At 37.9% G+C, this 288358-nt stretch overlaps 12 protein-coding genes across 23 annotated transcripts in view; 9 read left to right on the top strand and 3 right to left on the bottom strand.

Moving 5' to 3' along the window:
- Window positions 1-4752: 4752 nt before the first annotated feature.
- Window positions 4753-12593, top strand: entpd8 (ectonucleoside triphosphate diphosphohydrolase 8). 2 transcript variants are annotated; one of them, XM_053635980.1, is made up of 10 exons: window positions 4753-5275; window positions 5640-5734; window positions 5869-5986; window positions 6130-6280; window positions 9666-9825; window positions 9943-10173; window positions 10494-10760; window positions 11066-11176; window positions 11280-11414; window positions 11619-12593. In XM_053635980.1, exons 1-10 carry the CDS (start codon window positions 5230-5232, stop codon window positions 11811-11813), a joined length of 1509 nt encoding a protein of 502 aa, XP_053491955.1. In that variant the 5' UTR covers window positions 4753-5229; the 3' UTR covers window positions 11814-12593. The 2 variants fall into 2 exon arrangements, with proteins under 2 accessions (XP_053491955.1, XP_053491956.1); XM_053635981.1 differs by having other exon boundaries at window positions 4755-5275; window positions 5605-5734.
- rab44 (RAB44, member RAS oncogene family) lies at window positions 11461-27956 on the bottom strand. The gene is made up of 10 exons (XM_053635979.1): window positions 27858-27956; window positions 14274-27116; window positions 14102-14151; window positions 13726-13883; window positions 13498-13620; window positions 13315-13396; window positions 13116-13230; window positions 12860-12958; window positions 12620-12696; window positions 11461-12529 (listed from the first exon to the last, which is right to left on the bottom strand). Exons 2-10 carry the CDS (start codon window positions 27096-27098, stop codon window positions 12442-12444), a joined length of 13617 nt encoding a protein of 4538 aa, XP_053491954.1. The 5' UTR covers window positions 27099-27116; window positions 27858-27956; the 3' UTR covers window positions 11461-12441.
- A 7694-nt stretch (window positions 27957-35650) lies between these two features.
- Window positions 35651-54029, top strand: fkbp5 (FKBP prolyl isomerase 5). 4 transcript variants are annotated; one of them, XM_053637098.1, is made up of 12 exons: window positions 35656-36329; window positions 37050-37164; window positions 41947-42076; window positions 42944-43088; window positions 44131-44273; window positions 44426-44540; window positions 45651-45807; window positions 49226-49316; window positions 49710-49793; window positions 51869-52054; window positions 52171-52410; window positions 52766-54029. In XM_053637098.1, exons 3-12 carry the CDS (start codon window positions 41972-41974, stop codon window positions 52859-52861), a joined length of 1362 nt encoding a protein of 453 aa, XP_053493073.1. In that variant the 5' UTR covers window positions 35656-36329; window positions 37050-37164; window positions 41947-41971; the 3' UTR covers window positions 52862-54029. The 4 variants fall into 4 exon arrangements, with proteins under 4 accessions (XP_053493076.1, XP_053493073.1, XP_053493072.1 ...); XM_053637097.1 differs by lacking the exon at window positions 37050-37164 and having other exon boundaries at window positions 35659-36329; XM_053637099.1 differs by lacking the exons at window positions 35656-36329; window positions 37050-37164 and adding an exon at window positions 41074-41092.
- Window positions 54030-58122: 4093 nt separating this feature from the next.
- LOC128615212 (sodium- and chloride-dependent GABA transporter 2) lies at window positions 58123-79333 on the bottom strand. Of its 3 annotated transcripts, XM_053637094.1 has the most exons (17): window positions 79047-79333; window positions 76257-77718; window positions 73933-74132; window positions 72159-72293; window positions 69934-70074; window positions 69537-69615; window positions 69306-69438; window positions 69057-69191; window positions 68673-68776; window positions 67174-67298; window positions 66963-67075; window positions 66731-66868; window positions 66384-66486; window positions 62773-62873; window positions 62552-62689; window positions 61968-62138; window positions 58123-60803 (listed from the first exon to the last, which is right to left on the bottom strand). In XM_053637094.1, the coding sequence occupies exons 2-17, from the start codon at window positions 76337-76339 to the stop codon at window positions 60762-60764; spliced, it is 1941 nt and encodes a 646-aa protein (XP_053493069.1). In that variant the 5' UTR covers window positions 76340-77718; window positions 79047-79333; the 3' UTR covers window positions 58123-60761. The 3 variants fall into 3 exon arrangements, with proteins under 3 accessions (XP_053493069.1, XP_053493070.1, XP_053493071.1); XM_053637095.1 differs by lacking the exon at window positions 76257-77718 and having other exon boundaries at window positions 79047-79330; XM_053637096.1 differs by lacking the exon at window positions 62552-62689 and having other exon boundaries at window positions 79047-79327.
- A 19870-nt stretch (window positions 79334-99203) lies between these two features.
- Window positions 99204-107517, top strand: LOC128614897 (sodium- and chloride-dependent GABA transporter 2-like). Of its 2 annotated transcripts, none has more exons than XM_053636594.1 (14): window positions 99204-99411; window positions 100225-100359; window positions 101831-101971; window positions 102098-102179; window positions 102271-102403; window positions 102523-102657; window positions 103496-103599; window positions 103968-104092; window positions 104204-104316; window positions 104440-104568; window positions 104873-104975; window positions 105122-105222; window positions 106956-107126; window positions 107302-107517. In XM_053636594.1, the coding sequence occupies exons 1-14, from the start codon at window positions 99204-99206 to the stop codon at window positions 107416-107418; spliced, it is 1797 nt and encodes a 598-aa protein (XP_053492569.1). In that variant the 3' UTR covers window positions 107419-107517. The 2 variants fall into 2 exon arrangements, with proteins under 2 accessions (XP_053492569.1, XP_053492568.1); XM_053636593.1 differs by having other exon boundaries at window positions 104440-104577.
- Window positions 107518-121664: 14147 nt separating this feature from the next.
- LOC128614948 (sodium- and chloride-dependent GABA transporter 2-like) lies at window positions 121665-131920 on the top strand. Its single transcript, XM_053636693.1, has 14 exons — window positions 121665-121920; window positions 123034-123236; window positions 124452-124586; window positions 124767-124907; window positions 125132-125213; window positions 125372-125504; window positions 125623-125757; window positions 125879-125982; window positions 126079-126203; window positions 128097-128209; window positions 129923-130060; window positions 130237-130339; window positions 130752-130852; window positions 131307-131920. Exons 2-14 carry the CDS (start codon window positions 123041-123043, stop codon window positions 131508-131510), a joined length of 1710 nt encoding a protein of 569 aa, XP_053492668.1. The 5' UTR covers window positions 121665-121920; window positions 123034-123040; the 3' UTR covers window positions 131511-131920.
- A 9418-nt stretch (window positions 131921-141338) lies between these two features.
- Window positions 141339-144682, bottom strand: synprb (synaptoporin b; the record flags this gene model as incomplete). Its single annotated transcript, XM_053635965.1, has 4 exons — window positions 141339-141948; window positions 142499-142690; window positions 143172-143370; window positions 144546-144682. Coding segments are annotated over 4 exons (852 nt in total), but the record flags the coding sequence as incomplete, so codon positions are not given.
- A 14972-nt stretch (window positions 144683-159654) lies between these two features.
- Window positions 159655-241742, top strand: cadpsb (Ca2+-dependent activator protein for secretion b). 3 transcript variants are annotated; one of them, XM_053635949.1, is made up of 33 exons: window positions 159655-160075; window positions 181270-181383; window positions 185318-185650; window positions 194364-194444; window positions 194876-195109; window positions 199285-199406; window positions 203780-203891; window positions 207090-207229; window positions 207491-207557; window positions 207744-207852; window positions 208669-208881; window positions 213336-213347; window positions 216449-216585; window positions 217304-217491; window positions 219938-220039; window positions 220171-220234; window positions 220398-220521; window positions 222080-222148; window positions 223908-223940; window positions 225337-225443; window positions 225874-225903; window positions 226234-226242; window positions 228671-228827; window positions 228961-229102; window positions 230197-230358; window positions 232561-232716; window positions 232925-233072; window positions 233928-234002; window positions 234130-234213; window positions 234357-234389; window positions 234482-234589; window positions 238609-238713; window positions 241566-241742. In XM_053635949.1, exons 1-33 carry the CDS (start codon window positions 159737-159739, stop codon window positions 241740-241742), a joined length of 4086 nt encoding a protein of 1361 aa, XP_053491924.1. In that variant the 5' UTR covers window positions 159655-159736. The 3 variants fall into 3 exon arrangements, with proteins under 3 accessions (XP_053491924.1, XP_053491923.1, XP_053491922.1); XM_053635948.1 differs by lacking the exon at window positions 223908-223940; XM_053635947.1 differs by lacking the exons at window positions 213336-213347; window positions 223908-223940; window positions 225874-225903; window positions 226234-226242.
- Window positions 241743-245626: 3884 nt separating this feature from the next.
- cplane2 (ciliogenesis and planar polarity effector 2) lies at window positions 245627-251943 on the top strand. Of its 2 annotated transcripts, none has more exons than XM_053635951.1 (5): window positions 245627-245728; window positions 248460-248612; window positions 248878-249002; window positions 249735-249871; window positions 250226-251943. In XM_053635951.1, the coding sequence occupies exons 2-5, from the start codon at window positions 248480-248482 to the stop codon at window positions 250452-250454; spliced, it is 624 nt and encodes a 207-aa protein (XP_053491926.1). In that variant the 5' UTR covers window positions 245627-245728; window positions 248460-248479; the 3' UTR covers window positions 250455-251943. The 2 variants fall into 2 exon arrangements, with proteins under 2 accessions (XP_053491926.1, XP_053491925.1); XM_053635950.1 differs by lacking the exon at window positions 245627-245728 and adding an exon at window positions 245856-245974.
- Window positions 251944-256164: 4221 nt separating this feature from the next.
- Window positions 256165-263319, top strand: wdr82 (WD repeat domain 82). The gene is made up of 9 exons (XM_053636439.1): window positions 256165-256544; window positions 258785-258882; window positions 259693-259759; window positions 260385-260484; window positions 260585-260701; window positions 261033-261188; window positions 261855-261924; window positions 262041-262183; window positions 262821-263319. The coding sequence occupies exons 1-9, from the start codon at window positions 256384-256386 to the stop codon at window positions 262848-262850; spliced, it is 942 nt and encodes a 313-aa protein (XP_053492414.1). The 5' UTR covers window positions 256165-256383; the 3' UTR covers window positions 262851-263319.
- Window positions 263320-266595: 3276 nt separating this feature from the next.
- On the top strand, window positions 266596-277793 carry LOC128614815 (twinfilin-2). Of its 2 annotated transcripts, XM_053636437.1 has the most exons (9): window positions 266596-267092; window positions 270383-270561; window positions 270722-270817; window positions 272219-272323; window positions 272438-272452; window positions 273075-273200; window positions 275863-276013; window positions 276384-276505; window positions 276909-277793. In XM_053636437.1, exons 1-9 carry the CDS (start codon window positions 266996-266998, stop codon window positions 277074-277076), a joined length of 1059 nt encoding a protein of 352 aa, XP_053492412.1. In that variant the 5' UTR covers window positions 266596-266995; the 3' UTR covers window positions 277077-277793. The 2 variants fall into 2 exon arrangements, with proteins under 2 accessions (XP_053492412.1, XP_053492413.1); XM_053636438.1 differs by lacking the exon at window positions 272438-272452.
- Window positions 277794-283501: 5708 nt separating this feature from the next.
- cish (cytokine inducible SH2-containing protein) overlaps window positions 283502-288358 on the top strand; it is a 5044-nt gene continuing 187 nt past the window's right edge. Inside the window, exons 1-3 of the mRNA XM_053636242.1 lie at window positions 283502-284718; window positions 285318-285481; window positions 286379-288358. The exon at window positions 286379-288358 is cut by the window's right edge and continues 187 nt beyond it. Coding sequence (XP_053492217.1) covers window positions 284699-284718; window positions 285318-285481; window positions 286379-286869 — 675 coding nt within the window. The 5' untranslated portion in view covers window positions 283502-284698 and the 3' untranslated portion in view covers window positions 286870-288358. The remainder of the gene's footprint in view (window positions 284719-285317; window positions 285482-286378) is intronic.

Below are 288358 nucleotides of genomic sequence, written 5' to 3'. Positions count from 1 at the left end.
GAGAGCAATAGTCTCTGTTAGTCACGGAAATTTCCACGGTTTAAAATTGACCTAAGGGCTGGATAATTAATTAGTGGACATCTGTTGACATGACATCACTACCATTGTTCCACAATAAACCAGAGATGCACCTGAGAATCACAAATTGCGTGTGTTGGTTGAGAACCTGGGTAAATGAACTAGGGATTGCTTAAATAGTACTATATGAACAGAATATTATCTGGAGATAAAGCTGGAGAGCATACCTAGCTTTATCTGAACACAGGCATTTGTCATTGATCCAAGGCTGTATGTCACATTGACACTGGGGGAGGTTGGTATCTTGCCACATTACGTTTTCTGGGCTGCTTCAAAGATAGTATTGCCACCTCAAAGAAGCAGGGTCCCTGTTTCAATCCTGATCTCTGGTTACTGTCTGTGCAGAGTTGTGTATGTTCTCCCCACGTTGCCCCTGGTGTGAATGTGTGTGTGCATGTTGCCCTATGATGGCCTAGCATCCCATCCATCACGATCCCCATCCATCCATCCAAGCAATAATTACAAGAATGAATGATTATTATTATTATTATTGTTGTTGTTGTTGTTGTTGTTGTTGGAAAGCATAGTGTAGTGTAGAAAAATGGTGTCTGGGAGAGTGACTCTGCCTACACCTGGATATAGTTTTTTATTCCTTTCTCTCTCCTTCCTACCTCTGTTTTAATTCATTCTTTTTATGTGGATGATTTTAAAGTCTTTTATCATGTTTAATATTAAAGTCCTGATATGACGTCGGAACTTATCACACTTCATTGCCTTTCGACTTCATCCTGGTCAGGCTTTTGGTGGATCCAAAGACTATCCCAGGAAAACTGGGTTTAAGGAAAGACTACACCCTAGATGTAGCTCCAGTCCATCACTTATCACATTTTGCCTCAATATAGTGTATTGCCATGAAATAACTCCAGTGTACTCTTCTCTTTCTTTCTACCGTTGAAGAGCAGTGTAACTTGCATTCCCTTCTTCTTGTTACGGGACTTTGAGTGACCATCTGTCACTCGTTTGCATTCCAGCATATGTGTGGGGGAGAGCTCAGTAAGTAGTTGTTCTACAGGCATTTCACCTCTTCTAACCACCAGAGGTGGTATTTTGACACCTGGCTACCTTCCTGCACATACATCTCGAGACCTTTAATACAAAGTCATATGGTGACTATGACTATGGTGGTGGTGGCCTGCATTTCCTTTGGAACCTTCTTGCTGAGCTCGGCTAGATTCTGAGTGATGGGGAATCCGGATCATTAAATGAAATTCACGGAACATGCGTAACGTAACGTTCTTGTCCTGTACCATTATTTGAGATATTTCAATTTTCTCCCATATTTCAGTGTCATATAAGCTACATTTGTAACAATCATAAGCCCTAGGATAAGAATACACTTGAGTTTTTTTTTGTCCCCTTAGTATGGTAGGCAGACAGTAAGTGATTTTTTTTTTTTGCAAAACAAAAAATATTGCAGATACCAGCTTGCTTGATGCATTCTGCGTGGATCTTCTATGTGCAATGCACACACATGCATGCACACACACACATTCATAGAGAGACAGATCAGGGATCGAGAGAGAAAGAGACAGAGAGATCATATAAAGATATGTAGGACAACAGGGCTCAGGTGTGCCATGTTAATAATCATCCCTCTAGCATGTCCCCAAATACCTCCTTCCAAGTGCAGATCCACACTAAACCACACCCTCACCTGCTATCTAACCTAATAAAGAAATAACAACACATCAGTATATTGTATGCAAATAAATGTCATTAAAATTACACTTAAAATCTAATGTTGCATTTTATAAACCATATGCGACAATAAAAAAAGAAAAAAAGATGATTTCATTAAAAATATGAATTAAGACTTGTTTTAGGTCAAGTGATATAGTTATAGTTATAGTTAGATATAGTTATGGCACTTTTAGATAATATGAAATGCTCATGTTACAATACATTATATAATGTATTTTATAAATAGTATCTAAATAAGTACATTACAGTGCAGTGCATTGTAGCTTGTTTATGTTTGACCTTTTTGGATTTGGAGGAGCCGAGACTAGGTATAAAGTGTTTTAAGCTGTCCTAACATACACTGTGTTTATTAGGTACACATATCTAGTAGTATGCTTGGCCTTCTTTGACCTACTGTATGTAACTGAATTAATTTGCGTAATTAATTTGTTAACAAAGGAACAAAGAGGAAAAGTGTTAACAATCTCCAAATGTAAATTTGGAATTGTTTGACCAGGCTACTTATTACCGACTCCTCAATGGTCCAGTCTTGATGCTCTTGTATACACTTGAGACACATTTTCACTGAGAACATCAGCAGCCACTACTGTCTTCAGCTGTTGTAGCCCATTCAAGACAAAGTCTGCACAGCAATGGTGAGTTCTCTAATAAAGAATGCAGGTTTACCTAAAGTCTGAGTTGAAAGAATTAGCAGCTCAAGACAAGCAGATTTTGTGTCTGGGCTTTCGGGTCTTCATTTATACGTTTACATTTACATTTCTTCATTTAGCAGACGCTTTTATCCAAGGTGACTTACAAATGAGAAAATACAAGCAAAGCGATATATCAAGCAGAGAACAATACAAGCAGTGCTGCCATACAAGATCGTTAATTGAGTTCCAGAAGAAGCAAAGTGCGCAGAGTAGAGGTGTAAGTGCCAGAGTAAATTTTTTTTTCTTTTTTCTTTTTTCTTTTTATTTTTATGGGTTGGTTAGGTGTTCACGGAAGAGGTGGGTCTTTTGCTGTTTTCTGAAGATGGTGAGAGATTCTGCGGTCCGGATTGAGGTTGGAAGTTCATTCCACCACTGAGGAACAGTTAGTTTGAATGTTCTTGAAAGGGACCTTGAGCCGCGCTGAGTAGGTACTACTAAGCGTCGGTCGTTGATTGATCGCAGATTGCGTGAGGGAATGTAGGCCTTCAGGAGAGAGTTGAGGTAGGAGGGTGCTGTTCCAGGCGAGTTCTTGTAGGTGAGCATCAAGGCCTTGAATTTGATCCGGGCGGCTACAGGAAGCTGACCTGGCAGACATAGACCATACTCCTTATTGACCAAATTGTCTTTTTTTGGTATGTATGTTTAAAGTTAATGCACTTCATGGAGGTGCGACACAATCTGATGCTGTATCTGTAGCACATGCTTCTGAAACCCACCGCATGCTACACTACAAACATTGGGAAAGACATGATCAGGCTGGTGGTAGAACAGTTTTTTACAAGATGGATTAATTATTGCGCATGGAAGATCTTTTCAGAATCAGGAAAATGCAGGCATGTGCAAACAAAAAGTACAACACAAAACTGCTATATGTAACAGTCACCTTGCAGTGGAAGGGACAATAAAGAGGACAAAACACCTCACCTCATAGCCAAAATGCTGGACAACGACTTATTGACTTTTTGTTATGCAATACTTGGTAAAAAAGTGTGTCCATGTTCTTCACCAGCAAACTATTTTGAAATATGTTATCACATTATGTTAGCTTCCACTGTTTAGCATATTCAATTATAGGTTTACAGGCAACCAAGTCATGGTCATAGGTGGAACACTGAGAATTTTACTTGCCCAATGGGCTAACTAATACATTTATAATTTGTCCATCCTAAAGTTCAGGTTGACTTTATCAAATTTGATTCAGGCAGCAGTGTTTTATGACGAGCAGATTTGTTATTTTTATTTATTCTTTAGTGAACATAGTCATAACATGCCAGAAATACGTGCAGATTTTTACCTGTCATATTAATGTTTTCATCACTTGTTTAATGATTCTAGTCCTTGTAGTAATCTTTGCCAAATGCTCACTGAGAAAAACAGCAACAGTGCTGAGGTCCTTGAAAATAATCTGCAATAATTTATCCTTTGAAACCTTTTCATAACACTTTTAAAGTCTTTAGCAACTCCCAAGGTTCTCTAAAATATCTTTTAATTAAACAGTTGGGTTGCTCATGTTCAAGATCAACCTAATTAAGAATTAAGCTTTGGAGAGCAGGTCAAACGCACGTCTGAACTGACGGGAACACTGGAGTCCAGTTACCCGGTGTACCTGTTACCAAGCATTATGTGTAAAGGCATGATAGTGTAATGTTGCACAGGATGTGTTGTTTGTTAATTAGAATATTTATACTGACTTCGATAAACCTTTCTAGGAGAAGTTTTACTATTTATTGTGTGTGCTAGGATTATGTCTTTCAAGATAAGGCTTTCAAGAATGTCTGTGTGTTTCCATGTGTTTTCTGTGAGAAGCATAATAACATGATTCAGAACACCATTTAGATGCCTGATTAGTGTATTCATATGGGAAATTTAATCTGGTGCATGATACGTTTCACACCGTTCCCTTTTTTCAGCGGTAATTCATAATTGAGCATGACAGGACGAGATTACGGTTTTCTTTGTGTCGAAGGTAGACCAGTAAGAGGAAACCTTTTGTGGAATGTTAATTGGGATCCTGAGGTGAGCTGATTGAAAGGACATATGAGATTATTGTGTTTTCCAAATCAAAGTTATCACCATAGAAATAAGGATAACATGCCTGATGGCTCTGTTCACTGCAAGAATTATAACATTTCTCTGATCTGTCAATACATACAGTATATGAAATAATCAGTTATCAATTAGATATTAGATATTGAAAATTCTGCATCATTATTGTAAAACATGTATATTCTTAAACCCATTTATAGGCACATTTCTTTCCAAAACATGATTCTCAACTTTTCCTGTATTATTACAGCAAAGATGATACATAACTGGCATATACAGTAGTATGTAGTAAATAGTTTATATAATGGTTACATGTAAAATCTGTCAAGCTTTTTTTATTATTATAATTTTTTTTTTACGAGCAGTGTGGGCAGTTCAATATCAATAAGATGTTCAAAACTTTTTATATTTAACATGTTACAAATAGTTGTTGTTGTTTTTTTTAGATTATTCAGAGTAAAACTGTTCTGCTATTATAAAATAATAATTCATGGATGAAGTGAATACATTACAGTAGATAATGGGAACAATACTCCTAACCTGAGGCAGCCAGCAGGGTGTGTACATGTGTGTCCATGTGTTTTTGTGATTAGTTGGAAGCTACCTGGGAAAGAGGAAGCATTCATTCAGTTGTCCGAAGATGTTTGTCAAGTGAAGGTGTGAACAGGATTTTGTGCTATTTTGCCTATAGTACCAAGTTTGCCTAGCGTGAATGTGCTTTCTCGTATCACTCAGGGATTACACAAGGTTTACACAGGGTAAGAAAATATTTATTTTCTCTATCGTCTGTCACTAACGTACTGTTGAACATTCCTATCAGTATTTTACTAGCATAGTTCTCTTGTACTCAGGATTAATAGTTAACTCATAGTTGACTCATTGTGGAGTCCAAGTTTGTTTGTATGTTACAGCTGATGATCAAATATTTGAAAGAACAAAACACTGTATATAGACACGGGCGTTTTGAAAGAATACTTTAAAAGCCATAGAATTTCATCATTTTTAACACAAACTGTAGGTCATTTATTTTTCTATGTTGAATTTGCCCCAGCTTTGAAAGGATGCTTGTGTGTGTGTGTTTGTTCAGAGATATGAGGCTGCAGTTAAAACCTGTTCTTCTAGGGGTTGCAGTGGTAGCTATAGCATGCATGTCCATCATTGCACTAATCCTCACCATTGTTAATCGTCAGAAAGCGGAACTACCATACTCAACACAGGTCAAACCGTTTTTTGTTTATATTAACAGAAGCCATATGGTTCAAAGTTTTCATATTAACATTATATAACATTATCATTATACGAACGCTTTAATTGTAACGAAAGTGAGTTCATTTTTGTCTGATTTTCTCAGTATGGGATGGTGTTTGATGCAGGTTCCTCACACACAGCCCTCTTCCTGTATCAATGGCCAGGGAACAAAGAAAACAACACAGGAATCGTCTCTCAGACTCTAACCTGTGATGTGAAAGGTAGAAATTGGTAGAATATCTGTTGCTATTACCAAAATGATGCCATTTTTTGTCTGTATTACAGTACTTTTGAAAGATTTTCCCCATCTGTGGTCATACTAATTCACCAAAAACAATGGGTTGACATAATTCTCTGTTTTTAGGTGATGGTATATCCAGTTATGTTACAAATCCTCCTGGTGCTGGACAGAGCTTAAGAGAATGCTTAGATATTGCAATGGCAATAGTCCCTGCAAGTCAGCAAAGGACAACACCAGCCTACCTGGGAGCCACAGCAGGCATGAGGCTTCTCAGGTGAGAATCACTCCCTTATTAATCTTTTGGTTTATTTGACTTGAGTTTAAGGTTTAAAGGACTGATCATCTGCCACTGTTCACACAGTGAAGAGTAAAAAAAGGCAAGTCACTTCAAGTCAAGTCACCTTTATCTGCAGTATATGGCACTTGAACTCTTGAACTGCCTTTTCTTGTTTTTAAAATGCAATTAGTGTATGTATAATTATAAATACAAATATTTTCCTTTTTTTTTGTTTGTTTGTTTATTTTTAATTTTTTTTAAAAAAATTTTTACATACAAACAGAGTGCAGACTGGGTAGACCTAACATGCACATGCAAATGTTGGCATTACATTACATTTACATTTATTCATTTAGCAGACGCTTTTATCCAAAGCGACATACAAGTGAGGAAATACAAGCAAAGCGATATATCAAGCGGAGAACAATACAAGTAGTGCCACCATACAAGACTTATAATTCAGTTCTAGAGTTGGCACATGCTAGTAAAAACACGTTTAGTGTTTGAATGTAGCCAGCTTCAAGAAAATGAACAAAAAATGATGGTACTGAACTGATTATAATGAACTGATTAGGTGCAAACATGTGGTAACCCTGGCTGTTGTAACTATGAAAAGAGCTAACTTGTATTGAAGTAAGTGTGATAATCTGATATTATGTGCATAACATTAAGGCAAAGGGGTTGTATAAATGTTGAAATTGTAAAGAGTAGCTATTTAAAGTATTTCTAAAACTTAGACAAAGCTTCCTATGGGAAGCACTGCGATGGGAACTGGGAAAGCCTGTGTTGAACTGGGAAAGCTGCAAAGCCTGTCTTGTAAGCCTTCAGCTACTTCAATGTCTCTGTTGTTTATGTATTCAAAACTGGGAACCACACCTTAGAAAATAATGAAAATCCAGGGCTCCTGGATTTTATTGTGCTAGAAGCTGTCTTGAGCTAAAAAAAAAAAAAAAAAAACACTACAAAAAAGACTTTCTGTCACCTGCTTTACCGATGCACATATGCCATAAAAAAATAAACGTCTTACTGTAACGCAAATAGAATCCAGTATGACTTGTTACATATTTACTGAAGGATGGGCTCTCAGTATATTATGGAATTAAATGCTCAGAGTCTGTCCTGCATACAGTAATTTATGCTGGTTAAGTGTGTAAACATAAAAATAAAATGTCTTCGTACATTATGCAGTGTCTAAATGCAAAGAAATATATCCGTGGAGAGAGATATTATATCACCAGTCAATAATGAATACTCAAATAAAACAAACGGCATGCTATTACTGATTAGAATGACAGGTAATTCTAATATGATATTGTTTCTATAATAACATTTAACAAAGAAAAACATATAAACAAGCTGCCTTTTTGTTTTAGTAACTTCAAGAGAAATTGAGGGAACTGTTTATAGCGGCTATAAAGTGGTATAAAGTTTCACTATTATAAATGTAACTAGCAAGTAAGCAGTGATAGCAAGTAAAAATATATTGAATATAAGCAACTATTTCTTTTTATTAGATTGATTGTAAACAAATATAAGATTATTAAGCATATTACTAGATATTTTTTTTTACTCACTTCAAGCTGGAATGCTTATTTCAAGCATTTATCTAGAAAGAAGCAAAAATAATACCTACCAATGGAATAAGTTAAATAACTTTTAAGGTTGAAATTAGCCAATTTATCTAGAAGTATGTTTAATGGTATTGTCTTTGTTATATAATAATCTCATAATAAGAAATATTATACAGCATGATGTTATGTACTGTAATTAATAATAAAAAAGTACTCATTTGATGATGCCACAGCCGACTGCAGCCAGAAGTAAATTTGGCCATGCTTTCTGGGTGGGAGGGATGGCATACTCTCATACATTCTCCCCCCTGTCAATCACATAGCAACACTAGCCGTGAGCATCTTTGAGCTCCTGCATGTGGACGAGGGCAGATAGTGTTTTGCTTTGAGTGGGTTACACTGCGTTGTGATGCAGTATGAGCAGGAGTTTGAAATAATGATGTTGGCTGTTGTGTGATGGGTGGCTGGTGGATGGGAATTGGCAGGTGACCAAATTTGGGAGAAAATAAGGGGCAAAATTTTTATCAAAAACTTACCACTCACACAACATACCACTTGTGATGTAATATCGGAGAAGGAATAGAATCTACGTTTCCCATCATGTCACATGTCTCATTTCACCTGTTCACCTGTACTGCACTGCACTAGTGGTCTTGCATTGCTTGTTCTGTCTCTATGTATCACTTTTAGCTTGTCTTTGTTGTGCTTTGTTGGATACTTTATTAAACTTTACACTTATAGTCTGCATTTGCATCCACCTCGAATTCTGAATCGTGACACCACTCGTTGTTGATTATTTTGCTATTGCTATTGTCAGGGCCATGCTGTAATAAAATATTAATTAGCACCTCCTGACCAATCAGATTTGAAAATTCAACAATGCTGTGGTGTTGTCTGTTAGTCTAAGATGCTTTAAAGAGTATATTCCTTCACTGGCTGGAATATGTCTTCTACTTAAGGAAGTTTTCCTTAATTAAAATCCGGGCTTTGACTAGGCCATTCCATAACTATAACCCTTCCTTGGTGGATTTGCTAGTGTGCTTAGGATCATTATCCTGTTGAAAGGTCCACTTTCTGAAAGTTCAACTTCAACTTTTGGACAGATGGCCTCACAATATCTTCAAGCACTCTTTGATATGGATTTGAAAGTGTAATAAATGTAGGGGTGTATTTACTTTTTGCATCTGACTTATCTGTTTCTTTTTTATTTAAACTGTGTGTAACACCTTTATTAATAGGCACTGTTTCAAAGAGGATCAAATGTTTGCTTGTCCAAATATGTAAAAAAAACAACAACAAAAACAATAATTTCCATGGGGTGTACAAATTTTTCCCCATGACTGTATGTCAAATAATCTCAATTAATGTCACTGAATTGATGCCCTGTAATGTTAAAGCTAACATACACTGTATTGCCAAATGTATATGGACACCTGACATCACAATCATATATGGTTCTTCCCAAACTGTTGCCACAATGTAAGAAGTACACAGTTGTATAGAATATCTTTGTATGCTGTAGCTTTACAATTTCCCTTCACTGGAACTAACCTGTTCCAGCATGATAATGCCCCTGTGTACAACGCAAGCTCCATGAAGACATAGTTTGTGAAGCCACATTCCAAAATCTAGTGGAAAGCCTTCAGAGAAGATTGGAGGTTATTATAACAGCAAAGGGAATAAGATGTTCAAAAGGCACATATGGTTGTGATAGTCATTTGTCCACAAACTTTTGGTCATATAGTGTTAAAATTATATATATATCTATTAAAATCATATGTAATATATATCATTATTACTATGTTCCACAGTTTACAGAACAAAACTCAGTCAGACGAAATACTTAGTGAGGTGACCAAAACTATGCAGAGTTATCCCTTTGATTTTCGTGGGGCCAGAATTATCACTGGTATGGAGGAGGGAGCCTATGGCTGGATCACCATCAATTATCTTCTGGAGGGCTTCATTAAGGTAGGGGTTACTTTATTACAAGTACAAAATGTATATCTATAATATAACTTGAATGATTGGATTTCATTATGATATTTGCATGAATCTACAAGTCCAATCTATTTTCTTTCAAAACAGTATGCATTTAATGGTAAATGGATTCACCCTAAAGCTGGGAATATTTTTGGAGCTCTGGACTTAGGTGGTGCATCCACACAGATTTCCTTCATACCAAAAGATCCAGTTAAAGACCCACAGTCTGCTTTTGACCTCCAGCTCTATAGCTACAGGTACCAGCTGTACACACACAGTTACCTGTGCTATGGCAAAGATCAAGCCTTGAAGAAACTCCAGGCATATCTTCAGAAGGTTAGTGCTCAGATTTCTGATGTTAGAAAGAAATGGTGAACAAAATGCTACGAAAGCAGTGCAATTCTACCTGCAATTGCCTCTAAAGAAATATTTCTGCCGTCATACAATCACTACATACAGTAAAGGTTAATACATTGAGCTGACCATAAATTCTTGACCTGTTGTAACTTCTGATAGTGTGAGGATTAATTACATTAAATGCTATTAATAGTAAAGAGACAAGATTGTTTGGGATATCATTTGAAGCTTTATCATAAACTGATAAATTTTACAGTTATAATGAGCTAAGATCATCTGTGGCTGTTAATTCCTTCTAGACTACTAGCACCCCTTTTGTTGTTGATCATCCATGCTATCACAAGGGCTACAATCTGACGGTAAAGCTGAGAGACATTTACGACTCACCTTGTGTGGCCAAGCCGACCCCTTATGACCCCACGGAACAGGTCACTTTCATAGGGACTGGTGATTCTGCACGCTGTATCTCTCTGATAGAGAAGATTGTAAATGTGACGAACTGTTCACTTTACCCAGACTGTGGCTTTGATGGAGTTTACCAACCTCCTGTCAATGGAGAGTTTTTTGTGAGTGTTTTCTGTTTGTTTTCTAGATTTATTATTCAAATGATAAATTTCAGTGCCAATTTGAACATATATAAAAAAAAATCCAGCACAAATTCCCTGATGAAAGATGTGATTAAACTCATCAGCTTTAATGATTCAGTGTATTAGGCTGGAACATGTATTGTTTATCACCTAGGCCCTTACAGGAAGGATTATTATGAAACTGATTAGTGTGCATGCCTAACATGGCAATGATTTTGTAATTTTATGTACTGATTAAAAAAAAAACAAAACAAAAACAAAATCAAATCCTTGTCCATTTTCAGGCTTTTTCTGCATACTTCTATACCTTTGACTTCCTTGGTCTTGCACCAAGGGCTTCGTTGTCTCATGTCAATTCCACCATTGAGTCTTATTGCAACAAAACCTGGATGGCAGTGAGTAATCATATCTCTCACCATACTGTGGGTTTACCAATGGGCATAGGAAAAGCAGCAATCTTGTATAAGTGCTTAAAATACCCCCCCCCCCCTTTTTCAGCTTGTAGCAGAATATCCAAAGGTGAAGGAGAAGTACCTCAGAGATTACTGTTGTTCAGCTCATTATATCATGGTCATTCTCCTCAAAGGATACAAATTTGAGACCAGCTGGGATAAAATCTCCTTTCAAAAACAGGTTTGCAATACAGAAAATCATAGCAATATGGCAGACACCCTAATTGTGTTAGTGCAATAGTACATGGAGGCATTTATTATTACAGTATCAGTGCCACTGTTTTATTGTATATAAAAATACTTTGCTGTAAAATTTAGACAAAAATAATTTAAATTGTAGATCTTAAACTTAGAATATAAAATACCGGTGATGTTTACATTACAGGTGGCGGACACTGACATAGGCTGGACTTTGGGCTATATGCTGAACCTGACCAATCTGATTCCCTCTGACCGCCCTCTAGTGGTAACAGGGGTCCAAAACAGTCAATGGGCAGCAGAGGTTTTCTTCATTGTCTTTGTACTTTTTCTCAGCCTGGTTGTTTTGACCATTTTATGTGTGTGGGGTCCATCCTCATAACGACAAACATTGTGGAATTATGTGAATTATACCAGGGTTGGGATAAATTACATTTTTGTTCCACAGCTTAATTTCAGTTCAGCCAGTTCAGCTTAATTTAAGTCAGTTTCATATTTAATTCATATTGTCCAATATCTTTGAAGAACACCACAAAGTTTACACAACATATTACACAATATTTCACATGACTCATTGCTAAATGCAGTTATAATACGACTTACTGCCCTGATCTTAATCCAACCCTGCACTGAATTCAGGAAGATAATACAAAAGAAACGGTAAGGTAAAGTAACAGTAAAGTAACAGCAACAGGGTGTCTTTTATCCACTAGTTTCCATCAGAATTGTTAAGTTGCATAGAACAGCACAAAGCATGTAAAAATCTAGATCTACATAAACAGCACAAAAATGGATTAAAAATGAATGAAGACAATGGAAATATTAAAAAAAAAAATACAGTGAACCTTCTATAATATTCTCTATATTATTCCATATTTGATATATATGATATATATATTTGATATATTTGATCAATTGTATGGATAAAGATGTAGGCGTGTGTGTGTGTGTGTGTGTGTGTGTGTGTGTATATGTATATGTGTGTACGTGTGTGTACAGCGAATGTGTTTTCAACAGCAACCTGACTTCTTATTTTGTGGCTTTGGCTGTAATGTTGTGTATTCCTCATCTTTCCTCACTCTCTGTTTCACCAGTAACCTAGTGATAATAAGAAACACACAAAGAGGTAGCAAGTTGTTTCACAATAAAATGATAAAACTGAGTTAATATGCATTTTGTTTGCCTTACCATGCTAGAGTCTTCAGAGATTTTGACACGTTCTCGCCAGTTGCTGCACTACACTCCATAAAATGAATGTTATACTCCTGTGTTGGTTGAAAAGTGAAACAATGTTCAAATGAATTTATTTTATGCAAGCTCAGCAATGTACTTATGTAGACTAGAAGAATTGATGATAGTGACATATCGACACTAATCAAATGTCTACACAGATGATAAGTGGCATGGTCAGTATTTATATCACTGTACTTTTGATAAATCCTCCCCTTCCTGTGGCTGGACTTCTCGATTAGCACAGTCATTTTTGTTGGCAAGTAACATCAAGATGACATCAGGGTTAGCCTTTTCCTGTGCAGGATTATATATAATTAATGGAAGAAGGGGATATCTTGATTGTACATTCTGACAATGGTGACAAAGTGTTTATGGAAAGGCACATTCAAGAAATTCAAGGTTTTTAAGATTAATCCGATGGAATTTGTATGCTGACCCCCCCTAAACTAACCTGAATCTGTGAGATCCAGGCACGAACAGCATGGAAACTCTGAGAAGATGTGATATCATACATCAGCAGAAGCCCCTGGGCCTTGTGGAAGACCTGCTTAGTGATGCTGTGATACCTGATTACAACATTTCCATAAATGAATAATAAAAAAACACTGGGTATTTTTGTTCAGTCATGTCTTTGTCAGGTGTGTTCTTACCTCTCCTGACCTGCTGTGTCCCACACATACAGTTTCACTGTTCTGCTACCAAATCTAACAGTCTCGACAAAGGTGTCAACACCTGAATACATAAAGGCATGCACACACAGACACACATTTAAACACGGTTTTGGACCTATAGATAACACTTACAAGGCATTTAAACGAAATCCTCAGACTCACCAATAGTAGAACTGTAGTCTTGGGTGAATTGTCCAGTCTGTAAACGTTTTATGAAGGACGTCTTGCCCACACTGCTGTTTCCCACCATCACAACATTATATACCGCTTCACCAAAATCTGGAACTATACAAGTAGGTTTAGGTTGTACAGGCTGTTTAACACTATTCCCTACCCCAACCTCCATAGCCACAATCACTTTTTTTTCAGGAGCTTAATTTCTGCACTCACTTTGCTCATTCCATTGCTCAAAGTCTATTTCCTGTTTTCCTCCAGTGCTTACAACACATGGTGAAGTTTGCCTAATGTTATCTAAAGAACCAAGGCCAGCTCCGGTAGATGCATTTGTATCGCTCACAACGGTTTTTCTACCCTCTTCAGTTCCTGGTCTGGAGAAGAAAAACAATACAGAAAGCATACAATGATAATGGCGGAACATGATTGAACAAACAACAGGCAGTCCCTGCAGTGTGTGCAATTCAGACGATCTCTCCATATCCATAATGAGCATAACAGCCAGAGTAAGGAGAGATTGATTAGAGTTAAGACATTTGGAAATGTGGTTGAGAAAAAAATAATAAAAATGCTAGAGAATTATCATCAATACCTAGGCTCAGAGACTGGGTGGGAGATTGGTGTGCTCTCTGGTTCAGAGACCTGTGAAATACAGGCTGTTAAATTCAAACAAATAAAATGTGGAGAAGAATTTAGATTTATATATATGTAAACATGATAAAATATTAATCTTATTTAAATTAATAGAGATATTACATGCATACCCATAAGTCATCCTTAGTCACTTGAACATCTGTTTTTTTCTGGCTGCTCTCATAATCACCATGTGCACCTAGACCACTGCTTCCCTTTGCTGTGCGTCTGGACCCAAACTTTCGCCTACCTTCTGGAAGCGGCTGCCCTGTGGCTATTGTACTACTCTCATTTATTTGAGAGGGAGCTTCGACTTCAGACATGAGTTCAACAGATTCTTTCATGTCTTCTGTGCCTTCTGCCATGACAGTTTCCTTAACTGTCTTTGCCTCTCTTTTAGGTTCACTATTTTTAGCATCATTCTTGTCAAAATTCTCTTTTTCCTGTTCAGACCCTCTGTCCTCACTGGATAAGTTTTCTGCATGCTTGTTTCTAGATATCTTGCGACTCGACCCCATTTTTCTCCTTCTTGATGGGGAGCTTGGTTCCATGTGAATTTGGGGATCTTGGGATGATGGTAGCTGAAGAGAGCCTTCAGACATTGGTTCTGAGAATTCTGATATATCAGGGTTAAGAACTGTAGTATTTAGGGTACTTTCAAAACTTTTATTTAGGTAAAACTCTATCTCACTAAGAAGGGAGCCGTCTGACTGATCAAGTTTATTGTGAATTTGTGGTTCATACTCTTGTACTCTTGTCTCTGTGACACAGAAGTTTGAATCAGGGTTAACTGTGCCTTCTTTTACTACTAACTTTAAGTATTCACTATCAATGTCTCCAGAATATCTTGGGTTCAAATCTTTAGTTTTTTGCAATTCTTCCAATTTACTCTGTCCTTCCTCAAGATTCTTGCAAGTTGAACCCATTTTTTCTGCTCCAGGTTCTACGATATTTAGTGGCTCAGAATGTGTTTGTATGGATTGAGATGTTTCGATTAGATGTTTCAGATCTTTCTCTGAGGTTGATGTACTTTCTTCTGTTGTTGGTTCATGCCTGTTTTCTATTTCTTTTATCACTCTAAGACTCCTTCGAGTTGAACCTAGCTTCTTCCTTCTCCCAGAGTTTCCAGAATGTCCTGAATTCTGTGTTGCCATATCATCCGGATCCAGTTTTAAATCCTGTATGTGAACAACTGGGCATGTGCTTTCACATTGCTCTGTTTTTGATTCTCTGTTTTTTGGATTTTCTAGATGTTCTTCAGACATCATATGGTACTGTTCAGATACAACTGGCATGTCTAATCTAGCTTGTGTTTCAGGAATAAGTGTGATTGAGCCATGAGTAGGATCCATACCTTGCTCACTTTTCAAGGATGGTGCAAGGGTATCAAGTGACAACTCATTTATAGCAGTCTGTAGCTCAGTCAGTAAGTCTGAACTAGCTGCTTGATCTATGAATTGTATTTCTTCTGTATCTTCCACATCTTTCCATTCTCCTTCAGTATGTAGTTGTTGTCTTCCATGGGTTTTTCGTGTTGATCCAAATTTCTTCTTTTTCTTAGTTTGAGTTTGTGTGTGGATCTGTGCATTTGTATTTTCCACATTCTCTATACTATTTCCATCATTTTCCTTGAAATCAGGATGCTCTGTTGCAGGTGATGGATGTTCGATAGTAGGTAAACCCAGATCAGAGGTTTGAGGGGATACTTCACAAAGCACATATTGTTGTGAACATACTGTTGCAATGTCCTCTTTCATAAAGTTTTCAGTAGGACCAGCATTTATTTCTTCATTTGTATCACTGTTCTGTTCTGCAACAACCCCAGTGTCGGTACCTTTTTGGTCTGTGATCTGTTCCTGTATATTTTCTTTTTCTTTTAGTGCTTCATATTTGTTTTTCTGGTCACTTCCAGGGATTTGCCCTCTAAGACTCTTTCGAGTTGAACCCATCTTCCTCCTTTTCTCAGAGCCGCGAAATTCCACATTTTCTTTTATCACATCAACCTGAGACGATTTTGATTCCGGTGTCTGCACAAATGGGCTTGTGCTTTCACATTGCTCTGGTTCTGATTCCCTGTTTGTTGGCTTCTGTAGATGTTCTTCAGATATATTTTGGTCAGATACAACTGCATGAATATTTTCTGTGTTCATTTGCATGTCTGACATGGCCTGTGTATCAGGAATGAGCTCCACTGGGCCACATGTAGAATGAGTATTAAATTCACTGTTACATTCATTATCAGGACTCTCGTTAGCATGCTTTTTGACTGTTAGGGACACCTGTTCTATGAAAGCATCATCCTGTATTGTTGTGATGATTGGTGCCATTACTTGTTCATTTAAAAGAGTTGACTCTGCATCTTTCTCCTCATTCACTCCTGGTTTTTCATGTGGCTCTGTAATATCAGTCAGTCCTTCTGCATTGCTTACCTCATCAGAGACCACAGTGTTTCTCTGATCAGCTTCAGTGGATAATATGGCAGGTGGTGTATCGATCCCTACAGTTTCTATTTCAACTTCTGATTTAATGATTTCTTTTTGTTCAGTTGTCATTGGTGAGTCAACAATGTCAAGTGACACCTCACTAATATTATTTTGTGGGTCAGTGAGCAGGTTTGAAGTAGCAGTTTGAGTTATGATTTGATGTTCAATTTCTTCTGTATTTTCTGGATCTTTCCATTCTTCTTCCTCTCCTTCAGTATGTAGTTGGTGTCTTCCATGGGGTTTTCGTGTTGATCCAAATTTCCTCTTTTTCTTAGTTTGAGTTTGTGTGTGGATCTCTGCATTTCTATTTTCCACATTCTCTATACTATTTCCAACATTTTCCTTGAAATCACGATGCTCTGTTGCAGGTGATGGATATTCGATAGTAGGTAAACCCAGATCAGAGGTTTGAGGGGATACTTCACAAAGCACATATTGTTGTGAACATACTGTTGCAATGTCCTCTTTCATAAAGTTTTCAGTAGGACCAGCATTTACTTCTTTATTTGTATCATTGTTCTCTTCTGCAACAACCCCAGTGTCGGTACCTTTTTGGTCTGTGATCTGTTCCTGTATATTTTCTTTTTCTTTTAGTGCTTCATATTTGTTTTTCTGGTCACTTCCAGGGATTTGCCCTCTAAGGCTCTTTCGAGTTGAACCCATCTTCCTCCTTTTCTCAGAGCCGCGAAATTCCACATTTTCTTTTATCACATCAACCTGAGACGATTTTGATTCCGGTGTCTGCACAAATGAGCTTGTGCTTTCACATTGCTCTGGTTCTGATTCCCTGTTTGTTGGCTTCTGTAGATGTTCTTCAGATATATTTTGGTCAGATACAACTGCATGAATATTTTCTGTGTTCATTTGCATGTCTGACATGGCCTGTGTATCAGGAATGAGCTCCACTGGGCCACGTGTCGAGTGAGTATTAAATTCACTGTCACATTCATTATCAGGACTCTCGTTAGCATGCTTTTTGACTGTTAGGGACACCTGTTCTATGAAAGCATCATCCTGTATTGTTGTGATGATTGGTGCCATTACTTGCTCATTTAAAAGAGTTGACTCTGCATCTTTTTCCTCATTCACTCCTGGTTTTTCATGTGGCTCTGTAATATCAGTCAGTCCTTCTGCATTGCTTACCTCATCAGAGACCACAGTGTTTATCGGATCAGCTTCAGTGGATAATATGGCAGGTGGTGTATCGATCCCTACAGTTTCTATTTCAACTTCTGATTTAATGATTTCTTTTTGTTCAGTTGTCATTGGTGAGTCAACAATGTCAAGTGACACCTCACTAATATTATTTTGTGGGTCAGTGAGCAGGTTTGAAGTAGCAGTTTGAGTTATGATTTGATGTTCAGTTACTTCTGTATTTTCTGGATCTTTCCATTCTTCTTCCTCTCCTTCAGTATGTGGTTGGTGTCTTCCATGGGGTTTTCGTGTTGATCCAAATTTCTTCTTTTTCTTAGTTTGAGTTTGTGTGTGGATCTTTGCATTTGTATTTTCCACATTCTCTATACTATTTCCATCATTTTCCTTGAAATCAGGATGCTCTGTTGCAGGTGATGGATGTTCGATAGTAGGTAAACCCAGATCAGAGGTTTGAGGGGATACTTCACAAAGCACATGTTGTGAACATACTGTTGCAATGTCCTCTTTCATAAAGTTTTCAGTAGGACCAGCATTTACTTCTTTATTTGTATCATTATTCTCTTCCGCAACAACCCCAGTGTCGGTACCTTTTTGGTCTGTGATCTGTTCCTGTATATTTTCTTTTTCTTTTAGTGCTTCATATTTGTTTTTCTGGTCACTTCCAGGGATTTGCCCTCTAAGACTCTTTCGAGTTGAACCCATCTTCCTCCTTTTCTCAGAGCCGCGAAATTCCACATTTTCTTTTATCACATCAACCTGAGACGATTTTGATTCCGGTGTCTGCACAAATGGGCTTGTGCTTTCACATTGCTCTGGTTCTGATTCCCTGTTTGTTGGCTTCTGTAGATGTTCTTCAGATATATTTTGGTCAGATACAACTGCATGAATATTTTCTGTGTTCATTTGCATGTCTGACATGGCCTGTGTTTCAGGAATGAGCTCCACTGGGCCACATGTAGAATGAGTATTAAATTCACTGTCACATTCATTATCAGGACTCTCGTTAGCATGCTTTTTGACTGTTAGGGACACCTGTTCTATGAAAGCATCATCCTGTATTGTTGTGATGATTGGTGCCATTACTTGCTCATTTAAAAGAGTTGACTCTGCATCTTTCTCCTCATTCACTCCTGGTTTTTCATGTGGCTCTGTAATATCAGTCAGTCCTTCTGCATTGCTTACCTCATCAGAGACCACAGTGTTTATCTGATCAGCTTCAGTGGATAATATGGCAGGTGGTGTATCGATCCCTACAGTTTCTATTTCAACTTCTGATTTAATGATTTCTTTTTGTTCAGTTGTCATTGGTGAGTCAACAATGTCAAGTGACACCTCACTAATATTATTTTGTGGGTCAGTGAGCAGGTTTGAAGTAGCAGTTTGAGTTATGATTTGATGTTCAATTTCTTCTGTATTTTCTGGATCTTTCCATTCTTCTTCCTCTCCTTCAGTATGTGGTTGGTGTCTTCCATGGGGTTTTCGTGTTGATCCAAATTTCCTCTTTTTCTTAGTTTGAGTTTGTGTGTGGATCTCTGCATTTCTATTTTCCACATTCTCTATACTATTTCCAACATTTTCCTTGAAATCACGATGCTCTGTTGCAGGTGATGGATATTCGATAGTAGGTAAACCCAGATCAGAGGTTTGAGGGGATACTTCACAAAGCACATATTGTTGTGAACATACTGTTGCAATGTCCTCTTTCATAAAGTTTTCAGTAGGACCAGCATTTACTTCTTTATTTGTATCATTGTTCTCTTCTGCAACAACCCCAGTGTCGGTACCTTTTTGGTCTGTGATCTGTTCCTGTATATTTTCTTTTTCTTTTAGTGCTTCATATTTGTTTTTCTGGTCACTTCCAGGGATTTGCCCTCTAAGGCTCTTTCGAGTTGAACCCATCTTCCTCCTTTTCTCAGAGCCGCGAAATTCCACATTTTCTTTTATCACATCAACCTGAGACGATTTTGATTCCGGTGTCTGCACAAATGAGCTTGTGCTTTCACATTGCTCTGGTTCTGATTCCCTGTTTGTTGGCTTCTGTAGATGTTCTTCAGATATATTTTGGTCAGATACAACTGCATGAATATTTTCTGTGTTCATTTGCATGTCTGACATGGCCTGTGTATCAGGAATGAGCTCCACTGGGCCACATGTAGAATGAGTATTAAATTCACTGTCACATTCATTATCAGGACTCTCGTTAGCATGCTTTTTGACTGTTAGGGACACCTGTTCTATGAAAGCATCATCCTGTATTGTTGTGATGATTGGTTCCATTACTTGCTCATTTAAAAGAGTTGACTCTGTATCTTTCTCCTCATTCACTCCTGGTTTTTCATGTGGCTCTGTAATATCAGTCAGTCCTTCTGCATTGCTTACCTCATCAGAGACCACAGTGTTTATCTGATCAGCTTCAGTGGATAATATGGCAGGTGGTGTATCGATCCCTACAGTTTCTATTTCAACTTCTGATTTAATGATTTCTTTTTGTTCAGTTGTCACTGGTGAGTCAACAATGTCAAGTGACACCTCACTAATATTATTTTGTGGGTCAGTGAGCAGGTTTGAAGTAGCAGTTTGAGTTATGATTTGATGTTCAATTTCTTCTGTATTTTCTGGATCTTTCCATTCTTCTTCCTCTCCTTCAGTATGTGGTTGGTGTCTTCCATGGGGTTTTCGTGTTGATCCAAATTTCTTCTTTTTCTTAGTTTGAGTTTGTGTGTGGATCTCTGCATTTCTATTTTCCACATTCTCTATACTATTTCCATCATTTTCCTTGAAATCACGATGCTCTGTTGCAGGTGATGGATGTTCGATAGTAGGTAAACCCAGATCAGAGGTTTGAGGGGATACTTCACAAAGCACATATTGTTGTGAACATACTGTTGCAATGTCCTCTTTCATAAAGTTTTCAGTAGGACCAGCATTTACTTCTTTATTTGTATCATTGTTCTCTTCTGCAACAACCCCAGTGTCGGTACCTTTTTGCTCCCTGTTTATTGCTTTCTCTAGATGTTCTTCAGATATGTTTTGGTTCTGATCAGATACAACTGCATGAATATTTTCTGTGTTCATTTGCATGTCTGACATGGCCTGTGTATCAGGAATGAGCTCCACTGGGCCACATGTAGAATGAACATTAAATTCACTGTCACATTCATTATCAGGACTCTCGTTAGCATGCTTTTTGACTGTTAGGGACACCTGTTCTATGAAAGCATCATCCTGTATTGTTGTGATGATTGGTGCCATTACTTGTTCATTTAAAAGAGTTGACTCTGCATCTTTCTCCTCATTCACTCCTGGTTTTTCATGTGGCTCTGTAATATCAGTCAGTCCTTCTGCATTGCTTACCTCATCAGAGACCACAGTGTTTATCGGATCAGCTTCAGTGGATAATATGGCAGGTGGTGTATCGATCCCTACAGTTTCTATTTCAACCTCTGATTTAATGATTTCTTTTTGTTCAGTTGTCATTGGTGAGTCAACAATGTCAAGTGACACCTCACTAATATTATTTTGTGGGTCAGTGAGCAGGTTTGAAGTAGCAGTTTGAGTTATGATTTGATGTTCAGTTACTTCTGTATTTTCTGGATCTTTCCATTCTTCTTCCTCTCCTTCAGTATGTTGTTGGTGTCTTCCATGGGGTTTTCGTGTTGATCCAAATTTCTTCTTTTTCTTAGTTTGAGTTTGTGTGTGGATCTCTGTATTTGTATTTTCCACATTCTCTATACTATTTCCATCATTTTCCTTGAAATCAGGATGCTCTGTTGCAGGTGATGGATGTTCGATAGTAGGTAAACCCAGATCAGAGGTTTGAGGGGATACTTCACAAAGCACATGTTGTGAACATACTGTTGCAATGTCCTCTTTCATAAAGTTTTCAGTAGGACCAGCATTTACTTCTTTATTTGTATCATTATTCTCTTCCGCAACAACCCCAGTGTCGGTACCTTTTTGGTCTGTGATCTGTTCCTGTATATTTTCTTTTTCTTTTAGTGCTTCATATTTGTTTTTCTGGTCACTTCCAGGGATTTGCCCTCTAAGACTCTTTCGAGTTGAACCCATCTTCCTCCTTTTCTCAGAGCTGTGAAATTCCACATTTTCTTTTATCACATCAACCTGAGACGATTTTGATTCCGGTGTCTGCACAAATGGGCTTGTGCTTTCACATTGCTCTGGTTCTGATTCCCTGTTTGTTGGCTTCTGTAGATGTTCTTCAGATATATTTTGGTCAGATACAACTGCATGAATATTTTCTGTGTTGGTTTGCATGTCTGACATGGCCTGTGTTTCAGGAATTAGCTCCACTGGGCCACATGTCGAGTGAGTATTAAATTCACTGTCACATTCATTATCAGGACTCTCATTAGCATGATTTTTGACTGTTAGGGACACCTGTTCTATGAAAGCATCATCCTGTATTGTTGTGATGATTGGTTCCATTACTTGCTCATTTAAAAGTGTTGACTCTGCATCTTTCTCCTCATTCACTCCTGGTTTTTCATGTGGCTCTGTAATATCAGTCAGTCCTTCTGCATTGCTTACCTCATCAGAGACCACAGTGTTTTTCTGATCAGCTTCAGTGGATAATATGGCAGGTGGTGTATCGATCCCTACAGTTTCTATTTCAGCTTCTGATTTAATGATTTCTTTTTGTTCAGTTGTCATTGGTGAGTCAACAATGTCAAGTGACACCTCACTAATATTATTTTGTGGGTCACTGAGCAGGTGTGAAGTAGCAGTTTGAGTTATGATTTGATGTTCAATTTCTTCTGTATTTTCTGGATCTTTCCATTCTTCTTCCTCTCCTTCAGTATGTGGTTGGTGTCTTCCATGGGGTTTTCGTGTTGATCCAAATTTCTTCTTTTTCTTAGTTTGAGTTTGTGTGTGGATCTGTGCATTTCTATTTTCCACATTCTCTATACTATTTCCATCATTTTCCTTGAAATCAGGATGCTCTGTTGCAGGTGATGGATGTTCGATAGTAGGTAAACCCAGATCAGAGGTTTGAGGGGATACTTCACAAAGCACATGTTGTTGTGAACATACTGTTGCAATGTCCTCTTTCATAAAGTTTTCAGTAGGACCAGCATTTATTTCTTCATTTGTATCATTGTTCTCTTCTGCAACAACCCCAGTGTCGGTACCTTTTTGCTCCCTGTTTATTGCTTTCTCTAGATGTTCTTCAGATATGTTTTGGTTCTGATCAGATACAACTGCATGAATATTTTCTGTGTTCATTTGCATGTCTGACATGGCCTGTGTTTCAGGAATGAGCTCCACTGGGCCACATGTCGAGTGAGTATTAAATTCACTGTCACATTCATTATCAGGACTCTCATTAGCATGATTTTTGACTGTTAGGGACACCTGTTCTATGAAAGCATCATCCTGTATTGTTGTGATGATTGGTTCCATTACTTGCTCATTTAAAAGAGTTGACTCTGCATCTTTCTCCTCATTCACTCCTGGTTTTTCATGTGGCTCTGTAATATCAGTCAGTCCTTCTGCATTGCTTACCTCATCAGAGACCACAGTGTTTATCTGATCAGCTTCAGTGGATAATATGGCAGGTGGTGTATCGATCCCTACAGTTTCTATTTCAACCTCTGATTTAATGATTTCTTTTTGTTCAGTTGTCATTGGTGAGTCAACAATGTCAAGTGACACCTCACTAATATTATTTTGTGGGTCAGTGAGCAGGTTTGAAGTAGCAGTTTGAGTTATGATTTGATGTTCAGTTACTTCTGTATTTTCTGGATCTTTCCATTCTTCTTCCTCTCCTTCAGTATGTGGTTGGTGTCTTCCATGGGGTTTTCGTGTTGATCCAAATTTCTTCTTTTTCTTAGTTTGAGTTTGTGTGTGGATCTGTGCATTTGTATTTTCCACATTCTCTATACTATTTCCATCATTTTCCTTGAAATCAGGATGCTCTGTTGCAGGTGATGGATGTTCAATGGTAGTTTGAGAGGATAAAAAAGTTTGCGAGGATAATTCAGAATGCGTAGGTTGTTTTGACGATTGTGAGTCTTCCTTTGTAAACTTTTCTGTTGGACCAGCATTTATTTCTTCTCTTTTATCATTATTCTTCTCCTTACTATTTCCATTTTCTGGGCCTAATAACGTAGATCTATCTGTAAAAGCCATTTCTTTCTCCTCTTCATACATATCCTCATCTTTGTTTTTTTCTTCTCTCTGTCCTCCAAGAGACCTGCGTATTGATCCCATTTTTCTTCTGTGACTGTTTGTGCTAATCAGCATATGAGCTTCTTCTTGAATAGGAGTAGTGGTAGCTTGTAGGATGTTTACCACTGGCACTTGAGCTTCTTCAGCTGCATCCACTGGCTCAGCAGAAGTTATGAGCTGATCAGTATTTATTGTAACAGTAACCAACTCAGTATATTCCGATGATTTGGACTGTCCTAATTTCATATCTGGATAATTATTTTGATGAAGCTCTTGTAATGATATAGGTTGACCATTCTTGCCTCCCTCCCATATTGCTTCTTCATTTTGTGCGATACTTTCAACCATTTCTGTTCTGCTTTCAATTTTGAGGACCTCACTGTCAACCAGATCTGATAATAATACATGAGTGGTATCCACCCTTCTGCAAATTTTTTTTACCATTACTGTTTCCTCATCCTGTCTGTCAAGTACAGTACATTCTTCTGTTGAGATGTGCTGAGGTTTTTCTTGTGAAGTGTTTGTGTTCTCATTTTTAACCACACTTTTAATCACATGTTCATCTATTATTCCTGCGTCATGTTCCCTGATATTCAGTGATGCTGAAGACTGGGGATAACATGTTTCAGGAGTGAAGTTGAGTGTTCCGTCCTCTGAGATTGGTGTACTTTCTTCTAATCTTTGTCCCTGCATGCTTTCCTTCATAGCATTATAACTGTCTTTCTGGTCACCTCCTGAGATCAGTCCACTAAAACTCATTTGAGTTGAATCTATCTGTTTTTTCTCAGAGGGGCTAAATCTCACATTTTCTGGTACTGCATCATCCTGACCCAGTCTTGATTCCTGTATGTAAACAATTGGAGATATGCTTTCAAATTGCTCTAATTCTGATTCTCTGTTTGTTGGATTTACTAGACATTCTTCAGACATGGTTTGCTTCTGACCAGGTACAGCTATGGCATTAGACACCTGCATGTCTAATTTGACTTGTGTTTCAGGAATGAGTTCCATTGTGTCACTTGTAGGATAAGCATGAACTGGGCTGGCACTTCCTTTATCAGGACTTTCAATACCGTGTTCTTTGACTACCATGGATACCTGGTCTGTAAATGCATAATCTTGCATATTTGTGATGACTGATTCCATTTCATACTCATTCATAAATGTGGACATGCCATCCTTTTCATCATCCACTCTTATAAAGTCCTCCTTAGTAAAGATTTCTGTGGAACCAGCATTTATTTCTTCCTTTATGTCATTTTTCTCCTCCTCAATAACCTCAGTTTCTATGTCTAAAAGCTCAGATCTATCTTTGATGACTTTGTTAAGCATCTGATCAGAACAAGTGCCTTCCTTTGACTGCATCTCCAATTCAATATGTTGAAGGTTGTGTGTCTGGCTGCTGGTTTCTGTTTCCTCATACAGTGTTTCAGCAGGAATTAATTCAGACTCAGTGACAAAATCTAACATATTTGTTGAACTTACTTTAGACAATAACAACGGATTTGAAGTTGTAGACTGCATGTCATCATTCTCCACCTCTCTCTCTGCCCCTATATCTCTATATTTTTCTTCTACATCATAACACATGCCTACCTCTCCATCTGCACTGCTTTCCCCTGTCCAACATCTGGCCTCAGAAAGATCATTTTGTTCTTCTCTGTAACATTTAATTTCACTGTCACATTGGAAATTTAATTCATATGAAAGGAATTGGTGTGAAGATGTTCCTACTTCTTGATCGTTCGGCTTTAGGGGTGAAATTATGTTTCTGTCTGGCTCCATTGCTTGGTTTAGGTTTGTTGCAGCCACCCCTTCATCTGAATCATTGTGTATTCTATCCCCAACCACACTTACCTCCTTGTACTCCTCAAGGTCCTCTCTGAATTCTGTACTTTCAGACTTGTCAATGTTCTCCTTAGTTAGCTTTAAAGTGTCATCCTTATGCTCAAGGAGGTGATCAACTATGTTCTCATCTTCTGTGCTTGCTTTGGTACTAGCATTTTGCCGTATAACTGTAGCCAATTTGTCATCTTGATTCCCATGCTCATGTTCATTTATCAAAGAGGCTGATCGTAATCCAGTAACTTCATCTTGTTCTGTATTTTCCGCACTACAACATTCTAGTGTGTTTACATCTTCTCTTTCTTTTTTATCTTCTTGTTTGTCTCTAATGCTAAAATTTAAACTGGATTGATCATCCATTGTTTTGTGCACCATGTGCTCTGGCATAGATGGCTTATCATTGTGCATTAGGTGTCTCTCTTCTCTGTTATCATTAAGAGGTGAGTAAGTTGTATCTACCATGCTTTTCTGGCCTGTGGTGTTTGGTAAGGAGGCTGCTGGCTCACTGGAAGTGTCCATTTGATGATATACTTGCAAAGATTCATCTAATTCCTGTAGTGGCACATTACATTTGATTGGTGTGACAATACTGAAATCAAGTGCGGTACGTATTAAATCTTGACTGAATTCTGCCTCCTTGGATTGGTTAAGTTCAGAAGAAGAGATGTCCATGGGTTTGCTTTGTAGGACTGCTTCTAAATGTTGGTGTTTGACATTTTTGCGATCGTCTTCCTCATGCATGATGGTACCAAGGGCCAAATGCTTCTTATGTTCGATGGAGCTTTCATGTTCTGAAGACTGACTGGGTGCACAGTCCAATAGAATTGTTTGGTTTTCTTTGCCTCCATCCTCTTTTATGGGTGCTTCTACAGTCACCCCTTGCTCATCAATAGCACCTTCGCTTAGCTGCACTCTGTGCTCTTGTTCATCCTCGTAAATTCCTTCAAATTTAAAGTTTCTGTTGCTCTTGCGAGTTGATCCCATTTTTCTTTTCTTAGTTGTTACTTCAGCTTGTGCCAACAGATCTATGAAATCCCGTGACTGTGGCTGAGGAGTAACTTCGAAGACTGAAGTGTTTGGGTTGGTGCAAGCTATAACTGGCTGATCCGAATGAAGCACTGAAGACTCATTAGATGCTTGGTTTTCTGAAACTGTGTCATGCTCCTCATTTCCAGGGTCTGGGAATCCATCATCAGTTTCTTTTTCTTCAGCATCTCTGTTACGATTTTTGAAACGCCGAGAGGAGCCAAGCTTCTGGCCCTTTTTAGGCTTTCTGCTTGACATGATTCTTCACACTTTGCCCTGTAATCACATAAAAATAAGTGTGCCTACTCAGAGGTGCCTTTAATACTGCATTATAAGACTACACTTCAAATGGGAACCAGTGAATGTTAAAGGTTAAGTTTATGACTCATGCTTCTAATGCATGCCGAGCAACAGAAATATAAGGTGTGTGTGTGTTGGGGGTTGGTGTTGAGTGGTGTGGAGGGCCCCTGATGCAGAGCTTCATACTTAATCCGAAGTATATCTGTTGTGGTAGATTTGTGCTCTGATAATGTGAAACACAATTAATGGTGTTTGCTATTAATAATAATCATATTCATTAACATGGTGTTTCCATGTTACATTAATGTGATATTGGCATTGCTAGATAAAAGAAAATTACCATTGCTACTACATTTTTGGACATATGACATTGTATCCACATTTTGGTGGCACATAGGGAGTAGTAGGATGATCTAAGACTCCTGCCTAAACTAAAGTAATTAAAGCAAAATGCTTATCACATGTAAAACAATCTGACATTCACAAGTCATTAATTAGGACCTTTCTTAATGCTAAAACAAAGCTTACATCCAAGCAGACATCATCTAGAAAAAAAGGTCTTTCCTGACATTCACTACATCAACATAAATGTTCAAATTACTAAAAGAATTTATAAAAGTTTATAAAAGATCTCCAGTTTACATAAAACTACTATATTGTTCTATCAGTAAACATTTGCTCTTGAAAGCTCGTTAAGGAAACCATGCTGCAACCTACCCCAGATGTCTTCGAGATGTTTATCAGGAAACTGTTCACTGTTACATGTCCTAGTGCAAAGTGAAGATGGTAGCTGTTAAAGGCTCTTGTAATGCTGCATCTAGTAATTATTGCCCAATGTGTAGCTTCCTCCTTTTCTGCTAACATGGTTTTCAACTTCCTGTGCTGTTGACACATTGTGCTATGAGTAAACCATGACGTTCTTTCGGCTGCATAAGAGGTGCTGGCCAGTTCTCATGTGTGAACCGCGTAAAGCGTTTAACACGGGTTACAGTTTCATTTCTGTTGTTTCAGAACATCTTTTTTGTTTGCTGTTTATTTTGTTATCTAACTCTCTTGTTATCACAATCATGACATTTCCCCTTTCACGCCACTGTGCTTCAATTATACAACTTTCCCCACACTTTAAAAAACATAATCAGCTGAATTCAAATGATCAGACTTTTAAAAGTGAAGCCTTAGATCTTTGTGTTACATGAAAACTCATATGGTAAAATAATTTTGCAGCATGATCAGCTATTATTACACAAAATATGCATTGTCCAAGTTCATTGTCAGAAATCATGCCTACTGCATACGTACTGATGTTTATTTTTGACTAGGCCTCAGCCCCCTTAAGATATGGTCTTCGTTCAGTCTCATCTAGTCCTGGTCTTGGACTTCTCTTAGACACGACAGTGGCAGCCTTGACTATAACCCTGTGTGTAACAGTAAAATCCAAAATCCAAATGTTATGCATTACTACTGCCACCTAGTTGTAACAGTTTTATGGGTTTGTTGTAGATGATGCTGTTTACATGCTTATAAAATTTAGTTTACTGAAATAGTAATACTGTGCATATTGAAATACGAAAAGTTATTTACTACATTGACATAACAGTGACAATAAAGTACCAATACCAGTTTTGAATAAACAATATTATTGCAACTCAAACTCAATCCTTAACTTCAGGTGAATAAAAGAAAGATAGGACAGAAGAATAGAGGAGAAAATAGGTTTTATTGAAAGAACAAAGGGTGCAAAACCAGTTTAACAATAAATTAAGTTTTATAGTTGTAATTATCCAGAGAATATTACTGGACGAGAAACTTTTTTATGAGCAAACCATAAAATGAGAAGAAAAGAGGATGTGAAAAGAGGACATCAAACAAGTCTTTTATTTAGCTAGGAAGGAAAAAAACAGATTAGCGGGCACTCAAACTGTAACACTGCAATCTTACCTGCATAATCTTGAGAAAGATTGTTAAAGTTAAAGATTTCGTTCTAGAGACAGAGACCTGTCCCTTTTCCTTTCTCTGTTTATAGATCTAGAAGAAGCAAGCACTTTAGAGAACATCTAGCTAAAATGGGTGAAAAAGGAGATGGGGGTCCATAACACTAACCAGCTGCGACTGCAGCTAAAGTTCCTCCTCCTGGGGGACCTAATAAAAAATATAATTGGAATCAGAGGGTTTGGTTCAACCGATTGCAAGACCCAAAAATGTAGGAGCGAATAGAGGTTCTGGAGGCAGCAGTCAAAATGAGCTAAAATCTTTCTGCCTTTTTATTTTAATGACCGGGACATATTTTTAATATTACATATGTAAAAAGCTGCACCTGGGAGGCACGGTGGCTTAGGGTTATCACGTTCATCTCACACCTCCAGGGTCGGGGGTTCGATTCCCACCGTGGCCCTGTGTGTGTGGAGTTTGCATGTTCTCCCCGTGCTGCGGGGGTTTCCTCCGGGTACTCCGGGTTTCTCCCCCAGTCCAAAGACATGCATGGTAGGCTGATTGGCATGTCCAGAGTGTCTGTAGTGTATGAATGGGTGTGTGAGTGTGTGTGTGATTGTGCCCTACGATGGATTGGCACCCTGTCCAGGGTGTACCCCGCCTTGTGCCCGATGCTCCCTGGGATAGGCTCCAGGTTCCCCATGGCCCTGAAAAGGATAAGCGGTATAGAAGATGGATGGGTGGATGGATGGGTCCATAACACTAACCAGCTGCGACTGCAGCTAAAGTTCCTCCTCCTGGGGGACCTAATAAAAAATATAAATGGAAGTCACAGGGTTTGGTTCAACCAACTGCAAGAGCCAAAAATGTAGGAGCGAATAGAGGTTCTGGAGGCAGCAGTCAAAATGAGCTAAAATCTTTCTGCCTTTTTATTTTAATGACCAGGACATATTTTTAACATTACATATGTAAAAAACTGCACCTGGGAGGCACGGTGGCTTAGGGTTAGCATGTTTGTCTCACACCTCCAGGGTTGAGGGTTTCGAGTCCTGCTGCGGCCCTGTTTATGAAGAGTTTGCATGTTGCCCCCATGCTGCGGGGGTTTCCTCTGGGTACTCCGGTTTCCGCCCCCAGTCCAAAAACATGCATTGTAGATTGATTGGCATGTACAAAAAAGTGTCTGTGAATGTGTGTGTGTGATTGTACCCTACGATGGATTGGCACCCTGTCCAGGGTGTCCCCTGCCTTGTGCCCCATGCCCCCTGGGATAGGCTCCAGTTTCCCTGCGACCCAGTAAGGATAAGCGGTACAGAACATGGATGGATGGATGGAAAAACCGCACCTGGAATGAACTTTTCCATGCGTACATATTGGCAACAAACCTACTTTGAAAGTATTATGAGCTTATTATAATTGCTACTGTACTATATGTCTGCTGACAGTATAGAATTTCTGGTTAAATTTGCTCAGGGGAAAACCTTATAACAACAAATGAGTCTGTCTGTGTATAAGGAACTTGTATTAATAATCTCACTGCCAAAACCAGCAAGCACAATCAAACCCTCACGTTTTACAGTCCAGATAAGCCCACACTCATTTGAGTGAGTCTACCATATGGTGAGAAATGGACTAGATCTGGATTAAATATAACTGAATATGTTCGTGTGTTTGTAAGTAGGTTCACTATAAATAGATTTACCCTATCGTATAGGTATACTATAAGGGCATTTTGCCTTTACTGCTCTTTGTGCAAAACCCCAAAACCCACTACAGCCTCCACTAGCACACAGTAGATTACTACCTACACTTCATCTTTTTGTCCACCAGATGCCACTAGTGTGTACTGTGAGGAAAAGCTTCGAGTAATGATCTCTTTCGAAACGGTTGAGAGTAAAGCACCAATGTGGCGTCACTATCGTTGGTCTTCTACTGCTTTATACTATAACGTTAACTGTTGAACGGGTGTTCATTATGATCACCACAGTCTTTATGATTACAGCAGGTGTTCTTATAACAACTGTTATTGAAAAGGCAATTATACAAATAATAACTGCATTTTTTTTTTTTTACCTACCTGCCTACAACACACACGGCTATCAATCTAAATTGTGAACTTTGTCCAAAGAAAGAACATAAATAATACTGAAAAACATATGGATTGATAAACACATTTTTATACTTTAGTTTTATTTGGTCTGTATTCCCTTTTATTTCGCTTTTATACTCTTTTAACAACGGTAATGTATATATGTAAATAACCTATATGTCAGTATTGTGCAGGAAGTAAATTTCCGATGGTAAAAAGCAAAGCTTTGACTTGTAGTCCTTTATGGTATCCATTTTCATTTCGCGGACTACACATACATTAAAGCAACGCGTGGGGTGTGTGTGTGTGTGTGTGTGTGTTTGTGTGTGTGTGGTTGGGGAGGGGGCGGGGGTCGACAAATCAGATACAACCGTCTCATCCGGGCATCCTGGCTGTACGGCCCTAGAAGGCCTTTGCAATGTAAAGACCGCGGTATTTCCGGTTTTCAGGACTGGTTATAACGCAAAAAACAGGGAACTGCACCAAAGCGCCATTAATGATACGACGGTGGTACCGCTGTATACAGATAATTAAATTGTTTAACAAATTGCAGTACAGAGTTTGTCATTCTTCTGCTTAGTCCTGTTTGTGCTTAGTTACTTGGTTTAGTTACTTACTTATTTACTTTACTTATTTTATTTACTTATTTTATTTACTCGCCTTACTTGCTTACTTATTTATTACTACTTTATTTACTTAGTTCTTTTACTTACCTACTTTGCACTATTTGCTTGCTGCTTCCTTATTTTACTTGCCTTCCTTTGTTTATTTTCATCTCAGTTTGAACTTCTTCAAAGCAGTTCAGTAATATCCAATAGATGTTGTTATGCAATAAATATTGCCCTTAATGGGCTTTAATTCAGAGGTGCATATGGTGTTGGAAGAAACAAGAACACTAAAATCTGCAGGCCCTTGACATTTATCTACATTTCTATTATGTATCATGTAGACATTTTAAACTGCTTCTTTAAATTGCAAAGAGTCCAGAATTTGTTTATTCTAACTGATAAATAGTGATTATTCGCCTCACGCTAGCTAAATAACTAATAATAAATAAATAAACAAACAAACAAATAAATAAATAAATAGACATGCAAACTGCACATGCACAGGGCAGAGGTGGGAATTAAACCAATTAAATTGTGAGGCAAGCATACTAACCACTAAGCCCCTCTGCCCCCTATTATTATTATTATTATTATTATTATTATTATTATTATTATTATTATAATTGCTGTTGTTCTTCTTCTTCAACTAGAGTGGTAAAAAAGTAATAATAATAATAATAATGAAGATACTTCTGACATCAGTGTGACATCTATGTCGGTAATCAAGTGTGCATTCAGCTCCAGTTCTGGGATCTCACTGCTCTGCTCACTTTAGAGTTTTCCTTGCTTGCATAACATCTATCAGCTAGATAATGAGTTAATGAGTTAAATATGGTGCTTTGAGGACAGGGAATGCAAAACTGTGTATGGCAGTGGATAACTGTAACTGAGAACTTTTTTATATAAATCACTTGTAAATTATTTCTCTTGGATGAATTCATTTAACCTTTGGGGCAAAAAGGGAGGGGCAGATTCGGTCAAAAACTAAAGGAATAAGCACATAGACTCAGGTATGTAATACAAATGCCTTGTACTCACATAAAAAGCATTATGCTGCATGCCTTTATTTTTGTATCACTCGACACATTGTTATGACGGTGTCTGTGTGTGTTTGTGTACATGTGTAAGTGAGAGAGAGAAAGAGAGAGAGAGAGAGAGAGAGAGAGAGAGAAAGAGAAAGAGTGAGAGATAAATATCTTAAAGAGAGAGAGAGTTTAAATATTCTCCTTATAGGCTGTATAAGGCTGAAATGCAGTCTTAGTAGAGTGTGAATATGTTTAACCACAAGTGGTAGAGCATGTACTTTTCAACAGATGAGCACTGTACATTCTGTTATATTTCACTTCCTGATGACCGTGTAACCTTATGTGAACTCACCCTCCTATCCATTACACATACATACACACATACACACACACACACACACACACACAAGAGAACAAGAGAAAGCATTTTATGGTTATGGTTAGCCCAGTCGGTCACCTATTGTTATTTACCATTATTTCATGAATATTGAATAACTGAATATTGTGCCATTGAGAACTCATTTAATGGTGCATTGCAAATTCAGGTAACACTAATAGAAATATTATAGTCAATGTCTAGCTCTCTTTATTTACATACCTGCCACTGGACCAAAGAATGCACAGTCCACATGTACTTTCAGCTATATCTGTATATTTTAATTGGAATAACAATTAACAGGAATGTCAAGCAGCCGTAGCCAAGGGCCTCATTGCAGGGGGAATATTGCAAGCAACAATCCAGAGCCCCAAGATAGAGGTGCAAAAATATTTTCTAGTGATCTGTTCTGATAGAAAATATTTTGAGATGTGCAGCTAGGTTTAGAAATACATTACACAGGGAATCTATAAAACTCATTATTCAAAATACTTTATTTATTTTATTTACTCTGTGGGGTACAACATTAATATGCTACATATAATACTTCATGTTACCACTGCAGTCAAGCTGAAAGCTATTCCTAGGACAACATTCAAAATACAACTTGCATGTATCATATTTAACAAATTTACATATTTAGAATGCATATTTATATGCCCAAGCATAGATGGCCATATATTTAGATCAGCATTAGCAAATCATACTAGAGTGTATGTCTTTCTAATTCATAGTCTTATTTATACTTATTTTCAGGCTGAATGTTTTAAAATCAGTTCAGAATAGATTCGGTCATTAAAGGGTGTTAATTCAAAACATGCATGTGGTTGAAAGACAAGGACACTAACCTTACATTTAACTGCATTTCCATTATTTATCATGTAGGCATTTTAAACTGTTATATCAAATAAATGAAACCTCAAACTCATAACAGTCCTTAACAGCGGCCCCTGAAAGTTCTCCAAATCAATAATTATTTTATCTGTAGTATGTGATAACAATCTATGACTAATGTCAAGCAATATGTTGTTATTACTAATACATGTTAAATGGGCACTGACACCACTACAGAATGGCTCAATTACAGTATAACTACATTTATATTTATATTCACAGAGTTTGGTAGATTTCCTTATGTGTTGCAATTTACAGACATGCTTTGTAGTCTTGGTGGAAAACTCATACTGGTACAAATATGCCAAGGTTTAAGAATATGTTTAGGCCAAAGCACTGTGAGTTGGGAGTTAGCAAAGAACAATTCATGAAACAACAGACTCTGAGAAATGGTTTGGTGCTTGTGAGAGATGTGAAGATGCCATTCAGTGTTCACTGACTTGTCTCTGTCTGCAAGTGTTGCATGATAATATTCACATTTACACTTTGGTGCAGAACTGTCAGTCATACCAAACACTTAGTGACCTGTTAACTTAAAAACTATCTGAAATCTAATATACATAATTACTTTTAAAATATTATGTGTTCTCAAATCCACAAACATATAATTGGAGCAAATTCTTTTAGAATATGGTAAGAGCTAGAAAACAAGAGATATGATAACTGTGTAGAGAAATGGGCCCAGGTTCTTATTGTGTAGAGGGCTGTGAGAGTGGTGTCCTTGAATAGCCTCCTGCTTATTGTTAGCTTCTTGTGCCAACTTTAATGAACATCTTACACACAGCAAAAATAGCATTCTGCCTTCCTCAGTGATCACCCTCTGGAGGGTTGTGTACCATCAGAACTAAAATGAAACTAAAATGAATAAGGCTATATTTTGCAGCTTGATACTCTAAAATGCTGTCCGAGGAGTCAACACACTAATATACTACATATAGTGAAGACTTGGCCGTTTTGATTGTATAATGGCAAAACAGTTTAATTAAGAGATATATAAGGAAACAGGAGCTACACACTTTGTACACACTTGTAATGATGTGACAAATTATAATGGTCACACATTTTGTTTTATTACACTAAAAAAGCCCTCAGTCTTGAACTCGGGCGTTTGTTTCAGTGTGATTGAACAGGAGAACATCATGTCTTCTGTAGCAAAAAGTACATGCTGGAAGCACAGGAGTAACAGCATGTTATTTTGGTTCTAACCCCCATGGCTGCATCAAGTGAGTTATTCTTTCGTGGGTACACAAAAGACTGACAGTTGTTAACCCAACTTAACTAAGTGTGCTCCTTTTACAGAACTGAGATTTCCTTCTGTTGTCTGGTGTACTGAATGGCTTCTGTAAGTCTATTTTACTTTGTACTAGGAGAACTTTACTTAACTCATAATAGCTCTATTCACAGAAACGTGATTATTTTCCTGTAAGGCATTTTCATTTCTGTTGGCAGTACACCATACCTTGTTTTCCTTCCTTTTCCTTTCGTTGCTTTTTTTCCCCCTTCTTTACTAAAAGATGTGCTGATTAGTTTCTAGATACTTCATTATAATGACTGTTCCTGATTGTGAGAGGAGTGAAAAAGCAGACATTGCTGACAGTGCAGGTTAAGGTTTAGGCTATAAATAGGTTAATGTCTCACACAGCAGCAGCAGTAGCAGGAAGAAAAAAACAAAACATAGTCGTTTAGAAAGGAAGTACACGTTTAGAGCTGTAATATTAATAAACTTGGATTTGATGTTCCAGTGTTGTTTGTAGCGCGTTATATGGATGTGGAGTGTGTGTGGCTCCGTTCACTACACACACTGTTCCCTGGTCGATTCGGCACAGAACGGGTTACGGGTCACAGTGTCTACTAGGACACAGTGTTCTCATCACAGCGAGCTACAGCGCAGCCAGAACATTGTGTTACTTTGTGGATAGTTTACAAGAACCTGCCCTTCGCCTTTTTTTTTTTTCTTTTTTTTTCTTTTCACTATAGGCTTCAGTGCCCATCCTTCATTCACTCCGCCTCCCAAGTTCGTCGTTTCCTCTCACCCCCCCAGCCCATGTGGCTTTGTTGTTCAGCGTGAGCGATGTAAAATAGCGCCGCTGGAACATTTAGTACTCACGGTGGAAGAGGGCGGGTTTCTTCCCCGGCAGAGGCAGTGGCAGCGCGCGGCGCCCTTAAAGCGGTACGGGTACATGTTGCACTTGCCGGCTAAAATTGTGGAAAGTTCCCTGGGGATTATACAGTCAACCGCATGAGAGGGGACGGAGACAAAAGAGAAATATTGTAAGTATTTTTAATTTATTTATTTGGTTTTTTTTTTTTTAATTTTAATTTTTTTTTACACACCAACCATGACACGACCCATTAATTCAAACCTAGGTTTGTAATAGCTTGCCACACTTTCAGAAGAAACGGGTACTCGGCTGTACCTTTTCCATGTCGCCTGAGAGGGTAGACCTTGTGTAGCCTACCTTTACTAGGCTGTCTTTTACTTAATAAGGGACTTGTAGTGTACCTTTAAAGCTTTATCCTAAAAAAACAAAAAACACCAAAAAAAAACCTGTTCATTTGAAATCATTCAAAGGGTACACTATAGCCACGTTTCCATGTGAAAGGCACATATTAAAATCACAAACACTCCAGCAACACGGAAAGGTACAGTTTAATAATAATCATTTCTCCATTTCATGTTGCTACAATAAGGTCATGAGCTCTTTGATTACAGGGAATTCAACTAGTTCACCTTATATGGATCATCTTAAAACGTATTAAAGTTATTGAACCTACATATTAAATTCTTTTCATAACATCACATAAGCACTCACCTGACATCCCAAAACGTTGTCAAGCTATAATATTGTCTTTATTCAGAGCTAATATTAAGTGCAGACAGCAAATATAACCTAATGTAGGTTACTTTATGCTATAGACTACAGTTGACTATAAGAAAACCACAAGAAGACCAAGTCATCTTTTTTTTCCCTTTCTAATGCTCGAGTTCAGAAGAACTCCGTGAACCCGAATGGCCATCCAAGAGCTCATGTGGGGTCACAGTCTCTTTCTCATTCTCCCTGAGTCTATCTGAAGACTGTCCTAATATTTGCACCAAGTATTTAAGGTTGGTCAGTAAGGTTTTTGTTGATGATAAATGAAACTTACATGATCCAATAAGAATATCGGTGTGAATATGCTGCCTTTTCTTAGCTGTCTACATACAGTGCAAGCCTGGAGGGTTTTCCTAGAATTTATGTAAGCATGTGCTTGTAGCCATGTTCCTGTTTTTCAAGAACAGAACATACCTGCTAGTGTGAATAACATCTATATGAAAGATGGTAATCTGCCATCAGTGGAAAACTGAGTTGTTTACAAATCAAGTGAAATTTCTTGTAAAAAATAAATAAGTAAATGAAGGTCAAAGAAACAAAAGATCTATAAATTGCATACTGACACGTACTTGTATGCATGCCTGCGTGTCATTGTGTTTGAACCTGAGATGTTATCTAAGTGTGTTCCAGTGTCGATGATGTGTGAGGACAGAATGAATCAACTGTGGTTCATTCGCCTCTTTGTCTAAGTACTGGATGTGATCGAGTTACACTAGTAAGCTGAAGTTCAATTTAATTATGAGATGAAGAATGATGTGAGGATGCATCACCACGATGTAGGTGGCTTTCAGATAGGTGTATAATTTGGACAGTATTTAGTATTTACCAGTACGTCTAAGCGGTGGGGCAGTCAGGCACGGAATGATGGGAGGCAGATTAAGGTTGCGCATATATATATATATATATATATATATATATATATATATATATATATATATATATATAAAACAGGTTTTTCTCCTGTGTGTGTATATAAGCAAGTTCTTTGAGAGAAATCCTTGAGTAATAGTGTGTATCTTTCAGAACTGAACTGAATGTTCTCTGCTCTGTTTGGGTTTTGGTCTTGTATCTTGCATATGAATGGTTATAAAACAACAAATATGTTTGGTTTAATATTTGGAGCTGAAATGATAAAGATTGGTCTCTGGGACCCAGTGTGAAGATATAAATTTGGTATACGCAACTGGATTGCGCCAGAAACTGTGAATAGAAGGAACATGGTGTTCCCCAGCACAGACTCATGAGTGTACACTCACACATACACCTCCTCTTACCAGGGACACACACACACGCACAGAGCTGACAAAGTGCCTCTGGATAAACATATATACAGATTGGAGAAAATCAGATAAGAGACAAAGACATTGTGACATTCGGTGTCTCTGTGTTTCTCTGTCTTACATAAACTTAGATGCTTAATTGTACATCTGATAAGATTGTGAAGAGGCTCCTTGTGTGTGTGTGTGTGCGTATGTGTGTGTGTGTGTGTATGAGACATTAAAAAAATCTTAAATTTAACATCGGTAGTTTGCAGTGTTTTTTTGTTATAAATAATTTGGGGGAAAATCAGTTAGAAAACACTACAATCTGTACAATGAGGACTGATGATGGAAATTATTGATCCATTTTAACAGTCTGAAGCTGATCTGGAATTACCAGATGCCGTGGATATTATTGTTTAGAAGCCCTATTAAATAATGAATTCAGTGATTCATTAATTAAGTTCTTTCTTCATTCTCTATTCTGTATTGTATGATCTTTTCAACTGTAGGTTGAATTAAAGACATGTTATAAAGTCAGACATTTGGCTATTCCACATTTATTAGTGTTTTTTTAGTGAGTGTTCTAAAATAGTAGGCGAAACAGGAAGCTGTAAATTGTTATGAAGAGAGGGTATGCCACAGATGCAGTTATAAGTATAAGATGCAATTGTAGCCGTTCTCTACAGTTTCCAGACTTATACAAGTTTATACAAAGGTTTCAGACTGTGTAAGCAAGAAACTCTACAGTCACTCAGTTTTTTGTTGTTGTTGTTGTTGTTGTTGTTGTTGAGGAAAACACATTTTCCTAAACCCCTGCTTACAACAGGATATTGAAGCAAAATGTTGTATAATAGATACAGTTGTGTATCTGTTATTACACACTCTGAATGATGCCAAATCAAACTTGCATTACTCAGTGTACATACAGATTAAGTCCGGCCTGTTTTCAGAAAAGGGAAGAGTAACTAGAAGAGTAACAAGTGAACAATGTGACATTTAATCATTGGTAGCTTTTATTATCCTGCTAATGACTACATCTTAGTCTCATAGATGATGACTTGAGTTGTATAAATTGTGCTGAATATATATTTTTCAGCCATAACATTAAAACCACTTGCCTAATATTGTGTAGGTCCCCCTTGTTCCACCAAAACAGCTCTGACCCGTCGAGACATGGACTCCACAAGACCTCTGAAGATGTGCTGTGGTATCTGGCACCAAGATGTTAGCAGAAGATCTTGTAGGTCCTGTAATTTGCTAGGTGGAGCCTCTATGGATTGGACTGGTTTGTCCAGTACATCCCACAGATGATTGATCAGATTGAGATCTGGGAAATCTGGAGGACATGTCAAAACCCTGAACTCTTTGTCATGTTCCTCAAACAATTCCTGAACAAGTTTTGCAGTGTGGCAGGGCTCATTATCTTGCTGAAAGAGGCCACACCATTAGGGAATACCATTGCCATGAAGCGGTGTACTTGGTCTGCAACAATGTTTAGGTAGGTGGTATGTGCCAATGTAACATCCACGTGAATGCCAGGACCCAAGGTTTTCCAGCATAACTTTGTCCAGAGCATCACACTTCGTCAGCCAGCTTGCCTTCTTCCCATAGTGCATCCTGGTGCCATCTCTTCCCCACGTAAGCGACACACATGCACCCAGCCATCCACATGGTGTAAAAGAAAACGTGATTCATCAGACCAGGCCACCTTCTTCCATTGCTCCATGGTCAAGTTCTGATGCTCACATGCCCATTGTAGGCGCTTTGGGCAATGGACCGGGGTCAGCATGGAAGCTGTTATGTGCTGTGTGTTCTGCCACCTTTCTATCATAGCAACATTAACTTTTTTCACTAATTTGTGCTACAGTATCTCTGTGGGACCGGACCAGACTGGCTAGCCTCCCCACTCCCCACGTGCATCAGTGAGGCTTGGGTGCCCATGACCCTGTCGCTGGTTCACCGGTTGTCCTTCCCTGGACCACTGCAAACTGGGAACTGGGAACACCCAGGGGTGCCGCTAAGGTTTCTGGGCCCCCTGGCTAATTAGTACTCCGGGCTCAAGCGCCCACCCTCCAATGATCTTTTCTTGCCACGTGTAAAAACAATCAATATCAATAAGCATAACAATTATTGCATATTCAGTAAGAGACTATAAAGAACTAAATTTTAACAGTTTATTAAATTAACTAAAATTATGCATTTATAACTGTATACAAATAACTATATATACAGTACAAGTAATTAACACCATTGTACTTTCTCTCTCGTACACAGATACTATAGAAACTCTGTCTGGATGTCTTTATAAGCTGTCGACTTTTAATTTCATATTCCCCAAGTACCAAGAACAATGAACTTTATTATTATTATTATTATTATTATTATTATTATTGTTATTATTATTATTATTGTTGTTGTTGTTATTAATATTAATAAGTGATTAATAAGTTTCACACACCAGCAGCTCCAGAAAGAAATGTAGAAATTACCTAAAATAGTGACAGGATCATTGAATCGGTGAGTTGAACTTGAGAATCAAAACGGTTCTATTAGTGAATGAATCATTCAGACTGGTTTTATCAACAGGATTCTCCAATTCATTGAAATGAACCGACTCAAACAAACGATTCACTCACGAATCTGACATCATTACAACACTTCTCTCATAAACTCACTCAGGACAATTAAAGCAGATTTATATGATTACATTCAATTTCGATCGATTCCTCACAGAAAGGTTTCAGAAAGTTTGAATATATACAACACTGGACTAGTTTTATTGTCACTTGGTGCTTTTCCGTCCTTTTTTAAGCTCAATGCTCCATTACTATTGCACGATTGCATGGAAAAACACATTCTTGGAAATATTGTGTTCCAACTTCCAAGGATAAACATCGGGGTGAGTAACTGATCGAATTTCTATTTAATGTTAATTATAACAGCTTCATACGGGCTAGCTCCAGAATCATACCACAAAACAGGGAACATAAATCACCTTATTTTTTGAAAAGCTGTCTTCCCTGTCTTGCTCTCTCTTTTTTTTCCATGTTTTTCTTTCCTGTTTTGGTATCCCGATTTTGTCTGCGCCGTCTCTTGCCATCTACCTGATGCGTGTAATGACTCACAACTGTGAAGTGCCGCGTTTCTGAATAATCCGTGAACGTCTTAAGGGGACACACACATGCACTTGGCACAGTCTGAGGGCATTCGTTATAGCGTGCTTCTTAATAGATTATTGTGCAAAGAGGTCATTTAAATTCCAAAATCATACAGGAACACCCCATAAGACCTGCCATTTTGGAGATGCTCTGACCTGGTCATCTAGCCATCACAATTTGGCCCTTGTCAAAGTCACTCCGATCCTTACGCTTGTCCATTTTTCCTGCTTCGAACAAATCAACTTTGAGAACTAACTGTTCACTTGCTGTCTAATATATCCCACCACTTGACAGGTGCCATTGTAACGAGATAATCAATGTTATTCACTTCACCTGTCATTAGTAGTTTTAATGTTATGGCTGATCGGTGTATTAATAGAGATTTTGTTCGAAATAAAATGTCCAAAATACCATGCTATATATTTTTATATTGTACATTTATTTTGTGTGTTTTTACACAGCTGCCAATTTTTATAATCGCATCAATTCAATGTACCGTATAGGAGTAAGGATCCATTATACCATTATAGTACATATGTTAACATTTCATATTGCATGTAAAGGTAATGTGTTTGTATGTGTATTTGTTTTTTAGGGGAACAAGGACACGTCTTCAGGAGATGGCTAAATTTGAGGATGTGTGTCCAACTGCCCAGTCTCCTATTGCCCTATTTGCTTCGCAGGGTTTAGACATTACTCAAAACAAAGACCGGGGCGTGTGCAAGGCTAGTAAAACTGTATTATATCACTATCACTCTTTCTGTCCATCTCAGTCAGGATTTCTCAACTGACATAATATTTTCATTGTGCCGGAATGATGACTCAGCCTCTAAGAAATGAACTGAGAAAATCTTTTTTTTTTAATTTGGAAGTTTTTTTTTTTTTTTTTACATGAATTTGAACGTAATGACTGTATGTAGATTGTTGCTGATAGTAATACTGATAAACATCCACCACAAGTATGTCGGTTGCTTGTAGCTTTTCTCATTTGTAAGTCGCTTTGGATAAAAGCGTCTGCTAAGTGAATAAATGTAATGTAAATGTTTGGGAATTTATAGAATTGTTGTCTAAGCCTTGATATTTATCCACATGAACTGTGCTATTTAACCAATGTGAATTATGCATTTAATGTAGAGTGATACATTGTGATGGGTGTGTTGGTGGTAGAATGCATAATTAAAGCATTATTTATTATTATTATTATTATTATTATTTTTTTTACATATTATTTAACCATTCAATATTTTCCAGTCAATTTTGGAAAAAAGATTATTTGAATTTAACATCCCTTCATCCCAACTTTTGAAAAGTAAGAAATATAGAGAATTGTTTTAACTGAAACCTCCGATACAAATCTGTATAATAAAAAAAAAAAAACATGGATGAAAAATAAATAGTGATGAAATATCTCTATCCAAAATGTCAGTTTCCTCTACAGCAGTTAAGCGAACACAATGACTTATTTTCAGGCATCAGATTTTACCTTGCTGGTTCAGCTAAAGTGTTCAGTTCTGAATTACCAGATTTCTTAAATGAACATTGATAATGATGAGAACATTGATAATGGAGACTCTCTTTTATAATCTCCATAGATTGTGAAGCGGCATGGTACAGAGGAAGAGAGGCCTATGATTGGGGACAAGGTGCATGTCCACTACACTGGAAAATTGCTTAATGGGAAGAAGTTTGACTCCAGTTTTGACCATAAGAAGCCTTTTGTCTTCAATGTAGGCAAAGGTATTGCAATTATATTGAGCAATTTCTCTTAAATTAACTAGGTAATAATTTAGCTATGATATTGTTTGTGTGTGTGTGTGTGTGTGTGTGTGTGTGTGTGTTTTTAAAATACTTGTAGCAACAAGGATTTAAAAATCCCAAACAGGCAATTATAGTCATAACCATATAATTATAAGCATAAACCATAAATTGCCCAAAATATAAGTTACTGGTTAGACACGAGCCTTTATCCAGCTTTTTTTCTCTTTTTCCACAAATGTGACTGACACTACTGTGAAGTAGTAGAGACATTTCAACTGAGATGTTGAAATGTTTACATCAGTGTTAAATTCACTGTTAAAATACTGGTTTGTGTCCATCTATATATGAATTGCATATTAATAATGTAGAGAACTAGCCTACCTCAATGTCATTGCATGTTTCTGGTTAATACCTGTGGGAATTGGATGTTCTCTTTGTTCTGGGAAACTAGGCCTATTCCTCTTCCTTTTTTGTACTTTTGTAGTTTATTTTGTAACACCTACACATTTGTACTAGGCAAATGTTGAAATTTCTGAAATTGAAAGGCAACGCACTTAGTCATGCATGTCACGTAGAACCTTGTATTATTATGCCATAAGTAGTTTCTCCCATATTAAACGATGCTGATTGCATACCATGTTCTACTTGTTTCAGCTGCACCTCCCTGGACTGCATTTATATGCCCAAGTGCAAGTTTGTTTTACATGTTCATTCTGTGAAAGGAGCATTGTGTATGGGTACAAGACATGTCTAGAACTCTAAGTTAGGTGTTTGATTGTAAATTTTGACTGTTTATTGGTTTTATGTTGTCTGTTTGTAACTGTGAAATGATTTGCTACTGCCTATCTTGGCCAGGACGCTCTTGAAAAAAGCAATTTGTAATTTTAAGAGCCTTTCCTGGTTAAAAAATAAAATAAACTAATGGCACACAGGAATGTCTTTATTGCATTTTTTATGATGGCATTAGGGCCATCAGATAGCATTAGATATTGAAGATGTCCTCTCTATTGCTGTCTTAAAGGTCAGGTGATCAAAGCATGGGATATTGGTGTGTGCTCCATGAAGAAAGGAGAGGTGTGTCTTCTGATGTGTAAGCCAGAATATGCCTATGGCTCTGTTGGCAGCCCCCCAAAGATCCCTCCAAACTCTACACTATTGTTTGAGGTGGGCATTTTGTACAGAAAGACTTTTCTTTGTATTCATGCTTTTCAATGTGGTTAGACAGGATGAGATTTATTACATATTATCACCACCAGAAAAAAAGTTCTCTAGAAGACAAGTAGTTGGCTAATATATTCCCTCTGCTTGCTTTTCAGGTAGAGCTCTTGAGTTTTAGAGGGGAGGAACTTACAGAGGATAGTGGAATCTTAAGGAGAATTAAGGTCAAAGGTGAAGGCTACAGCAATCCCAATGATGGAGCAACAGTTCATGGTATATATTTCATTAGAATGCTGGAATTCTTGATTTTAGGGATGCACCGAATGTTCGGCGGCCGAAATAAGCGAAAAAGGCAGAATAAATTTGAACGAACAATGACGTGTTTGATGACGCGACCAAATAGCCTAGCAACCAGAGTGCGACGCGCGAATGTCACGACCTCCACTTCTGGCAGCGTGCTCGGGGAGAAGAGCGGGCGCGTGCGTGCATGAGTGCTCAGCGAGCGCATGCTCTTCGGATGTTGACAACCGTGACATTGTTTACTCTGGACACGTGCGTTTGTTTTGTTTCTGTTCCGGAGTATCCTGTCACGTCGCGAGATGTAAGGGAGTAGAGTACGGAAGCAGGTAAAGACGTATTTATTTAAGGGCAGGCAGACAAATCCAAATCGTAATCCAAAAAACGTAGTCAAGACAGGCAAAGGGTCGGGCGATCGGCAAACAGGCATAAACGGGGCAAAGCAGGAATCAAAGTCGCGGTCACAGAAAAGAGAGTCAAAACACAAAACAAGAAACATGAACTAGTACTATGGACTGGGAGCGGAAAAACCAGCGGGGACTAAATGAACTAATCTATAGTTTAAACTAACTAAATCTATCAAGGAACATAACATTAACAACATATCTAACTATACTATATCCACTATAATACTCCGCGAGGTGTACAGGGATGTGAGCGGTGTATATCCCCAATATAATCAGTCGTATAGAACCCAATAGAACCATTTTCTGCACTCTTGTCAATGCACTTTTTAATGCTCTTTGTTGTTGTAGGCTACAGAGTGTTCCATTCTTTCAGCAGTCAGTTATAAGCCTAACGTAGGCTATTCAAGGGGGGCTCAAAGATGACCACATCAAAATATTTTTATTTTACTCATTTATTTATTTAAAGTTATATTGTGCCTTGTTGGTAGCCTAAGCCTGCTGGAATGAAAAAAACATGTTCAGTGTTAAATAAATATTTTGAAATTGTAGTTTTTGGAATTGATTTTTTCTTTGAAAAGCAAGACAAAATAGTAAAGAATTTTCATTTCGGTGCATCCCTACTTGATTTATGTATTTTTGGATGTGTGACAAACCTGTACATTTTTTTTGTGTGCTACAGTACACTTGGAGGGAAGGTGTTGTGGCCGTTTGTTTGATTCACGGGATGCCACATTTGTGGTGGGAGAATCTGAGGACATGGGTGTTCCTCTGGGAGTGGATCGGGCCATGGAGAAGATGCAGAAAGGGGAATGCTGTCTATTATACTTAAATCCCAAGTAGGTTCCAAAAATGGTGGTTCACCTCAGGTCCTCATGATTGCAACCAGAATTCTAATGATTATATTATATTATATTATATTACATTAGATTAGATTAGATTATAATACAACTGCAAATTGATAAAAAGGCACACATGATTATACCACAATATACTGTTCATCATACATTAAAATGACTATACATGCTGCTGTGAAAATGGCTATACAGTGTATGCTGCTCATACTAAAATGTTTTAGAAATTAAACCAAAATCTAAGATAAAACAAAGGCAACCTGAGTAAACACAATATAGAGGTTTTAGATGAAAATGTTATTTATGGAAGCAAAATAGTTATCCAATACCAACTGGGCCTGTGTGAATTAATTACCCAATTACCCAAATTAACTAATTAACTAATTACCCAAATCTGTGAATTGTGGTTCAGCTGGACTAGTCACAACCAGGCCTGATTACTGCAAACCCTGTTCAATCAAAACAACACTTAAATAGAACTTTATCAACAACATGAAGTATATTAAAAGGTCTTAACCACTAACACATCATTCCAAAGTTGAAAGAAATTCCAGAAATTATGAGGAAGAAGGTGATTGAAATACCTAATTCTGGGAAGGGCTAAAAAGCTATGTCCAAGGCTTTGGGACTCCAAAGAACCACAGTGAGAGCCATTACAGTAGGCACAGTAGTGAAGCTTCCCAGAAGTGAAGGACCTTCCAAAATTCCTCAAAGAGCACAACAACTACTCATCCAGGAAGTCACAAAAGACCCAAGGACAACATCAAAGGACCTACAGGCCTCTCTTTCAACAATGAAGGTTACTGTTCATGACTCCGCTATCAGAAAGACACTGGGCAAAAATGGCATCCATGGAAGAGTGTTGAGGTGAAAAGCACTGTTAACCCAGAAGAACATTAAGGCTGGTCTGCATTTTTCCAAAACACACCTTGATAATACTCAAACATTTTGGGAGAATATTCTGTGGACTTATGAGTCGAAAGTGGAACTGTTTGGAAGACAGGGGTCCCGTTACATCTGGCATAAACCAAACACAGAATTCCTATGGTCAAGCATGGTGGTGGAAGTGTGATGGTGTGGGGATGCAAGGCAACTTGCAATAATTGAGGGAAACATGAATTCTGCTCTTTACCAGAAAATCCTAAAGGAGAATGTCCGGTCTTCAGTCCGTAAGTTGAAACTCGAGCACAGCTGGTTTATGCAAGACAATGATCCATAGGAGTAAGTCCAAGTCCTAGAAGTAAGTGAAAGTCTGATCTCCAGTTATCAGACGCATTTGGTTGCAGTTGTTGCTGCTAAAGGTGGCACAAACAGATTTAAGGGGACAATTAGTTTTTCACATGGGTGATAGGTGTTGGATAACTTTTCAATAAAAAAGACAAATAAATAAAAACTGTATTGTGTGTTTACTCCGGTTACCTTTATTTTATTTTGTATTTCGTTTTAGGATCTAAAACTATATAGTATGAGATATATGGGCACACGTGATTATATTACAATATGCTGTTCATCATACATTGAAATGGTTATTTATATTATGCAATATATTACAGTACATCCGGAAAGTATTCACAGCGCTTCACTTTTTCCACATTTTGTTATGTTATAGCCTTATTCCAAAATGGGTTAAAGTCATTATTTTCCTCAAAATTCTACAAACAATACCCCATAATGACACCATGAAAGAAGTTTGTTTGAAATCTTTGCAAATTTATTAAAAATAAAAAACAAAAAAAGCACATGTACATAAGTATTCACAGCCTTTGCTGAATACTTTGTTGAAGCACCTTTGGCACCAATTACAGCCTCAAGTCTTTTTGAGTATGATGCTACAAGCTTGGCACACCTATTTTTGGGCAGTTTCTCCCATTCTTCTTTGCAGGACCTCTCAAGCTCCATCAGGTTGGATGGGGAGCGCCGGTGCACAGCCATTTTCAGATCTCTCCAGAGATGTTCAATCGGGTTCAAGTCTGGGCTCTGGCTGGGCCACTCAAGGACATTCACAGAGTTGTCCTGTAGCCACTCCTTTGTTATCTTGGCTGTGTGCTTAGGGTCGTTGTCCTGTTGGAAGATGAACCTTCGCCCCAGTCTGAGGTCCAGAGTGCTCTGGAGCAGGTTTTCATCAAGGAGGTCTCTGTACATTGCTGCATTCATCTTTCCCTTGATCCTGACAAGTCTCCCAGTTCCTGCCACTGAAAAACATCCCCGCAGCATGATGCTGCCTCCACCATGCTTCACTGTAGGGATGGTATTGGCCAGGAATCAGGTGTTCAAGATTGGGTGCCAGTGATTAGAACCTGCTTAGGGAGTGCAGGTGGAACCTGTCTTATGTAAACCTATCACATCCAGTGTCTGGTGTTCCCTTTGCTATTGAGGTGTGTGGTGTCATCTTGCCAAGATCTAAAGAGTTCTGTAAAGTCTTCAGAAAAAAAGGTTGTGAATGCCTATAAGCCTGGCAAGGGATTTAAAAAGATCTCCAAATTATTTGAAACACATCATGGCAGAAATGTTATGGTTTGGATTTGCTTCGCTGCCTCAGGGAATGGACAGCTTGCATTCATTGATTCAGCTATGAATTCTGCATCATATCAAAGCGTGCTTGAAGATAATGTGAGGCCATCTGTCCAAAAGGTGAAGCTGAAACGAAAGTGGACCTCTCAACAGGATAATGATCTCAAGCACACTACCACACTGTTGTGTATTTGCACTTTATGTACTCTTGCGTGTTCAGTGTTGCACCATGGTCCTAAAGAAACATCATTTTGTTCCAATGTATACAAGCTATATAGAGGAATGACAGTAAAAACCCACTTGATTTGACTTGAAATCCACCAAGGAATGACTCAAAAAGAAGAAATGGCGGGTTATGGAATGGCCTAGTCAAAGACCAGATTTGAATTCCACTGAAATGTTGGGGGGGACAGGCAAGGACAAGGACAGGCAGTACATGCCAGAAGACTGTCAAACATCTTGCAACTGAAAGAATATTGCATGGAAGAGTGGTCAAAAATTCCAGCAAGCCAATGTCAGAGACTGGTGGACAATTATGCAAAACTCCTACAAGAAGTTATTTCTGCTAAAGGGGGCAATACTAGCTTCTGAGGCCAAGGGTGTACTTACTTTTTCCACAGAAGAATATCATATCTATTGCTATTTCTGTTGAATAAATTACTGAAAAAGCTAATTTTCCTTTGTACAAGTATATCAACTTCATTAATAGGCACTGTTTCAAAGAGGATCAAGTGTTAGCTTGTACAAATATCTTAAAAAAAAAAAAAGCCAACAATTTCCATCGGGTGTACTTATTTTTTCACATGACTGCATATTGTAATATTATAATGTGTGCCTTTTTATCTGTTTGTAGTTGTTGCAGTGTTGACATGATGTGTATTGTATTTTGCAGATATGGCTATGGTAAAGAAGGAAAACCAGAATTGGACATTGGACCAAATGCAGAACTTTTGTATGAAGTGACGCTCAAAGATTTTCAAAAGGTGAGGCCTTGAGCCTAATACCTCCTATTTAGGTTATTTATCGAAAGTTTAATAAGTTCATATCAATAGCAACTTGAATAATGTATAAAGTTACTTGCAAATTAATCCAACAGAGCTTTAGCTAAACTTACATTTACATTTACATTTATTCATTTAGCAGACTCTTTTATCCAAAGCGACTTACAAATGAGAAAATACAAGCTTATATCATAGGAGTTTGCATGTAAGCAAATATAAATTTAGATCAAATTCCAGGACCTCAATTTGTACCAGTATGGAATTAAAATCGTTATTTAATATAGAACAATAGCAGTGTTCTGGGGCAATCAAAGAGAAACCACTCCCTCAGTGTTCATAGAACAAAGGTTTAGCAAGCTGACATTTTCTCCTCAGGCCAAAGAATCCTGGGAAATGGACTTGAGCGAGAAACTAGAACAAGCAGTTTTGGTCAAACAGAAAGGAACACAGTACTTCAAGGTGAGAAGTCTGTTTTTTAAACACCTTTGTTTACTGTGTGTGTGGCAGCTGTATGTGTCCAGCGGATAATGTAGCAGTCGCTGTTTGGCTTTAAATACGCAGATAATTAAGAGCCTATGATTGGATCATTATTGCAGTGATTAATATATTTCAGCTAGCAACAGTTCTTTTAAGTGATGCAGAGTGTAGCTTCTCATTTCCTAAACAGCCAATCCTGAAGACGTATCCCATGGTCGTAAAAAAGATGCTACTGTGTTTCAGAAGGGGCAAAAATATTGGTCTGCAACAAGCAAAGAAAACAACTAAAGAGACTGCTGAAATCCTGTAAGGAGATTGGTGACCTTGAGAAAGAAATGTGGTTGGAAATATGAATGTTCCAAATCTTGAATGATCGTGATCGAAGATCTTTAAAATACTTGGCCAAGTCACATCGTAAAAAATCAACAGTAGAACTCATGGCTATGTTTAATAGTGAAAGTAAGAGCATTTCCACATGTACAATGCGACGAGAACTTACAGGACTGGGACTAAACCGCTGTGTGGCCTAATCAGTGTGAGGCTAATCAGATAAGAACGACTTCAATATGTTAGGGAGCATAAAGATTTCACTGTGAAGCAATGGAAAAAGCTCACGTGGTCTGATGAGTCCAAATTTACCCTATTCCAGGGGTGTCCAATCTTATCCAGAAAGGGCCGGTGTGGGTGCAGGTTTTCATTCCAACCAATTAGAAGCCACACCTGAGTCTATTGAAAGCCAAGATCAACTGATTAAACAGGTGGAATCAGGTGTGGCTCCTGCTTGGTTGGAATGTAAACCTGCACCCACACCGGCGACGGGTGCATCAGGGTAAGAAGGGAAGCACATGAAGCGATGCACCCATCATGCATAATGCCTACTGTACAAGCCTCTGGAGACAGTGTTATGATCTGGGGTTGCTTCAGTTGGTCAGGTCTAGGCCCAGCAACATTATGCGGCAATAAAATGAAGTTAGCTGAGTTCCTGAATGTACTGAATGACCAGTTTATCCCATTAATGGATTTTTTTCTTCCCTGATCACACAGGCATATTTCTGGATGACAATGCCAAGGTTCATCGTGCCAGGGCTCAAATTGTGAAAGAGTGGTTCAGGGAGCATGAGGAATCATTTTCACACATGAATTGGCCACCAGTCTTGACCTTAACCCCATTGAAAGTCTTTGGGATATGCTGGAGAAGACTTTATGGAGTGGTTCGACTCTCCCATCCTCAATACGATCTCAGCCAAAATTTAATGCGACTCTGAATATAAAAAATGTTGTCACATTGCACAAGGTTGTCGAAACAATGCCATGATGAATGCGCGCTGTAATCAAATTTAAAGGTGGTGCAATTAAATTTTAGAATGTGCGACTTTTTTTTTTGCCAGGCAGTGAAATAATATATATATATGTGTGTGTGTGTGTGTGTGTGTGTGTGTGTGTGTGTGTGCGCGCGTGTGTGCACGTGCGTGTGTGCGTGCATGTGGTTCTTTTCCATAACAGCAGCTCTCAAAGTGCCAGCTTTAATTTCAATCACTGGTTTACATTAATGCAGTGGTTTTTATATTAACCACATAATCTAAGGCTAATAGAAAATGCATAAAAATGTGTTATTTCACAAAGAAAAAGTATATTTGTTGATATGGTGAGACTTTCTGTACCGGGATGTTTATTCAACATTTATGGGAGGAGTCTCCACTGTCAGTGCTTTGTAATCATCATTAAGAAGCTTTGCGCCAGGCCACAAAACACTACACCATCAATGATTGTTTACCTATAACAGCATGTCCCATCGTGTTTTATTCCTTAATTACTCTACATGGGCTACATAAGTGTTGATCTGGCCTATCATGCAACTCTACTTAAAAATGTGCTCGAATGTAAACTTGATATTTATCAATAAATGATCAAGTCATGAGTCATGGATTCACTATATTAATTATGCTTGAGTATGAATTTTAGATTTGTAGCAATATCACTGTATAATGTATAAGCATGTCACTGTGGCATTTGAACAAATTGTGATGACTGTGAATATGCCTACGTTGTTGTTTCAGGCTGGACGATACTACCAGGCTATCATTCAGTATCAGCGTATTGTAACGTGGTTGGAGATGGAGTGCGGAGCTGGAAAGGAGCAACAACAGTCTATTCAAGCAATCCTGCTTGTTGCCCATTTAAACCTGGCTCTGTGTTTCCTACGGCTGCGGGAATACTCTCAAGCTGTGGATAACTGCAACAAGGTATAGCACTGGATAGCCCTCTATACATACCTCAACATCAGAGTAGCTGCACAATGAAGACTTAACCATAACAGTTTGTGAATGTGTACTGTTTGAACTGCTTTGGTCTTTGCTAGGTGGTGGAGCTGGACTCTGCGAATGAGAAAGCACTCTATCGGCGCGGTGAGGCTCGTCTGTTGAGGAATGAATTCAGTCTGGCTCTAGTGGACTTCCGACAAGTTCTGCAGGTCAATCCCACCAACCGTGCAGCCCGTTGCCAGATTGCTGTCTGCCAACGCAAAATACGTGAACACCATGAGCGTGATAAAAAGATCTACGCCAACATGTTCCAGAGGTTTGCTGAACATGATGCGAAGGTACAGAAACTGTCACGATCTCCATTTCTTTATAACGTGTCACAGAGCTGTTAAAATGTATAGTTAAGTTCAGTTATTTTGCTGCTCACTTCTATTGAAATTAAATAGTAAGCAAATAATTTCAGCTACAACAACCAAGCTCAAACCTTTTAAAATTATGTGTCTGAAAAGTACAAGACCATTTAAAATAACACTAAAGATCCTTGATTTGAAAAAAAAACAAAAAACAACTGGCTCCAGTGTAAGCACTGTAAAACTCAACATCATGCTTAGATATCTTTAAATCTTTAAATGATAATGGGACTAGAAATATTTTTCGGAATAGTCATGAAGTAATATGTTTGTGCTGCTGCAGGTGAGCCGATTAAAAAGGAGTAAAGATGAACGTGGCGTGCTAGATCAAAACTGCAAGGCTGTGAAGAAGCCACGGAGGAGTCAGGATGGCACCTAATACAGCTCATCCTGTGATGCCTGTAAGGCTGTGCAGTTGCAAGCTGGTTCTGACCATATGTACTTTGTGCTGAGTGCAGTACCGATATGCATGGCCAGCCCCTTTTCACACACCATGACATGACTGCTATCTCTCAGAACCCAAAAGATGAAGGCTTGGACAAGATTAGGCATAAGAGCAAGGGGCTCTGAAGAGGCTATAAACTCAAATGACATTCCGACAGACAATGCACACATGACCACTGGTATTCAGCATCTAACCTCCATCACATACAGCGTGATCCAAAAGTCTAAGACCACACTGAAAATCTGGACTTTTTCAAAATTTAAAACGTACAACGTTAATGTTCAATATCATGAATATTTAATATTAAAACACTACTTCTAAGTCCCTATTTAAATGTAAGCAAATTTGTGATATTGACCACGTTAACTGCTTTGTATAAAAGGTCGGATTTTCCTCATGTCTAATCTCTTCTATTGAAGCATGTGTTCAGAAAACACTCCATTGAATTTGATTTAAAATGGATTCTAAGTTTTTGCACAAACTTGTGCCATGCCAGCTCCAGTGCACACTGTCAATAAAGCAAAAAGGGGACATATACATAGACAATACCAAGAAACTCTGAAATTCATGTCAGTATTCCAAAGACTGTACTTTTCACTCAAGTTGTTGTCAGTAATATAATTTGTAGTGAAAATTGTTGCATTGAATTAATCTGAATACAAAATAGAAGCATTTTCACTAGTGCTCTCAGACTTTTGGACTCCACTGTACATCTGAACCTCACAAGGCATTTGTATAATGTAAAGATTCAATGATAAGTATAAAAGTTGGTACTGTATAATGTGTATTCCACAATGTGGTAACACATTAGTGGCTTGGAATGATTTCAATATTAGTCTGGAGATGTTGTGGGGAGGTTTGTCAGCATGTTTGTGTTTAGACAAATAACTGCTTTGGATAGCTGGATTCAAATACGGTACTGCCTGTTTAGCCAGCTTTATCTTTCCTAAGCAGTGGACACAAAATGCAGCCTTCCCTGTGGGAACATGGACTAGTGACTATCTGGCCAACTGAAAGGCCTTTAACCATGTTTTTTTTTTGTTGTTGTTTTTTTTTGTTTTTTTGCACACTCCCTATTGGATGAATAAAATGTCTGAAAGTCTCCATGCTTTGAATCTCTATGTCTGGCATCTCCTGGTGTCAGGTGTCAATCAGGATCTTGGACTGTATTCACAAAGAATCTTTTTAAGAGGGGAAATTCTTAAAAATGGGCATGTTAATTATAATATCGATACTTAACACAGTACCAGGCACCAGGCACATATGTACAGATCCACACATACTGTAGGGGCGTAGACAATCCACCTACCTGCATATTCACATTTTAGGGTTGGGAGGAAACCACACAGACAGTAACCCCTGGCTCAGGATCAAACTGGGGACCTTGGAGCTGTGATGCTGCAACTATATATGTTCAACACCACTATGCCACCGTTGTAAGATAACTCTTAGTCAATAGAGGGCAGTAACTCCACAATCCGGAGAAAAAATGTTTAGTCAGTAGAGGGCAGTATCTCCACAATCTGGAGAAAAATACTGGCTGTCATGCAAATGTCTCCTCAAGCAAATTCAGACAACTGCAGACTTCCTCATTTCTATTCTATTTTTCCCCCCCTTTTTATTAGATTTTTCTCATTTTTAATGAAACAGTTATCTTGGAAATATTTTTTGACAATATTATCTTTAATATTAATATCACTATTGAATGAGAAATTTCTGAGACTACTTTTTGTATATTGCAGCCTTTTAAAGTGCTTTTTTTTGTCCATTAATTTAGGCACTACTGTTAAATTAACACAGTGTTGATAAAACCTCAAACAGAATACTCAATATTAAAACTGCTTTCTAGCTGATGAAGAATCATTATCACAGCATTTGCATGGTATGATATACTGCCTACTGTCAAGCTTATCAAACGACAAAAGCATATCTTTTGGACTCTTAAAACAAGTTATAAATTGTTGGAGAATAAAGTACCTTTTATTACATAACAGTGTTACCATATACACCATACTACATGAAAGACAGTTTAATGTAATGCACTGGAGATATCGGCAGGGCCCATATGCATAAAGCCATGCAGAGTACAATTTTAGTCTTAAGTGTGAAACATTTAAGAATAAGTGTGATTTCGAAAGGTTCCTAAATGATAAGTCTAGGTCTCAGCTCCTAAATTATTTAAGAGTGCTGGAGAGGTATCCTAACCTAGTTAGGAGTAACAAGATGGCAGCAGAGAGGTGGAGACCAGATACTTTCCAACAAAGAAAAAATTATGATGACAGGGAGTTGATAAAACGATACAGGCTTCATCGTAAAGGTATTCTTTTTGTTACTGACCTAGTAAGAAATTCAATAACTTCTCGCACTCTACGAAACAACGCTCGAAATGAAAGTAATAATGACTCTGCATTTTTTGGTGACTGGAAAAATGCAGCAGTGCACCAGAGATGACTTGGGCCCTTCACAGTCCACAATAAGCAGGATCTTAAATACAACTATTGCACTAACCACACCAAACATGATAAGGCAGTTATTGACTTCAATACGGCATCATACGGCAAAAGCAAACTATTTTTATGAGGATTGTTGGCTTCCCCGGAGATGTTGGCGCCATAGATGGAACTCATGTTCGCATCACTGCTCCAACTGTAGATGAGGAGACATACATGAATAGAAAAGGATTCCACAACATCAATGTCCAAGTTGTGTTTGATGCCAAATACAAGATTCTGGATCTTGTGTTTTGTTTCGATTTTTATAAAATTTTATCTGCACTTGCATCTGTCTTCGCCTCCATCACCTGACACCAACTTACATTTTGGGTGAGTAAAACTGGTTGACAATAAAGAACAATGTACAAATTTGTCATCACAACATTTTATTGACACAAAACACACGTACAATCATTGAGCATTCTTTAATCTGTTCAGTTGTGTGTAATAGTGTTTGGGTAAATTACTCAAAAAAGTAATCCACTACAGATTACTAATTACTACTTTAAAATTGTAATCTGATTACATTACTGATTACTGCGTGTAAAAAGTAATCAGATTATTAATTACTTTACCTTCATGTTACTTTCAAAACCTATCAAACCTACAAAAATACACTACAAAGTGAAACTCATAGTTCTTTCAGTCATTTTAACACACAGTGTATGACATGATCAGAAAAAGTTGGATTTATCATAAAACTTGCCTGGGGTGTTGTCACTGTTTGTAGGACTACCAGACGGATAAAATAGAAAACTTTTCTAACTAGGCTAGTTTGGTGTCACTAGCCAAAGGGAGACACAACTAAGCTATCATTGTATGGGTTTAACTGCTACAGTGCCATGCAAAGTACGTTATCTTTCCTTATGCTCTGCTCATATCATGTTCACGTAAACTGGAACTCATATAAACATTTACATACCTTGTTTTCCTTCTCAGCATCAGAGGATGTTACTGTTTCAGATTCAACTCCTTCACTGGTCTAAAAAAACAGTCCTCACACTGACTGTAAGCTAGCGTTGGCAGAAGTGAGAGACTGTCAGTCAATAAGACACAAGTGCTTCCATGTATTTTCCTGTAAACCCTGTCTGATTGGTCTAACCTCCATCCGTTCACTGAAGATATAAAGTTCCAGGTGGTCTTCTTTTACCGAAGTTCAGTTACGTAGTGACAAACCGCTCCAAGTGGAGAATTATTCGGGGCTAAAGAAAAAAATAAACGTGATTTATTTTAAAAATACATTTTACTTAATACTGTTTTCTTAACAATAAATTTGTAACACAAATAACAATGTTACTGACATCAGTTACTTTGTAACACATTACACCCAACTCTGGTAATACTCACTTTGCCCTTCCAGCAACTTCATTTGTAATTTGAGCTTTTTTGTTTTAAGAGACTCAATGTCATCCAGAGGGGCTGTGTTCTGTGCAAACCCTGTCTTGTAAGACAGAAGGCTCATAAAACAGTGCAAATGTGTTTATTCAATCTAATGTATTTATTTCATGTCCATAGATTAAAGTAACCAATGTCACGTTATATATATATATATATATATAAAAAAAAGCAAACATATTACACATACTATTTTCTTCATACCATCCTTGTAACGCCTTCAGTTTGAGCAGTGCAGGTCCTGGGGCATCTGCAATGCCACAAATGGATGGGTTAGCCATTCCCAATATCTCCTCAACTATCTCAGTGATCTCAGACAGTGTACATGGAGGGCCTCCACCTATTTGACACCAAGAATTAAGCTACTCACCACATGTAAACAACAACTTAATATAAAAAAAGGATGTTTAGTAAGCCTAAAATGAAATGTACCAGTGGTTTGTGTGCTTTTTGTATGCTGCAATTCCCTTGTGTACTGCTGCCAAAACATTGTACCAGCTTATCTGGCAATCCTCTGCAGAACATCTTGTCTGATGAAATGCTGCATTTACAGTGATTGCAATGTCAGGCCATGCATTTCTTTTTGTCTTTACTTGTTAAAGTTGGGCTGAATTGTCCTCTTATCATCTCCTTCCATTTAAGGACTGACTGCACTAGAAGAACACTATCTTCCTTGGATCAGTTTGGTTTTCTTTTTAAATCATTTTTAAAATTTTTATACGCAAGCAACTTCGATCTTTTTATATACAGCTGTGAGTGCATGTTAGAATTATTTATAGAATTCCTTAAATAGAATCACGTTTCATGTGCAGATGTGGCCAGAGCAATAAACTGTAATGTCTCTAATGTAAGACACCTAAAACAGTGCTACAGGGAGACAGGAAGGATAGCTGATCATCCTTGTAGTGGCAAACCACAGGTGAACATGTCCCGCCCCCCCCGCCAAATTATTATTTTTTCCCCATTATTTGCTTGAAATAAAAGCAGTTTAATGTGAGAGGACGTTTCTTATTTTTGCCGAGTATACAAAATACAAAAAACTCTGAATTTCATGTCAGTATTCCAAAGATTGTATTTTTCACTCAAGTTGTCAATAATATAATTTATAATGACAATTGTTGCATTAAATTAGAAAAGAAAGCAAATAGAAACATTTTCATTAGTTTTCTCAGACTTTTAGATTCACTGTACACATAGCAAGGCACTTATATAATGTGAAGATTTAATGATAAGAATACAAGTTGATATTGTGTAAGGTGTATTCCATAATGCTGTAAAACATTAGTAGCTTTGAATGAATCTGGACTGTTGGAGAATAAAAGTACCTTTAATAACATAACAGTGTTACCATATACACCATACTACAGTTTAATGCACCGCTACCTGATTTAGATCAATACAAAACTCTACAATAATGTAAAACTATAATATATTGCAGCATAGTAAAGTAAATAGCATAAGAACCATCATTACACAAAATCTGAATACTAAATGGACATCTAAACATGACTGACATTTAACATGTTAGCAATCATGTACATCACAATTTACAACAAATATTTATTAACACCACCTATTTTTTTCAAAAACATTTCTAAGATTGAATGTTTCAAAAATAATTCCATATGGTCATGTAGTTATAAAAAATTCCACACACATACATTTTAATATAGAAAAAAATAAAATAAAAGTCATCTTTCCAGTTAGAATGCATGGTGATGAATCACACTGGCCACCTTGTGTTACATTTCTCATGTGCTTTTAGATGAGCTACAAGGATGTGAACTAGGACAGTGAAATTTCCAATGTGCAATCAACAACAAAAGCGATCAACACCTAGCTAGACTTCTCACAATTCTATATTCTACTTCTATAATTTAAGATCAACAAAAGACATTTACAGTACACTTCTCAGCCTCCAGCACCAAACAATACTGCCTAAAATGTGTTCTTGTGCCATTATAAACAATATTTTTTAAAAAAAAAGTGTCATACAGTTCACACAATTTAGGGTGGATCTGGTGGCGCAGTGTGAGCTTTTCTCAATGGGCCACTGATTTCAATGCTTCCTACTTTGTGTAGGGTAAACTATAGTTCCAAAATGATTTGGTGTTATTTTGTGAAATTAGGATCAGAAGTTTCATCATCTGCATTGTATTGTTTGAAGTGGGGGCCATTTTCAAATCCTCAGTGTTTCTAAATCATATCCAGCTTCTGCATGTTCAAAAGTAATCTGATAATCCATCTTTCACAATATGGGACCTTTAAAGCTTACTTTGCATGATGCCAAATTGTACTGATGCTTTACGAGTTCTGAACAAGTAACATTTAAAAGTTGCATATCAATACACTGTATTATATAGTTATTCAATGATAAAATTGATCACACTCTGTTCATAAAATGAATAGCTATGCTGTTCTCTAAATTTGTAGACAATCAACATTTTTCAAATTATGACCCAAAACAGAGGAACAAGAAACTATATAAAAATGAGGTAAAACAACTTCTGAATTTGAATCTTTATGTGAGAAAACAATTCTCAATAAAGATTAGTAAGCACCATGATTGCCAAATATGGCTGGAATTCTTTTGTGAAATCAGTGCATTATCTGTCTGGAATTGTTGATTTATTACTGCAGATGTTCTGCTTTTTTTTTTTTTGCAACTGGTTATACAGATTCTTTGAACAAAGTGGAGTGTGGAAATCAAGTAGAACCAAGTTAGGATACAAAAGGCACTTTGAATCTCATTAATATTGCTATTTACTTTCCTGTCACTGAGTAGATGATTAAAGAGCTCTTAACTCTTACAGAGCAGAAGGTTTTGTTATAGGAACTTCAGATTTGTAAATGTAAATAAAAATGTACAGATATGTAGAGTACTTTTTGCAATTATAAACTGTGATCTGTAAATATAAAAGCTATTTTATATTTGTAAAAATCACATATTGTAAAGAAAAACAAAAATCTATAGTGAAAGATCATAATGCTAAGAAGTTTGTTAACTTTATTTTAACACTGATCTTATTATTAATGAATTAATGAGTATTTACCAAAACCCCTCTCAACCAGGATAGCATGTAAAGTAGTTCATTTACTAACAAGTAACTTGACTAAGTACTTCACGAGATACTTCTCTATTTGGATCTTGAGTGAAGTTCTAATTCAACAAGGGCATCATGCATACACATTCATATGCTCAACAACACACATTCTTTGCTACACTGTTTGATATCAAGATGAATTGTTTTCAACAAACGCAGCCCTAGTCAGCAAAATGCAGCACAATTTATGAAACATAATTTTTGAGAAACTGTTATCAGTAATAGGAGACAAATAGCAAAACATTGCTATCAAGAAGAGATGCCATGGCAATATACTTGAAACACACAAAAATACAGGTCCACAGTTTAAGGTGTACAATCTTTTAACTGGTTTTCATGTACTGCATGATTTCACTTTCAAATGTATATGTAATAAACGATATTGCTTTGTTTTGCCAAAGGAATGATTACAGTAAAAACAGTCATTCATTTTATAATGACTGAAGCCAAATAATCTTCTCCAATACGATTATTTGAGAATGTAAATCACATACTATGTGCTTATAATGGTCTTCTTCTCCTTCTGATACATTCTTATGACGTGTGCACTCACGCCTACCGACCCCTTATTGATTTTATTTGCAAAATGTACTCTACACAGTTACAAATAGTGATATCTACAATTCATGTTTCTTTTTTACAGACTGACAGTTACAATGATTAAAGTGTGCATATCTACACCAACTTCACAGCATTTCTAGTTGAGGAAAGGCCAAAGGCCAATATAAAAGTGCATTTTTGACATATGCATGGTTGACTTAACTATTGCCCTTTGTGCTTCAGGGATGTTCTTGACGGTGCAATAAAGCAAGAAATCCTCCATAGCTTCCAGTTGCATAGTGTTTACCTAAGGTCACTTGCTGGGGTGCAGAGAGCACGTAGTCTCTAAGGAAGGTCAAATATTATAAGAAGTCAAAAGATTTCAAATGTACAAAGAACCAGGCAGGTTATTGTACACACATACAAAAGTTATTGCTATTTTAGCTGTCTACCGCCGTGTATTGGAGTTGAAATTAAATAATTAATTTAATTTTATATAATACTTTCAGCTTGAAGTTATTTACATCCAGATTGGATGAAAGGCGTAGGAATTACAGCTCTTTTATATGCGGGTCCCCCAGATTTTAAGGGACCAGACGTAATTGGACAATTGCCTGCTCAGCTGTCCCGTGGCCAGGTGTGTTTTATTCCCGCATTATTTTACTTACAATTAAGCATATGAAAATATCTAGAGTTAAAGTGTGGCATTGAGGTAAACCGTCTGTATTTACATTCATGAAAGTGTCTCTTAATTGTAGACTTTGACAATGATAAACACACCATCTCCAGAGTGTTCTTGAATTGAAGGAGTTTTTCTTCAACAAGGAAAGAATTCTGCATTCATTCATTTTAGTTGAATTCCATGATCTTCCAGGCCTTTTGGTGTTGCTGAGCTTGCCAGTGCATTCCTTCTTTTAATGATGTACCAAATTGTTGAGTTGGCTACATCTAAAAGTTTCTGCTATCTCTCAGATAGGTCCGTTTTGTTTTTTTTCGGCCTAACGATGGCCTCCTTCACTTGCATCGACACCTCTTTGGACCGCATACTGAGAGTTCCAATGAAAAGCTACCAAGTGCAAATTCAACACTTGGAATCAACTACAGATCTTTTATCTACCCAATTTGCCATGAAATAACAAGGAAACATCCCACACCTGACCAGGAGATTGCTAACTCTAGCAGTCAATTGTCCAATTACTTTTGAGCCTGTGAAAATGGAGGTGCTATGTAAAAAATGGCTGTAATTCCTAAACAGTTAACACAATATTTCTGTGAAACCCCTTTAATTACAGCTGAAGGTCTACACTTTAAATCACATCTTGATTGCTTCATTTCAAATCCATTATGGACCTGACTGTATATATAAATCTAATTATTACAACATGAACAAAAAAATCTGGAATGGCAGAAAAATGCCAGTAAAAGGCTTACATTTCAGTTTTGTTCTTTTAGATTTAAGTACCACTTTTAGCAGTAAATCATGCAGCATTCTGTCCGAGTGGTACATACCTGTCTCAGCGAGCCACTAGAAGTGAGCAGCACATAGATCATCCAAAGAGGAACCAACAAAGTTGAAGAGAGTGTGAACCACCAACCAATAGCATAGCCCCACCAGGGGTATTCAATAACATTGTTAAACTTCAGAGGAGTGAATTTGATCAGAGAGAAGACAAATGTACCCTAAAGACAAAAAGATGCATGTAAAAAAAAACAAAAAACAAACAAAAAAAAAAACCTTCAATGGTTCTTTAAGAGTTCATTCAAATTATTACAAGTTCCAAAAAAAGGATGTATTTGGAAACCTTTCTTGTAGGGATACTTTGTTGTAGAATAATCAAAAAAGAGTGCAAGACTGCATATGCAATTTATAAATTTGTACAATTTTATAATCTTTACAATTAACACGAAACACAAATGTAGTATTTTAACAACAAAACATTATGCGAATAAGTCTGGATCCAGTAACGGGTCCTGTAACTTAAATGGCGCACTTATATAGCGATTTTTATACAAAGCGCTTTACATGGTGTCTCATTCGCCCATTTACTCACACACCAATGGTAGCAGAGCTGCCATGCAAGGCGCTAACTTGCCATCGGGAGCAACTTGGGGTTCAGTGTCTTGCCCAAGGACACTTCGGCATATGGAGTCATGCGGGCCGGGAATCGAACTGCCAACCCTACGATTAGTGGACAACCCGCTCTACCACCTGAGCCACAGCCGCCCCGTAACTTTCATAGGATCGTAATAAGTCATGTCAGAATTACAAACTTATAAAAAGTAAGAACCTACATTCTGTAACACAGATACTCACGGCGCAGAATAGAGGGGTGAGGTACTTCCAGCCATACTTTATTAAGAACATTGGCTTATAGCCAATCATGTCCTCGATGTTATCATAAAGACGATCAGCACCTACAAGAAATGGATAGTACTTTTAAAACTTATTTAACATGTTCCTCAAAACTATGGCAATCATAAAGAGACTGCACACACACACACACACGGTCCCTAGTTCTCAAAGTGGAGTCTGAGGACCCCCAGGGGTCTGTGATGTATATCGAGGGGGTCCCTAATGTATTACTTTTATTAAAATCGCATGACACTGGTTGAGATTACTAGTCAGATCAACTAGTATTATGGTTATTATTTAGTTATCATAGTTATAACTCTATGACTTGTCACATGAAATAAAAGGGGTTTATCTAGTTAAGGAATAAAAATCTCTAGTGGCTCAAAAAAAATAAAATGCAGATAATGAGAATATATAATTGCCCTATTGTAACATCAAATTTGCACTGTATATAAGATCCTTTGAAATTATTTGACCCTTGAAAAAGTTTGAGAATCCCTGATGTATGCAGCATTCATATATGTCCAAAAGTATTCAGAAACTGCTTCTAGAAAGTGAATTTGGCTCATTAGCCTAAAGTTTTTGGTTTTTTTTTTTTTTTATTTTAGAGCCATGCCCACACAGCCCACAAAATAGTTTTTTTTTACCATGCTGAAATGCCAAATAGTGGAAACCACTGTTAAAGAAGTGACTGAAAATATAATGATAACCAATTGTGATCACTAAGGGTAAAAAACATTTAAAAGGTTGATGCACACTCATTGGTGACACAGCTGTTAAACAGTTTGCACAGCTATGTAATCTCCAAGAACGCCCCTTTTTAGTAATCTAGCTCATCACATTTCAGCATTAACCTGCAAACAATGCCATTATAAAAGCAAAAACATCTAATGGCACAACTCTACTGGGGGGATGACATGCCCAAACCCAGAGGTTTAGACCACAGTATGCAGTGTGTAAAAATCAACTGAAATAACTGCCTCTGGAAAAAAATGACAGAAGCAGGAATACACTTGACAGTCTGGTGAAACCTTGAATTTTGTGAATACCTGGAGAACACTGCATGCCTGAATATGCAAAGGACTGACAAGGAATGCTTTTAATGGTTTGCGATTCATTTCTACGTGTTTTGTTTCTCCCATTATGTGGTGACTATTACATTCACTCTCTATATATGTCAGAGATTTTAAACTCTGTTCATGGAGGTTGTTTCAATTAAGAAACTGGCACTCATCAGTCTACATACAAGATCCATCTTACAGAATCGGCTATTTTGCCTTGAATACCTCTCATTTGGCACTCTTAAAGTAAATGCAAGTAGTACTGAAACTAAGATGCAGGGTAAGCTAGATCAGTGGTTTTCAAAGTGGGGGCCGCCAGGGGGCGCTTCAACAACTTGGTGTCAAAAACAAATAAATACATTTTTTTTTTTTTCCAGACAACCCCACATGCACAATCAATTCCTAATGTAATGTAAAGATGTAATTATTAATAAAAAAATTGGGATATATTCAGAAGTCTGTATTTTTAATATGCGTTTTAAAGACATCTTGCAAAAGGGGGGCCTCGGTCAAATGTTAATGCCATTTGGGGGGCCTAGCCCTGGAAAAGTTTGGGAACCCCTGGGCTAGATGACTGATGTCTGGTTTTTAGATGTGCGTGTTAAAACTGCTGCAAAACAGCATTCAAAACAACCATATTAATCAGTCAGAACTTATGTTTTAACTTTAGAGAATAACTACCGAGATGCCAGCTAGCATACTTGCAATACATCTACGTACAGTGGGGGAAATGAGTATTAGATGCATCAACATTTTTTTCAGTAAATATATTTCCATTGAGGCTATTCACATGAAATTTTCACCAGACTTTGGTATTAGCTCAAGAAATCTGGAAATGTAAAGAATTCACAACATTAAAGTCCATAAATAAAATTATGTGTAATAAAGCGGAATGACACAGGAAAAAATTATTGAACAGACTAAGAAAAAACAGTTCTGCAAGAGAAGGTAAGGCAAGGAACCAGCTGAAATCTGTAAGTAATTATACCCCCTATCTGTGCAAATTAATATCAGCTGGGTTAGTAAATTGATGGTCTATAAAAAGGCTTTCCATTACCAAGGTGTTACACAAGAAACATCTCATGATGGGTAAAAGCAAAGAGCTCTCCCAAGACCTTCACAACCTTATTGTTGCAAAAAAGTTGCAATTGATGGAATCAGATACAGACGCATTTTACAACTTCTGAATCCTCCAGTAAGCACCATTGGGGCCATTATCCGCAAGTGGAAGCAGCATCACTGTCATCAACCAGCCACGGACAGGCACTCCTCGCAAGATTTCTGACCAGGGAGTTAGAATAGTCAGAAGAGTAGCCCAAGAGCCAAGGACCACTCAGAAAGAGCTCCAGAAACACTTGGAGGCAGCAGGTACCATCGTCACAGAGAAAACAATAGGCAATGCAGTCCACCGCCATGACCTTCATGTACGCTCACCCCGCAAGACTCCATTACTAAAGAAAAGGCATGTCGAAGCTCGTTTAAAGTTTGCTACAACACATTTGGACAAGCCTATGAAATACTGGGAGAGTGTAGTCTGGTCAGACGAGAGCAAAATTGAACTTTCTGGCTGTTATACTACACACCATGTTTGGAGAAGAAATGGCATTGCACATTACCCTAAAAACATTATACCAACAGTGAAGTTTGGAGGTGGAAACATCATGGTGTGGGGCTGCGTTTCATCACATGGTACTGGAAGACTTCATATAATTGAAGGAACGATGAATGGAGCCCTTTACTGGAAGATTCTTGAGAAGAACCTGCTGCCATCCACCAGGATGAGAGATGGATTGACCTTCCAGCAGGACAACGATCCAAAGCATACAGCAAAGGAAACTCTCAATTGGTTTCAGAGAAAAAAAAAAAAATCAAGGCGCTAGAATGGCCCAGTCAATCACCTGACTTGAATCCAATTGAACAAGATTTAAAGGCAATATGTTTAGAAGAATGGCCCAGAATCACACCTGATTACTGTGGCCCATTAATTTCTTCATACAGGAAGCATCTTGGAGCTGTCATTACAAACAAATACTTCTCCACCAAGTATTAAATAAATTTCAGTTAGTGTGTTCAATACATTTTTCCTGCGTCATTACACTGTATTACACATTGCTTTATTTATGGACTTGAATGTTGTGAATTCTTGAGTTAATGCTGATGTCTGGTGTAAATTTTATGTAAATAGCCACATTGCAAATATATTTACTGAAAAAAAAAAAAAAAAAAAAAAAAGTTGACGCGTCCAAAACGCCGTCTCACCTGTACTTCAGATTTCTGCCACACCAGATTTTGTCTTGCTGTGTGTTACAGGACCAGCAAAGCTCAAATAAACACGAGTGTAGCCACTGTGGTAGTTTTAGCCAAGATTTGTGCTAGATGCTTTGGGTTTAGTTCACACCAAGCAACCGCAATAAGTAGGGAAGACATCTTTACAATACTTCGTTTATAAGGATCCCTTTCACAAAGGTATACGTAACTCAAAACTGTAAATGTGTTATGTAGAGTACTCACCATACACCCACCCTATACATACTGACTGCAGAATGGCAAATAACAGAAGTGTCATCCCACTGCAGCAATAATAATCAAACAACTGGAAAATATACAAGCCACCCTAGAGGATGAAAGAGTAAGAATAAGGAAAAGGCATTACGGCAAAGGATATGCTTTTTATAGGCAAAAAAAAAAAAAGAAGTGATACAATTCACTTTCATATTGATCTAACGTCACTACAATGTGCTTTTATATTGACTGTTAAAATATAATATTAAGGGTTTTACAAGAAGCCTACATTGTGTTTAAAAAGGAAAGGTAATTTCAAGATGGCTTCTCAGCCCAGGGTAGGAATGATTAATCACCTCCGTTACCATAACCAGGCCAATCAAGAAACACCCAAAACAAATGATGAGCAGGAATCCTTTGCGGCGATGACCAAAGAGGAAGAATGAGGGGTACATGTCGGTTACAGCAGTCATCAGTGCCTCCAAACAGACAAACTGTAAAGAGGAGTGTTAGACAGAACAAAAGTGCTTATTTGAATTTAAACCATGGTAAGATGTGCATAGGGCTTTCTTCCCCTCCCCCACTCACCTCACTGTCCAGTCCAAGTAGAATAATCATAAGGAAGAAACAAATAGCCCATAGTTGTGGAAGAGGCATCATTGCAACTGCCCTGGGGTATGCAATGAAGGCCAACCCTGGACCTGGGGAAGAAACTTCATTTTTCACACTTTGCACAACACATCAAACCTCCTGGCTATGTGTACTGGTTGGAACTTAGATTTGTTAGATCTTCAGTCACCTGACTCTGCCACTTTTGAGATGTCTGTCTCCTGCTCATAGGCCATGAAACCCAGCACAGAGAAGATGGCAAAGCCTGCCACAAAACTGGTCCCACTGTTCAACAGGCACAGATAAATACAGTCCCTGGAAAGATACATATATCACACTCATTTTTATTATATTATATTACATTATATTATATTATATTATATTATATTACATTATATTACATTATATTATATTATATTATATGAATATAAAATATATATAAAGTATACACACAATCAAAATTATTCAACCCCTTCATGGCAAGCATCTTTAGTACTTAGTAAAGCACCCATTTGCTGTTATGACCTGCTACAAACGAGATGCATAGCTTCTGGCAGCGTTCCTGAGGAATCGTAGCCCATTCCTCATTAGCAATGGCCTCCAGTTCAGTAATATTCTTGGGTTTGTGTGTTGCAACCTCCTTCTTCAAATCCCAACAGAGATGTTCTATGGTGTTCAAGTCAGGTGACTGTGATGGCCCTGTAGAATCTTCCAGGACTTCTTCTGCAACCAAGCCTTGGTTGAACTTGAGGTATGCTTGGGATCACTGTCCTGTTGGAAAGTCCAATGACGCCCAAGCTTCAGCTTCCTCACAGACGGCATGGTGTTTTCTCCTAGGATTTCCTGACACTTCAATGAATCCATCTTGCTTTCCACATGCTGCAGGTTTCCAGTGCCAGAGGATGCAAAGCAGCCCCAGAGCATCACCGAGCCACCACCATGCTTGACTGTGGACAGAGTGTTCTTTCTTCATTCTTCTTCCTCCAGACATACCGCTGATCCATTATGCCGAAAAGTTCCAATTTTGTTTAATCGCTCCAGAGAACAGAATCCCAAAACCTCTGTGGCTTATTTATACGATTTTGAGCCAAATTTTCTTGTGCTGTTGGGTCAGTAGTGGTGTACATCTTGGAATTCTGGCATGGAAACCTTCTGAACTTAGTGCACGCCATACTGTGCTCAATGAAACCTCAGTGCCTGTTGCCACCAAGTCTTGCTGCAGGTCTTTTGCAGTCACTTGAGGGTTTTTGCACAACCAGCCTTCTCAGAAATTTGGTTGCAGCCATTGATAGCTTCCTTTTTCTGCACACGTCAGGGTATTTCATGTATTTTCTGCCCCTAGGTATTTGCCCCAGTTCAGGTATTTCATGTGTTCCAGCGCAAGCACACCTGGTGCAACTAATGAAGCCCTTGATTAAGTGTTGTGTTTGAGACAACACCTGTTTTGCATATTTGTGCTGTTGTGAGAGATTCTATTCATGGGATTGAATAATTTTGAAACCGGAGAAGTTTGGGGAAACCACTCGAATCATTTGTTGTTTAGAAATATTTCAATTGCTTTTGTTTGGTTTGTTCATTGCAAACAGCTGAAAGTCTGTAAATTTTGACAATAAACCTGATTTGCAATGGGGGATGAATAATTTTGATTGCAACTGTGTATATATTTTCCTATAAGCTTAGTTCACTCACTTGTAGCAGTTATTATTGTACTTGTTGTAGCTTCCCAGAGCAGTGAGGCACCCAATGCAGAGAGCGTAGGAGTAAAAAATCTGCGTTCCAGCATCCATCCACACCTACATACCATGAAAGAAAGAGCCTTCAGTACTCACTGACCATCTGACAGCAACAGCTGCAAACTCTTTATTGATTCAATAAATCCCTAATCATTAAGTGTTAATTTTATGTACATTTGGAGTCCACAACCTTCTTATTCATAACTTTCCACAAACATGCAACTATAACAACAATGCTCTTTTTTATGAAATGTTAATTGCTGATAAGAGTAAGCGAGGGATATATTTGTGTTCTTCTCCATCCAGTGCATTTGCTCGCTAACTCAACATCTCCACATACCTGTGGGTCTGTGAGGCGTGTAGGATCTGGATAGAGGTAAAAAATGATGCCATCGACAGCTCCAGGCAGCGTAAGTCCACGCACCAAAAGCACTGCCAATATTACATAAGGAAAGGTAGCAGTGAAATAGACCACCTGAGAAAGTAAGAGATATCTCTCTGTCAAACTAAGTAAAAAAAACATGCCACAAATTTATAAGATTATAAACGAACATCTGAATTTTCTGAAAATGTGTAATGAGACTCTCACCTTGCCTGTAGACTTCACTCCCTTCCACACACAGAAGTAGCAGATGATCCAAGCCAAGAGGAGACACAGAGCCAGCTCCCACCTCACATTGCCCAGCTCCTGTATACTACCTGTGAGATTTAGCACTCTCCTCCTGGGAAACACAAACCATATTTGAGCGATGACTTTCTGATGCATGTAATAATGCAATAATAGATTTTTTTTTCAAACTACAGTTTAAAAACAACTCACTCCCAGAATTCTTTAACAGGTGAAGTTGCATTCTCTGGTATAGTAGAGTTATGCATTTTCTCAAATTCAGTGCATGTTTCTGTTGAGGAGAGAAGATACAGCTAAACATTCATGACGTTTTTCCTAATACAGCACAAAAACTCAACATCAGATACAACACTTTTCACACTTATTATAGAAATAGTTGGCAGACGGCTAATGTTGGTGGAACATACATTGATAAACTGACAAATCTGTAGTGAAATAACATGATAATCATGACCAGGATCGTTGCTGAATCCTGTTTAAGAAAAAAAAACTTAAATTGCCAACTCTTAATACAGCCCACAGTTATTTTATTAGTTACCGTTATTAGTTACATTAATTATGAGTGTTACATGTTAATAATATAAAATACCGGTATTCCATGTATTGCTGCAGGTAGCCCATGGCACCTCAGCGCTAAAGGAAGAAAAAAGATAGAAGAATGCCCAGGCCAAAATGACGATGTAGTAGATGCTGGAGTACAACACGACCACCTGAGTTCCATAACCCAATCCTACAAAAAGAAGAAAAAAAATGCATCATCTGACATTTTCCCCAATACCCTACATATAGTTTAGATTCAGTGGTGCTTGAAAGTTTGTGAACCCTTTAGAATGTTCTATATTTCTGCAAAAATATGACCTTAAACATAATCAGATTCTCACTCAAGTCCTAAAAGTAGACAAAGAGAACCCAATTAAACAAATGAGACAAAATATTATACTTGGTCATTTATTTATTGAGGAAAATGATCCAATAGCACATATGTGGCTAGCTAAAGTATGTGAACCTCTAGGATTAGCAATTCATTTGAAGGTGAAATTATAGTCAGGTGATTTCAATAAATGGGATGACAATCAGGTGTGACTTTACCCCACTTTATTTAAAGAACAGGGATCTATCAAAGTCTGCTCTTTACAACACATGTTTGTGGAAGTGTATCATGGCAGTTTTTTGAGGACCTCAGAAAAAGAGTTGTTGATGCTGGAAAAGGTTACAAAACCATCTATAAAAAAAAAAAAAAAGTGTTTGGACTCCACCAATCCACAGTCAGGCACACTGTGTACAAATGGAGGAAATTCAAGATCATTGTTACCCTCCCCAGGAGTGGTTGACCAACAAAGATCATGAGGTCACAAAAGGAGCCAGGGTAACTCCTAAGCAACTAAAAGCCTCTCTCACAATGGTTAATGTTAATGTTCATGAGTTCATCAGGTAAACGCTGATCAACAAAAGCTGCGCAAGGTGTGTTGCAAGAAGAAAGTCACTGCTCTTAAAAAAAAAACAAAAACAAAACAAACAAACAAACAAAAAAACATTGCCGCCTGTCTGAATTTGCTAAAGATCATGTGGATAAACCAGAAGGCTACTGGAAGAATGTTTTGTGGATGGATGAGACCAAAATAGATTTTTTTTGGTTTACATGAGAAGTGTTATGTTTGGAGAAAAGAAAACTGCATTCCAGCATAAGAACCTTATCCCATCTGTGAAACAAAGGGGTGATAGTACCATGGTTTGGGCCTGTTTTGCTGCATCTGGGTCAGGACAGCTTGCAATCATTGACTGAACAACAAATTCTGAATTATACCAGTGAATTCTAAAAGGAAATGTCAGGACATCAGTTCATGAAATGAATCTCAAGAGAAAGTGAGGCATGCAGTAAGACAACAACCCTAAGCACACACATCGCTCTACCAAAGAGTAGTTAAAGACGACTAAATAGAATATTTTTTTTTTTAAATGCGGTGGAAAGACCTGAAGCAACAGTTCATTTAGGAAACCCAACAACATCTCAGAATTGAAACTGTTCTGTACTGAGGAATGGGCTAAAATTCCTCAAAGCTGATGTGCAGGACTGATTAACAGAACAAGAAACATTTAGTTGCAGTTATTGCTGCACAAGGGGGTCACACTAGATACTATGGTTCACATACTTTTGCCACTCATATATAATATAGGATAATTTAGATAGATTAAATAGACTACCACCAAATAATATCTGCAGTGATGGTCATATGGTGTTCTTATCTACTGATGAACTGATTAGAGGAGTGATGATAAATTGTGCATAGAATTGGCCTATCATAGCAATTGTACACTTACACTTAGCACCTCTACAAAGAGTCTTCAATCTCATCCACAGTGTGGCTGCAGGCATTCATTCCAACCAAATCAGCGCCACGCCTGCTCATTGACTAAAGACAAAGACCAGCAAGTACAGTCAGGTGTGGCTCCTGCATGGTTTGATTGAAAACCTGCCGCCATGTGCATTTCTTTGTAGATAAGATTCCCTGATATATGTTAGTGTGTTACTATATGTTAAATCAATAAACTTAAAGTCATCAAGTTGATGACTGAAAAATAGTACACACTTAAAAGGTGCTCACATATACCTTTTAATACATTAGAATATGCATTTAGATTGTATTTTCAATCCATTAAAATTACAATATCCTGCAAGACTGTTTTGGACCACTGCAGATATCTTAGTAATAATTAGAACAAAATTTCTTCGACATCTACAGTTTTTGTAGGCCTTGAAATAAAAGGCCATTAATTCCATAGGTAAGGAAAAGCTGTAAAGGTATAAAGGCTCACCTTCAAACAAGGGGCAAATTTTCCTCCAGCAGGTGATGCTACCCTGACTGGTGTACTGACCCAATGATATTTCCATGAGAAACAGTGGAATGCCACAGGCAAATAGGAAGACCAAATATGGAATGAAAAACACTCCTAAAGAACAAAAATCACAATTTTAGGAGAGGCAAATTTATTTATATAGCACATTTCATAGACAAATGCTTTTCAAAGTGCTTTACATAACTCAAAGCTAAATAAAAGATGATACTACAGACTTACTCTTATGAAAGAGATCTGTAAATAACTAAAAAGAATAAAATATAGGTAGAAACTGACAAGTTTAACGTATGGGAAAATAGAAGTGTTTCATGATTGTACTTAAAGATGGCCAAATCTGCTACAGGGTGGCGCAATCGAAAACGCATTTGCTCCATCGGTGGAGATCAGGAGTTAGAATCCTGACATTACCACAGCCATCAGTGTCTGGAAGCCAAGGGAAGAAAATTGGCAGTTTTCTCTACCCTGTCGATCACAGTGACACTAGCCAATCGTGTGATTTCATGCATGCATGAGAGGGCAGATTGGTCTTTCCCCTGAATGTTTTTATTCAATTTGGGTCAATACCTGTCTCTTAACAGGCTGCCCTGTTATACAGCATAAACAGCAGTTCAAAAAGATGCTGCTGGCCTGAAAGGAGCTTCTATATGATAGAGAAGAGCTGGCAGGTGATTGGGAATTCATAGAGGACAAAAAATGGGGGAAAAAATAGGCAAAATGTGTGTCATATCTGAGATCATCTGGAAGATGGGTCCAGCTTTTGGCACTGCTAGTTGGTATGTTCCTAGTGATATTTCAAGTAGCTCTGTAATTTTTGTTCTTTGCAATTATGTGATTTAGCCTCCCAAATCAGCCCAAGGAATTCAAAAAGGAAACAATCACACTTTGGGGTGGCTGGAGGATTCACCAACTGACAATCACGCCATGCCGCATACCACCTGCGTACATCGCCACAAATGCCCAACCAATAGAAACCGACAATGAGGTGGAAAAGCATTTTCTTGCAGGAAATGACCTAGTCTCTGTTTTTCCACTAGGAGGCAAAAGAGAGCAATAAACTCAGGTCCATAAATAAAGTTACTGACAAAATGTGCTAATAATAGGCGATTCTTCATTAGTAAGCTAAAAATGTGACGGTCTCTTTCCAAAAGGACAAATTCAGAGGTTCCACAGCCAAGGACTTGGGGGTGATAACACTTACGCAATCAACAATGCAACTTTTACATTTTTTATTTATGACTAAAGATTTCCCCCCACTTTTTTGTCTTGCCAACTTGAAATTGGACTAAGTGTAATGTGCCATGTTACCTAAGATGGAGTTTTACCCCCTTAGTCTAAGATTATTTTATGATCTATGGTGTCAAATGCAGTACTGAGATTAAGTAACACCAGCACTGGTGTCTTGCCAAAGATGGTTCACACAGATATAATTTAAAACCTTTTATAAGTGCGGTCTATCTTCTGTAATGTGACTGAAAGCCCAAATATAAATTTAGACATGTGTGTGGATCAAATATTTTAAGGAGACCCTTTATCAGTGCTAAAGACAAAAGTTCAGTACTTCACAGCTGTTAGTGTAGAAGTGTCCACAAATGGGAATTAATTTATTAATTAAATAAAAACATATATGATTTATTTGAAGTATGTATTATACACATATAAAGGAACTACTCTCTGATTTCCTGTTGATGAGAATATTGCACACACAAAAAAAAAGCTCATTCTGTACACTTACCTCCTCCATTCTTGTAGCACAAGTATGGGAACCTCCACACATTTCCTAGACCGATGATTTGCCCAGCAACAGCCAGGAGAAATTCAACTTTATTTGACCACTGGCCTCTCTCTTGAGTTTTTCCCTTTATATGAACTTTTCCTGATTCCGGACAAGACAATTTTAACTGCACCTCTGGATCATAGTTCATCTCCATATCACTGAAAGAAGGTAAAATGTTAGATTTCTCCATTATGGCTACACAACCATACAAATTAAAACAAAATAAAGAAAAGAAAGGCCCCAGTGACTGAACTCTCTCAGGTTGCAATCATTTCATGCTTTTTAGCTGGAGTGATCCCTTTTAGCTGTTCAGTTCCCTTTATGGAAAAGCCAGTGTTGAATAAAACTCCACAAAAGTTAATATTAACTTGGGGGATGTCTGAAGACGTCAGTGGATAATGCTACTGTAATTAAGCCATGAACAAACCTTCTGTCTTTATAAGTCGCTCCCTACACTAAGATTATTGTCCCCGTGAACAGCTTTAAATAAGAAACTATTCATCATAATTTTTCTTAGATTTAAGAAAGGTCTTTGACACTACATCTAAATATTTGTAATAAATGCTGTTTTATGTAAAGAGTCTATTCAGTAACACACACTGCCTGCTAACCCAATTACACCCTGATTTAGCAGTGTGTGTTTTTGGAGTTTAGACTCCAAGGCAAACATTCAACAAGAAAACAGCACAGAATTTGAGGTGTACAGATTTTTTTATAGCACTGCAAAACACAGCAATATGACCTTTGCCTTTATATTATCATAATTTTAATATAGATTATGGAGACAATCATAAAGCCAGAGGCCAGCTTGTCCAACTCCTTAAACATCTTTTATAAGTCAAATAGATAGCTTCTTCTTGAACTTCAGCACCCACTGCACTTTGTTAATTATTCATTCGTAGTCAAACTGTATATTATTTCTTAACAGATTTCTGTTTTTAAATAGACTGTACTCAGATTTCATTTCAAACAAAACCTTGACGATGTGTAATCCGTGTTATGATGTTATATGTTCCACTGATATGTAACATGTAAATATCTGGCAGTTGTGGGTCTAGATAATTTGCTTGGCTTACAGCCACACAATATTTTAACACTTAATTACACCAAGTTTCCATTTAATTGTTTGTACCTTTGGAAACAAAACCGTATGTTTACACTGTAGGAACATTAGTAGCGTTTCTCTAACAAGCCGAGTCATGAGTCGGCCTTAACTATTCACTATCACCAGACTATTTTCCCATTTCCCCCTCTCTGCAATCACCCACTCTATCAGCGGCACTCGATGACTATGTTTACATGGGCAGCAGTTATCTAATTATTGACCTTATTCTGAATAAGACAATATTGCGATTAAGGTGTTTACAGGAGTCGCTTTTAGAATACTCCTTTTCGGTTACAGAAGCAGCCGTGCTCTCGTTTGCCGTCAAAAGGTTGAGCACTGCCGTTTGTGTATTTGTCCCGTCACAAAATGCGATGAAAACTCCCACACGACATTAATAGTGTGATTAAGGTGTGTACATGTCTATAATGCACATCAATAATGCGACTAAAACAGGAATATGCCACACTTCTTCATTTGATTTGTGTTTACTTCGAATATGAGTTTCGTCAGATTAAGGTCATCAATAATTGCTGTTTACATGGTAGTTTCTTAATCAGAGCATTGTCTTAATCGGGTTAATATCGGATTATTGTACCGACTGTTGCAGAATATAATAAACAAAAAAAAAAAACAAAAAAAAAAACACTATACACATACCAACAGAAACCAACAGGAGAACCAGCACAACATGGGAGGAATAATGATAAATGTTGATCCTACTCCTGCTTTCACACCTATTTGCCGACTCAGAAGAAAAATGTATACGTTTTGTTTTGCTGCTATTGGGATTGGTTTGACACTGCACATAATTAAATGAACCAAAAAAGTAAAAACACATTGGCTGAGGGTGTGTATGTCTAAAAACATTAGCTATTTAATTTATCTGAAAGAATTCTTTCATTTATCAGAAATATGGTGACAGAAAAAGTTAATCAAACCTTTGCCTGTGCACATAGAGATCACAAACCCCAATTATAGATAATTGTATAAATATCTAGTCAAAAACATTGCATACTGCATCCACTGTTTATATTCTCTTTTTGTTTGATGGCCCAAATATCCAGCACAATTCACATTTCTGCAGTTCTACAGTTCTGTCCTTTGACTCAGTTTGCACCTTGTGAATCAGTTCTCTCACCTGCAAAATGCTGCACACAATCCAAAATGCATGGCATACCTGTTCAATTCCTGCCGTTGGGTTGATTCAAAGTCTAAACGTCTTCTCAATACAGCTGAATTGGATTTGGTCCACAACTTCATATAACTAGTATGTCCTCACATGCCCAAAGGAACCACACCCGATGGAAACACCCCCAATGGAAACACACCAGAGTTTTAATTAAAAAGACTAACCACTGCATATATGTCATAGCACCCTAAGAAATTTGATATAATAACTCATAGGCTTTGCTATGAGCTGCAACTATTTTTAATCACATTTGATTGCTTTTCACTCTGGCACTGGCATGAGAGCATTCAGATCGAACGCACTCCCACTGAATGCGTGTCATGACAATTTAGAGGTTCTACAGGCCTTAAGTTACCGAGTTAGCAAACGTTATGTAATGTTAGCCAATCTTATGTAATGAATAAACAAAAATGGGAAGTGGAGATATAGGAAAATAATCCATGATGGGGTGGTGTGATGCCCAATGCAAAGCAGAGGTTCTGTAACCATTTTCTAATAACAGCAACTCCTAAAATCAGTCCGCACAGAAATTAGTTTTTTTTTGTGATTGTTGCAGCCAAAAATGCTTGTCTTTGTGGCAGCTTTTTTTTTCCCTTCCTTTTTTTAAATTTGTGATGCAACTTGTGGAGTTTCGTGCGTTTTCTGCGGAAAACTTTGTTGAATTTGCGAAATCACAAGTGCATGAAATTGTTTTGCACTGTATTTTTGCAGTGATGTTTGTTGGTAAATGAGGCTGTACTCATGAGCTGTAATCCTGTTCAACGCACATGAATCAAAGATGGCTTTGGCTGAATGTATGACATCACATGGTGCATCTTGGCCCAAATCTGCAGACAATGTGCTGTAATTGTGAAAAATTGCAAGCGCCTCTGAATATTGCGGAGTTTTTTATTTTGCGTTAATTTCTGCAGTCGTAAAATCCTGGAGGGACTGTTAAGAGTTTTAGTACTCTTATACCACAGCAATTTGATAACTATTATAACTATAATTATGATATTTATATATAATTTTATGTTTATATATAATAACATCCTCGAGACAAGTTTGTTCTCGTTATAACTTATCCTATAGCAGCTATATGCTATAGCAGCTATAAAGAGTTCTAAGAGGCATGGTAGCTTAGTGGTTAGCACGTTTGTTTTGCACTGCCCAGTTCCGGGGCTTGAATCCCATCTCAGTCCTGTATCCGTCGAGTCTGCATGTTCTCCCCGTGCTTTGGGGGTTTCCTCCGGGTACTCCGGTTTCCACCCCCAGTCCTAAAACATGTGGTGTAATCTGGTTGACATTTTCAAATTGTCCATAATGTGTGTGCAACTGTGCCCTGCGATGGGTTAGCACCGTGTCCAGAGTGTCCCCTGCCTTGTGCCCAGAGTTCCTTGGGAAAGGCTCCAGGCCTTTAAATAAATAAATGGATAGATGGATGGAAACAGTGGTTCTCTCACCAGCCTCCCTTAGTTAAAAAGACAAAAAAACAACACACAACTTGTCACTTCACCCAGAAGCCACAAATATGTCTGTCCTGAAGGCTCGCACAGACTCACCAATAGCAGAACCATTATACAAAGCACCGACACCCGAGATTCCTGCTCTGTTACGTAAACGCCTCTTAAAGGAAAGATTCACTGTTTAATTCGATAAGTACTTCTATAACTTTTTTTTAATCCGTTTATAATACTTGTATTATGTGGACCATCGACCATAGTGCGCAACAGGTTTCAACAGAAACGAGTCATTTTAACCAGATCTTTTTTTTACCAAGACACTGAACCCCAAGTTGCCCCCGATGGCAAGCTAGCGCCTTCCATGGCAGCCCTGCTACCATTAGTGTGTGTGTGTGCGTGAGAGAGAGAGAGAGAGAGAGAGAGAAAATGGGTGAATGAAACAGTGTAAAGCATTTTGTGGAACCGCTAAGTTTTGTTTCTTTTAAAGCGCTACATAACTTCATTTACCAATAAACCAACACTTTCTGATTTAAGAATTAAGCAGCACTGTGGTATAAACTATAACTACAACTACTTTATACTACAACTACTATATACTACAACTACTATAGCTTATGTGTGCTGTGGGTGATAATAGAAAGGAAATCGTATTTTGTCGATTAGTGGTTAATAGCTTTATGTAAGGTTAAATAATCACTATTAAATACTTTAATTAATGAACTAAATATTAAGGTTAAATAATACTCGACGTGTGACGCATTTCCATTATCACTTGTCATCTTATCATGAACCTCTGTCGTCTCGTTCAGTATTCACATTCGTACAGCAACAAACTAGCTGGCAGGGATTTAAATGATACTGTGGCGACTTCATAGCTTACTTGTTATCTAATGCGACACATTCGCATGTCACTGAACTGTCCGTGAAAAAAAGGGACGAGGAATTGCTCCAAACACAACTAATCACAATGTTGTATTTATAAACAGAGACTCCCCGCCCACAGTGAAAGGTACACTTTTATCAAACACTCGATTTACCAGAAATGAACCTACATGACCCTTAACAACACGCTGTTTAGATCATGTGCACTCTGTTGTCAGTTTACGTTTGATAGAGGCAATATAAAACCCAGGAAGAAACACAATGAGTAACTGTGCCGTCCCCGTGCCCTTTAGCCTAGATACTATGGGCACAGTGAGATGCACTACAATAGGCTACAATTCACTTCCTTAAGTGACGCGATGCAAAAGCAAATAACCCTAAACCTAGGCTGTATACTTAGAGCTACCTGAACAAGTGCTAAGAGTAACGAGAGAAAGCGGAAGAATCGTGCTACCTGATGGAGAAGTTTAGGAAGCCACTGTTGGACGAGTCTGGCTGGGCAAAAAAGAGCTGAAATAACAGCCGACTTCCCTTGATATATTCGCATTAGCCGCCCGTCTCTCTTTTCTGCTCTGTCCTCGAATTAGTCCATAGTCAAGGCTGCGAGAGCGGCATAACACGTGCGTCTATTTGAAGATGTGTTTGCGTTTGACGGAGGCGGGGCTTATACAGAGGGTGTGGGCTCGCCATCAGATACAGAGTGCCTTGGTCTCTGACAAAAACAAGCTATTAAAAGATATCAAACAGTTCCAATTAAATTGTTTTATAGGAATGCTCAGATATCCTGAGAAGTTGAATTTGTGTCTCAATACTTCCTTTTGGCCAGGTACCGGGTGCAAATGATAGGAAGTGGTGTACGTGAAGCGAACCTGTCACTATAGAAAGCCCAAAGGGTCAAACAGAACCTTAGGATTTATGGCTGTTATTGATATAACCAGGGTTGCCGTCCATATTGCCTAGACCCCCCTGCTGAAAAGGCTAGGTGGTCTGACCAGCTACCTGTCAAAACAGTTCTAAAAATTAAAATAACAAAGAAAGTAACACAGAAGTAAGCCAATTAGAAAATATCAAACATTAATTGACAGATTTAGTCAAGCAAAAAGGAAGCTGGAAAAATAAAACAACTGGTAAAGATAAGGGGTGTTAGCTGGACTGTTCATCATTTGGGGCTGATCTCAGATTCTTCATCAAAGTACTTCTAAATAGACATTTCCATACATTTTTGTTGCATGTGAGGGCTAATTGCTTTAAAAAAAAAAAGTGAAAATTGGACGAAAAGTTGGCTTTATCATAAAATGTGCCTCGGGTGTTATATTTGGCTGTCTAATGAGACTAGGCTAGTTTCATGTTGCTAGCCAAGTGGAGGCACAACTAAAGCTGGGTTCACACTGTATGATTTTGTACAATTAGTCCTATAATCTTAGGCCAAAATCTGTAGTCTTTGATCGGTAGTTTGACATGTTCCCCGACAGCCGATTAAAGGCCGTTGCGATCAAATTTTTTCTCCAATTAAATGCTGGCAGTGTCAGAAGATTTGAGGCATTGGCCTGTAGTGTGGCTTCTCCTACTCCATACGAGTCTTCTTGCGTGCGTCCATTTTTCGTGTCTTGACTGTCGTACAGTCTGACATTAATGACAACTGAGATCCTACAATGTGACATGGCTTACAACAGGGATCATGTTCATACAGTCTGACAAGGAACAGTCGCAAACGACTATTAAAAATCGCACATGTGCACCCGGCTTAAGCTATCATTTTATAGGTTTAGCTGCTACAGTGCCATGCAAAGTATATTAACTGTTCTTATGTTATGCTCATATCATATTCACGTAACTTGGAACTCATATAGACATGTACATGCTCTGTTTTCCTGGCTCAGCATGAGAGGATGTTAGTGTTTCAGTATCAATCCCTTTACTGGTAAAAAAAAAAATAAATAAAATCCTTGTATATCCATTTTCCCCTCACACTAAGTGACTGTGTGAGCTAGCATTTGGCAGAATTGAGACCTGTCAGCTAATAAGACACAAGTATTTCAACATATTTGTGAACCGTGTCTGGTGTTACTTCTGTTTACTGGAGATCCAAATTTACAACATTGCTGTCTTCTTTTACTGACAGATTGTTACATAGTGACAAGCCACTCCAAATGGAGAATTATTCTGGGCTAAAGAAAAAATCTTTACACCCCAAAAGATGGTCTACCAGATTCACCAGCTCAGCTTGTTTTGCCAGGTGGTAGCTTGTCAGATCAAGTTAGATTTTAAGCAGGTTTGGTTAGAACAAGAAAAAAGTGAACTCACATACACAGACATGACCCCCCCCACCCCCCACACACCCCCCCACACACACATACTTTGCTATATATTATACAAGATCTTTGCCATATATTCCCTTAAGTTAACAAGTTTCCCATTTCTATTTTTGTGCGCACCTGATTTTTTTAGCAAACTTGAATGAATGAAATTAACAAATAGCCAGAGACCCCCTACATATGAGAAAATGTCTGTAATTTGCAACAAAAGTTTTAGTGGGTGTGGCATAAGCTTTTGATTACCATGAAAAAAAAAACACACCAGATAACAAAATTGCAAGCTATTGACTTATCTGATGAGGCCTACCTGTTTGGCCAAAATATTTGGATTAAATACATGTATTTATGATGGTTTTAGTCTGCATGTCAGTGTCATGTAAACTAAATCCCACCCAGCCTGCACCTGGGACTGTGAGGCTGAACTCCTTAACTGACTTTGGGTTATCTTATTAAATATTCCATTGTTTATTCCTATAAAGGGTATTATATAGGCAGCCACGGTGGCTTAGTGGTTACCATGTTTGCCTCGCACCTCTGGGGTTGAGGGATCAAATACCACCTCTGCCCCCCTCCAGGATATCTTCTGCCCTGTGCCATGAGTTTCTTGGGAGTGGCTCCAGGCTCTCTGCACTACCCAGTGTAGGATAAGCAGTATGAATGGGTATTATATAATAGAGGAGGTCTCTATTTTATACTCTTATTTTACTTAAGAGTAAAGTACATAGAGAGAAAAAGCTAGCACCCTGGTATAACGATCAAACATGTACCTTAAAACAGACCACTCGACGATTAGAATGTACATGGCATCAAACAAAATTGGTAGTATTTCAAACAGCTTGGAAGGAGAGCCTCCTGAACTATAGAAAATCTCTTTAGTGCTGCTAGATCAGTCCATCTCGCCACCTTAATAGAAGATAACAAAAACAACCCTAGATTTCTATTCAGTACAATAGCAAAATTAACTAGGAATAAATCTACCACAGAAACAGGCACACAATCATTATATAGTAGTGATGATTTCATGAATTTTTTTATTAGCAAAATTGAAAATATTAGACATGAAATTCAGACTATTCATTTAAAATCAGTCTTATAACTAACCCTGCAGATGATAATATAGTGATATCAGATCAATGATTAGAATATTTCACTCCCCTTAGAGAGACCTAACTAATTTCATTAATCTCTTCATCAAAATCATCAACTTGTATACTAGATCCCTAACCTACATGTTTCTTCAAACAGATGATTCCGTGAGTAATCAAACCACTTCTAAAAATAATAAATTCTTCCTTAGCATTGACTATGCACCTACATCATTTAAACTAGTGGTTATTAAACCACTGATTAAAAACCTGACCTCGACCCCTGTCAGTTGTCCAGCTGTAGGCCAATATAAAATCTCCCCTTTATCTCCAAGATCTTAGAAAAGGTTGTAGCACAGCAGCCATGCCTGTACCTATATAGGAATAATATTCAAGAAATCTATCAGCCAGGATTAAGGCCTCATCATAGCACAGAGACAGCACTGGTTAAAGTGGTAAATGACCTACTACTGGCCTCTGATCAGGGCTCAGGTCTTATTTGACTGATCACTATCAGTTCGTAGATGTAAATGGAGACTTCTCTGTGCATACCGAGGTAAAGTTTGGTGTTCCTCAAGGTTCTGTTTAAGGCCCACTACTTTTTTCTTTATATATGCTTATGCTACCTCTGGGTCAAACTATTCGTAAACATGGAATTAGCTTCCACTGTTATTCTTATGACACACAATTGTATGTTTCAGCAAAGCCAGATGACAGACAGCAGCTTAATAAAGTTGAGGAATGTGTAAAGGTCATTAGACACTGGATGCTTATTAACTTCCTTCTACTTAATTCTGACAAGACAGAAGTACTTCTACCAGGACCACATACAGCTAGAAGTAAACTTTCTGATTACATAGTTACTCTGGATGACCTTTCTGTTTCATGTGCAGTAGTAAAAGACCTTGGTGTGATTATTGACTTGGTGTTATTATTTGACGCTCATGTAGATAGTATTACTAGGATAGTCTTCTTTCACCTCAGAAATATTGCTAAGATAAGAAATATAATGTTACTACACAATGCAGAAAAATTAGTTCATGCTTTGTCACCTCTAGGCTGGATTACTGTAATGCCTTACTGTCTGGATGTTCCAGTAGGAGCATAAACAAGCTCCATTTAGTCCAGAATGCAGCTGCAAGAGTCCTTACTAGAACCAGAAAGTATGACCACATCACCCCGATCTTATCCACACTGCATTGGCTGCCAGTAAAATTTCACATTGATTATAAAATACTACTGTTGACCGATAAAGCACTGAATGATCTGGTGCCACAGTACCTTAGTGAACTTTTGGTCTTTTATGATCTGCCACGCTTACTTCGATCAAAAGGTGCAGGCTATTTGTTGGTACCTCGAATAGTGAAGGCTACAGCAGGTGGTAGACCTTTCTCTTACAAAGCCCCACAGTTATGGAACAGCCTTCCAATTAGTGCTCGGGACTCAGACACAGTCTTAGAGTTTAAGGCCAGGCTGAAAACATATTTGTTTACTAAAGCTTACCATGAATAGACTTTCTTTTATGCAAGTACACAATCCAATCCAACACAGGGTAATAAGCATACCTAACAATCTCTTCCTCTCTTGACCTCCCTCTCCCTCTCTCCTTCTGTCAAGCTACACATGATACTACGGAGATGCCAGTGATCCTGACCCTTTTTGGTCTCTGGATCCATCCTGATGCCCTACCTCTGGTTGGAGTTCTTATTAACTAGTGGCTACATTCTGCTACTGAGGATGGCCCCATGCAGTGCAGCCTGGATATTGCTGAGGATGATGCCGCCTGAAGCACCATGAAATGGTTTTGGACCTCAATTTCACATGAACAGTTATGCTGTGGTGCTGGAACTACGGCTGCTGCTATGGCCTTAGGACTGCAATTACCACATACAATTTTGCACTCAAGTCTACTTTAGTGAACAGTGGATCGGTTCTACAAAACAGACTTCATATAAAAACTATAATGAACTTCCCTTTACTTTCACACTATCCATTGTTACCCAGATGAGGATGAGTTCCCTTTTGAGTCTGGTTCTGCTCAAGGTTTCTTCCTCATATTATCTTACGGAGTTTTTCCTAGACACCATCGCCACTGGCTAGCTCATTATGGATAAATTCACACATTTTAAATCTGCATCCTGTTTTTATATGTTTCTGTAAAGCTGCTTTGAGACAATGTCCATTGTAAAAAGTGCTATGCAAATAAAATTTAATTGAAGTGAATTGAATTGAGGTCCAGCACTGTTTCCATAATTCATTTTAGACCATGTTGTTGTCAATAGCCAGAGACATTCCACTTTAAACACTGGCTTTAGCATGTAATTACAGACATTTATAACGATTTGGGGTGTCTACAGTTACAAAATATAACGAGCATAATACGATAGGGGTCTCGGACTAAGCTTTGGCTGGCAATTGTTATGAAATTCTTTATAGTTTATAACAATAATGATCATACTGTGGTTAATACATAAGTGTGGTGTGGTATAGGCAGTCTACTCGTTTCCCTACTAGAGATTACTCTCAATATTCACACAGCACTAAACTAGTTGGCAATGTGTTTGTTTAATTATTGTAATTTTGGAGAAAATATAGCTAGATTACTGGCCCAGTAATTCATGGATTGCTGTAGTTATCAAATTTTGCATACCTTATGAACACATTGAGCAAGATGTTCAAAGAAAATTCAATCCCATGATCACATGTTTTGGTCATACCCATGGTCACATGTTTTGGTCATCTCCATTATATCTGAGTCTCTTGGAGGACTCATTCTTTATAAATATATGAACATCAAACATTTATTATTATTATGAATTTTTTTTTTCAGCTGAATCATTCCTTGACGTTGTTTCTACCATTCATATTTGCTATTTTTTGTTTTGTATCTTACCTGTTGTATGTTTAAAATACACTTTGTACAAAATGTATTTTCTTTAGTGTTTACCATAATTTGTCTACTCTTATGACTTTGAAATCCTGTATAATGGATATATGGATTAGCTATAATCCTGTATGGATTAGCTACAGAACAGGCAAGACAGGCACCTGATTGGTACCCCAAGTTTTGAGTGGGCCCCTGAAAGCAGACACAATGTCCATGAAAATGTTTCTTGGAAGAGTTCTTGAGACCCTTACCACATTTTAGGGTTCTACACAGAACATTTAAAGATCCTAAAGGTGGTTCTACACGTTACTGAATTATAGGGTGTACTTATTTCTTTCCACCTGATTTCTGAATGTTAGTTTACTTTTTGGAAAAAAATAATACATATTGAAATCTGTGTTTTTTGTGGTCACACGAAGTTATTTGTTTTTTCATATAAGTTGGTGAGGACCACATGATTGTTATTTAGTACTTGATAAATAAAAACATTGAAGGATGGTATACTGTCTTTTCCCCATGACTGTATATGCTTTTATTTATGGAGCCACTGCTGGGGCCTCCATAAAATAATAATTGAATTACTTTAAAAAATATTATACATTCATTGCATTTTTCATTCTATCATTATTAAAAGAAAAATCTTCCTGGAAAATCACACATGCATTATAATGAAAAGGACCCAATTCTGACTGATTGCAGCTTTGTAGCAGATTCTGATAGTGTGTCCAGCAAGCCTTTCTCATATTTCTGGAATTTAACAAAAAACAAAACAAAAAAAAAAACCAAAAAAATATTATTAAATTATTAAATTATTATTATATAAAAGAATATTATTAGGTAGCTATAGTTGTATACAGTAGCTATAAGCAACAGTCCCTTAATTTGAGAAAGAAAACTATTTTGAAAAATAGTTCCCTAGCTTAGTCAGTCACATCAGATATAAACCTTGCCAGAAAGTTCCACAGGGCATCTGGTTGCAACCAATTATCAACTAGAGATAAATAGTGGAGGAACTATACATGTACAGGTGTTGCAGAAATTCTGCACATTACTATTCGTTGTTATAAGTCACTTTTATTTCCAGCACCACTGGTTTTCTTTTCAGAGTTTTCCAGTGTTTCTGAGGACATATGGTTTGGGTTCAGAAAAAATTATTTATGTCTTTCATAAACAGGAAGCACTGTCATGTACCCATATACTGTAGCCTAAAGCTAAGTACCTAGCTAGCAGCTTTCGAAAACTAAATGTAAACTGAAAGTAGTAGCCAACATTGACAGTCAGGGACTAGTTATCCAGGTAGCAGTTGGCTAGCTGTGACAGAAGGTCGGCCTATACTTCATCTGCAAAGAACAGGGAGTGAAATTACAGGTATATAGATTACAGTAGATACCAAGGCGAAAATGTTTAAGCTATTTGTCACAATGGGCAATCTCAATATTTCAATATTAAGATAGTGAGTGATCTTGCACTAAAGAAATACCATGATTTGGTGTTTTTGTGGCTTCTGGAAACTGCAGTACTGCTGTTGTAGATTGGATTGAAGAGGGAAGCTGAGATTAAATGAAAGGTGCAGAATATTAGTTACTATTATAACTGCATGCAAAAAAAGAACAGTGGTATCACTTTTACAACATTTGTTTCATTGCTGTTAAAATAATGCAGCTCATGCTTTTCTTCTGAATTACACTCACCCACCAAATTATTAGGAACCTCATTCTAAAACTGGGTAAAATTGTGTGTTCAGAGATGCTTTTCTGTTAACAACTATTGTAAATAGTGGTTATATGAGTTACTGCAGCCTTGCTGTCAGCTTTAAACAGTCTGTCCATTATCCTTTGACCTCTCATTAACAAGGTGTTTCCACTCACAGAACTACTGCTCACTTAATTCTTGTCCAAGTCTGGCCCTGGATGGAGGGCTTTGTTCAGCCAATGCCTCATCTCTTCCAGGACCATTTCCACAGCAAGGAGATCCCAGTTGCTAACATCACAATTTCTCTCAGCTGATGTAAGCTTCTTGGAGTAGAAGGCAAACAAAAAGTAGGTCAGGGTGTGGCTGCCATAGGAGAGGGTCATGGGTAAATGCATATTTGAGGTTGGTGAACACCTCACTGGCAGTTTTGACCCAGAGAGTCTATGTAGATTGCTTTTGATAAGCACACGGAGGTGGGATACTAGCATGCAGAAACCTCTGATTAATCAATGAAAGAAGCTGTGAATCTTGCTGGGTCAAGGCCAGTCCAGTACAGCTTGCACATTTTGTCCCTCCATGCAAATGCACTCTGGTGATAAGATACTGTATATAAATGGCATTCAACTGAACATTTAATAAGAGTCTAGTATATTACTAATACTTTGCTGCATGAATTTCATTTCTTGTAGTTATAAATCAAAGCAAATTAGTCTTCATTGAACAGTTTGGCTTCCCTCATTATTTGGTAGTTTTAAAAGATAAGTAAATGTACAGCAGTAGAGAACATGAAGTTTAGACAGGGGAAAAACGCATCATCTGTTGAGGGTTGCAGCATGTAATTGGACAGCTCATGAAAGTATTTATTAATTAAAAAAATATATAGGCCTATATTTTAATTGCCCAGACAATTAAATACTAAATAGAGGCCACTAAAAGTGAATAATAAATAGGGGTCATGAACTCATAATCTCTGCAGGTGATGTTGGATATTTTGTCATGCTTTTACAGTCCTATTTTGAGTCGTCAAATAAATAAACTAATGACAATAGTGTGCAGGCGCACGGTGGCTTAGTTCCATTTACACGACAACATTTTCAACTAAAAACGGAAAATATTTCATGCGTTTTGGCTGTTCATTTACAATTTTGTTTTGGGGCCTGAAAATGTGCAACGTTTTGAAAACGATGCCGTTATCGCCTCCGTCTAAATGTACAAAATTTACGCATGCGTATTATGTGTTCGGTCTATAGGCATGCCCGCAAGTACTTCAAAACAATGTGCGAGACATTCAAAACTACAGGACTGTGTTTGTGCTGTTCAAGATTTTGAGTTTATTGACGCTTCTCCAGCAAAGTGTAGATCTACCGCATCACTACTACGACCAACTGAAACGCATTTGTTACATACGCCAAATTATTAACCCAAATCTTATAATTATCTTTGTAATTGTCTGTGTTGGAGTCCATCTGTATCCTTTTATTGCTAATAAAATATAGAAAGCAGACTGACTGCCAGTGTCTCACTATTTGATTTGTATTTGCCGATTTTGTTCCATTTTGGTACAATGATTAAGGAATGCCTAAAGTTGGGGGTGCTACAGCACCCTCAGCATCCCTGCTTCCTTCTTAAATATACTTTATTGAGAATATTTCAAAATTTATTACAATTGTCAGGAGTACATATACAAATACAAAATTTGTCAGCAGTACGTACATTATTATAAGCATCAAAACAGATGCTGTTTTTCAATTCAGTTTTATTTGTATAGCGCTTTTAACAATAGACAAAAAGCAGCTTTATAGAAATAAATACATTCAGGATATACATACAGGATATACATTTTAAATGTATGAATTTATTCCTAATGAGTAATCAAGAGGCGACGGTGACAAGGAAAAACTCCCTGACATGATATGAGGAAGAAACCTTGAGAGGAACCAGACTCAAAAGGGAACCCGTCCTCATCTGGGTGACATCATTATGTTACTGTTTTTGTTTTTCATTTTTAAAAAATTTTTTTTTTTTAATTTTTTTGGTTTGTATTGTATGTTAGGACCCCATTGAAAATAAAATGGTTCATCTCAAGGGGTTTATCCTAAAGAATAAACTTGTATTATCAACAATGTCAACAGTACAATCATTGTACACAGTGAGGAAAGAATATGGATAGGCCTATACAATATTGTATAGAGTGAATATGAGATAAAGAAAGAAAAAAGAAAAATGAATAGATGTAAAGTGGCAGTGCATATCGGATATGAATAGTTGATAGTAGTTAAGTTCAACTATCGTCCAATGAGCTTATAGTGTCCCAGCACAGTAATGTACTTTTGCATGAAGTGATCGCTGTTGGTCCTGTACTGTTACTTTCTACAGCAGAGCTGAATGAGTCTCCTACTAAATGAGCTCTGCTGTTTAACCAGTAGTTCACAGGGATGCTGTTTATTGTCCATAATGGCTGTGAGTTAATAATGGCCACCACCACCTCAAAACCGTTCAGAGAGCAGCGCAAGACCGAGCACCCTTCTCGTCTGTTCCTTGTCCTTCTGCCCGAAAGCCTGGTTCTTTTTGTTCAGTAGTTCCTTCAGCTCCTTGGTGATCCAGAGTCTGTTATTAGGAAAACATCACCCCCTCCTGACTAGAACTATAATGTCTACGTAGTCTGTTATGCAGTCCGTCATGTTGTTAATGTTTTCCCCAGCTGGTTCGCATAACACTTCCCAGTCTGTGGTCTCAAAGCAGGCATGCAGAGCCTACTCTGCCTCATGTGATCATCTCCTTATGGTCTTTTTTTGTCACAGACTGCCTTAGGACATCTAATGTTTTGTAAATTCTTTTGTACCCCTCTCCTGGTCAATATCTTTTGGCTTCAGCAGCTATTCGTAGTTCCCCCTATCTTGAATAAAGCCCCAGTCCAAACTGAAGAGAAGCAGCCCCATAGCATGATGCTGCCACCACTATGCTTCACTGTGTTCTTTGGGGGATGAGCTGTTTTGGAAATTCTTTTGTACCTTTTGACAATGAGATACCATACATGTCTTGTAAGCTCTGTGTGGACCATGGCTTCAGCAGTCAGATGAAACCAAGAAAATGTCAACAAAATCCTACAGAAACAGCTGATCTTTATTTGGGGTTATTCCGAATCACTTCATTGATGACAGGTGTATGATTATTACTTTTGAACACGAGTTTGAATGTGATTGGTTAATTCTGAGCACAGTTACAGTACATACCCCTGTTTTTCGCTTGAATTTTGTTGGTTGCTACAGTATATCACATTAATGGTGGAAAAAAGTTTGACACATCATAAAAACCTGCAATTTTATCAGAGGTGTAAATGTTTTTTTTTTTTTTTTATATATCCACTGTATTTATATTATTACCAAGGTATGACACTAGATGCTGTACTGAAGCTATGGGATCGAAAGGAATACATACATGGCTCAGTACCATATTTATACTTGGGCATAAAAAAATCAAGAATTTAAGATGTTAAATAAAAAATATTAAAATTACAATTCTTAAGTTATATATTCATAGTCTAAACATATGCTGCCAACAGAAAACCTATTTGTAGCTAGTAAAAACTATAAGAACAGAACATAACAACGTTCAGTTGTGTGGGATAATGTAGTTTAAAAATAGTAAAATAGAACATTTAACCAGTAATTTAACCAAGGCAGAATTTTTCAGTTTTTCTGGGTAATGATCTTAAGCCTCTCATGCCCAAGTTATGAATTTATTTGTCAATCCAGAATGTGTTTCAAAGGTATAAGATAACATATAATAAGATGAGACAAAATATGATATGATCAAATAAGATAAAGTATGATAGGATAGGATAAACTTTATCTCAAAGGAAATTATTGTGCCTGTTGCTAAAGACAATACAAAACAATTAAACTTATCAGTGTAAATAAAGTGTAAATAAAATAAAATAGAGGTAAATGTGTAAATATATGTGTAAATAAAAATGTAAATGGAAATATTATTTAAAAAACACCCTCTGCCTTATCAGTGAGCAGCATTAACGTTTTAGAGAACTCCTCCTACAGATAGGGGAGGAGTTGTAAAGTTCGACTGTCAGAGGGCGAAAAGATCTTCTGTGGCATTTAGTGTTGCTCTTTGGTGGTCTGAGTCTCTTGCTAAAGGTTCTGTTGTGAGTGAGTACTGTGGTCCAGTAGATGAGTTGTGTTGTTATGGTGTCTGTAAATGCTTAGTAACTTTCTCGAAGAAGTCCTAATATGGATCCAGTCTTTCTGGTGAGCTTTTTCTCCCTGTTACCATCAGCTGACCTGATCTTACTGCTCCAGCTCACCACTGCATAGAACACCACACTGGCCACCACAGATTGGTAGAACATTCACAGCATAGCACTGCAGACATTGAGGGATCATATTCTCCTCAGAAGGTAGAGTTTACCTTTCTTGTAGTAGCTTGAGAGTTTACTGCCCAGTACAGTTGTGAGAAGAGGCTGGAGATTCCACATCAAAACCGGTAAAAAACTGGTTTAGCTCATTTGCCTCATCTATATCTTTCAAAACGACATTGTTTGTGGTCTGTCCATGGCCTGTGATGGACCTCAGAACTCTCCATACTGCCCTTGTGTTATTTTGTTGAAATGGCCCACCTTTCCCATCCTTTTCCTGAGCAGTCTTTACCAGCTGTGTAAATGTCTCATCTCCTCTTTGTCCCCACCTTTGAAGGCCCCCTTTAATAATGACATCAATCTTGCTAGAAATCGGTCAGTCGGTGAAAATAATATTAAATATTGTGTTTAGTTCCTCTTATTTATTGACCCTCTGGTTCTCTAAGAATTTATGGTCAGTTGAAATTCAATGACATCTGCTGGACAATTTCAGAACAGGTGTTTAGTTTGGCCTATTCATAAATCTTACCACATTGCTCAGTGGCCAGGCTTTGTCCTGGCCTCTGTTGTTCTTTAAGCAATGCTACCTTCAATACATGTATATTTTACCAACGTCCACATACTGTATAGCCTAATTTCTGAAAAGATATCCATCCATCCATCTTCTATACCGCTTACGCTTCAGGGTCGCGGAGAACCAGGAACCTATCCCAGGGAGTATTGGGCACAGTCTTTGGAGTCTTTTGAGTCTTTGGACTGGGGGAGGAAACTGGAGCACCCGGAAGAAGCCCCCGCAGCATGGGGAGAACATGCAAACTCCGCACACACAGGGCAGCGGTGGGAATCGGTGTATCTGATAGGTGTATCAAATGGTTATATGCTCTAAAGCTCATGTCAAACTCAAGGCCCTCTGCTAAACATGGCCTGCGGCCTTCTTCTTTAGAATGGCCAAATCAATCAACAGATCTTAACCCAATTGAACAAGCATTTAAAAACAAAAGCTGAAATCCTAAACTCTTGCCTCATATCCATCTTTAGATCTCAATCCCAAATGTATTTGTATGTATACAAAGTACAAACAAATGAATTGGCCTTGCCGTGTATATACTGTATAAATACAGTAGATTTCCATTTTTCTCGCTGACTGTGAAGTTAGTGCTCAACAACCATTAATTTGCAATCTCTTTGCTTTTAACTGATGCATAGTGGGCAACCTCCCTTTTTCCCATGTGAGGCAGCAACACTACTGCTGCCTCCCACGGATCTATATTGGGGCCTGTCCTTTTATTTTCCACAGTACATGCTTCCACTGGGAATTATTATTTGTTATAATAGCTGTTCATTATGATCTATTGTAATGTAATCTAATAATAACCTTTTACTACTACTATTACTACTACTACTACTACTACTACTACTACTACTACTAATAATAATAATAATAATAATAATTTAACATCTCTCTTTTTATTGGTTTTGCAGCTAACATTCTCTGTGCTCACTACAGTATCTCAGTCCATGCATTGAGGATATTAAGACCTGGATAACTAACAATTTTCTTCAGCTAAATGAAAACAAATCAGAACTAATTGGCCTATTCAAATCAACAAATATTTTGTTAAATAATTTAGGATTACCGGCACAGTGTGTTAGTCCACAGAAAAAGAAGTTGTGGTTGTGGAACAGTCTTAATATGTTTTATATTCTCTTAACTATGTACAGAACTTTGGTCAACTTTTGTTATTTTATATGTGTTTTATAATTTTCATTTCATTTCCTTTCATTTCATTTACTTTACTTTATGTCTCCCACAAAACTTTAACTGAAAAAAATCACATCAATAATAGCCCTGTAAGAGTTGCAGTTGTGCAAAATGGAGATTTTTTAAAACTGTAGTGCATATAGAAAGTAGGATATCGGAAAGATACTGACATTCAGAAAGATACTGACATTGAGCTAGAGTGCGTACAACACACACTTTATTTTGTCAAACATATAACTACAATATCATGAATTCAGTATATGGGAAACAAAAAAGAAAGAATGTTCTGACAGGTTTTTTTTAAAACTGGTCATCTTTAAAATTGTAAATTGCTGTGGATAAAAGTGGCAACCAAATAAGCTTATGCAAATGCCTCACAGAGGAAAGGCTGTTCAACCAGTTTTTCCCACCGACTCCAGAAGCTGGGGGCCCGATATATAAAGAGTGGTAGGCGGCTACTACTTTATACCAAGGAAAGTAAGCTGTAAGCTGTGCTTACGTGATTTTAACATTTAGTCTCAGGGAAAATTATCCAACAGTGGCTTCTTAAACTTCTGACTGCCTCCATCAGGTAGCCGAAACTAATCTTATACTACACTTAGAATACTATTCTTTCTTTCTATTATCATGCATTTGAAATGACATAGAAGGTATGCTCAATAATTATTTTAGCAATGCAAACGTTAAAGATAATTTGATTCATGCTTCATCATCTTCTTCTTCTTCTTCTTCTTCTTCTTCTTATTATTATTATGTAGCACTTTTGTAGCACTATATATGTAAATGACAATCCTGACTAACAGAATTTTGCAACCATTGGGAAAGTTTGAGATTTTTTTGTGTGCACACGCGTAGTTGCCTGTTTATGAACACTGAAACAGGTTTAGATTAGAAATCAGAATATACATGCATACATACAGTCATGTGAAAAAATAAGTACACCGCATGGAAATTGTTGTCTTTTTTTGACATATTTGGACAAGCAAACATTTGATCATCTTTGAAACAGTGCCTATTAATAAAGTTGAACAAAGCCCCAAGGAAATATAAATAGGAGTGATATTCTTCTGTGGAAAAAGTAAGTACACTCTTGGCCTCAGTATTCTCAGCTAGTATTGCCCCCTTTAGTAGAAATAACTTCTTGTTGGCATTTTGCATAATTGTCCACCTGCCTTGCTGAAATTTTTGACTACTCTTTCATGCAATATTCTTTCAGTTGGAAAATATTTGAGGGTTTTCTTGCATGTACTGCCCGTTTTGAATCCCCCCACAACATTTTAATAGGATTTAAGTCCGCTTTGACCAGGCCATTCCATAACCCTTCATTTCTTCTTTTTGAGCCATTCCTTGGTGGATTTAGTATTTAATAACATTTGCTATACATTTGAGAGTATCACCTTTACTAAGAAGCACTGTTTCAAAGATATTTCAAAGAGGATCAACGTATATATATATATATATATATATATATATATATATATATATATATATATATATATATATATATATATATATATGTGTGTGTGTGTGTGTGTGTGTGTGTGTGTACATTGATCCTCTTTGAAATATCTATCTATATCTATATATCTATATATATATATCTATATCTATATCTATATATATATATATATATATATATATATATATATATATATATATATATATATATATTCTGACAGTGTAAAGCAGTGATGTCGCTAGGCCTATTTTAGGGGGAAAAATGTTCATTATATCACCCCCCCACCCCCAAGCTAATCAATATATCGGCCAATATTTTTTCTTTTTGATTTATTTTTATCATCAATGTTTCATTTTAAACCTGTTTTAAACCTAGCTGCTGTACGCGCTACACACCTATTTTTCCGTGCATTTTTTCGGTTTACAGGCACACATCCTTATCGTCTAATCGTGGGTACCACTCGTCGGCGGACCTCCAGACAATAAGCACGTTTACATGCATGTTAAATGTTCGATTTCAATAAAGCTAAAGCAATAATTCGACTTTTTTAAATGTCATGTAAACGCTTTAGTTCGACTGGAACGGTACTGAAATCGAACTTCGAAAATCGCATTTGTTGATTGACGAATGTACACAATTCTTCCAGCATGTACACACTTTAATTGAGCCGTTCTGTTGGTCAGCGAATGATCCAAATGACACAGTTTACTGTTTAAACATTTTACGTTGGTTTTATTAATTATGCTGACCATTATCACAGTTACAGTTCGACTGCTCGCTCACACACTTGCTGCAGACTCACATACAGACTGCAAGAGTGCAGAATGTCTTCTCATTTCCCTCTCTCTATTTCCATTTTTCAATTTCTATTAAATCATGCCTTTATTGGCACATAAAAAAAAAAGAATATTGGCAAAGGTTTAACACAAAACAAATAATGACAAGAAGAAATATGCAATATATATACACAATATAAAAATAACAAATCTGTCTCACTCACTCACTCAGTACAGCCATTTTTGCCTATTGTTGGTGTTGGATGGATGGGGATAAAGTGGACTTTAATTTCTTTATTTTTATATAATTTAAGTAAGTCATATTAGATCGGTCTCTAACACAAATTATGAGACAGGTATACCTTGACCAAAAATAACCTTATTTCTATAGATTTTACTCCAACTGTTACTCTGAAATATACATGACTAGAAAGATGTTTTGGTGGCTTTCAAATGTTTGGGGGTGTATGCCCAGACCCCCTAAAAGAGGCCCCCCGCCCCATTCATAAATCTCTAGTGATGCCCCTGGTGTAAAGTCTTATGGACAGAATTAAAATGTTGTTTTTTTTTTTTTAAATTAACTTCAGGGGAGAGAAAAAAGAGGCTGGTAAAGAAATGAATGTTTATAGCTGTTATAAAGTAAGTGATAACAGGAACTAACTTGTTGTGCAGATGCTCCTTATCATTAACTGTAACTATAAATGAATACAAAGTATGATGGGACATTCTTTACCATCAATTTGTTGCAGTAATAAAGGAACAAAAACTTCGGTATATGCTGTTATTGGAAAAGAATCTTCAAGGTGGTAATGGCCTTCTGCTCCATGTTGGCCTGCATCACACCACCGTGCCTATGATTATTTTCCTATAACAACATTTCCTATTGCCCCCCTTAATTATTAATATTGGGGCATAATCATTTTTTAACAGAAGAATTTTGATATAAGCTACATTAAAAAATGACATGACAGACACTTATTAAATAAAAGCTAACTAACAGTCTATTTCCATGGATGCACTTGCCAAGCAGAATAACTGTTAAGACATTGCTGCTTGGTAAGAGAGTCATTATCAGCCATGTGAACTGTTCTGACACTTCATCATCCTCTGGACATGATAGTTCCAAAGTGGACATGATAGTTCCAAAGTGGAAAATTTGTGGCTGTCCACATATAGAGTGTACACACTACTGACCATGAACTCTTTCCAGGATTCATACACCAGCCAGAAGAGTCTCTACAATGGCTTTAATAAACTAAAGTGCTGTTGAATTCTCAAATCTGATTGGTCAGGAGTTTTGATCAATTTTTTTTATAACACTATTATTACACTTTTGAAAATAGTGTTGACTGTAATTCAGTTCACAGGTTTATATTAACGTGCTTGCTCTAATATGTTACCGATTCTATAGTAACTCATTCACAGTAACTTATATGGCAGACGATTCACATAATCTAAGTTTGCTATTATCCGGATTCAAAAAACATATAATTGTTAATATAGCATGATATGAGAGAGGTGCTGAAAGTGGAAAGAAAAAATGGAGAAAATGAAAAGCCTTTTGAATTGGTTCAAGCCTGTGACTGATGTCCTCCTTTCTGAGTAACAGGATGAAATATTACAGTGATCTCAGTGACTTTGACCGTAGCATGGATGTTGGTGTCAGATGGGCTGAACTACTGCGAGTTTCACAAGGAAGCTCAGCAATGCCTTGTAATAATTCACCCTAGTTTTGGGATTTAGTTCCAGTGAAACATCTCCAACATTGGCTTCTTTAACTTCTATCTGCCTTCATCAGGTAGCCTAAACTCATTTTTATTACCTTCTTTCTTTAATCGTACCACTAATATAACAGAAAATCAACTATTATAGTAAAACAATCATTAAAGACACCACACAGGTAATATGTAGGAAATATGTCTTCATCTTCTTCTTCAATCATTTTTGTAAATACTTTTTCTACATTACAGTCCTGACTAACATAATTATTTTGAACCATTCAGAATGTTACCTTTCATGTTTAACATTTTATGTGTAATCATGTGTCTGCACACATGCCTGTTTATGCGCACTGCTTTTAGATTAGAAATCAGAATATATCTAAATTGTGTTAACAGAATGCAAGCGTAGAGGACAAGCAAGATCTCAGGTCCTGTGTATTATACAGTAGCCTCTTTATGTTTGAAACATGGTACTGTGTCAATGCTTAATTTCTTAAGCAAATTTTAACCACAGAGTAGGGAGCTGATCCATCAGATTCTAAGGTAAGATTGCAAAAGTGTTAGTTTATTGGAAAAAATTATTTATGATGTCTTGCCTATATTTTATATAGTATGATTTAATCAGATTCAGTCAGACAGTTTTTCATTCATTCATTTTATATATATATATTTTTTAGAATAAGTAAGTTATGCTCTAGCAAAAACTGTACAGTGCAACTGAAAAAAATTCAGCGACTGGGCTTTTTATTTAGTGTCTGGATTGTAAAGATACCGATTTTATTTATTTATAATTGAATACTAATTATCAGAATGAAGTGCTTTCAGGCTGCATTTCTGACAAGAGGTTCTGATTTAGCTTTGGACCAAGGTCAGAAATCTGGATAAAAGAAGACATAGCAATTTTGGAGCAAATAAAGTCTAGCCAGTTCCAGATAATTTGTATTATAAGAATAGCTGGTGGAACTCATGAATTATACATGGCTTAGTTTTATTCCCATAGCAAATTTTGTCTGGTGCCTTCAAACTATCAAACAGAATGCATGGTGAGTTAATCTGACGCAGCAAAATGTGGTGTTCATTAATCCAAAATACTGGGTAGTCAATGTTCATTTAACCCAACATATTGGATTAACTATTAAACCCACTTTTATTTTCATGTTTATCAGAATGCTGGGCCAGTTTTATCCTGCATGTGGGCTACGCATTGTTAAATACACTTTAAGCATGAAAAACTTCTAAATGTATTTAAATATTATATAATTTAAAAAAAAAGGTCATAAACATTTTTTTATTAAAATGGATGTTACCGCAAGCATTATGATGAAACTAATAAAATACAGTTAAGTATGATACAATTCCTAAATTCAACCTTTTACTATTAAAAGCTGGAGGTGTAACCATCATTGGCTAGCAGCTTCCCTCAGAGTTTATTTTCCATCAGAGTTTATTTTTGACATCGGTGCATTCAGAACCGTTTTACAATGACACGAAACTCCCGTTTTACAATGACACGAAACTCCCGTTTTACAATGACACGAAACTCACGTTTTACAATGACATGAAACAAGGAACAAGAAACTAGACAAGCCATGGAAACTTGACAGCTGGTGACACTTGGAAACACACCCTAGCACCTCCGCCAATAACTGAACAGGGAGGGGACAGGACAAAAACCAAAACAAGTGCATATGTCCATTGTAAACAAAATCCTATCATCCATGCACACTTCAAGCACGTGCATACGCTCTCCAGCAGACGGTGCACGTCGCCGCCACAGCGCCATCTGCCGGCGAGATCATGACAAAGTGTCAATACTGATGTTAGTATAGATCACTGAGTGCCCACAGCCAAAGCACAAGAGCCACTCTTCAGCACAGTGGTAAGAAGAAAATTCAAAAACATTACAGAAACTCCTTCAAATGTCCAACATAACTTAACATTAAACACTAACATGTCTTTCCCTTTACTGAAAAACACATAAAATAACACTTAATCCCTAAATTTACTCTTCTAATGCAGTCCTGTGCAAAGCATGCTGGGAACTACGGATCCACAGCCCAGTTAGTTATGTCAAGAAAAATGATTCATGTAGTTTTAACACAAATGAATTAAGTAAACTTCCGTTTTAAATATATTAGGTGGATTGAACACAATGAAATGTTTTTTCACAATGAAATGCATGCATGAAGGCCAAAGATGTTCAAGGACTAGAGCTGCATAAGCTAAAATGTACATCTTTATGCTACTTATCCCCTAAAACTCAAACTCAGAATTGAACCATGGGTCCCAGAGCTGTGAAATTCTCTTTTGATAAAAGATAAATAAATATATAGAGAGATTATTATGAAGAGATTTAAAAAAATATGAATGAATGCTTTTTTATTCAGGCTGTCTTTTTTATTAAACATTTTGTTCTTATTTGTATTTTATTTCAAATCATTTGATTTTAATAGCTGACAAACTCTGTGATCTCACTTCAGTTATTCATTTGTGTCCCTGTGTTATGCAGATGTTTAAAAAGATGCTTTCAGCGCCTTCCAGTGATATGGAGATGCGTAATAATCCAGAGGTGGACTTTAACTTCTCTGATGCAGAGTCAAACTCAAACTCAAGAACAGTTAATTCAAAGGTCAAAACTAAAGTGAGAGGAGAGTGGTCAAATAAAACTGAATTTCTCCTGGCTGTTGCTGGACAAATCATTGGCCTAGGAAATGTGTGGAGGTTTCCTTACTTGTGCTACAAAAATGGTGGTGGTAAGTCTACAGAATGAACACGGTATTTCTTATTAAAAATCCTTATCTGTTTCAAATAATTAAGAAATCAGTAAGTCATTTTTGTGTTTATAATTATGTAATTGTATACAGTAATGCCTCAGTGTATAACACAGGTAAATTAACAATGGAATTCAATGATCAGATTAGTTTTATTATATTAATTATACTTGTGAGAGATGTTTGTCAGGATTTTGAGTGTGGAAAAATGGTCATGAGATGACAAGGACCATAAAGAAAGAAAGATAGATAGATAGATAGATAGATAGACAGACAGACAGACAGACAGACAGATAGATAGATAGATAGATAGATAGATAGACCGACAGATAGATAGATAGATAGACAGATAGATAGACAGCTAGATAGATAGATAGATAGATAGATAGATAGATAGATAGATAGATTTTGCGTTTTGCCTGTTTTGAATATTACCTGCTTCCACATAAATAACAAAAGAGGAATTAAAATAAAATTTCATCAGATAGAATAGCTGCTCCCATTTCAGAAAGCTAGGCATACTAGTCACACAATTTCACTGGGAGTCAATGAATGCTTCAGGGGTGGGTTTTCTCAAAGCTGTAATTGTCTCAAAGTTATTTTTGTCACAAAGTACAGTAATTGCAACAAAGTACTAATGCTGGTAAATCGTAGTATCAGAATACAAGTAAACACAAGCAAGTTAATTTCCCCTCACTATATAGTATAGTGTATTACAATATATAGCATATTATGCTGCTGTAAATATAAATCATTTGGGCCCAAAGGGTAAGAAATTGTCTCTATATTCCTCAGGAGTGTTTTTAATACCATATTTGGTCTTCCTGTTTGCCTGTGGCATTCCACTGTTCCTCTTGGAGACATCACTGGGTCAATACACCAGTCAGGGTAGCATCACCTGCTGGAGAAAAATCTGCCCTTTGTTTCAAGGTGAGCCTTTCCCTGTTAAATATATTTAAAAATATATATATAGCTGAAACTCACTGTAGGATAACTCAATAGTAGAGTTGCAGGACGCCAGGCACCATAGTCCTGAAAAGATAGACATCTAATAATACAGATGATGATATGTCACCTTCCTAATGTGTTCCTTGATTATAAAAGGTATGATGCAGTGGGCAAAAAGCTTCTTATACAAAAAAAAAAAATACAAAAAAAAAAACACCTTTGGGCAAAGTCCAAGATTTCTTCACTGTGGCAAACCATATACTGCTGGAACCTTGCCTCTGCTGGGGATCCAAATGAATGAGAGTGAAAGTAGATTCTACTCTGAGGCCAGTTTAGAAAGTTCTGCAGTATGCTACTATCAAATAGCTATTTAAAAGGCTGGCAGGCAATTAATATTCTCAGTTGCTAAATTAAACACATATGCACAGTTCGTAAATTAATATCATCACCAGAAAAATCATGACAATCAATATTACTATATTTTCACTATAGTAGGCTACTATTAGACTGGTTATTAAGCCTTAATCTAATGTGTATTATTCTATTTTGACTAGCTGTATTAAAAAATAATAATAATAAAAATAAATCAATCAATCAATCAATCAATAAATAAAAAACTAACAAAAAAAAAAACTTTTAAAAAAACTTCTAAATTTATATTGCAGTTGACAGCAAAGACTGCATCATATTGCAAGTGACTTTATTAATTTGCCTATAACAAATTTGTTTTGATGGAGCAATGGTTCCACTCAGAGGCTCTTCCTGACTGCTGAGAGAAACCTCATTATACCCATAACGTAATTCTTTTAGTCTTTAACCACTACTTGTGAATATGATATGGATAGGGATTTACTGTAGATTTACTGATACACAAAAAAACCTCAGCCAAAACCTAAACAAACATCATTGCAAGGTACAGAAACAAAACCATTTCCTTTCCTAATGCTTGTATTTTCTTGTTTGTGCTTGTATTTCCTAATGTGTAAGTTGCTTTGAATAAAAGTGTCTGCTAAATGAATAAATGTAAAAATGTAAATGTAATCAGGGTTATCGGGACCTCTGCAGCCAGGCATCAGGGTAGTGTTCACATGTGAATGCCTGGTGATCGGCACGCTCCCAAAAACTGGCTGGGCTCAGCCAGAAATAGCAGTGGGGACTGATTGTGCAATACCAGTTGGGAAGCAGTCATAAAAAAATAGGACTGATTCATTTTGCACATTGCTAGGTAAAATAGACAAACAGTATTGCTAGGAAAATTATTAGGAGTAATCATTAATAAAACTATTTATAAATTAATTATTAATCATTAATAAAACTATTAAGCAGGTTGTCCTGTTGAAAGGATATTTAATTCCTAGTCACTTGTCAGCATACACATGAGAGAATGCGTTTGTTTGATGAGTGCATGTTTGTCTTTTATTAGTTTGTAATCCTTTTGACTTTTATTCTACAGGATTAGGCTATGGATCCATAGTGGTCCTGTTGTATTCCAGCATCTACTACATTATCATTATGGCCTGGGCATTCTTCTATCTCTTTTCCTCTTTTAGTACTGAGCTACCGTGGGCTAGCTGCAGCAATGCCTGGAACACTGGTACACTTTTATATTATTAATACAAATCACACATAATTCAGGATTAACTAGTACAGTGACTATGTGCATGTGCTCTATTAGGAAAAAAAGTCATGACCGTTCTGCTGTGTCTTCTGTTCTGAACAGAAATGTGTGTTGAATTTGATAAAAAGGACAATTTTAGCAACTCAAGAGAGAATGCAACTTCACCTGTTAAGGAGTTCTGGGAGTGAGTTGTTTTATTCTGTAGTTACAATAAATCAATTGTATTATTACATGTATCAGAAGATAATAGCCTAAATATGGCTTGTGTTTTACAGGAGGAGAGTGCTAAATCTCACAGGTAGTGTGTATGAGCTGGGCAATGTGAGGTGGGAGCTGGCTCTGTGTCTCCTCTTGGCTTGGATCATCTGCTACTTCTGTGTGTGGAAGGGAGTGAAGTCTACAGGCAAGGTGAGAGCCTCATGACACTTATTCAGACGGTATTGATGATTGACTCAGTAAGCAAAGTATGTTCTCTTTTATTACTTCTTTTTCTGGTTTTGACTGAGAGAGAACTCTTTCTTTCTCAGGTGGTCTATTTCACTGCTACATTTCCTTATGTGATGTTGGTGGTGCTGTTGGTACGTGGACTCTCACTGCCTGGTGCCAGTGATGGCATCAGATTTTACCTCTACCCAGATCCTACACGTCTCACAGACCCACAGGTAGAAATATATTTTAAAAAAATCTAGTTAAAAATATAGGACCCCACATCAGAAGAAGCATATTCACAGTTTTACTATTGTCATTGGTTACTCTGTTGCAAAGCCGGTGATGGAAATTATAGTTTTTAATTATGTTTCAATGTTGGCCTTTCCTCTTGGCAAACCATCTTCAATGAGAAATGAGGGACCCTCTGATGGAATCACAGTTTCAGAATCCTCAATAAATAAAGTCAGGAGGTGATGGAAGCACCTTCACCTTCTTTTTTAGAAACCAGTTGAGATATTTTGGCTGTGTTTGGAGTCATTGTCTTGTTGCAACATCCATCCATCCATCCCAGATTCTTGACTGATGACATCTAATACAGTTGTACTTGAAAGTTTGTGAACCCTTTAGAATTTTCTATATTTCTGCATAAATATGACCTAAAACATCATCAGATTTTCACACAAGTCCTAAAAGTAGTCAGTGGCAAAAGTGTGAGTAGCAAAAGTATGTGAACCTCTAGGATTAGCAGTGTCACGGATTTCCCCTCTCTCTGAATGCCGAAGCATTCAGCGCGCATGAACTACCTGAAGCGCGACAGCATGTATGTCCAGGTTTTCATTGACATTGAATCTGTTTACAGTTACACGTGTGTTTTGTTTTGGTTTCCATCCTGTCTCCGCCCCTGTTATGTTATTGGTTCTTTCCTAATGTCTCAGCTGTTTTGTGTTATCTCTCTTTGATTTCGTTAATATTTAAATGAGTTCATCACTCATTTGTTTTAGATTAACTGGATCTGCTGTTTCTGTCATACTGCAAATGCCTTGTGAGTATTTTCTATTTCGTGGCATGTAGGTGTGGATGGATGCTGGAACTCAAATTTTTTACTCCTATGCTCTCTGCATGGGGTGCCTTGCTGCTCTCGGAAGCTACAACAAGTATAACAACAACTGCTACAAGTGAGGGAAATAAGCCCATTTCAGGAGAATGGGGTACTACAGGGCCAGGGGTGGTAACATTTTTGGCGTTACTGTATCAACTGTTCAACACACACACACACACACACACACACACACACACAGATACTTTGATCCCTAAATCAAGACCTATGCCCTTCTAGCGTACGTGGTCTCCAGAAAATACTGTAGCTAGTGCACTATGTAAAAGAATGTAAATCATTATTTCCAAATGGTCACAAACCAAAAACTGTCCAGAGGGGTAGATGAGCTGTTTTCTGTTAATTTCATTGTTTAATTCCTGGCTATCTTTACACATAACCAAATAACTTAGATAGTCAGTGATAGCTTGTTGTGTCTTTGCTTTCCAGGGACTGTATTTATCTGTGCCTGTTGAACAGTGGGACCAGTTTTGTGGCGGGCTTTGCCATATTTTCTGTGCTGGGCTTCATGGCTTACGAGCAGGAGACAGACATCTCAATAGTGGCAGAGTCAGGTGACTGAAGATCTAACCCATCTGCTAATTTCCAACCATTACACCTATCCAGGAAATTTGATGTGTTGAGCAAAATGTCACCCCTAACAACAATTTTGTTTATTTTCCCAGGTCCAGGGTTGGTCTTTATTGCATACCCCAGGGCAGTTGCGATGATGCCTGTTCCACAACTATGGGCCATTTGTTTTTTCATCATGATAGTTCTGCTGGGTTTGGACACAGAGGTTAGCAGAAAAAAAAAACTCAGTTAAATGTATTATTTACGACTATCCACACTTTATTGTATAAAGAATTTGATGTGAGTGTAAATTTTTATGTCTTTTTTTGTTTTGCACCCCTCTGTTTAGTTTGTGGGTTTGGAAACATTAATGACAGCTATAACTGACCTGTACCCTTCCTACTTACTCCTTGGTTATCGGCGCGAACTTACCCTGCTCTTCATCTGTTTTGGGAATTTCCTCATTGGCCTGGTTATGGTAACAGAGGTTGTTATGCTTTCTTCATCAACCTAGATGAAATGTCATTTTGCACTTTATTATCATTTCACTTTTAAAACAATTCCTCTAAATGCTTCTATATTAAATTTTAAGTGTCTTTGGGTAATAGGCTAAATTTGGGCCAGCAGATATACTGTACGACATAGATACTAGGTTAAAACATTTCTTGCTATTTCCTGTGGTAAGCTTTTAAATGTTCCTGTAAACATAATGTAGTCAAAATTACTTTATCAGGCAGTTCTTCCCCATGGTCTCACTTTTGACTCTACGTTTCATCCTCTAGGGTGGCTTGTATATTTTCCAGTTGTTTGATTACTATTGCTGCAGTGGGATGACACTTCTGTTATTTGCCATTCTGCAGTCAGTGTGTATAGGGTGGGTGTATGGTGAGTCCTTCACAGTTTACCTTTACAGTCTGAGAACAGTGCATGTTTTGTGGGATGTAAATTTATTTTGCAGAAAGGTGAGTATATATTGAGTAAAACACATAGGTTAATGATGGTTATGACAATATATTATTAATTTTTCATAGGGGCTAATCGCCTGTATGACAATATTGAGGACATGATTGGCTATCAACCATTGTTCTTAATAAAGTACTCTTGGAAATACATCACTCCTCTAGTCTGTACTGTAAGTATCTTAAAATATGTTATGACTTTTTTGGTTACTTTAAATGAAATTACTGACTCAACACATTTGCTACTGATAAGGGTTAGGGTTAGGGTTAGGGCCCATACATTTCATGATCATGTCTTTATGTACTGTAGCTTTGCTGCCCAACACTGCATGCACGTGACATTTATGACATTTGAAATGAGGAAATGACTAATCATTCATTTAAGATCATGTTCATTTTCAAGATCATTGAACTGTCATACAAACTTTCAGACTTTTTGGTGAAAGTAGCCTGAGACGGTGTTTTCTGATAGGTTAGGAAAGTTAGATAAATATGACCATAAATGTGTGATACAGTTTCAACGGCTTAATACCCAGTGGTTAATAAACATAGTTCAAGCCACTGGTCCTCACATTGACCACAAATAAATAATTAGAAATCTGAAATATTACTCACATGAAACCACAAGTTATGTCATGATGCCAAAAGCATAGTAAAGAGTTCGAATTCGCAGTGAGTGAGTGCTGTGGAAGTGCTTAAGTGTGAGTGTGTGAGTGCGCCTGATTGAACTTAGGTGTGCGTGACCAGTAATTGGATGACTGCCGTGATGTTCTCTGGGAAATTGAGTCCACCTCCGATTACGGCGTCGATGTGACACCCTAGTGCAAATGTGAACCTTAGTTTGGGTTTGAATACTTACATTATTGAGTGGTGTGGTTAGGCAACTAGCTGTGATTTTCTGCTGGTTTGGTGAACTGCTTTAATTTCTGCTAAGAACCTGTATGCAAATGTATGCAGTGTAGCACAGTGATGTTTCTCATTGTTACATATAGATAGATTTCTCATACAGGTCCATATATCCTGTAACAAATAACTAGATGGATTGCAGAACAAGAACTAAGTGCACAATAGGTTTTACTGTATGTATGTATGTATGTATGTATGTATGTATTTAGAGTGCCAAGAATCCACAATTCATAACAAAATATAATTAAGAGGTTAAATAGACAGATATAATGCTAATACAATGAGCAAACGAATGCTTGACAAGTTTTCCAGCTATAGACACTAGTAAAGTACATTATTCATGCAAAGCTGTGTAGTCTAAGCTCATAATTGGATCAGTAAAATGTTACAATTTATGTGATAAAACTTCTTACTTGTTTTGATCAGTCATTATATATGTAAAAATATATTGTTGAACAAAAAACTGTAGAAAATAAAAAACATGTCCTGTAGAATATATCAGATTAGTTAATTGAGAAGTCTAATATAATATTTATTTATTTCACTTTTTCATATTCAGATGGGAGAATTGTAAACAAAGCCATGCACAATAACATTAGCATAACTGATGAACCATTTACAAAGTTATTGTGTTTACCAGCCTAACATCAACAGTGGTCCTGGAATCTATCCTGGTTTCTCTGCAAAATGTTACATTTGTCATGTTTGTTTAAAAAGAAACACTACACATAATGCAAGAGACCTTTATTTATCTATGCTGTGCTTCACAAAGTTGAGAAGTTTTTGGATGTTAAGATTTTCATGATTTCATCTTTTGAGAATGGGCCTAAACATAAAACACCCAGCGAAGCTAATGCAAGAGCGAAAGTGAAGGTACTTGGGAGGGTCATTCTGGCCCAGTGTGAAGTGCTAAACCTAACAGCATTGATTATTAGTGACTATTTTGTAAATATACTGAATGTTTTTAGCTTTGAATTTTACAAGTATCCTTTTTCTTTAGGGTACATTTGTGTTCTCTCTGGTCAAATTCACTCCTCTGAAGTTTAACAATATAACTGAATACCCCTGGTGGGGCTATGCTATTGGCTGGTACTTCACACTCTCTTCAACTCTATTGGTTCCTCTTTGGATGATCTATGCTCTCCTCACTTCCACTGGCTCACTGAGACAGGTATGTTCCATTGCAGGCTAAATGTGAGAACACTGACAGATTATTGCTCTTCCTTATATACCCTTCCTTATTTACCGTATGTGCTTAACACAGGAAACTTACTCAATGAAATTGATTTCTTATTGTTATTACTTCCAGTTACTTATTGTAACTTCTAACCTTTGACCATCCTTAGAGATTACATGCTCTCTGCACCCCAGAAATAAACCTTCCTCATAACTCAAGCAGAAGAAAAAACGGTTCAACTTTTATTAGCTTTACAGCTGTACCACGAGGGCAAGAACATCCTTGAAGTAAAAGCATGGTGTTTGATTTGGGGTACTTGTCTACTATAGGGGTACTTGTTTATTTGTCTCATTGTACATCAGCTCCTGAACATAAATTTTACACACTGTCATTTGTTAAACAGTTTCATGCAACAGTTCTATTCTACAATATTAGAGTATTTCCGGTTACTCTGTGTACATCAAGACCAGATAACATATTGCATGGAATTAATTATGTTTTTGCTAAATGAATCTACATTACTTTGATATGGCAACAGACTGATGTATGTAATGAAGGCCAAAAATCATCTATGTATATTTGATAGAATTACAGTAGATTTTAGTTTATTTCTTTACAGTTGCTTGTTTCATAACAGTGCAATAGCCAGTGCTTGTTTAAATACATGTCTCAGTGTTCTGACAACACAGACTCTTTAAAGGGCCCTCCAGAATCATCCGCACCCTTGATAACGATAAGTACAAAGAAAAACCTTTGTCTAGCATCTTTTGTGTCATCTTACACTTAAAGTATTAAAAAAAATGTAACCTTTCAGTGAGGTAACATTATTTTTAAAAACCTTAAGCATTAAAAAAAACCTGTGTCACAATTATTGCCATTCCTATAATTTCTCATTAACAAAATCCACGTGACATATAGTTTAGACAGCATTGCTACATCCTTGCTAAGATTGAGCTCTGACCTAGAGGGTTAGTAACATGGGCTGAATATAGGTGTTGTAGAGCTGTGTAGGTGGAGCAGAAAGTGTCTATAGAACTTAGACAGTTAACAGAATTACAGTTGATAGAATCAAAACCCAATACAGGCCATTTTAAAACAACCAATTATAAACAGATTTATCTTAGCTTCAATTTACTATATCAGAATTGCAGTTGGTCAAAACATTATTTACACCGAGTTGATTGTCTCTTTAAACAGTCTGGAAGATTGAAATTGTTTAAAAGCTTCTGATTGGCCAATTGTCATAATGAGGAGTAAATTGGATTCAGTGCCTTTTTGCACTTGACAACATGGGAAAATCCCAACAACTCAGCCAACACCTCAAAAAAAAAAATCATGGACCTCCACATATCTGATTCCTCCTTATGAGCAATTTCTAACCAACCAAAAGTACCATGGACATCTGTACAAACAATTGCAAACATATACATTTTGGGACCACACAGACACTGCACGATTCACGAAAGTATCATAAATTAACTCTGAAGGATGAACAAACTTTGGACTGAAAGGTTCAACTGAACTACAAAACAACAACAAAAGAACTGGTGAAATGGAGGCATCAGATACCAACGTTCAGACTGGAATTATAATTGGGGCTAGGTGGGGCTGAAGCCTTAGGCCGTGATCTCGGACGAGGCTAATGGTTAGATGCTCTAAAGCTCATGTCAAACTCAAGGCCCCCTGCTAAACACAGCCTGCTGCCTTGTTTCATTCAAACTATAAAAAAAAATATTGAAAAGTATGGTAGTACAAGACTACTGAACTACTACTGAACTAAACTATTACTGACCACACTATCTAGTATTCACAGAAGATCCATACCTGCAACAACCACCTGCATTCTGCACAGGCCACTGTACCACCCTGTTTCATCTCACAGCACTGAAACACTGGTTAAAATCCACACCTATCTGCTGCACCGGATGCAAGCAGGTCCCTGTCTAAGCACAATTTAGAAACGCATGGCCAGGAATTGATTTCAAGAAAGACGAGGAAATATACTAAATAAAATCACCATGTGATCTTCATCTGAGAAGTGTGAACACCTGTACACTTCATGTTCATGCATTTATTCAGTCAGCCAATCATGTGGCACCAAAAAATCATGCAGATACAATTTATTTCATCTGGGAAACATATAAATACTTTATATATCTTCTGATTGGCAGTACTAAATGAAAAAAATATATATCTTTCAGCAAAATAACAATTTTCACTGGTCATCTTGTTCAAAAGTTTACATCCCCCTTAATCTAGTGTGGTTGCCTTCTTGAGCATCAGTGAATGTTTGCACCTTTTGTAATAGTTGTGTATGAGTCAAAAAGATGGATCTCAACATCATGTAGCCACTGTTGGAAAGGGGTGAAATATGCAGAAGATGCTGGAAAAGAAAAGAATGTGCAGGACCTGGAAGATTTTTTCTGAAGAACAGTGGGCAGTTTAACTGAATAACTAACAAATAAAAAACAAAATGCAATTTTGTTCTCAGAATTCTGGTTGAAGCCGTTGATAGCTTCCTTTTTCTGCCCCGTCCAGGTTACTGCATATATTTTCTACCTCTAGCCAGTTCAGGTATTTCATGTGTTCCAGCTCAAGCACAAATGGTGCAACTAATGAAGCCCATGAATAGTTGCATCAGGTGTGCTTGAGACAACACCTGTTTTGCATATTTGTGCTGTTGTGAGAGAGTCTATTCAGGGGGTTGAATAATTTTGAAACTGGAGAAATCATTACAAGTTGCATTTTCAGTTGAATTTGGGGAAACCACTTGAAGCATTCATTGTGTTGAACTCTTTCAATCATTTTGTTTGATTTGTTCATTGCAAACAGCTGAAAGTCTGTTAATTTTGACAATAAATCTGATTTGCAATGGGGGATGAATAATTTTGAATGCAACTGTACAGCATATATATAAGCTATCACTGTGCAAAAGTTTTAGACACATGCAGAGAATACTGTAGAGCAAAGATGATTTCAAAAATAATGAAATTAAATGTTTCTCCATTTCAAAATAAATATATAATGAGCAGTAAACAATAATGAATGAAACAAAGGCAATATTTGGTGTGATGACCCTTTGCTTTAAAAAAAAAAAGTAGTCTCAGGTAGAATTAGCCTAGTGCAGTTTTACAAGGAAATGAGCTGTACGTTTTACTGAGCATCTTGCAGAACCAGACACACTTCTTCTGGAGACTTTGACAATCGCACTTGCTTCTTATTTTTCCAGCAGCCATCATTATGTTGTTTTTTTTTTTTTTTTGAAAAGTGTCTTTTACATAATATAAAAGACACTTTTATTGTTGCTAGGTGGCTGTTAAGCTAACTCAGTTGTTTGCTAGGGTATTGCTACTTGTATGAACAGTTAAGCATGAAAATGTTAAAAGGCTAAAGGCTATGTTAAAATGTTGCTAGCATATTCAGGTTGGTTGCTAGGGTGCTGCAAAGTTGTTGCTATGCTAACCCAATTAGTTGATAGATTGTTGGTAGGTGGTTGCTATGCAAAATGATTTGGTGTCTAGAGTGTTGCTAGGTGGTTGCTAGGCTAAACCAGTTGATTGCTAAGTTGTTGCTAAGTGGTTGCTAGGCTAACCCAGTTGGTTGCTATAGGTGTTGCTAGGTCCCTGTTTGGCTAATCCAGATAGTTGGTAGAGTTTTGCTCGGTGATTGCAATGACGTTCCAGTTGGTTGCTAAGGTGTTGCTAGATTCCCCCTGTGCTACGTAATGATAGTAACGCTAAAATAATACAGTCGAAAAAAAAAAACCCCTCATATTTTGCCCTTTCATATGTTGTTTTCCTGGAGAAAATACTTTCCATGTGTGATTAATTCTAGGTATGTGACCTAACAATTTTTGCATTTTGAGTACAAAGCAATCATTAAACTGACATATATAAAACTGACATTTGTATGCCTGCTGCACGGCCTCAAAACTTGAGCAAACTTGATACAGTGCCCATTTATAAACCCCTTCGTGCTTAAGCAAGCTTCTCTTGCTAATGATTGTTTATTTTTATATAAAATAATTGTTTATTCAGAACTATTTTCAGACTTGAAAAAATCGTCCCAGGATATTGCTTTCAAATGGCTCCCTAACAATTTTCTAAAATAACATATACTACATATATATGCATTATGTGCCTCAGTTAGTGTTACAACATAGAGCAACACTACTGCACAGTTTCTACAGTGCTTTTATGTTTTGCTTGTGTAGCAATGTGGCTCGTTTCGTAACAACTACGCCACGTGTAGCAAATGGCTCGTTTCGTAACTACACCACGTGCAGCAAGTGGCTCGTCTCGTTCTTCACACCGACTACGCCACCCCGAGAAAACGGGGAAAACAACCCAAATAAAGACATGCATATACATGTCAGAACAGGCAAGAGGCATGGGTTTCCATACAAAAATACATTTTATTTTGAAGTTAAAAAGACTGGCCAAGAATTATTTTTTTTAAAAAGCCAACGCAGTCAGGCATTGGTCAAATAAATGAGTCACAAAAGGAAAATTAACAATAATCATAGGAGGGCTGAGGCTTCCTGTATGAAGGGCAGGCTAGTACGACAGGACCAGCTGTACAAAAGGGAAAAGCACCCCACTAATCAGAATCATACCCACAAAATTCACTGCAAATAAACACAGCAATAATGACGACCCTTAATTAAGTAAAGCCTAAGGTGCAGCAAAGAACTCCCCCCAGCCTCAGGAAGCACTCAGCTCCTACAAGGAGAAAACAAAAACACAAAGTCAATTACAATATGCTCAAAGCAGACAAACAAAAGAATAAAACAAAACTAAGACAAACTTACTGTCACAAAAACACAGATAACCCCACACTCAAACTGATTACAGGTAGGAAGTGTACCAAAGCCACTACTACATAGCAGTATCAGTATAATTGATAAACACAGTTGAATTAAAGAAAGCTGATCTTAGTGACAGTAACCAACACAAAACAAAATAAAACCAAATCAAAGCACAACAAAGCGGCAACGTGGCTCCACGAGTGAGGGGGAGGAGCTATACCGAAATGACCACATCTCACTCAGCCCGCCTTAACGCATGCAAATCGAGGACCCTAAGAACAAACAGGTGTTACAACCTCAATTGGGAATGCATGCAAGATAGTTTAGCTCCAGTTGATTGGCCTGGTTATGGTAACAGAGGTGATTAATTTTAAGTCTAGGCTTAAAACGTATTTGTTTACTCAAGCCTACCCTGACTAGATTCTGTTCTACTACTTCGCAGTCATAATTATCTTTTTTCTCCCTCTCTCCTTTCGCCGAGCCCCACATGAATTTATGGAGATACTAGAGATCCAGATCCTTTCTGCCTCTGGATGGAGCTCAAATCTTCTCTAATTCCAGACTGCTGGGACTACGGCTGCTCCTAAGGCCATACAGACTTCATATAAATCCATAATGAACTTTTTCACACTATCTGTTGTTACCCAGATGAGGATGGGTTCCCTTCTGAGTCGGGTTCCTCTCAAGGTTTCTTCCTCTTAAAACATCTTAGGGAGTTTTTCCTTGCCACCGTTGCCACTCAGTGGCTTGCTCAGTTGGGATAAATTCGCACCTTTAATATCTGTATACCATGTTGATATTTCTGTAAAGCTGCTTTGAGACAATGTCTATTGTAAAAAGCGCTATACAAATAAAATTGAATTGAATTGAATTGAATTAATCATTCCTGCCCTGGGCTGAGAAGCCATCTTGAAATTACTTTTCCTTTTTAAACACAAATGTAGGCTTCTTATAAAACCCTTAGTTTCAACAGTCAGTATAAAATCGAATTGCACTGATGTTACATTAAAAATGTAAAAATGAAACTGAATGATAGTGTTTATTTTTGGCCAATAACCTTTTTAAGACAGTTCTCATATCTCTTGAATTGTAAGAAGTACTTATTCTTTGCCGTAATCCCTTTTCCTTATTCTCACTCTCGGTTTCATCCTCTAGGGTGGCTTGTATATTTTCCAGTTGTTTGATTACTACTGCTGCAGTGGGATGACACTTCTCTTATTTGCCATTCTGCAGTCAGTGTGTATAGGGTGGGTGTATACTGAGTACTTAAAGCATTTACAGTTTTTGGGCAGATTCAGCTTGCAGAAAGGTGAGTATGTAGAGAGTACAACATATTCAGTAGGTTAATGATGGTTATGACAATGTATTACTCATTTTTCATAGGGGCTAATCACTTGTATGATAATATTGAGGACATGATTGGCTATCGACCATTGTTCTTAATAAAGTATTGTTGGAAATACATCACTCCTCTAGTCTGCACTGTAAGTACCTGCAGATGTGTTCCGACTTTTTGGTTACTTTAAATAAAATTACTGACTGCTAAAACATATCTGCTAATGATAATAGACATAGGGCCCATAAATTTCATGATTATGGCTTCATGTAGGAAAAAAGCTATAAGATTGCAGCAAAACGTATTCTGTGTATTTTTGGGACCATCGGCACAAGTAGTTCCATGGTATTAAGCGGTGCAGATTAGAGCTAAAATTAAGATTATTTTGCTAATTAGTTAATATATAAATATTTTTTCAGAGAAATATTAAATACCGTAAGGATTTATTTGTACCATTTCATTCAATTAATACTTCTACAGGACTCTTAACTATGTTTAATTAAAGCAAATAGCTTTGCCCAAAACTGTATGGATGTGCTTTATGACTTTCGAAATGAGAAAATGTTTGTCTCGTAGATCCCATTCATTTTTGTGATCATGTTCATTTTCAAGCCGTTGAGTTATTGAGTTGAGACTGTTTGAATTTTGTGATAGGGTTAGGAAAGCTAGATAAATATGAACATAAATGTGTGATACAGCTAGAAAACCGGATAGTTTTCAACAACTCAATACATAGCAGATAATAAACATGATTCATGCCACTGTTCCTCACAGTGACCACAAACAAATGATTAGAAATGTGAAATATTACTCATGTGGAAACACAAGTATACAGTGCATCCGGAAAGTATTCACAGCGCTTCACTTTTTCCACATTTTGTGGAAACTGCGGGACCTTATATAGACAGGTGTGTGCCTTTCCAAATCATGTCCCATCAACTGAATTTACCACAGGTGGACTCCAATCAAGTTGTAGAAACATCTCAAGGATGATCAGTGGAGACAGGATGCACCTGAGCTCAATCTTGAGTGTCATGGCAAAGGCTGTGAATACTTATGTACATGTCCTTTTTTTGTTTTTTTATTTTTAATAAATTTGCAAAGATTTCAAACAAACTTCTTTCACGTTGTCATTATGGGGTATTGTTTGTAGAATTTCGAGGAAAATAATGAATTTAATCCATTTTGGAATAAGGCTGTAACATAACAAAATGTGGAAAAAGTGAAGCGCTGTGAATACTTTCCGGATGCACTGTATGTTATGAACCCAACAGTATAGGGTCACTTTCTGATGTGCGCCACCATTTCCATCAAATGTGTTTTGGGCACAAATAAAGTGTGCCATATCATGTTTTATAACACAGCCCAACTAATCAATAATAAAATTTGTTGCCATCTATTTTATTTATCAATTTTGTCTGTTAGCCATTCCAGCCCTATATGAGGCAGCAAAGACAGATGCAGTTTCAGGTGAACACTATTTGAAAAGCAGGCAGACAAATCCAGTAAATAAAGGCTTGGTATGTCACCAAATAATTGCAAGAGGATACTTTTCAGTGAATAAAGCTACGTTAACACATGCATTGATTTTATTGCTGCAAGCCACCAGAAGGTGTGCTATGAAATCGACGGTGGATGTTCCTACGAATGGTTGCCATAGTAACATTTATCATTTACTCACAGGCAGCATCGCGGATAATGGCTCCCCGAGATGATTTTGGGGAACTGCTTTCTAGGACATTAACTCACTATGAATGTGTTAATTACCTGTGATTTCAACATCCATATGGACGTAATCTCTTATCCATCGACTGTCAGCTTCACAGGGTTATTAAACTCATTTGGCCTTATGCAGCATGTATCTGGCCCCACTCACAAACATGGCCATACACTGGATCTGGTGATTTCTTATGGTTTAGCTATTAATGAACCAAAGATAGTCAACATTGTAATTTATGACCACTATTGTGTCTTCTTTGAAATTGTACTAACATTGGGAGTGATAAGAGGACTGTCACTAAGTGCTATCTCTCTGCGGATACAGCTGCGACCTTCATGGAGCTCATATCATCTCTCCCCCTTCGTTCACTGCCTTCATAAGACACTCTAGTGGAGAGCTTTAGTGTCAGGTTGACCAAATGTATTAACTTTGTTGCCCCCTTAAAAACAAAAACTGTCTCTGGGAAAATTAAAGCTGCCCCTTTCAGCTAGAAAATCTTACTTTTCAAGTTCAATTGACAGCCACAAAGACAACCCCACCATAGATAGGCTGCTAAACCCCTCACCTCAAATATCATCAGACCTTTTCACAACTGAAACATGCAATGAGTTTGCAGGTTTCTTCAGTGATAAAATTACTATCATCAGTCAGCACTTGTCCTGCTGGTATGTTTTCTCAGTGATCAGCCCTAACACGCTTGCCCTGGTTATATCACTTATGAATTCTTCTAGTTGCTCTCTCGACCCATTACCCACCAGCTTTTTTAAGTTGGTTTCAAATTCATTATTACCAGACTTCCTGAGCATTGTTAATCTGTCCCTCCAGCAAGGATTTTTTCCACATACATTTAAGACAGCTACTGCTAGCCCTCTGCTGAAGAGAAACAATCTTGTTTCTTCTGTGCTCAGTAACTACAGACCTATCTCTAATCTTCCATTTCATGGCAAAATAATTGGAAAAGTTGTGTCCATACAGCTCAATAACTATCTCAAAATCAATAATCTTAATGAGACATTTCAATCTGGCTTTCGGTCCAACTCTAGCACAGGCACTGCCCTTCTAAAAGCTTTAAATGACCTACAACACAATAAGGACTCAGGTAATTTGTCAATTCTACAACCCCAATTCCAAAAAAAGTTGGGATGCTGTTTAAAATGTAAAAAAAACAAAACAGAATGAAATGATTTGCAAATCTCATAAACCCCATATGTTATTCACAATATAACATAGAAAACATATCAAATGTTTAAACTGAGGAAATGTACCATTTTTAGAAAAAATTAAGGTAATTTTGAATTTGATGGCCGCAACACGTCTCAATAAAGTTGGGACGGGGTCAACAAAAGACTGGACATGTACTTTTAAAAAGTATCTTAAAGCACATTTGTTCACTGGGGCCTTTCCTCAAAGCAGTTATGTCTTCTGTAAAGCACTTTGTAAACATTGTTTTAAAAAGTGCTATATAAATAAAGCATTACTTACTTACGTACCCTAGTGCAAGTGTGAAAGCTTTTTGAAATTTTACAAGTATCCTTTTTCTTTAGAGTACATTTGTGTTCTCTCAGGTCAAATTCACTCCTCTGAAGTTTAACAATATAACTGAATTTCCCTGGTGGGGCTATGCTATTGGCTGGTACTTCACACTCTCTTCAACTCTATTGGTTCCTCTTTGGATGATCTATGCTCTCCTCACTTCCACTGGCTCACTGAGACAGGTATGTTCCATTGCAGGCTAAATGTGAGAACACTGACAGATTATTGCTTATATACCCTTCCTTATATACCGTATGTGCTTAACACAGAAATCTTACTCAATGAAATTGATTTCTTAGCAACTTACAGTTACTTGTTTCATAACAGTGCAATAGCTAGTGCTTGTTTAAATAAATTTCTCTCTGTGACAGCACAGACTATCTAAAGGGCCCTCTAGAATCATCGGCACACTTGATAGAGATAAGCACAAAGAAAAATCTTTGTTTAGCATCTTGTTGCCAGTCATTTACTCTTACAGTATAAAAGAAGTGTAACCTTTCAGTGAGGTAACATTGTTAGGTGCACGGCTAGCTAGGTCTGTGGAGCATAAGACGCTTAGGGCATACTTACACTAGGACTTAACATTCTGTGCCGCCTAATGTGAGTACACACTTAATCTCAGGATTGTGGGTTTGAGCCCCACGCTGGGCACGAAACCTAACCACTGGGATGGCACAAGTTAGTGCACTCTCAGTGCCTGTTGAAAGCTTGGATAAAATTGTCAGACTGCGTCAGGAAAACTTGTGCCAAATCAAATATGCCGATAATAACCTGGATTTCCATAATGGAAACAGGTGATCTGCTGTGGCGACCCCTAACGGGAGTGAGGTAACGTTTTTCTATTCAAAAGAAACCTGTGTCACAATTACTGCCATTCTCATAAATTCTCATGAACAAAATCCAAATGAAATATACTCTCCTTTTGACAGCAATGCTACATCCCTGCTTAGATAGGGTGTGGAAAATAATCAGAAAATACATTTAATGTTTTCCTATTACCTATTTTATACTGCATATAATCCATTTTATAATACTGGTCTTTATGTAACTCAGAATTGTGAATTGTGGTCTATTTGCGAAGAGCATGAGAAAAACAAGTTTATTATTATCAAATGTTCTTAATTCCTCCTTAGTGCAGAGCAAGCAGTCAGAAGAATCGCAGTCAGTCTTTATTCTCTATCAGAAGAAGAGCAGAACAAACACATTCAATCGCCTAGGCAGGCTCCAGTCAGCCTGTCTAATAAATGTAGTTTTCCCAAGTTGATGAGAAGTAAAAACCTTGATAGATTAACATGCAGAACTCACAGTACATGTGTAGGAGGTACAGTATGTGCATCAAACATTGATAAGGAGGTCAGCCTGACCTTATGTGGTCTCAGTGGAGTTACATGTTGTAGATAACATAAACGGTAAATGGATAAATGTGAGGCATCAAGTGGTGGTAAAGAGAGTTAGAATGAGTAAAACAAAGCAGAGCTAGCCATTTAGAGGGGGCAAATATGTCATGCCCTTGGGGTTTTTAACTCTTCAGTATTCGCTCTCGAGACTGACCTCCTTTATTACATGGGTTTACCTTTGTAATAAAGTTCTTGCTGATTCTAAGTAGTTTGCTTTCCTTGCTTATCCTTGAACTTACATGGGAGATGGAAAAATTCCCCATGACATATTTGGCATGCCAGCCAGGGGGGCAATAATCTGGAAGAGTGGGATGGAGTGGACTGCCCAGGCAGGGGGAGGACTGCTGGCTACCATAGGGAAAAGGTAAACAGGGCTGGTTTGATCAAATTCTGCATTAGTAGCACTGATTTCCTGTGTAGTCTGCACGGTACACACTCTACTGGAATAAAATGACACCCTCCTGGAGGATAAGCAATGGAACCGAAGATAAAAGACAAAGGTGAGCAGATGGCTTTATAAAATAGGCTCGTTGTCCGTTTTATAATTTTTTTTATGTAAATTTTTTCTTTTTATTTTAGTGTGCTAATTATTATTATTATTTTATGTGTTAATTAAATGTGTATGATCAACACAGAATTCTTAGCTTCATTGTAATGGAATTTTTTTGCCCATTACTTTGTTGTATTTTTTGAGTAGGTTAATACATTTTTTATTTACTATTTGAATATTTTTGCCATTTTTTTTTTCTTTTGAGTTAATGCATTGTTTACTGGACATCTGGCTTAGCATTTTTCATCTTTAGTGGATTAAGTAAACGTATACGTCTAATCAGTACCTTATTAATTTTGTGGCTGGTTATGGAAAGACGTATGTATTATGTTACATCGTATTTCTGTTTGTACTATGTGCCGTTCGGGTGTCTATGTCAGTGGTGGGGTTGGTGTCTTCTGTCTCCTCCTCCTCCTTTAGGCCCAATGCATCACATTCCGGTTTGCCATCAGATGGTCACAACTCGAACATGCCAGTTCCTGCCTCGTGCTTTGCGATTGGTTGGCTGTACGTTTCTGGACGTGTACTTAACCCTCGTCAGCAAGCAGCTCACTGCAAGGGGTTTGTAACATACATTTTGACTTTGTAAAACTTGTCTCTTCTTACGAAATTACTATACACAATAGTAATATGATTAAATGCTATGACATTTCAGTGAAAAGATGTCTTCTTTCATATGTCTTCTACAATAAAACCAATCAAATTTGAACACTATCTAATAAAAACTAGCTAATTTCCGACACTCATCTTATCTCAGCTCATCTTTAAGTTTTTTTTTTAAATTATTATTAGCTGGGTTATTTAAACCCCTGTCTATGTCTTTATTAAAAATTCTTGCTAAGCCACAACTATATATATACAGTATCTCACAAAAGTGAGTACACCCCTCACATTTTTGTAAATATTTGATGATATCTTTTCATGTGACAACACTGAAGAAATGACACTTTGCTACAATGTAAAGTAGTGAGTGTACAGCTTGTGTAACAGTGTAAATTTGCTGTCCCCTCAAAATAACTCAACACACAGCCATTAATGTCTAAACCGCTGGCAACAAAAGTGAGTACACCCCCAAGTATATATATATATATATATATATATATATATATATATATATATATATATATATATATATAAGTGTGCCATTTACAACTACATTTTGTGAACTTTTTGTTTTTGGATGTTCATGTTGGGTTGTTCAAGTGTATGGAATTTTTTTTTTTATTTGTACTGGAATATTACTTTGGATTCTGACTTTTTCTTTATTGAATCACAAATAAAATATTTCTTAAGTTGGATCCACACCTCGCTTTGACTCTTGTCTAATGTGACAATAATTATTAATTAAATAACAGAATCTGTGTGATAATGTGGCAATGTATATGCGTGGTAAGATCACTCTGGGGTGGAAACTTTTCCAGCCCAAGAGAGGATTCAGACATCGACATCTAGGGAGACAATTGTGATAAGATTAAGAGACTGCTGATGATCGTGAAGGTTGTGATTACCGGCCACTCCGATAGTTCCTGTCCAGAAAAATCAGATTGATCACTCCACAAGTGGACTTGAGAATTACAGAAGCTGCATGCCATCACATAGGTATGTCAATAACTAGCATACAGAAACCTCACTGACAGTTTTATACGTGCTCCATGGGATACTGACAAACAACAGATGCAGAAAGATGATGCACTACTTACTCAGACTCATGTAAGATTTATTAATCTGCTTTCAATATTCAAAATCATCTTTCCCCTGCTGGGAACTCCAATTAGGCTGACAATGATGCTACAGGTTTGTACATTATGCCTCATATCTCTTGAACCGTTGACAGGGCCTTTGTCTTTCAAGTGTATTCAGACAGGAATTAGATGTCCTTTAGAAGGTACATTTCTTGTAGCAGGTTTGATATGTCAACTCTGTAATCAGGTGACCTAACAGACTTAGTATAGCAATTTCTAGTAAGTTTTCATGGCATGTTTTAAATGCTGACAATGGGACACAAAAAGATGATGGAAAGAACACTTCATTACTCAATATTTATCCTGTTTCAAATTCTATAAAGGTAGTTTACCTATGCATGTGAAATCACATCATATACTGTAAATTACAGTATTATTTCAAATAGAAAAAATGTACAGACTACAGTATAGAAATTTGTTTTGAGACTAATTAGAAAATTACTTTGGACATTTGAGCAAGGCTAAATTCTAAACTATAGTACCTGCCATATCTGCAATTTAACCTACAGCATAGTCTAAAACACATACAACTGTTGAACAGGTTTTTTTTGTTGTTGTTGTTTGGTTTGTTTTTTTTTTGTACACAGAACACTTTAAAGTAGTCTGAAGCACAAGAAGCCATGCTCCAGTTCCCATAATCACTTCTTGTTTGGAATATGTGAAAGGGTAGGGTTACACTAGAGTGGACATCGGTTAATATTCTCAAACATGTTACAATACCAGAGCATCACTAGAGGGCAGGATTTAGTGCTGTTTTTACACACCATCACCTGTAGATCTCACTAACACCAGTAAGCAGTCATTAGAAAACAAAAATAAAAGTTCTCCAGTAGATTTCTGTCTTTTTATACGCTAGGTAGACAGATTAGCATATGACTGGGCAGTTCCATTCTGATAGTGTAAAATCTTAAATACTGCCTCATACGTACTGAATGATCCAGTTATAAAAGAAAAAAACAATAAATGCTGCTACAGTACATCTACCTGCCCGGGTTTCCTGATGTCCCAATACCCGAATTCTGGTTTTATATACATAAAAATGACATGTTTTAACTTTTGCTTTTCACTACTTTCTAAAGGTCCTGGATTAATGGTCCTATGTTCCTAACAACAATTACTTTGGACATTTGATAAGGGGGCTGAGGGAGTGGTGATCATATCAGGTTTCGGCTAATTCAATAGAGGAATAGGCTTTTGAGTAAGAAAAGGAGGTGGGTCTACGGAGTTAAAACAGAGAAACATAATGAGAGTAAGAGAGAAAAGCAGGGGAAACAGAGGTGCACAAAGAAACACAGTCCTTTTTCACTCTCCAGAGGACTGCAGATAAGACACGTCTTGCATCTCTGAGGAAAAAGTTTTAAAAGGCAGTAAGAGAGAAGGTGTACACCAAGGGCGCATAACCCCAGTTGTAGAGGGCTGAAATACAACACAAAAAGATCCAACCAAGTTACCAAGTTATTACCAGCAGGAAATTGAGTGAGCTCAAACTACAGAGTTAAGATCAATACGTTTTTTCTATATCCATACCTTGAAAAGGCTTCTGACCAGTTTCAGATGAGTGGCTCAAAACTACCAGAGCTCTTGGCTCCACCTTAATTCCTCTCATTCTTGCAGTTTCAACATATCATTCAGAAGTGTTGCTTCAAATCGACACAGACATAAACAGAGACAGACCAGTAAGACAGATACCTTCAGAATCTCAGGTAAACTTTTATTTCACTTTTGCTATTTGCCAGTGAACTGCAGTGGCAGAAAAGGAACTGATACAATTTTCTTTTATAATTTCCAGTTTAATTAAATGGGCAGATGAATAGGTTAAAAATAAATGCTGTAGTTTAACAGTTTGAAGAAGATTTATGCTTTTGATGATTTACAGCAGAACAAACTGATGTACTGATTTGTGAACCCATGGCTCATATTATATTTTAATTGATTAATAGTGTTTTTATAACACCTGTTAATGTGAAATCACTGATATACAAAACTTGTGGCTCTGGTCAGGAAAGGGATTACATTTGACTCTCAAAGGAAGTAAATGAGGTCATGACCCTGTGTGGCTGTGGGAATGAGGTTAGGTGTGCAGAGTAAAGTGTACTGAGTAGTACAGAGTATTTCATTTATTTCCTTTTTTTTTCTTTCAATTAAATTTTCTAATGAGAAAATTAATCCCAATTATGATAGACCCAACAACAACATGAGACAAGTAAACGTATTGAATTAAATTTTGCAGTGTAGTGGATATTTGGCATTTGCTGAATTTGGCAGGTTAGTTAATTGAATGACTAATTTAAATTTATAAACAGTGACAACTGAGCTTCAGTAGGTTCAGTTGAACTTCCTTTCATTATCTAGAGAGCAGTAGAAAAAAATCTGAATTTATCCTAGTAGGGTAACAGTAAAGTTTATAAGTGATTTTTTTTTTTTGTTTGGGGAAAACACATGTAATGAATTTATGAAACATTATACTACATGTGCCCTTTGATCAGTGAAAGACAATTATATTGTTTTATGCATCACAGATCTACTCACAGCAAATATGTACCACAACATGTATACCATTTCACATCAAGATCCCAAGGTTACGTAACTACAATACATGTCTATATTTACAATGTGATTAATTCTATAACTACATGTCATGACTTAATAGTTGCATTTAGAATTCCTTTGAAATATTAGCAATTTAGTGAAATACGTTAATAACAGGAATAAAGATTTGTCCTATTTAGAACTTGTTCTTATTTTTTTCTTTTTAATAGAATAATATTGAATAATTAATTAATATATTCTTTCTTTAATTCATTTGTTTTTCTCAGCTGCATCATGAAGGAAAACTTTGAGCCCACAGTGAAATTAAAGCTGGTGAATGTAGCCAGCTCCACGGCACAATCCCAGGGCAAACCAAAGCAGAGAGAACAGTGGGCCAGTAAGGTGGAGTTTTTTCTGGCGGTTGCAGGACATATCATTGGTCTGGGAAATGTGTGGAGGTTTCCTTATCTGTGTTACAAAAACGGAGGGGGTAAGGTTCTTTACTTCCCAAACCACAGCCTCTTTAATGCTTGCTTATACTACAGTTCTTTTTGCAGGCACTGTAAAAACACATGGATATAAGACTACAATTTTTATTCTGGTTTAATAAAGTATATCAGATCAAATATTTTAAATATGAAACTTATAAGACTACATTTGTTGTTTACAAAATGAAGGTACACAACAAAGCAGAGTTCTTGAGTTACTGAGCTAGCTTTCTGTTTAACTCAGGCTTCACAGTGTCAGAGCAGCTAAGTCTATCCCAGAAAGAAATGCAGATGAAAACAGTTTAAATCAAATAAAACATTTAGCATGAGCACTGCTCTGACAGAAACGATTCTCCACGGCACATTGTGTTCATTTAGCTCAGTTGAGAAAATTCCACCAATATCGTGAGGGACAATTTATTTTTACAGTTTAAACAGAAGTTGCCTCTAACTGTTTAGCACTGATTTCTAATCTCTTTTCTCTCAGAGCTATTCCTCTTTTTCTTAAATGCCCATTTGAATAGCAGTAACATATTTGAATGGCCCATAATGCCATTCAGGCATTGATGTTAGGCGAGGAGGCCTGTGGCTCACCCGGCATTCCAGTTCATCCCGGTAGTGCTCACTGAGGTTGAAGTCAGGGCTCTGTGCATGTCACTAGAGTTATTCTACACCAGCATTGTCAAACCATGTCTTCATGGAGCTTGCTTTGTGCACAGAGGTATTGTTATGCTGGAACAGGTTTGGGCTCCTTAGTTCCAGTGAAGGGAAATCATAAAGTTATGGCATACAAAGACATTTTAGACAATTGATTGCTTTGAGTTTGGGAAAGACCCACATATGGGTGTGATGTGCACATACTTATATATATATATATATATATATATATATATATATAAGAATAAACATGCCTACTGTATATGATGCTGTTTCCCTAGTACAGGGGCTGCATGAGGTGGTGTGTGAAGTTGTATACTTGGTTTTGTGGTAATACATGTCGTGACCATAGTGAACAGAATTGTACAAATGTTTACGCGCTTCCCTCTTTCCCGAAGAATCTGTATGATGCTTAAACAAAGCAAGGGTGTGCATGAGAATAACAGATATGTCACTTTATGCAGTTTGCTTTAACATGCGCTAATTTAATTTAATGTTAGTAGATTAGCTGCAGTCACTTTGAGGTATTGTGTATTCAATATTATTTGTCTGTCTCAAAGGAGCTTTCTTTGTGCCATACATACTGTTCCTATTTTCCTGTGGCATACCTCTCTTCTTCTTGGAAACATCACTGGGCCAGTACACTAGCCAGGGTGGCATCACATGCTGGAGGAAAATTTGCCCTCTATTTGAAGGTAATCGCAAAAAATAACCTATTGACAATAAGCAATATTCCAAAAATGTTAAACATGATCAAAGATATGTACAGTATATAGATATTTGTTATTTAGTTAGTTTATTTTCGTTAAAATGCCATAATTAAATTGGGAGTTACTACAGTATAAAGTATACATTATACTTAATTCCTTCCTCAGGACTGGGCTATGGTAGCCAGATTGTGATCCTGTACACTGGAGTTTATTACATCATTATTCTGGCCTGGGCATTTCTCTACCTGTTCTTCTCATTCAGCTCAGAGCTCCCATGGGCTAACTGCAAGAATAGCTGGAATACAGGTAATACTGCTGCCATTGTCATTAACTGGCCATGCAGCTTTCTAGAGTTACACTGTGCACTTTTCTAACACTTCAGTTAAACTAATGACAAGCTTTGCACAAGTATCTCTTAGTGAAGGTTTAATGGAATGCAAATCCTTTTGTTGCTGATCATTTGTTATAATATTCAATAGCAGTTCCCTTGCATCAAATAAGTTTATAAAAAGTTTGTTTCTGTCTTACAGAGTCCTGCATGGAATTCAGCAAGAACAACATGACTGATAATATTACAGACAAAATTACATCCCCAGTTGTGGAATTCTGGGAGTGAGTTTTGGGAATTAGAACAGGAAACAGAACTACATGTACATACGTGCCAATCTACTGTACATGTATCAGCCTAATTATTAAAGTCAGTGTCACAGTTCACATAATTTAGGAGAAAGCACAGATCATTCAAGATCAACTATTTTCTGTGCTTACAGGAAAAGGATTCTGGGTTTGTCTGGTGGCATAGAAGAAATGGGTAATGTGAGGTGGGAGCTGGCTCTGTGTCTCCTGTTGGCCTGGACCATTTGCTACTTCTGTGTGTTTAATGGTGTGAAGTCTACAGGCAAGGTTAGTGCTCAGACTTTTCTAGTCTGTGCTGGCCACTGCTAGATAACGATTGATAGAATGATGGGAGATGACCGGAATATTGGTCCCTAGCTTGTGTTAAGAGTGTCGTGTCACACAGGTGGTCTATTTCACTGCTACCTTTCCTTACTTGATGTTGATGGTGCTCTTGGTGCGTGGACTGACGCTGCCTGGGGCAATTAGCGGAATCACATTTTATCTCTACCCAGATCCTTCTCGCCTCACAGACCCACAGGTACCAAACATTAATTTAGACATGACTGAAAAAGCTAACTGCAAAATGATGATTTTTATTTTTATTTTTGCATTTAAGGCATTTTGCACGCACATCTGTATAGGTGGTACTTTTCTTTCAGGTGTGGATGGATGCAGGTAGCCAGATATTTTACTCCTATGGAGTTTGCACAGGGACTCTGACAGCTTTAGGAAGCTATAATAAATATGACAACAACTGTTACAGGTAAATAAATTTGTCTATTCAAAACCTGTTGTTGTCTTATGCTTGATTAGTCTTGAGTTTATATAGTATATGTATGTGTATGTGTATTTTTTTCAGAGACTGCATGTACTTGTGCTTGTTAAACAGTATGACTAGCTTTGTGGCTGGATTTGCTATTTTTTCTGTGTTGGGCTTCATGGCTGATGAACAGGGAATGGACATTTCAATGGTGGCAGAGTCAGGTATGGCAAGAATATTCATGCAGAGTCAGTTTACCTTACAAAAAGGTTATACTGGGAGGAAATGCTGATAATACTTTTTTACTTTCTTTGAAAACAAGACTACAAGAAAAGAACAACATCCATTTTAGGGACATAAACAGTTATCACTGCTTTGACAAGTGACAAATGAGCATGTAAAACATGCTGACCATTAATTATATAAAAATTGCAAGTTTGTGATATCTCCAAACACTCTTGGATATTAATCATTTTGCACGGCTAACTTTTTGGAATGCACAGTCCTGTGAAAAAGTAAATACACATTATTGGAAATTGTTGGCAATTATTTATTTATTTATTTATTTATTTATTTATTTTACATATTTCGACAAGCAAATATTTGCTCCTCTTTGAAACAGTGCCTATTAATAAACTTGAACAAAACCATAAGGAAAAATAGCTTTTTCAATCATTATTATTATTATTCAACAGAAATATCAATATATGTGATATTCTTCAGTGAAACACGTAAGTACACGCTTGGCCTCAGAAGCTAGTATTTTACCCTTTAGGAGAAATAACTTCTTGTAGGAGTTTTGCATAATTGTCCACCAGTCTGTGACATCAGCTTGCTGGAATTGTTGTCCAATCTTCCATGCGATATTCTTTCAGTTGCAAGATGTTTGTGGGTTTTCTTGCATGTACTGCCGGTTTCAAATCCCTCCACAACATTTCAATGGGATTCAAATCCAGGCTTTGACTAGGCCATTCCATAACCCTCCATTTCTTCTTTTTGATCCATTCCTTGGTGGATTTGCTAGTGTGCTTAGGATCATTATCCTGCTGAAAGGTCCACTTTCTGTTCAACTTCAACTTTTGGACAGATGGCCTCACATTATCTTCAAGCACTCTTTGATATAATTCAGAATTCACAGTTGAATCAATGAATGCACGTTATCCAGTCCCTGAGGCAGCAAAGCAACCCCAAACCATAACATTTCCACCACCGTGCTTCACAGTTGGTATGAGGTGCTTCTCCTGAAAAGCTGTCATTGGTCTGCACCAAACATGTCTGCTGTTAATGTGGCCAAACAATTCTATCTTTCATTTGTCTGTCCAGAGCACATTAATCCCAAAGGCCTGGTCTTTGCCTATATGCTCATTGGCAAACTGTAGTCTTACAAAGTCTTTTTCCTGGCATGCTTCCCTTGCAGGTCAAATTTGTGCAGTCTCTTTCTGATTGTAGAAGCATGCACTCTGACACCTGCATCAACACTTGCAAGACTTACTAGCAGATCCTGTGATAAAATTTTGGGGTTCTTGGAGATTGCTCTTGGGATGAATGTATTGGGATGGCCAGTCCTGGACAAATTGGCAGTCGTTTGAATTATGTGCCACTTGTAGATGATTTTCCTTACAGTAGAATGATGTATATCAAATAATTTGGAGATCTTTTTAAATCCCATGCTAGACTCATATGCATCCACACCCTTTTTTCTGAAGGCCTTATATAACTCTTTAAATCTTGGTATGATGAAACACCTTTATAGCAAAGGGAACACCAGGCACTAGATTTGAGAGGTTTAAATAAGACAGTTTCCACCTGCACTCCCTGAGTAGATTCTGATTACTGGCACCCAATCTTGAACACCTGATTCAAATTTTATGGATTTGAAGGTATGTTAATTGAAATTTTGAAAATTACTACAAAATATACATTTTTTGTGTCATTTGGTAGAGTGTATCACCTTTATTTGTAGGCACTGTTTCAAAAAGGATTAAATATTTGCCTGTCCAAATGTAAAAAAAATACCCAACAATTTCAATGGGGTGTACTTTTTTCACATGACTGAATATGATATAGGTGCAAATTGTTTTAGAACTTTGTATACCCATCAGTCTATATTTCTCTAGGCCCTGGGCTGGCATTTATTGCTTACCCACGTGCAGTGGCCTTGATGCCTTTCCCTCAGTTATGGGCAGTTTTCTTCTTCATTATGATCCTTTTCCTTGGACTAGATAGTGAGGTAAGTGTGCTTTGACTAAGCTACAGTTTATTGTTCCTTTATTCCTTTTAATTATTTTCATCAGTGAGAAAAATTACTTTGTATAACCCTGAAATACACATATTATCATAAAGAGGTATTGCTTGATAATCATATACATTGGATTCAGAAAGTATTCAGACCCCTTTACTTGTTGCACACTTTATTGTACTTCGGATTTGATTTTTATTCAATACAGTATAACTGACATTTTAAAAAACTCATTAAAAATCAAAAACTGAAAAATCTTATTCACAAAAGTATTCAGACTCTTTATTCAATACTTGGTAGATACCTTTTGGCAGCAATTAAAGCTACGAGACCTCTTGGTCTTGTATGTCTCTACACGTATGTCTCGACATACTTGTATGTCTCTATATGTCTCTACAAGCTTTGAATACCTGGAATTTGACAGTTTATCCCATTTGTTCATGGCAGATCCTCTCAAGCTCCATCAGTTTGGCTGGAAAGCATCTGTGAACAGCCATCGTCAGGTCTCTCCACAGATGTTTGATAGGGTTTAAGTCTGGGCTTTGCCTGGGCGACTCAAGGACATTCAGAGACTTGCCCCAAAGCAAATCTAGTGTTTTGGCTGTGTGCTTATTGTCATGTTGAAAGGTGAACTGTTCCCCCAGTCTGAGTTTGTGTGCACTCTGGAGGATGTTTTCTGTAAAGGTTTTCTGGAGGAGGATTTCCTGTATTTGCTTGTATTCATCCATCCCTTGTACCTATCCCTGCCACTGAGAAGCACCCCCTCAGCATGCTGTTGCCACCACTATGTTTCCCTGTAGGGATGAGATTAGCCAGGTGATGTGCAGTTCCTGTTGTTTTTTTTTTTTCTTGCTGTTCTGCCCAAAGTGCTAAATTTTCATTTGATCAGACCAGAGAATCTTTTCCCACATGTTGCCAGAGCCTTTATGCTGTCATATACCTTTTACACAACAGTGGCTTCTGTCTTGCCTCTCTACCATGAAGGCCTGATTTATAGAGTGGTGCAGAGATGGTTGTTTGTCCAACAGGTTCAGCCAACAGGTTCTTTGCATAAGACTTTTGGAGCTCTTTCAGAGTGTGTTGGATTCTTTCTTACCTCCCTGACCAAGTCCCTTCTTTCCTGGATGCCTGGGCAGCTAACTCTAGGATGGTTCAAGGTTGTGCCAAGCCACTGTGGTCCTGGGAACACTCAAAGCCTTAGAAATTGGTTTATATCCTTGCCCTGATCTATACTTGACAAATTTGAGTGCGGAGATTCACAGACAGTTCCTTGGACCTCATGGCTTGGTTTTTGTTCTGACAGTGCAGTGAAAAATTTGGGCCCTTACAGACCATGGTGTGTGCCTTTTCAAACTATGTCCAATCAATTCAAATTGCAGCAGGTGCTGCAGATAATTAAAGCAAACAGGATACACCTGAACACAGTTTGGAGTGCCACAGGAAAGAGTCTGAAAATTTTTGTGAATAAGAGATTTCGTTTTTTATTTTTAATTAATTTTCAAAAATCTCTAAAAATAGGTTTTCACTTCATCATTATGGGCAATTAAATGTAGATTACTGGGTAACAATGCCAATTTTATCCATTCAAAAATCTAATCCATAACACAATAAAGAGTGCAACAATTAAATGGATCTGAATACTTTTTGAATCCATTGTAGTTTTGAGGCAAATTACTAATATAGTAACACTTTATTTTTGTGCAGTTTGTATATCATGAAGCCATGGTAACAGCAATCTCAGATATGTACCCCTTGTTCTTCCAAAATGGACACCGACGTAAAATCCTACTTCTCCTAATCTGTATAGTCAGCTTCCTTGTTGGTCTGCTGATGGTAACAGAGGTGAGAACTCAGATGAAAATTTATCATTTGAATTGATGATTTATCAGATGAAAATAGATTTTTCTTGTTCATCACATTCAACATGTGATGCTAGTGTTCAGTGAATGCCTGTATAACCTTTTGCTTATTCTCTCTCTCTCTCACTCTGTTTGTTTATCTTCTTTCTCTTCTTAAAGGGCGGGCTGTATGTCTTCTTGTTATTTGATTATTATGCTTGCAGTGGAATGACTTTGCTGGCCTTTGCCATTCTTCAGTCCATCTGTGTTGGATGGGTTTATGGTAGAGACATTTGTTATATCTTATTGGGATTGATAAAAACCAGAAATGTCCAAAAATGTTTTTCAATCAAGGGCATATATGCTTAGTAGTACTTAGGGGTAGTAAATACAATAATATGTACTAATACTATTCAGTATAATTATTTGACAAGCTTTGGTGCTTTGACAATGCTTTGATAACTGATAACTATACACAAATATAAGATTTTAAAGGAGGAAGAAGAGGAGGATAACATGATAATGATGGCCAGTTTAGTTGTTTGGACACCCCAGATGTAAACTATAGGAAACACATTAATAGTGGCATTTCATGCAGCTTTGGTGCCCCTGTCTACATGATCTCAAAATAAGACAGTAATAATTAAAAACAATGATCAGTCATCTGCTTATTTAAAGGAATATCTTTCTTCTAGGTGCAGACCGTCTGTATGACAACATTGAAGACATGATTGGTTTTCGTCCTTGGCCCCATATGAAGTTCTGCTGGAAATATGTGACCCCTGTTATTTGCATAGTAAGTTATACAGACATACAGTTATACAGTTATACAAACATCTCTGAAGGTGTTGTAAATGTTGATACATTTTAACATTGCATAAGGGTTTAATCTATGGAATAGTAGAATAAATCAGAACACTGTAAAAAAAAAAATATATATATATATATATATATATATATATATAATGTAATGTATGAAATTAATGCATAGTCATCTTGCTGTGCATTGACTCAGCCGTCTCTTACTCAATATGTCTTACTAAGTCTGTTTGTGACACCTGTCACCAGTGCCTGTCTTTCTGGAAAAGACAGATGAGAGTTTCACCTACTGTAGAACCTTGAAACTAGGTTATATGAGACAAAGTCTAAAGTCTGCCTGTTTAAACCCCATATCTATCTTCCTTATCCTCATCCTTCCTTATCACTCATCACTTACCCCTCCTGTGACATCTCTTAATCTTTTCCTACAGGGGACATTTGTCTTCTCCTTGGTTAAATACACTCCTCTGAAGTTGAATAACCTATATGAGTACCCCTGGTGGGGTTACGCTCTCGGGGGATTCTTCACACTCTCCTCTACCATGTTGGTCCCTTTATGGATGGTATATGCATTTTACAAGACCCCTGGCTCAATAAGTCAGGTAAATCTCCATAACAGTAGAAACAAAGAGTGAGCAATTTTATTTTGGGAAAAAATGGGCTACATTGTTACTGAAGGATAATTATTACATATAAATTAATATTAAATGTTAGGAATTTATTTTGTTGCTATCTTTTATTGATTGTCTTTAAAAAAAAAAAAAAAAGACTTTCAACAAGCTGTCTGGCTATTCATGATTTTCAATTCATGATTTAAGATTTCATGATTTTCAGAATTTTCATTTTACTAATGCGTATATATATATAAGATATATAATATATTGGTATATGATAGTTTTATGCTTTTAAAACTAATGAATGAAAAACGTATATATTTCCAGAGAATGAAAACTCTGTGTACTCCTGCTGAAGATCTGCCTAATCCTAAATCACCCAAAGGTGTCCGCACCTTTTGCACTTTTGAGACCTTTACAGATCTGCAGACTTTGCGTCAACACTCTCCAGTAAATGTATGACCTACCTGCATTATAAAAATACACACACACACGCACACACACACACACACACACACACACACACACACACTTGCACAGTCTGCCTATAACAGATCATGGCTATTATCATTATCATTATTGCCATGATCATAACCATTATTCATTCCATAGTTGAGCATTTATTTATGTACTTATATTCAAACTGTTTCTCATGTAGACTATTTAACTAATATATTGGTATAAATAATCTATGTGAACAGAAGAGTAGAAACATACTGTGCTGTGAAAAAGTATTTGCCTGATATCTTCTGTTTTTGTGTATACCTCATACTAAATAGTTTTAGCTCTTCAGACAAAATACAACACAAAACAAAGGCAACCTGGGTAAACCCACAATACAGGTATTTTTAAAATGAAAATTGAAAAAAAAAAAAAAAAGAGAAGTTACCCAACACCTATCACCCATGTGAAAAACTAATTGCCCATTCAAACCTAAAATCTGGTTGTGCCACCTTTAGCAGCAATAACTGCAACCAAACAATTCTGATAACTGTAGCGTCATCTTTCACAGCACTGTGGTGAAATTTTGGCCCACTCTTCTTTGCAGATTTGCTTTAGATTTTTGAGCATGCACTGAGTGTTTAAGGTCCTGCCACAGCATCTCAATTGGCTCAAGTCAGGACCTTGACTAGGCAGCTCCAAAACTTTTTGAACTTTAAACCAGTTGCGCTTGAGTTACGAACTGAAGACTGAATATTATCCTTTAGGATTTTCTGGCAGAGAGCAGGATTCATGTTTCTCCCAATTATTGCAAGTTGCCGAGGCACTGAAGCAGCAAAGCTTCCCCACACCATCACACTTCCACCACCATGCTTGACCATAGGTATGATGATCTTTTTGTGGAATTCTGTGTTTGGTTTATGCCAGATGACAGGACCCCTGTCTTCCAAACAGTTCTACTTTCAACTCATCAATCCACAGAACATTCTCCCAAAAGGTTTGAGGAGCATCAAGGTGTGTTTTGGAAAAATTCAGACGAGCCTCAATGTTCTTCTGGGTTAGCAGTGGTTTTCGCCTCACCACTCTTCCATGGATGCCATTTTTGCCCAGTGTCTTTCTGATAGTGGAGTCATGAACAGTGACCTTTATTGATGCAAGAGAGGCCTGTAGTTCCATCAATGTTGTCCTTGGCTCTTTTGTGAATTGCTGGATGAGTCGTTGTTGTGCTCTTGGAGGAATTTTGGAAGGTCGGCTACTTCTGGGAAGGTTCACTACTGTGCTGAGTTTTTCAGTTTGGATATAATGGCCTCACTGTGCTCCTTTGGAGTCCCAGAGCCTTTGAAATAGCTCTGTACACCTTCCCAGACTGATGTATTTCAATTACCTTCTTCCTCATCATTTATGGAATTTCTTTCAACTTTGGCATAGTGTGTTACTGAACAGGGTTTGCAGTAATCAGGCCTGGTTGCATCTAGTCCAGTAAAACCGATTATGAATGCAGTTTCATAGATTTGGGGAATTAGTAACTACGGGGGCAAATACATTGTCACACAGGCCCAGTTGGTACTGGATAACTTTTTTGCTTTAATAACTAACATTAGCATTTAAAAAGTGTATTTTGTGTTTACTCAGGTTGCCTTTGTTTTATCTTAGATTTTGTTTTACTTTCTGAAACAATTTAGTACGAGATATACACAAAAACAGAAAAAAAAATCAAGTCACAGCACGGTATGTTACCCAAAACTGACACTGCATAACATTTATTATTCAAAGAAAAACTTTGTGAGAACCATAATTAATCTATTTGTTTAGTATTTAGGATTGCTAAGTTAAACAATGATTGTATGACCTTGGTGGGACTTGGATGGTATTGTTGCACAAGCTGAGCTGTTTTAGATTTGTATGGTTTTATTTTTTTGGTTTTTTTTTACTCCTAATGCATTTTTATGAAAATGTATACATTTGTTGTAAATAAACATGGTCCACAGTCATGTTGGCACTGGAAATCCAGCCTATTTTCCTATAAACCTATTTCAGCCATAGTACAATAAGTACAGTTGTGTGTTTGCTGAGTTGTCTGATCTATTTTACTTTACTATGTCATTATTTGAACTAGGTCATATCAGCTTGCTACTAAGTTAACCAGCTGGCATGCCAATTATCTAGCAGAACCAAGTATTATACCTAGTGCAGTGCAATAATTTCACTTCTGTCAGGGGAAATAGTTCCATCTAATGGACAAATTATATTATTGTAAGTTTCACAAAGTTTATTTTTAAGAAAGATTTGCCTTTTATACATAAATGTGACGTGCAAAATCTGTGCAATGTTTGAACATTAACATGTAAGCATATGTTCAAATAAAAAAAATAATAAAATGTTGGATGTTTACAATACTGCAGTTCCTTGAACAGTTCTCTGTTGTTGCATAACTTGGGTGGATTACGTACCTTTTAGAATTTTAAGAAATTGCATTCAATAACTGAGTCCAAATACCATTTTAATTAGATGCTCATATTCTACAACCCCCATAAATTCAATCGGTCTTCCAATGTATTTTACTGTATATTTATATTTTATATTAATAATATATGTATGATCCCAAAAGACTTAAAGTTGTGATTATAGCAAAGGGCAAAACTTTAGCAAATATTAATGTTTGGGCTTTGAATACCCCTGACATATTTCATGGTTTTTTTTATTTTTATTTTTTTTAATGTAAAAAACAAAGAACAAAACAAAACAAAAAACCTAAAACACAACAAAATATATTTTGGCTTTGATAATTTTGTGTGAGAGCATACAAGTTCTCAGTAATACTGCTTGATAAGTGATAAGATATGTACAATAACATTTTAAATATAGAAAAAGTTTATAACAATAGTGTCTACCCAGTGAGCGAGCCTTTGCTACGACAAGGGTGCACCTCTTCTGCCGGGCCCAAAACAGATGAATAGTTGATCCGTGGTATGCCATGAGGTGGTCCTTAGCACATATTGCCTTAACGCATGAACTGGACATAGGGCTGCCTGGAAAGCCTTGTCCTTTTGTCGAAACGCCGCCAACTGAATAGGCTGATTTGTGAACTGAGCTGGCAATACCTTGGGCTGGAAAGCCAGGTTTGGCCAAAGTGTAACCTGATTATCCTCTGGCCCCCACCTGTGGACTCATCGAGGGAGCATGCCACTTGCCAACCCTCCTGGTCGATGTTATGGCCACAAGGAAAGCAGTTTTCATAGAAAGATTCTTAATATCTGCTTGCTCAATCAGCTCATAGAGTGCTGAACACAAGCTGTCTAACACCACTGGGTATACACCACCCGTGGTGGTGGCTTAAGACACATAGCTCCCTTAAGAAAAGCCAGAACTAGCCTATTTGCACCAATTGACATCTGCCCCACAGGATCCCAGTGGGATGACAGAGCTGCCGTAAACACCTTAAGAGTAGCTAGGGAACATCCTGTGTCCGATAAGTACTGCAAGAATTCCAACACCATGCTGATGGGGCAGTCAACTGGGCTAAGAACTTGATCTGCACACCAGGAAACAAACAGTTTCCACTTATTGGCATAAGTGCGACATGTTGAAGGGGCCCTAGCACTCATGACAGTGTTCCTCACTTCTGCTGATCATTGGGAGAGCATCCTCTCAACCCCAGGGGCCAGATGAATAGCTTCAATCTGTCCGGGGAAGGATGCCACAGCGCCCTGTTCATCTATGGCAGCAGATCCTTCTGAGCTGACAGTGGCTGAGGTGGACCAGTTGTGAGAGTTGATATAAGGCTGAACCAAGGCATCGCTGGTAAACAGGGGCCCACTAGAATGAGCCTGTGATGCTTCTTCTGTACACACCTAAGGATGGACCAGAGGAGTGGAATGGGGGGACGGCATAGAGAAGGAGGTCTGGCCATTTGTGGCCCAGTGAACCTTGTTCCTCCTGCACTGAGAACTATAGCAGGCAGTGTGCCATTGCCTTGCTGGCAAAGAGGTCCATAGCTGCTGTTCCATATGTCCTCCTGATTGCCTGGACCACCTCCCTGTGCAGACACCATTCCTCTTCAGGGCTTTGGCCCTGCGCAGGAAAGTGAGGCTGCCACACTGTTGCAACGGCTGAAGATGTGTGCTGCTTTGACTGACAGGAAGTGTTTGTCTGCCCACCACAGAAACACTCATGTCAGCTGCAGTCAGGGTAGAGACCTTGTACCTCCCTGGTGATTAATTAAAAACTCCATTGTGGTGTTGTCCATCTTTATCAGAATGTGTCTTCCTGAGAGTTCCTGCCTGAAATGTGAAAAGTACTGCCCATAACTCCAGAAGGTTGATGTGAGATGCACCTAGCTGTGGGTCCCAACTGCCCTGTATGCCTCGGTGTTGCCAATGTCCTCCCCACCCGTTGAGGGAAGTGTTCTCGAGTGCACCAATTGTGCACCAGTGACAAACATCTGGCTATCAACCAGCAATGGAATGGGTGAAGATGCAAAATCACTAGTTGGATGGCTGATGAGACCACCGTGAGAAGGCCCACCAGCCATAGGAAGCCGATATAGTGCAGGTTACAATGAACCTGGAACCTTGCTAGGGTCTCCGCAAGGCCTTCTTTCTACCCAGGAAGCACACAGACTGGCATGGGGTGAGTCAGCTCTTGGGGGGAGAGAATCAGCATAACCTCCCTGTAAAGAAGTTCCAGTGCCAACTGAATGCACCGTGTGAAGAACCGGGGAGAAAGAGAGAGGCCAGACGGTAGGACTCGGAACTGATATGTCTTGTCCTGAAATGTGAACTGAAGTAAACTTCTGTGGTGCAGGGCAATGGAATATAGAAATATGCATCCTTCAAGTCCACCGAGGTGAACCACATTCCAGGTTCCATAGCATGTCGGACATCTGCCACTCATAACATGTGGAACGGAAGATACTTGAGGCTCTTGTTCAAGTATCTGATGTCCAGGATGGGCCTGAACCTCCCATCCTTCTTCCAAACAAGGAAATATTTTAAGTGCAATCCTCCGGGGTGTGTCCAGGGGTCTAGTAGCTTTATTGCACCCTTCTCCAGCAGCTTTCATACAATCACTGATAGGGAAAGGGCCTAATGAGGGTCCTGGACCACTGTTGTGCGAACTTGGGTGCTTACTGTGGATCTGTGATGGAACTGAAAACAGTAGCCCCTCTCGAGTGTGTCATGAAGTCACTTTTTGTCTGTAATACCTCTCCAACTCTGTAACTGAGAGGTTGAATAGTTGCTCGTCACAGACCCTGGACCCCTAGCGATGGCAGAGAAACTTTCCGTTAACTCTGGGTGGGGGGGCAACAGTGAGTAGGCATAGGGTGAGTTAGTGGTGTAAAATGAGAGCGGAGTGCCTCTCCGCTTGATGATGAGTCAGGTCGGGCAGGCTGCTGCAGCGGCCTGTAAGACTGCCCCTGTCTATGATGTTGCGAAGTTGCATGCCAAACTAGGCCAGGGTAGTTTCCTGTTTGATGGTTTGTCACGTGATCCTGAATTATTTTCTTGGGGACTGCCAGATATACTTTTCTAGCCTAATGGAGTCCAAGCCTGGCAAGAAGCAATGGCTAGGGTTCCTGTTGTCCCAGTTTTGTGGCCCAGCACGCCAGTGGGCACAGTTCCATTATATCCCGGATCGTTACAAATACCTGGACAGTGACACAAATTCAGCTGTAATCTTTTCCGAAGCTCTGTTCCAATATTTAATCCCCCCACCCCAAAAAACAAACAAACAAACAAACAAAAAAACATTTGGCTGTCTTTTAAAGAGAACACATTTAGCTCCTGTTTATAATCACCCGTCTATTGAGCCCATAAAATATCAAATATTGCATGTCTATGTAATCTTTATCCTGTGTGTAGTATAAAACATGTCAAATGACATATAGTGTTCATTAGCAGAGTAAACGCTGACAAATCACCTCCTATACACTAGGTTCTCTTTGTAAGGTAGATGTCATGTAAACTCCAGTTTTTTCAACAGCATCAGATGATCACAGTACTGTATAGAGGTTCTTAATGAGATAATGGATAAACATGGATTATCAAAGCTTTTTTACATTTTTTACATCAAAGCTGTTGCTGTAAAAATGGATTGGACAACAGAGGGCAGTCAATTCCATAAGCTGTTTGCTTCTGTGCAGGCTCCACAAAATAATCATTAAGAAATATAGAACAGTGTTGTGGTTTTATGTTAGCTCATCTATCTGAATATTACATCACATGTACATGTTCATGTACATGTATATGTATATGTACAGTATATTTGAACATAGTTAGCACTGGTGGAGAAATATAAAAATACGTCACTACGAGGTTTGCTTGGAGGCTGAGGAGCAGCACACTGGGAGTTGGACAGAGCCAGTGTGCTTTCATCTCTCTGATAAGAGCAAATGAGAACATTCACGCCAGAGCCTATGCTCCTGATGGACTAGCCCACACTTTACACTTATTAAATGAATGACATGATTAAAGGCGATGAGTGTTGTCAAATACCTGCTTACAATATATTAATGTGAGTTTGTATACACTGAGTTGATTTTTAGAGATAAACTAGAGGACTGGAATACAGTACAAGATATTGTAAATGGGAATATAGGTAATGTTAGGTTATTCAGAAGTCCTGTAACATAATTATGAACTGTAATTGATTTACTTTTTCCTAAAACCATTATTATTAGTCTTCTTTAGTATTCTACATTTGTAAACTGTGTTAAAAGTCCTAGGCTAATTTTACATGATGCATTTATTTATTTATTTATTTAATTTTATCACAATGTAAGATCATAATAAACCTGAATACATGTTAGTATACATCATATGACATGATATGTTTCATTCTCCACATAATAACTGCCATAAAGTCTCTCATTTCTAATCATTCGATAATTTAATATTCGTGGGCTGGGTACATGGTAGGCAACAATCCATTAATATTTTTTATAATGTTACTAGCGCTTTAAAACATTATGAATTCCACCGAATGTGGTTAATCAACCTCTACTTCAGCAAATGCTAAAGTCACTTTCTATTTTCTTATTAACATCTAACAAATAACTGCCAATCAAATAAATAATCTTATTGCCCACTGATTCATAAAAATTAAAGTACATCTCTCAAGGCATTTATTTACCCAGGGAACACTTCTCTTCATAGTATAAGATAATATTTAATAGATAATAATAATTGTGTGATATAGATTATTTGATATTTATTCTGCTTTAGATATGTTATGGGCTATGCTACATTACAAATATTTCTGAAATTTACCACCCAGAATTCTACAGTACACAATAGTAGAATTTCAAAGCTTTGTCATAAAGGTATTTTTTTTTTTTTTTTTTTTTTAATTCATGAGACTCTGTGAGCAAAAGCACTGACAAAGGGCCAGGAGGGACAGATGGATGAACAGAATGAGGAGTGGGAAGAGGGGAAGGAAAAGTCATCCTCACCTCCCCATTACATACACTTGTACCAGCAAATCACTAACAACATGGTGTCTTATCCTCCACTCAGCTGAGTCCAGGATTAACTTTTATACTCGACTCTCTGTAGCTGAATTGAATGGTCTCCTTGCTGCATCATGGTAATTCTGCCTTGCTGGAATTAACTGCCAGCCCAAATAATAAAACCTGTCTTTTTTAGAGAATGTCTAACACACATTTAATGATTTTTTCAATTCCTCCAGCTGAACATAAAAAACATTTAATTTAAATAAGCACATATCTTGGCAAGGTGGCAATGACTCATACATTACTTGATACAGAGAAGGAAGCATTTACATTTGCTCACTCGATTTTTTGACATATGGCTAAAGCCTATCGATAGACTGCTGATTATATCATCATCAGTTTGGAACAACAGTTTATTATTTAAGAACACTGCAATTATTTCTCACAGGCTCCCTTTCTCTTTTTTCCTCTCGCTCTCTCTCTCTCTCTCTCTCTCTCTCTCTCTCTCTCTCTCTCACACACACACACACACACAGAGGAGAGAGGAGAGAGGAGAGAGAGAGAGAGAATTCATGTTCTGTAATTGGACCCTACTAACAGCTGAAGACAGTTCTTAAGTCGTAACCTTTCATTTCCTGTTATAAGCTAAATGGCATCAGCTATAGACTTATAGTTACCTAAAGCTGCAATTTCTGGGGCTGGGCACCTGCAGGCAGTTAGCTTCACTGCAGTGGGTCGGAGAATGCTAAACAGTCTGTAGCCAGGAGGACAGGCCAGGACTCTGACAGACCTAGAGATCTTAATTGTACCCTAATACCCTCTCATTAACAAAGCTTCGTGAGGAAAACGAGCATCTTCACCATCCCTTTATCTGGAGCTAAGAAGAAACAGATTTATTTACAAGGGAAGACGCAAGGAATATACAAAAAAGCACCAAAGCAATACTAAGGAACAGAACAAAATGAAGAAAGAGCAAAGCAATAAAATCTCTTCATCGATGGCTGCAAAAAATGCCATATAGTGTAATCCTTACAAGGTACTGCATCCTTATTCGAGATAAACTTGTTATGGTGTATACATTCTCCGCATGATATCTTGCAACTTGCACAAACACAAATGATTCAGAGACTAAATCTTATGTTTATATTTCAACATTACGGATCTCTGGTGAAAGCCACATAAACCCAGATCAAAAGATGCGTGATAAAAAATACACCTAAATGATCTGAAGCCTTCTTATGTTTATGTTCATATAACAGTAATCATGGCAAGTTGATGGATTTTGTAATGTTTTTATTCCCTATTTTGACAAGGCTAGATTAGAGAGATCAACATTAAACTTTGCAAGTTACAACATGATTGCATCACTTGCATAGACTCTGACACACTTTCTGCACTGCACGGAACACTGTGAACAGACTGAGTCATTAATAAAACAGCCCTCAGATCAGTCTTTTAACAGATTTAACATCTTCAGACACATCCTAACTTCTGTGGTTTTTATTTTCATTTTAAGCCCTGTAATGTAACAATATCAATAAAGTACAGGAAGCAATCATTACATATACATTAAACATTGAAAATGTACGTGGGAGAAATACCAGAGACAGCATTTACAGTGGCAGAACACAAATAAATGATGGAATATGTTGTTACATCTAGATACAGCCACTTACACTGACCACCTTATATATAGTGAGAGCTACAGGATATTCCTCACTGGATTCTTTTCTTCTTTTTTTTTCAGACCATTCATTGTAAACTCTATAGACTGCTGTTCATAAAAATCCCAAGAGATGAGCGGAATCTGAAACAGTCAAACCAATCCGTCTGGCACCAACAACCATGCCAAGGTCAAAGTCACTTAAAGTACATTACAGATGTTCCTATTAAAGTAACATAATACACAAAATATTTTTATTAGAATTTGAGAAAAATCTCACAAATGATACATCATTATATTTAAACCACATTTAATAATAATTAAATTAACAAAAAAATATAAAACCACCAACTAATCTAAATGAAACACTTATACTTCCTGTCTCTTCTGCCAGTGACCATACAATGTACACATAAATATAGGGTCTTGCATTTATTCCATTTCTGTCTTTTTTTCCCACTTCATAATACATACTCTTTTCAGAATCTGAGAGATTATTTTATCTTTTCTCTGTTATTTTCCTCATTCTTCTCTCCTGACTATCTCCCTCATACAGTATAACCACACTGCATTCACTTATCTCACTGACTTTCATTGACAAATATGAGTGGTCCTCTAGAGGTGGGACTGCCCATCTGTCTGTAAACATTAGGCTGTCCCAGATTGGTCTGCAATAGGTTGAGTCCTCCACCTGATAGATCAAAACTTGGCTGGCTGTAGAGCCTCTGTCCAAAGCCTGTTCCAGATTGGTCAAAACTGCTTTGACTGTACTGCCTGAAACTATCGCTGCGTTTCTCAGAGGGCGTTCTGGAGGGGTAGCGCTGACCGGACTTGTGTAAGCCTGTTTCTTTGTAGGCAAACCAAATGTTACCAGCCCACAGGGAGAAATTCAGAAAGCCAAATGCCTGGGGGCAAGAAGAGATAGTTCAGAGTCATAAAGCAAATGTGAGATAAGAAGTAATGCAGTTCATTTGTTTTAAATAATTTATAATCGGCTTTGTCACACTTTCTATTCTTTTCTTTGAGGTTTTCTTGATTGATGATGGTCATATTTTTGTAGTAATATAAAACCTGATACAATGGAACAGGCATATTTCAAAACATTGAATTTCATACAATTGCCACAATATTGCTTTGTAATTTGTAACAGCGCAATCCAAAATATTGAAAGCAATATTCAAAGAGCCTAATGGTGTTTGTTCTAAAATCTAATGAGTTTATTTAAACTCAAATAAAAGATACTTTCAACGTATATTATTTTAGCCTGTCTTTAAACATCTTAAAATGCCTATAGAATCCCTTGTTTGTCCCTGACACAATTTAAGACTATCAGAGATTTTTGATTCTGATATTAGCAAGGGTTTAGCAAAGGCTTGCAAAATAGTGAACTATAGATTCAAGATCTGTTGCCTGTAAACTTTGCTTATATTCATACTGTCGACTCAAAACACATACCACTGATACGTTAAGACTGGTCCAGGTTGGCTCCTCTAGTGTCTCACACAAGTTCTGCTCATCTCTGCAGGCAGACATTAGCATCTGTATCAGACTCACATCCATGGCTGTCTTCACTCCGGAGAGAGTTTTAGCCCAGGCTATCGAGCTCACAAGCCACAGACCCGAGAAAATCACAGTAACCAGGCAATCCTGTGGGGAATTTAAATTTTTGTGAAATGATAGTGGAAACACTGGAAGAGGCTTTATTTGTTCGTTATATTTTTATTGCTAGGCACTTTCCTTAAATCTCTTACAGAGGAGTATTTGTTATTTCACAAAGGGTTTCTTTTTCATGATACGCTTATTATCATATATTAATTTTTTGCATGTAGGGCAATGTGGTTTAAAATGACATCACTTATATGACTGTATAGATGAGGTATGACATCAATTATATGAATTGTGTTTAAGATTTTTATATTTTTATTATTTTATTATTATTATTTTAAAAGATTTTTTAAATCCTTTTGACATGTCACATAAGGTACTGAAATGCACAGACTTTTTTTTAATTACTATTATTTGCATGTGATCACGTTATTCAAGTCCATGTGTAAAATAACATAATAAAGTGAAATATGCGATTTTGATGTAAAGGATTTTGTCAATTCTAAAAAAGAAAAGCACTCACGACTAGAGGACCTCTGTTCTTCTCTCTGTACTTGTTCTGGTAGAAAATGTAGACTACTGTAGCTAGGAGCGAGTAGAGAAATGCTAACACAGACACAGTAACAAAGAATTGCACTGAAGAAGAGTAGTCTCCCTCGAGGAAGATCGTCTCATACCTCTTACCCTCACAGAGAGGAACATTGAAGTGCACCTGCTGCAGTCTGGAGGAACAACATACGAGAAATTGCAGCATGTTGTATAACATGCCATAACAGACTCATACTATACATATTCATAAAATATTAATTTAGCCATTTACAAGCCAATGTATTGTCTGCCCACGTACCACACAGTGAAGATGATATAATCCCTGTGTGACCTTGTGGTCTCTACATCATTAATGCATGTTTATACTTATACAAAAGACCACTAAATATGCAGTTATGTTCAAGTCATCTTGTCCTCACTACTTGTTAGACTGGATATTATACTTGAAGGAGAATAATATAGATATCTTACATTACATACCATGTAAAATTAGCATGATTTCTTTATGCTTTCCTTTTCTTAATTTCACTTGTAATCCTGGAATCAAGATCTGGTAATCAAGGTCCATTTTTGATTATTTGACTTGCTTATATTTCTGACTTATCTTTAAACAATATCTTATGTTAATTTATGCTATATTACATTAATATATCTTATGTTCACTTGTAAATATCTTATGTTAAATTGAAGAAAAAAAAAAAGATGAAATGAAGAAACAGAAATGAACAGCAGTTTAAAGTGATTGTAATTTACAGGTAATTGTAAAACATGTTACACTGTGCTTTTTTAGAGAGAAATGTTATGCTTTCTTTAAACTTGTTACGATTCAAAGAGCAGACAACTTTAAACTTTGTTAGAAAAATCAGGCTTTTGTTAGAAAAATCTTCACAAATTAAATTACCAAATGCAACATAAGGCAGTATAATTCTCTCTTATTGCAACACATTCTCTACAAGATATAGGTTTTAGTAATTTGTTTAATAAAAAAAACAACAACATTTGATTAATTTCAATTATTTGATTTTTTTTATGGTGAAAGATCTTTGTTTGTGTGGTTGCTTTTTCCAAATTTATCCTTTCTCACTAAATTTAGTCATCAGCCCTTGCAACTGTCACTTCATATCATGAGACAATGCGAGTGTGGGAGGGCAAAAACTTCACACACTTCCTCTGAGGCATTTGATGTTATGGACATATTTTTGAGACCCCAGTGACTACAAACCTCGGCTTTATTGAAAGCGGTCTGCTCAAGTGTCCACTACATTTTATGGGTTTATGCTACCACAGACACGACTATCATCTGTTGATCTGTGAATTTGAAGACATGAAGAGAAAAAATTACACTCACCTGAATGGATAGCCAAAATTGATGCTGATGTTTCTTTGGGTTTTATCCATGCATTCCACTTTAACCATTATCTGGCCAGAATATCCCCCACATGTTGCAAATGCACAAACAGCAAAAAGCTGTAGAAGCGATGTTAATCAACAAGTCAAATAATAATAATTAAAAAAACAACCCTAGTACATAATTCTCAGTGTCCTCTCTCTCTCTCTCTCTCTCACGCTCTGCTTTTCTAGTATGCTCTTCACAAGCTTTATTATTAAGCTGAAGAGAAATAGAAGTGTTTTTTTTGAGTCTGTCCAAGAAATACCCCCGTCCTTACAATACATATGTTAAATTCAAATCTAAAAATTATTAGCATGTTTAAAGTGCATAATAAACTGTCAAGTAAAGGCATAGATACAACCTCAGAATAATGGAACCTGTTTGAAAGAATGAACTAAATAATGAGCATGAAATGCTCATACCTATAGAAAACCGGAATCATAGTAATAAAACACACACATACTCAGATATATAGAAATACTATACACAGTATAATACTGATTAGCGATTAGAATCGATCTTCCAGTGAGAGCAGATAAATTATTCAGAAAGGAAAAACTACAAACAGCGGAGACAGATGCTGGGACCCCTCACAGTGATTAAATCTGATTAAATAATCAAACCTTTTATCAGATGTTCACACAAACACAACAAATGATAATTACTGAATGCATTTTTTTTTTTTGCATCATAAATATGTATGTATATAATTATTTATGCCACTTATACTACAAACACAAAATTATTTGAAAGTTAAACAAATCACAAGATGTCTTTGTAAGTAAATTTATGTAGTCTTACCGGAGCGAATATGACCATACACATTGAGGAAGATAACTGATCATCAGTTAGTATATCTCTCAGTAAAGGAATGAAAGCCTGCTCCCATGTAAAGCTTCAGATAGTGACTGAGAATTCACTACACAGATGCTTCTACACAGGAGCCAGGCAGAGTATGTGTTGTGTGTATGAGAGAGAAACAGAGAGGTAGAGAGAGAGAGAGAGAGAGAGAGAGAGAGAGAGAGAATTTTTCAATTCATTATTATGGAATATTTGGCATGTCCACATACACTGGTTCACATATATGGATATAATACTTCTTAAATGAAGCTCTGAATGACATTTATTATCATAAATCTAAACCATAATAAATGGTTTATATTTGTGTAGTGGCTTGAGAGACAAGGAAACAGCAACAAGCTTAATTAAGTTAATACAGCATCCTCCATCATTAAGCACTCCCTCTGTTTATATGTTTATATGAAACATATACATATATGTTTATATATTTATTTTCAATAGAAAGATATGTGTCACTGTTATTGGTGGTGAATTTGGTATGCTTCATTTGCCCAAGTAGAATACCAATAATAGTCGTACTCAACAAAAATATGGAAAAGCTTTCAGTTCTGAAGTACAGCATTCATACACTGTCCAACTATAAGAGCTGAAAAAAGGCTTAAGCCTCCTTGCAGAAGTGACCAGATTTGATCTAAAATGTACTGCTTATTCTTTTTCTGTGTAATGTAAAAAAATTTCAGGGTTTCTCAAAGCAAAACGTCTGTTCCCTGAGAAGGGAATGAAACATTGCGTGAGCGTCACGCTGTGAGAAATGCCCTCGTATGTGACCGGTATCCGAAATCTGAAAATGTGTAAAATCCCACCTATTTATAGGCCTTCCATGGTGAGGTGACATGGCATTTTGCACGTCGCATTACTATAAAATGACTCCTGTAAACCACATTATCATCCTCTATTATCTGAAGCAAAAATTAGATTCACAAGCATGCCCCAGTATGACAAAGCTACACAACATCTCATTCCTTATCAGGGAACAGGGCAACCCTGACATTCCCTTTAAAAGGGAACTCAACGTTGCATGAGCTTCATGCTGTGGGATTGAGTATACCCACTCTGTCATACTGGGGGTATGGCCTGTCACAGAAGCTCCATCAATAGGTGCATGGCTGGCTGAAATGGTGGCCACATAGACCCTAATTGTAGAAGGAGCCAACCATGCTGAGAAACGTTTCTGTAAGAACTCTGGGACTGTAGCCATTGTGCAGTATACAGGGTACAAACTCAGTTGAGAAACCAAAATCTATGAGCTGGTGCCCCTCAGGGGCCAGACTCACAGTATCCATGGTTCTGCCTGAGGGTGATAAATCAACCCTCTAGCTTGAGACAATAGATCCCTGCGAATGGGAATCTCCCAGGGACTGCCATCTAGCAGAGATATTATCTCAGAGAACCATATATGAGCTGGCCCATAAGGCCAAACTATAATACCAAATGAATGTGTGTGGCGTAGACCACCTCGCCACAGCACTCACATCCTGTAAGGGTACCCCTTAGATAAAGCCTTTGAGGAGGCGACCCCCCTAGTAGAACGAGCCCCTATGCTCAGAGGCGTAGCAAGACTGCATGCCTCATAAGCAATAGAGATTCCTTCCACTATCCAAATAGAGATGCACTGCTTTGACTTAGCATCACCTCTACTGTCACTGCCAAACAAACCAGCAACTGCTCCGACTTACACCACTGGCTGAAGTGGTGGATGTAAGTACAAAGAGACCTCACTGGACACAGTAGGTGCAATCTTCCTCGTTCTGGTGTAAGGAACGGAAGAGGGGAGTAAGCCTGCAACACTACTGGCTGGGCAGCAGACGTAGGCACTTAGGAATAATCCAGCCTAGGATATAGAGAGGCCTTGGCAAATCCAGGCGCAAAGTCAAGGCAGGAAGGGGCAACAGAGATGTCAGGGCTCGCAAAAGGTGCTACCTTTAGAGTCAGAAGCTTCTCTGAAGCGGACTCTAAGGGCTCAAATGGGGCATCTGACAGACCTTACCGGACCACAGAAGGTCCCAGGAAGGTATGCATGGTCTGCAGATGGGCCTCAGCCATCTGACACCACGCATACACCTCGACGTTAGAGGATGTTGCCCCACAGAGACTCCATCATTAGGGGCGTGGCTGGCCAAAATGGCGGCCATGTAGACCCTAATTGTAGAAGGAGTCAACCCTGCTGAGAAATGTTCCTGTAAGAACTCCAGGACTGTAGCTATTGCGCAGTCACTAGGACTCACTGGTGTTCCTCACACCACAATAAAAAGTTGCTACTTGAATGCATACAATTTTCTTGTGGATGGTGCTCTAGCATTTAACATGGTCTCTACAACCTCAGTTGAGAGTTTGGAATCTATGAGCTTGTGCCCCTCAGGGACCAGTCTCACAGGTACCATAGTTCCAGACAAGGGTGATAAGTCAACCCTCTGGCTTGATACAATAGATCCCTTTGAATGAGAATCTCCCAGGGAGTGCCGTCCAGCAGAGATATTATCTCCAAAAACCGAATTCAAGCTGCCGCTATTAGCAGCAGATGTAGTGTAATCTTGGCGAACTCTTGCTAGAGCAATCAGGGAAAGGCATACAGACATGACCTCGGCCACGTGTGTATCATGGCATCCAGCCCTGTCCTTTGGGGGTTTTTTTGGTACAGGAGGAATGAGGGGGTACCACAGCGGGCAGCGTGTTGTCTCCTCAGAGGCAAACACATCCCCTTCCGCTTGGCCGAACCTCTGCCATATGGACTCACCCACTTGTGGATGGAGCCTCCAATCCCTGGGCCTCAGCCCCTGCCTCGACAGGATGCCTGCGCCCATACTCCGGTTGCCTGGAGTACATTGAATCTGGAATCCATAGAGACTGAGGGGATGCCCAGACCTTCCTTTATCTTGCTCAATGTTGATAGGATTGCCTTACACATGTTGGTGATAGACATCGTATTCGAATCCCATATAACCCCTTGAGAAGTCACTCTCGACTGGAGAAGCAACTTTCCCTGAGGTTCAGACTGAGCCCCAAGCTCCACACGTGGACGAGAACAACATCCCTGCCCTCCCCCATAATAAACAAGAGCAAGGAATAACACTTCCTGAACTCTCTCTGACTCATACATACATACATACATACATACATACATACATACATATATATATATATATATATATATATATATATATATATATATATATATATATAGCCGACATGCTCTCTTTCACTGAAGATAATAAGGCTGATGATGTGGTTTATAGACACCGTTTTATAGTCACGCGAAATGCCACGTCACCTGACTACACCTGACTGCCTATAAATAGGACTGATTTTACACAGACTTCAGATAACGGTCATGCATGAGGGCGCTTCCCACAGCGTGAAGAGTTCTCTTTGAAAGCACTGCACCATACTGTTATGGTGCAGTACATAACAGTATTTCATGCTGAGGATTAGCTTATCTTCTTCATCACCATTCTTTCTCTTTTCATATTAAAACCACATTCTAAGTTCCTGCTTAGCCAGCGCCTGTAATTCTCCATCTAGGAGGTTTTTTTCCCCCCTTCCATTTAACCTTATAATTGCTTATGTGGTCTTTTCAACTCACTAATGATGGCCTGTTAGCAGAGATGAGTACTGACCTTTTTCAAGTCAACAAACTGCAAAACATTTGTCTCATTTATGTATTTGTGATATGCTCTTTGAACATATGGATGGATAAATAAGAGTTTGTGTCTAATTTCTTTCAAAAGTTTCACAAAAAATGAAAAGATAATTCTCTCACTGATTAGTATTGTTTTGTTTATTGCTAAACATTTGTATGACATTTCCAGGATTCAATATGCAGCCAGTTCAGCTAATTGGAGAAGGAGAGCAATGCAACATCAATTTCTTTTTCTTTTGTGAATCAAATAATTATCATATATAATTAGATGTCACTTACTCATCCTGTACCTTCACAAATGTCACAGGCAGTCATTCGAACTTGCTCTCTCTCAGTTTCACAGTGAAAACTCCAGCAGTAAATCGACTGATTGGGTTTTTAATCCACATGATGGATCTTTTTGTTTAGTACTAAAACAGCCCTAATCAATTGTGCAGGTCAATATGTTTTGAGTCTTCGCCAATGTCCATCACTTTAATAAAGACAACATAAAACCCTTGCAACATTGTTGAACCTGTTGAAACTTTATTTAAATTCAACTGCGTCACTAAAATTGTTGAATACTGAGCACTGAAGACAACAAACTGAGTGTTTTATTTTCAGATTAGATATGATCTCCCTCTTCTGGGCACACGTACGAATCACAGCATATGTTGTAAATAGTGCTTGTTACGTGAGTGGCTTTCAGCGGTTTATAACATGACCCACCAAAAGCATATACTGATCCAACATGTGGACATATTTATTGCATTGTTTATTTTCAGTAGATTCACAGGAAAGACAATGAGGTAACTCATTTTAAAATATTAATTAATTCTTTGTTAAACTGGTATAAATTGATTAGTATTTCTTAGAAATTCTTGTGTTTAATGCATAGCCTATAAGCACATTAAATCAGTTTTCAAGAATCCTGTGATCTATGCAGACTATATGTCCAAATGTTTGTGGACATCTGATCATCACGCAAACATGTGTATTTTGAACATCCCATTCCAGGTTTAGTCCACCTTTGCTCTTATAACTAGACTTTCCACTAGATTTCAGAACATAGCTGTGGGGTATTGACCATTCAGCCACAAGAGCATTAGTGAGGTCAGGCACTGATGTCAAGTGAGGAGGCCTGGGGTGCAGTCAGCATTACAGTTCATTTCAATGGTGTTCAGTGTGGTTAAGGTCAGGGCTCTATGCAGGCCAATCTTGTTCCACGCCAACCTTGACAAACCATGTCTACATGGTCTAGGATCCTTAACTCCAGTGAAGGGAAATTGTAATGGCACAGCATACAATGACATCCTCTAAAAATGTGATGTCATGTGCCCACAAACAATTGGTCATAAAGTATATATTCTTAGAAAGGAGATCTTTGGATAGTTATGGGTTGTTAAATAGGTTTTTACTTGGAATGTTTTCTGATAGGGAAACACTCTGTTGTAGGGTTCCACATACAATTTTAAGGGTTCCCCTTCATGCCTTTCTCAGGCTCAAATAATAGTACTTAATACTTAAATTATATGATGCCAAACCTTTTGTGTAAGTTAAAGGTAAATCAATAAGACACATGTGAGACAATGGAAATAAATATGTCTTCAGATTCAACTGATAAAAAAAAAGTCACCTTTAAACTGTGTATGAGGAAGCATAACTTCAAAGTAAAGATAGTATAACTCCAAAGTAAACCTAAAGCCACAAAGAAAATTACACTGAAGTGAAAATCTAAAAGTAAATTTGTACAATATTTTACCTAAATCAGTACATTGTAATTAAGGATTACATATAACTTTCTATTTTTTTATTTATTTATTATTATTCAGGACTCAATTTTGGCCAGGAGACTTAAAGTACTAGCTTTTATTATGTACACTACCTTTTTGGATATCACCATCAGGTACCATTACATCAGTTTCAATGGTTTCAATGCTTAGCACAATATCTCCTGCAGTATCCAAAAAACATCTAGTTTCCTATTTACTGTATATACAATATGCAGTATGTGTGTACATTATGTTTTGTACGTTGCTAATCACACACTCATATGTATGTGTATTCTAAACATATAAATAAATAAATAAATACCAGGGTTTATATATATATATATATATATATATATATATATATATATATATATATATATATATATATATATATATAAATATAAACTTTTTTAAAATTCCTGATCAGCTGACATAGCTTTTCTGACATTTTAAACCTGGTGTTGTAGCAGGAGACCTTTTTCTAAGGCTTAGAGTTCTAAGCATACAGTGCATTACATTCTGCTACCATCTACTGTTCCAAACGGTATAGAACATGATGCCTGTCCATCAGTGACATCATATCATGATGTGTTTCAGTACTACAGAACCAAATGTATACAACTATCTTCTTTAATGCCAGTGTCACTTAAAGCACATACCTTATATAAAGGTTATTTTATATGTTAAATTAGTGTGGTCAGCAATTTGTCATTAATCTTTTCCTGCATGCATGACGTGCTACCATAAGTCTCCACTGGAGGAGCCATTGAGCTTTGTGAGACTGAGAATGTGAGCTTTGTGAGACTGAGAATGAACAGCTCAATGCTTTGTATGAAGCCTTTCTATTCTGCAATACACGCTTTCAGTGAGGTAATATCCTTACATGGTTTTTTACACCACTGTTATGCTATTGATACCAAACTCATCCTCTTATTTCCTCCCTCAGATACTGATTCTGTACAAACCTCAGCATGCCTAGCAGACATCATCATAGATGGCAGCCAGAGAACTGGCTAAAATGCACTTCACACCTAATGCTAATCTGCCTAGTAGAGCTCTATGCACTCTTCATAAACCATGACATCATTATAGATGGTAGCTCATCAGCTGAAACTAAATCCTAGCAAGATTGAGCTACTGTATATCCCTGGAGATGTATCTTAATATCAAGATCTTCTGATTTCAATGGACAACTCTCAGATCACACCAATAATTCTAGACAACCAACTATCCTACTATTGTTATTTCAAAAAAACTGTTGCTTCCCAAAAAAGCCAAAAACAGCTAACCCTCAGCTACCTGAAGGCACTTATCACACCCTGCTCTACACTGCATTTCCTTCAAACCTCCAACATGGTTTCTCTGGACCTATCATCACTCAATGTATAAGGTAGACATGCATCAAGGTGTTTCTCTATCCTGGCACTCAGGTGATGGAATGAACTTGCCCAGGCTGTCTAAACAGCTGAATCATGTTCTGTCTTCAAATGAAGACTAAAGACCTACCTCTTCACAAAGCACTTAAATGAGTACTAATTTAAATCTTGTGGGGGTTTCTTTGTTGGTCTAGCCAACAAACATCTGTCTCAAAATAGGTGGAACCAGCTTCTTTATTAATTTTATTGTTACTGATACCTGACAAAATTAACTTTTAAGAAGCTATTTCTGTTTATATCTGTGTTGAAAAAGACATTTTACTAGACCTGCACCCAGCAACGCAATGAACTGATACACTGCTGCTGGAACCATCAAATGGTAATTGGACTGCAGAGGTCGTTTATCTTTGCAAAAACATAATTAACTTTAACTGAGAATACACAGTTACAGAACTGTACACTTGCTTGTATTTCATTGGAATTCTTTAATTATTGCTGGTCTCTGTGTACTCTGCAGGCCTTTTCCTTAAAACACCAATCACCACTATGACTCTCTTTCCCTCATGCCAGGAACCACTTAAACCTAATTTCATTTTGACTCACTCCTGTGCACATGCCAGAGAGATTTTTTATTAGAGAAGACAGCTACTAGGTTTTCTATGGTAGAATGAAGCCACAGTCTTTGCGCACAGGCAAAGCTTTATCTACTAACAATAGGTGCATGAGAATTATTGTCTGTATTCATTATTATGACCAGTAGAGGCTTATAAAAACACTTTATACTGTTTCATTCGTGTTACAGTGTCAGTGTAAGCACATTTGATTCAATACACTAATCTCCAAGTGTGCTCAGCCAACATTTTGCTAATTATTTATTTTCTCCAATACTTAAGAACTGACCTATCTCTTTTACATAAGAAAACACTTTAAACTGCCTAAAGCATGAGCTCCCTGTATAAGCACGTCTAAAGATCAAGGCTTGTTTTCTCTCATTAAGATAGAGAGCAGGTATATTTTCCATTAGGCTCTGGCTTATTGATGCTTTTGCTGAGGGGGTTTACTTGAGTAGACTGCTTAGTGGTTCTGCGTTAGGAAGCAGGAAAGTTTGGTATGTCTCCATGGAGAGTGAGCCTGACACTTTGACACAACAAGGTTTTCACCAGGCTGAAGTTAGGAAGGCTGCTGTTCAACACTGCATAATTAATGATTCTTTTTTTGGCCTCCTTCTTGCTCTTCCATCTCCCTCAACCCTGGGAAGCAGGACATGAAAAAAAAAGTGACAATACAGAAGCAGCTGTGATGCTCTAATCAGTTCGAACGTTCAGGATGTTCAGTATTAGTGTTCAGTAATACAGGAATTCCTGACGTTTTGAGCAGAACCTCATTCTCTTTTTCTGCTTCAAGAGAACTGGAAGGTGAGAAGTTCTCAGATATCAATTGGCACATTTAGAAAGCCAGAGAATGGGCTAAGAATGGAGCAAAAATGCACTTCACAGCCAGTGCTGTTCTGCCTGGTAGAGCTCTATATATAGAAATGATGGCACTCTTCAAAAACCAGCACTGTTTCTCACTGAGGGAGGGAGAGAGAGAGAGAGAGAGAGGTAACAGCTTCCCAAGGCATCCAAATAATCTGTGAAAAGCTGTGATACAAGCATAAGTAAAATAACTTCTATAGAATGTGAGGTATTATACACTCATGGCCACTTTAATAGGAACACATGTACACTTATTCGTTCAAGCATTTGTCCAATCAGACCATTATGTGGAAGCAGAACAGTGCATAAATTAAATCAGACACAGTTTCAGTTAGTGTTCACATCAAACGTCAAAATGGGGAAAATGTGATCTCACTGACTTTAACAATGGCATAGCTGTTGGTGTCAGACATTCTGGTTTGAGGATTTTTAGTAACTGCAACAGTCTCTAGAGTTAAATTTAGAGTTAATTTAGGGTTGTTTTGTTGTGGGGAAAAACATCCAGTGAGAAGCAGTTCTGGGGGCAGGGACACCTTGCTGATGAGACAGAGTTTAGAGGAGAATGGCCAGTTTATGGTAACTTAAATAACCACACCTTACAAATGTGGTGAGCAGAAAAGTGTCTCAGAACATACATATATGTACGTATATATGTAAGTTTAATATAATTTGCATAAAACTATATAGGACATAGTAGTTTGGCATCACCAACAATCGGAGTCACCTTCATGTGTATGTGAATAAAACAATAGCTGCATTTCAGTAGGCTAACCCTAACCCTAGTATTGAGATCCAGCATTGATAAATCATTCTACTGTACACTGACCTTATTCCATCAGTCTCATATTTGCAGAGAGAGAGTAAGAGAAAAATATAGGGGAGGGGGGCAGGGAATGAATCACTCAGTGTTTTAATATTTCAAAGAGCCACTTGCTTTGTAAGTGTGAGCTTTCAGGCTCACATCCTGCCTTTTCAAATCGACCTGTCATGTCACTGTCACAGTCAGTGTCAGTGCCCAATATATGACCTCTATCACTCAAAACATTAGTGTTAAGTACACACACACACACACACACAGAGAGAGAGAGAGAGAGAGAGAGAGAGAGGGAGAGAGAGATTACACAATTGCACAATTGTACTTTTATACAAGTATTGTGTTCATTTTCAATATTAATAACATCATTATGCTTTATCCTTATTCAACATTTGAAATATTTGTACTCAAAAGGGGTATGAATGAAAGATTTAAGTCATACATGTTGATAACGGCATACAGTGTTTCTTCATTTTGCCCACACATGCGCATACAGCTTTAAGTCCCTTAACTGACGTTTTCAATGGATTTTAGGGCAGCTTCATGAATATGCAAATATGGTTGTTTCTGTGATTGATTACCAGTGAAATAATTTTCCTTGCTTTTTGTTTTTCTAAAGATCTATTGGCCTTTCACACAGAGGAGGAGAGCAGAAACAATGTGTGCTTGTAGGAGAACTACAGCCACATTTGCAACCTTATGAACACTCTTTTGATTTAATGAAGGTTTACTGAGTGACTTCAGTGTATATGTGCATTTCCTCTTAATATGTAAATATTCAATGTGGAGTGAGCAGACTCCAGTGAAAGCCCATGTGTATCTTTCCTTTTTCATCTAATTTTGGTTATTATTATTATTAGTATGGTGTTTTGGCAATTTTCAATTTATGATAGCAATTCTATATTTTGTGTCTCTAGACTAGCACTACAAATAAGAGCTTTATTCAGAACCGTGAAAGTTGTTATTAAACTATCTCAGGCATGGGGTTTGTCTCTGTTTCAGCTGCAGACATGAGAGACTGGCACAGAAAGTAAGGGTATTAAACTGTCATTACTGAGACTATTAATTATTAATGGCTAAGATGCAAGGAGAGTGCTACTGCAGATGAAGCAAGGGAAATGTGGTGAACACCTCTGGGCCAACATCCAGTGGAAACATTGAGAGTTAGAAAATGGCTAGAGTAATACACTGTAATACATGGTGCGCAACATACATTCCTGACATTATTATTATTATTATTTAATCTTTGATTTGGACTTTGAGGCATATTAAAGTGTTACTGTAGACCCTGATAATATAGACTAAAGTAAATTCCATTATTATGAAACCAGAACGTTTTATTTTTATTTTCCATCTCAAATAGAAATTATTAATAGGAAATATTTTAAGAACCATAAAGATAATGTTTCTTACTGATATTAAAACATTCTCAAAACTCTATCCCAACTGTGGAAATATGATGCTGCATTGGTTATTGCAGCTTGGTTACAGTTATGCCCTGAAATAGAGAATTACAACATGGATATCAGAATGTGCATGTATTTCACTTTAAATCAGTTTTGTGGTGTAGAATGACAGACCACAAATCGCCGCAACAGAAATCACAGCTTGCAGAAAGCTTCACAGAAGGTAAAGAAAAACAGAGGTGTAAATAAAAGATAGGAATTAATATTCAAATATTCGCTACAGCACACAGCAGAATTCTCTTATATTTCGCTCCTCTGATAAATCTCTGTCTCTCTAAACAGAGCTTTAGTAAACTTTCCAGCATGAGTAAATAGATACCAATCTATATCAATCTATATTGAATAGATGCCAATAAAATTTGGTACTATATGCAATCAACAAATTTGTCTATTCTTACTTGTTGTATTTAACTTAATACTTTCATTTTAAGTATTAAACACAATGGGGACAAAAATCATAAAATACAAAGCCGTCCATGAGTAAAGAGGTTCAAGTGCAAACTGCCAACTTAAATGGACTGCCAGAAATTTGTGATTTTTCTCAATTAAACACAATTATACATTTATACCACAGTGCTGTTGAATCACAATTCTGATTTATCGGAAGGTTAATAGATTAATTTTCTATAACAGCAACAGACCTGACTGCAAGATTCACAGGTTTATATTAGTGTGCTTCTTCTAATATATTATCATTTCTATAGTAACAATATAAACAGGGGCTTGTATGGTGGATTCTTAAAAAACATATATTGATATGGTGTTCTGTGAAGAGATGGGTCTTTAGACTTTTCAGAAGGAATGTCCAGTGCCATCAGTTTGTAACATTCAGAGATAAAGCTGTAACTTTAATTTTTCTGAAAAAGGAATATTTTTTTTTGTTTTATCTTTTATGGCGTTTATCTGTAACAAAACAAGCTATATTTTCTCCTATTCATTTCAGTAGGAGAGAGAAAAAAGAAGAAAGAGGCTAGTTAGGAAACAATTGTATATTGTATAACTTAAGTGATAACAGGAACTCGTTTTGTAGTTGGATGAATGGAAAATGGATCAAATGTGACATTCTTTAATAAATCAAACAATTTTACTGTTGGCAAATTGCATTGGTATAATAGAAAGAAAACACATCTGCATATTCTGTTACTGGAAAAGAATCAGCTTTGTGGTGGTAACAGTAACTCTGCTTTGTGTTGAGCTGCATCACATCACCTTGTTATTTTCCTATTATTAATAGCAGAATGGTGGACACAACCCATCATGTTTTATTCCTTACATATCCATATCTATGGATGCAGTCCAGCAAATATAACTAAATTATGTATATTTGTATTATGCACTATTGTGTAGTTAGAACATCAATCATACATTAACAGACTATAGCAGTAATATATTATGGATGTATTTTCCCTCTTTGTCACTTTCCCTCAGGTTTATTTATACATTACACTAAAGCATTAAAATGATGGCATTAGCCTTTTGCCATTTCAGGTTGTTCATCAATTATGTGGAAGACCTTAAAATTTGTAAAATATGAAATATAGGCAGCATAGGGGTACAGTGGCTAGCATTGCTGCCTCACAGCTCTATGGTTCCTGATTCAATCCATTCAGTCCTGAGCTCAGGCTGCTGTTTGTGCAGAACTTCACCATGTATTCTCTGCATGTTTGCATGTGTTTCCTCCAGGTTCTCTGGTTTCCTCTCACTGTCCAAAAGCATGTGTGTGTGTGTGTGTGTGTGTGTGTGTGTGTGTGTGTGTGTGTGTGTGTGTTTATCAGGGATAGACTCTGAATCCACTGTGACCTTGACCAGGATGAATGAATGAATGAATATGAAAGACTTTTCATAAATATATTAAAAATCCATTCTGGCTATGTGGTGCTCAGTCTGTACTCAGTCGGTGCACAGTCTGTACTCAAGAAGTTAGCATTTTTTTCAATTTTTTTTTTAAATATTCTCTCAATATTGAAAATAAGAAGTATGTTGGTTTCATAATTTATTGAACAGGCCTATGAATGCTTTGCAGATGTGGTCTGAGTTTCAAGTGCTACCCTTTTACTGAGCATCTGCTGCAGTATCTTGAGCTGTCAGACATATACATTTATAGTCTTAAGTGCAATACCTTCCTGGAGTCCCTCACTAACTAATGTGTTAAATTCAAGAATCACTGGCGATACTAGTGTTCTCAAAGAAAGTCCTCATTATGCTCCTATTTCTTTCTCTCAATATTATTTAAAAACAAATCTTATGTGAGTTGAATTCAAATAAAACACAAATATAACTATACTTCAGATGGAATATATCAAGTCTTATCTGAGGATACTAAAACACAATAGCGAGCATTTTAGAGATATGGGATACAAATACTGGAGTTCCCTCTGTTCTTGCCAGCCTAAAAGTCAGACCTATTGGTGGCAAAAAATAAAATAAAAATCATGATATTATAGCCATATTGTTTAGTTTTTGAATCAGTATCCAAACAGGTAAGACAATAAAAATGGGTTGTTAATTATTAATTTTTTTATTTTATTTTATTTTTTATCAAATCTGCACTATTGCAATTTTTCCACAGTTTGTCAGTTTCACTGGAAAAAAACTTCTTGCCAAGTGTGTGTTATGTTCATGAGTGGGTTGGTTACGATGTCAAATTTCACATTTGAACGATTTTGTATTTGTTTTTGAGGGCAATAAATTATGAGTATTGGCATGTTGCAGTGTGGGGGGCGGGGGGGGGGGGGGGGGGGGGGTTGGAGAACTGGTGGGAGAGCAGATGAGAAGCCATATGTGGATTCTGTGTGCTAGGCCTGCGATTCTATGTGTGCCATCCTTCCACAAAAGTACATAATTTGGACAGTATTCTAGCTGCCCCACAATCTGACCTCAGAATGACGTCATTTTAGCCACAGAGGCAGACATTGTATTGTATTGTATTGAATTGTATTGTATTGTATTGAATTGTATTGTATTGTATTGTATTGTATTGTGTTGCATGGAAAGTATTTCCCCTACAGGGAAAATGTGGAACTTCAGTCCTTTTATTGCATGAACAGGTGTAACAGCGCCATGTCGGTTTCTATTTAAAAGCATGACCTTGTTTACTGATTTTCATCTGCCCTTAAAAAAACAACGTGTGACATAAATGCATTTATATGGTCGTTTAAAATACCTGTTTGTTTGTTTGTTTGTTTGTTTTTTAATAGCATATCAATGCCAGTTGCTTGCAGCAGCAATTCGCCTTTCATGCCTGGTGATATTAATCAACGCTCTTGCTTGCTGGCTTTAATTCAGTGTGTGTGTGGTTTAAATACACTTTTCCCCATTCAGACTGCGTGCTTTCTGATAGCAGCGACCCAGAAGAGCGTTCAGCACCACGGACAGCTGCTCGGCAGGAAGTGGCCGTCGGCGCTCGTTCGTTTCGAGAGAGAGAGAAAGAGCTGCTGCGCTCGGCCCCGCCTGCGCGCCCCCGCCACTGCCTCGCGCGCGCTCTCTCTTCCTCCACTCTGGCGTATCACCCCCCCCCCCCCCCCTTCTGCGCGCAGTGATTGGCCGACCGGAGCCACGGCAGGGCGCGTCAGCATCGTCGCTCTGCCCGTGCGGAGAGATTGCGGTGTCTGTCTCATCCGGCGTCCACTGCCTCTTCGTTGGGACATAAGACTCTCTCTGCCGATCCGCACTCCACTAATAAACCGAACTCGGTTCCTCTGTTTTTACTTTTTAGCAGGGTGTCGTTTTTTTCGGTTCTTTTCGGTCGAGTGCCTGCACCGAAGCAAAAATGTTGGATCCGTCATCCAGCGAGGAGGAATCGGACGGGATAGTAGAGGAGGAAAGCAAAGAGACGCTGGCGCCGCAGTCCGGAGGTTCTCGCGTGTCGCCGAACAGGAGCAGCGAGAGCTCGGAGCGGCTGCAGCCTGGGAGCCGTGGGAGCAGCGCCCGCCCCAGCAGCCCAAGCCCGTCCGCCGCCAGCGAGCACGAGAAGGAGGATGTCGAGAAGCTGCAGCGGGAGGAAGAAGAGAGAAAGAAGCGCCTTCAGCTCTACGTCTTCGTCATGCGATGCGTCGCGTATCCGTTCAACGCCAAGCAGCCGACCGACATGGCGAGGAGGCAGCTCAAGGTAAGAGAACGAAAGCAGAGGTGCAGCCTCCTTTCATCTCACCTTGAGGGGCACATGCGTGTCTTTTATTCCTCTAAGTAACAACAAGCCTTTTTGGTTTATACACACAAACACACACACACATATATCAATATATATATATATATATATATATATATATATATATATATATATATATATATATGTGTGTGTGTGTGTGTGTGTGTGTGTGTGTATACACACACACACACACACACACACACACACACACACACATATAGGCTATATAATCAGTGATAAATGTATGAGGTCACCACTGTCCGCTTTTTTTGGGACAAGTGGGGGGAGGTGTGTGAACAGACAGGGCTAACGGGACTGCAGAAGCACAAAGATTTTGCATTTGGAATTCAGACGAAAGGCTGAGAGGAACCCAAAAAAGCAGCCCGTCCCACATCCATGAAAGCGCAACAGAACTTCCAGTTAAGTGCTAATTCCCCGTAAGGGTGACAGAGTGGCCAGACCAAAATAAAATGCTGTCATGGCCTCAGGAGAGTCACATGACCCACACGCTCTCTCAGCGGGCTAATCGTAGAAGCTATTCCCAAAATCGCTTACTACCGTTTTAAATTGTATCCCAAAATAGGCTACTCTACCTCATATGCCAAAAGATGGTGTACTACTTAAACAAACCATTAGTAGCATGTGGTTTGTGATCTAGCTCCATCATGCCTCTCCACTCACCATCTACCAGTATGACCTTAGGAGCCAGATGTTAATGTGAGATATGAGAATAGGTATTTTCCCCCAGTGTATAGTCTTGAATCTAAAACTGTGAAACGTGAATTAAAGCTTGTGCTACTACCCAAATTATACTACTGCTACTCTGCATGATAGTTCTGATGTACAGTATTGGGTCTTTTAGTTGCAGCCGTCATGCTTCCCCCTATCCTGACACAGGAACCCACAGAATTTGCAAAGAGTTTAATTTTCAAGGTTGAAGTAAAACATTTTGAGTAAATAGTAAATAGTAGTGTTTCTACTAATAAGAGTAGTGTTTCTACCTTCCAACACCAATCTCTCTCTGCATTTGTCTGTTTTCCCCGTAAATCTTTCCTTTTTTTTCAAAATCTAGAACAACAAAACATGGTATTAAATTCCAGCATACTTGCTTAATGCAACGCTCTGCTCTTCCCTTCTCTACACAGAGATTGGATTTTTATCATTCAGCTATAATTTTTCTTTCTTCCTTCCCTCTAGAGCCACCAGTTTTAGTGTAAAGCTTCAGGCTATTGATCACAGTGTGCTGCAGTGTTTCATACTGTTTCCACTCTTTGTATCTGATCCTGATCTTGCATGGGCGCACTACAGCTCCCATCTAATTCCCCTCAGTTATTGATCGAGGGTGATCATTTACAATTTACAACAAGGTCTTTACAGCTTGAGGTCATGAGCAATCTACAGTCACTGCTAGATAATTAAAATTCGTTGTTCCATCTTTATTTTAATATAAACCTTCAAACAACTATGGCCCAGTGTTCATGTATTTTACTGCATACAAGCAACAGTTGTAGTCTTCATGAAGTATCATGTGTGCTGGAGGACCTTTATGGTCCTAATTAGGGTATCAAAGTGACAACGTTATGTCTCAAATACAAAGACATGATATGAAAAGCACATATTAGTCCTGTGTAGTACAATGTGAACTTTGACCATTCTGCTTTCATACAAGACACGAGGCTCTGATTCTCCCATTGGGAGTCAGTTGAGTTTAGTGAGTCATGGCTGGTGATATTTGGGTCATAGAAATTAATTTTAGTGTTGAGTCACTGCTGAAGTCCTTAAAGTGCAATCACCTTGCAATCTAAATCATTCCCATGAAGTACATTCATCAAATGCAGAGAGTAAAGGACTGATATAATGGCTAATGTATGCTTTAAATATCATACAATCGAAATTCGAGTAAGGTAAATATTACTAGCTAGAAGGATTTAGTTAATTCCTTTTTAGATTAAACTAAGAACATTTCCATTTCACCAATTTGCTGTAATCACAGAGACATGAGGATTTGCCATGCCTAGTAGCAGGCATAAATACTTAGCTGAAATTAATTAAAAATACTGTTAATTATTGTTATCATGAATAGCATTGTGAAAAATTACTTATCAGACAAGGCATCACTATAATAATGTTCTTTTTACAGAAAGAAATTATGGTTATTCAGAAAGAAAATGGTACAATCATTAAAATGTCAATTAAAATGTCATTAATCATGGCATTTCATTAAATATATTTCTATGTTAAGGCTTGGATCATTTAATATTGCCATGATAATTTAAGATATGAAATGAAGACATAGTGTCTGACCTGGAGTTTTGATTTAGAGCGTCTAGATATTGTAAATGGGTGCATTATATAAATATGCATTTCCATTTATTATATAAAAAAAATGTATAAAACTACTTGTATAAAATCTGTTGAATCCACTTTTTTTCACCAAATTGATATCCTGTTGTTCGACAGTACAGGATTGTGTAGAGATTTGAGACCGGTGAAGAGTTCTGTAGGTAAATAAATTCAACATACAACAACATGGCTGAACATTGCTGCGTGAAATACCTATGCTTCTGAGGTAATAATTTCTTTGTTCTGCTGTATACTCCTATAGAAAATTGCAGATATTTGCAGAAGAAGCGTGTTTTGTAATAGGTTATTACCAAACAGTGGTCTTTGTGCCATGATTTGCAGTGCTTGTTATGGAGAGTGGGATTGAAAAAAAAACCCAATTAATTTAAGACCGGAAAAAATTAGCTTTTTTTATCATTTGCAAAGACAGCGATTATCCTAATCACACACACTTTACAGCAGTAAAACTTTTTTTTTTAGTCAGTGCTTCATTCACAGTTATATTTCGATAGCATATACCTTTTTGTCTATTGGTCAAATGGAGCAACAAGTCCTATATCTTTAGCCCTGCACAACTTAGTGAACTGTGTCATTTCACCCAAATGGGCAGACCAGACAAAAACAGCACATATAAATATCTTGGAATTATAGCTAGATATCTACTGCATGTAATTACCTGTGACACAGGTGTACGGGAGGCATGGTGGCTTAGCGGTTAGCACGTTTGCGTAAAGGGTTCGAATCCTGCCTCCACCCTGTGTATATGTTCTCCCCATGCTTTGGGGGTTTCCTGTCAGTACTCCGGTTTCCTCACCCAGTCCAAAGACATGTGTTGTAGGTGGATTAGCATTTCTAAATTGTCCATAGTGTGTGAATGTGTGTGCGATTATGCCATGTGATGGGTTGGCACCCCCACCGTATGTCCAGAGTTCCCTGGGAAAAGCTCCAAGAAAATGGAATGGGTATGGATACAGAAAAGCTCCAAGAAAATGAATGGATGGATACAGGTGTATGACCTGTAATAGTCAGCTAATCAGCTAAGCTAAACCTCTCGTGTAAACGTGGTGGAATCAAAGGACAACTTAAAGGACAACCAAAATTTAATGCATCAAATTTCACAAAAGTCATAAAGACAGGTGACAAAAAGTGTCTTATCCCAATGCACAGATTATACGAGTCTCTGGAACTGTACTGAAAAGATTAACCAAATCTGATGCCTGTCTAAATGTATACACTTAAGACTATCTACGTTTTATGATTTTCATGCTGTAGGAATCTTGTGATGAATGCTCAGAGGACTTTTTCAAACATGAAAGACCTTTAGTGAATGTGTAATGAGTAACTCAATCAGGCTTTGCACTTCTGACTGTTAAATGGGTTGTGATGAAGCCTGACTGCACTGCCCTCCTCTGCAGTTAGAACCCAGAGCTGCAGGCCACATGATTACTTCTTTCTTCACAAGGGGATGCAAATCAGGGCATTATTGTGTGATTGTGTGGTTAAGAATGTGTGAATGTATTCGAGTGGCCAGTGTGGGAAACTTACCTGCTTTCTCCTCTGATTTTCCCTTCAGATCTTTTTATTGAGGTGTGTATGAGTGTCTGAGGCAGCACAGACACATTCAGCCCTTTAAAAAGGATAAATATCATTTAAAAATGATAAATATCACAATTTAATCATCTGAGTGCCCAGATATGACAGAAATGTAATTACAGAATGGTCTGTTTTTGTGGGATCTCAGCAGTTAGAAAGGCAAATAAACATCTGACTTAAGAAGAGAATGATGAGAAGCTGCACTCAACACTCACTCTGTCAAGCTGTCAAGCTAAGCAGAGTCTGAGATTAGGAGAGAGCTGACAGCACTGTATGCACAAACTATATACTGATATTACTAGCTTCTGCCTGTGAAGATAGGAGATGAACCAGTATTTTTATTGCATACTGTCTTTGGTCATGTAGACATTCAGATAAGGTTCCATTCAAAATAACAAATATGATATCCTCTAATACCCTAGAGATACCCTCTAAAATGCCATATAGTCTATTGAAGACATATTGTATCTGAGTAACAACAGCTGAGCCTGAGTTTATGATCTAAAACAAGACAATCGTCACATGAGAGGATATTGAATTAGATAAAGGAGGCAGATAAAGAAGATAAAGTTAGCTAAAAGCGGTGGTGTTTAGGAAAATGATAATAGAATGCTGTAACAGAAAGCAATATAACTTAGATATAACACGTGTGTGTGTGTGTGTGTGTGTGTGTGTGTGTGTGTGGATGTATGTAGTATTGTAAAGCAGATTGTGAAAATGCAGAACAGGCTAAAGAGACATAATACATCTAAGCCATTTCCAGTTCTACCTGCTGCTATGTGCCATCCTAAACAAAAAATCAATTTGCAATACACACACACACACACACACACACACACACACACACACACACACATATATATATATATATATATATATATATATATATATATATATATATATGTATGTGTATATATATATATATATATATATATATATATATATATATATATATATATATATATATATATGTATATATATATATATGTGTGTGTGTATGTATGTATATATACATATATATATATATACATATATATATATATATATATATATATATATATATATATATATATATATACACACACACACACACACATATGCTTGTGCTATACGTAAGGAATTAAACACGATGGGGTGTGCTGTCATTGGAAAATAATTCTTGAGAAATGTGTTATGTTACAGTGCCTACATGTTGAAGAGAAACTGTATCTTTGATAAATTTTAAATCAGGTTTTCATAAATGACATAGTACTGAAACTGCATTATTCAAGGTAACGAGTGATATCTTAATGAAGGCTGATGCAGGAGAATGCATCAGGAATAGGGTTGGGATATCAGGCAGTGCCCTGAAGTGGTTCAAGTCATATTTGTCAGGAAGAAAAATTCTGCTAAATTTGAAGAATGTACATTTAATTCATTTAATATACAAAAGTTTGGTTTACCGCAGGGGTCTATTCTTGGCCCGGTTCTGTTTTCTTTTTATATGCTTCCCTTGGGTCAGTTGATCCAGGATTTTATATGTATTTCTTATTATTTTTATGCAGATGACACACAGATTTATTTCTCTTTAAAAAAAATTATATTAATAAGCTTGATATTCTTTTAGTTTTTATCATATCTATAAAAAAACTGGATGTCAAAAACCTCTTGCAGTTGAATTCAGACAAAACAGAAATTGTTGTTATTGGACCAGATCATTATTGAAAATACAATAAAGCCACACCTTGGTCCACTGGAGGGAAATATGAAATCAGCATCCAGGAATTTAGGTGCTGTTTAGTAGCCCAGACCTGTTTTTGTCAGCTAAGAAATCTTTCAAAACTTGTCCGAGATTGGTTGTGAACACTCGGAAAGGATTATACATGCTCTAATTTCAACACGCCAGTGAAGCTACAATTTCTCGACTTCAGGCGGTTCAAAATGCCGCCGCAAGACGTTTATCCTGATCTCATCGTAGTGCCCATATTACTCTGCACTTCACTGGCTGCCAATTAAATACAGAATAGATTTAAAAATCGCACTTATTACATATAAAACACTGCATGGGCAAGCACCATCTTATATCGCTGAGTTATTGATTCCACCCAGACCAAGAAGGACTTTATGATCATCCGACCAAAAACTGTTCGTCATCCCAATGTCTAAATGTAAAAAAAAAAGGGGGGGGGGGGGGTATAAGAAAAAACACTCCGAGTCAGGTTTTAAGGAACTGTTAAAAAGTCATTTCTACAAGCTGGCTTTCACCTAGCCTGCATTGGGTGATGTGTTGTCTTATTGGTTTTAAATAACTTATGCTGTGGCTATGTGTGCTGTTGCCTGTCTTGTTTATGTTCATACCATTTTATTGTTTTTTGTTTTTTTTGTTTTTTTTCATACTGTATATTGTGAAGCACTATGTGACAACTGTCTAGAATAGTGCTATATAAATCAATTTTACTTACTTACTTAATAATCAATGATGATAATCAATGATGCACAATCGCCATGGCCTAGTATGGTAGTGCAGTTTCTGCTACCGCCACAAAGGTTGTTATTTTCATAACAGCACATCATGAAGTTTTATTTATTCAATGACGGTTACAAAGTGCAGACACCTGAGAATCCTCCCATAAATTAAAAAAAATAAAAAAAAACCTCCCTATATCACCAATTATACCTAAAAATAATTACAATACATGTTTTAATCTGCCTCTGCCATACAGGCCCTCATGTATGAGGAGTTACAATGTATTAGAAAGTGCACATGAATATAACTGTGTTTTATGTACTACTGTAAATAAGTAGATATATAAAATGTTCTGTTTTTTTGAACATTTGGGTACTGCTCTTAATTTTTACTACTTTTCCCATTATTAAGCTATTACTGAGGTGTACAGTGCATATAGCTTATATGTTTTTGGCTGCTGCTGATGTCCTATCAGTGCAAACAGGGCAAATAAGCTTCTCAAACTAACGATTTTTTGAGGCTAAATTAGAATCAAGACAAGATCAAAGATCCTATCCCATAGTTACAGTGAACATTCAAATGAAAGCCCTTATGTTAAGAGGGTTATGAATGGAAGAATTTGAATGAAATCTGGGAATAGGTGTGAAAAATGTATCTTGACCTACAAGGCATTTGGTTGGTTCTACTATCATGAATGAAGATGAAATGGTGAGTAATTCTTGACCTTGCTACTGATTATTCTCAAAGAACCATTTAGGATAATGGTAATACATTTTTTTTTGCATATTTTCTCAGAAATACTAAAAGGGCTAACGGAAAAGACATGGAATTTGTTACATAAGAAAGAGGAGGTGGACTGCACCCTCTGATCGTTAAGCTCAACAGCTTACCAGCTATATTAGGATCAATACACAATTGCAAGCACAATAGCAGTTTGCCTTATTCTAAAGACCTGTAGTTCATTCACTCCATCCTCCCATCCACACCCACTCATGCACACCCACATGTATTAGCACAGATACTACATCCTAGCTCCCTTTCCCACATCTCATTATCCATTAAGCCAACCTCCCCCTTTCCCACTCATGCCCAATTGGCACAGGCTTGCATGACCTTCCCTCTTCCTCAAGGTTGAATAGCATGCAGCTTTCCATTCAAGGTCTCTCTTGCTAAGAGTAGGAAAAATGAAGGAGCATCAGATGATGGTCACACACATGTTTACCATAAAGTTTTCCTCAGAGGCGTGTGGCGAGAGAGAGAAGGCACTGATTCATAGATGACATGCTTTCTCTCTGTCTGCCATCTCTTCGGTCAGAGGAAGCCATTTTGCTGAGCGTGCCGTGTCATATGTCTCAATTCTTTATTTTTAGCTGGAATTGGAGAGTTCCAGGCAAATGCTCACACCCCCACATGCACATTAGCTCTCCCTTGCAGATACACACATTATCTTGTGTGCAGGCGTTTACACGCACACAATTAAAATCTGTCTAAGAACAGCATTTAACTGAGAATGTATAGAGCACTCATAGATACTCTCTTGTTTGATATATACATATGTCTTCCTATCAAACTGTGGTTGTTTTTCTCTCTGCCTTTATCACACACACACACACACACACACACACACCCAAAACAAAATCTATGGCTCCTAAATGTTTTAACATTTCTCAAGTACTCATTAGTGTAAAATTCAAAAACACATGCTCTCACACAAATGCATTTGACCAGGCTCACATGCACACATACGCACTCATACAGCCCACACAAACGCATGCACTATGAGTTTCCAAACATTATGGCTATGCTGTTAGATGATGAACTATGGCATGTTGTGTGCATGGGCAATGCAGTCATGCATTAAATAAACAAAAGCTTGTTTCAGACACAACAATCCACTGAAGTCTTTTATGACTAGGTGGAAAAAGCTACCAGAACATGAGAATAATCCATGAGATTTCCCCCCACATTTTGGAAATTTGATATGTTGCATAATCTCCTACCTATCAGTCCATTTGAATGGTCCAATTTAACAAAATGGACAATAAAATGTTCTTTCATTTTATGCACAAGAAAATCTTTTGATATCCACCCAATTAACCAGCTCCGAAATCCACAGAAATCCACACATCTGTTTGCTTTAGGTCAATGTGCAGGTCTACGCTTGTATCTGCTGTAATCCCATTAGCTACGATAAATTTCAATGATTGTAACTTATACTTTAGGTGCTGTGAAACGAACTGATAAAATCACACAGTAGACAGATGATACTCTATACTGTATCACTGATGAGAGATTGACTGGACCATTAAACTGGACCATTGAGGTCAGCAGAGGTGAAGCTACAACAAATGCTTTGAAATGGGCCATACTCACTGGATATTACTTAGAAGGCTCACAGTAAATTTGGCAGCTATTTCTCTCACTAGAGCACACATTTGCTCAGTGGAACCATTTATGATTACAGATACCTGATTTCAATGTAATGGAAAAACTACATAATAGAATGCAATAAATGTGGCCTTTCATGACTAGCCAATTACATATTGTGAAAGAATGTGATTGCTTTTGATATATTATTAATTACACTAATGCACAGTGCACATTATGGAGTTGGATGTGGCACTACTCTACATTTTTACTATTGAAAAAGGCTGGTTATTCTGAGTTCATACTGTACAGTATGTAAAACAATGGTTATAATAACTCAAATGCTTTCAAATCAAAATATGTGAAAAGGTGACGTTTACAGGCTGAAAGATGCATTCAGACAGCATAAAATTGTGACTGTCCTCTCTCAAAACATTTACATGTACAGCATTTAGCACTTATCCAGAGCGACTTACCGAAGTGCTTTACAGTCTCTATAAAAACATCCAAAAACATGCAAGCACAAATAGGTCAGTGACTAAGAATATTATTAAGCTCAAACCCTGTTAGAGAGGAGATAATATAAATTTTTAACAAATTTTAATTATGATGAGGTGGGTGTTCAGTCTTTGTTTGAAGACAGCCAAAAGAAATCCCTTGATTATGGCGGCCCCCAAAAGCCAACACAATACAAATGGAAAGATGTGCTGCGAAATCACAAAACACTTTCACGAAAATGACAAAATATACAGTGGCATTTTAGAAACACACTGCAAATTCATAGATGCAATGCAAATTTAGCAACACACATATCTGCTCTGGAAGTGCATAGAACAGTATCTGCACAGTATCACAATATCATTACCTAAATAGTAGCAACTTAACCAGTTAAACCAGTTCAAATCAGAGGCTTAGCCCAACTTGTTCCAGTATAACAATGCCCCTGTCAAAGGGAAGTCCATGAGGACATGGTTGGTGTGGAAGAACTTGAGTGGCCTGCACAGAGCCTTGACCTCAACACCAATGAACACCTTTTGGATGAACTGTAATGCCAACTGCACACGAAGCTTCCTCACCTGACATCAGTGCCTGACTTCACTAATGCTCTTGTGGCTGAATGGGCAGAAATTCCCCCAAATCTCCAAACTCTACTGGAAAGTCTTCCCAGAAGAGAGTAGAGGCTGTTGCAGTAGCAAAGGTTGGACCGACTTTGGAATAGAACGTTCAACAAGCACATATGGGTATGATTGTCAGGTGTCCACATATTTTTGGCCATACAGTGTAGTTATCAATCATATCAATTTGATATACAGTACTGTAAAAAAGTATTTGCCCCATCCTGATTTCTTCTGGTTTTGTGTATATTTAGACATAAATATACACAAAAACAGAAGAAATAAGTTACATACTTTTTCACAGCATTGTGTGTTACAGTAACACACTGACAAAAAGAAAATTGCATTCTTTTTCATGTGGATGTTGGTTGCTTTAAATTTGAATGTGTGGATGGTTCCATCACATTGAAAGTAAGAAGGTTCTGTCTCCTGTCAGTGTCCTCTGGAAACCCTTCCATTGTGCTGTGGCTGGATCTGCATTTAAGAACCGTACTACAAATTCATAGCTGAATCTGCATGTCGATTCATTAATTCATTCATCTCCAGTAAGCACTTTATCCTGGTCAGGGTCGCAGTGGATCCAGAGCCTATCCCGGAAACAATGGGCAAGAGGTGGAGGGCACCATGCATACTAATCCACAAACATCTAGGGGCAATTTAGTGAAGCCAATCCACCTGATATCATGTTTATGGAAGGTGGGAGGAAACCAGCAAACAAGAGAACACCCACGCAAAAAAACATGCAAAACCTGAGCTCAGAGGACCCAGGATTTTGCATTGCATATATGCATTTGCAGGGAATTCCTAAAATTTACACAAGTACAAATTCCTACACAAGTTGTGATTTTTATGAAAGTGTTCTGCAGTGCATCTTTCAGTTTGTAGTGCACTTTGTCAGCCACCATAATCAAAACATAGTGGAGAAAATATGAAATGGTACAAATATTGATTTCATTGTCCACTCAGCTACATGTTTCTGTGAGTAACCATGAGTGTTGTAAAAGTAGTGACAGTACCTTATATTAGCTAATATTACCACTTCATTCCCCTAAAAAAAAAACACATCACACCAGGTCTGGTTTTTGAAAAAAATACGAGAGGTGAAAATCCAGTGTGACGGCTGCTTTGGAATACCAGGGAGAAGGTTTATACTGGTCTTCGTCAAAGATGCTGAGGTCCTTCCTTTGGCTCAGCATGTACTGAAACCGCTTCAGCAGTTGGTCTGCGATCCGTCAGAGCACTTTCATCATAAAGAGAGAGAAATGGTGGGAGGCACTAGGGATGTCACAATACCAAACATCTAGTAGTCGGTACCGATTCCACCAAAAGTATACAATACTCGATACCAAAAAAAAACAAAAACAACCTCCTCTGGTTGATACTGGCAAAAAGAGAGAGGGAGATGTTTTAGTTATTAAACATAATGTTTGACTATGACTAATAAAACAATAGAGGCTACAAGTCCTAAGGTACACTCTTAAACACACACACACACACACACACACAGCTTATACTCTGAATGCAAGCATTAGTTTAAATTCAGTGATATGGTGGCAGGCCAAAAAGATTTATTAAACCCATTAACAGTTCAATAATTATGAGTGACATTAGGCTACATTTTTTTGACAGGACATGGGCTGAATGGCGATGCATGGTGGCCCATTAGGAGGTAGTTTATAACATCGCAATGCGTTAGCGTCGTTAACAAATAACCAGCTATCGCAAACATTACATGGAGCATAACCCTCGGTTTTAGCTGGTTTCACGGCCAGAATGCCAGCTGCCTCAAACAAAGATAATATAATGCCTGTCATGCAGGATAAGGATTAGAAGTTTTACAGTTTGTATATGATGTTAATATGACGTGAAACTCACTCACCTGGAATTCTTTGAAGAGATCGGGTGTCTGTCTTTCAGGTGCTTCGCCAAATTCGAGGTGTTTCCTCGCTTTGTTTGAAATGAACGATGGCATCGGTTGCACACCGACTTCAGAGCATCAATTATATGTTTGTTGTCATCTGCCTCGAATGTGAAGTATTTCCATATTTGACTCTTATCACGTTTCGAGTCGGGGCGGAGTTAAACTTGTCGCCGTCTTCTTTTTCCCGTGTGCTTGTAGGCGTTCTTCTTTACCACTTGTGGATCAACTAAAACACTTGCGCGTATTTGCTGCCCCCATCAGTTCCGGAAGAACTGCAACCTCGGTACCTTCATTACCAACGATACTTACGCTACTGCAGAAAAACAAGTACCGTCACATTTTAAGAATGTTGGTACCGACTTTGTACCGAAGTATCAGTTCTTGTGACATCCCTAGGAGGCACATGGAGGGAAGCTGCACAAGAAGCTGAAGAGTAACTGGAACACGGTGTCCCTTTCTTGGTATAGTTCTCCCAGAGATCCAGAGTTAGCCTGCTAGGTTGTTTAGCATGTTGGGCATCTATTTGCTGTTTGTTCTATCTTGATTAGCTTGGTGGATATGAGTTAGGTGCAGATGATGCTCTACTGAATGCTGTGTGTACACACAAAAGGTTTGTCTATTTGCTCTGGTCACTGTGTGGTACTGTGTATGTGACTTGTTTGTGTGGCTGAAATATCCTTAAGTAAATATTGCAAAAACCTGCAGAACCTGAATGCAGGAGAAGTTTTTTTGTATTATTTATTCAAGGACCTTGTTTTTTTGTTTGGCTGTCCGTATGATTCTTTTATGAGTTCCACATTTAGTTCCAGCGTGCCATTTACATACTCTGTACTTTTGACTCTTGCTCCTGGTTCTAAAGGAAAACTCTACCCTGAAACACAAATATGTTTATATTGAAATATATCTGATGTGCTTAGCTATTCTGGTGCTAACTTGTTTGTAGGCACTGTATTTCCTGTGAGACGTGTGCTGCTGTGATGTCACAGGGGACATTTCTAGCACAAAGATGTTTTAATAAGAGAAAAAAATGAATCAATCTTAAACATAATGGATGAACTGTCCTAAAAACAAAAGTCCAAGATATTCTTTTCTCACTCAAAATATTCCAGTAACAGACTCATAGTTCCACAATTCAGTGCAGCAGCTGGAATTGGCTAGTGAGCAATTTAAATGTGACAATCACAATGGCATTGGCAGCGGTATTAGTATGAAAGCCAAGTCTTTGGAACCTTATCTGTTTGAACAGAGCGTACATATGAGGAGGTGAGAGAGCTGAGGAGAATAAAGCACTAAAGTGCTGCTGCATCAGTCTTTTTAGGTAGAGATGAAATAAGCGGTGGAAACATGGTGGCTTAGTGGGTAGCACGTTCACCTCACACCTCCAGGGTTGGGGGTTTGATTCCCGCCGCTGCCCTGTGTGTGCAGAGTTTGCGTGTTTTCCTCGTACTCCATTTTTCTCCCCAGTCCAAAGGCATGCATGGTAGGCTGATTGGCATGTCCAAAGTGTCCGTAGTGTATGAATGCGTGCGTGAATGTGTATGTGATTGTGCTCTGCGATGGATTGACACCACGTCCAGGGTGTCCCCCGCCTTGTGCCCCATGATCCCTGGGATAGGCTCCAGGTTCCCCGTGACAGTGAAGGATAAGCGGTATAGAAAATAGATGGATGGATGTAAAAAGGGCTTAATCTCCCTGGCGCCACCATCGGTGGGTTGTTCAAAAGCATTGCAAGTAATGTAGAAAGCATCATTTTGTGCAGCTGAAGATCACGGTAATTATAAAGATTAGTATGCAATTCATTTAGAGTGGATTTTTCATTTAAACATCCACATGAACATGCTGTTCATGCTTTACAGTGGCACCACACCAATGCAACCATACACTACTTACACTATGTCACATCACATTTCAGTGTGCAGGTGTATATGGACACTCCTATGTCTCGTTATTTAAACGGCAACTCCAAACCAGACAACTGACACTATCCATTATGTCCTCCTGGATGCAATATCACAACAACACAAGATATGTCTCTTTGAGTGCACAGTCAAATGTACAACTCCTCAAACTCACAATAAGTAGAGCATGAGATAAGGAAAACTTCATGTTAGGCTCTGTGCATATATATATATATATATATAAAAAAAGAAAAGAAATGATGGAGATTGTGAGCCAGCACAACGTTGACTACCTCTTTGATGAAATGTGTGTGTGTCATGCTCATAAAATCTCCCCCTCATTTCTTCTTCAGCTTCTACTGCGCTAAATTTGGCAAGCACCTTCATTTTTCATTACCCATTGAGTACTTACATAATATCTAGCGAAGGTTCTTTTTCTCCTTTTGTCTCGTTCCTTCTCTGTGTTGACGAGCCAAAATGGAAGTCTAATCTTAGACCCATCCAAACCCTGTGAATTTTAGTTAAGTTTTAATTGTTCTAGGTAAAAGTGGATTTAATTCAAATGTGTTACAACAACCATGAACATGCATGCCTTAAAATGAGCCTGTGAAAAATGGAGATAGTCTCTAAAAAATGGCTGTAATTCCTAAACGTTTAATGCAATATTTTTTGTTAAACCCCAATGAATTCAAGCTAAAAATCTACACTTCGATTATATCATGGTTTTTTTCATTTCAAAATCCATTGTGGTGGTGTACAGAGGCAAAATTATGACAATTCTGTCACTGTCCATATAATTATTGACTTGACTGTATATCCCACTCATGCATCATATTCTAACCCTTAGTGAAAATTCCAGCCCTCGTGGAATGATCATGAATACAAATGACTCTTCTTCTGCTGAATATTAACACACAAACACACACACACACACACACACACACTAAAGTGCTCTGAAATATAGCACTTTTTCTCAATTCACTTAAGAAAAGTGTTTTACATATGTATCACAACCTATTGAAATGGATATTATAAATGAAACACTTATGGAAAAATTACATACACTTCACATGTGATTTTGTGAGTGAAATGCAATCATATGTGAAAAACATGGGAAGGTACATTTCACCATGTTATGTTAAGTAAATGCACATGTCATCATGTGAACACAGAATTATATATGAAGAATAAAACTACATGGCTGCTATGCAAAAAATAAATAAACCATGCGAGAAAATCACCCGTGGAAAAATAAAAACATGTACAGTATGAAGTCCACATGTGAAACATAACACATAAAGTGTCTAAAAAGCACAGGTGTAAAGTCCACACTATTTTTGTGATTATTCACATGTGAAGTTTGTGGGAATTTTCTGAAAGCATTTCGGGGGGGAAATGTGTTATAGAGACATGCATGCAGAAGCATCTAGAAATCAAATATGTATAAAACAATAGCTTGATGGGAGCGAAAATGCAATGAAATATTTTTTTGCCAGACCTCAAATTTTTAATCTGAGAATTTTCTCTGACTGACTGACTGATCCCCACTGTTGAAGTGTGTGTGCCCAGGAGCCACTTGAGACACCGGGTGGTGGGATAGAACTAAAATGTGACCCAGCAAAACAAAGAAGAGGCGTGAAGAACTCTGCCAGCACATTTTGCATTGCAGATTAAAGACAATAAAGTGTATCAACATCTGTCCAAATTACAAGAACACACAAAAATGTGTAGCTATGAGTGTGCTTTCTGGTGATTATGTATGTATGTATGTAAATGAAAACCATTTTACAGGCTTTCAATAAATTCTGATGGCGTCGGGCATGCAAGTGTGCAACGAATATGAAATGTAAACCATAAAACCATAGCTATCATTTAGAGAAACTGTCTCATTACTTGTACACTAAGTCTTAATTCAGGGAAATGTTCTTGTTATTGTGATTGAATAAATGGATTTATTTTCCTTCAAGTGGCAGAAACGGGCTTCCATCGTCTGTTGGTTGAATAATTGGAAAGCTAGATTGTGTAAAATGAAGATGAACATCCAGCAAAAGAGATTTGTTGGAATATGGGTAGGGAAGAATTAGTATTCCTCAGATGCTTCTTAAGGCAGACTGTGGCCTGGCAAAAAGCTTGGCTTGTCTAGTGTTGTTTGCAGTCCAAGAGATATAAAAGAAATGAAAAGAAATAAATATGTGTGAGTGAAAACTTATGGTAGATTACATAAAGAAATATGGGGTGCCTGGAGTATGTTGGATCAAAATAGAATTTCCGACTCGACTAAAGGACCGTCATCATAGTCAGACTTTTAGCAAGAAATTGGTGATGGTAAGTCACACTTTCTCAGTGAACTTCACACTAACAGAAACTGGCCATCTGTACAAGTGTGCATGTGTGTGTATGTGTTCTCTGCCCTTGCGCTGACATATCAAGGCTGATTTATGTGTTTGTCCTTTCTAGTTCTATATAGTGAATCTGGCTGCCGTAGAGCAATCTTTAATAAGGGTGCTTTGAAAAAAAAGATCGATGTGTAGGTTAGATGTAGGTGGAGATGCAGCATGAGCAATGCTGCAGTGCCAGACATAACGAATGAGTGAAAACAGTGACTGAAAAAATCATTGACTAAACAGGACTCACAGGACTTTTAATGCAATTAAGAAAGCAACCCATATGACCCGTGATTCCTTTCTGACTCATCGCATCCATGTACACTTTTGCTTCCCAATGAATCACACACACACACACAGAGGAGATGCATTAGAGTAGCTGGTTTTAATGAATAAGCTATTTTTCAACAGGTACTTTTTGGGGAGCATAACATAAAATATGTGGCCAAAAGTTATATAGTTATATGACCATCACACCCATATGTGGTTTTTGAATATCCCCTTCCAGATGTAGGTCTCCCTTTGCTGTTATAATAACCTCAACCCTTCTGGGAAGGCTTTCCACTAGAATTTGGAGCATGGCTGTTGGGGTTTATGCTCATTCTGCCACAAGAGCATTAGTGAGGTCAGGCTTTGATGTCAAGTAAGGAGGCTTGGTGTGCAGTCAGTGTTACAGTTCATCCCAAAGGTGTTCATTGGGGTTGAGGTCAGGGCTGTGTGCAGGACACTCGAGTTCTTCCACTCTAGCCTTGGCAAACCATGTTTTCATGGAGCTCGCTTTGTGCACAGGGACATTGTCATGCTGGAACAGGTTTGGGCCTCTTAGTTCCAGTGAAGGGAATTTGTAATGCTACAGCATACAAAGACATCCTATATAATTGTGTACTTTCAGCATTGTGGCAAAGGTTTAGGGAAAACCCAACATGGGTGTGATGGTCAGGTGGCCACATACTGTTGATAACAGTATATAGTGTAGATCATTTCTACTATGCTACTACTGTAGGTAATAGCTACATATGGTGTACATATGAACAAGAAATAATTTTGGGATTTGGACAATCATCAAGGGTGCAAATGAGCAAGTACAACACCACCCTACTAATCCTTTATTTAAAAGTCAAGAAAATCTTTTTTCTTGGTGAAACAAATCTTTACACCTGTCCTATAGTAGTAAACTATGGTAACTGAATTTGTGCTGCAATCCTACCTACAGCCTTTGCGGCTCATCAGTTTCACCAAGCAGTGGTGGATGTCCAGTCCAGTTACTTAGTAGACCTGAATGACTGAAATCTTACACACACATACAAAAGCTTGTACCTCTCTCCTTCAGAACTCTCAGAGTAAAAACATACCTGAAAACATTGATTATATTTTGCTTTTGCGTTTCTCCACTTTTTTTCACATCATGCAGACAGGTTCAGTAACTCTGAAAGGACTAATAATGCATGTGTGTCCATTTCTATGTGAAAGAGAGCGAGGACATTAGCAAAGAGATGAACACACAGATGGTGCTGTAAGCCTCACAGGCACACTCTACATGGTACTTTTCCACCTTCCTCCCACACCAGAATCTATCTTTCATGCATGCAAACTCTCTCACACACTCACATTCGTTCCTGTTCTCCTCCACACAAATACACACACCCCAGAATGTTTATTTCTCTAGAGAATAGTACACCACAACCAATTAAACACAGAGTCGCTTCAGGCACCATAATGGATGACTCTGATTCTCCTAATTCTGACACACAAGGCCATTTCCTTCTTATTAGAACATTTTTTATTTCCCTTTATTCATATTTAATTCCAAATATTTTAAACATATCTCATGTCACACAACAGATCCACCAATCTGAGAGAGCAAAAGCACTCAACAGTGTCACCAATCACCAGTCGCACAACTAAGGGTCCAGAATATCGCTTAACTATTTATTATCCATCCTTCTATACCACTTTATCCTTTTCAGGGTCACGGGGAAACCTGGAGCCTATCCCAGGGAGCATCGGGCACGAGGTGGGGGACACCCTGGACAGGGGGCCAATCCATCGCAGGGCACAATCACACACACACATTCACACACCCATTCATACACTACGGACACTTTGGACATGCCAATCAACCTACCATGCATGTCTTTGGACTGGGGGAGGAAACCGGAGCACCCGGAGGAAACCCCCGCAGCACGGGAACATGCAAACTCCACACACACAGTTCCACGAATATGGAATTGAACCCCTGACCCTGGAGATGTGAGGCGAAGTGGCTTAGTGGTTTGTGTGTTTGCCTCACACCTCTGGGGTTGGAGGTTCGATGCCTTGTGTGTGTACGGAGCTTGCATGTTCTCCCCATGCTTCGGGGGTTTACTCCAGGTACTCAGGTTTCCTCCCCCAGTCCAAAGACATGCGCTGTAGGCTGATTGGCATCACTAAATTGTCCGGCGTGTATGTGTGAGTGTGTGTGCAATTGTACCCTGTGGTGGGCACCCCGTCCAGGGTGTCCTTCGCCTTGTGCCCCGAGTCCCCTGGAATAGGCTGGATGGATTAGTATTATTGATGATATTGGCGTTATGATTTTTATTTATTTATTTATTTATTGTTATTATTTTTAAAAAACTGACTAACAAATAGCTGAATCAAACTATTTCTTTTTATTTAGATATACAGATATAGAACTCGTTAAATACATAAATGTAAAAAAAATAAAAATATTTATCTATGTTATTATTTAGAGTGTAATGTAAAAATCAGGTTTTTCATGTTTTTCCCAGCACACCTGATCCAGCTCATGAGAGGACTGCTAATCAGTTCATCAACTGGCTTACTGGTGTGTTTATTACATGATTTATCATGTGCATTCTTATAATTTCTCATAATAACGTTCTCTTTCATTTTTTCAGCAATTTATTTTTCATATTTGTTTCTGCTTTTCGTAATCAGCACAGTTAATGAGCTTCTGTTAATGAACCTGTTCAATCTAAGACCTGATAGATGAGCTCTACTGTGTCATTAGCGGTTATCAGCTTCCTTCATTAGCGTTAGTTCTGTTTGTCAGGTAAATATACTGCATGAACATGTCAGTAAATATATGAATTCCACCTTTTGTTATGAATTTTCTTGCAAACTTATTAATGTTAAAGTAGTGTTAAGTGGAACTATTAGCAGCACTTGGAAAAAAAGAAAAAAGAAAAAAAAAAGCCATCTTGTGTGTTAATCTTGGCTAATTCGCATGTTAGCCAACAGCTAGAAAGTGACAAATACATCTATATCTTCCAGTGTCACTTATTTAGGTTAGTTAGCTAGTTAATTTAGATGTAAAGAATGGCAACTAAATAATGAGTGATTTGAAAAAATCCCGTGGCTTCAGTGGCACTGTAATGCACTAGTTATGCTGTGTTTATGCAGAATTACATACTGCATTTGTCTTTTTTAAGTCTATTATTTATTTTATCTCACATCTCCTTTTTTTTCCTTTAAACATGTATAAATCAAATCAAATTCATCCAACAACTGGATGCTGTATTGTGGCAGTTTAGCTGGCTGAATAAGAAGCACTGCATGCAGCAACAAAACAGATACATGAATGGTTTGTATTCTATTACATTCTGTAATTGCCAACTGCTTTTTCTGGAACTCCTGTCCCTTGGTGGCACACAGCACTGCTGTACATCTTACCAAGAGTTTTGGCTTTTAGTTGCCTCTTTACATCCTTCATTAGAGTATTCTTGTTTTTAGGGCAATTACATATTACAGAAGAACTTCCTGTAATTCGAAATGGTTTCAGGCAATCTGCAGCAGTCTGGCGTCCATAACAGCTACTTGGTTTACATAAAACTTCTGGCATGGACAGAATAGTTTAATTATAATCTTGGTGTCTTGAGGGTAATATATGCAGCCTATTTGCTGCCGGATGTAATTTTCTTTTTTTGGAACGAGGATTAGATGTTGATGGTCCTGAACGTTCACTAGTTTCTCTTAAACAGGAATGGTGTTTACATTGCCTTGCTGTCAAGCTGTCATCTACATAAAACCTGTATAACTGCATGTCTCATTTGGTGCTGCTAATTGGTAACTGTGAGGCATTTATGTTATCTTCAGCCCTGTCGCCGAAAATCCACAATGCCTTCATGTTTTAACTTTGTTCCAGCTCACTACACACCTGATCCAGGTAAACAAATGGAACTGGGATTAGCTGGCTCAGGTGTGCCAGGAGCTCAAATAGACAACTGTGGACTGATTGGAGGCCCTTGAGAGCTAAACTGAGAACCTCTCATTTATGTTTTCCACACCGACACAGAAGAATGCCTGAGAGAAAAGGCACGATTCTGTGGAGGGGGGAGAAGATTCTTGAGTTAGGAGCTAAAGCGTGTGGTTTTTTTAAGAACCAAAATGAATAGATGGGCATGTCGATAGCAGACAAGACAGTGTATCTTGCTGCGGCTTTTTTCAAAAATTGCGATGTGATTAGAGGAGCTTTTATTTTTGCAGAAAACTACTCGGAGTGTTTAAATTGCAATTCCACTAAATAGTTTTGCACAGACTTTTGCAGTCATGTTTGTTGGTAAATGAGAACTTTTACTGTACTCCTGTACTCATGTTCGACGCACGTGAATCGAAGAGGGCTTTGACGGAATGCGTGTCGTGATGACATCACATGGCGCATTGTAATGACATCACACGACACATCTTGGCCCAAATCTGTGGAAAATCTGCGGTAATTTCGAAAAAATTGCAAGCTCCTCCAAATATTGCGGCGTTTCCTTGATTATGCATTAATTTCTGGGATCACAAAATAGCAAAATCCTGGAGGGACTGATTATATTCTTTAAACTCGTTGGTTTTGGGGCCATATGAGACTTCTCAGATTTGAAAACTTTATAGCTAATCATTTAAAAAAATTATCTTCCATTTCGAGGGAAATATAAATTAAATCTACAGTAGCAGACAGAAATCAGTGTATCAGTGTGTATCAGTTTATCAGTGTGTAAAGTGCTTTCTTCTCTCCAGTCCTCTCTATCTCTCTCTCTCATTGTGTATTTGTGTTATCACGGCTTAGCCACTGAAGCAGTTTTGTTTCCTCTCCCTCTTTAGATCAGCAAGCAGCAGCTTCAGACCACCAAGGATCGCTTTGAGTCTTTCCTCAAAGGAGACACTCAGATTGTGGCAGATGAGGCCTTCATCAATGCAGTTCAGAGCTACTATGAGGTACAGTATAGACAGAATCCACCATTTTGTTTCTCTTTACAGTGCTAACTGATTAGTATACTTTTCAATTTTTATATTTCTTTCACTGTAGTGTGGTAGTAAAAATACATCCTGTGGTATTAGTATGGTAATAAAATGTGGTTGATGTTTTAATCTAAAACGATGTTTTATTATAGCCCTGTACTGGCAACTTAGATGGACTACGATAATGCTCCAGTGCAAGAGGATATACAGTATTATTATTTTTTTTAAGACAGCCTTTGGACATTTTATAATACTATAAAACATTTCATAGTGTTATTATGTTGGAATTGCATTTCATTTTGTTATCTCATAGCAGCAAATGCTTGGGTAATGACATGTCATTGTATAAGAAAATTAACATTGAGGTGACAGCTCTAAACAGCTCTCATGGGACACAAATGACTCTTTTTAGCTTGTATGCATGCATACACTCACAGACACACAAACACAGTGAGGAAATTTGTATGCTAATGGTTTCACTCATAAAGTATTGTTGATGTAAGGTCACTATGTCATTATGTCATTCTCTGGTGTTGCTATGGTTTGGGCTACTGCAGTTGCTAATTAGCTTGTACTGATACATGCAATGCAGAATTACAGACTGAGTACCTAAGACCAAGATTCTGGGATTATGTTCCAGTCCTTGCTGAATGATGAAGGTTCTGCATCATCTTTTTGTGAACACTGTTATTATACGGCTTGGAACCTTCTTCTTCTTCTTCTTCTTCTTCTTCTTCTTTCTTCTTCTTCTTCTCTTCTTTTTCTTCTTCTTCTTCTTTTGTTTCATTTTTTTCAGCCCCAAAAAACATTTAGCTCCACCCACTTAGATTTTTATATAATTAGCGTAATATGCCAAACCTACATTTTGTGAACTAGTCCTAAGATTCATGGTATATCGTCACTAAATCATGGCCACCATCAGCCGATCAGTTTTCACCAGGCATTCAACAACGTTAGCATTGACCTACTGTCACAAAATTTATGTTCTAGTGTATATGCACTAGAACTGACCACTAGGGGCACTTTCTTGATGCATTTAAAGTGAAAGGGCTTTCTAGAGTGAATTGAATCATTAAGATAAAGTTGTTACACAGTAAAATACGACCAGAAACCTTTGGTCTTTTTGTAACACAGTAGGTGTAGGATGTAGGACTGAAGCCTTATCAACACCCTGAACTCTGCTGGTGATGGACTCACTGTTGTCTGAGCTTAGACACACACAAACACACACACCAGTTACACACACTGCGATCAGGACAGATCGGCCATCACTTCACAGCCTCATTGAATGTGTGTGTGTGTGTGTGTGTGTGTGTGTGTGTGTGCGTCAGTGCTAGCACAGTGTTAACATGCAAACCATTTGGCTTTTGTGACCGGTGTCAGAAAGCAACAAGAGTAATGATACAAATGGTTTGATAGATTTTGATGCTATTACTAGTAATCTATCTCATATTAGTTATCAATCAAGCATTCCATCATGATCTGTATATCAAACTTGTATTAATAGGGTGACGTTTCAACCCAGTTCCTCGGTTACCTTCATCCAGAACCTGTTCATTTTCATTAAAGTAGTTTGTAACTGTATGCACAGATAGAACGAGGCATGTGGCAAATCAGCATTTGGATTGATACCAGACAGCAATTTAGAGCCCAATCCGTCTTCCTGAATACAGCAGTGGAGACTGACTTTTAAAGTAGGGAAAAGCAGCTGACATCTCTAGCAGACCTTCCTCAGTGTGGAAAAACCCAACATAAATCACATTTCACTCGCAAGTCCATATAACTCAATTTGAGACATGGGCAGGAGACAGTATGTGTGTGTGTGTGTGTGTGTGTGTGTGTGTGTGTGTGTGTGTTTGTGTGTGTGTGTGTTTGTGTGTGTGTGGTTTAGGGGAGGGGAAGGGGGGTGGGTTCCGGATGTTAGTCAGACCCTTTAAACCTCACTCGACTGCCACTGCAGCAAGCGCAGAGACCAAATCACACTTTTTTTTCTCTCTGCCTATATTCAGAAGGGAATGAGAGACTAAATAATTCAGAGAACAAAATAGATGGAGAATGGTGGAGAATTTGTGGCTTTATGAATGCAACATTTCTGCTTTCACTAGCCCCATCATTTCAAAGCTGTGAAATTTTAAAGTTTCAGTTTCTTCCCATGGCTGTAAAGATCTCGCTATAATTATTTCAATATATTACTACAGACGCAGGCAAATCCATCATATTGTAGAATATTGAACCGAAGTTAAGAGACACGATTTTCTCAGGCATATTGCAGTTGGATTTGTTATTGATTTAAATCATTATGTAGATTACACACCGACTTCCAGAGAAGCAGTGCTCAAGTGGTCTTTTAAGTGCAAGAAAATTATTCTATGACATTCGATTTTGCAAGGTTTTGCTGTAAGTTTTCCACAACTAAACCTATTTTCTTCTTATACCCTCAGTACGTCATGTGATTAACATGCAAACAATAAGACTGGAGGGCTCTAACATGTCAGGTGTTCAGCATATGTTACTCTTCAAAAAGTCCTCGTTCATTCCATACCTTTTAAATTTTGTCGAAATACTAATAACCCCTATGAGCAATGATTTTAGAAATGTAGCTATTTGACAGATATCAGCTGATTTGGTCACCTTTCTAAATGTTGTACAATCGTTCCTCACGGCCCCATTTAGCGCCAAAGAGTTATTATTACACCTAGTGGTCAAAAATGTAAAAAATACAACAAGGACTATTAGAGGCCCATTGGGGTAGAAATCACACCTTGGATGTTTTCAGTGGAGGAGGAGCAGACAACAGGACAATTAATGAATTCCCAGGGTTGGGATTTTTATTTATTTATTTATTTATTTATTTTTAAACCAAATTGTACTAATTTAAAAATACTCTATGACTGCCAAGATTATGTTTTATAGCATTATAAATTTACACAAAGGCATAGTGTAAGTGCAGGTAGTGTATCTATGATGTACAGAACCATTTCTATTGTAAGATATATTGCAAAGATTGAGAGAGGAAAGGGGGATTGTGGAGTTTATAATGTCCGAAAAATGTGTGTCCTTTCCAGTGCCTGATGTTTTTATGGCCAGTTTAGGGGATTTAGGGGATTTAGGGGACAGCGACAGAAATACACCTTTTGTATCAAATACAGTTGAACGAAGGTATGTGTAAAACCACTGAAAACGAGCTGCTAGACTGTGTGCTGGATGAGTGTATGTTTTCAAATCTCAATTGCCTATTGCAAGGTTGCTCTAAACATTCATGAGACAGTAGCTTATAGCTTATAGCATAAGTGTGATAGATTCTTGATTTATTTATTAATGTCGTCCTGCCCCACCAAAATGTATGGCCAGGAGCCACTGATAGTGCTACTGTTAGAATTATATAATACTATTACTGCTACTATTATGGTGAGACTGTTAAATAATACAGAATATGTAATCAGGGTTGTTTCTATATGCTATGAGCGGATACAGGATTTTGGTCTAAGTAGGATGTTACTTAGGGCCCCTGAAGATTTATAGTTAATATTTATCCATGTATCAGCCTCTTCGGACCTCTCTGAAGAGTCTAGGCATTTGGGAGCACTTGCACTGTTCATGAACTGTTCACAAACAGAAGGTGATGGCTTTCGAAAGTTATTAGCTCAAGCAGAATTTTTTTTTCTTTTTCTGTATATCAGCTCTCATGCTATTTCACCTGGTCTACAATCTACCAGAATCCCATGAGACACTACATATTTCTGTTTTCAAGATGTCACTATACAAAGTATTTTCAGTATTTTGAAACTACAAAAAATACAGTACATGAAAGTATTTTAATTCACGTTGTATCAAATTACATTTCCATCTGTGGTGAGGTACCTTATTAAAGAACACATTAAAGAGTTTTCTTGGGACATGTGACTCCTAGGTGTTTCTGAAGAGCGATCGTGTGGCTAAGATGGTCCAGACTGGAGGTTTTTCCGCTGTGGACTGCCGTGAAGTGTTCAAGCGTCACATTGAGAAGCGCGTCCGCAGCCTGCCTGAGATTGACGGCTTGAGTAAAGAGACGGTCCTGAGTTCCTGGATGGCCAAGTTTGATACCATCTACCGCGGGGATGAGGATCCACGCAAGGCTCAGCAGCGCATGACCGCTAGTGCCGCATCCGAGCTCATCCTCAGCAAAGACCAGCTCTATGAGATGTTCCAGCAGATCCTTGGCATCAAGAAATTTGAGCACCAGCTGCTGTATCAGGCCTGTCAGGTGAGTGTACTGTTAGAGCCACAGTATAGTGGCAGGGAAGTGTTAGGTCAGTTGTACTGTGCATCATGCAAGCATCCATAAAGAGATTTCAGGCTTTGGACATTGACATTTGATTTATTTTGTATTGTATAAAGAATAAAGAAAACAAGTTCTCCATGTATGCAAGGAAAACATGCTGGGTATTCTCAGGACGGGGACATAGACTTAAGTATGTAGTTCAGGGGTGGACAAATCATAAATTTATTAACTAGCCCAATAGATCAATGTACTTGTCAATGCATATTGACTAAAAGTCCGTGTTTGCCCAGTCCCATGTTTTGGTTGGGGGAAATCCAATTAGTTATGCGTTAACTAACATAATTTACCTCAAAAGTTTGACAGGAATACAGACTGTATAAAAAAAGAGCACTTGATTCCCTGGGAGGGAAACTTTATTTTAGTCTTAATTATAGACTTTATCCTCTGCACTGTACTGGAATCTGTTCAGAATCTGTTCAAAATCTAAGTTTAGCCATTGTTTCTAAATCACTTTGTTGTCCTGATTCTGTAAATATTGTTTTGCATCAGTTTAAGTAATATGCATAGTAAAAAATGCCCTTACCACAGCGAGACTTTCTCTGTTCACATGCAACAAGTGAAGGAATTTGGAAAAGTGTAGTGCGTGCCACAGCATCAAGAAACTGAGAAAAATATGAACCCTTTGGGAAGTGTTACGTTCAAGCGTACAGAATGAAAAGTTTCTTTTTGCAAAAGTTCGTAGGAAATAGTTTTTCGTTCTCTGGTTGTTGGATGAGTGAAGAAAAAAAAACACTTTTTACTGATATATCACCAGCTTACTGAACCTGCTTGTCCACTGAGCAACTGTGAATGAAAAATGAGTAGCCTGAATACATAATCTTCTTGTCCTGAGTGCTGTGCTTGCGGTTTGTCTACCCTGGTGAATATACCTTATAGTGATATACAGCAGTAACAGAACATAGTTTAGACTTCATAATTCATTGATATTGCTCATACCACATTTTACAGCATTTAAAATGAGGTCTGTTAATAAAAAGTGTTAATATATTCTTCTGTGGTTTTGATTAGAAGCCTTGTCAAATGGTCATGAAACAAGAAGCCCAGACAAATTTACATTTCAATTAACGGCGTAATGCATTTGAGCACATTTTTCTTAAAATATCAGTCAATTGCAGTGGAAATGCTCAGCCTTTTAAAAAAAATTTGTTGCGTCAGCTAGAAGATAAGGTGGAACCTTTTGCAGTTGCCCAAAGGGATCCACAGTGGATATGTTTTCATCGTTAGATCCTTGAAGCATGAAACAATCCAGACGTCTATTTTTGTCTTCCATCGGGCAAAGCAGGCAGACATCAGGGATGAGTCAGAGGCTTAGCTGTCACCATCACTCTGCCAGTTAGTGACAGCAAAAGCATTTTGCATCATAAAACTATAACGACTGCACTATAGAGAAAAATTCTCTGTGTTGAATTAAGGAAGTCTGCTTTCTTTCTGAAACTCGGTACGATGTCCTGTCCGCTAAGACATACCTATAATGTCAGCTATTCACTACAATGGTGGGTAAAAATCAATCTATGTACATGACCCCACTGTTAAACTAAGCACCGTTTAACCTGTTAAACTTTGTTTAGTCAGTAGCTTGCCTCTGTCACACATTATACTAACATCGCTCAAAATAATTCAAACACATCAAATATGTCAGTGATGCATACATCAAACTGTGCCCTACACATCAAACCAAGCTTGTTTACTTTTTGTGAGCGGAAAACAGCTCACTCACTCTCATTTTTTTCCTCGCTCCTATGTTGGTCTCAAGGCCATGCGTAGGAGGATTTTTCTCTCTGCCAGCCAATAGACGACTCATACACCACCTGGAGTGTATTTAATGAAAGCACAATCACATGTAATTGGCAGAAATTGTCTGGCACTATGCACACACAGCGAGAGCAACTGCGCTGATGCCTGCCCCCTCACACGCTAACACACACATTCACATCATCACAAATAAAACAAGTGGTCCATCATCTTACATTAACAAGCTCTTCATCCAACACACAGAGAGAGAGAGAGAGAGAGAGAGAGAGAGAGAGAGAGAGAGAGATATGCTGGAGCCAAGTTTTGTATTACTGTTGACTCTGCACATTTTGGTACTGAATATTCCAAGATGCACCCTTGGTAAGCCACCGCATCAGGGAAACAGTAGTGTATAACGATGATGACCTACATGTGCAGTTAATGAGACCGCCAAGACACAAAACACAAAACACCTCTTGCTGATCCTGCAGATCTGTATGGCAATTATTACTAAGATGTATTATGCAACTACTGACCAAGCAGAATGCCTTTTACATGAGATTTGGTAATGAATGAATGTTTGGCATTAATTGGCAGCTTAAAACGCTTAATTGACATTCTGAAGTTCCTTTGTCAAAGTTTTTTCAAGTATGAAAAGAATGACACTGAATATATCCATGTAATTCAGTCATTTAGCCCTTAAGGTTTCAGCGTATTATTCAAATACACATCCTAAATCATATTATTCATTAACTATTTTGAATTATTTAGTCGCTACAGCAAAATTAATAGTAAAGGTATGTAGTTAGGCCGCACAGTGGCTCAGTCTATACGGTCCCCAGTTCAATCACGTGCTCGGGTTACAGTCTATGTGGAGTTTTTCATGTTCTTCACGTGTCCATGTGAGGTTCCTCCAGCTTGTACCAGAAACCTGCTTGTAGGTGGATCGGATACTCTAAATTGCTCCTAGGTGTGAATGTGTGCATGGTGCCCTGCAGTGGACCAGCATCCCGTCCAGGGTGTATTCCCACCTTATTCCCAATGTTCCTAAGAAGAAACCAGGATAAAGTGACATTACTGAAAATGAATGAATAAATACAGTGGTGCTTGAAACTTTGTGAACTCTTCAGCAATTTCTGATGTGAAGCTGATGTGCAGGACTGATCAACAGTTACTGAAAGCGTTTATTTGCAGTTATTGCTGCATGATGGGGGTCGCACCAGATACTGAAAGCAAAGGTTCACAGTCCTGGATTATCCTGGATTATCTTCTGTACACAGTCTGATATAATACAGCACTGTTTTGATTGATCCACTATACCCTGCAGCTGATGATATATATACAGTATTGTGCAAATGTCTGAGGCACAGGAAAAAAAAAAAAAAAATGAAATAAAAAAAGGTTTATAAATATAAACGATACAAACTCTAAAGAGTAGTAAACAGTATATATAAAAAAAGAAGGAAATCAATACTTGCTGTGACAACTCTATCTTTAAAACTTCATCAGTCCTCCTAGGAACGTTGTTAAGCAGTTTTATACAGAAAGCAGTAGGTAGGTTGTTCTAAGAACTTGCCAATTCTTCTGCAGGCTTGTTATCTTTATAATCATCACTGTTTTATATACTTACAAAGTTTTTTATCTAAAACAGGAATGTATGCTACATTCTTTAACAATGTACATCTTATTACATCTTCAACATCTGTCAACATCTTTTCTACTGATTCTCTAATACAAAAGACAAAATATACATCTAATATATATAGTCGGGGGGGCACGGTGGCTTAGCTTTTAGCTCTTTGCCTCTCACCTGCAGGGTTGAGGGTTCTATTCCTGCCTCCGCTTTGTGTGTGCGGAGCTTGCATGTTCTCCCCGTGCTTCGGGGGGTTTCCTCTGGGTAGTCCGGTTCCTCCCCCAGTCCAAAGACACGCGTCATAGCCTCATTGGCATATCTAAATTGTCCATAGTGTGTGAATGTGTGTGCGATTCTGCTTTGCAGTGGGTTGGCACCCCGTCCATGGTGTCCCTTGCCTTGTGCCCTGAATCCCCTGAGATAGGCTTCAGGCTCCTCTCAACCCTGTGGTGGATAAGCGGTACAGAAAATGGATGGATGCACATACACAAAGCAGCCACTTTATTAGGAACACCCATACACCTGCTCATTAATGCAATTATCCAATCAGCGAATCATGTGGCACTAGTGCAATGCATAAAATCATGCAAATACTGGTCAGTTAATGTTCATCAAACATCAAAATGTGGGGAAAATGTATGCCCATCTGGCACCAATATACATACCACGGTCAAAGTGACTGAGATCACATTTTCTCCCCCATTCTGAGGTTTGATGTGAACATTAGCTGAAGCTCTTGACCAGTATCCGCTTGGTTTTATACATTGCGCTGCTGCAACATGATATAATTAGCCTGATATAATTGTCTGGATGGTAGCATGTATGTGCAGGTGTACAGGGGTTCCTAATAAAGTGGACAGTGAGTTTGTATATTAAAAAAGAAACGAGTTTTGTAATCTCTTCTAACTCCAGTTGTTATTGATATATCTTTTAAAACACTGTCAGGTTTTAAGAGAGCATTACATCTGGGCAGAATAGTGTGTAAATGGTTGATTCACACTCATCTCCCTGCTGTTATGAATATTTCCCCTCAAGATCCGCTTTGCAACTCACTTCCCTCTGCCGCGCTCTTGTGCTGATTGAATTAGTTAACGACCATCAACAGAGCATGAGAGCAATGAACACGTCAGTCTCTTGCTGTACGTGAAGAGGCATTAGGAAAATGTGTGCCAGCGCTGAATCCAGGGTGCACATGTTCTGAAAAACACTCACTATCCCTTTAGGAGTATGAGGGAACTGCTGAGCTGCTTAAGAACATGTTTACACATTAATGTTGCTGAGGATTAATAACTCGAGAAAGTCAGGATGGTACAAGTGTGTGTGTCTGTGTGTGTGTGGAAATCTTCTGATTCCCCAGAAAGAGGATCAATGTGATGGACAGGAGAAATGTCTGTGAGTGTGTTTGTGTAAGTTAGGAATCGATGTAGACCTGGTATAAGAGAGAAAAAAGAGAGTGGCTTTGTGCAGCTGGTGGCTGGAGCTAATTACGTGCTCCACTAACCAACAGTTCAGAGGGGACCACAGGGTTACGGCACACACACACACACACACACACACACACACACACACACACACACATTGTTAGGATTCTTCCCTATAGTGTAGCAGCTCTGTGAATCTGTCAGTGATTTACTATAGATTGGGTACTACTGTAGCTACAACACACTTAATTATTAATGTGGGAGCCATTATAGACTTCTGGGACCCATCTATCTGTCCATAGCCCTCTGTCTATCTTTCTCTTTGTCTTGATCCATTTATTTCGGTTTCACCTCCTTGCACTGATCTGTCTCTCTTTCTCTCTATATCTACCTCACCCACCTCAATTCAGAAATATGTCAGATACTGGTTATGAAAGAGAGATCAAGCAGATTTTCAGCCTGTCACCACAGCACACAGTGACAGCCAAAAATGGACAGGTTGAAAACAACATGCCCTGTTAAAGGTACCATTTCATCCATACATTAGCCTTCTAGTACCAAAAAAAAAAAAAACAGATCTCTGTTCAGCTAGTTACAGTAGGTAGCAATTTAATGTTGCTTACTTATTCCCAGTGTAAGTACCATATTTAAAAATCATTAGCTAACTTAATAATTTCCCAAATGCAACCAACGCAGTGTGCTGGGATTTAATTTTTCAAGGCGATTCCTCAATTTATTTTCAATGCTGCGAGACTGTCGCAGCTTCTGGATTTCTTTTTCACCCTGGGAGTAAACACCCCCGCCTTAAAGCGCCTGCCTAACCACAACTTTTGTGTTGTGCAATTACACAAAGCAGTTAGGCTATTTCCGATTCTTGGGGAGTTCAAGTGGGAGGCAGTGTTTTTAATCTTGTTATTACAGATACACTGTGGGTTTTTTTTTTTTTCTAGAACCCTCACTGGTGACAGTACTTCACAAAAACACAACATTACCTCTCCACCTGTGTGTCAGATTCTGGAAATGAAGAAAAGTTACAGTAACTCACTGCTCCTTTGAGATATCATATATCTGGTTTGCAAAGAGTCTACTGCTACATACGTGAAATGCTACATTTCTAAGCTACAAAACGTTGTTTGAGAGGACGTAAGCAAAGCATTAGATGCCTGATCGGCTATAATGTGGCTCATACTGCATGTTTCCAGTTTGAGACTATATTAAGATATAAGAATTGCCATATGTCACCAGATGCAACCACCTGTGACAGCTTCCCTCTCTTTCTCTTGCACACCCAGGCATTTCTGCTAGAGAGTCAGACAAGTAGGTGGAAAAAAAAAAAAAATTCTCCTAGTGAGAGTCACAGAGATAGAGAGAGACAGCAGTTTTTGTGAACTGTTGTCTCTTTCCTCACATTTACAACTGCTGTCAGCAAATCTAGATCTGTGCATCCATTATTAATGCATAGGAGCCTTGCCGCTCTCCATTACCATGTGGCTCTAACTGCCAGGAGCTCCCTCTGGTGACAGTCAGCTACTGTACCAGCTTACTTCTACTAAAGTAGTGAGGCATACAGTCAGACTCAGCATAGAGATGCCTCTGTACTGATGCCCATTGCAACCTAGGTTCCCTTAGGCCTTTCAGATATTCACTGATTTTATAAATTGTTCCAGGACTAGGAGCTAAAACATCAAGCTTCAAGCTTCGGGCATGCTATGAGTATAGTACCAGCTTTAATAAACTTATTTTTACAAACCAATATACAGAAATGAAAAAGGCAGAAAGAACGTTATAATGAAGTTTGCGTTTATGTCAGTGCGTATAGGTCTATTGCATGGCCTGGCTTCACCGTTCTTGGATTATCTCCATAGAAACAGCAGCTGGGTCTATGAATTGAGCAAGACAAGTGACGGCTCCTTCAGGTACACTACAGGAGCCATGCTGCAGAAGTTCAGCCCGCCATCCCGCTGCACCGCAGGCCACCTGCCAGAACCCTGAGCAAGTGGGAAAATCATGCCAGTCATGCGCAAACAAAATGGAGTCATGCCATGCGCAGAGAGAAAGTGGATTATTTTTTTTTCACCTGTAACTTAATTAAGTCACTGCGTAGCCACTTATGAAATGGCATTTAAAAAAATATGCCAATTTGAGTTTTACGTCATGACCTGGTGCTCTTTTTTAAAGTCTAGATGTCACATGGTCGGTAGACTAGTAAAGCTGTTTATGATTTTGAGGATACCGTTGGTGTTTTGCCATTTAAAATGTTCTAACTCCATCCGCAGACCCTGGTTTACGTGCATTACTTGACCTAAAAATGTAAGGCACTCAAGGTTACAGACAGAGTTTGATACACTATCTCTTTACTCATGTTACAAGATTACAGAAATAGATTTCACATTAAGGCAGAGACGTAATGTTTTGCCACAAGTGATGTTCCTGTTTAGCAGAGCCCCACCACCCACTCACTGACAGCACTGTCCTTTTCCTTCGCTGGAGCATTAGCCACACACACACACAGAGCCTCACAGGGTTCCCGTGGATGCCGTGCCATGTTTAATTAGAGCAGAGCCCCAGGAGAGCAGGCCGCAGAGGGCGGGCTCTGGGGACACGACTGTGTTCTGCCGCTGGTGATGGGGTATCCCGCTCCACAGTGACAGTTGCCACATCATGGGTTGCTGCGGTGCTGTAGTCCATCGATGCTGCGTGGGTGAGAGCAAGACAGTGACATGCACAGGAAGTGGCAGCCGACTGGGCAGGAGGGATGTGCTAGATAATAAAACGTGCACGTAAATTCAGTTCGAAAGTAGGTACATGATGATGCACACACATACACACATACTCCTGTTTTCCTTACGTGCAAATCTACATACTATGCATATGGACACACACATAAAGAGTCAACAGTGAAAGGAGAGGATGACTATATCACTATAATTATCACTATTTGCAACACTACTATAACAGCATGAGCTAATGAGGTAACAATTTGGAAACTTTTCATTTAGGTCAGAAATAAATAAAAGCATCCAAGCAGGAATTAGCAAGATTTATCCACTTCAGGAAAGTTAATAGGATTCAAATTCCAGACCATGGGGTGCTGGGATATGTGCGCAGTGCACTAAGCACAGATGGAGTTAAATGATATTGTTGAATGTTTCATTACACTAAATGATTAAGGTTCAATAATAAGATGAAACTTATTTGGCTCCAGCAGCGTTTTTGATGAGCTCCGTATTTCTTCCGGTCTTTCTAGTTGCTTGTATGCGGAAATTGTGCTGAAATAATGCACTGATGCTAAATTTCCAAAAATCCTATATCACATCTGATTGCTTAAAGAACATCTGCAGTGAACTTAATAATCGCAGGAATCATAATTCTGTTTGAAATGGGCTATCAAAATATAATTTATTTAAAAAGGCTCTCTGTTTTAGAGCAGCGCTATACAATTACGTTTTATTCTGAGGACTGTGTAGTGTACAGGAAACTGATCAGTAGTTTTGGAGTTTTTGAAAATGGACTTTGTTCAAGAATCTGGGGAAACAGTGGGGGGAGGACCTACAGCCAAGTGCTCGCAATGTATCTTCATCAGACCTGCTGCCATTTTTTAATTCATAACACTCCAGTTTAATCAGCTGACCTAATTAGAAATTAAACTCTGTAATTGCCTTTTGACCCTTTTATCTCTTTCCGAAAACAGCAGGCCTGATGTCTCGTGTTTAAGAATGAAGGGTGACCTTTGATGACCCCATTTGTGTTATAAATGGATGTGAAAACGTATCAGAATAGATTGATTCACACTGAGGCAACAAGAATTATTCAGTGTGTGTGTGTGTGTGTGTGTGTGTGTGATTTATAGTTGGATAATCTGGATGAACAGGCCGCTCAGATCAGGAGGGAGTTGGATGGGCGTCTGCAGATGGCTGATCAGATTGCCAGGGTGAGTTTCATTTATGGATCAGTCCATAATCACACACCTTAGTTACACATTTATCTGCCTGCACTTAAAATCTGAAAATTACTTTAATTTATGATATGGAGCATACTTTGGTAGTTAATTTTTATATTGTATCACATTAACTGACGATAGCATATCACTTTCAGTGGCCTATGTATAAAATTGCTTTCAAATTTTTATACTGACATCACTTCTATTTCTCAATGCCTGTTTATGTTAGACACAATCTGTTTTGTCTGCATGTTATGCTAGCTACAGAAACACCATGCACTGTAAATCTTAATATTTGAATGCTATTTACATTTGTTCTTTCAAATTTTAAGGATTTTACAAAGTCTTATTCTTGCTACGCTTACAGTGCTTTGTATCCAGAGATCCTTAAACTGACAGGCTTGGGGTTTTCTTTTCAACAGGCAGGCAAGTTTCCTAAGTTTGTGTCAAAGGAGATGGAGGCCATGTACATCGAGGAGCTGAAGTCGTCTGTAAACCAGCTAATGGCTAACCTTGAGAGCATGCCTGTGTCCAAGGGAGGAGAGTTCAAACTTCAGAAACTAAAAAGAGGACACAACACATCCATCATCGACATGGGCCAGGAGGATGAGAACCAGCTCTCCAAGTCAGATGTGGTTCTCTCCTTTACACTAGAGGTACAGGATGATGATATTGTGAAAGCCTTGCAGTGTATTTCCCAAGCTTAAACCAATACTTAACTTATGTCTATATTTAGGTTTCAGAGATATCAAATCCTCGGAGAACAATGCAGAGTATGAATTTTCTAGTTTATTTTAAAATATCTCCTTACACAAAGGCGAATGTTAAATGTACAGTTACATGATTTCGTCATCAGCTTAGATATTAGTTTTAGATGATTGTTTTTGGTATTTTTGGTCTCTGATGTCCACTCTTGCTTATTTTAATTCTTTAGTTTAGTTATGTGTTTCTGTTGTTCATCAAAAGTACTGGGCTACATTTCAAATTGCATTTGATACTGCATTCTAAAGACATACATTGCATATATGGCTATACTCTCAGTAAAAAGGATACTAAACTGTCACTGGGGTGGTGCCCTTTAATATGCACCTGGAAATGTGGATATAGTGTATTTTTAAAAGGTTTTCATGTACATAATCAGACTATAAATTACTATATAGAAAATTTAAGCATACACTACATGCACCTTTCTAGGTAAAAGATACCTACTAAAGGTTCAAAAGGTGCATGATTGAGGGTACTACCATAGCAACAAATAATGGCACAGTTAAGTGTCCTTTTTCTGAAGGTATATATAGTACTTTGATTTCTGTGTGGTACTAACATCTTACACTGAATATTTTTCACTAACAGAAATGACTAATTACTGCACAATAACTCATTACTTAATCACCCCAACAACTGCCATATAAACAACCACAAGTTTTAAATCCCAGAATGTTCATTATTGTGACTTCTGTGGCTATGACTACCGAGTTCAAAAGATCTTCAAACGAATTCCAAAAAATTCAAACGACTGCCAATTTGTCCAGGACTCACCGTCCCAGCAAATTCAGCCCAAAAGCAGACCATCTGACGCAAAAAGAAGTCTCCAAGAACCCCAACATTTTATCACAGGATCTGCTAGTAAGTCTTGCAACTATTGATGCAACTGTCAGAGTACATGCTTCTAAAATCAGAAAGAGATTGCACAAATTTGACCTGCATGGGAGGCGTACCAGGAAAAAGCCTTTGCAAGACTACAGTTTGCCAATATAGGCAAAGACCAGGCCTTTTGGATTAATGTGCTCTGGACAGACGAATCAAAGATAGAATTGTTTGGCCACAGTAACAGCAGACATGTTTGGTGCAGACCAAAGACAGCTTTTCAGGAGAAGCACCTCATACCAACTGTGAAGCACGGTGGTGGAAATGTTATGGTTTGGGGTTGCTTCGCTGCATCAGGGACTGCACAGCTTGCATTCATTGATTCGACCATGAATTCTGCATCATATCAGAGACTTCTTGAAGATAATCTGAATCCATCTGTCCAAAAGGTGAAGTTGTGGTATAAGAGGAATAAAATTCTTTAGGACCTACAGTTATTGGAAAATATATTATATATATTATATTTTCCTATAACAGCCCCTACTGTTTTTTGTTTTTTTTTTAAGTGAAAGCACCTCAAATCCTACCTGCTCTTTATTTATTGTGTGGTTGCTGCATATAATCAATTATAATCTTTTCTGAGTGGTATTTCTGATGTAGGTTCAATTCGGAAGGATATTGCATTGCTTGTGGATTAACAGTAAATGGAGTTGTTTTTAAAAACCCGGCAACAATGGTGGTCTTAGATGATCATTTATGAATCAGCAGTAATTCATTCTAAAATAAATTATTGTACTTTAACATCTACTCACGTTGCAGTCGTTGCCCAGTGGATGGCATATGAGCAGTACTGTTTACTACATAGAGTGTCCTTGGTGCAAAGCCTAATAGCATTGTCTCTCTGTGTCACTGTCAGTTACCATTTTATAGAAATGTTCCATTACTCACAGCCTATAACGCTACTCGTCTGGCAAGCAGAAATGTGCTTTTAATGTCACTGGGAAAGATCAGCTAAATGTGCTTTTAACGTTGTTTCTATTATACGCTGTGTCATTCGGATACACAAGGGAATAAGATTTAGTGATTTGCTCCAAAATCTGAATCAATATTTGCTGTGATGGGGTGCCTCTGATGAGATTTTCTTTCTATACTATACACTGTGCTATTTTTAAATATCCAGTCTTTGCTTCATTTACATAAAATGTCCTCTGCCAGCTTTTAAGGTTGGACTCTTCTCATTAGGAATTCATGAAGAGCCTAGTTGTGATAGAGAATCTGAGACAGTTATAGATTTAGCAGCATTGGCTGCTACAGTGTTAGTTTGACACCTTTATAAGGCTTCGGTTTTCACAAGATTTCCACACTTGAGTGTTGTAGAATTACAGGCACACTATAAGCAGACAGGAGACAGGACTGCAGTATATTAAAAAGAGTAATACTTTTTTTTTTTTTTTTGATGAATGGTCTTGGAAAATATTGAATACCCAGAAGCATTCTCCCCCTCAAAGTTTGTGCTAAAAAAAGCATCTTCTGCTGGATTGTTCTCCTGGCTGTTTATTATAAGACAGCAGGACTGCAGTCATTATAGTACTTGGCAAAGCAGTGGTTTATGGATCTAAACAGGGTTGAGACATGAGATGTCTGTTTTGTGTCAGTGCTCTGATTTTGTGGGTTCTAAGGGTGACGGAATTGATTTTTGTCAAGCTGATTTCAGCAGTGAAGTGAACAGTGCGTATTCAGGGATATGCTGAAACAGCATGAGGATCTGATAAAAAGGAAGCCTGACAGAAAATTGTCACACTCTGCATGTTCAGGTTTCTGAGTAAAAAGAAACCAGCTTAAATACCACAGTATAACCCTTGATGGTGTTTATCCCAAGGGGAAAAATGATGATTCTGATAATATGCTCATTTCTTAAAGGAAACTCTACCATGAAACACATTAAATATGTTTATATTGAACCATTTGTGATGTGCGTAGTGATTCTGGTGTTAATTTGTTTGTTGATACTGTATTTTCATTATTCCTGTGAGGCGATTGCTGCAGAACAGTTACAATTTTGTTTAATAGGAAAGTTTAATAAGTGATAACATTCTGGAATAAAGGACTAAAGCACTGCTGCACCGATCTCTTTTGTTAAAGATGATGTAAGGCCGGTATCCTACTGGCACCATTATGAGTATAGCGTTAAGAAACCAAAGGATAGGTAAGTGTTACCCAAAGTAATCATGTGTTAAATATAAAGATATTAAGTGGTTCAGGGTTAATGGGGGTTCAGGGTTCAGGGTTATTTAAGTGGTTCAGGTGGTTAATGTTGCTGTATTATTTTATAATCAGAATCATTTGTCACAAACTGTCACCCTAATCAAACAAAAGATTATACAGAACTATAATTCATACTTTGGTTAACTTTGAATGCTACTCTGATATAAACAAATGTGTTGGATCTCAAGAACAAGGCCTTACTATTTTTAATTTTGCTCTGAAAGGGAATGTTGTAAGGGTTTCAGAAAGCATGTCAGAAATCTATTGCATTTTGTGTATTGTAACAGGTATGTGTTTGGGACGTAAGGGAGGACGGCGTGTTTGTTGAATTTGAAATATACAGAGTTTTTTAACTTAAAGAATCGGTAATGCTTATTTGTGGGGAAAAAAAGCTCTGTGCAAGAGCTTTTTAGTAAGTCAATTTTAATGCTTTTTATTGTGCTCATATGAATTATCCTGCTCAGTGTGCTTATCTTCTCACGTAATTGTTTTTCTGCCTCAGTGGAGCAATAAAGCACAATCATGGCAGTGCATACTGACATGGAAATGCGATAATTACAGTGTAGTATTGCTTGAGAAACCATTTTTAAAAATAACATTGTACTATATTTTATGATATTTGTTTAGCGTTTTAAATTATGGTTGAAGAACTGAAATTGTTTGCAATAATAAATTAAACCACCATACCTTATTTACCAGATGTGCTAAAATCAATGATAAATGACATTTGTATGAAGTGTTTTGAGATTATGGAAGATGGACACTAAAAAAGGGACCAGCTGTTCTTCTGTGGCGTAGAAAGGGATACTCAGGGAGCTGGTTAGCATGATTATTCTGACCAAGAATTCATTATTGCTGTTTGGCCGCATTTTCAGCATGAGGTATGAGAGGGGTATTGAGGCATGCACCTCAGTAAGGGCTTTTACCTGCACATTCATCAGAATTGCTATTAAGTGTTAAATGTGGCTGTCCTGTGTAGGTAGTGATCATGGAGGTGCAGGGGCTGAAATCTCTGGCCCCAAACCGCATCGTGTACTGTACTATGGAGGTGGAGGGAGGAGAGAAGCTACAGACCGACCAGGCCGAGGCTTCCAAACCAACGTAAGATTTCACTTATTGCTATTTACACCTTCACTCTGTACCAGCTGAGACTAATTCCAATTTTTTGACAAAAATGTTGAATAATGAATGACGTTACGTCCTCTCAATAAGAAGTGACATTTAACTAATGTTTAAACGAACTACATATATCATCATAGTGCTTAAGACTGCATTTAAAATACATTCTTCAGCATGAATGCATTTATTGCATTTTCAATATATTATTTAACAGTGACCCAGTGGTGCCAACTTTGCTAGCAAAAAAAGATGCTAGTCAGCAGAGAGAAAAAGCAGAATTTCACCACAAAACCTTAGCATATGTTGGTGGACAAGGAGGATCATTTTTCCCAGATGTACGCAAAAGTCTGACATGACCACTACTTAATAAACATCTTTCCCGTTATTACAAAACCCCAGAACCCACAGTCCCGACTTCTTGGTTTCATGAATTAACAAATTCACACATCAGAGTCCACAAAGTCCTGCGTCCTTTCCCCGTCAGTGATTTGCCTTTTCTGCTGTGTGAATTTTATTTGTGTCGGTTAATCACCACTGTTTTAGCTGGAAAGGTACTGTAGAAGAGCATAGATTTCTGGTGTCAAAAGTCATAAATGCTACAGGTAAATCATAGATGTTGCCACCTATGGGGATACCAGTAGTATTTTTTTAGTGTGTGCTTTGAAATAGCTGAATTGTAGCGTGGCGTTCATTGGCGTACATTGGTGCAGACTGGATTCAGAAGAAAGAATGTTCTAGCCCCTCTGACACAGACAACTCCTTACTGACAAATTATAGGCTCATTATCACTGAAAAATAAAATCTGCTCCAGTAGGCGTGAACAATCTGACAATGTTACCAGGAATCAGGTCTTTTCTTTCCTGCTTGAAGAATGTGCTGTTATGACTTTCTGATAGTATTACGTAGAAACATATAGTGAGAATATAAAATATGAAATGTTTGTTCGATTTTAATTGTAATATAATATGACCATTTTCTCTCAATGTCTGTGATGCAGATGCTCATATAGTCTAATCTACATTATTGCGAAATATTAAAAATCAACACTATAATGTGTCTTTCAAACCTGCAATTAGTGTACCGGATTTGTGGCGTATTACAATTCTCCGGAGTGCTGCTTATCCCAGGCTGGAGGTGTGTATACGTCACGGCAGTTCTGCTTCAGGTGCTGTGTGTTCCAGCCTGCACTCATTTGGACACTCAGAGGCTCTGGGGAGGAGCACATGATTCTGAGCTATTTTGGGGCTCCCTATTCTGTCACTGGATCAGGTGCCAATTTATAATGAACTGAAAAGGGGAGGGGGGGAGAGAGAAGGAAAGGAAAGAACTGGGAGAGAAAACGGAAGGAGGAAAGAGAAAGTGCAGCCTCTTTTACCCCTCACAAGTGCAGTCAGCTGTGGAGAAACTGATTAAAAACGAGGAGAGAGAGAGTGAGAAAGACAGTCAAAGGGAGTGTGAAAAGAGAGAGAGAGTTGAGGGAATGGAAACTAGATTGAGAGGGAAAACGAGCAAGCCTCCAGGACTGAAGTATAACGACATCACAGGAGAATTAGCTTGATCCATCATCACATGCAGCGCATAGTTTCACATGTACACAACTTACTGTTTCATACAAAAGACACACAGATTTGAGGATGTTGTATCTTATAAAATATCTGTATGTTTTCCCTGTGCTTTTTCCTTGACGCACAAGGTCACCTTCATGGTCTGCGGCATTGATGACAAAACTCAGCATGAAGTAGCACCAAGGACACTCTCTCCTCTATTCATCCCATTTTCTCTCTCTCTCTCTCTCTCTGCTCAAAGAGAAAAGGAGAGACAAAGGAAGAGAGAAGGCTGGGGTGGGGGTCTAGACAGTGATTTAGGCTGTATATGCCTGCAGTTTATATTTAAATGTAACTACAACCTATCTGAATAAGCTAGACAAACGACAGAAAGAAACCACAGTGTTATTCAGTAAGATGCGCACAAACACAAACACACACACACACACACACACACACAGAGTAGCGTGATGCATGGTGTATTGCAGTGTCAGCACCCTCGCTGCCAGAATGTTAACCACCCCATCACAAGAGGAACCAAACATACTGGAACAGGAATGAACACCACCTGACCAGCAGCAGAGAGAAAGCCAAAATAACTGAGTGATAATGAGAGACCCAAACAAAGAAACACACACACACATCACAACCCATCATTATTAATATAATATACTATAATTAAAATAGGGGGGGCATGGTGACTTTAGTGATTAGCATGTTTGCCTCGCACCTCCAGGGTTGGGGGTTTGATTCCCTCCTTCGCCCTGTGTGCAAGTTTTCATGTTCTCCCCATATTTCAGGGGTTTCCTCCGGGTACTCCGATGTTGTAGGCTGATTGGCATTTCCAAATTGTCCATAGTGTGTAGGGGCTTGTGTGCAATTGTGCCTTGCGAAAATGGATGTATGGATGGATAATTTAAAAAAGAAACCTGAAAAGCTCAAAGGTTTCCATTTGTATAATGAGGTTAAGGTAAGGGTTAGATTTAGGTGTAGTAATTATTTTAAAGATACTGCAGTTTATGTATAAAATCTGTTATGCTAGTGAGTACCAGCCAAATGTCCCCACAAGGTCACACCAGTCCCCTGTCGATATAAAAACATGCTCTCTCTCTCTCACACACACACACACACACACACACACACCAATGATTTAGCATACATTTCTATTATTTAGACACAGTTATATTAATGCTGTTGTAGTGTCCATCTGCCCATTAAAGCTTTTTATAGTTTTACCTTTAATTGTGTTTATGAACTCTTTCCAACAGAGTTCTTTGTGGTTTGAAGGTAGACTGGGGATGTTGTCTTTACTGCCTGTCCTTTCTCAACGCATACTCTAAATGTGTCAATATACTACTCTCCTGATTCTCATGAAGGCATTTGTTCATATTTTCTGTCTCTCACACACTTACTGAGTCTCATTTGACTGCTGCCTCTGACACGTGCAGCCTGTTTCCACGGCAGCAGATGATGTCACGTGTTCATTTCTTTACTGGGCCAGTTCAGCCTCTCATCGAGGCTGTGGAAGTGCATGCATCGGGAGACGGATGATTGTTCAAGGGAACACATTAAACATTAGATTTTATGCGTATGTTAAATCTTTTTCAGCGCTGTAACTAAAATTCATCCACACTGGCGTTTCACAGTGCAGCGCGATAAAATTGTCGGTTTGTCTCACTCCACTCTGTGTGGATGTATGATTGATAGTGGGTTTTCTGTCTACATTCAGCCTGATATCATTACATTCATAACCAAATCAGTTGAAATGCACTCTCGCTATTGCATACTTTTATCATTAGCAGCAAGATTTATACATGTTCCTTTCTCTCCCCTCTCGCCTTCTGTCTCCTCACACTCGCTGTGCTGTTGCAGTATCTTACATACATATAAGTGTTAGAAATGATGCAAGTCGAGCTTGCAGCAGAGCCGAGACATAGTGCCTGTCTTCCTTTTATCGTGCTCCTCCTCTTGTGATGGCTTTGCTCAGAGTGAGGGTGAGTCTGCTAGGGGAGAGACGAGACTGTGAAGCATGAAGCTGTGAAGAGAGCAGAAAGAAAGGCAGAACTACAATAGGGTTAGATGTCAGAAGGAAGACAACAGGGGAAAGGAGGAGGGGAGGGGAGGGGGGAAAATGGATTATCTCTGTCTGTAGTGTTATGCAGCAGTGTATAAAATCTAGGAAGGGTTTAAAATATTTAAGAACAACTCTGATAACAGTAATTCAAATCACAGGTTTATGTTAATGCGCTCCTTCTAATAAATGATCATTTCTATAGTAACAGCTCATTCACACAGCTTGAACGGCAGACACTCCACATGATTGAATAATAATAAATGATTTTTAAAATGCGTTGTTGTTAAACAAATAATAAGAAATAAACTAATAATTGTTATCGTACAGTTTTCTGTAAGGAGACATTTACGGAAGGAGTCTTGGGTGTCAACAAGTACAGTACGTTTTCAACCACAGGAGAGTCTTCAGGATGGAGGACTTTGCTCATTCTCTGTAACAAGCTTAGGAACTATACACTTCGAGACATGCTGTTATAGACAAATAACCAACTTCATGGTGATAACAGCCATTTGCTTTGCATTGGGCTGCATCATGCCACGCTGTTTTTCTAAAACAGCATGGCCCATTATGTTTAATGTATTGCTTATCCTCTGAACTATGTCACTAATACTTATCAGTAGATTACGTTCAATGAGTTTGTTGCAAAAATATTTAATAAATCTAGCAGGCGAAATATGGTGCTATGATAACTTAGACCAGGTGGACAATTGTGATTGTTGTGTGTATGTGTGTTACAGATGGGGGACTCAAGGAGACTTCACCACAACACACCCTCTACCAGCTGTGAAGGTCAAACTGTTCACTGAGAGTACAGGAGTGTTGGCCCTGGAGGACAAGGAGCTGGGCAGGGTACGAGTCTCCTTCTTTTATTGTTTCCTAAGCTTCTGCGGCTGATTCTACCAGTCCAGGCTTACTGAAATAGGTCAATCGGGTCATTCTCTTGGCCATGATTACAGACAAAAATGCCAGCCTTATTCACTGTGTGCAAAATATTGTGAAATGCTGCAGAAGATCATGCAATTTGATTACGTATCAGACATTTCTGTAATCTGACATTGCAGCATATGCAAGATATTATGTAATTCAAGCATTCCTGTGAGAAAACCATGCTCCTGAACACATCGAAAACCTTATAGCATTAGGTGTGCAAACATTTCTAGCTTACTCCTGACAGCACCTAATTACAAAAGAAGCTTGGGTAGGTAACTGTAGAGTGGTGTAATATTGACTTTGTTACTGTCAGTTTCTCAAGAGACAGAATTATCTTCTTAAATTCTCCCAGGATCCTTCAGTGCATGCACATATACAGTACAGTGCAAAAGTTTTATGCACATGTAAAAAAAATGCTGTAGAGCAAAGATGCCTTCAAAATAATGAAATTAAATGTTTCTACATTTAAAAAAAAAAAAACACATAAAGAGCAGTAAACAGTACTAAATTAAATAAAGTTAATATTTGGTGTGACAAAAAAAAAAAAAGAAAAAGAAAAATAGTAGTCTCCGGTACAATTTTTTGCAGGTTTTGAAGGAAATGAGCTGTGAGTTTTATTGAGCATCTTGCAGAACCAGCCACGGTTCTTCTGGAGACTTTGACCCTCACACTTGCTTCTTATTTTTGCAGCAAAACCCAGCAGCCTTCATTGTGTGTTTTTTGTCTGAAAAGTGGTCTAACAGCCTCTATTCATTCACACAGGCACCGACATTTAATTTTGTGATAGAAAACTAATGTTTGTGAATCTAAAATGTTTTTTTTTATATACTGACTTCATAATGTAGAAGTCATAAAATGAAGAAGTTTGTACTAAAAAAAAAAATAGGGTTCCTAAAAATTTTTGCACAGTACTGTACATTTTTCATTCTTGAACCTACTAATAACTTTGTTATTAGTATAACTGTAGTAACTGAACAATTGATAGTACTTACTGAATAGCAGGCATTTCAGATAAGATGAATAACTGAAGAATATGTTAAGGAGTTAAGTCAGCTTGACTTGATCTGAGAGAATGTAAAACAAGTAAAAATAGATATGGATATGTAAAAAATATGTGTATATATATTTATATATATATGTGTGTGTGTGTGTGTGCATATACACAATTTTTTGGTGATATATATTAAAATAAATATTTGAATAAGTGTGAATATGAATGTAAATATGAATAAATCTTTGGCCATGTTGGATTGAAAGATTTGTATTAGTTGTAAGAGATTACTGTGGAAATATTTTTACTCTTATAAAGGCTAATGCACACTGCAGTTCTAGGAGTATTTCAGCACTGATGGTTAACGTTTTCTATCTCCCTTTGATTTATTAAAGCATCTGTAGGAAAATGAAACTGTTTAGTTCGAATAGAAAGTCTAGCCACCTTGTCCTTTTGCTGACTTCACTTTGTCTTTTTTTTATGCTCCCTGCTGACAGATGCACAAACACCCACACAATCGAAAGGTCTATTTCAGACTCACTTAACCTCCCTGTGGAGAGACGTGTCCATTTCACACATTTTGCCCAGACCCTGTGACTTTCACTGCTCAGTCCCCTGTATAATTTAATCACAAAAGTGTCATCAAAAACTATTTGTTTTGGCTGTTTGTTTGTATTAGATATTTGACATTTATCAGTGACCATATATATATATATTTTTTTTTAAATACATCTGAATATGTAAACAACCTGATACTATTATCATAATTTTGATAAAGCTGGCATCCAACACCAATTTCCTATGTTTGCCAGAATGTGTAGTTATAACATATTCAGCCTCAGCTCAAATTAATATGAGCACTGTGTGTTGGTTGAAGTCTGTCTAGATGTTAGCTTGTGCGGTTTGACCGTGCCTGTTAACAGGGATGTGTGATGTGTTTCCTCCGAGGAGCAAGCCAGCTCAAAGCTCTTTAAACTTTGCAAAGCCGTAGATTACGCTAGTTCATCAAAGCGAGGCAGAAGGAGGGGTGAGGGGGGAGTCAGACAGGAGAGCTGGATTGAGAAAGACGACATGAGATACGATAAGAAAGAAGCTTGCTCCCTTCTGATAAGGTGCCATAGGAGGAGGAGGAGGCGTTCAACATTCAACATTCAAAAATTAATTGAATGTTAAGAGTTTTTCAAAAAAAAAAAAAGCAAAAAGTGCTGACTGGAAATGTAACACGTACATATATAGTGCTGCAGGGATGATGGATTTTTGTGGGCCAGCCTGGAAGTTAGCATCACGCTGGTTCCCTTGACAAAAGTCAATAGGATTTTTCCATTGGCTTTTGGATTAGTGCAGAAAATAAGCCCTGAGACCAACAAAAGTTTATGATTGTGGCACCTTTTTGTTTTTTAAAATCAAGATTATCTTCACAAATGAACACAACCTTTAATAATTTTGAAGCCTAAATACAACCGCCACAAGTAAAAAAAAGCTAAAGTTAGGCTATAAACGAACTACACCACGGTCACATGACTTCAATGTCAATTCCAGTAAGCTTCATAGCAATACAATTTGAAAAAACACTACAATTGAAAAATACTATAAATTGATAAATCTACAAGTTGGAAAGTTTGAGTTGGAATAGTTGGCAAGAGTGCGAGTATAAACACAACGAGTCTGTAGTAGATGAGTTTTCCTGTTCGGCATGATGACGTTTAATGTCCCCAACAACCTCTGCAGTCCCATTTAGACACTTGTTAGCAGCCGCATTTTTCAAGACACGCAATGGCTTTAAAAATCACTAGTGTAAATAACCACAGACCTTATTTCAGGTGTTTAATCAAAAACCCATTCAAAATAACCAATGCCTTCGGGACGATGGAATCGGAAGTGCTAAAATGCTAACTAATTTTCAGGTTTTTGGACTCATTCCTGCACCACTCTATTAGCTCAGCTCATACAGAGACCTGATGATATTTTGTGTCCTTCAAAGTGTTTATCCTGTTAATGATGCTGCATATGTGGAAACACGGTGAGCTGAAAATGTTGGCAACATGATGGTCCTCTATTCGTGTTCGAGTGGGCAATATCTCATGCAATCATAACCAATAGTAATTTCCTCTCTGATTGTTGATTAGGTTGTCCTTCACCCGACCCCTAACAGTCCAAAGCAGTCTGAGTTGCATAAGATGACCGTGACCAAGGCCTGCCCAGACCAAGACCTGAAGATCAAACTGGCTATTCGCATGGACAAGCCCCAGAACATGAAGGCTTGCGGGTATGGATAGAACTGAGGAGCCAAACCAGAGTACTGCCTTGTTGTTGCTCTTTTTTAATGTTCTCTAAATAGCAGAACAAACACTAATGTATCATGGTACACCAGAGCTCTTATATTGCACCAAGAGCTCAAATACAGCTCTGAATTGGTCTGTAGTGTATCATAACACAGATTGTGCTTTCTGTATTGTACATGCTCTCCTTTGCAATAACATGAATTGTCCTTCAGGCTCATTCAGATTTGATCTGTTTTACTGCATAGGTACTTATGGGCTTTTGGGAAGAATGTTTGGAAGCGCTGGAAGAAGCGCTTCTTTGTTCTGGTCCAGGTCAGTCATCTGAGTTTTCTGCTGTGTGAGTCATGCAATGGGAAAAAAGTCTAGAGAAATGGATGATGAAAGAAGATATGACATATGACTCAGAATAGAATGTTACTTTACGGAAATAACAAATGTTGGTGTCAATCAGTTCCAAAGACTGTGTGTGTGTGTGTGTGTGTGTGATTTGTGCTACAGGTGAGCCAGTACACTTTTGCCATGTGCAGCTATCGGGAGAAGAAGTCAGAACCACAGGAGCTGCTACAGCTGGATGGGTATACTGTGGATTATACTGACCCACAACCAGGTATATATAAACACACACACACACACACACACACACACACAAACACAAACACACTAATACCAAAATTGTGTATATCGGTAGTCTATTCAAACCTCAAACATAACTACAGGTGTAAGCTCTATTCACTGCTCACACAGGACAGAGTTTGCCTAAAATAGAGGTGAGTCTCAGTTACAATTCTGACCTTGAACTGAAGCCCATTTTTCTTGTGCAATATCGGCTTGAGCAAGGAGCAGCATCCCTATCTGACATTTAAAGGTACCGTACAGTATGTCTCGCCCAAATGAATGTTTTTTGAAGTTCACGAAAATGATTGGAGGTGATAAAATCTTAATCGGAGACATTGCTTATCTCTAGGACTGAATTTTATAGATAATAGTATGAACTACACTTATTTAAAGTGAGCTGTAAGCATAGCAAATGAGTGCTCACGGTTTCTTCTGTGACATCTCTAATCAAGAAAAATCTGCCAACTGCAGAGTTGTAAAGTACAAGCAGGTGACTTGCATAATCTGAATGAGGAACCCAGAAAACTGACTCAGCTGTGTAACCTGTCTCTGAATATGACTTTTCTCAACTTTTCTCGAATAAATATTGACCTAACATTTGGACTTCATTCGCCAAATCAGGATATGGCCCTTTTTTTCCTTTTATGGAAATAATTTCTGACAATATTTCAATCTTTATTTCTTTATTAATTCATTCATCAGTAAAAAAAAACTTTATTGTATTTTATTTTCTTTTTTTTTTTTTTTTTAGAATCACTGTTCATTTGAGTCACAGTTTAAATGCTATGTCATCCTTTGTTGTGTGTAGGTTTGGACGGAGGCCGTACTTTTTTTAACGCTGTCAAGGAGGGCGACACTGTGATCTTCGCCAGCGATGATGAACAGGACCGCATCCTATGGGTGCAGGCCATGTACCGGGCTACTGGCCAATCACACAAGCCGGTCCCGCCCACCCAGGTCCAGAAACTCAACTCCAAGGGCGGGGCTTCGGCACAGATGGATGCACCCATTTCTCAGTTCTGTAAGTTCTGTTACACAAACATACAGTCTCACACATATACACACTTATATAAAAGTGTGTCTTTTTATCAAAGTTTATATTTCATTTCAAGCTTTTAAGGAAAAAATAGTACACATTCTTACACTGATTGCAAAGACAGAAATATGACCTAGTGTGAACTAACTTAAACTTAATCCTCAGCAATGACCAGCTAGATTACTGCCCATTTGAAAGCGGCAACATCATTGACACTGTGATGCATATAGCCACACACACACACACACACGCACACACACACACACACACACACACACACACATTTTTTAGGTATTCTAAATCTATCCCAATACTCACCCCAGTGCTCCATTAAGAATAGTTCGAGAAACTCTGGTCAACTCTGAGAATCTAATGTCTCACCTGTATAATAGCTTACATTCTTAACAGATTGCAGCAGTAGCAAAAGGTAAGAAAAGAGTGTGTAGAGTGGAGTGTGTGTTGATTCTAAGGTGTCCTTTTCTGTGTTAGGATTTAGTCTGCGTGCCAAAAACAAAAAAGATGGAGCCACTTTCAGAATATATACACTATACTATATACTCTGAATGATTAAAATCAATTCCTTAGTTCTTGACATCTGCATAAATGTTAAGGTATTTTGAGAGAAGTCTGACTTTGTTATGAATATGACAATCACATTTCTGCCAAAGAGTAGTACCTGACCTTTGTTTTTGTTCAGTTTTAAAGTTATTTAATTGCACATTGTCTTTAGAGAGCACTCTGGTGAACTAAAAGTTGACAGTGAATAAAAACAATCAACAAGCGCAGCCTCTAAATTTCCAAAACCTAAAACTTACCTGACTGAAATAATCTGAAAGCGCTCTATCTTTTACATTTTGAACATGAGATTTTACAGTTGCAAAAAAAATGATTCAACCCCCATTGCAAATCAGGTTTATTGCCCAAGTCTACAGACTTTCAGCTGTTTGCAGTGAACAAATCAAACAAAAGCAATTGATATAGTTCAACTCAACGGATGCTTCAAGTGGTTTCCCCAAATTCAACTGAAAATACAACTCAATAATGACTTCTCCAGTCTCAGAATTATTCAACCCCTTCATGGCAAGCATCTTTAGTACTTAGTAAAGCAACCTTTTACTGTTATGACCTGCTGCAAACAAGATGCACAGCTTCTGGCAGCGGTCCTGAGGAATCGTAGCCTATTCCTCATTAGCAATGGCCTCCAGTTCAGTAATATTCTTGGGTTTGTGTGTTGCAACCTCCTTCTTCAAATCCCAACAGAGATGTTCTATGGTGTTCAAGTCAGGTGACTGTGATGGCCCTGTAGAATCTTCCAGGACTTCTTCTGCAACCAAACCTTGGTGGAATTTGAGGTATGCTTGGGATCATTGTCCTGTTGGAAAGTCCAATGACGCCCAAGCTTCAGCTTCCTCACAGACAGCATGACATTTTCTCCTAGGATTTCGTTATACTTCAATGAATCCATCTTGCTTTCCACATGCTACAGGTTTCCAGTGCCAAAGGATGCCAAGCAGCCCCAGAGCATCACCGAGCCACCACCATGCTTGACTGTGGGTAGAGTGTTCTTTCTTCATTCTTCTTCCTCCAGACATACCGCTGATCCATTATACCAAAAAGTTTCCTTGCTCCACAGAACAGAATCCCAAAACTTCTGTGGCTTATTTATATGATTTTGAGCCCACTTTTTTGTGCTGTTGGGTCAGTAGTGGTGTACATCTTGGAGTTCTGGCATGGAAACCTTCTGAACTTAGTGCACGCCATACTGTGCTCACTGAAACCTCAGTGCCTGTTGCCACCAAGTCTTGCTCCAGATCTTTTGCAGTCACTCGAGTGTTTCACAACCAGCCTTCTCAGAAATCTGGTTGCATCCGTTGATAGCTTCCTTTTTCTACCCCAAGCCAGTTCAGGTATTTCATGTGTTCTAGCTCAAGCACACCTGGTGCAACTAATCAAGCTCTTTATTAGTTGCATCAGGTGTGCTTGAGACAACACCTGTGTTGCATATTAGTGCTGTTGTGAGCTATTCTATTCAGGGGGTTGAATAATTTTGAAACTGGAGAAATCATTACAAGTTGCATTTTCAGTTGAATTTGGGGAAACCACTTGAAGCATTCGTTGTGTTGAACTATTTCAGTTGCCTTTGTTTGATTTGTTCATTGCAAACAGCTGAAAGTCTGTAAATTTTGACAATAAACCTGATTTGCAATGGGGGTTGAATCATTTTGGTTGCAACTGTATATAAGTATTATATACATAAGCAATTGTTTAATCTATAAATAACATGGACCAGAATTACAGTTTAGCTAGTCTGTAATAAAATATGTTTTTAAGAAGACGTTTATTAACTCTGAGATGATATGCAAATCAAACTTATTCAAAGAGACAATAGAGTGTCTAAACCAAACAAAATAGATCCTGCTATTCAGAACCGAATCTTTGTTTTTGGTGTGCATCTTACAACCTCAGCCTCTATCCAGATTGAGGTTTTTAAGTCCTAAAACTTCTTTTGAAAGCTACTGAGATAATACCATCTTTGCACTTTTATTGTGAGCAAACAACTCTTTTTAAAAGGTTGTTTTTGAGGTATTATGTAAAAGTAAATAATGTAAAAGTAGTGTTTTTTTTTTTATTCTTCATTAAGTGAACTCATGTAGCTATGGAAATATTAATGTTGATCAAAAACAATCCAGCGAGTTTTTGCTGTTTTTCTATCAGTTATTATTATTCAGTATGTAAATGTTTCTCATGGTCAGTTCTTATCAAATTTAGCGGATGTCATTCAGATTCTTCACTATAAAACAGACTGTAGCTCTTCTCTGTGAAATGTAGTCACATGCTGTAGATGTTTCACACTCTCACCTTCTACACACGGTGGGTTTGAATGGCACAGAGAAGTAACACGCACCACTTACAGCCCTCTCACTGCCCTCGCACAAAGAAAACACCTCAATATTCGATGCAGTTGATTCAAACAGATTCTAGAATGCTATGAAGGTTCTGACTTTTTCTGATGATTAATATCAAACGTTTAGTAAAAGTAAAGGAAAAATCCACCCTGAACCACTTGCATATCTTCAGTGGCGCATTTTGCAATAAATTGACTTTTTTTTTGTTTAAACTTCTTTCATCAACATGTCGGTCTGTGTTAAGTTCGTCTAGCGATTTGCTACATTACCGACAATGCTGTTTGACTACCAGCTAATAGTGGCAGCAGTAGGAATTAACTCTCACTTCATCTCTACCTAAAGAGAGTAATGCAGCAGAGCTTAAGTCGTATAATCTGCTCAGCTGTTTCACCTCCTCATCTGTACACTGTGCTCAAAAAGATCATGTTCCAAAGCTTCAACTTTCAGTCTCCTGTATGATAAAATAATACCAACGTCAACGCCATTGCGCTCATCGTCTTGTAGCCGAGATGAATCCGTGCCATAACTCGGCGCATCTGAATATATCCACTTTGCAATCTGGAACTTCAAGTCTAGTGTTTACTCTCTCCACTAACTTTGGATTTCTCATCATTATTATTATTATTATATAGATGATGCTGAATAATCATGAGTGAGAAAAGAAGCTATTGCTGTTTTGTTTTTAGGAGCTCACAGCGAAACCTGACCCTTATAAACTATGTTTGAGATTGTTGAACTTCTCATGGGAATAATGAACATGCAGCACTAACTAACAAATCAACACCTAGCTAAGCACATCACAAATATATTCTTACTTTTTAGTATATTTAAAGTGTTTTAGGGTGGTATTTTCCTTTCAGATAATGTTAAATTTGTGATTGTACCTAAACATATTTATTGAGACGGAATTTTTATTTATTTTACTTTTTTTAATCTGATTTTGCCCATTTTATTTAAGTATTCTCAATATTTTTTTCTATTATTGCTTGAATAAGAAAGGCAAGGGAAATTTATAACCAGGCATATCCTTTTTTAACTAATGCAGTGCCTTCATAGAATCCTTATAGTTGCTGCTACTGGCATAACATATACATTTTACATCTCTTTCAATATGGATCTCTAAAAGGTAAGATTATTTGCCAGTACAGTATTACAGAACATGTATATAAATTATACACTGAAGAATCCTGTTAAAACCAACTGCACCATAGCAATGAGTAATAATAATAATAATAATAAAAAAGAAACATAAAGACACACCAATCTTTATCTTTCTCCCCATCTCCCCCTCCCCCTCCTTGTCTATCTGTCTCTCTCTGACATTGTCCTACACCAGCTCAGACTGCACTATCATGTTGGTACAGGTCGTTGTTTTTACATTGTGTTTTTCTTCCTTCATGCTTTGCTTGTACCCTTCTTTAGTCGTGCAGCTGTAGTGGGGTCAGGGTTTTCGTGTCTGCATTTTTTCCTTCAGCCTTGTTGCTAGTCTTTATGTTATTCTGATTTGTCCCTTCTTACCCTGCTGTCTTCTAGCTGGACTTAAGGGTAAGTGCTTCCCTGTTAGCTAGCACCAGTCAGATAATCCTAAAACCATTATCTGACAAATACAATGTGATTTTTATTTTTTTTTTTTTTACTCTTCCTTTTTCTTCTACTTTTATGTTCCCTTTTTTTTCTCTCAAATCTTTTCATTCCTTAGACCAAAGTAAATTATTTAATTTAATGGATGTAGGTCTATTAATATACACTTTTATTATTTTTTCCAGATTAGGATGCATGAATTTCTAATTCGACTTTTGTTATTTCAAAGCACAGATATTATGACTGATTTGTTTGCATAATTGCCTTCTCTACCGTATGTAATATCACTGGTGTGAGAAGACCCCTCAGAGTAAAGATGAAAGATGGATTGATCTAAACAAGACATGTCAAGAGATTATCATTCTACATGCTAATTTACGAGTATGTTAGATACTGGGGGAAAAAGACCTAACTGGAGAACATATATTTATCATACGAATCATGTCTGTGAACTGTAAAAATCAGATAACATGTCTTTAAACAGAACTCTGGACCTACAGTTATCTATTATTAAATGTATTATTTAATCATCGGCTGATGGCAGCAGAATCTGTAGCACTTTACTCTTGAGGGTTCATTTACCTTTAGGCTGATTGATTTCATTTTGGTTTTGGTTCACAAGAGTTGGCAAATATGTAAGTGGAGTATTCTGAATGTCAATGCCAAGGACTAGGTATTGCCATCTATCGTTTCCATGAAATACTCCCAGTTTTGTAATATTTATCAGATTGTCTGGGTCTGTTATAGATAGCTGCTAGGCCCAGCTTAACTCCTTTAGCAGTGAGAAACTCCATTTTGAATTTATGTTCTGATTGCCCATTTATTGCTTGAGTAGGTGAGCACTTAGATGTGATGTAGTTCATTTAGATGGTGGCAAAAGAGCGAGATGTTTTGTTTCTCTTTGTTTTGTTGTTACCCATTTTCCCAGAGAATGAATGACCCACTTTTAGCCTCTGTTGGCTTCATGCTAAACCTATGTACTTGCAATAGAACTGTAATGTTAGCGTGCCACCATGGTGGCTTGCTTGCTAGTGTGCTCAGCAATTGTTGTGAACACACTGAATAATCAAAAGTATTGTCAACTTGCAAATGCTGATTTGAAAAAGACAAAAAAAAAGATGGAATGCAAATAGTCAGACTTTAGTGGAAAACTGTATATGGAATAGTTCTTTTCTTGCATGTCACTGAAAAGCATAGTGGTTTGACTCATTGTCTCCCCGCATGTGATTCTAGATCATCATGGAGCATTTACATACACTCATGTTCACAGGCAATTAATATTTATTAATGCAACCAATAATGTAATCCACTTCTCCTACTAAGTAGGTTTTTAACAGAGATTAAAATATACTGGCATATGTTGGTATAATACATACTGAGATAACCAGATTAACATTTTAGTGTAAAGCAAAGCGATAACACGTTTACAGCAAAATAACATGGTCAAAGTACCGTTATACATCTTTGCTATAGCGATATTAAGTCCCTCTCTCAAGCCCTTGATCCTTTCTTCCTCATTTCTTCTTATTATTCTGTTGTCCAGATCCTTCGCTCTCTTCCCCATAGATGTTTTACTGTTCTTTTTGTAACACTTTTTGTAACTTTCTCACATATTATGTACTTTCCTGACCCATACTATATTATACTTTCCACAGTTTCATCATAGTTACCAGTATGATTTTTAATGTTTAATGTATTTCATGTTCACTCTTCCTTTTCTGTCATGACTCTCTCTTCCTCATTAATTTTGTACCCCACATTTTCTCTTTCTCTTTCTGCATCATTTTACCCATTATAGAATGCTCCCTTCCTATTCCTTTTTTTTTTTTTTTCACTTCTGAATCATTCTGGATCAGCCAGCTGCTGATTGAGATAATGGTTTATTTTTACACACAAATGATTATTGACAGGCTGCATGTAACCCCACAAAATCCCATAAATCCAGCAAGACAAAAAATAAAAAAAGGAAGATAATTCTTTTACAGATCTGTCCTTTCTCTATGTAAAAAGTCATTATCTTGTCCAGTCATCACATTCATAACCATTTTCACCTGTTTATGTGTTTAAAAAAAAAAAAAAAAAGACACAATGAGCTGGCACTTATAGACTTACAGCTCAAAGACACTGCACACATTGTTCACACAACCATCACAACACTAGTCTGGATTCTATCGTTCCTTTCGGTAGCTCTTTTAATAATTGTATCATGTATATATTATTAAGGCTTTTTTCCCCTTAACAGAAACTAATTGATTCACTTCACTTTTAACAGAAGATTAACTATGCAGGAATAATTGTACATAATAATTATACTTTAGAAGCATTACCAGACAATAATGTTATGCTAAAATAAGAGACAGGCATTTTAAGGAAGCTAGCTTTGGCACTTTTCATAAAAACAATGTTTTTAAAGATCTGTTGGGAAGGACTGTGTCATATGAAATCGAAAGATTTTTTTTTTTTGCCCCCAGAGACATTGGAATTTTTAACCCTATAAAGTGGGTATCCACATCAGGAAAAATATAAAACTATTAAACAAGCTTCAAAATCAAAATCCCCCTGTTTTTCCTGACATCTCCATTTTTACAAGCACACAATCCATCATTTCTCTCTAAATGAATGACATTAACCAGTTGCGAATGGCAGAATCTATTATATTCATGTGAATGAAAAAGCATTACAATTCATCATTAAGAATTCCTCCACTATCCACATTCCCTTGAGTTATAATTAAGGGTCTTTGCAAGCGAAAACCTAGCAAGAGTTTGGAGAAACTGCACCCAAATCTGTCCATGCATGCCCATCCAGTCTGAATGTGGGTTGATGAGTTGAATTTGAGCATTGCCTAGTTCCACATTGCTAGGTCTGATTGAACGCTCCTTGACTTCTGCTGCAAGTTGACAATGTGAAAGCTGAAAGTCTTTGATTTGCTGTAGAGTAGATGAACAAGATGCAGTTATTATGTTGAAGGAATACGGTCCTTTGTGCAGACTGTTTTGCTAACTTCCTCTTCTTTACGCCACCCTCACCCTCCCTCCTTGCGGCTTGTGTGACTGGCTGGACAGATGCTGATAGGGCACAGAAACACGGCATGGATGAGTTTATCTCGGCTAACCCGTGTAATTTTGACCACGCCTCACTGTTCGAGATGGTGCAGAGGCTCACGCTGGACCACAGGCTCAATGACAACTTTGCGTGCCTGGTAAGTGAGACAGACGTACAGAAAGGTCCAAACATCTTGGTCCACTACCAAGAACCGTTTTTATTAGCCATATCTGGGAGCTCAGAGAGCAAAATTGGCCATGCTCTCTGGCTGTGAGGGATGGCATACTCGCTCTCCCCTGTCAATCACAGTGACACTAGCCAATCATGGGTGTCTGTTAGTTCATGTATTTAGAAAAGGACAGATATTACTTTCCTCTGAGTGGGGGAAACATGTGGTTGGCTGGCTTCATGTGTGTCGGTGGAAAAGTGTTAGCCTTCACCTTCCCCAGAACCTGTAGATGAGTAAATGAATGGATGGATGGATGGATGGATAAATATATTTGTCTTAATAATATTATCTCAGTATTATCACAATATATTAGGAAGAACAATAATTCATATTGTATGTAAGCAACCACTGTGTGAGCAGGATATTTTAAAAAATATATTTAAAATAATGTACCTGATAGTACCTGCACTGTCATTAGATACATTTCAAAATGAAACAGTCCACTCGATAGAGGACACCTTACTCAGAAGACAGCATGTGGGCTCTTTCACAGGATTGTAGAGTGTCTCTGACTGACTTACAGTGTTTCTGTGTGAATGCTGAATGACTGAATGACCAATCATTACTCCACATGGCATGTGACATCCTTTTGCTTTTGCAGCATTACCAGACCCTCAGCCTCTTTTCTACTCCGTTCTGCTTGCAGGGTTGGTTTAGCCCAGGTCAGGTCTTTGTTCTGGATGAGTACTGTGCTCGAAATGGTGTGAGAGGATGCCACAGGCACTTGTGCTACCTTAGGGACCTGCTGGAGCGAGCAGACACAGGTCACATGATTGACCCAACACTGCTGCACTACAGCTTCGCTTTCTGTGCCTCCCATGTCCATGGCAACAGGTATCAGAATGGTCCATGATGATAGTACTGGGGTTGTTAAAGAAAAATCTGGAAAAGAATGATGGACCAGAGGGTCATCAACGCTTTTTTCATCACTTTTTGATTTAGTATTTGTCCTTTAATTAACATTAAGGGTTTTTTTGCTTTCATATGCCATGTATGTTTTCTTTCATTGATTTTCAAACGATTATTTCTGCTTTGTTTCTCACATTAATCCATTTATTTTCTCATCTTAATCGTTTTCATTAACTCATAAAGACACCATATCCTTTCATTCATTGTTTTTATTCCTGAATCTTATTGCTTCACTGCTGCTTACCTCATCATATGTTCCTGATAGTCAGAGGGGGTCTGAGTTACAATTGGCTGGCTCTAAGCCGGAAGGGAAAACGGAGTCTAAAAAAAAGAGGAGCTTTAAATCTCAGCAAGTCCCAGTGTTCCAAAGGTAAGAGGGCTTTAAATGCAAGGAAATAACCATTACATTTTAAACCTTTATTGAATCAATAAATATACAGAACTTACCCAGAAAATAGAATGGAAATAGAAAGTCAAACTGATACAGAATTACATCAGCGATGTAAAATTGAAATCAGTCCTACATGGAATTATACATTGGGAACAATTTTTAAAAATTGGACTGATTTTGAGTTATGAAAAGAAAATAATGTAGGTTTAAGGCTCCCCTTGGCTTTCAAAAATTATTGAACTTAAAATGAATGTATTAATTTTAGGACTAATATAAAGTTTATATTTATTTTGGATGAAATGTCATTGTTTTTTTAAAAAAAAAAAATGTATTGGTCTTTACATTAGTGATTAGATGGTCTAGCATGTGTTTGGTTATGATGAAGCTCAGTTAAACAGCAAATGGACAGTTTTGTACAGGGTTTGTACAGGCAAATGAAACTGATGCACTTCTTCATGTCAGACTTAATTTACTGCTGCGGTCCACCAAAAAATGGTTAATTAATTGAACATAGCCAGTCTTAGTTAAGGATGTGTCTCTGCTGCCACCTCCAGGATAGGTTTAACCTATATTCAAATGAAAGTATTTTTCTTCCAATACATCTTAGTAATTAAACAGGTAAAGGAGATTAGGTACAAAGCGCAATCCCTTGAACATTAGAGACGGAGACACATTTGCGAAATTTGTTCACAAAAAAATTTAATTAAGCCAAATGATGAATAAAATCAAAGCCTAGAGTGTGCAGGTGAAGTGCACCCCACTGGTCCATGATCCACAAGCTGAAAATAATCACATTGATAGCTGTATACAACATGCCCCAAATATGTGAAGGAGGGATCCTATTCCCTGCCATGAGTGATACCCGATGGTTAAAGGTATTTGTTTAAGTATCCCATTACATTGAAAGAACTCAGTTTAATTCTCTATGATTCCTTCATTTTAAGTAGACCTGCTCCACTTATTATTCAAGATAAGCTCTCTGATTAACATCTCATGTAATGTTAATATCTTGCGGGATTTGTTTCATAATTGAGGGCACATTCTTCGTACTGAGTGAGTTTTGTCCCTTTATTCATTCCCAATTCTCCATTTTTTTTTTTCTTATTTTCTGTAAATGTTCAAAATCTCATGGAGATGAGATAATAAGACCTGAAGAAGTCATTGTACTGTGAATTTGTGTGACGGCCTGGGAAAACCCTTCACATGGACACATTTGGATATTTTCTACTATGTACTGAAAACTACAAGTTTTCCTAAAGTGAAATGTGATTTGCATTTAGTGATGCCCACAAAATATGTCCATAAAATGCTAAGCTCATAGAGACCTGACAGTGCAAAATGAAACCAAAACAGTGAGAGAAAAGGAATCTCTCAGAACCAGAAGTGGAAGGCATTTTGGGTCATGCCTACACCAATAAAAAATATTATTTAGCAGTGCAACAGCACCTGAAAAGGCTCAGCTCTGGGGACAAATTATAGAGCAGATCAATTAGGTGTGAATTAAGTGTGATGAATAGAAAATGGTTTGACATAGAAATGGAGTGGGGCGATATCTACATTATACAGGTGTTCAAGGACACTAAGTACATCACACAGGGAAATTTCAGTGTTTCACGCTTCTCCCTTACGTTGGTACTGAAAGAATCTGTTTTGATGACGTAATGGTGCAGGGCAGCACAGATTAAGCAGCTGAGCCAAGAATATTAAGTAAATAAAAATCTTGTTGTGGTGAAATATACTGTATTTATGTCTTTAAATATGTATATATTTGAGTATATGTATTTAATTATGTCTTAAAGTAGTGGTATCAAAGTATTTTATATGGTTAGAAAACTAAATTTTGTCCAAAATCTAATTTTCCATCACAAAATTCAGGTTTTCCCAGACCGCTACACATATATAATCTGATAACCTAATCCAATGAAAGTTGACTGATATCTAAAGAGCAGAACTTTAAAAAATAATAATTTTCTGAAATAGACCTGATGGTCTTGGAACCGTGATAGTGGAAGAAAAAGAACGCTTTGAGGACATCAAAGAACGGTTACGTGTTCTGCTGGAGAACCAGATCACAAACTTTAGGTGAGTAGATGCTTTTCAGACAGATGGCATGTTGTGCAGTTTATTTATCTGTCTTCAATGTTTTATTAGTTTTGTATCACACAAATATACCACCCACACTATTATTCACTGTGGTTTTGTTGCTGCCATAGGTATTGTTTTCCGTTCGGTCGTCCTGAGGGAGCACTGAAAGCCACTCTGTCTCTGCTGGAGAGGGTAATGATACCATTGTTTTCAACTGACACATTGCGCTGTGTCTCTGTATATTTGAGCAGAGAAAGAGAAAAGGGGAAATGGTTTCTTATTAAAACATTTCTTATTAAACTGTACAGCAATAGCAAATATATAACCTGTTTTTCTGGGTACTATTTATCCACAGGTTCTGATGAAGGACATTGTGACCCCAGTGCCACAGGAAGACGTGAAGGCTGTCATCCGTAAATGCCTGGAACAGGCAGCTCAAATCAACTACCAGCGCATTACTGAGTATGCCAGAGTGGAAGGTGACTATGAATGCTCTTATGTTTCCAACCATTATGCCCTTAACCTTTTTATCTTCCAGATTAATCTATGCAGTAGAAGGAGCAGCTGATTCCCCTATACTGTGACCTCTCTCTCTCTCTCTCTCTCTCTCTCTCTCTCTCTCTCCCTCTGGACCTCTATGTTCACAGTTCATGGTCTGTTTAAATATACTGCACATATACTATATATGTTGTGTGTGTGTGTGTGTATATACTATATAATTAAGCTGTAAGCCATGAATATACGTTTTCATTTAGACACATCTTAAATGAATTATATATTCACAAATTATTGAACTTGGCTAAGGTTTATTTAAAATGTCTGTAGGTCGGTGCCTGCTGGAAGCCTGTGGGAAATTTATTTTTGTACTTAAAATAATTTTCCAAAGGATTTCTATAAATACCAGTCCATCTCATGCGGTGGGAAAAAAGGTTTTGTACAAATGGTGGAACAGCCCTTTAATCAAAATGATTACCTACTGTACTGTATCTTTTGTATTTTCAGAGACCATCATGGTTGACTTCAGAACAAATAATAAGCTATTTAATCATAGCTTAGATGGTTTTGTGCACATTACCTTGTGAGTAAAAATGCATTCAAATTTGTAGAGTAAAGAGCTTCTGATCCCTTCCATTCACTTGAGGTGACATGGAAAACGAAGCATAGGGACTTGATTTAAAGACGCAAAATATACTCCATTACCCTGCACCTTTCTGTTTCTTTGTGTACAGTTCTGCCCAATTCTAAAGCCAAGATCTATCCTTTCGACCATTCTTGCAATGGCTGGATTAAAGTAAATCTTCCAAGATCTCTGATTGACCTTATGGAGTTTCCTTCCATTCAGGTCTTCAGGCCATGTCAGAGACTAGGGAATTGGGAAGAGACTTGAGGAAGGGGCTTAAGGTAAGCAAGGAAGATACAAAAAAGATCTAGGCTAGGGAAACGGTTGAAAGGGAAAAACTTGGTACAGAATTTGGGGGAAATTATGGCGTTACTTTAAGCAATAGACATACGTTAATACAAATCAGAGATCGGGACAAGATGAAAGAAACTGCGAGTAATGGCAGGTACTTAAATGTCCTAGGACAGAAAGGCAGGGATGAAGGATTGTTTTTTCAGGTGAACCAGCTGTAAAAAGATGACAGGAAGATGATGATGGTCTATTTGGAATTGGGCTCTTTTCCCTTCAAAAAGACACGGGGTCTGGTTCAATTGAGTACACCCCTGTCTTTTGATCCCACCTCACACTTCACACCTCCCTACACCCCTACTGGTCGTCTTATACCATATATCATTGGCTCTTTCCTGTTAATATTTTTATCCCTTATAGTTTGTGATATTTGAGGGTTACAAATGGTGAACTAAAAAGTATGCAAACAGGAGCATTGTCTGCTCATTCCCTTTTCGAAATGAGTTTGGTGCCATCATATTACAAATGAGTTTGCAAGACCACCAGACATGCCCTTCACCATCTTTAGCCCTTAACCCCCTGATTTCTGACCCCAGACTCTTGCATGCCCAAATCCTCTTTTTCTTCAGGAAAAAAGAGGGAAATGTATGATCACCCTGTCTACTCCTTGGCTACACAAGTGATGGATTTAACCATCCGTGAGTAATTTCTTCTCATCCTATTCATCGCTCTTTCTTCACTCCTGTACACCCCATCTTTCATCATATTCTCAGTCCTTTTTTCTTTTTGGAGATAGAAGGTAAAAGTGTATAGAAACAAGACGTAAGAATGAACATTTATGAATGGGTACCATGTACATTGTCTAGTGATGTAGGAAGCATTCATTGTAAACAGATGAATAATTTGCAGTCCAGTTCAGTAGTGGTAGTCATGTAGGCAGACCAGCTGAGGTGCCTATCAAACGAGCTAGATGGCCTTCTATACATTGCAACTTTATGTAGTAATTATTCATGGAGAAGATTATGTTCCAGTGCAAAAAGTAGCCACACTGCTGAAAAACATGAAATGCAATTCACAAACGGTATTGTTTTTCACTGGTGACATGCAGAAAATGTTACACCCAAAAGCATGGAGTGCTCTTACGTTGCTTGATATCTTCAGCGAAAATCAATCAACAGGCCTTGGTTTTTCTCAAGAATTAAACTCTGTGACAGAATTGCACGTAATTCCCTGTTGCATTGTATTTCACTTTCATAAGTATGTTGCAGCCATGTAACACTGAAATGCAATCTGTCCCATAACAACCCAGTGGCGTATTTGGAGCGTGGTTATAATTAGAGAAGTGGAGATGGGGCCATATAACAAAACACACTTTATAATTTCTTATTGGCTCATTGTTTCTTCATTCTTTCTGCAGTGATTGTTGAACCAGCGTGATTGCTTTTTGCGCTGGCATGGAATCTTTTACATTTAGTAAAGAAAGGCATCAATAACAAACTGAAGTAAAAAGTTGGTTTCTCATTTGAAACATTTTCCTTATATAAACTATCCGCTTACATGTATTAGGCTCAAGCTGGAATAAGCTAGCACCATAGAATTAACCTGTATATTTTTTATCATTACCATCTATGATTTACTAGGCAATAAATTGTAATTCCATGGAGTGGACAGGAAGTTGTGCTGGTTATGGCCACATCTGTTTGTGACATAACACGATTACACATCTGTTCAGCTTCTTCTTGTCCTTTTGTTTGGTTTGAAGCTCATGCTCATGACTTGAATGCATTTTTGCTTTTCTCACTTGTTATCTCCCTCAGTCGTCTGCTTGTGTGTCTGTGCTGTAGTGTACTAGCTGGTTTCACTGGGGATTCCAGATCACTTCAGCAGCTGACTCAGATTCCAGGAGAACTGGACTAGAGCAATGGAGCAATGAGTCATGTGTGTTTAAACCGGTGTCATACGTTTGTTCTGTTCATGACTATGTGAGCTGTTGTCGATGTTTTGTGAGGGTCAGCAATTCTGTGCTCTATTTGTCCAGTGTGTCTTTTTCACTGCAAGTTTTTTTTTTTTTCTTTTCTGCCAAGTAAATGTGTGTCATTAAATGTTTGAATTCTTTTAGATTTGTCTGCATATTTTCTATTTGTCTTGTGAGGATCAACAGCTCTTTGGTGCTTTTTTCACTATTTGACATCTGTGTCCTTGTTTGTCACTGTGTGTTTTAATTTGAAAGAGATTTGTTACGTGATATTAATACGTGAAAATCCTTTGGAGTGCACAGAAGATTCAGCTTACAAAAGATGATGCCTATCATTGACTTTAAACAGCGCACTTATGCCAAATAATTCTTAAAATAATTCCTCTTTGTTTTTTGTTTTGTTTTTTATTTTCGTTTTCTTTATCTCTCTCTCTCTCTCTCTCCCTCCCTCTCTCTCTCTCTCTCTCTCTCTCTCTTTCAAGTTGAGAAAACTCTAAAGGATCAAAGGGATCCAGGTGAAGCTATATTTGACACTGACCTATGATCTTTCCCCTCTAACGTTTATGATAACACACGTTGTATATACTGTAACACTTAGACATAAGCATATGTTTAAACCCCAACCAATCCCCAAGTATTTCCCTTGTGCTCTTATGGCATGGCCTGTCTCTCTCCTTGCACTATAATGAATGCTGAAAACTATATGTGAAGATAGTATACCGTTCAAAACTTGCACAACTTTTGTGTTGTTGTATTATTTTAAAGGTATGAACAAAGGGTCCTAATGATTCTTTGTGACTGTTCAGTTGTGCAATACTATCTATCACAAATATATAAGTGACTGCATTTTCAGTGTGTTAAATTGTGATCAACTGTTTCTTCAATAAGTTAGTTTATTATTTGACCCTAACCGCACAGTGTACTATACCCCAGGCAACTCAGACAAACTTTTGGGACAGCACAGACAAACTTTTGGAAAGTAAAAACAATTTAACACACTGAATATGGATGAAGTATGAAGCTGGATTATGATAATCCTTGATTATCATTATAACCGCTATCATTACTTCATCATCTTGTGCTGATTGCATCGTGACTTTAGAATACAATTAGCTTTAATTGATCAGAAATCACTGATCGGTAATATTATAGTAGCATTAACATGCATAGATTTATTCTGAAGTAACTCCTTATGAAGTTAGTTTAAAAAAAAGTTGGACAATTTCCTAATTCAGCCCCCACCACACCTTTCTAATCCTCACTCCCCACACCTCCAGGCCAGGTGATGTAAATTGCGTATGCAGTGACAAGAGTGAATAATTAACCAACTGTTCCACATTTCTGGGGAAACAAAGACTTTGCTGTTTATCATTACTTTGTATTTTGTTATCCTGTCTTTTTAAAGTTATTGTTTTCAGACAATGTTTTACTATATGTGAAAACACAAAGCATTGTTTGTCCTGCATTCATTTCATTGAATCAAATGTCTGACAGTTTGTTTGTCTCGACTGTGGCATTACAACTCACAATAAAATGTTTAGCATTGCTAGTTTCTTATTAGTTTACATTCCTAAAATAAAAATCCAGTGTAATTTGTAAACAAGGCCTTAGCCTTAGTTATTACATTAGGAGTTAATATTCAACTCCAACCATGCTGTACAACTCCAATTAGTTGAGCCCCTCAGTTAACTAGTTAAATAATATATTGATTCAGAAAAGGCATGCTAGTTGGAATATAAACATTATTGACTTTACACAGAATTTTTGGCTCGAAATATTGTACGTCATCAACCATATTACTGTTTTTGCATGCAGAATGAGGCAGTTTGATGTTATATCCCTTCTTAATTTAGCCAAAATGTTACAATGCGCTGCTGTTGATCTGTGTCCTGTCTGACTATTCTGCTCCAGAGAATGTAGCAAACCTAGCTACTCCTGCCAAAAAACTGGAGCATGTCATCCGTCTGGCAGAGTTAGTCATTGAGGTTCTTCAGCAGAATCAGGACCATCATGCCGAGGTGAGGAAAGCTGCCATTACTGCCTTTTATCCAGCCAATTTGTCATACCTTATGCTGTAAATAGTGTCTTGCTTTTCAAGATGTGCATTTCTTTTTAACTTTGTTAAATAGTATGTGACAGATTTGACACTCAATTATTTTCCAGTCTCCTTTACCCTCTGTCTGCATCTGCTCTTTAAAAACAGCCCCGTTTTTATTCATTTTTTTTCTCTGGAAAAGCATACCACATGTAAAATGCAAAGTGGCCAATTCAGGAAAAAAAAAAAATCAGTCACTTAATATTTGCATGATTCATTAGTTATTACATCCACCAGCTGGTGCGCAATATCAATGCTTGGCATGCCTACGGTACATGGAGTTTATATTTAGATAATCCGTGGTCTTCCTGAGTTTTATAGATTTATTCTATTTTTTTGAATATGCTTAACAGGCTGCGGTCACAAGTACAGGAGACCAGTCGGTACAGTATCCATGTTTCCTTTCTTCTCAAGTCCTCATCACATATTGTACCTTTCCCCTCAAGCATGCCAAGTCACGCAAGAGGCTTTACTGTCATTTTGGGGCGGGTGGATGGGGCGGTTCAGTAAAGTATCTAGACATGGGCTGAAACTGATGAGATTAACTTATTCAGGAGGGTCTGCAACCAATGTGAACTTCACCTCGCAAATTATGAATCCAAAATATCCCTTTGAATGATCCAAATAAATCTGAGTTCATCACTGTATCTTATCTGTTAAGCAATATTTCCATGTTTTTCTTACCACTCAATCCATCCAATGTTCTTGGGCAGGGAAAAGAGGTACGTGAGCAATCTGAATGCAATCAAGCAGCCCCTTTCTTCCCCAGTAATGGTTTGTGCATGAGTTGTGTGGGGCCTCTATTCCTGTAATTCCCTATTCCACTCAGTATGGGGAATTTAAGCATTATGTCTGCCTATGGTGCGTCTCAGTTCGTTAGCACTGTCTCTGTCCAGTCTCTCTTGAAGGAAGTGATTGTAAGGCTTGCATTCCCACTTTCAGGGGTTGGTCTAATGGAAGCTTTTCTTTTTTCCAAAGGGAATGTGTATGTACTCGCACCACCCCACCCCCTAGTTTTGTCATCCTAAGCGTGTCAGAGTTTGCCATGTCAGTTTGCCCCTTCCTGCTAATGTTTCCAAAGTTGAAGTCTACTTTCTCTCTATACATCATAATCCAAAGTCATAGCCTAGCTCCCTCCCCTTGGCTTTGTCTTGCCAATTTTAAATTTGATGGTCATTTGTCAGAGACCAAATCATCTAACATTTTCCCATATTGCTTGGATCGACTCAGTATAGCTCTGCAAGAAAGGACTTGGGGAAGGATCTTGGAGTTGTTTGGATTTGGCATTGCTACCCTCTTTCTATCTTTTCCTCTTTCTATCTGTGTGTCTGGTTAAGCTCGGCCATACACATTGCCCTGCTGCTCCGGCAAATGCTTTGTTTTCTGTCCCTAACCTGAGACATTATGCTCTGTGTAGTGTGCTCAAAGCTTACTCAAACGGTAAGTTCATTATCAGCTGCATTATCTCAGAAAAAGTGGGTTGACAGGGTATGACATCAAAACAGCATACTGCTAAAGAGAAGGATAAACCATCTCCAATGCTGATCAGTTCCCTGAACGATTTTGACACTATCCAGGTTTTTTTTTATATATATATAGGAGAAAAGTAAACGATACACACAAGGTGGTTCATCTAAGATCAAGCAAATAAGAACCTCTTTTTGCATTTTCTATCATCCAACCATATGTCTAAAACTGAGCAGCACTCTTGGAGAAAAGATAAAAAATAGAAATAACTAAACATCAATTAAAAAATGCCTTTTTAAGAAGCTTGTTGCATGCTTGCAGTCTTAGGCATGCCAGGGATTGCAAGGTTGCATGATAATGAGTCACATCCCCATCCTGATGGCAGGGATGCAGTGATGTGAATGGTTGAACAAATACATCTTCCATTTGGAGAGCAAAAGCATGCAGCGATTTCTACTTCCACCTGCATGAGAACTGCACCACTTATGGCATCTCGACTCCTCTGGCTATAGATTTAAATGAAGGAAAGTTTGTTATAAAATGGAGTAGTCACCCTGTGCAAGGATGTTTGCAACAAAATATAAAATATTGATTTATATCTGGTATTTATGACACTGTCACGGTCATATGTATTCTGTAAAAGTTTGTAGAAGGGTAATAATGAGACTTTCAGGCCCTGATTTACTAAGATCCCAAATTAAATTAGAGAACCACAGAGCTACGTTGGGTGTGCAATCAGATAAATAAATCTGAAAATAAATAAAGTGCAGTTAGTAAGCGTATTGCAGGTTATTTACAAAGACTAATTGCCTCAAATTTTCTTCGGAGAAGACAATATTCCAAAGAGGATTTGCATGTTCTCATTGTAAGGCTGCTGAAAGGGTAAACAGAAATTTGCCACAGATACATGTCACATATTATACCAACAAAAGGCAGTGAGACAAGTGAAGATGGGTGCTTGGTGCATATGCTAAATGCGTATGTAAAGAAAACCTTTCCACAGGCTCACTTTGAATGTTATTAGCATTTGAAGGTACATATATCAGGCAAATACAAAATATGAAACAACTCCAACTTTCAGGCTTACTGAAATCACACTGCGAGTGCTAAATTATTCTATTTGCGCAGACACCAATCTGCATTTTGGATTTTTAGGCAAAGATGCCCCAATCTGCATATTCATTAAAGCAAGACCCAAAAGGGGCAAGATGTGCTACTTTTGTCCAGTCCTTTAGACCCTGTTAGTAAATCAGCTTTTTTGCAGGTTCTATCAAGTTTGTACATCTTTAGTAAATCAGGGCCTCTGCTGCTAAATTCGGTTTTGTTGGTTTTGGCACCCAGACTAGCACATATTATCTATTATCGTTTCACTGGTTAAAGGAGTGCAGTATTTTCTTACTAATAAATAGTTTGTTTGTTTTCCATCCAAAATAATAACTGCTGCAACATCAATATGAAATGCCTGTACAGTGTAATTGAGTCTTTAGGTGAAAAAGAAATCATTAACTATAGGTGATGTAGCACCACCAGCCACTTACTCAGTAACTTCAATTTTGTGAAGCTGAAACACCACATGGCAGGAACCAGTTTGCTTCCTTTCTTTCTTAACTTTATTTTACTCTAAAAGTCTCTCAATCTGTCCTTTTCTCCTTTCCTTCACTACCTCCTTTCCTGGTAATCAAGGCCTTTGCTTGGTGGTCAGATCTGATGGTGGAGCATGCCGAGCACTTCCTGTCCCTTTACGGCGTCGATATGGACGCAGCTCTTGAGATCCAGTCTCCTGAAAGCTGGGATAGTTTCCCTCTCTTCCAGCTCCTCAATGACTTCCTACGGATTGACTGTAAGCATTGTTTGTATAAGTAACAATTAAACAATTAAATGCAACGTAGCAGATGCAGTGTGTGAGCATGGAAAAGAGTTACAGGTCTTTAATGGGAATGGCCTTGATTTCACTCTTTCTCTTTCTATTTTAGACCATCTGTGCAATGGGAAGTTTCACAAGCACTTGCAGGACCTGTACGCACCGCTGGTGGTGCGATACGTCGATCTAATGGAGTCCTCCATCGCTCAGTCCATTCACAGGGGCTTTGAGCGCGAGTCCTGGGAACCTGTGAAGTAAGACACCACTTCCTGCTGGGAGCGATTGTAACACAGGGCATTTTGTGACATAAATAATCATTTAGAACCACTATTGCTGCAGCAAGCAGTGAAGACAAATTTATGCTGGTAGATATCCAATGTCTGGAGGCATCACAGATAATGCGATTAAGTATTAAGCAACTTCACTGAAGTTTTCACTAAAGAAAAATTCAGCCACCTCAGTTTTGCCTTATGATCACATTTTTAGATTATTTTTTTTTTAATGTTTTATATATGACAGTAGAATTGCAGAATTAGTTCCAAGAACATTAAACCTTTTCGTTGATCTGTTCATCATAAGTGGTGATAGTTTCAGGCCAAAATAAAACTCGCTCTTTCAGACTCCAGTCAATGCCTTTCATGTTTTCATCTTTTTGCTTTGTAAACTAACCCTCATGTTGCACGCTTGAAGGAAATAGGATGCCTTTTATGTGCTAATCAGTTCTGTCTTTCCTCCCTCAGATTTTTCTTTGCATATTGATTTTACCATTTCCCTGATAGGGATAATCTTATTTAGATGAAGGGCTGTCAAGCTTTCTCCTTAAAAATCTTATTTTATCAATATTTTTCAACTAAACAGATGTACCATGAAGATTATCAGCTTAGAGCTTTGTAAGCTTGTACAAAAAGGGTTTTGATACGCTTGGTGGAACTTTTACTGAGTCCCCTTCAACTACTACAATAGAAAGTAGCTTTTTTCATTCGTTTGTCGTCTGTCTTGTGTTTTCAATCTCCCACCACTTCATTTTTTACCTTCCAATCTGCTGTTTGTTCCTGCTGCTGAAATATGCTGCTTCTGTTCCTTTGTTTATCTGTATATGTCTGCTCTTGTCTCTATTATCAACCATGTTTCAGTTTTACTGTATGTCTTCTGTTTAAAGTCTTTTAGAGACCTTCCCTACATTTAACAAGTGATTCTTTATGTCTGCCGTTTTTGAATGTCTAAGACATTTCCTTTACAACTTTTCTTACTTGTTAATTTTTTACTGTATGTCTTACATTGCTTTTTTGCAGCATTCCACATTGCCACTGTTATGGATTTTTTTGTTTCTTTTTGTCTGTTTCTGCAGGAGTTTAACAAGTAATCTACCCAATGTGAATCTACCAAATGTGAACCTCCAAATTCCCAAAGTACCAAATCTTCCTGTGCCAGTAGCAGGACTATCTGTTAACCTTCCACAAATGCCTAGCTTTTCCACTCCATCCTGGATGACTGCTATTTATGACTCTGAGTGTGTATTCAATGAGTTTACCTCAGATCTGATTAATTCAAACATGTCCTTGGCATGAAGATGTTCTCTTGAAGCTTCTTGTTATGTCTGGAGTGAAACTTAGACACTAGAGAGGAATGTTTGAAAGCAAAAACACTAGTGTCTTGACAAACATCATTAAAAATATATACCCCAAAGACAGATGTAGTAGACATTTGTGGGAATTGTGAGAAGAGTCATTTGGGCAGACAGGCATTTTGATTCCGTACTGATACATAACTGAATCTCCTATGTATGATTTTCAAAAATAAGATACAAAACATAAAAGAACAATTATATAAACTACCCATTCTCTTACAATGTTAAAGCTTAATCTAACTTCAACCATCTAACTTCAAACTCTCCCATGTGTTACCTCACTTGGGACTGGTTGAAGCTTGGTGTTTGATCTTCATTAAGTGTTGATGTGAAAGTGAAAATTATTTCTTTAGAGTATTAAAAAGAGATTTTAAAATGTTTGTCAAGCTGGCATAATTAGGCCCCAGTATGTTATTTTTTTTTAAAAAAAAATGCATAAATTATGTATTGGCATCTCAACAAAGGACTAAAAAATGTTGGTATGTCTACTAATTAAGCAGTTTTGAATTGTATAAAAATGACCACAGTTGGCTTTCAAGTCATTTTCATGCCAAGTAGGTTGCAAGGGATTTGGGTCAATCCCAAGTTGTTTGTTCACTTGAAATGAGAACTGAAAAGCTTTTCATTTTCCTCAATGAGCATGCCATTGAGGTAGGACTGAGGTGGTGAGATCTGGATTGCAACCCAAACCTACGATCAGTCAGTCTTAAGTATCCCAATGAAAGAAAATATCCCCAATTAAAATTGTGTCTAAGGGAAGGACTACAGTTTTAGTTACCCATCTGTGTTCTGGGAGCTCTTTGTGGTGATGATGATGAATCTTAATGACCTATAATTACCCTAAAGATTTTTTAAAGAGTTAAATAGTTGGCTTTGTCGTCTGAGGTAAGAAATCCATTATTTTGAAGTGGAGGGGTTTTCTAATGGGCCAGCACTGATTTCAGGTGTGCCTGAAAGGTTTTAGTGGGTGTGGGTTGGTGGACCTCCCTGCCTGGTCTTTGCATTCGAAAAAGCACTCTGAAGCAGTAATTAGCTCTTGTGGAGTTTAAACATCAGAGTGGGCTTCAGATCTTCATACCTGTACGCCAAAAAGCATACTAATCCAGTGATTGAGGCAATAAGAGCATTGAAGATCCGAGACCGGTAAATTCCATCCTAGCATTTCTAAGACTACAATGTGATATTGGACAAATTCTGATTCAAGGCTTTCACCCTACCAAGATGGCTGTCGTTCGATACACTCAGAAACTCCAGTCACTCTTATGTTTTAACTCTATGGTAGGATACCACCCCCTCCCTGACCATTACAACACTCCTCCTCCTGCTGTCCCATCTATCTCCACTCAGGATGGCAACATCTTCAGAATTGACTGCATGGTGTGTGTTGACCTCTGGAACTCCGTCAGCCTCGTCGGGCATGGGTGGTGAGAGAGAGCCTGATCTTTGTGTTTCTGTCTCTCATCTGGACTTGTCCTCTACCTCCTGTAGCGTCTTCCTACACTCGAAATTGCAGTCCATGCAAATCATAGTGTTTGGGCTCTCAGAATGGTGTCCATTACTTACAAGTAATATGTGTAGCAGTAACAAGCTTATGCTAGGGTTTTATAGTAGTACAGTACACTTTTGCTCAGCTTGTGTAGATATGCAGCTGAATGATGTATGTATGAAAGCACCTGAAGAGTTCCTGAAAAGCAGTAGTGCCAGGTTTTAGTGATGCAGTAATATTTAAAATCAGTGGTATAGATCTCTTACATGCCTTCTCTCACCATGACATTCCCAAGCCCTCCTCCCCCTTTAGAGAAGTGTGACTGATTAACGTGTGCATGATTTCAGACCCTCTCGAGGGTTGAATAACCACGCAATTGTGCGAGGTTATTGACATGTCTGTATTTTACCATACACTGACTGAACATGTGAAAGCCATCCCTGGGTATTAACCAGATGTGTACTATCAGTCAGTGTATGCATAAAATAATCAGAGAAACATATGATGTAAATGAGTAGAGTCATAGAGATAGTGCCACCCTTTTGCCTGTTAGCAAAGTCTCTGACCCTTTACCTCTGATGTGTCACTGTGCCTGGCAGTAATGGCTCGGGGACATCAGAGGATCTGTTCTGGAAGCTGGATGCCCTGCAGACATTCATCAGAGACCTCCACTGGCCCGAGGAAGAGTTTGCCAAGCACCTAGAAAACCGGATGAAGCTCATGTCCAGCGACATGATTGAATCCTGTGTTAAACGGTACATGCATGTTGAGTTTGAAAATGAAAGCTGCAAAGACTTGATATCCACTATGTCATTATCTGAACAGCTGGTGAAAATTAAATAAGTGAAATAAACCTACCAGACCTGCAACACACTAAACTAAGTCTCCACCAACTAATCATGGATGCACCCTTGTCTTCATATTGTGGTGGAAAATAATACCCTTCTGGCCACCTCTCTTTAGCACCAGGGCAGCATTTGAATCCAAGGTGACCAAGGGTAGCCGTTCTACAGATTTCCGCATCCCACTCTCCTTATGCACCATGTTCAACGTGATGGTGGATGCCAAGGACCAGTCAGCTAAACTGTGTGCCATGGAGATGGGCCAGGAGGTAATAAAAAGGTCTAATCTAATCTAATAAAAAAGATCTATCTGATTGTTCTGTCTGGCTGAAAAATGCAAAGGACCAAAATTAAAGATACAGTACTATAGTAAATAAGTTATTTCTAAAAACGAAGCTTGTGTTGAACCATTTACAGTGTTATTTAAAGCAGTGATTTACAACATTATAACAGCTACAGACATCCACACATATTCCACTCACACACTCAGTATCAGTGCTCTCCAAATGCTAATGAATAAAAATATGTTTTGAGTTTGTTCTAAAATGGACAGGAAGCCAAATAAAGTAACATTAGACTGAGATGACAAATTTTTAAAATACAGGGTGTCCCAAAAGTACATAGGAGATACCTAGGAGAAATGATCAGTTTTCAGAATAGCCTTTAAGAATGACTTTGACAAAAGAAGAACGTATTTAAAATCATCCTCATGGCTGGATTGGGAAGCTGTCACAAAGTTGCGATGGACTTTAACAGGAAACATGGCGAACACATCACACAAAACACTGTTGCCAAACTTATTAACAAATTCATAAAGACAAAAAGAAGTGTTGCTGACCAACCAGGAAGTGGATGTTCACGAACATCTACTGACTGAGTCACAACCGACGTGGTGTTGGCAGACATAGTCCTCAGTGTATGGAGACTTTTGGGACACACTGTAGCTCTAAGTTGCTCAAAGTTGCCTTTGACTGCATATATTTTTTAACAAAATTAAGGTTTGGATCAAAACTTTAACAGATCCCTGAGATAAGCACTAAACCACTGATACTTGGTCAGCTGTTATCAAAAGTTCAGTATGCAGTGATTTATTTTAAGCTTGTAAATGTGGTGTTGCTTTTCAGAAACAGTATCACTCTAAAATTGATGACCTCATTGAAGAGAGTGTGAAGGATATGATTTCAATTTTGGTGGCTAAGGTAAATGTGTCAGTTGCCAACATACTGTAAGTGTTAAATATGGTAAATATTTTATAATGCAAATTGTGTTGGTGCGTGGTCACTGACCAGTTTTGGATTATATGGTGTTTTTGTGTCACATGTGCAGTTTGTGGTGATTCTGGAAAGTGTTCTAGCCAAGATCTCTAGGTATGATGAGGGAACTCTCTTCTCATCCTTCCTTTCCTTCACGGTGAGAATTAATAGCATATTATTAAATGACTTTTGTATTAACCATGATTATCTATCTATCTATCTATCATTTTTATCATTATTATTATTATTATTATTATTATTATCCTAGTAGATATCCTACTGACCTGTTTTATTTTTCAGGTGAAAGCAGCATCAAAATATGTGGATGTCCCTGTACGTATTAAACAGTTTTGGTGTAAATTGTTCTCTGCTTTTTTCGTCACAGGAGTGTCTAACTAACTTTCTCTACAATCTGTCATCTACAGAAGCCAGGAATGGATGTTGCTGATGGCTATGTGACCTTTGTTCGTCACTCTCAGGACATACTGCGAGATAAGGTCAATGAGGAGGTGTATATAGAGAGGTTATTTGATGTAAGTAAGATGCCGTCTCCTCCATGCCTGACAAGGGAGGTTCCATCCAAAATGTGGCAAAACAATGGGGCATATGAGGGATAAGTCACATTTTGAGTGCTGAGCTCTGAATTCTTTCATTATGACACACAAAAAAAAAAGGCCAGCCTTATCGTGAGGCTCTCAGTCTCTCACTTATCAATGTCTCATTACTGTGAATTCTTGTTCGGCGCTCTGTGTTCTGGCGTTGCATTATACACAACCAGTTGCACCTTTGTGCTCTAGTGTTGCATTAGCTGTTTGTTGGACCTTTGTTCTTAGAACTCAAGGCAAAGTGTCACCACCACCACCACCAAGTGGATTATTCACGACAGTGCTCTCAAACAGTCAATGGGATCTTTTGAATAATAAAATTTGCCTATCAGCATATTTTTCCATAATTCTTATTATGCCACTATTGAATCATATTTGTGATGCAATATGTAATGTAATGTAGTATTAGATATTAGATGATAAAAAGTTATATAAATAATGATGCCAACTGGAGAGCACTGTTAAATTTAGAAATAATCCCTTGTGAATCATTTTCTGACTTCCAGTGTTGCACAGTGTTCTATGTGTGTAGCGGGAGGTGATTTATTCTGTGTCCACTAGAATTTGTGCTGTTTATATGTATGGAAGTTGCTGCTGAGTGTGTGCACATGCGAGTGTGTATAATATGTATGGTTAGGTTTGTACTGATTTTGTGGTTGCATTTTTTGACAAGATGCAGCACAGTGCATTTAGGCACACGGCATGTGTCTGTGGTGGAGAGCAGTGTGTTTGTGTGTGTGTGTCTGAGTTTGGTGTGTCTTAAAGTGGTGCAGTGTGCTTCCTCTGCTGTGTTTCCAATATAATTAATAAGCACTCTTCGCTAATGCATGATTGCTGGCTTAGTTTAGTTGTAGTTTCTCAATCATTGTAAAGCGCATTTACAATCCACTGTCATTTCGCTGTTTTATTTCTTTTTTCTTTTTTCATTTTCAATTTCATTACTATGAGGGCATTCGAATGAGAGGTTGTATGTCCTAGGTGAATTCTGTAGGGCTCTTTATGGGTTCTATCAGAGGGTTCTACTAGGGAAATGCTCTGTCGGAGGGTTTGACATAAAACCTTTAAGTGTTTCCCCAGTACCCTTACATTTTCTAAGAGTATATACACATTGTTAATCTTTAAATTGCTGTGGGACACTGAAGGACATACAGCCTTCCATATCCTATTTTCAGTATCACAACGGTTTTTATTTATTTATTTGTTTGTTTGCTTGTTAGTTTTACAAGTTGTTTCATAATGTGCGTACTTGCTTGCTCCTCAAAAGACGGATGGATTATTCTTTGATGCACTTTAATTTACATCCCTTCCCCTTGAGATTATTAAATAAGTGCTATAAATATCTTGCTTGTGCCAGAATTGTGGGTCATCACTACTGCTAAGTATACTTAAAGCAGCACTATTGGCAAGACTATTTAACGCATTTAAACCCACACATAAGTGTTATAATATATTTAGCATAAGCTTAAAGGTCTGTGCTCAAATCGATTCAGGAAGCAAGAACGCATTTGTGATAAACTAGTGTCTTAAAGACAAGTCCAGACTTACTCATCTGGACTTCTCAGTCTTTCTCTGTCTCTTCGCTCCTCACATTTGAACTCCATCCTTTTCTGTTATACACTCTTCTTTGTACCCTAAGGACACCACCACCACGCTCTCTTTTTATAACAAAGTGGAACTTATCTCTAGATGTCCTACTGTTTGATCACATTCTGTTGAGTGGCATGATTTCTAATCAAATAATCTTCCTGTGTACATCTACTAGCATGACCTCCACCTCCTAAAATTCTCACATCATACACACACACACACACACACACACACACACACACACACACACACACACACACACACACACACTGGCCCACCGACTCACCCGCTCCTTCTGCATGCACTGCACGTTTGGACCAACTGACTGCTTGAAGCAGACCAACTAAACCACCTAACCCTAATTAACTCAACTAATCACGTATCTAATCATTATTCAAATCAGCAAAATGCCAGCATAGGTTTTCCTTTTACTGGTTAAAGCAGTCATTAATCACTCAAATGATCCACTCATTGAAATAGCCGTCCATTGCTGAGTTCATGTGTTTTGGAATTGTTGGAAATAAGACTGACATTTCAGTAGGATTATCAAATCTGAACAGTTAAGAATTATTTTTGAGGTTGTAAAGAGTAGAGCCCTTACAAATTGCTTACAAATATGTTTTTGTAAGCAATATCCAAGCAATAAACAGTATATGCTATGAATAGAGATGGCACAATTCCACCTTTTCTTTTTCAGATACTGATACTGAAAACTTTCTTTAAAAACTACTTTATACATTTTTAAAACTGTAACGCTTTTTTAAAAAACGCAGGGAAAAAAAACATAGCTTAAAAACACAACTTGCGCACATCTATAGCTTTCAGATAAAAATCATTCACATTGAAAATTTTATCAATATAATAAAAATCACGCATAACAAAAAGTCTCTTTCTATGTTACAGGATGGGACCAAATTCATTCTTTTTTTTACTGCCCATAATTTTTTACCGGAATCAGCGTGATACCAAGCCTGTATCAAATCTGTGCCATCTCTAGTTATGAAGAAATATTTCAATTTCAAATCGCTCCAACCCACTGCATCAGACACCAGCAAAAACAGAACAAACATGCTTGATATGAGGAATAGCATTTCAATCAAGCCATATGATCATATTAACTCTGATTTCGTCATTTCAATACTGTAAAAAAATAAATGAATAAAATGGAGTTACCAAAGAGGCAGCTGAATGCAGCATTAATATGGAAAGCTACTGAGAGTTAATGATATTTAAACTAGGAAATATAGGTATTACAACAGTAGCTTGACTAGACACTGTGTTAAATCCTACAATGAAAAAAACACATCACAATTCCCAAATATACCAATTCACTCCACAGGATCCTGCTATTGACTATTTCTTTCACTATAAGAGATTATCACTTCATCCATTACATAAAACCTGTGCTGTTCTCTTTGAACTATACATAAGATGTTTTCTATGCGATTTCGAATACACCTGGGTTTTCAGATTTGCATTATACATATTTGATATTTTAAAAGCATAGACATGGTTTAAGATAACAGTACACATCGCCTTGCCTGCAGATTCTTCTCATTCTCACGTTTATATATTGATTTCCAAGTTTTCTGGTTATGATCATACTGAAGTTTGCTGCTTTGACTTGAATTTGGGTGATGTTTGCAGAATATTTGAGTTTAAAGTTGATAGCATGGACAAATAATTTCATTTCAAGGTTTTGTTTAACACATTCAGCATAGTTCTGTTAGCACCAGCCAAAAATGATCAGAAAACAATCGAATTTTCACATTTTACCAGTTTCTGTAGCTCACATTTGAACAATTCCCTTGGATCAGAATCTGAATAATTTAGGCCTTATTTTAATCATCTTAATAATTCTGATCTAAACTTTTTAGACCTCAGACTATGCTGTATATATATTAAGAATAATACAAGTTAGCAGTTTGTTTTGTTATTAATTATGCAATAAATTAATGCATGATTTATGTACTTTTTTGCAGATGGTCATATTGCTGCCTCTGTAAATTAATTTTAAATTGCCTGACTAACCTAGTGCTAAGTGAGGGTGTGACTGTGTCTATGTTGGTATGCATTCTGTATATTTTGTGTGTGTGCCTGTATATGTGTCTCTGCATGTGTTGTGTGTGTGAGATGTGTGTGTGTGTGTGTAGGTGCGTGTATATATGTATGTATCTGAGAGGGAGCATACACGTACAGTCATGAGTACTGTAATGTGACTACATCTATGCGTGTGTATGCAATGTTAATGGTTATACGTCTATGTGTCTAGACACTCTAGTCTCTTGCATGGGTTCGTTTGTGGGTGTGGGTGTGTGTGTGTGTGTTGCTGGAGAACGCTGTGTTTGTGTGCATTACAGCAATGGTATACAGCCACCATGAATCTGCTGGGGACTTGGCTCACTGACCGAATGGACCAACAACTCCATGTGTACCAGCTCAAAATCCTCATCAGGATTGTAAAGGTACTGTTTACATGGGAATGAAGTACTTGCATTAAATAAATAAAACTGCTCCTACACCATGTGTGGAAAGTAAGCATGTTCTGCTGCTTTTCTTTGTTTCAGTAAGAATGGTATTTTGGTATGCTTTATTTAATATTCATTTTACTTATTCATATTCATACATTCGTGTTAATAATTCCTGGAATTATTGGCATATTTGCTAAAGATTAGATGATAAAATGGTCATATGAATAAATAGACGGGGAAAAAAAATAAGTACACTCCATGGAAATTGTTGGCTTTTTTGACATATTTGGACAAGCATATATTTGATCATCTTTGAAACAATGCCCATTAATAAACTTGATATACTTGAACAAAACCACAAGGAAAAATAGCTTTTTCAATCATTTATTCAGTAGAAATATCAATAGATGTGATATCGTTCTGTGGAAAACGTACACCCTTGGCCTCAGAAGCTAGTATTGCCGAAATAACTTCTTGTAGGTGTTTTGCATAATTGTCCACCAGTCTGTGGCATCGGCTTGATGGAATTTTGTGACCACTCTTCCATGCAATATTCTTTCAGTTGCAAGATGTTTGAGTGTTTTATTGCATATACTGCCTGTTTCACATCCCCCCACATCATTTTAATGGGATTCAAATCGGGGCTTTGACTAGGCCATTCCATAACCCTCCATTTCTTCTTTTTGATCCATTCCTTGGTGGATTTGCTAGTGTGCTTAGGATCATTATCCTGTTGAAAGGTCCACTTTCGGTTCAACTTCAACTTTTGGACAGGTGGCCTCACATTATCTTCAAGCACTCTTTGATATAATTCAGAATTCATAGTTGAATCAGTGAATACATGCTGATTGCAGTCCCTGAGGCAGCGAAGCAACCCCAAACCATAACATTTCCACCACCGTGATTCACAGTTGGTATGAGGTGCTTCTCCTGAAAAGCTGTCTTTGGTCTGCACCAAACATGTCTGCTGTTACTGTGGCCAAACAAATCTATCTTTAATTCGTCTGTCCAGAGCAGATTATTCCAAAAGGCCTGGTCTTTGCTTATATGATCATTGGCAAATGTAGTCTGACAAAGGATTTTTCCTGACACACCTCCCATGCAGGTCAAATTTGTGCAATCTATTTCTGATTGTAGAAGCATGCACTTTGACACCAACAGCTGCAAGACTTACTAGCAGATCCTGTGATAAAATTGTGGGGTTCTTGGAGACTTCTTTTTGCATCAGATGGTCTGCTCTTGGGCTGAATTTGCTGGGATGGTGAGTCCTGGACAAATTGTCAATCGTTTGAAATTTGTACCATTTGTACATTATTTTCCTTACAGTGAAATGATGTATTTCAAAAAATTTGTAGATCTTTTTAAATTCCTTGCCAGACTCACAGGCATCCACAACCTTTTTTCTGAAGACCTCAATAACAAAGGGAACACCAGACACTAGATACGAGAGGGGTATAAATAAGACCGGTTCCACCTGCACTCCCTATGCAGGTTCTAATCACTGGCACCCAATCCTGAACACCTGATTCTAATTTTATGGATGTGAAGGTGTGATAAGTGTAGGGGTATACTTACTTTTTACATGGGTCTGATCTGTTTCTTTGTTTATTTAAATTGTGAAAATTACTACAAAATGTCAGTTTTATGAGTCATTTGATAGAGTGTAACACCTTTATTAATAGGCACTGTTTCAAAGAGGATCAAATGTTTGGTTGTCCAAATATGTCCAAAAAAAACCCCAACAATTTCCATGGGGTGTACTTATTTTTTTCACATGCCTGTATATTCATTCAAGATTCTTACTCAAATAATAGAAAAAAAAAACTTTTATCTTTGCTCTAACATACGTCTCATAAGAATTTCTGTTTTAAATAATCATATTTCCTCTCAAAAATGTATCTAAATTATTGACACCACTAAGGATTATTTAAAATTTAATTCAAACAAAAATTTTTTTATTATTTTTAAAATTGCTCTCAGGTTCTCTCAGAAACTTTATTTCTGCCGCTGACCATTTCCTGGGGCATAAATGTGAAATTGCATATTTGTAAAAAAAAATCCCTTTGCCATCCATTATCATAGGGACAGCTAACAGTATAAAGACAAATGGTTGTTGGAAGCTGGGTAATGGATATTGGGGGAAAAACCATTAGTAGTTATGAAAGCATCATAAATTCTGCCTAGTATCAGTATATTTCAGTCTAAACCTGGTTGCCTCTGCCAGGATGTTAGGTGATATGTTGAGCTTTCATCAAGATCCCAAACAAATAAATCAACAAATAAATGGTTAGCACGTTCGCCTCACACCGCCAGGGTCGGGGTTTGATTCCTGTGGCTCTGTGTGTGTGGAGTTTGCATGTTCTCCCCGTGCTGCGGGGGTTTCCTCCGGGTACTCTGGTTTCCTCCCCCAGTCCAAAGACTTGCGTGGTAGGCTGATTGGTGTGTCTAAAGTGTCCGTAGTGTAGGAATGTGTGTGTGAATGTGTATGTGATTGTGCCCTGCGATGGACTGGCACCCTGTCCAGGGTGTACCCCGCCTTGTGCCCGATGCTCCCTGGGATAGGCTCCAGGTTTCCCCGCAACCCTGAAAAGGAGTAAGCGGTTGAAGATGGATGGATGGATAATAATAATAATAATAATAATAATAATATGTGTGTGTACTCCTACAGTATACTTAAGCTCAAAATATCACTCAAATACAGCTATTCTTTTCACATATCTTCACTAACAGCACTGAAAATATCTAAATATTTAAATATATATGAAATACTTGTAGAAATATATTATCATTAAAGATCTGTCTTGTTCAGCGTGTTCAGTAGTATTTGACTTTTGTGTGCGTTGTAGAAAAAATATCGAGATTTTAGGCTGCAAGGCGTTCTGGACTCAACGCTGAACAGCAAGATGTACGATACAGTACGGAACCGGCTCACCCTGGAAGAAGCCACTGCCTCGGTCCGAGAGGGAGGCATGCAGGGCATTACCATGAAGGACAGCGATGAAGAGGATGAGGAGGATGATTAGAGATCCAAGCCACATGGTGTGCTCTAAACCTGAGCCTCTCTGACCCCTACACCACTCTCCCCTTTCCCCATAGCCTGGTAACAGAAGATGCATGTACCCACTCTGATTACTCCAGTTAGCCACCCTAGGACCTCCCATCATCTGCTCGATATGCCCACAAACAGAGCTAAAGTCAAGAAAAAGCTAGTAATTATAACGAGTAAAAAGAAATGTTAAAGAGTTATAAAGAACATGACTGACAATTTTAGCTGTGTTATGATATATAATAAAGAATGGGATAAAAAAACAGATTTTTTTGGACTAATTTATTTGGGGATTTATTTCTGTGTTCCTAAGCAATATGGAGTACCATTTGTTTGACAATGTCGAGTGAGATTATTAGGTGTGTCCCTGTCCAATGCGATAACATATATGGCGCTTCTTTGACGTACTCTTACATACATTAATGGTACATTGTCGTAAAAGATGAGTGTATGGATCCTTTTCTTTGTCTTGTCTGTTTATAAAGTGGATGCCAACTGCTTTAAAACTGAAAATGAACCTCTGTACTTAAGTTAAAAGTTGTTAACTGTAAATGTCCTCTGTGTCTGCACATTCTCATTAATAAAAAAAAAAGAAATGTAACAATTTTTTTTTTTTTTTTTACTTGTGCTGAGGCTCTGTGGCTCTTCCAAGAATCTTATGTCGCATTTCACCAACAAGACATTGTCTCACCTTCATCTTAAAACTAATATGAATTGGTGTTCTAGAAAGGCAATATTCTCTTAGCTCCATTTTGATATCTCATTGGAGACGTCTTTTATTTAGATGTCAGGAATGACTACCAAATAATATATTTTTGTTCAGTTTAACTTTTACAAAGTAAAGCGATTCTTGCCTTTTTGGTTTTTATGTTCTATTCCAAGCAATCTTTTGGGTTATTACTTACATAGCCAGAGATATGTGCCATTCTGGGGGGTCTCACTATTGTTTTGTATATACACAGCTGTACATTGCACTCTGAGCCATCACTGCATGCCTGTGGGTTCCACCTTCTCCAAAAGCTCTATGTTTTTCTTTTTTGTGTCAGTTAGCTGGTGGATTCATTCTTGCGTTTGCCTTATCAAAGCCAACAGTTGTTATATGCAAGAGCTGTGGCCTCTCAATAAATATAACTGTACAAATATGCTCAGTGCCTCTGTTTGCGTGATTTAAAACAGTTTTACATTTTATTGTCAATCCATTCAGTCTGACGATAACATACATGAGCTCTAACACAAAAGGCAAATAGGTTATGTTTTTAATTAAAAGCACATTTAAGCACTTGCAGGCACCAACAAGACATTCTATGGATTTGGTTTATGCTCCAAAAGTATTGGAATGCCAAGGCCAATTCTGTTGTTTTTCTATACACTGAAGACATTTGGGTTTAAGATCAAAATAAGAATATAAGACGATAGATCAGAATTTCAGCTTTCGTTTCCTGATAATTACATCTAGATGTGTTAAACAACTTAGAACATGGCACCTTTTGTTTGAACCCACCAATTTTCAAGTGACCAAAAATATCGGAACATGACTGACAAGTGTTTCCAGCAGTCAGTGACATCACCTACAACCTCCACATGGCAGGGATGAAGGTATCACAAAGAATCAAAAGGCCAGATTGGAATTTACACAGAAATACAGAAGTTCACAAAAGTTCATAAACCAAGATTAACCTCTACCAAAGTGTGGAGAACGAAATGATCTATTCATGATCCAAAATATAGAAGCTCATCAGTCAAGCATGGTGGAGGGAGTGTCATGGCTTGGGCTTGCATGGAAACTGGCTGAAACTGGCTCACTAATCTCTACTGATAACGTAAGTCATGATGGTAGCAGCCGAATGAATTCAGAAGTTTACAGAAACATTCTATCTGCCAATTTACAGAGAAATTCATCCAACTGGGAGGCGTGTGTGTGTGTATACAGTGCCCACTACTAATATTGGTACCCTTGGTAAATATGAGCAATGAAGGCTGTGAAAAATTGTCTTTATTGTTTAACCTTTAGATTTTTTGTTCATAAAATTCACAAAAAAAATACTCTGCTTTCACGGATATCAAACAGTTACAAACAAAACACAGGTTTATGGGAAAAAAATTTATATAGGTGTGCCACAGTTATTGGCACCCTTTGCCAAGTTAACAGCTCTGAGTCTTCTCCTATAATGCCTGATTAGGTTGGGGAATACATGACAAGGGATCTGAGACCATCTCTCTCTCCAGATCCTTAAAATTTCAAGGTCTACACTGGTGGACTCTCCTCTTCAGTTCACCCCACATGTTTTCTAAGTCAGGGGACTGGGATGGCCATGGCAGGACATTGATTTTGTGGTCAGTAAACCATTTTTGTGTTGATTTTGATGTATGTATTGGATCATTGTCCTGCTGGAAGATCCAAACATGGCCAATTTTAAGCTTTCTGGCAGAGGCAATCAGGTTTTCCTTTAATATCTGTTGATATTTGATAGAGTCCATGATGCCATGTATCCTAACAAAATGTCCAGGTCCTCTGGCAGAAAAACAGCCCCAAAACATTAAAGAGCCACCACCATATTTAACCGTGGGCATGAGGTACGTTTCCATATGGCTACCTCTTTGTGTGCACCAAAACCACCTCTGGCGTTTATTGCCAAAAAGCTCTATTTAGTTTTCATCTGACCATAGAACCCGATCCCATTTGAAGTTCCAGTAGTGTCTGGCAAACTGAAGGTGCTTGAGTTTGTTTTTGGATGAGAGTACAGGCTTTTATCTTGAAACCCTTCCAAACAACTTGTGGTGATGTAGGTTACTTCGGATTGTAGTTTTGGAGACTTTCTGATCCCAAGATGCAACCAACTTCTGCAATTCTCCAGCTGTGATCCTTGGAGATTGTTTGGCCACTCGAACCATCCTCTTCACAGTGTGTTGAGACGATATAGACACACGTCCGATTCCAGGTTGACTCATAATATTTCCAGTTGATTGGAACTTCTCATTTATTGCCCTGGTGTTGGAAATGGGCATTTTCAATGCATTTTCAATGCTTCAATTTTCTTATAGCCACTTCCCAATTTGTGAAGCTGAACAACCTTTTGCTGCACATCACAGCTATATTCCTTGGTCTTACCCATTTTTATGAATGACTAAGGGAAATTGGCCTATGTGTTACCTCCTATTTATACCCCTGTGAAACAGGAAGTCATGGTTGAACAATTTCCTGTTCCTAGTCACCCAGGTGCATTAAAAATGTAAAATATCAATGGGAATATACTTCAAATATATTTTTCTCATATGAATTCATAGGGGTGCCGATAATTGTTGCACACCTATATTTAACAAAGATTTATTTATTTTTTTATAAACCTGTGTTGTGTTTGCAATTGTATGACATCCATGAGAGCAGAGTATTTTTGTGAATGATTTAAACAAAGGGTCAAAAGCTTAAAAAATAAAGACAATTTTTCACAGCCTTCTTTGCTCATATTTACCAAGGGTGCTCATATTAGTGGAGGGCTCTGTAGTAAGATAACCGCTGTGTGTACATACTAAAATTAGCTGTGTTTGATAGTAAGCGAGCTAAAATCCCTAATTTTATATGGTTGTTGTTTCGTTTCCAAATTCAGTTATCTATTCCTAATTTTGTGTTCATTTTTAGTACTCTACATGATTTCATTGCTCTAGGGAACAACAGATGAAATATGTTGGACATTGAATCAGTTGCTTGCCAATTGTATGGTTGTTCTTGAGTTTTTCCAATTGCCAGTTATACATTCTCATTAATAATGTATTCAGAGGAAAATTTGGTGTCTGTTTTCATTTATATCTACGTATATAGTTTGTACGCATATACTTTTTGACGTATAAAAGTATGCTGCCATAGTAGTGTAGTATTGCTCACATTTAAATGTTGTTACCGTATTACCTTACTCGCTCTTGTAGTGATTTGTACCGCGCATTCCGTCTCTAATGGACATTTTTAAGGTATGTTTGGACTTTTATTTTGATATATAATACAGGCGTGCTTACAGTGGCTTCCTTCCCAACGTGGAGCGCTTCCCTTTGACGTTTTGGTTGAGTTTGTGGGCTGATTTATCAGCTGTTTTAATCAGAGGAGTTTAATGGCCTGTGTAGCTGCAGGGTCGATAATGGTGTCAGACTGGCATCGAAGCCCTGAAAGCCGGGAATTTTTCAGCAAGATACTGCACAACAAAAAGCGGAGAAAATTCGGTACGTTACTGTCGTGGTATCTCCATGGATACCATGAAGACGACTCGATTATTGGGCTGTACGTTTGTCACGTGATTATCCAGACTGCATTTTAGTTTGAATGCATCTCTGTATGGAACATTTGACTAAAGAGAACTGGGAAGAGTATCATATTTTGTTTTTTTTATTTTTATCTATCTGTCTATCTACACGATATGTTTGTGGACACCTGACCATCACACCAATATGTGCTTTTTGAATATCTTGTTCCAGATGTAGTCCCCTCTTTGTTGTTATAATAACCTTCATTCATCTGGGAAGGCTTTCCACTAGAGTCGTTCAAAAAGTTTAATCCAGATCAGAATGATCCGGATTTGAAAATCTCATGTTTTGCTATCCAGGAGCAAGTAATCCATCTTTTGTGTATCTCTTGTGTCGGTTCTTCAAAGAACCATTGAATTGGATCCCTGATCCAGATACAAACTTTTCAAGATGACCAAATCTGGATGTCTAGTGCTCTAAATCAGACTACATATCACAGTGTAGGGTACTAGCTATGTAAAGAACAACAGGTGGATTAACCAGAATGGGATCACTTTAAGTGTTTTTATTTGAAGAGACCGAAAACAGCACAATAATACAATACACAATACAAACATCCCCTTCCTTTTTCAGTTTCTTTTAAACAGTCAGACCCTGTATCTGACCCACAACAAAGAAATACAAACAAACATTATTCACAAGTTTTGGGAACATTTTGAACATGTTTTAAATCATAAAAAAGTCTAAATGTCCAACAGTTAACAAAATAAGAACGTTCTTCGTGTGTGGAGAGAAATAAGGGATGGAATTGTTAGAAACTACTTTTGACTGGTTCATCTCTGATGATTGTGTCATTGTAATTAACATACTGTGACAAGTGACAGTTAAAATGAAATAATATTATTTTTGTTTGATGTTGACAGCTGTTTGGGGAATTATTTATGAGGACAAAATCTTTATTTTTTACTGTACTGCACTGAAAGGCTTAATTGGTAGCCTAATGTATACTTTATGACTGTAACATTAAATAAATCAAGTGCAAAATATAAACAAATGTATATATTACATGATCCAAACATTGTATTATTTGACCAGTTTTAAAGTTGTATTACGTTTCGTTCCTGAAATCCTCCCTGGATCCACCCTTCTGCTGGGATCAGGATAATCCAGATTTTTTGTATAACGGGTATCCCAATCCTACTGAAAAGTTTTGAACAAAACATACTGAAGGTTTGATCCAAATCAAAAGCAAGATTGGATTACATGATCTAATCTGATTTCAGAATCCCCCCCCCCCCCTTCCCCCTTGGAACCCATTTTCAAGATTAGATCCCATCTGGATCTAAAATTTGTGAATACTGTATATTTTTGTTTGTTTGTTTGTAGGAAGGGGATGTGTCATGAAGTGAGGCCATGGAAGCTAATGCAGAACTTTGTTACATTTACATTTATTCACTTAGCAGACGCTTTTATCCAAAGCGACTTACAAATGAGAAAGATACAAGCAAATTCATTAACTGGCTCAAGAAAACAAACACGATGGAAGACACACTAGGAACGGGCATCATCAGAAACATAGGAACTGCAAAAAATAAACCATAGGAAAAAGTGTTAAATAATCAAAATACAGTGCATAAAAACCAATACCAACCATGACCTGACAAAAAATTAATGTGCCAGCAACTGAGGAGGGAAAAACAGGCAACTTAAATACAGTACCCAATCAAGAAAATGAAAACACATGAGAATGGTTAAGACACGAACAAGGAGACGCAGAAGATGCTGTTCTGCAAAGGCAGTCAGGGGGCCCTCTAGTGGCCAAAGATGGAATTGTCCATGGGGGCCATGACAGGATGTTTGTATTGTTTGTGCTGTTTTCTATCCCTTCAAATAAAAACACTTAAAGTGACCCCATGCTGGCTAATCTACCTGTTGTTCTTTACATAGCTAGTAGCCTACACTGTGATGTGTAGTCCGATTTAGAGCTCTAGTAATCCGGATTTGCTCATCTTGAAAGGTTTGTATCTGGATCAGGATGATTCAGTCCAGTGGTGCTTTGAAAAACCAAACACAAAATTAAGATGGATTGCTTGATCCTGGATAGCAAAACATGGGATCATTCTGACCCAGATGAACCTTTTTGAACAACTGGGCACTGGATATTAATTAAGCAATGTTATTAACTCAGTTTCTTTGTATGTAATGACTTATAGCTACAGATGTGTGAAGTTTATTAGAAATGTTTATGTATTCATTCATCTTCCATAACCATAGGAGGAAAGCCATTTAAACATGAGAAGAACATGCACAAAAACTTCAGCAACCCAGCTCAGGATTGAACTGGGAACCCTGGAGTTGTGTGACTGCAACGTTATACGATGCACCAGCATGCTACCCACTCACAATCTCACAAAAACTAATAGATCACTAGAGAGTGTTTACTAACATCCGTATTTCATTTTAGGCCTCTTGGAAGCTCCAGTGATGCCTCCACAATTGAAAGCAGACATAGTTCGCTATAAAGTGTTCCTGTCAGGAAAAAGTGGAGTGGGGAAAACAGCTCTAGCTGCTCGTCTTGCTGGTCTAGACATGCCCAATATACACTATGAAACCACAGGTACATGTCTTGAGTTTCAAAGTTTATAAGTTTAAGCCTCACACTGTGAATACATTTGAAATATGACAGAGCACTAGTTGAAAACTTTATCCATAGAAATAATTCAATAAATTATGGGATACCATTATAGAAAGACTCAGTTTGTGGTTGCAACACTCTTGAATTCTTATGTTATTATACACCGTTAATTCTGAAAATAATTCGTACTTGTGGTTACTTGACCAGTGTAATGAATTGCAAAACCCATAAATTATAACCTCTTTAGGCATGGAGACATGTGGGGTGTTTTGGCCCGTGAAGCTGAGGGAGAGCGGCCGCATGCTTTTCTTCCACTTCCAGCTCTGGGACTGTGGCGAGAGTGCCATGCGCAGATTTGACCACATGCTGCCGGTGACTATATCTTTTAGTACAACCAAATTCCATAAAAAAGTTGGGATGCTGGGTAAAATGTAAATAAAAACATAATGCAATGATTTGCAAATCTCATAAAACACATATGTTATTCACAATAGAACATAGAAACCATAGCAAATGTGTAAACTGAGGAAACTGTACCATTTTATGGAAAAAATAAGGTAGTTTTAAATTTGATGGCCGCAACACGTCTCAAGAAAGTTGGGACGGGGGCAGCAAAAGGCTGGGAAAGTAAGTGTTACTAAAAAGAAACAGCTGGAGGAACATTTTGCGATTTGCACCTCTGGAAAGGCACCATCAATGCTGAAAGGTTATTTCGGTTTTAGAGCAACATATGCTTCCATCCAGATTCCATCCTATCTTTACTTCTGAGAGACTCTGCCTCTCTAAGATAATGTTCCTCCAACTGTTTTTTCTTAGTAACACACACTTCCAGCCTTTCGTTGCCCCCGTCCCAACTTTTTTGAGATGTGTTGTGGCCATCAAATTCAAAATGACCTTTTTCCTTAAAATTGTGCATTTGCTCAATTTGAACATTTGATATGTTTTCTGTGTTCTATTGTGAATAACAACACATGGGATTATGACATTTCCAAATCATTGCGTCCCAACCTTTTTTGGAATTAGGGTTGTACATGATATACTGCATATACTGTATATACTGTGTTTACTCTGAGACCTAACTTTTAGTCACTGATTTTTGAACAGTCGTGTAAGGAACATGTGGACGCTATTCTCTTCCTGTTCTCCTTCACCGACCGAGGATCTTTTGAGGATCTTTCCAATCAAATGTCTCGGATCACAGAGCCATCAGACCGACTCGTCAGATTGGTGGTTGGGACCAAGTATCCTTTAACCAAAGCTGATATGAACACTTAATTGTCAGATTAGGGTTTTTGTTAGCTGAGCACAGTATCTCAGTATCGCTGTATTGTTAAGAAATGTTTATTACAATTTCATTTTAAACCATGCTCAGATGTGTTAAGTATGTTGACAACAATGCTGTGATAGTTAGGGTTATTATTTTATTCCTATAGGACGTGCTGAGAAATTGAGCATTCAGTAAAATCCATTTGTGTTATCTTCATGAAAAGCTTATACGTCTGTATTTAACAGTGCTCATGACTGTGTAGTGCTCATTTCTAACTCTGCATGTTCTGATGTACATTGGGTCACACATATAGACCTTAACTGTATAGATTTGACTTGTTTATGCACACAGATGTAACCGAGAGTGACATCACACGCTTTGAGGAGGTGTGGGGTGTGCCTGTGTTTCGGGTTGGAGGCGATGTGAGCGGAGGCTTTGGTGAAATCTCACCCCTTTTAAATGCCTTGGCAGAAAACCTCTGGTACCAGGACTGTATGCATGCCTCCACTTCAGTACCATCCTACCCAGGACACATTGGCCCAGAAATTATCGTATAAGCTCACATTTTTAACAGCACACTGATTGCCGTCATGTTAGACACTGAATCCATTATAGACTTTCTAGGAATTCAACTCACAGATGAAAATTATCTCGAAAAAAAAGACCGTTACTATATTATTACATACCTCATTCATATATGCTTTGCACTAGTACAAAATTCAACAAAAACATTGTCAGTTTAAGAATCACATATTCATTGACATGGGCACGGTGGCTTAGTGGTTAGCACGTTTTGCTCACACCTCCTGGGTTTGGGGTTCGAATCCCTCCGGATACTCCGGTTTCCTCCCCCAGTCCAAAGGCGTGCGTTGTAGGCCGATTGGCATTTCCAAATTGTCCGTGGTGTGAGACACCCTGTCCAAGTTGTCCACTGTCTTGTTCTTCGAGTTCTCTGGGATAGGCTCCAGGCTCCCCCACGACATATCGGTCACAGTGGAGCCTATCCTGGAAACCCTGGGCATGAGATGGGAATATATCCTCACTGTGACATCAGTCTATCGCAGGGGACCGTGCACATACACATTCACACATGGGGTATGTTTTGGGAGGTGAGAGGAAAGTGGAGCACCTGGAGGAAACCCACATGGACACAGGGAGAAAATATGAAGCTTCACAAGCAATAAGGAATAAATTAAGAAGCCTGGAGTGTGAACCTGCAGCACTACCTGCTGCACCACTGTGCCCTCCTTAAGTAATATCATCATAATATAAAAGTGCATAGACCATTCTAAGGGGGAAGTGGGAAGTCAGAATGACATCATTTTCGACCTCCATGTGTTCAAGCTGCAAAGTGGGAAACAGCAACAATCTAGCCAGCTACATTAGTGATATGAGTGATGTATTACCTCCTCAAAACAGCGAACTGTATATGTTACATATACTGTAAGTGTTCGAGTTAACAAACTAATGTGTCTGCCTGTTGATTGTTCTAAAGCAAATACTAGTATGTACAGTATGACTCATTTAATAGTAAAGAACTGCTGGTTTGTTTACTATTGATACTGTGAGCAGCCATGTTGATTTGACGTCATGTGCTGAACTCTGGGTCTATGGGACCTTTCCGACTAGGAATTCCATGTTTTCTTTGTTTTTTCCTAGTCAGAGATCATAATTGTTTTAGTTGAATGCAGCATAAGCTTAAGTGATGCAGTTCAAATTGTGTTCAATAATATAACTTGACAGTGCAATGTACAACAATATTATGAATTTTTAATTTTTTTTTAAAAAGCTACCTCAACTACTTCTGACATCTGACCATGAACACAAGTAGTGATGAATGGGTCTAATTTTTTTTTTGTTCCTTTTCCAAATCAACTACATAATAAAGTTGTCTATGTTGAACAACAGATATTTACTTATCGTTTGAAATATCTGAAGAATGTGTATGAACATTAAACATATTTATAGCCTACATATTATGTAAGTGTAACAATATTATAAATAAAAATACATTAAATTTGTCATTCTTAATTAGCACAGCCAAATGCCAAAATAATGATGCATAATTATTTTAATTAATTAAGCATATTAATCTAGATTATCTAAATCAGCTGAAGAAAAAAGAACAAAACAAAAACTAATTCAGTTTGAGAATACATTTGCATAAAGTTTTGACCACTCACATAAAGAGAACACTTAATTGTAGTATGAGAGATAAAAATAATAAATCTGCAGATGCTGTAGAGACCAATGCTACAAGTATCTGTATACTTGTACACATATCTGTATTTGAACTGTTTGTCTAAACTTTATCCTTCTGTTTCCATGCCCTAACCGTCAACGCACCGTTGATCCCCAAGGACGAGGTCACTGACATGGGGTCTACATCTGCTGGAAACTGGCATTTGTGTGAAAATGTGTCCAAGATTGTCCCGTCTGATTCCAGCTAGTCCCCAATGACAAGTGATTTAGAACAAAACAGAACACAAGTATATGAGTACACAACATTTTTGTAGATCACAAACAAGGTGTTTTTCTCAGTCTCTCAAACACTGACCTTAAACACACCACACAGTTCCATCAGAGGTTCATACACAACTAAAGTATAGATATATTTACTTACCTTCTCAGCAGAAATGTGGATGAGGTTATTTGAGGAGGTAACGATCACTTGCTCTGGTAAGAATGCACTCAGATCTGCGGTGAATGTGTACATGTCTCCTACAGCACACACTTCCCCCTTTAAAACAAAGATATGAGCATACATTGGCTATCCATCCATCCATTTTCTCTATCGTTTATCCTACACAGGGTTGTGGAGGAGCTTGCAGCCTGTCCCAGGGATCTCGGGGCACAAGGTGGGGGACACCCTTGATGGGGTGCCAACCCATCACAGGGCACAATTACACACACACACACAGACACATTCACACATTTACAATTTAGAAATGCCAAACAGGCTACAGTGCATGTCTTTGGACTGAGGGAGGAAACCCCCGAAGCATGGGTAGAACATGCAAACTCTGTGCACCATACATTGGCTATTCAAATGCAAATTAATATTGTGATTGAGAATAGACTAACATGTTTATAACAGGAGGTGCTGTTAAAGGAAAATGTGTGATGTCGTTACCATCCCAACGTTGATTCTTTTTCAATAGCAGCATCTCCTCAACTGTATTTATTCCTCTCATACCAAGAAAATTTGCCAACTGTTTAATATTTTTAATGTAATTAACTGTAATTACTTATGAAAGACACATCATAAGTATGTCATGTCATTTATACTTATATTAATGTTGTGGAACATCCATGGGACAACTTAGTTCCTGTTATTACTTATTATCATGGGAAAAAGAAAGTATACCCTCCTTCAATTCTATGTTTTTATTGATCTGGGGCCAAATTACAATTGTGTGGCCCTCACTAACTTCTATAAAGAAACAAATAACCTCAGGTAATAACAAAAAAAAAAAAACACACACACACAACAGATTTCAATATGTAGTCATTTTTTCCCAAAAAGTAAACCAGGTGTCCACCATACAATCCCTGTGAATTAGCTGTTACTACAGAAACGATAATGTATTAGAATGAGCCCATAAATATAAACCTGTGATTTTAATTATAGACAGTACTACTGTCAGAGCTTCTGCTATAAATAATTAATCACCAATCAGACCAATCAGAATAGAGAATTCAGCAGCACTTTGGTATAAAACACATTAATAACTTTATGAGACTCAAAGCTGGATTCACTATTGACCCTCTATGTGCTGCTGAGGTTTCTAGTAGCCTGAGAAGATTTAGAAATTTTGGATGAACTGCAAAATCAGTGTTACAAGTCCATCATCGTAAATTATTACCCTAAGATGTACGTTGTTTAGTCTTTACTGTTAAGATCAGCAAAACTGCTATATGTTCTCTAGATGCTGCGATACATAATCATGCATAGTGTGAAATATCTCCTGAACTCACCTTTGATTCTTTGCTTGACATGATGATGTTAATGGATAGAAAGTACAGGCTTTGCCTTAACATGTATACAAAAAAATAGACAAAAAAAATCTGAAAAGCTGTCCAATTGCATCACATTCTAGACTATAGAAGTGTTTCACTCACAGAGTGAGTTATATTATGGGCTGTGGCTTGTGATTTGGTTGTGGGTTTATATGGCTGAGGTTCATATGATGTCCATGCGTAGTATTTATCATGTAGGAGAGAAAAGGAACTTAAGTCACTAATAATATCCAACTGTTCCATCAATATCTATGCCTTTTGTTTATGCAGTCGGTTTAGGAGTGATATATTGTGCACTATTCTCAACGAGGGCATTATTGAAATTACTGAATTGAAGCTATTTTTGAATTTGTTCAGGATAGCAATACAGCAGAAACACAATTGTGCAATAGCTAGAGAACCGATGTGACAAATACTGTTTTCACAGGCGTTATTTATCACATCGGCTCTAATTAAGCATCACTTTGGGCTTGTTTTGTAAAAGGAATGGAATGGTCAGTACTACAGAGAGTCATTTCTCAAGTGGATTCTGAAGGTATGTCTTATTGTAGCAACCATTTTGCATGTTGTCACTATGGTTGTTTACAAAATGGCATACTAGGCATGCTACTAATACTAAACCACATAAAAGTATATAGTATTCAGTACATCAAAGACGCCCTGATGATGTTCTACTCAGGTCGAATTTCCTACTTTGTGCTGGACTGCAGCCTACAAACCAATGTCTTTTTCTTCATTTTCAAAATAAAAGCCAGGAAACTGTAGTAAGAAGGCAACAGTGGCGACATCAAAATGTCACAAAATTATTTCAGCTATTTATTTATTTTTGCTAACTTACTACTGTTAATGACAACTAAATGGCTTACTACTTTTTTCAGTTGTCGTGTTTATCAGTTGTTGATTCTTAACTGGCTGTGAGGCTTGTAGCAAGAAAAAGTATGTAAACCTTTTGGAATTTCATGGTTTTCTGCATAAATTTGTCATAAAATGTGATCTGATCTTCATCTAAGTCAAGGGTATTGACAAATATGATGTGCCTAAAATAAAAACACAAAATAACTTCTGATCCCTCAAATCAACTTCGAGAACTAACGGTTCACTTGCTGCCTAATATATCCCACCCTTTGCCAGGTGCCAGTGTAACAACTTAATCAGTATAATTCACCTGTTATGCCTGATCAGTGTACTCCATCATCTTATTCTTTATATACAGTATAATAAATTAATATCTTATGTAGTTTCATACATAGTAAATTATGGAGTGTGCGCATTGTTACAGCCCAGTCTAGGTTAGGCGGCACAGAGTAACCAGCTCGGGATTCAATGGAATTTGACCTATAAAAATGAGGAAGCCAGGAATAACAACACAACAAGGTTGTTAAAATAAAAATTGTGGTATATTGTAAAACACAGAATTACATACATACAACTCTACAAAGAATCGAACCAGGCATAACTTCAGGGTGGGCCAAAGCCAAAATAATAAACAAAGGGTTTCTATTGTTAGGTAGCTAGCTTACCTAAAAAGCAAATAACAAAGAAAAGACAAATACTTCCATAACTCCCTAAGCCAAAAACAGAGCCAAAAGGACCCTCTCCCAAAAGAAATGGCAGCCACACCCCTACCGCCAGTGAACCAAGCGAACGTGTATACACTGGTGAAGAGGATACACAACCAGATACAGGAACAACCAACATCACAATCAACCACCAGAACAGCAGTCAGAATATAGAGTTGTGAATATAGAATATAGAGTTTAGAACATAGAATATAGAATTGTGAATATAGAATACATCTTCTTCCTCTTCAAATATGGCCGCCGCTCAGTGATGTCATTCTGGGAGGCGGGAGCAAGGCAGGCTAGGACAGGCTGGAAACTCTGGGCGGGAGTCCGGTTTTGCACACAAAAAAACTTCCCATCCCAAACCTAGCGGGTTGTAACAACATATATTATTAAACTATATCATTATATTTCTATTGGCAATCAGAAACCATTATTTTACTATCTGTATTAACATCTTGTACCTAAGATGTTCTAAAAAAAAAAAAAAAAAAAAAACAAAGACTAATGCGTTTTTGACAACCTTACAATCTTATTTCTCCACTTATTATTCAGCAGGAAAAATAAAGCAGTCTCACGCAATTCTGATGTCACTAAGCGTACTACTAGGAGAAATAGTATGTATGTATTCATACATCCTACGCCCTGGAACGCACTCTGTGTAGTACAGTAGTACACGACTTCCCACCTACCGCACGCACAGGTCACTTCCGGTACTGAGTTCACAGGCTTGTACGGCGGGCTTTTCCTTCGATTATGAAAAATACATGTTAAGGCGCGTTATTATTTTTTCTTACAAAACGTAACCGTGTAATAATCGTAAATAAATCCCGAAACAGGCCGTGCTCTGTTCGCGGTGAGAGGAAAGCCTGCGCCTGGCCAGGCATAAAGCAAGCGCGGCATCATGAAGCTAACAGACAATGTGCTGCGGAGTTTCAGGGTCGCGAAGGTTTTCCGAGAGAATTCGGACAAAATCAACTGCTTTGACTTCAGTTCAAATGGCGAGACGGTGATTTCGAGCAGCGACGACGATTCTATTGTCTTATATGACTGCCAGGAGGGGAAGTAAGTCACCAGTGTTTTGTTATTAATTATAACCAGCTTTGAGGCCTGACAGTGTGAAAAGCCTCGGCATCGGGTAGTCCGAACTAATCGCCCCCGCTAGCTCATAGCTAACCGGTAGGCCAGGTGTAGGGGGGAGAGCAATAACAGTATGCTAGGTTAAATTTGATCCGATATCTGCAAATAAAAATAAAAAATTAGAAAGTCGTCGTTTTTTTTATATCGTGTTTTTTTGTTTTTTATAGCATTACCAGCTAAAATACTAATGACCTGAGCTAATCGTTAGCAATTAGCTGCTAGCTCATATGGGCGCCTTGTCTGGAATACCGGTCCTGTTTTACTGTAAAATCTGCGGGTCATATTGACTTCATTTCCGATGTTGAATGTGCGCTAGTTTTATTTACTTTTTTTTTTTTGCCTTGCAGTTATTTCTCTGTTAATTTAAATGCCACCTTTTTAAAAATGGGGTCATTTTTACAATTATAGATCTGTAATGTATAATGGCTCCTACGCCCATTAATATATTATACAGTATAAGATGATGGAGTACACCAATGAGCCATAACATTAAAACAACTGACAGGTAAAGTGAATAACATTGATTATCTCCTTACATTACAGTATATTAGGCAGCAAGTGAACAGCCAGTTCTCAAAGTTGATGTGTTTGAAGCAGGAAAAATGGGCAAGTGTAAAGATCTGAGCGACTTTGACAAGGGCTAAATTGTGGCGGCTAGACGACTGGGTCAGAGCATCTCTAAAACGGTAGGCTCATTGATGTGCATGGGGAGCGGAGGCTAGCCCGTCTGGTCCAGTCCCACAGAAGAGCTACTGTAGCACGGATTGCTGAAAAAGTTAATGCTGGTGACGATAGAAAGGTGTCAGAACACACAGTGCATCGTAAGTTGCTGCTTATGGGGCTGCGTAGCTGCAGACCGGTCAGAGTACCCATGCTGACTCCTGTCCACCGCTGAATGTCCCTACAGTGCACATGTGAGCATCAGAACTGGACCATGGAGCAGTGGAAAAAGGTGGGCTCATCTTGGTTTCTTTTAGATCATGTGGCCAGCCGGGTGTATGTGCCTCACCTGGGGAAGAGGTGGCACCAGGAAGCACTATGGGAGGAAGGCGAGACAAGAAGGAAAGAAGGTGGAGGAAGTGTAATGCTTTGGGCAGTATTCTGCTGGGAATCTTTGGGTCCTGGCATTCATTTATGTGGATGTTACTTTGACCCCATCACGTACCTAAAAATTATAGCAGACCAAGGACACCCCTTCATGGCATCGATATTCCCTAATGGCAGTGGCTTCTTTCAGCAGGGTAATGTGTCCTGCCACACTGCAAAAAATTTTCACGAATGGTTTGAGGAACATGACCGAGTTCAAGGTGTTGACTCGGCCTCCGAATTCCCCAGATCTTAATCCGATTGCGCATCTGTGGGACGTACTGGACAAACAAGTCCGATCCGTGGAGGCCCCACCTCGCAACTTGCAGGAGTTAAAGGATCTGCTGCTAATGTCTGGGTGCCAGATACCACAGCACACCTTCAGAGATCTTGTGGAGTCCATGCCTCGATGAGTCAGAGTTTTGGGGGCACAAGGGAGACCTACACAATATTATGCCGGTGGAGTCAATGTTATAGCTGATCGGTGTATGTTGATACTTATAGCAGAAAATTGGCTTTTCAGTGATACGACGTAGAGATTTTGCCAAGGCAGAACCTCGGCCGCCTTCAGTGTTTCAGTTTTAGATGACGCTGTGGTTGAGTGGACAGAAACTGTGAAATAACCATTACTTATGAGATTTGTCAATCATATTACTGCAGTTTAAGAGTCTACACGTTATACGTGTAGTTTATCTGAAAACATGCCAAATGATTATGACCAAAATCATCGTTCCTACCTGTAATGTCTTCACTTAAATTCAACAGAGATCAATTTACAAAAAGAGAAAAATGAATGATAGAAATACAGTACGTAAGCAAATTTTTAATGTGTAATTACCTACGGTCAAAATAATATCATGTAATAACATTATACATTGCTTTGACGTTTCTTATTTACCAATTTACGGGTGCTTATTAGTGAAGCAAAATCTAGTAGGATGTAAAGATTTTGCACTAATCATAAAATCATGATATTTACAATGTATTTTATCTGTGTAAAGGCCAATATGCAAGTCTATTCAATCAAACCTTTTTTTTTTTTTTTTTTTCTTTCCCCATCTTCTTTCGCTGTCACACAGACCCAAGCGAACTCTCTACAGTAAAAAGTATGGTGTGGACCTCATCAGATACACACACGCCGCCAATACAGTCGTGTACAGCTCCAACAAGATTGATGGTAAACTTATTTCGTTAAAGCCAGATCCATTCCAGTTGACTTTGTAGCGTACTTGATGCTGTGACATGATGATACGACTTGTAATAATGAGCAATGTGACAAAAATGTGATTATATTTAATGTTTCTATGCAGCACAATCTGTGTTGATATTTATTTTTAACTTGCATTAAAATTAGAAGACACAGTGCGTCTATGAACATGTATAGACTCACTGATTTCTTCTATTAAAAATTGAAAAATGTTTAACGTTCAATCAGGTAAGTGTTACTCTGAATAACAGCTGACGTTATTCTGTGTTGTAGGATTACTAACCATGATACTCAAAAGTTAAAATATGACATCTACCACCCCATGAGCATTAATGTCAAACTGCGATTGATAAGTCTCTTCACACTGCTCATTTTTCACTCGGGGATGCCTGGCTGTGCCCACTCTGGCTTGAGGTAGTTGTTTGTACAGTTTGAGGGTCCGTGATTCTGCCCTTTCAAGGAGCTAACTGTACAGACTACTGCCTTGCCCAGGGTGGTGCTCGCTCGTCTCGGACTCTTACCTGGACGTCTGCACCAGCTGAAATGCTTATAGCCGTTATTTCGGTTTGTTTTTAATTAAGTTCCACAGCCAGCAATATTGCTTGGTGTGACCTGATTTGCAAAACGTGCTTGGGTAAAGATTAATGCTGTCAACATGGGTAATGTTTAAAGCAGTATAAAAGTTTGTATATCTTTTATGAGCTTTCACAGGGTTGGCAGCTGTGTCGGGAGTTACACTTTCCAGTTCTGACTCTTCTCACGTTTGCTGTGTTTTTACAGATACTATACGGTACTTGTCTCTTCATGACAATAAGTACATTCGCTACTTTCCTGGCCACAATAAGAGGTAAGGACTCTTCGCATGTTGCTTATTCAGCGTGAACTATCTACATTTGGACCGACATCTTGGGTTTCTGATAGAGATGTCTATTAATATGATTAACTCATATTAACATTAACTACATATGAAATATACTACTTTACAAATATTTTTCTGTGTATTTTATATATATATATATATATATATATATATATATATATATATATATAATATACCTTTTTTCTAGTAATTTCATTTAAATCTGGCACTTTAATTCAGCGCGAGCAACTTGAGCAGCACCGGAGGCAGCGCAAGTACATGAGGGTTTGGGGGAATTGGACCGAAACGCTTCACTGCTGCTACTTCCGGTGTAAAATTTTAACAGTGTAGAGATTAGAGTTTACAAACTGCAGTTTTGTCATCATTCCACACAAGACATCATCTTTACAAAATCAGTGTGTTTTCCCACCTTCTTTTGATTGTCATAATATTATCGGCCCTGATCATCGGATGTTTTTAAACTGACAGCCGATAGCGGGAAAAATTGCCTTTATCGGCCGTTACCAATTATCGCCCGGTGCATCTCTAGTTTCTGAGTGATACTTGTTTTCATCTTTGCTGATTATATGTCCTTTGTCTTAAATTAAACCAGGGTTGTTGCTCTGTCCATGTCACCTGTTGATGACACATTCATTTCTGGCTCCTTGGATAAAACAATCCGGCTATGGGATCTTCGCTCTCCCAATTGTCAGGTAAGCCTTATGCTGGCTGTTTGCTTTTGCTGTCGTCGGATTTTCTGTTTAGGCTTTATGTCAGTCTTGAGCTTGATCTGAATCCTCTCTGTTGTCACAGGGTCTAATGCATCTGCAAGGGAAGCCAGTGTGTTCGTTTGATCCTGAGGGTCTTATATTTGCTGCAGGAGTCAATTCGGAGATGGTCAAACTCTACGATTTGCGCTCGTTTGACAAAGTAAGAGAGCCGAGCATAAAATCCACCTTCTGAAATTTTGACAAGCCATGTTTATAGTGCGTAACTTTTTTTTAGATAACTTATTTGCCAATGGAAAATGTAATTAGACACAAGGGTGGGCATGTTCAGTTATACATTCATCAGTGTGAAGAGTTCTTAAATATCCAGTCTGACATTTATTTAAATACAACCTCGGTGCTGGGGCCATCAGCTCAATGTTCTCATTTTTGGTTGTAGCTTTTAGGGATTTGTGTAACATATTTCTGTTTAGTTCTGCGCAGATCCATTGTGCTCTTACAGATCATTTCATAGGCTCACCGTCTTCTTTTAGGGTCCATTCGCTACATTTAAGCTGCAGTATGAGCGTTCATGTGAGTGGACCGGCCTCAAGTTCAGCAACGATGGCAAACTCATACTGATCTCCAGCAACGGTGGAACACTCAGGCTGCTCGATGCTTTCAAAGGGGCTGTGCTACATTCATTTTCGGTAAGATCGTAGTGGTGATATGTTTATGGATTCACTGAAGGCAGATGCTTCGAATGAGGAAAACAGGAAAAGCAAACAGTGGTTGCTCCACGGTTTGGAGAGGTTTTTAAAATTTATTGCTAATTAGCTAAGTTAAGTAAATGGTTCTGATCTTGGCATAAAAATAATTTAAGTAGCTTAATTGCACTTATTTATGAATCATAGATTCTGTTCATATATACAGTCATAAATACATTTTATAAACTGTAGACTGTGCTTAAGGTGCAGTTTTCAATTCATAACATTTTAAACAAAAAAAAAAAAACGACGTGTGGCTTGATTAATTACTTATTTAATTAATTAAGGTGTCAGCTAGCACTTCTACAAATATGGGACATTATCAAAAATACTTACAGGTAATTTGTGAGTCTGGAATTAATGTGGGAAAGGCAGGGGTGTGTACGTGCACGTGCTGTACTCTTGACTGGATCTCTCTTCCAAAAGTGTTAACTTTTTGTGTCTGTCATTGCATTCTATATAACATTTTACTTTTAATATATTTGTTGTTAGATGCATAAATACTTTTTTTATATTTTTATGAAAAGGTTTGGGTTTCTTTTACCTTTCAGGTTTTTCAGTCCTTTTAAGTATTTTAGTCAGACTGTGTTCTACTGTTCTGCTCTGCAGGGCTACAACAACAGTAAAGGTGTGGTTCTGGAAGCCTCTTTCACCCCAGACTCTCAGTTTGTCATGATTGGTAAGTCCAAAGCAATCTTTTATTGTTCGTAGTATTCAGGAAGACAAGGACATACTAGTGCTTAGTCATTTTGGAGAAATCCATTAAGGCTGTGGTTTAAATGGTTTGTTTTCTAGGTTCGGAGGATGGGAAAATCCATGTCTGGAATGCTGAGAGCGGAATGAAAGTAGCACTGTTGGATGGGAAACACACAGGGCCCGTCACCTGTCTACAGTTCAACCCAAAATTCATGACCTTTGCTAGCGCCTGTTCTAACATGGTGAGATGCTGATCTAGTGTATTAGATCACAACTTAAGGGTTGCCCTCAGTTTATACTTAATGATCACTTCATCGGGGGGGGGACAGGCAGGAATGAGGACCAGTGTTTACCCTAGAAAGATTTCATGAACATCAGATTTAGTGGTTTGCTTAATTTTTGATGTCTTAAGATTTTTTTTGTATTTGTTTATAATAATAATAATAATAATAATAAATGTTAAGTCAACAGTTTAATGACTGTGGAACTACACAGAACTTGTTTGTTCTATAAACAAATGTATAATCCACACCCAGTGAAACACTGAAAGAGAGATTATGTCTTGAGCCAAAAGATGAGTATTGTTTTATGGGTTAATCATAACCAGCATCTGTCAAATACCCATCATTCACTTTAAAATGATTTTATAATTAAATCATATAAAAGACATCATTCATCCTCCTTATTGTAATGTTGCATAGATAGTGAGTATCTTAGACTTAATTCACTATGAAATCTAAAATATTTCAGTCAGATTAAAAACCCGCATTTGTCTCATTTCAATATTTGTATTTTATTATAAGAACCGTACACTTGGTATATATTTTAAGTAGGTGTTAAACAATGTTTGACTTGCTTCTACTTCCTCCACCTCCACAGGCATTCTGGCTACCAACAATCGACGACTGATGAAACTGCACTAAACGAGAATTTGACGGGTTGTTGTGATCCAGCAGATGGCAACGTTTACATTGCCTCTGGATCACTGCAGCTCTTCATTGTGGACTGTAAATAGGCTGACCATGAGGCCATTTTTTATTTTTTCTCTTCCATTTCATTTTATACCTGTATCATTAAATCATATTCTTTTGTAAATTGGTGTTATCTGTGATGTGCATTCATTTATGATCTTGTTTGCCCTCAAAAAAGTTCTTTGGTTAAAGTTCAGCATTTTGATTTATGTCAGAAATGAGTGCCACCTGAATGTCGTTCATGCAGTCTGTAGAACTGTCTGTGGGACATGTGCTCAATAAATATTTATCTAGTTTAATGGTTAAAAAAAAAAAAAAAACAAGATCAGAATGTTGATTTTGGAAACTATGTTCTACACCAAAAACTGCAACAGCTAAAACCTAATTGAATAAATGAGTTCTAAGTATGTATAGTGTCACTTCTCTTTACCAAGTCATGATCAAGAGAAATTACTATTACTAGGTAGGAGTGTGATGGTCAGATGATTTGGATCAAGGCAAAAATTGTAAGTCAAATTTAATTGATTCTAAATTGATTATCAAAAAAGACAGATAACAGACAACTGGTATATGTATAAAATAAATAAATGTTCTCATGTAAATAGGGCAGCAAGGTGATTTGCCCATGACTCTGATACTTAAAATAGTCCTTTGACTTTGAATATGCAGACTTCCTGTTCTCTCAACGGTTAAACTAAACCACTATACCGGTTTTGCTGAAAGTAAGTTGTATTAAATTAAGAGTTATTTTGAAGTATCAGTACACCTGTGTAGAAAAACTTAAACGCAGCAGCTAATGTTTTCCTTATGCTTGTTTATTTTCCATTCATACATGGTCCTTATAGCTAGCTATTAACACACATAGTTATGATTTCTGGAGTTGAGGGAATTTGTTCAAAGTACACATTTTCAATAAATGGTGACCAGATGTTACAATCCCAAGATCCTTTTAATTCGAGATGTTTCACACTGACCCTGTGATCTGACCTCAGATTCCTTTTAAACGGGGAATGTGCGCAAAACCGAGATTTTTCTGTTTAATAAGTATCTTAAATGGAAGCACATTAAATGTTTGTATGATGTATTTTTAATATGCTTACCAATTCTGGTGTTAATTAGCTGGTTGCTGCTGTAATTTTGTTATTCCTGTAAGAAATTAGAGGTTGTGTTTTGCTCTAATAGCACAGGGGGACATTTCCTGTGCAGTTACAAAGGCATTTAATTGTAGAAAAAATGTAATTGGTGATAAACATGAGGGATAACAATCAGGTTTGCTCCTAAAAGCAAAAGAGCGAGTGTTTTATTTTCTCAGTAACCATTTATCAGTGATGTTCAATGTCTTATTAATGAGAAATCCAATGTAGAGGTAGTGAAGATGGCAAACACTAGGCTCCAGCATGCAATGTGGCTATATGATGCAGTTGCGCTGAGTTACTGAGTAACTCGGACTCGACTCCGTTAGTGATCTACGAGATAAGAAGCCCAATGACATTGACGGTGGTATCAGCATGAAAGTTAAATCTTTAGTGTGTACAGCTGTGAGAGAGCTGGAGATTAAAGGATTAAAGTCATCCTGCATCGCTCTCTTTAGGTTGAGATGATGTGAGGGTTAAATCCCACTGCTGCGACCATCAGCAGATAGCTGAATGACATCACGGGTATTAAACGGATAACCAAAGTGAAATTAGACCAGCATGTTGATGAAAGTAAAACAACTCAGAATTTCATTATCAAAATAAATCTTGAATACCGTTGATCATCACATGTTAATTATAAAGATTAATAAAGAGGAAGTTGTTTATGGTAGATTTTTCTTAAATAATTTCAATAAATCATTTTCAAAAAAATCCATTATGAATATGGAGCAATTTTAAAACTAAACTGTTGTACTCACAGATGGTCGATAAACTTATATCAGTCCATACAGTATTTCACAGGGTTTTTTTTTTGTGATTGTTGTGGCCAAGAGTGCTTGATTTTGTTGCTTTTTTTTTTCTTTTTCTTTTTTTTTTTTTTTTTTTAGATTTGCAATGAGTTTTTTGTGGAAAACTACTTTAATTGGCAACATTGCAATTGCACAACCTTGTTTTGCATGGTGTTTCACAGTGATCAAACAAGACCTTTTACAACCCCTGGCAACAATTATGGAATCACCACACTTAGAGGATGTTCACCTGGCTTTTTGACTTTGTAGCAAATAAACAAATCACAGATATGCCACTAAACTATTTTTGTTTAATAGCTGAACATTCTGGCTTTGTGAAACATCCCTCAAACAAGTTAAATGAAATCATTTTAATTAATGGTGTATTTTTTCCAAAAAAAAAAAAATACAAAAAAAAAATGATGGAATTTGAATTTCTAAAACAAATATCAACACAAGTCTAAAAATGCAAATTAGTCTGCTTACAGACCTTAAAAAAGTGCTTACAGACTTTAACCTTGGACTTTTTGAAGGAAACATGGCCTCAACAAGAGAGTTGTAAATTGAAACAATGGAAATGAATATAAACCTCCTTCAAGAAGGAAATCGAACAAAAAAAGATGCTGGTTGTTCCAGTCAGCTGTGTCTAAAACTTGGTGCAAGTATAAACAAAATGGGAAGGCGAACCCAAGACCAACGAAGACGTCAAACATCAGGATAGAAAACTCAGAGCAGTATGCCTTGAAAATAGAAGATGCACAACAAAACACACGAAAGACAAATGGACAGAAACAGGAGTAAATGTTTGTGACAGAACTGTAAGAAAAATCAGCTGAATGAAATGGGATTTACGTATAGAAAAGCCAAACGAAAACCAGCACTAACACCTTTACAGATGTAAATAAGGTTACAGTGGGCTAAAGAGAAGCAATCATGGAGTGTGTATGATTGGATGAAAGTGATATTCAGTGATGACTCACGAATCTGCATTGGCCAAGGACTAGTACTTTTGTCTGGTGCCGTTCAAATGAAACATATAAATATGACTGCCAGAAGAAAACAATCAAACTTCCCCACTCTTAATGATATGGGGTTGCATGTCAGGTAAAGGACCAGGGGAGACCTCAACAGTCAACGCACAGGTGTACACTGAAATTTGGGACACTTTTCTCATTCCATCGATAGAAAATAGGTTTGGTGGAGATGAAGTCATTTTTCAGGATGATAATGCATCTTGCCACAGAGCAAAGAGTGTTAAAGCTTTTCTTCAGGAAAGGCAGATCAGCTCAATGACATGGCCAGCAAACAGTCTTTTAAAATTGTTTTGTGTCATATCTGTGATTTGTTTATTTGCTACAAAGTAAAAAAAAAAAGCAGAGTAAGCATCCTCTAAGTGTGGTGATTCCATCATTTTTGCCAGGGGTTGTAGATGAAGTCATGTTAGACGCACGTGAGTTGAAGCTGGCTTTGGCTGAATGTGCGTTGGAATGATGTCACACAACGCGTCTTGGCCCAAATCTGCCGAAAATTAGTGGTAATTTTGAAAAATTGCAAGCTCCTCCGAATATTGTGGCGTTTACTTGATTTTGCATTAATTGCTGCGTTCAGAAAATCGCAGAATCCTGCAGGGACTGCTTTATGAGTATTTGAAATAGATGAGATATTCTAAAATCCCATTTAGTACCTTAGGCACATTTCAGCAGTGTTATCATATTTCCATTCAAGTGTAATGCTGAATGTTATATGGTTGAGTTTGTGAGATGGATCTTCAGTGGATCTCAGGTGAGCGCTCTCTTTGGCGCCTCCTCTCAGATTGCTCGCTGTGTAAAGTCTACTGGATCTGTTACCCAAGGCCAGACACACCGAGCCTGTGACTTCTAAATTTGGGGCCAACAGGATCAGGTTCCTTCTGCCCAGCACACACAATCCTGCCTTAGTTACAAGACCCCTCTCCTTCCGTCACACACATTGCTCTCTCCTACTGCAAACGTGGAACTCTCTTGCATCATACCGGTCTCTTAAGAGCAGTTTGAGAGAGTTTTGTTCTAGTTCTTGCATTTGCTTCCAGTGAAGATCATCCAGGTGGCCTTCACCTGACTCGACAGCTTTTTTTTTACCCTTACACACAGCTCGTTGGCGGGTAGAAGCGCTGACCCGCCATGTTTCTGGTTCTGTTGGTGACAGATGAGTTGAGGCAGCTCCTGGCCAGGGCAAGAAACGGGACTGGGCGTCTCATCCAGGTGCTGATCCGAGATGGTGAGTGAGCTGTGCGTTCTGATAGAATATTTACCATGAACTCTAGTATGATCTCTAAGTGTAATGTGGTTTAAGCTACCAGTCAATTTTACATCCACAACCTCTAACTAAGACTTCAGTTAGGTGGAAGTAAACCTTGGAGTAATTTTTTGTTGTAATTTAATTCTTTTCAAAATAATTTCACGTTATGTATATTTAAACTAAACCTTACTATTAGAAACTGAATCGTTAAATCGTTTAAAAATATTGACTTGAAACCGATGAGAGATGGTATAAAAGCACGTTTTCTACATGTTGTATAACTCAAATATGTGTGTCTGTACCAAATGTATTGTATAATCTTCTTTTAGCATATGTTCAGATCAGTGATATTTTACACATAAGTATAATATAGTTTCTGTCTCATGCCATTGTGTAACGTTTTTGAATGACAGCTTTTCAGTGAGCATGACTCGGCATATCCCACACATACACAAACACACACACACACGCCACTTAAATAAGTCTATAGCAGTTTTGATCACTATTTCATAATAAGGCCTGTATAAATATAACCTTGCTTAACAAAACAACTCTACTAGGTCGAAGTGAAAAACTTCCACCACCTGATGTAATATAACGTCACATTTGCGAGAGATGTGGAAAAAATAGAGATCTTGTCTGTAGGCGTGCTCATTAGTTATTATATAATCAATTCATTAGTAACATCGTAGTAGTTTTAATTAACAGAGCATTTGTGTAGTATTTGCTTACTCACTGAATTTTGTTTTCTTCACTGTCATGACTGAATGTTTTTCATTCGTTGTTTACTTGTTTGGATTTGGTTTAGAGCAAAGTGATGTAATATGGGGCAAGGGACAAACAAATATCGGTGTAGTTTGATTGTGAAAGGTCAGGTCAGGTCAGGTGACACAACAGTTGACACTGAACTGTTGACGTCCAAAACTGATTTATTCCAGAATAAAGTGTGTAGGGCAAGACAGATTTACTGTGTCCTCTATGGATCTGTGTATGTATGTGTGTGTGCGTGCCAATTACAAGGAAAAATCCTAAATTATCATCAAATTACGTAGCCTGCTTTCTGAGAGAGTTACATTAGACTGAGGTCATCCTATTGAGTCACTTGTGGTAACTGTGTATGTTGTACACTGATCATGTAGATAATTTTAAGGGAGTTTAATATTGTTTTGTGTGTGTGTGTGTGTGTGTGTGTGCGTGCGCACGCAGGTGAAGTGCCAATCAAGTAGAATATAAGAGGATAAAGTGTCTTTCTGACTGAATGCCATGTGTCAGACTTTTCGATCGAGTGTCATTCTGTGTATCTCATACGTTGTGTAGTATCAGTGTGGTGTCCTGCATGTCTACTGGACTGATTATATATCATAGGCCACTATCATATTGCATGGACACTATGATAGTCAGACAATTTATTCAGAATGATCAGATAACTAGGCACAGAAATGCAGGAGGTCATGTGCTTGTTTTATTGTCCTGCCTTCAAACAAGTACGATTTCTAACACACTATCTCTACCATGTCCATTTGACACACCATGTGACTGTGTGTGATACTTGGTGTCAGATGTATGTGTTTGTATTTTTGCTTCTTTTTTTTCATGGGTGTGTGTTGTCTGGGACTTGTTTATCTGTCACTTGTTCAGTGTGTCATTTAGCAGGCTGGCAGATAGTTTCAGGGTGATTCAGTAGGAGATTTAGGCGAAAACAGTCACAACACTTACGATTCGCTGAGCTCTTGAGTCATATGTGTAACTGGTGTCTGATTGGCTATAATGTGAGAAACAGAGTACACTGATGTTTGGTGTCCATACTATAGGGCTTTGCTAACTTGTGACATAGAGCAGAAAGAATGCCAGGCTCTTTCAGCATCTTGTGTTTGTGTGTATTTATGACATAGCAGGCTTATTCTAAATGATTAATGTGTGTGTGTGTGTGTGTGTGTGTGTGTGTGGATGGCTTTATAAATATGTGGGTGCCTGCACATGTTCATGGGTAAGTGAATGGCTGATGGAAAGTATGCATCTGTACCGATAATTGGAATGTGTGAGGCTTAGAATAGAAATTGCTGTAAGAGACATTCAGGAAATCCCCCATCAAGGTCATACTGCTGTCTGTGTGTGTGTGTGACATGAACACTTATTGATAGGCTATAACAGCTCTCTGACAGTGTCCTTAATCTCTGGTTATTTTAGTGCAACTACAAATTCTCCCAATCAGTCTACACCATTTTCAGATGTTTTGAATTATGAGGTCTTTGCACAGGGGGTGGAACATACATGTGTATATACTTAATTATTGTTTTGGTGTGTTTATAATTTACTTGACTATTGCTGAAATTGAATATTTTGTACACTTACTTAATTACGTTTACAAGAAAAACATATTTTTTACTTCGACCTTCAAAGTACTCATTGCAAATCTTGAAGGTCTCTTTTTCTCTTATCCAACCAATGACTGTGCACCATACATCATTAGAATGGACTCAGTTTAGGATCCATTCATTTCAGTTTAGCATCTATAATCAGGTTCGACCATATGAATGCCATCTATTGTGTATGAGCAGGTCACTGGCCAGGACCTTGTCATACACCACGTAGTTAGCGCAACAATCCGAGTGCATTTAAATATGCCCAAGCCACCTAATTGCAGTGTGGAACATCCTGGCCCTACATCAGGAAGATGTTTGGAGTAAGCAAAGACTCATATGAAACAAGGCTTTTTCTTTGCCTCCCTAAAAGGCATGAACTAATTTGAAAAATCATGCTGAAGTAAGTTTCACTAATTTGCTAACATTAACATTTAGCTAAGTTAGTCTGTTTTCTTTGCTAATGTCAGTTAGTATAACTGGCTAGGCAGCGAGTCACATATTTGCAATATTTCATTAGCTAGAATTTGACTTAATATTGCAAACTTACAGAGATGGAATGATGCTTTCAGGCAAAACAGTATAGTTGCTTTAAACAAAAAATGATCTAAACACTTTTAGATTGTAAATTGTAAACACTATTCTCCTACTTTATGGGACCAAAACTAAGGTTTGGCCCCACTAACACAAACATAAATAATATTGAATTTAAGCAATAAAGAGACAAATTGAGATATTATGGAATCACTTTACACTATATTTAAATGCTACTTTGGCTGTAATGTAGTTGTTTTTTCTCTGTGTTCCTATAATGTGGTAGTATGTACTGTATGGTGCTGTAATAAATATACTGTATATGGTTTTTATTGCACTAGGTGTGTGATATGAGCTTTTATGTTTCTGTTTCAGAGCAGTTGGTTCTGGGTGCATACCGTGAGCCCTCTCAGTCCTGGGAGAAAGATTATGACCACTTCCTGCTTCCTCTACTCGATCCCCAGGAGCCTTGCTACATCCTGTATCGCCTTGACTCCCACAATGCCCAGGGATATGAGTGGATCTTTCTTTATTGGTCACCTGACCAGTCTCCAGTGTGTAATATACATTTATTTCCAAAACTATATATATATATATATATATATATATATATATATATATATATATATATATATCACACCACTGTTCAGTGAAGTCAGTTTTGATCTCATTATTGAACACTGTTTTTGTCATTTTGTGTGAACCTCACTTCAGACCAGACAGAAGATGCTGTATGCTGCCACTCGTGCAACAGTGAAGAAAGAATTTGGTGGAGGGCATGTAAAAGATGAGCTCTTTGGCAATGTGGTGGTATGTTCTCTTCATTATTTCATTACCCCTATAGAGCACACAGAGTACAGAGCCACTGAGGTGACAAGGTGGTTATGATTAATAAGGTGTGGCCACAAATTAATACGCTGAGGCCACAAGTTATGCTTCTCCAGATCTACATTTTATGGCCAAAAATGCTATACAGTATGTGGACACATGACCATCATACCCACATGTACTTGTTAAACATCCCATTCCAGATTTAGTCCACTCTTCTGGAAAGGCTTTCCACTAGATTTTGGAGCGATGCTGTGGGAATTTCTGCCCATTCAGCCACAAGAGCATTAGTGAGGTCAGGTACTTATGTTAGGTGAGGAGGTCTGGGGTGCAGACAGCATCTCAGTTCATCCCAAGGGTGTTCAGTGGGGTTGAGGTCAAAGCTCTGTGTGGGTCACTCGAGTTCTTCCACACCAACCTTGGCAAACCATGTCATTATGGAGCTTGCTTTCTGCACAGGGGCATTGTCATGATGAAACATGTTTGGGCCTCTTAGTTCCTGTGAAAGGAAATCTTAATGCTACAGCATATAAAGACATCCTAGGTAATTGTGTCCTTTGTGGTAACTTTTTGCTGAAGGCCCACATATGGTTGATATGGCTGTGATGTTCAGGTATCCACAAATCTTTGGCCATATAGTGTATTTTCTGTCACAAAGCACGTAACTTATGGCAATTAATGTGTTTTAAAATTAGTGACACACAGAAATCAATTGAATTAAGAGAGAAAGGTCTGAGACTTATTTTAACTAGTGAAAATGCTTCAATTTAGCATTTTTTTGCATTCTTTTCTATTTTACCAGCAATAACCTGAGTGAAAAGTAGAATCTTAGAAATATGTACATGAATTTCAAAATTTCTTAGTGTTTGGTACATACCCTTTTTCTTTAATGACAGCACGTACTCGAGACTCCACAAGTTTGTTTAAAACCTGATGATCCATGATAGATCAAATCCATCGGAGTCTTGTTTGAACATGTGCTTCAGTGGAAGAGATAAGACAAGGAAAATCTGACCTTTTGTGCAAAGTAGTTAAGATGGTCAATGTCACAAATTTGCTTACATTTAAACTTTCTGGTTTAAATGAAAACAAACAAATCACAGATTTTCAATGTAGCCTCAGACGTTTGGATGCCACTGTATGTACAATATGCACCATCGCCCTCATATTGATTGATAATGTTGTGGAAATGCCTTGAACTTAAAAATCAGAATAAAAAAAAAAACATAAGATGTATCTGTATTGTTGCACAGCTGCTGAATAGTTTACAAAATCCAGCCTCAGCCCTGCAAAGCTGGAGTAGGCACTTGTTATTTGGTCCATCAGTAACAGAGCTGAATAAGGCTTTGACATGAGCGTGGTTTATGTTTCCATCACCATTAGGAGGATGTTTGTCTTCAGGGTTACCTTCGTCATGTATCATCAATCTCCAGCCCTGCTCCTCTCACACACGCTGAGCAGGAGCTGCAGAGAATCAAAACCACAGAGGTGAGAAGTCTTGAGTGTTAAATTAATTCAGACATTATTGCATTTCTTTAGACTTTATTACAGTGGACTAATAAGAAAATTGTAATTGTAATGTTTTTAATTTGATTATTCCAGTGCAGAGTTAAGCAGGTGAGTAGCTGTAAACTCCTGAACAGTCTTTAGTGGTGTGTGTTCAGTTCATTCTATGCTTTCTAGTGTGGAGAAAAAGGCAGTGTATGCATGGCATATACACCTGTTAAATGTGTTTTAATTAAAGACTTTATTTGAAGGACAAGCCATCAACGTATTATGTTTGATGTGTGATATGCCAAAAATGATATTATCACAGTGAGAAAAAAAAAAAAAATTGCACATTCCAAATGATTAGTGGAGGATGTATTCAAAATGAAGTAAATGCATTTATATTTTAATTGCTTGAAAAAAGAAACCAAACCATGGTTTAATCAAGTCCAGTGATGCAGCTGAATTTAGACTAGTGAAATGTTTGCATGGGTTTGTTGATGCTGCCATGCTTGCTTTCCTAATATTCTGCTACATCAGGCTGGTATCCTTGTTCTGTCCTGCAAATAAAGTGCACTTTGAGTGTAAATACTGTGCAAAAAGTCATGCATACATTCATAAACACAGGAATGTTCTCTACTTAAAGCACAGCATTCTTTCAGTTGGCATGCAGTCATTAGAGATCAGTGCGGATGAACGATTCTCACATATTACCTCCACGCTGTGCTTGGGTGTGTGTGTTCCTCTGCAGGTTATTACAGAGATGAGTGTGGAAACTAAGCCCCAGACGTTACAGGGCCTGGCCTTTCCGCTACAGGCAGAGGCTAAACACGCTTTACAGCACCTCGCTAAGAAACACATTAACTACATCCAACTGGTGAGACTGCAACACACAGGCACAATGACACACTTTCTGCATAACTATGTTCACACACACTAGTCCAGAGGTTTCCAAACCCTGGGACAAATGGCTCCAAATGGACATTATGAATTTACTTACCAGTCTACTAGATAGGGTGCGCTTGAGTTCAGGAGGTCTGTTTGAATCAATTCTGCTTCCACATCCAGCTTTGAACAATACTTTTTACGATATTTGGCAGACACCCTTATCCAGAGTGACTTACATTTATCTCATTCATACATCTGAGCAGTTGAGGGTTAAGGGCCTTGCTATAGGGTTAAGGGCCTTGCCACTGCCAAATACATAAAGAAATAAAATATGACCCTGGGGTGATGTGATACAGGGTGTAGTTACGGTGGATTCATTTAATATAACAGCACAGCCCAACGTGCATCATTCTTCTTAAACCATAACGCCGTGTTGTGTGTTATTCCTTTCTTTATGCAAGCAAGAGCACTGAATTCAGCGTCACACAGATAGGAACTTGCAAAGGGAACCATCATTTTCAGTGCACGCAATGAGACATGCGGGCTTCTCTGTTTGGCTGTGTCTCAGAACCGTTTCGGTTTCTCCTCATTCTTTACAGTTGTGTTTGTATATTCATATTCAATAAGTGTTTCGGGATATATGCGACTCCTAATCTACGTTCACAGAGCAGGCAAAAGTGGCCTGAATCCTTCAAATGTGACAGATTTGTTAGTTGTATGGCTGTGTGAACAGCAAAAAACACGTTGAATCTGACATTTTCAATTCTGAGTTGGGCCACATTCACTGAAATCTGATGTATATCCGATACCTGGCAACGCCACTTCTGTCTGAACAGGCACATTAAAATTCAGGAGAATTCCACATCAATTTAACTGAAAATTCATCTTAATTCCGCACTACCGGGAAGAAATGATGGAGGGTAACAATAGGGAAAGAGGATTTCAGTGGTGGGATAGTGAGGTAACTGACCTCATCAACATTTGGCGTGATGTTGCTGTGCAAGCGAAATTAAAAGGCATATATCGCAACTGCTCCATGTTTGAAGAGACCACAAAAGAAATGGCCAAACACGGCCATAAGAAAACCTTGCTGCAGTGCCAAAGGAAAGTTAAAAGTTTAAAAGCAAAGTTAAAGAAACGAAGAACAAAAGAAGTGGCTGTGGATGAATAATGTGCCTTTTAACAGTGAGCTTAATGCATCACATTGACACATTGTTCCTTGGTGCATGTGGGTCAGTTTAGGAGCATGATCTGTGCATATTGATGTCAGCCACATTGAAAACGTGAAAAATCGGATTTGGCCAGTAAAATGGATTTGGGCCACTTTTGCCAACTGTGTGAAGGTAGCCCTAGTAACATTTCAAAATAGTAGCACATAAAGTCCATCTTCACAGTTCATCCATACAGAGATTTTATCACTGCAAGTCTCCAGTTGCTGTACTATGAAGTCGCCAGTAGGCGTTCCTACTACTGGTTGTCATAGTAACATTTATCAGTGGGTGGAGCAACTAGCACTCCACTTTTGACAACAGTCCAGTTATCTTGCTGCTAAAATGAAACATTCTGGAGGGAGGGCGTTTGTATATAAAATTCACCAGTGTATATATGCATCATTTCCTACGAGATGAATGAGAAGCAGTGTGTGCTCTTTGCCATTGAAACCATCTATCTGCGGTCAAAGCACAAGTCCAAGCCTGTCTGGGTCCACGAAACAATTTGGACTCGGAGGCAGCATGGCGGATCACGGATCACGTGCGCTCTGCTGTCTTCACTCGCATTAGTAGATTCTGCACCAAATCGCTCCAAATTTACAGAAAGTTAAACTTTTTTCAACTTTGTCTAGTCGCCCACATCTAGCCGCCAGTGGTCGCTGTCGCTCATGTTACTGGAAGTCGTCAGCTCTCATTGAAAATGAATGGTCTCCAGTCGCTGCAGGTCGCTGTATTTGTGAACGTACCTTTGGAGTGAGATTCCTAATTCATTTGGAAAATAAATGAAGAAAACAAAAGAGGAGGTTGCGAGTTTCTCTAACAAACCTATTTGTAACCCAAGCAACCCCATTTGGGGATCTTGACCCCTAGTTTGGGAACCAAATTGAAAAAAGCACTGATCTGTGGAATTCAGTGGAGTCGAGTGTCTTCTTATAAGCTCAGTGCTTATGCATCACCCTATCCCACTGAACTACAATTACTTAATCAGACTGTGGGGTCTTTTAATACATGACAGAAACATAATAACAACTGTGAAGTGTTTTATAAGTAAGCTTTGTGTTCAAATGGGGTCAAGATCTTTCTAATATTGACTGTGGACTAGCTAAATAAATTGTAAAGTTGTGAGTGTATCTCACCACCTTCCCATGATGAAGGCACAAATCCCTTCTATTTGAATGCATCGATAATTTAGATTCTTATTAAAATGCAGATCGTGTAAATACAATGAGTTGCTAGAATAGTTATTATGGCAATGAAGATGGCTCGTTTATCTTCCGTGGTAAAGCGTGGACTGGTTCTAGATTAGACATTGACACTGACACCAGCATCAACACTGGTTAAACTCCTGTAAAATATCACCACCGCTGCTGTCACACATTTTCATTTCATGTAATGGTGTTTTGTGTACGTACATGTGTATGTATATGTGTGCTATGTCAGAGGCTGGATACTGAGAAAGAGACCATTGAGCTGGTACACACTCGGCCCACTGAGACACATGATCTTCGCAGCAGGATCCCAACAGACACTCCACGCTATCACTTCTTCCTCTATAAGCACTTGCATGAGGGAGTCTACCTAGAATCTGTTGGTCAGTATCAGTGTGCTCTATTTACCTACCTCATACACTTTCCCTCAAATATCTACGTGATGCTAGAAAGCAGCACAACTGCTACAGTAGATAAGTTAAAAACAAAACTACAACTGCCATTTTTTAATTCATAAAAAATGGGAGTGCACTCATGTCAAAACAATTAGATGTTTTCCCATTTTTGTGAATTTTGCTACATGATGTGAATGCAATATTGCGCTTCATCCTCCCAGCTAAAGACTCAGCTAGTGGGTGGGAATTAGCTACAGCTTAATTTTGAGTAAACTGAGTAAGAATGACTTAATGAATGAATTCCTTCACGATGATTATTTCTCCTTTATTTCATGCCTCTCTATTGGACATACGTCAGTGTTCATCTACTCGATGCCGGGCTACCGCTGTAGCGTTAAGGAGAGGATGCTGTATTCCAGCTGTAAGAGTCGGCTCCTGGAGGGGGTGGAGCGGGACTACCATATAGAGGTGGTCAAAAAGGTACAGTGACCATGTATGATGTGATGTGATACTTTGTTGATTCAAATGTTGTGGAGATATTTCCAGGTAACTAAAAGGAAAAGTGTGTCAGAGTCGTCCTGTTTTTATATCATGGGAAGAGCAAAGAGAGCAAAATACAATATGAAGTATTGATTATAGTTTAATAAAAAAAACTTCTTAACAAATGTGTTAAAAAAAATCGCAGCTATTTTACTAACTAGAAATATATATATATATTCCTTTGTGAGTACTTTGTCAGTGCTAGAATATTGAATATTTATCCATATAAATAATTTTCTAGATTAATGAATAATGAACAGGTACACTTCAATTTTTAACCAATAATAGAAAACACCCAAAAATGTACTAACGTGTGTGTGTGTGTGTGTGTGTGTGTGTCTAGTTGGAGATAGAAAGCGGGGATGAGTTGACGGAGCAGTACTTGTATGAAGAAATCCACCCTAAGCAGCATGCTCACAAGGAGGCGTTCGCCAAACCTCGTGGTCCTGCAGGGAAAAGAGGAAATAAACGGTTGATTAAAGGAGTGGGAGAGAAGGTTGTGAACAGCTAGACAGGAAAGCACATGGGAAGCAGGTCCCTGCTCTTCCCTCCAGGGATCTGAAGATTTTGCAGTGTTAAGGCATGACAGGATGAAAGAGGTTGAAATGTGGTCTCCAGTTGTTTTTATTCTAATTGATTGTGATGCTTTGTTTTGTTTTGTTTTTTTAAAATTTTATTAGCTTGGGTTTCATAAGTCGTGTTTCTTTTAATCATTCGTGTTTCTTTTAAAAAAAAAATGTGTACACACTCATCAAGAAAAGAAAGGGATCTCAGGAATTCATTCAGTATCTGTAAATTGTCTGTTCATGCTTTTTATTCATTCAGAAATTGAAACTTGACAATCATGTTTCATGCACAAATTCAATTAGAGTCAGTAATCAAAGTGGATTAGTTTCTTTGATTTTATTTCACAGCACTACCAAACACTACCGTAACCAAACATGGCAGATCTAGACGCAGTAGAATGTGAATTTTGTATAAGAAACACTTTATAGATCACTGATGTTTCAGCTGTGATTTTAGATCTGTGTTTTATTATTGATTGGATTGGCGCTATAGTTTACCATATTAGTATTGAGAACCTAACTGTGTATGCATATTCATTTACTTCAGTGACACTAATGTCGATCTTTCTCGCTGTTTTGTGTCATATCAAGTTGTGCAAATACTGTAGCTGTTCTTAATGAAAATAAGAACTCTTTAATACTTCTTCTTTAATTCTTAAATTCTTTCATAATTGAATAATTAAATTTTATTTTTTATGAATGTTGAATATAGTCATTTCCAAAAATGAAGAGTAGCAGGGTGGGGGGGGGGGGGCATTGGGGGGCGTTGGGGGTGTATGCTGAGCAGTGAATTCATTTAATAGAGCTTATATTGTAATACTAGGAGAGGATGTGAAGAGGATGTGTAAGCTTGAGAATGAACAGCTGTAAGATACTTACTTGACTCACAGTCTAGGAATATTTTCAAAGCAATTGCAAAAATCATTGCAAACATTGCAAAACAATGATTCATTACCTATCATTGGAGTACGTCGTTTTCAAACCCTGGTCCTATATACAGGCGATTGGTTTAAGACTACAAGGGAAGCCCAGCTTCACCAAACACTTCATTACAATGTAGCAATAAAATGTTTACTAAAGTGTACAATAAAGTGTTTACTAAATTTCACTAAAGAGTGATGAATAATATAGACACAATGATACACATTTCATTGCTGCATTTTTGGATTAACAGGGGAGAAACTGTATCACAAGAATATCATTGACACACATTGATGTTGCAACACAAAACTTAGGTCATGTCAGCTAATACACCTATTTCACATTTCTGAGACAGTTAATACACATTTTCACATTTTGTGATGGCTTATAGACCTTTTTCACATTTCAGAGATGGCTTATAGACCTTTTTCACATTTCAGAGATGGCTAATACACCTTTTTCACATTTCTGAGTTACCGATGAGGAAGCTGTCTGGCTTTTCTGAGCTTGTCAAAAACATTTCGTCAGACAAGAGATGTTTTAACCGTTTACAATCAGTGGTTTTTGAGTAGTCAGATTCTTATGTCTGGCTACAAACATACATGCTCATCCTTATCCCAAATAGCATGAAGCCATGCATTTTTTTCTGCAAGAACATCAGCGGGAAATGAGTGAAAGCTGAAATACAAATGCTCGCTTGAATTCTCTGTGCATTTAGGGATGCTGCAGTGATTGTGAGATGTATTTGCTGCTCTCACTGAACGTTTTGAAACACCACTACTTATGCTTCCACATTCATAACAGAGAAGTGTAGGAAAAGGTCTATATAGTACGCAAAATACTCACCTTCAAACTGTGATCAGTTGCCAATGTTTGCAGTCCAGCTGCATGATGATAAAATTTCTTTTTCTCCTGTCCATCTCTGGGGCCCCGCCATAGTTCCACCTTTCCACATTACAGTAAAATTTATATTTTAATTTTATACTTAATTTGACCAAAGTTGAAAGTAGGAAATGGATTGTCATAGCCATAGTGCTAAAAGAAGTCTTAGCACCCTTTAGACTTCATGGTTTATCCTCAGAGGGAACCCTTAAAGACCAATTCCAGCTAAAAGAATTATGTAACAAAATAGAATACATCTAAATCTGCTTAATGTATTATTTTGATAATTTTTTGAGTTTAGCACCAAAGAATAAAAATTGATCCATCACCGTTTGTCGGTAAACAGGAGAGCACGGCTGCGTCCAAAACCGCATACTTACCTTCTGTATAGTAGGTGAAATACATGTATTTCTATATACTATATAGTAGTTAAGTATGCGGTTTGGGACGCAGCCCACGGCTTTAAGCAGTTGTCTATTTGCACGTATAGCACGACAAATAATTAACTGCACTTGAAGCTTTTGTAAAATTAAAAATAAAAACACCCAAAACTGTATACGGTACCATAACGAAGACGAACTGTATGTTGATACGTGAAATTCTGGAGGGAACGTCAGACGGCGTGGTGCGGGGACGTAATGACCTGTGCTGTTAATCGCTCTATGTTCCATAACATGTAAAACGGGAACATGAAAGGAGTATTCTAAATGCGACTCATGTAAACACCTTAATCACATTATTGTCTTATTCAGAATAAGGTCAGTAATTAGATTATTGCTGTAAACGATCCATTCATCCATCCATTTTCTATACCGCTTATCTTACAGGGTCACAGGGAACCTGGAACCTATCACTGGAGGCATGGGGCACAAGGCGGGGGACATGATCACACACACATTCACACACCCATTCATACCAAGTCTTTGGACTGGGGGAGGAACCCAGAGTTCCCATAGGAAACCCCTGCAGCATGTGGAGAACATGCAAACTCCACACACACAGTGCCATGGCGGGCATCGAATCCCCAACCCTGTAGGTGTGAGGCGAACGTGCTAACCACTAAGCATTGTGGCTTGATTTCTTTTATTAATCTTCATTTTTCATGACCAAAGAAAGCTATAGTTATTCACAATGAGGAGCCTACAGGTTACAAAACCACGTTCGTGTAGTTGTCAGACAGATGTTAATAATATAATAATAAAAATAACCCACTCATTTTTAAATGGCTCTTACAGCAATGTGGACAGGGACACTTCACCCAGGGTTCGAACTCAAGGCGGTAAAATGCCAGTCGAGGGCACTATCGGCAACACCTGAAAGTGACCACTAGGTGTCACCGTGGAGACGGGTGTCGGATTGTTTCGAAGCCTCGACACAATACGGCACATTTACTTCAACTGTTTCAGTGCAACCCGAATTTGTCTGACATTTTACTGCTGTAGAACGTAATTGCAATTGAAACCCTGAAGTGTGATGATGTCATATCCGGTTCCCGCTCATATTTGCAGCGGCGTCCGACAGAGATACAAGCCTAGTGTGACCGCAGGTGGCCTAATGCCATTTTAAGATGCCTGTTTGAACATTGTTCATATTTTATTGTCTGTTTGCAGTGTGAAAATTAATGTCAGATAGATAGATCGATAAATAGAAAAACAAAAATGTGCATATGTAACAGGAAGTACGGAACCCCTAAGCGGCCATGTATTATTTTTTTTTTTCCTGTTGTTTTCTCGTATTCTCGACATAACAAAAGTTGTTTTCTCGTGATCTCGACTTAATTTCCCTGTGTACTGGACATCCATCCATCCATCCATCCATCTTCTATACTACTTATCCTTCCTTCAGGGTCATGGGGAAACCTGGAGCCTATCCCAGGAAGCATGGGGCACAAGGCGGGGTACACCCTGGACAGGGTGCCAGTCCATCGCAGGGCACAATCACATACACACTCACACACCCATTCATACACTACGGACACTTTGGACATGCCAATCAGCCTACCATGCATGTCTTTGGACCGGGGGAGGAAACCGGAGTACCCGGAGGAAACCCCCACAGCACGGGGAGAACATGCAAACTACTGGAAATCCATTATTCCGAAGTCAATGGGGATTTTGAATGTTGTTTTTTTTGCCTGAAATAAGGTCTGTGGTTAACACAAGCTCAAGATATCTTCACGTTTTATACTACGTCATAAAATACATCAGTAATACCCCACTCAGGATTTTTTAAAAAGCTTCTACGTGTCTTGAAAAAGACGGTTGCTAACAAGTGTCTAAATGGTACTACAGAGGTTGTCGAGGAAATTAAACGTCATCACGCCGAACAGGAAAACTCTTCTACTACATCCTCGTTGTGTTTATACTCGCACTCTTGCAACTCAAACTTTCCAACTTGTAGATTTATCAATTTATAGTGTTGCTGTTGTTTTTTAAAATAAAGATTGAAAGAGTTGTCGGAAGCGTAGTGGTGTGGCGATGTTGAAGTTATGCGACCGTGATGTAGTTCGTTTATAGCCTAACATTAGCTTTTTACTTCTGGCGATTATATCTAGGCTTCAAATAGCAAAAAAAAAGCATTTTCGGTGTTCGATAAGTGAAAAGGCCGAATAAATTTGACCGAACAATGACGTGTTTGATGACGCGACCAAATAGCCTAGCAACCAGAGTGAGACGCGCGAATGTCACGACCTCCACTTCCGGCAGCGCGCTCGGAGAGATGAGCGGGCGTGCGCATGCACGAGCTACGTGCACGAGCTACATGCTCTTCGGATGTTGACGGAAGTTTACTGTGGACACGTGCGTTTGTTTTGTTTCTGTTCCGGAGTATTCTGTCACGTCGCGAGACGTAAGGGAGTAGAGTACGGAAGCAGGTAAAGACGTATTTATTTAAGGGCAGGCAGACAAATCCAAATCGTAATCCAAAAAACGTAGTCAAAACAGGGTCAGGCGATAGGCAAACAGGCATAAACGGGGCAAAGCAGGAATCAAAGTCGCGGTCACAGAAAACAGGGTCAAAACACAAAACAAGAAACATGAACTAGTACTATGGACTGGGAGCGGAAAAACCAGCGGGGACTAAATGAACTAATCTATAGTTTAAACTAATTAAATCTATCAAGGAACAGAACATTAACAACGTATCCAACTATACTATATCCACTATAATACTCCACGAGGTGTACAGGAACACGAGCGGTATATATATATATATCTATATCCCCAATATAATCAGTCGTATAGAACCCAATAGAACCATTTTCTGCACTCTTGTCAATGCACTTTTTAATGCTCTTTTTTGTTGTAGGCTACAGAGTGTTCCATTCTTTCAGCAGTCAGTTATAAGCCTAACGTAGGCTATTCAAGGGGGGCTCAAAGATGACCACATCAAAATATTTTTATTTTACTCATTTATTTATTTAAAGTTATATTGTGCCTTGTTGGTAGCCTAAGCCTGCTGGAATGAAAAAAACATGTTCAGTGTTAAATAAATATTTTGAAATTGTTGTTTTTGTAATTGATTTTTTTTCTTTGAAAAGCAAGGCAAAATAGTGAAAAGCACATTTTGACTATTTAATTTATGCAATGGTGAAAAAAATGGCAAAATAAATGGAAAAAACGCAAAAAAACGTGTTCGGTGTTCGGCCTTCGGCTTTCTGCCAAGTTTTTCATTATATTCGGTTTCGGCTTCGGCCAAGAATTTTCATTTCGGTGCATCCCTAGTATTGACCTTTCATTTGTAAAAGTGCATAACTGTGTTGACCTTCCTGTCCACGCCATCTATCATCTAAACCGTGATGGCATTTATTTTCACGCTTAGCTGTTATAGTCCTTATGTTCACAAACATTTTCTGCTCTTAAAAATAAATGTTTTAACATGCAGAGTATGTTGTTTTCTATTTCCTATTGCCACTACTCTTATGGAAAATATGGAAAATATGGAAAAGTATATTTGTACTTATTTAATGACAAATAATTCAGTCTAGAAGTACAGTATGAAAAGCAGTCATTAGAGTATTCCCCTGTAAAAGTACAGTGTATTGCTGTAGACAACACAGTTTAATATTTTAAAATGATGTGATAAGACAGTAGGATACTGTATTTGGTAATAACTGTACTATACTGTAAATGTTGATTACAAAAGTAGTCCTATAAAAATACAGTGAGTGGCTGGCAACTCTGCTACCTGTATTTTACTGTAGGCTATTCTAATTTTATTGAATATTAGATTACACTTTTTTATCTGATCCCAGTCCAGTGCTGTTGGAGGAAATGCTGATTGACAGCTGCTTCCAGTCCGCTCAACAATTGATAAGTTTGCATTTATCTTGAACAATGCTAATAATCATTATTGAGTATGAAATGAAGACTAGATTTTTACATGTTTTGTGATGACCTCATGGCCCTGGTGATGGTCATGCTATATGGCCTGCAGAACAGGAAGTTCCAGCCTAGAGAGTCAGTGACAGGAGAAAGGGAGGAGCCTATAGACGTGATGCTGGTGGAGAATGGCCTTTTCAGGTTTATGCAAAAAAGTATTTACAAATGTGTTACCTAAGTTTATTATTTATTTGTAGCTTTTTCCCCCAAATGTGTGTGTGTGTGTGTGTGTGTGTGTGTGTGAGACTAAGGCAGATGTTCCGACTGTACTGCTTTATGCTGTAATAAGATGGTGTATTGAGGAAATGAAAAGGAGAAATGTCTAGGAATCCGCTTCAAATTCTACTTTAATGAAAGTTGAGTGCAGACACAACAGGCACTATAAACAGGCGTTAAAGCTGAGTATTACGTTATTTTAGTTCATCAGAACGTATTTTGTTCATCACAGGGTAGTATGAAATATCATTGAACCGGCGACTTTGGCCGGTTTAGAAAAAAATGCGAGCCGTTGGGGAATCGAAAGACTCGGCTCTTATTGGTGAGCTGAGCCGAATCGTCTGATTCACTGAAACGAGTCGGAGTTCCCGTCACTAGTAAACAACGAACGATGTCTAAGCTGAGGAGGCGGATCCCGTACAGCTGATTGGCTGAAGTCACCAGCGCGGAGGCGGGGCTTCAGAGAACGACAAGCGCAGGGATTGGTCAGAGTCCCTAGAACGCTCGGTTTTTCCTGGAAAGTTCTTAGAATGATTTTACGAGAAGTTCCCAGGAAAGGCTTGTCGCTATGCAGTGTTGAAGATGAGTAAATAAATAAATAAAAATGGAAACACGCATTAAATTTTTCAATAAACTATTTATGACTCAACAAACCCAACATTGCATCGGAACCTTATGAAATCGGGTAAAACTCGTTTGATCCACGCGTGTGCTAAAAAAGGAGTCATACCGGGAATGACTGGGGGCGACTCAGAGAAAGTCACTGATGGCGTCAGAGGCGCGGACACGCGCGCTGATTCGGAGAAAAGTCGTTCCTGGAACCCAGGCGGAATCAGCACGCCAAAGCCCCCAGTTGTTTCGGCTACATACTTTTAAGCTGGTAACCGGCTGAAACACTACACATTAGCGCGGATCGTACCGGGTGCTGTTTCAGCCACATCTCTGCTCCCGGGTTATTCATTTATAACGTCGGCGGTTTTCACAAAGAGAGGCGCAGGGGGAAGGTGCTTAGATCGCGGCTCGGGGGGGGAAGGTGTTTAGATCGCGGCTCGGGGGGGAAGGTGTTTAGATCGCGGCGACGCACCGAGTCTCAACAAGCAGAAGCTCAAGAGCAGCTGAGAAACTTTCCGAGACGGTTGAGGAACCTGACTGAAGCCCTCACTCATACGATGATCCTCTGCGTTCAGGGGTGAGTCCGGATAACTCAGCTGAGTGTAAGGAAATTAAACCGAAACGCACAATTTGATCAACTCAATCTTCACCTCTTAGCTGCTTCTCGTTATTCGCAGAACAGTGAGATTAGTGGCTTCATCATCATGGATTATTTCAGTCTTTAGGTTTTGTTCGGTTTGTTATTATTATTATTTTTTTAAACGAGTCAGTTGTAGTGAACTCGCTCTCCAGAAAAACAAACGAGGTCTTTCAAACAATATCAACAATAACCAGTAGGCTATATTTGCAACACTGTCCTGGTACTACTCTATTTTTTTCATGCATTACCACTACTAAGTTTTATTTAGTCGTTTGTCTGGAGAATTATATTAACCATTGATTATGAAGTGCTGTATTCGAGCCCTTCAGTTTACCGACGCAGGAAATCAATAGACAGAACAAAGGGCTTCTCTGACTCTGTGATCTACTGCCAAATTTGATTCTTTCCATTTGTAAAAATAGCAGCAGATCTAGTTGTGAAAATGCTCATATGCCTCAGTGTCATTTTAAAAGAAACCTTTAGGTCACTGGCCCTGTGATGATGTATTTTGTGATTTATTTTTTTGTCTTGTCCAGTCCCAGAGCTCTGTTAGGAGACTCGCAGTCTCAGGTGGTTCCACTCGGGGTTTCAGTTGTCTCCTCCTCATCAGCACGTTGTCTCCAGAGCACCCCCAAGTTCTGGGAATCCAGCAAAGAACTGTGCACCATCACCAGCAACTTCTGTTACCTCGATGCTTCAGGTAAACTCTTTAATAAGGTTTCAGACATTCATTCCTGAGAATCAGGTGCAAATGCGTGTCGCATTGTTGCGATAAATATATCCATGTGCGCAAGAGATCACGTTTACAGCCATAGTCTAACGAGTGTACGGTCATGGCTTTGGAATGAGAGCTACGTGTTCTGTTCAACCAAGGAGTGTTAATCATAGGAAGTAGACAAAATGGCAACGGCAGCAGACATGCTGGAGCACACAGCTTGGATATGATGGCGTAGGTCAGTTGAGTCATGAAAATTGTGTCTTAGTCTTCAGGCTTTCCTGGAAAAACTTACATTCACATTACTTATATTTATTCCTTTGTCTACTGCTCTTATCCAGAGTATCTTACATGCAAGGCTGAACACAATCCAAGCATAAAACTAAGCACCTGAGAGTGTTGCACAAGGACCTAGAAATTTCTCTGGCAGTTCTGCCATTTAAATTCACAAATGTTCCAGTTATCCAGTCATAACCAGTTCCTCCAGGGTTTAGTGATTTTTTTTGCGATCGCAGAAATGAACGCTAAATCAAGGGAACTCGGCAATATTCGCAGCAGCCTCATGTGATGTCATCACAACACGCATTCAGCCACAGGCCTCTTCGATTCACGTGCATCGAACACGAGTACAGCAAAAAGGTCTCATTTACCAACAAACATCACTGTGGAAAGTAGTGATGTTTCAAGTAGTTTTCCGCAAAAAAGCACAAAAAAAAATCGCAAATTACTGCATCTTTTTCCAAAATTTGCGATGAAAATCAAGCATTTTTGTCTGTAACAATCACAAAAAACTCTACGAAATTCTGTACAGACTGACTAACCACTAAGTTACCAGTTTTGAGAGTTATCCTCAAACTTCTTGTTTCTTTCTCCTTTTTTTAGGGTGGTACTGGGGCACCATCACAGCCAGTGAGGCCCATTCACTCCTTGAGGCGGCCCCAGAGGGCACGTTCCTCATTCGGGACAGCAGTCACCCCCTCTACATGCTGACTCTGTCAGTCAAAACGGGACGCGGCCCTACTAATGTGCGCATTGAGTACAGTCACGGGCGCTTCCGGCTCGACTCGAGTTCACCAGCCCGAGCACATCTGCTCTCTTTCCCTGATGTGTTGAGTCTGGTTCAGCACTATGCTACCTCAGCAAAGGGACGTGACAAGGCTCAGGAGGACAAGTGCGATCCCATAACTCCCCTGGTACCTAAGGAGTGTGCTGTGCTGCTCAAGCTGAAACGTCCACTCCGCCAGCCTCAGGCTTTTCCATCCCTACAGCACCTTGCACGCTTGGCTATTAATAAGTACACAGCCTGCCCAGCGATGCTGCCTTTACCAAAGCCATTACTGCAGTACCTACAGGAGTACCCTTTCCAGCTCTGACATCACCATGGAAACACCAACTTGAACATAAAAGAGGGCCCTGATGTCATTAATGAAAATGATGCAGATGAAAGCTCATTTCCAGAGAAATGGGGCTTTGGCTTACTAACCAATGGTGGCTATATTTAAAGCTCTTGAACACTTTTCTCCTTTAGCAGTTATGACTAATTTTCTCCTATGGGATAAATTAGATTTCAGGTTCCCAAATACAGACTAAACTGGAAATTCACTGGAACTTAACAGAATTGCAAATGACAAATAGAAAAGTCTGCAGCAGTTCAATGTCAGCATTGTAATGATGTTTATAGGACATGGTGTAACTAGTTTCATTACCCCACAGACTTTTGGATGAACTTTAAAAAACGACTTGGAAACTACTGTGGGTTTGATTCTCCCTACAACATAGACCCAAGGGTCATATCACTTATTTACAGCGATTGTTTGCTTAAACAAAATGAAAGCTACATAATTTTCCCCATGGCTTGCGCTAGAAGGCTAATGTAGCTAAGTAAAAGACGCATATAGAGCTGTTTTAGCAATGTTAAAACTCCATGCGTAAATCATCACACACTTGCCTAAAACTATGGTGTTAACTGATAGATTTGTAATTTGTTTTAAAAAAAAAATGTTAAAAAAGGTCAAAAATGACATTTTGATGTCAAAGTCAGTAGAAGCAGCCATTTTGAAGACAGAATCACTTTCTTTCCTCAGAGAATATCACTCTGCACTACCATCGGACTCCGACTAGCTACTTTAGCTAGCTACAGAGTGAACCGTATACCAGGATATAGTCAAAATAAACAATGTTTACTTCAGGTTCACTGCTCAGAGGTAAATTTTTATAGAAAAATGATAGAACAGCAGATTTAGATGTGTTTTTATATAATACTTTTTTTATGGCTTGTGGTTGTGATTACAAGCCAGTTTGCTAACGTAAACATGAAAATCCTGTAAAAATGTTTAGAATGATTTATTTTTTCTGATTTTGCATCCAAGAACACAAACGCAGCTATTGTAGCAAGTTAACTTAGCGCAGCAAGTTATTGTTTACAATTAGCAATAGGCTCAGAGTATAGATGTCACATAAAGTTTGAAAACTGATATTAATCGTTTTTCTTTTTCATTTTGAAAAAAAAGTCAATTTATGAAACAAACTGCAATTTTTTTTTTTAAAGGAACTGTTAATGGTATTGCTTGGTCAGATGATATCCTCTATGACAAGAGTGTGATTATTTTGAAGTTCTGTTCGCAAAGTGCTAAACTAGCAACTAGAAGTCTCCCTTACTTGTTGGCTACAAAACTCAAGGAGCAAACACCAGACTCCAAGCGTAATTTGGCAGACTAACAACAATTAAGGTTAGGGAAAATGTGTAAATTTCATTTTTGGCCTGTTCTTTAATTCTTAATTTCTTAAAGAGACAATCGAGGGTGAGAGGCTGCCAGCCTGCTTGCAACATGGCAACTGGATACACACCAACATTAAGTCAAA

Source organism: Ictalurus furcatus, chromosome 11 (assembly GCF_023375685.1).
Source record: "Ictalurus furcatus strain D&B chromosome 11, Billie_1.0, whole genome shotgun sequence".
Classification (NCBI taxonomy): Eukaryota; Metazoa; Chordata; class Actinopteri; order Siluriformes; family Ictaluridae; genus Ictalurus; species Ictalurus furcatus.
Note: the sequence above shows the minus strand (reverse complement) of the source record. Positions and strands in the feature narration are given on the sequence as shown.

What these genes read in the sequence shown, in the direction of transcription:
- entpd8 (XM_053635980.1), top strand. Translation starts at nt 5,230, where the DNA reads ATGTGCTTTCTCGTATCACTCAGGGATTACACAAGGTTTACACAGG. An exon ending in TCTAACCTGTGATGTGAAAG is followed by an intron (nt 5,987 to 6,129) that starts GTAGAAATTGGT and finishes CTCTGTTTTTAG; the next exon opens with GTGATGGTATATCCAGTTAT. An exon ending in TCCAGGCATATCTTCAGAAG is followed by an intron (nt 10,174 to 10,493) that starts GTTAGTGCTCAG and finishes AATTCCTTCTAG; the next exon opens with ACTACTAGCACCCCTTTTGT.
- cadpsb (XM_053635949.1), top strand. Translation starts at nt 159,737, where the DNA reads ATGTTGGATCCGTCATCCAGCGAGGAGGAATCGGACGGGATAGTAGAG. An exon ending in GCTTCTTTGTTCTGGTCCAG is followed by an intron (nt 207,558 to 207,743) that starts GTCAGTCATCTG and finishes TTTGTGCTACAG; the next exon opens with GTGAGCCAGTACACTTTTGC. An exon ending in ATGACAACTTTGCGTGCCTG is followed by an intron (nt 216,586 to 217,303) that starts GTAAGTGAGACA and finishes TTCTGCTTGCAG; the next exon opens with GGTTGGTTTAGCCCAGGTCA.
- LOC128615212 (XM_053637094.1), bottom strand. Translation starts at nt 76,339, where the DNA reads ATGAAGTTGTGGACCAAATCCAATTCAGCTGTATTGAGAAGACGTTTA. An exon ending in GTGCTACAAGAATGGAGGAG is followed by an intron (nt 72,294 to 73,932) that starts GTAAGTGTACAG and finishes TTTGTTCTTTAG; the next exon opens with GAGTGTTTTTCATTCCATAT. An exon ending in TACAATAATAACTGCTACAA is followed by an intron (nt 67,299 to 68,672) that starts GTGAGTGAACTA and finishes GTATCTTTCCAG; the next exon opens with GGACTGTATTTATCTGTGCC.
- wdr82 (XM_053636439.1), top strand. Translation starts at nt 256,384, where the DNA reads ATGAAGCTAACAGACAATGTGCTGCGGAGTTTCAGGGTCGCGAAGGTT. An exon ending in TTTCCTGGCCACAATAAGAG is followed by an intron (nt 259,760 to 260,384) that starts GTAAGGACTCTT and finishes AAATTAAACCAG; the next exon opens with GGTTGTTGCTCTGTCCATGT. An exon ending in CTCTCAGTTTGTCATGATTG is followed by an intron (nt 261,925 to 262,040) that starts GTAAGTCCAAAG and finishes TTTGTTTTCTAG; the next exon opens with GTTCGGAGGATGGGAAAATC.
- fkbp5 (XM_053637097.1), top strand. Translation starts at nt 36,298, where the DNA reads ATGAGAGGGGACGGAGACAAAAGAGAAATATT. An exon ending in ACTCTACACTATTGTTTGAG is followed by an intron (nt 44,274 to 44,425) that starts GTGGGCATTTTG and finishes CTTGCTTTTCAG; the next exon opens with GTAGAGCTCTTGAGTTTTAG. An exon ending in CTGTGGATAACTGCAACAAG is followed by an intron (nt 52,055 to 52,170) that starts GTATAGCACTGG and finishes GGTCTTTGCTAG; the next exon opens with GTGGTGGAGCTGGACTCTGC.
- LOC128614897 (XM_053636593.1), top strand. Translation starts at nt 99,204, where the DNA reads ATGGAGATGCGTAATAATCCAGAGGTGGACTTTAACTTCTCTGATGCA. An exon ending in TATAACAACAACTGCTACAA is followed by an intron (nt 103,600 to 103,967) that starts GTGAGGGAAATA and finishes TTTGCTTTCCAG; the next exon opens with GGACTGTATTTATCTGTGCC. An exon ending in CTCAATAGTGGCAGAGTCAG is followed by an intron (nt 104,093 to 104,203) that starts GTGACTGAAGAT and finishes TTATTTTCCCAG; the next exon opens with GTCCAGGGTTGGTCTTTATT.
- rab44 (XM_053635979.1), bottom strand. Translation starts at nt 27,098, where the DNA reads ATGTCAAGCAGAAAGCCTAAAAAGGGCCAGAAGCTTGGCTCCTCTCGG. An exon ending in TGAGCAATGGAATGAGCAAA is followed by an intron (nt 13,621 to 13,725) that starts GTGAGTGCAGAA and finishes CTACTTGTATAG; the next exon opens with TTCCAGATTTTGGTGAAGCG. An exon ending in AGACTACAGTTCTACTATTG is followed by an intron (nt 13,397 to 13,497) that starts GTGAGTCTGAGG and finishes TTATGTATTCAG; the next exon opens with GTGTTGACACCTTTGTCGAG.
- LOC128614948 (XM_053636693.1), top strand. Translation starts at nt 123,041, where the DNA reads ATGAAGGAAAACTTTGAGCCCACAGTGAAATTAAAGCTGGTGAATGTA. An exon ending in CAAGAATAGCTGGAATACAG is followed by an intron (nt 124,908 to 125,131) that starts GTAATACTGCTG and finishes TCTGTCTTACAG; the next exon opens with AGTCCTGCATGGAATTCAGC. An exon ending in TCCTTGGACTAGATAGTGAG is followed by an intron (nt 128,210 to 129,922) that starts GTAAGTGTGCTT and finishes ATTTTTGTGCAG; the next exon opens with TTTGTATATCATGAAGCCAT.
- LOC128614815 (XM_053636437.1), top strand. Translation starts at nt 266,996, where the DNA reads ATGTTTCTGGTTCTGTTGGTGACAGATGAGTTGAGGCAGCTCCTGGCC. An exon ending in ACATTAACTACATCCAACTG is followed by an intron (nt 273,201 to 275,862) that starts GTGAGACTGCAA and finishes GTGCTATGTCAG; the next exon opens with AGGCTGGATACTGAGAAAGA. An exon ending in ATATAGAGGTGGTCAAAAAG is followed by an intron (nt 276,506 to 276,908) that starts GTACAGTGACCA and finishes GTGTGTGTCTAG; the next exon opens with TTGGAGATAGAAAGCGGGGA.
- cplane2 (XM_053635950.1), top strand. Translation starts at nt 245,866, where the DNA reads ATGGCCTGTGTAGCTGCAGGGTCGATAATGGTGTCAGACTGGCATCGA. An exon ending in CAAAAAGCGGAGAAAATTCG is followed by an intron (nt 245,975 to 248,459) that starts GTACGTTACTGT and finishes ATTTCATTTTAG; the next exon opens with GCCTCTTGGAAGCTCCAGTG. An exon ending in AGATTGGTGGTTGGGACCAA is followed by an intron (nt 249,872 to 250,225) that starts GTATCCTTTAAC and finishes TTAACTGTATAG; the next exon opens with ATTTGACTTGTTTATGCACA.